The 247,044-nt window shown below is 37.9% G+C and overlaps 4 protein-coding genes across 18 annotated transcripts; 2 read left to right on the top strand and 2 right to left on the bottom strand.

Moving 5' to 3' along the window:
• The first annotated feature begins 9,475 nt into the window (after positions 1-9,475).
• Positions 9,476-41,710, top strand: FGL1 (fibrinogen like 1). Its single transcript, XM_021556078.4, has 8 exons — positions 9,476-9,711; positions 13,988-14,061; positions 19,235-19,415; positions 21,837-21,996; positions 22,723-22,820; positions 23,798-23,886; positions 24,445-24,632; positions 28,477-41,710. The coding sequence occupies exons 2-8, from the start codon at positions 13,996-13,998 to the stop codon at positions 28,634-28,636; spliced, it is 942 nt and encodes a 313-aa protein (XP_021411753.1). The 5' UTR covers positions 9,476-9,711; positions 13,988-13,995; the 3' UTR covers positions 28,637-41,710.
• Positions 41,711-45,120: 3,410 nt separating this feature from the next.
• Positions 45,121-160,903, top strand: MTUS1 (microtubule associated scaffold protein 1). Of its 7 annotated transcripts, XM_085578681.1 has the most exons (17): positions 45,583-45,719; positions 46,130-46,362; positions 78,002-80,162; positions 82,328-82,523; positions 94,131-94,310; positions 98,038-98,169; positions 100,080-100,169; positions 101,415-101,462; positions 133,142-133,359; positions 145,665-145,731; positions 153,457-153,671; positions 154,195-154,300; positions 155,246-155,319; positions 155,425-155,520; positions 158,025-158,141; positions 159,344-159,441; positions 160,235-160,903. In XM_085578681.1, exons 3-17 carry the CDS (start codon positions 78,183-78,185, stop codon positions 160,449-160,451), a joined length of 3,834 nt encoding a protein of 1,277 aa, XP_085434807.1. In that variant the 5' UTR covers positions 45,583-45,719; positions 46,130-46,362; positions 78,002-78,182; the 3' UTR covers positions 160,452-160,903. The 7 variants fall into 7 exon arrangements, with proteins under 7 accessions (XP_021392257.2, XP_077638976.2, XP_021392004.2 ...); XM_021536582.4 differs by lacking the exons at positions 45,583-45,719; positions 46,130-46,362 and adding an exon at positions 45,121-45,429; XM_077782850.2 differs by lacking the exon at positions 46,130-46,362 and having other exon boundaries at positions 45,563-45,661.
• Positions 137,931-185,363, bottom strand: PDGFRL (platelet derived growth factor receptor like). Its single transcript, XM_021537034.4, has 6 exons — positions 185,283-185,363; positions 178,136-178,430; positions 171,302-171,453; positions 169,795-170,088; positions 169,367-169,506; positions 137,931-166,415 (listed from the first exon to the last, which is right to left on the bottom strand). The coding sequence occupies exons 1-6, from the start codon at positions 185,347-185,349 to the stop codon at positions 166,227-166,229; spliced, it is 1,137 nt and encodes a 378-aa protein (XP_021392709.2). The 5' UTR covers positions 185,350-185,363; the 3' UTR covers positions 137,931-166,226.
• A 2,333-nt stretch (positions 185,364-187,696) lies between these two features.
• Positions 187,697-241,460, bottom strand: SLC7A2 (solute carrier family 7 member 2). 9 transcript variants are annotated; one of them, XM_085578686.1, is made up of 14 exons: positions 241,320-241,459; positions 214,211-214,272; positions 209,414-209,481; positions 207,838-208,228; positions 206,460-206,615; positions 203,331-203,496; positions 202,847-202,983; positions 201,940-202,162; positions 199,346-199,485; positions 195,486-195,588; positions 194,118-194,317; positions 193,664-193,830; positions 192,977-193,085; positions 187,697-192,382 (listed from the first exon to the last, which is right to left on the bottom strand). In XM_085578686.1, exons 4-14 carry the CDS (start codon positions 208,211-208,213, stop codon positions 192,204-192,206), a joined length of 1,956 nt encoding a protein of 651 aa, XP_085434812.1. In that variant the 5' UTR covers positions 208,214-208,228; positions 209,414-209,481; positions 214,211-214,272; positions 241,320-241,459; the 3' UTR covers positions 187,697-192,203. The 9 variants fall into 9 exon arrangements, with proteins under 9 accessions (XP_085434812.1, XP_085434813.1, XP_085434814.1 ...); XM_085578687.1 differs by lacking the exon at positions 241,320-241,459 and adding an exon at positions 240,877-240,894; XM_085578688.1 differs by lacking the exon at positions 209,414-209,481.
• Between the last annotated feature and the right edge of the window lie 5,584 nt (positions 241,461-247,044).

Below are 247,044 nucleotides of genomic sequence, written 5' to 3'. Positions count from 1 at the left end.
ATTTGTAGCATGGAGTTTACTTTATACTTTCCTTTGGCGAAAAAATATATAGAGAGGTTTTGGCACTTAAAAAACGATAGTTGTGCATAAAAGCCTGTGTGCTGTGCTTGACATTTAACGGAAGTGAAGAGAATCACAGAATACGCTGAGTAGGGAGCGACTCCCAGCTCCAGCTCCGGCGCTGCCCAGGACGCTGGAGTCCCACCCTGTGCCCCGGAGCATTGTCCAAGCGCTTCTTCAGCGCTGTCGGGCTCGGGGCTGTGACCACTGCTGGGGAGCCTGTTCCAGTGCCCAGCACCCACAACCTCCAACCCAAACCCCCCTGATGCGACTTCAGGCCCTGTCAGTCACCGCAGGGAAGAGATCAGTGCCTGCCCCTTCACCTCACAAGGAAGCTGTTGTCCTTCAGGGGAGTGGTCTGGGATAACACTCAGGATTTCTGTTTCAGGGAAGCTGGTATCATATACATAACTTTCATTTGGAGGCATGGTCCCTTGTCAAAATGGAAAATCCAAGTATTTTCAGCATTTCCATTACACTGAGTTTCTAAAGCAAAAGCATTTATCATTCACATAGTCCTCATAATTGATCCTGTTGGAGAAACATACTACTGGTACAACATGGAAATGTAGTTAGTCCTCATCTCTCCTATATTAGGACTTACACTATTGTATTTTGCTAAAGCAAAAAAAAAAAAAAAAAAAAAAAGGATACATGAATCCTTTTCAATGACCCATTATTTTTCTGTAATCTAGAAAAGGATTGGAAAAGCATAAAAATAAAGATGTTTCAATAAAAGTAATTTTGTTATCTCCAGCACATTCCCCCATACCAAAGTTCTAGACAATACTGAGTGAAAGAGATGAGCATGACTGCCTATTAGAGCAAAATCTTTCTCCCATTTCTACCATGAGCTACTTGTCTGTATAGCGCCAAATGAAATTACTTTGAAAACAATCTACAACAGTTTGATGGAAGCTCTCTATGTGATGAATATATATTAAAATATATATATCAATCTCTACTGCAATGCTGTAGCTAATAAAAAAGTTAGTTTATCAGCATTTTTATTATACTTTTAACTAATGTCCTATTTTTATGAACTCAGGTATCACGTCTGGATAGTCATCATAATATTGGCAGTGTTGCTGTTGATAAGCTGCTTTCTATTGTTGCAGTGACAAATCTCCCACAGCATGGCAGTTGGAGGCGGAACTTAAGAGAAAATACTGTCCTTAGTACATTGACTACAAATTTTTTTTGCTGTGCCTTATTCTTAAAATAATCTCTCTCATTCCTATTGTTTCCTGCCAAAAAATAATACTTCATAAAGGAAAAAAAAACCAAATTGACTGTAGTATGTTTCAGTAACAATGGAGTATTTTAGTGTAGTCCCTTATATGTTATAACTCTGTGTTTTCTTTTGCACAGTATGAGCTTACGGCATCATTACTCTGAATCTTGCTTGACATTTGGAGGATGATTGTTCTCTTCTTGTTTTCTGCCCCTATTCTGGAATTGGCTGCAAACTTGTTCATGTGTTTTCTTTTCTTTTTGTTTGTTTATTTTAGAAATGGCTCCTCAGAGCCATTTTCCATTTGGGATGAAGAATTCTAAAAGATACAACAGGCATGAAGGAATTGTGGATTGCCCTGCAAGATGCATTATTTCCAGTAGGTGGTTCTCCACTACTGTTGAAAAATAACATCTCAGGATTTGGGAACGATTATGAAGCAAAATTCATATGGCTTAAAGAATGTATTTTAAATTAAATAAAATTAAATAAATTTTGGGGGGTGGGGGGAATGGGAAGTTCTTTATCAATACTAAAGAGCCTCTAAACAGACAGCAACTAAACCCCCCTACAAAGGTCTCTGTTATAAGCACTTCCCTCAGCAACATGCCAATGAGTGCATCCTCACAGAAACTGAAAGGATTATCTTTGAGATAGCCCAATTTAATTAGGATTACAAGTCATGTCAGAGATGTAATTATATTTTTCTTACACAACTTTTGGCTGTATCTATCTTGTTAATTTCTCTTTATCATTCCAAAGTGAAAGAAAGCAAACAAAATACGGGCATGTAAGGACTGGAGACAAGAAGAAGTGAAAGATTAATATTTTATTGAGACAGAGGAGCTGTGAGAAGCATCTGGGGAGAGAGATTTTTGAAAGCACTTGAAACAGATATAATAATTAATTGTGCATGTGGTTCAAGCAGTAGGTGTCCATTTTTCCCTGATTTTATGACAAAGAGGTTTTTGCTGCAAAATTTAAAATGACCAGCCTACTATAATATGGTTACGTATGCACTGCCAAGCTACTATACTAAAGGTATTTTTTTCTCTTTGCATAACTTTAGATTGGAAAAATCTTTTAAATCAAAGAGTTTCAAGTTGATTTATAGGAAGATGAAGCGTCCACTTATCTCTATGAGCTCTGATAACAAGCTAACCAAGTGTAAGGGGAGAGGCATAGGCATTTAAGACCACAAAGCCAAACTTTAGGCTGGTCAAGATTCTCCAATTTAATACTAATAAAGAAACTAGGACAAAAAGGAAACCATTTTTGATGATCTACTCAAGCAAAACAGTCATCAGAAAAAATAAAGGAAAGAGGAATAATTGGAAGATAGGTATTAGCTAACTTAGATCCCAGGAGAAATCTCAGATGGAAAATTAACAGAATCCCTGTTGTAAACATTTTCCACATCCTTAAGGGTGCAGAAAGTAATCCTCTTGGTACTGCTATTACCTAACCAATCTAATATTTGTTGTTATATGCACTCCAGGTACTACATTTTAGAAAATTTTAGTGACTGGAGTCAGACCAAGTGATAAAGTGATGGATGGATCCACAAGACATAACCAGTTTTGTTTTATTAAACACACTTACTTCACACAACCAGAATACATTGGGATTACCAATGCTGCCCTGCCTAACACCACATTTTTCTCATTGTCCTCTTTGAAGTCAGACTCCATTGAAACCTATTTTTAAAACTATTATAAAAGAGGTCCATATAGCACAAAATGTGGCAAGGTTATGAGTATTATTTCACTCTTTAGAAATGGAATAAAAATTTTCAAGCAATTTTTCAAGGGTTTAATCTGGATGTCTATGTTGTTTTATTCAACATTATATTTGATATAGAGTATTCTTAATTACATAGTCTAATATTTATCTTATTTTTCTATTTGTAGTCCATTAGCATCTTCAGATTATTCCTTGGCCAACAAAAGGTAATCCAAGAAGAAACAAAATACTTCAGTACTGAAATTACAGATTTGACTTAACCAGGTGTACCTGCAGATTCTTCAGAAAAGTGAGTAGGAACAACCTTTAATTCACAATATCTTCGGTGGTTGTTTTATATGACAATATTGTCTAGCCACTTCCACATTATTTAGATTTCTGGAGTCATTAATTAAATATCTGCTACATTGAACAAATAAGTAAATTCAAAAGTGAGCAGGAAAAAGATAAAATTATGATACATCTTAAGAATACCACATAATTTTTTATCTCTGAATTGATTCAAATAACAAGATTATGAAAGAAATAAGTGACCCCACCACAGACAAATTATCAGAACCAAGAAGTTTCATTTGCAAATTATAAGAAGAAAAAGGTTGTCAATTCTTCCTATTTTTTTGCTTTGCAGCTGGCAATCTGCAATGTATCTTATACCAGCCCCTCCTGTAGATTCATAGCTAAATGCTTTCTCTACACTGTATGGCTTTAGTTATGTTGAAGACTTACCAGCATTAAAATAGCACATAAATGCTACAGTGAATTCTTCAAAGCCACCCAATATTTTTTTTCATACGTGTTTATGTTTCTTTAAATGGGAAGAAATCTGCTGAAGTTGTGAGTCATTTTACAGCCACTAAGCAGTTTGCGAGCAAACATCCAATCCATAAAAAGAAAAAATTCCAAATAATCATGTGGCCTTTTGTTCATAATCAATTGTGCTGACTTCTAATAAAAAAAAGTTTTTATAAAGAATTCCACTGTAGCTACACAGAGTTGATTAATTTCATGATGTTCTGCATTTTATCATATGGTAGTAATGCTTTTGAAATAGATACTTGCTTTTGTGATACCAGTTTTGCAAGTATGGAGGTAACCAAGTATGATGGCCTTCCATGTCCAATAACTATATACACACGTGCCTATATATATGCAAGGATTTAAACTAGAGTAATTTTGAATGGTTTTTAATAACTTTCTTATCTAAATTTTCTGTCAAATTAGTAATTTAATTACTTTGCTGGTTCCTTTCTTTTTCTGGTGGCAGAGATTTGGCACTATGTGTTCCAATTATACTGTTGATTAGGGCTGGTACAGATGGACAACAGCACTAAATTAATCAATACCAAGGAAGAGGGATTAGTTGGTGCACCTTTCCAAAGGCATTGCATATGTTTCAGAAAGTAGAATATAGGAGAAGGATGTCTTTGAAGAGGGCAAAGGGAAAACTGAGGCCAGCAGGAAGCTTCCTGTGTAAAGAAGGCAGGAGAAGGTAGGATATGTAAGCTGTTCTTCTAAATAAGGCAGAAGATTATGGGCCATGTGCTTTTCTTGGCACTCCCACTAATATCTGGAGCAGGTCACTTTGCCAGATACATTTCCTCACAACATAGTTTAATTAGTATTTGTTATTATTTTTAGGGTGATGAATAGTATACAAACACCAGCAATGGAACTTATTGTGATAATCTTTTTTTTTTTTTTTTTTTAGAATTACTCTGGGCCTTCTCTAAGTTCACTGTTTTTCTGTATTCTGCAAAGATGTGTACAGACCTAGATGTTTGTTAGGTCTTCAACTCTGTGATGTGTTCCTATGTATCTATGCTAGTTACACTGCCTTTGCTACTGCCAATTGAAAAAGATGGGAGGGACTGTTTATTTTTTATTTCTAATAAGAATTGGGGATTTCTTCCCATATTTGATGTGTGATAAAATGATATATAAATATGTTGAATTTACTGCTCTTATTATCCATGATAATGATATGTTGCTGATTTCCGTATTATATATGTGAAATGATAGATTATGATATTACTAAATTATGCGCCTATTTGTTAGAACACTGAACAAAATTGAGGTCAATTATTTAAAAACTCGGATTTATTTTTGTAAATTTTATCCATACATCAAAAAATAAGGTGCCTTTATTCTGTTTCTTCGGACTAGGTAAGAAGTTCTTTTCTGCTTATCTCTTGGTCTCATTAGAGAATTGCTTTTATTGATGTAACATTTAAAATTGACCATGTGATTATGTAAGTTTTAGAGATCACATACTTTAGAGAACACATCTATAGGTTGCAGTAATAGGCCCTGATCACTATGTGCAATATGTTTGGTGAATATAAAAATATGGCAAAATCCTCATAAGTTTATAGATAGATTGCTGTATTTTTGCTGCAACTTATTTCTACCACTGCTTTTTATTAGGATTGTGACAAGCATTTTGAAGACAGCATGCTAAAAAATGAAGACATTTAAAAGATTGGGAAGCTTTTCTTTTTTTATTTTAATATACACTTTTGGAAAGTAGGCTGCCTTTAAAAACATTAACATGCAGAGTTTTTTAGTCACAAAGCTGAGTTTGGCTTATCTTTTATTTCAGCTTCATTCTGTTTCAGAAACAAAATATTGGTATGGGAGTACCCACATCATTACTATTTCATAATGTGCTGGTTTGCAGAAAAAAACTCCCAAAGTTAAATTTACTCAAACACCATGATTTTGATAGAGCTGGTCAGGATGGGTTTTGGGGTTGTTTTGTTTGTTTGTTTGTTTGCTTTTACCCCTCAGGAAAAAAAAAAAAAAAGCCTAGCATCTAAGTTATGAAACTAAGCATCGTATTCCATTTCAAATTTTCAATTTATTATCGTAAGAGTTTAAGGTATGTGAAAGGCCATTTCTTTATGGTGGATGTACAGTGTTGGATGCACATTTTCAAATACATAATCTCAGCCAGTCCAAGAATGAAATATATTACATATTCCCTATTTTGCCCTTAGCATTACACAAATGAAAAAAATGCAGAGAAGAGCATAAACAAGTTAATTTATAATAGATAGAATAAAAGTACATTTTGACAAACACAGTTACCATATTGTACAATCTTTGACCCTTCCATATTTCTACAGTGACAGCTGAAGGTGATTTAAAACTTTCCTGGGTAAAAATCATACACATAATCTAAAGAGGTATACTTTTTTCTCATTTTTAACACCTGTGTAACAACTCAGAAGGGAAGACTATATGGTTTCTTGTATTATTAAAGCTCATTGTATGCTTGCAATTCCTTTTGAGTCTGAATGATAAAGAATCATATTATGAATACATTATCTTGCATTTGCTCATTTTACAATCATGGAATCATAAAATGATTTGGCTTGGAAGGGACCTTAAAGATCATCTACTTCCAAACTCTCTCCCATAGGCAGGAACACCTTCCACCAGACCAGGTTGCTCAAAGCCACATCCAACCCAGTCTTGAACACTTCTAGGGATGAAGCATTCACAACTTCTCTGGGCAGTCTGTTGCAGTGTCTGACCACCCTCACAGTAACAAATTTCTTTCTAATATCTAATCTAAACCTGTTCTTTATTCAACTTAAAGCCCTTACTCCTCGTCCTATTAGTACATGTCCTTGAGAAAAGTTCCTCTCCAACCTTCTTGTAAGCTCCCTTTAGGTACTGGAAGGCTGTAATGAAATCCCCCTGGTTCCTCCTTTTCTCCAAGCTGAATGATCCCATCTCTCTCATCCTGTCTTTGTAGAAGAGGTGCTCCAGTCCTCTGATCATCTTTGTGGTCTCCTTTGGGCTTGGTCCAACAGAGTCATGTCTTTCCTTTGCTGGGGGCCTATGAGCTGGATGCAGTACTCCAGATGGGGTCTTACTATGAGAGTGGAGTAGAGGGGCAGAATCACCTCCCTTGACTTTCCAGCTATGTATCTCTTGATGAGGTTATTAATGATCCTTGCAATGTTTTCCTTTTCTTCAGTGCAAACTCTTCAAAGAACAGCATATCTGAATATCTGTGAGAACATCCAGTATTTACTGGTCACATTAACATCTCTGACATTATAGAGCCTTAGATCTCACAAAGTGTATTTCCTAAAAGGAATGATGATTCTTTTATGTATCCTGAGTCAGATGTGTGCCAGAAAGTATCAGCAAGATATTTTTCAAGAGGTCAAAACAACAGAAACTTTACTGTCCAACTTCAGAAAATCAGGGAACTTTGGCAAAAAGTTGAAAACAACATTCAATCAACAGAAAACATTTCACAAAGCAGTAACTTAGCACACTCTCAGCCCATTCAGACAAGCAAATGCCAACCCACCCAATTTTAAGTTACTCAAACTTTGAGAAGAGGGAATTAGGCAAAGAATAAAGCAAAGGGGATAAGAGATACAAATATAGCCAGCAGTGTTTCAGCTATTCAAAGCCCAAGGGAGGTAGGGTCAGACAATATGCGTGCCTTGTGCTCTGGCTTAGGTACAGTTTGGCTTTCCTGGGCCCAGGTGACTTCTGGTCTGGTAGCCAGTCAGGAGCTGCTTTGGGAGCTCCAGGGACGGGGTGTGGAGCATGGCCTCTGGTGTGCCAGGGATTGGCAGCCCCTGTGGGAGCTGGAATACAGGCCCCAGGGATGAGGTGTGTGGAGCAGAGTGTTGCCTTGCCAGGGCAAGACTTGGTCTGCCCCTTTCCTCACACAGGTGCCTGAAATTTTTCAAGCCAACCATCTCCTCCAGTCTCACACAAACATTTGCCAGTTTTCAGTATTGAATCTATTCAACAGGTCTAAAAAGACATTTCTGTCTTCTATGACATCCATTTGTATATTCTTTGAAAGTCTTATATTTAGTATGTGTATTTGTACAAGACCATTCTGATGATGGGTAGCATATAGATTTCTTGAATAACACAAATCTCTGACTTGATACTGTATATAGTTCTTGTTTAACTGAACCATAGTCATGTATTTTAGCCATCTAGTCTTTGTTTAAAACCCTCAAGTTATGGGCAGTCCACTTATAACCCTCAATAAATTGTTTATTTTATTTTCTTAATTTAATTTATTTTTAAAAAATCCAACTGTAAAATGCCATGCTTTTTTCCACTTTCTAAATTCAGAGCCCACACACTGAGTAACTATTGGTTAGGAGTCAGATTATGAACAGGTATATCCCTCCTTGAAACAGTCATTAGTTATAGAAAGATTCTCAGTAAAAAATATTTGTTGCATGATTTTGAATTTTTGAATTATTCTTACTGTAGGTTCCTCATGAGTAACTTACTGTAATTAATAAAGATTTGAAATTGAGGATATGAATTTAATTAGTGGATGTAATGTAAGAGTAAAGCGAAATAGTGCCAGGTAACCAGATTCCAAATAGTGCACCAGAAATTATTCTGAGGAAGTTTGCAACAAGTATTAGTTTACAATAGGAGGTACATGAAGGGCAATACAAGACCCTGGGATTAGCTCAGTGGTCTGAGTGTGGGTGCTGATAAAGCCATGGTTGCATGTTTGATCCCTGTATGGGCCACTCACTTAAGAGCTGGACTGATTGATCCTTGTGGGTCCCTTCCAACTTGGAACATTCTGTGATTCTGAGAAAAGATGGAGAGAGACCATTTACAAGGGCATGTAATGATAGACGAGGGGGAAGGACTAAAGTCTTTATTGTGAGGGTGGTGGAATAGAGAAATTGTATATGCCCCATCCGTGGAAGTCTTTGAGGCCAGGCTGGATGGGACTTTGAGCAACCTGGTCTCATGGAGGGTGTCCCTGCCCATAGCAGAGGGTTTGGAACTCCATAACTTTTAAGGTCCCTTCCAACCCAGAGCATTCTATGATTATACTGTGGAATGTAAAGCTCATTTTATTGCTATTCAGTATTTCCTTAAGACTTCTTTTTTTTCCCAGTACATTCCTTTAAACATACTCATTTATTGAACCATTTGGGAAGAGCCAGCATAGAAGAAGGGCAAACACTAAAAACAGATAGTATTTTAAAACATTCTTTGATATATTCATCTAGCTTTAAAAAGCTTGTCTAGAAAATGAATTTTTCTGACAAAGTCACTGAGACGCTGCACTTCTCAGTGTCTTGAGTAAAAAACACATCAGACATTTTTTTTTTTGGTACTTTTTTCTTGTTCCCTTCAACTTTATCTGTGCTATGTTTGTTATTTTGGGTTAAGGTTTAATTTAACTTTTTTTGGTTTTGTTACACCTCTGACATGTAACTTCTAGTCTGAGTGATTATTGGCTTTTTTCTTAAATCCGTTGAGTCTGTTGCACTCTCTATGTACCTCTGAAGCCTAAAAGATTTCATCTGTGGCTATGGAAAAACTGGAGTATAAAGCTGAGCATGATACAGAGAGCAGTTTCTTGAACCACAACAGTGAAAGAGAATAGATGATCCTTTGTTATTTTTGGTTTATTTTTGTTTAAGAATGTTGTGTTAGGCACAGAATTACCGTCATCTCCTTCTTATGTTGCAATTTAGTCTTGATAACTGCAGCTTCTCAGCAGCATTCCAGCCTGGTGACTCATAGCAGATGTAAGCCTCAACTCTGCAGCATTTAATAGCAAAAACAATCGCAGCTTGGGAAGGGTTCTGGAATCATTTGCATCAACTTAAGAAGATTTAACAACTTTGAGTTCTATCCAGGAGTTAAAGGTAAACATTTAGGGTACCTATGAGGGAAGAAGGAAGAAGTTTGGCTAATTTCTATAGTTATGGTTTAAAAGTAATTTGTTTTTGAAGGCCATATAACTGGTTCAGTATGCATAATGATGTACAAATGTTTTACCAGGATCTAGCTATTTTCCTGCATTTTTAGGTAGTTAATAAAACCACTATTTGAATCTGCAGTTTCTAAATTTTTATTGCTGTATGAACAAGGCTGCTTTTAGAACCTAAAAGTAAATAAAATAATGAATTATTTTCCAGATGAGGAAAACAGGGCAATTTTTGTAACACTGCCAAATTTAAACAAAACATGTGCATGAGTTTAATAATTTTAATTTTAAGAAAGCAAAGAAAAAACTTTTCAGTCATTTCTATCCTTTTGACAAATTCTCTCTTACTATTATTGTATTTATTACCAGTCCAAGTCTTATTGACACTGTGCCAGCAGAAATAGGCGTCTGTATTCCATCTAGTTTGCTGTTTCTTAAATTTAAAAACATAAAAATATTCTAAATTTTAAAAATTTTCATAGCACAACTTCTTTAATGTAATCAAATCTATTTAGTAATTTGTTATTTAAATACTTGGAAAAAACATCATATTCAGGGGAAATTTGAATATAGGATTGACTGTGTGTGTATCCTTTAAAGAAAGCCTAGGCACAGAGAAGAAAAAAGATGTCTTTCTAGAATTTTGATTCCATAGCTTTGGAAAAAAAATCTGCACAACTGTACAATGCATATTCTAGGTGTAATCTTGGAATATGAAATTAATAACCCCAGGGATAAAATTTCAAGGTTTCACAAGAGTTGCACTTAATTTGTTTAAAACAGAAGGTGATTTTTTTTTTCAGCTAACCATTAAGGCCTTGTGTTTCAGTTTGAAAATATACTACTAAGCTTTTCTCACTCTAGCATATGATGTGTGATAATTAATCCACATGTCTAACTGTCTGAGATTAAGATTTTCCTGGAAAGGGATATCCCCTATACAAATTTATGTTGGGGTTTTTTTTTTTTTTTCCTTTTTGTTAAATCAACACCAGTATTGCAAAACAAGTCTTGGAAGTCTCTCAGCAGTTGTTAACTCTTTGGGTTCATGTGTGACTGATTAAAATTTGTAATTTTTTGCAGGTTTTTTGAGTTAAAGATTTTATTCAATTGTGTACTGTCAGCAAATAGCTATATAACAAGGGTAAATATTTAAAGGACTGAATAAATTTGTTAAAGAAACTGACTTTCAAAGGAGGCTTCTTAGAGCAAGATGTTGAGCTTCCCTTGAACAGAATTTTAGGTTTCCCTGTTACTGAATACCATGGATGTGCACCTTCAGGGAACTGTTACTAACACAACCTCTACTGAAACTTTTTTTAGAAATGTAGGTAACTAAGTAAAAGATTACCCACATTAATTCCATGTCTGAACCTGATGATTTAATGTATCAAAGTGCTTTGAACATGTAAGGAGCTTGACCCTATTTACCACCTTTCTTGTCACTATACAGTTGACCACTCAGTGTCACTGCAGCTGTGAGACAGACAAACTACAGGAGTTTATGCCTGCTGGGAAACTGGCTTAAAGGTGTGTGGTCCAGGACCAGCACTGCTGATTCTCCTCTGACCTGTCTGGGTCTACCTGCTGGGCAGTGACAGAAACAGAGAAATGCTTTTAAGTCACCCATTTCCTTTCACAATTCGAGTTTTCAGGTCTCTTCTTAGTCTTTTTTACCTTCTCCCTTTCTTTGGAGGACAGCAGCATAAAGATTTTTGTTACCCCTATCCTACTGGAGGTCCCTCTGTAGTTTTTTTTACCCTGTGTCCTCTCTGTTTCAGACTTCCCTGTTTCTGACTGGTAGATCTGCCAAAGAGAAGCATCAGTTTCTCCCTCTTTATAAGCCTCTTCTCTTTCATTCATAGTGAGCTTATATTGTGAGTTGCTACAGGATCAATACTCCATCTTGAGTTTATTGACCAGCTTGCTTTCTTAAAAATAAAACTCCAGGATTAAAATACCTTCACCAATTTATTTAAATTGTCAAATTGAGAAATTTATGAGATTATTATTATATTTTACTATGTCTTTTGAACATGTTTTAGTTCAGCACTAAAGCTGACATGCTAAGTTGTCTCCCAAGTGCAGTCCTTATGAAGCTTCCCACAAGAGGAACATTCTATAGAAAGAGGCATCCTTAAATAGAAAGGTGACTTCATCTAAAGATAAACTAAACCAAGTGCACACAGTCTACACTCCTCAGCTATTCATTCTTTTTGTGCAGATTGCTGATAGCAGCTTATACATGCTTAAAGGGACTTACCTGCTTTGATTGTACCTCATAGTGTTCTATTTTTTTTTTTAACTAACATAAATTTCTCTGAACAGTATCCAAGATTTACTTGATACTGTTTTTTAAAAATAAGAATACTGTTGTAAAATTGTGCAATCCATTTAAGATTGGGTTTTTTTTCAGATTGATTGTGGTATTCAGGTATTCACAGTCAGTGAAATCATGATAGAACAGTTCAAATACTAAGAATAATGTGAGGGAAGATACAGTGGTTTCATAATTAAAATAACAGGGATGAAGTAGAGTACATGAAATAGGAATCTTCCAGTGAAGAAAATAGTCCCTTCTCTCTTAGAAAACATATTCAACGTATGCAAGGATTCAGGACATCAATTAACAGAGACAGATCATTTGCAGGCTGTCCAGATAGCCAATGTACTCTTTGGCCACTCCTGTCACAGATAGTGTCATTCCAACAGATGGCAACAGCTGCTTTCAAAACAGAAGGGACTGTAATAACTATAACTACTAATGTAACTTTACTAGCTGTAATTTGACAAAGCATCCTAAGTATTTTATAGGTAAGTGTTCAAATCTGAAATTTGTCTGGGCTGTAATTTCTGGTCTTGTATGAAGTTTTCAGATATTGGTGAAAATACAGTTGAATATGTCCAAATTTGCACAAACTTAAAAACATACTTTTCATAATCACCTTGCTTATCTTTGTACTGTAAAAAGCACAGTCTGCCAAAAACTTCCACTCATGTTTTATATTTATTCCTGTAGAAACATGAGTGGAAATTTTCATAAAGTTGGTGTTTCAATAAACACATGCTGGTATTGAATCATTAATCTCTATTGTAAGTTTTACACTTTGTCTAACCATCAAATAATATAAAACACCATTAAAACCACAAATACTTTAAACATGTCACCATCCCTGGAAGCATTCAAAAAATGTAGATGTGGTGCTTAGGGACAGGCTTTAGTAGTGGACCTGTCAGTATTAAGTTAATGGTTCAACTTGATGATCATGGAGATCTTTTCCTTAATAACTCTAAGGTAGGAGAAGCAGAGTAGACACATATTCTGGCTTAATTAAATGTTAGCATATGCTAAATGAAAATATTCATAGCTAAATTTAAAAAATTTCCTCAGTTGATACCTTGCAGAAGTTTAAGTAATTAATTCAGAATAGCTTATATATAATATTTGTAAATATTTTACTGATTGGAGGCCTGAGTTTCTCCTCTGTGAAAAGCACACGTCTGTCTTACAAAACAATTTTGAAGTTCTATCAGCTAACATTTGCAAGGCAGTGAGATACAGTGGTGATTGGCTTTGCCTATAAAATAATTTTCATACCAAAAAGATGGGGTTTAAAATGGTATGGGTCATACAGTACAAAGTATCCATGGCTATCAGTTTAAAGATGCCATTCTTGTCACCATTAGAATAAAAGCTGATAACTATTTTAGATTTCCCCCCCAAATTACTCTATGACAATAAAATTACCTTGATCCTCTCCTGGTGCACAAAATTTGTACAAATTTTTAGATCAAGGACAACTAGCCCAGTTCAGATTTTAATTACTTGTATGGCAGGGATCTTTCTCACAAATTTAAAGGATCAACAAGGAATATTTCCCTGTTTTTCAGCTTGTTTAAAATGTTTTTGCTTTTGTCTTGAAAATAAAATGTGTGCTTTTGAATGTTGGATAGCTGTCCTAAAATACATGGAGAGCTCTAATACAAAGTGGCCTAAAAGTATAAATTCTTATTTTACTGGCTTTTGGAGTTGTATTTTATCAGACTACTTTAGACATTTGTAATGAATCCTGCATACACATAATATTTACAATTTACAAGAAAATAATTAGAGGTTAAATAGAATCTTTTAAATAAGATTTAAGATGTCAAGTGTAAATTTTAGTTTTAATGTTTAAGTTAACTAGTGTTTCCCTTGTTCTTCTACTTCACAGCTTCCAAAATGAAGATTTTGATAATGATTGATTTTGTCCTTGCAGCTAGCTTGATTGATGTCATTGGCAGCTCTGTAAGTTCTAGTAATTTAGTTTTTATATAGAGTTTCTTCTAAATACTGCATACCTTAACCTCCATAGTGCTCAAAGTGGACATCCCCTCCATAATCCTCACAATCTCTACACATGGTGGCAGAACTTTTGATGGAAAATATTAGAATTCATTAAAAAAATGAAAGAATGCGGAAATATTTTCAAATGGTGTGTACTGAGGACAAGTTTCCAATAAGAAAAGAAGAAACAAATGCATAAATTTATAATGGAAGATCCATCACTAGGTAATGTCACCAAAGAAAGAAATCCAGTTAGTTTGTGACTGGATCTGATAAAAAAGGAGACAATAAATCTTTCATAAAACAGGCATCATATGGTGCAAGGAGGCACATTGTATAGAAGGCACACAAGATGATTATAGTACCATTCAGGTGTAATGCTAACTCAGAATAACACCTGTAGTTTTGAGCAGCATACTTACAGACAGGCAAAGCACAGGAACTCCTAAAGCAGGGGCTGCAGCAGTGCTGTTTCTGGGCACTGACACCTGGTATGCAGAATGTTTCTGTCCTTTTCCACCTTGTCCACTTGCCCTACAACTTTTACTCAAACAAGATCCATAACTTCTTATTCTTACTTGTTTCCATGTAACTACGACATAGTTCTCACTCAAACAATGATCAAAGCTCCCAGAACCATCTCCTATACATTCAATTTCTCCAACAAAAACCCTAATAAAATCACACTTACTCCACAGTTTAAAATACTTCCAGCCTCACCAACCCTAATAAAATCACACTTACTCCACAGTTTAAAATACTTCCAGCCTCACCAACCCTGCACATGGCATATCATGTCTGTCCTTACTAATTTTATATCCAGGTCCTAAATAGGAGAGACCTAAAAGTATTGAATTCTTGATTCATAATTGCCTAGGTGGAAGTAGTTGCTGAATTTACAGGTATTGTTTGTGGCTTACATTACCTTATGGAAAATTTTCATTCAGATAAGTAGGTTTATAGAGGCAGAATGGAAAACACCTGACTCTCTAATCACTTCTTCTCAGTGGAGAAAAATATTACTAATTCCTGCAGAGGCCTACTGAGAAAAGAGGCATCACAGTTAAATGCATTTACTTATTTTTTAATTTTTTTTTTCATTTAGAATATTCTGGACTTAGCTGATCTTCTGAGTAAAAAATAGGAATATTCAGAACTTCATCTCAAAGTTTTCACCTTTTAATCTAATTAAAACACTAATCTCAATATAGAGTTATTTTGGAGCTAATTTATATTCTATAAAGTATAGGAAATAGCACCACAGGTAAAAGCCTTGTATTTTTATAGCTTTCATGAAGTATTCTGAGTCTAATTTGTAGCAATAATTTTAATGGAATGTCATTGGCTGCTAAATAATTCACACAATAATGAAAGTGAATGCACATTAATTGCAGCAGCTGGTTAAATGTAGGATTTTGTGCCCAAGAGCAGAGCTGTCAGCAGTTGTTAGATAATTGCTTCTCAATGTGTAGTGCAAACAGTTGCTTCCCTGAAACAGAACAGGTTGTGTTCAGTCTGGTTTCAGTCAGTGGGCACCACTGTCCACTAGAGATAGGCACAGTAAAATCCACATTTTGTTGAGTATTTCAACATTGCAGTGGTTTAACTTTTGTTCATATATAACAAATGGAATAGCAATATGTTATTTACATTGTGCTTCTTTATTACTCCAGCTGTGCACTGGTTTAACTTCAATGTTTTTTAAAGGATTATCCTGTGGAAAAAAAGTGTAGCAGTACATTAAAAGAACAGTCTGGTAAACTGAAGATCTAAAAGCCACATCAATCCAATTGAAGTTACATTTACCTTGTGATTATCTCATGGAAAAAGTAGACATGGAATTCCAAATACGAGAACTGTGGTTTTGCTGTTCAGCAGCAAAAGTCTAATGGGATTTGTCTGGAGTTGACAGAGAGAGACATCAATAAGAAGGCTGAAGTCAGGGAGAGAAGAGAAAGTCACAGATACCAGTACTTTTCATATGTAGGTTGTTTTCAAAACTGTTTCTGCTCAAGCACTTTTTTTTCTTATGCTGTAATTATTCAGTATGGCTAGTCATGTCTTGATTGTAATTTCTAATTTACTGTCACTTCCTAAGCATTAAGAGCTTAAAACCTTTTAAATAAGGAAATTGTTAAGTGTAGTGTAGATATATCACTGTTCACCCCATCATGAGTGTATGGTCTGTAAAGCAGATGAGAATCAGCTCATACTTAGTTTTTCATTTTTATGAATTAATTCATCATTTTTAAGTACACAATATCAAAATATGGTTTTTAAATGCAAGTTTAAGAATAATATTTAGAGACACAGCCTGTTGCAGACTTGTGTTTAATTTGGTTCAAAGGAAAGGACCTTTTATTGTATGAAGTAGTATATGAAGTAGTGTCATACTGAATTTAGATACCAAGTTTTTCGAAGGTAAGATAATATTTTTTCAGAAGTTCTATACTTGTACTATATAATTTAATCACAGCAGGAGAATGGGTTTTAGCAGTGCGAAAGGAGAACTGATAGAAGCAGTGCTTTCACGTGAAAGAAACACATGTAACTGCTTGTAGCTGCCTCTCCTCCAATGCCCTATCCCTGCTCTTTCCAGAATGGAAGGAAGCTCTTTGTGGCTCAGATCTTGCCACATGTCACAGAGGTTACCCACCTCAAGCCTTGTCTATGGAATTGCAAGGGCCTGGCAATGGGGGCCACCATTTCCAGGTCTCTCCTATTGTAGGTTACCATGTTCTCCAAGGTTGTGACGACTGAGTTAAGACTGATACAAGTTAGCCTTCTCAATAAAACTGGTAATTGTGACATGGTGGCTTCTTTATCACTCTTAACTTAGTGCGATTAGAATAAATATTTGGTCTGACTGGGAACATGGGATTTTTTTTTTTTACAGCTTTTCTTTTATAGTTAGCGTTAGCTCATCACAGTGAGCCTGGAAATAATTTTTCAATAATTTTAAAATTTATTCACTCTTTCTCAATCCACCTGTGCATCTCTTTCTCTCTCTCTAAAGCTCTGCAGTCCTCTGTAATTTTCTGTATTTACACAGGTCTAGACCAACAATTTGCAAACACCTGTCAAGGAAGCCTTTTCTGAATCTCCCATTGAATTAATTCCCACTGAATAGAAAATTCAGCTTTTGTGAAGGGTTTGTATGAAGCTGCTGATACAATTGAGACGTCCATCGTGGAAAGGCTGCACAATAAATAGCACATCTTTTCTTTGTAATATGCAACATGTCCCACATTATCCAGTGCATACAGTCAAGTAACATCCCTCTAAGCTACTGTGGCAACTTTGTACGTCCATATATTTTAACTTTTTTTTTTTTTCTCTAGTTTCCTGCTAGAAAAAAAGGGATGATATGCTAGGCATCTCGTGTAGCTGTCGACAACTGAACAAAGATTTTCAAGCGAAGGTTCTTAAATCAGATAGAACTTTGGGCTATTACTGTGTCGCTGGCCGCGCTGTCCCCTGAGAAGGGGTTTGGGAAATGCGCCTCTGGCCCTACAGCGTCCCCTTGTGGGCAAGCGCCGCCATGGCGGCCCGGCAGCTCCGCGGGCCGCGCCGGCTCCGCGCTGCGCGCACGGCGGCCGAGCCGAGCCCTTCCCTCCCGGACACGTCGCTACAAATTGCCCAGATATGCCACATATGTGTGTAGATACTTTTCCCCATTCTTTTCTTTCACCGCGTGTTTTAGGTTGCAGTTAAGTATTAATTAAAGCATGTCTCTGACACATTTCAGTAATACTGTCTTTCTTCAGGATTGTTTTGCACAGTCTTATGATCAAATTTTCCAGTGTAACAAAATATTGCAGACAAATGGAGCAATTTGTTGGAAGTGTTCAAGGACAACGGATGAAGCCTGAGCTTAATGCAAGTATGCATCAAGTATGCATACACCACTGGAGTATGCAGACACCACTGAGGTGTACCTCCCTATGCACAGCAGTATGCTATTGCAGACATTTCTACAGTTTAGTGTGCTAGGGCAATGTTCTGAGGTATACATTCTTCCATATGAATGGCAAATATTGCAGGTCTACATATAGATAATGTTTCCTATGAGTAAGGTAGCACCAATTTAGAACTATAGCAAATTTGATCTTACCTGTCAGATTTCCAGAAAGTCACCCTTTGATTTTGCCCTTACAGTGCTAATTATGCTCTTTTATAAGCTACTAAACTCTGCTTATATAAAAATTCAGTCTTATTGATGCAAAACCTGTGTCATGTTTCCAAAGGCTTTTCTCCTTCACACTGAAGTCAAATTTATTTAATACATATTTTAAGCCATACAGACTGTTTTAATTTAAGTTCTCCAGATCAGGTTCTGTTCACTTCAGCTATTTTTACCATAGTCTTTAATCTAAAAACAATTATTTATTGCTCAGCATGCATTCAGTATGTCAGAATTTGGAACAGCTATTTTTGAGGGTCAAGTGAGTGCTAAGTAACACTGTATCAGAATTACATTTCTCACCACTCTGCATGGCAAAATTAAGTACAAAAGTCACAGAACGACACTGACTTTAACTTTTGTTTTAACTTTTATTTTTCATGTATATTCAGGACTTCTTAGAGACTATTTTAGCATGCCAAAAATGAGCTTAAAACGTAACAATATTTATGTTGGCAGTGTTAAGATTCTTATCATAAGAAGTGTGTAACTTAAAAGCATTCAAAAATGCACCATGAAGTTGAAAACATATCCATGTAGATTGCATTTCTTTAAAACTCTTCAGAATCTTCACAATGTTAGTAGCATACTTCTCTGGATAAAAAAAATCTCCATTCATGGAAGATGATAGAAATAGGGCCTCCTTATGATAGGGCCTGTATTATAGTGTTTTTCCACAAAGTCCTCATGGCATGTTTGCAGTTAGAGCTAGTAGCACTAAAGAGAAGGTAAAGCATTCATAATATGAATATTTTATATATTACATGCAGTAACTTATGAAACAATTTTAAACAAAGTAGCAACAGAGATGGAAATCAACATAGTGTCTGTGGGATATTGTGACCAAAAGTTTAATTTTATTTATGGTTTGATTGGTTGACTTTTTGTGTCACATATTAAATATCACATAAAATTTGTTCATTTTACAATAAGATGTGTTTTCCTCTCTAGGATTTACAGAAATGTTTTCAAGAGCAGATACGACTTCAGGGCCAGGTGAGGCTTCTGGAACATCGTGTGAAACAGCAACAGTTAAAAATTATACAGCTCTTAGAGAAGAAAGAGATTCAGTACAGTGACAGAGAAGATGAAAACAGTGTCATTGATTTGGGAGGAAAAAGACAGTATTCAGGTTAGAAATGAAGCTATTCTTTTCATTTCCATTCATTGCAATGATACCCAGGAGCTTTGGCACAATTGGGTCTATTGAGTTATGGTTTTAAAAGCTTATTGTAGAATGTTTGTTTAAAACACAGTGCTCAGCTTTTACCTGGACCTGTTGTGCAGGGAAAAATTGCTAATGTCAGATGGTAGAAATCAAATCAGGATTTAAGAAATTTACTGATTTATTAGTAGTGCATAATTTTAAAACAATCAGTGGATAATAAATGAAGCATAAACATCAGCAATACAAGAGATAAAAGCCAATAATAGAAATTTACAAAATGTTAATCAGGAGTTACAGACTTCTAAACACCATTCTTTCACTAATGTCAGAAGTTCTAACAATCTCAAAAACGACAGGATTAGTTCACATTCATACATTCAAATGGTTGCCTGGGTTACAAGAAAAGGATTTTGTTCCAATCTGTAAAGTCCCTGAGACATCCATATTTACATACATAAACCTGGCATAATGGCATCTGCATCTCACTTTAATATCATTTTCACTGAGTTGAATTCAGCTAATGACATCACAGCTCTTAAAATCCTGGTTTAAAGTTGTTTTTCTAATTTCACCAGCACTCTGGTGGTGATCCACTCCTTCTACAGTGGAAGGCTTATAATAAATCCAGTGGAAGTATATAATAAAACATCATCCAAACTCTTAATATAATAATACACCATCCAAAACAATAGTTGGATTGAAAATACAATTTAGGAGACTGACTTCTAGATGGTGTTTTTTTCTAGTTGTCCAGTGCTAGAAGTCTTAACTACTATTATTTTTAATAGCCTTGTTTGAATATGCTTGTAGCAGCTTATGCTGCTAGAAGAAATACCAATATATATATAACATTTGATCCCAAGGCATCAAATAATATAAAACACCATTAAAATGAAATTAAAAGCAGTTGTAAATCTGACTTAAAAATTTTAGCTGCATATTTATGTACTCAGCATCCTGGAACACTTTGTTTTTATTATTAGGGCTGACTCATTTGTTACTGGAAAAGATTATTAAAGCCACATTTCTCTGAAAGGTATTTGCATTTCTTAGCATAAGCCTCAATTTATTCTTTTACAATGTTATTCTAAAAAAACAGATCTAACTTGCTCCTGTTTCTGCTTTTTTTTCCCCTCCATTATTATTTCACTTTCATTACAGCTTGGAAAATTATTTTCCCTGTTCATGCTGCATTATTTTCTCAAACTGCTGTAGCATTTTAATATCAAGAGATCTGGATAATTTGAGTTAGATAGTGAGGGGGAAACTCCGCACTATATACACCCGCTAAGAATTAAGATATGCTTGTGTTTTGCTGACCTACTAAGAAATTAATGGACAAGAAAAGCTATTTGCTCTAAGCCAATCACACATTCTCTATAAAGACAACTTAGCTGTTATTTAAATCATGTTTTCTATTAGAGTTTATTCAAATTCTGGCATAGCTATTTGTTTTCAGTATGAAGTGTTTATTTTCTATATCTAATCTTCACTGACATTTTCACTGAAGAAAAATGTAATAGTTCATAAAGTTCCAACCAGGCCTGGAAGTTCAGCCAATTCAGAGAATTCCTTAAAGTTAATCAAGTCTAGCTTAGCCAGGAAAAACAGGAATGCTAAAAATTATATATCTTTTCTGTATGACTGCCTGATGATAGATTACATATAAACAAAGAACTCCTTTCATTTCTTAATTCCTAGAGGAGAGTATATAAGATTATACAATTACATTGCTCTGAATTTTTCAGAGCTCCATGAGCTCTGAATTTTGTTATTGTTGCAAATTATATTCATCAACAGCAATGCAGACCAGATTGTGGATAGTACCAAGCCAAAGTGATATCATTTTACACATACAGTGCACATTTTGGGCACAGTCTTCTGTATATTTTTGCACCTATTTGGTAGAAGGGACAGGAGAATCGGGCCTTGCACTTGTTTCTGTTTTTAACACTGGAGATTCCATACTTTTGTTTCTGGCACTTCTGTGAACTTTCTGGACATAAAAGTACATGTCTGCTCATTAAATTTTAAGGTTGTAACAGGATTCTAATGTGGATGATACCACTGTAAGTTAAAAGTGACACAACTTAAAACAGAATTTTTTGCCAGGCAAGTAGAAACAAAAATTGTAATATTTCATGGTGTGAAGATATTATTTCAAAGATATATCAAAATAATTACAGCCCAGAAAAACTTTAAAGCAACACAAGTACAAAAAATACCCAAAAGTCAAAGAAATGTGTTTGCAGAGACATTTCATTAGTGTGGTTCATGTGTGACTTCTACATAACATGTCTTGATTACTATTACTGACTTGATTTCTGATTTTGCTAGTAAGTACAGGACTAAAAATGTTGTGTCCGATTAATGTTGTGTGAACAGATTGTGCAGAAATCTACAATGAAGGCCATAAGCAAAATGGATTTTATAAAATAAAACCAGTCCAGAGTCCTAGAGAATTCTTTGCGTTCTGTGACATGTCTGAAGGAGGTGGCTGGACTGTGTTTCAGAGACGGTCTGATGGCAGCCAGAACTTTGATAGGTAGGTACTAGATTTGGTAATTAAAACTGGAAACAAAGTGAAGAAACATTAAACCAGATGGAGCTAATTGAAATCTGAACTTTAGAAGGATATGAGTAAGTTGTTATCCCAGATAAAAGGGAGGAATGGTTATTCTGTGGGACAGCCTCCAGATGAGATACCACTTCTGGTTCTAGCTGTCTTCCATGAGACATTCGTTCTAATCTTTTTCTGACAACTTGTGCATGTGACACTAGGACACTTCAATGTCAAGTGTGTTAACAACTGTTGGAGCAAGGACTCCTATTGATGAGAAAAGGACCAGATCGTTTTCTGCAATCAGTAAAATTAAAAAAAAAATGTATATATAAGCAATCTGAGGGCCCTTGGAGTAAAAATGTGTTTCACAAACGTGTCTAGTGGGAGGATAAGAAACTAAGTACCTAAGCTGAAACAAGAGAGGTTCAGCCTGGATATAAGGAGAAACGTTTTCACCATGAAAAGAGTCAGCAGTTTCCCCAAAGAGAATGTGCAGTCTCCGTCCTTGGAAGTTTTCGAGATCTGAACAGACAAGCCCTCAACAACCTGGTCTGATCTCATGGCTGATTCTAGCTTGAGACTGACACTGGACTAGCTTGCTTCTTGAGGTTCCTTCCAGTTTTAGTTATTCTGTGATCTAAAATTGTATTATAAAACATCCAAACAAACTTGCTTTTTTGATAAATTAGTAATTTATACCCATTTCAGACTCTGGGCTGACTATGAAGAAGGCTTTGGAAATTTTGTTTCGAAAAATGGTGAATTTTGGCTTGGAAACAAAAATCTTCATTATTTGACTAATCAAGGTAAGATTGGTATTGTAACAATAGTCTTATTGTTTCTGTTTCTTTGCTCTTTCCAGGTCATTTTTTTTGTTTCTCCTTTTTGTTATCATAAATCCTGAGTTCTGTTGTTAGTCTGCATGAACTTCTCTCAGTTTCAGGAAAAAAACACATTTGAATATATGTTTTCTAACAAAAGGTTCAAAACTGTCCTTAGGCCACTGGCATACTCAGAGCCCCAGTGAAACAGGGAACAGGAGACAGGAGTCTACCTTAAAAGAATTGTCTCTATCCAGTTTCCATCAGCATCACTAACAGTCCAGAGACAGGTGTATACTGTACCAAGACATTTATTCAGGGCTTTTTAGCTGGGTGGGCTATTACATGGAAGTAGTTCTAGTCGACTCCTGTTGATTAGGCCAGTAGTAGAAAGTTATTTCCATCTTTCTAATAGCCACACAATGTAAACTAACATCTGCTCTTTTGTAGAATGCTGCAGAATGCTACAGACCTAGGGACAGTTTTGAACCTTACCCACTGGCTTAGCCAGCTAAATCATATGGAAATCAGTGCCATCAGGATGTGATCCTAGTATAACCTCTTTATTTTCAGAGTATAAAAATCTAATTTTCATAGGTGAACATTTATTGATCAATTTTCACTATGCTTTCATTACCACCTCAAATATTGTACTAAAATGTAAAACCTGTAAGGCCATGGTTTTTTACAATTTTTTTTCTACATTTGAATATTTGTATTAGAATAATTCTAAAATTTTCTAACCTGAATAGAATTCACTCAGGTCAACAAAGGCAAAGAATAGCAATACATGCTTTAGTATGCACAAAGAAAGAAGATAAAACCCCATAAAATATGCCGAGGTGATAGAGATTCATAATAAAAACATTTTCTTTTAATCTTCTGCTGTAATGCCCAGTTCTGAAAAGTAGTAAGATAGGCTAGTTTAACTAAAATAATTAGTTGTTTTTTTTTTTTTTAAGGGAATTATACATTAAGAATTGATCTAACTGATTTTGAAGGAGAACGACGTTTTGCACAATATGCAAGATTCAGAGTTTCAGGAGAAGAGGTAATAAAATATTAAATGACTAAAGTTTTTAATGAAAATGTGGATTCTGTAGACAAACAATAAACATACAGGTTCCCTAATTTCCATAAAGATTTGTGTAGAATCTTAATACCATATTTTCTTTCTTACACATGCTTATAATTTTCAAATACCTAATAAAATGGTTTACTTTGATACATTAATTTCACACTTTCTGTAAGAGATATGAATCACTTGGTTTAGCAGGCATGGATAAAAGCAGTTTTTCTGTTTGTTGATATTACCAACAATAATGGTAGATGTTCTTATTTGCTAATGTATACTGTAAACTAGCCCTAATGTCATTTTTATTAAGTCATTGATACATATAGTTAATGACACATTTTATCCCTGTTAAGCATCTCTATAACCTTCTAGTACTAAATAAATTGTGTGTAAGTGCCAGAACATTTCTTAGCATAATAATAGCAGCAAATGGAACAGGCTAGCTTCTGTTTTGTGGTTTCACCCTCTGACATGCTAAGGGCTAATGACATACAGGAATTAATTTTTTTTTCTTTCTTCAATTTTTTAAATTAGCATTCTTATGAGATGAGTTGTGGTGAATACTCTGGGACAGCTGGTGATTCCCTTACTGGTGGATTTCATCCAGAAGTAAAATGGTGGGCTGATCATCGAGGAATGAAATTCAGTACTAGAGACAGGGATAATGACAACTATGAAGGGAACTGTGCTGAAGAGGAAAAGGCTGGCTGGTGGTTTAACAGGTATTTTGATTTCATATGGGTACTGTCAACTATTTTGCTCCATGTGTATTCATAAAATAATAACATATTCTAGAAGATAGACTGGGATTGTTAATTTATTTGCAATGTGCCGTTCTCCCCTAGCAGAGATCTCAGTGCTGGTAAGACTGAGGCTCACCTTAGAAGGGACAGCACCTACTGTGCCTCTCAGGCTGGTCGGTGACAATGGCATTTGCCACAGGTCATCTTTGTTATCAGGCACTGAGGAGGAGATAATTCTACACCTCTGAGGTAACTAGTTTTTACACAAGTAGGTCATGTAGAGTTTGCAGATACATCCCTGCTGTACTTCACTCTCACATTTCTCTTGTGTTGGACTTGACCAGATGTGGCAGCATTGCAAATATCTGACAAGCTAAACTGGTGCCAGGTTATCAAGACTAATTTTTTTCATCTCACTTCACAGTATCTCACTCATTATTCTTTCCAAATGGAGATGGTAATGTGTCTACCCAGATTCTGTCAGTGTGCATGTCTGAACCAATTGAAAGATTTTTTAAAATAGGGCTCAGTAAGAGAATTTAAAAATTCTACAACATGCAATATACCAAATCAAAAAGAAAGGATAAAAATGGTAGCTTTAGCCTGTACAGTTCAGCTATGTTCTTTTCTGTAATTAATTAAATAAATATAGCCATGAAGAGAAACTCTGCAATATAGATGTGTAATAGAGAGAAATAAAATACAGCTCAGGGAGGAACACTACTCTCTCACTGTGATCTCAGCTCACTTGGCAAGAGGTGCCAGGCTGGATCAACTCCATTGTTTCTGTTGTGTCATCCTTTGTTTCTTTTTTTAACTCCTCATTTGCCAAATTCTGTTTTCATAAGTAGTCTGTGACCACCTTAACTGATATGATGTAGCTTTTAACTCAATGTTTCACAATTAGCTACTTATTTTAATACATTTTAATATATTTGCATGGATAGCCAGTCAGCAGAATGTTTGAGACTTGGAAAAGGCACATGTAAACAATGTGTTTTTGCATTTCTCAGGAAAGCTAAGATATAAAAGAGAAAGGCAACTATGTTGGAGCTTCTTTTCCCATTAAATCAGAGCTTTTGTAAATTTAAAGGAGTATCGGGACCTCAAATCACATAAAACTGATATCATGCCATGGATTTCCTTATGACTGAATTAACAATCACTTTTAGACCACTGAATAATATTTTTTGCCTTTAAAAAATTTTTTTTTTAATATTGGATTGACCTGGACAAAAGAATGACCACTTTGCAAAAGTAGCTGCACAGCAGAACTTGACAGTTATTTATACCTTGTAGTTGATGCTACGTAACTTCTAAAGATAGCTGACTCCTACTAGGCTACTTCTTATTATGGTTGTGTAGCTCAATCTCTTAAAGTGACGGTCTGGCTTGATAATGAAAATTAGTTACTAAAAGTGTCATTTCACTGTTTTGTTATTGAATTTTTAATGTTAAGTCTAACATAAAACTGAACATTGCAAAATACTAGAAAATGTCAGTATCATTAAGTCCTACTCAAAAGGACAGTACTGGCAAGAGAAAGGAAAGCACTCAGAAACACATATTTGTCATGCACAGATTAGCAAATATAGAAGGAATTAGTGCTCTTGGCTGGTTTGCATAAGAGCTCCCAGCTATGAAGGGATTGTTTATAGCCAGCTCTATGCTATCAGGACTAATGAAATACAGAAAAGCCCAGATAATATGAAAACCAAAGGATGTGACACAAGTGAAGCCACATGGAAATAGCTCAAAGCTAGTTTAAAGCCACAAGTCTTGCTCTAGCTCAGCATTTGTTGTCCTGGACCTCTGCAGAAAAATGGCCCCTTTTGTAAGCAAAGTTCTAGCAGAGATTTTTATCTTGAATGCAAGGCCACAGAGCTGGGTTCACTCTGGTACTACCTGCAGGTCATAAGCTTCCCAGTACCCAGGGCACTGCAAAGCTCGTAAGTAGTTCATAAGTAGTGAGATAAAGTTCATAAAGGTTCATAAGTAGTGAAAGTGAACAATTCTGGTTGGACATCAGCTTATTCTCTCCCAGCACTCCCATTTTGTTATACCATGCATGGATGGTAAGAGGGATCTGTTAGGCAACAACTTGGGGCCAGATACCACTAAGTCAAGCTTCCTGCCTTACCAATCATCCCAGAGACTGCATAACTACACTCATGTGGGGTCAGTGGAGTCAATAAATCCGGACAGAATTCAAAGGGTTCTTCAGGGAACCAACTCCCATCTCTCCATAGCTTTCACACAGTTAATACATAATTCAGATAAAATATCCATGGACAATTGAGAGTTGGCTGTACTTTTGAAACTATTGCAGTGTACTTTTTATTAGCCTATTGAAAAGATAGGAGGAACACAGGCTAACTTTAAGGTATTTATTGACTTGTGAATAATGAATGTTTTTTCACAATATCTTATTACATGCCGGTTGTTAACTTAGTATGTACAGTTACTTCAGAGAGCATCTAGTTGGACACTGAATACTCTAATTTTCACTATTCATGCTTCCCAGCACTATTTAAGACTTTTTACTGGCTCATATTGCTGTTGGCAAAATTATGGTATGCCTTCTAATGATTCTTTTAATGAAAACTGTTTTGATTTAAAGTAGGCAGCGTGCCTGCTCATTGCAGAATTTGTATGATAAGAAAGATTATGTCAGCTCTAATAAAAGTTTTTCATTCTCAAAAACAAACTCAATTTTGATGTCCACAATTTATAAGCTTTCAATTAACACTTATCAAAATTTACTTTAAAAATTGTAAGCAATAAATGAGGATATATAGATGAGAATTTTCCTTTGGCGTTTTTCTCATAGTTTTTATCTCAAAAACTTTGCTAATGAAGTATAAGCAAAGCTAAAAAGACTAAGATTTGCAAGTAACAAAACTCATAAGGTTTATTTGGAATATTTTCTGTGTGCGTATTTTCTGAAGTCTGCTTTTGGAATCCATCATGGTGTTCAACAGCTAGATATTAACAGCATTTATAATGAAATACTGAATTGGCAGATAAACCAAGCTGATTCATCACAATGTGCTGCAAAAGGAACAGCCAGTTTCCTCTTCACACAATGATCTAAGCTTGTTTCTTGTAGAAACCAGGCAAGTATCAAGGTTGTGCTGTTTCCTTTTCAAGCCTTTGGGTTTTGCTAGGGTTTGTTTTTTTTGTTTCAACCACTGTAGTTAATAAACTATAATTGCATTTGTGCCTGAGTCTGTTTAAATACAACAAAACCCCCTCAACATTGTGTAGTCAAATAAAATGCCAACTCTTGTGATCCAGTGAATTGGTACACGTGTGTAATTAGCTGTCAGAATTCATCTTTGTAAATAGAAGTCCACAGGTGGGTAGGCAAACTGTTGGTGATATTCAGGTTTTGTCATACAAAATACCATGTGGTATAACTTGAAACCTTAAGGGGGGCTACTCTGGAACAACAGAAAAACACAACAGTATTTCTTTCCCAGAGTGTGGTGTATGCCCTACTCTCTTCCATCCTGAACAATTCTGGAAAAATTTTCCACTGAAAGAAATCAGCAGGAAAAGCTCCAAGAGCTGTAATGTCAGAAAACATGGAAAGAAAAAGCAGCACTTTTGATTAAAAGAAGCAAAAAACATATGCAGTTCTTCCCCAATTAAAGCATTGTTGTTTATGCACACAGAATCCACAAATGCAAATTTATGCAGTTGTCAAACTAGGCTGGCATCAACATGGCAAAATTTTTTGTCTTGCAGAGAAATAAATAACAAATGCGTGGAATTTTTCAGCAGGAGGCCTTATTGCTGTTTCCCTTTACTTTCCCACCAGGTGTCACTCTGCCAACCTGAATGGTTTGTACTACAGAGGTCCCTACACTGCCAAGACAGACAATGGGATTGTTTGGTACACCTGGCATGGGTGGTGGTATTCCCTAAAATCTGTTGTCATGAAGGTCAGACCTGCAGACTTTGAATGTAACATTGTTTAGATATTCTACTAACATGATTCACCCAACTAATCTCTTAGGAAATTCATTCCAAATTAAAATGGGCAGATTTTTACTTCTCAATCTATGCATATATAAATTTGGAATAATTCCTCTGCAACCAGTAGTTTTATGAGATGCAAGTGAAAAGATAAGCTAGCCTATGAACGTTTAGATACAAATATTAATGTTAATGGATCCAGGTATTTTTTTTAAAAGGCAAGTGTTCACCTAGGAATAAGGACATCTTCATTAAGATGGCAAATTTTTGGCTTTCCAGTAACTCCAAATCCTTTCCCACTTAAAACCAACAGTATTGTTACTGTGCTGTCTCAAATATGAAAATTAATTGTACTTACACAATAAAAAAACCCCTACTCAAATAGAAGCATAATGTTTACTCAGTGGATGGAACATACCTGCTTTGGAAAGGTTCAAGACTTTAGAAATGAGTTTCCTGTAAATCCCTCTGATGTAATGGTTGCATGTGTTGTGTACATAGTACACATAAAAGGTTTAAAGAATGAGGCAGGGAACTGAAGAAAGAGAAGGGGTGGTACCAGGGTACAATCAATTGAATCCAGCATAGAGAAGTGGATTGTCTGTTGTTTGCTGAGGCATTTCTAGGGCTGGTCACATTTCAGTAATTTTGAAATGTTTCAAAATGTTTTTAGATGGTAAGTAATTATGCTTTTCTCCTTCATAACAGTAATGCTTTTCTTTTTCTCTTTTGGATTTACAACTCTCTAATTTTGAATTTCCTGTTCAGTCACTTCCTCTCCTCTCCCTATATAGTTGTCTAAGCTCTCTGGGCTTTTTTCCATCTCAAATTGCATATCCATATTTTTCTTGTACAAGAATAATGGTAAGAGAGACTTTGCCTACCCCTGGATTTTGTGCCTGGCACTACAATAGACTCTAATAGCCAGTAATAACAAGAGTTGCTGATTAGTGCTTGCTGCCATGGAGAAGATAGGAATACTCTCTAGAAAGCTATCCAATGAAATGTAGTCCATTTCTGCTGGGCAGATGCAAATGAAGACCTCAAAGAAAATATGGACCTAAGCTTGCTTTCCTAAAATAATTTTGCTTTGGTGGTTGAACTGCCACTCTCTCTCTCCCTGTCCAAATAGTTTTGAATGTGGCAGCCACTTTCAATCATGCTTAAAATAATTGAAACTAAATTTTGGTAAAGGTCAGTTTATAACTACATCGCTATGAATACAGGACAGCTGAATTGTAACTCTCTGCATGGCAATTTTTCCTTCAATTTTCATACTCCTGAAACAAAAGTTTGTAAAGAATCCTTGAGAGAATTGCATGGAATAAGGGAGGGAGGATGTTTGTAACAACTGAGGAGAAGAAAGAGAGTTCTTATGAAACAATCTCACTCAATAAGATAAATCATGCTATACCTAAGCAAAAGAAAAAAAAAAAAAAGAAAAAAAAAAACACCAAAAACCAAACAAACAAAAAAGTGTGGAGAAAAAACAGGGTTCAGACAGCTAAAATCATGTCATAATGTAAAAAATGTGTCAATGAAAATCTGTAGTAGAGGTTTTAAGGTCTCTTTTTTTGGTGGTAATAGCAGATATTCTAGATAATCCAGTCTTCTTCCTGATGTATCAACTGATACTATGCTGGAGATTTCTAGTCTTTAGCACATCCCTGTACCTGTGCATGAGAGGACCAAGGAACAGTTATTCAACTGCATCTTTTGAACTTTAATTAGTTACACCGAATTGCATTCAGTGTCTGAGAGGAAGGCCCATCATGTGTGTGTGTAAGGGTGGTAAGGGGGAGGGAGGGAAGTAAAGAGAGAGAGGGGAGAGAGGGAGAGATAGTAAGAGAAATTCAAGAGTAAACCAGAAAATCTGATAAAGTATTTTTATTAAATTTTATTACATAATTTAAATTGGGTTCCTATGTAACTATGCATATGTCTGTAGGTATGGGTTATTAATAATGTGATGGAAGTTTTGGAGTTATTGAAAAAATGTTGTAAGTACAGTCTTTCCCATAACGATTTTCAAATTATTTTCCACTCTAAGAGGAGAAAGCTTTAATTATTTGGAACAAACAAACAAACAAACAAACAAAAAAAACCCCCTCAAACCAAAAAAGAATACCATTATGTAGAAATTGTAAAAACATCTTTAGTTTTTACCAGGAAAATTGAAAGATTAACTCATGAATTTGGAGAGTATATAGGCAGATCATATTCTACAAAATAAAAGACAAGGAGGATTTATGCATAGGAAAGTTGGATTTTTAGTACATAAAAAAAAAAAAAAGACTTTCAAAATGTACAGGTTCTGCTCATAAAATCTATGATAACTTTTTATATACTGTAGCATAAATCCATCCTCTTTATTTATAAGAACCCAAATGAAATCCTTTGGCTGAGTTAGGGTGCTTTTGACATATTCTAATACAAAACTTGACTCCTTTTCTATAGTGTAAATCTTAAAAGGAAGAATCAAATCTGTCTTTGTACATTTTCTAATGCACTTATATGTTTATTTGAATGCTCTTCAGAACAAGGAAGCATCTAGCATATTGTCAGCAATATGCAAATATTGTATTTAATTTCCACCACTTTTCCATGGCCTTTGTGCAATAAATCTTTCTGGCCACATGAAAAGCATGTGAAAGTGTTGCAATTCAAATGCTCATATAATTGTTCTTAAATAAACATCCATTTATTTTCAAAAGGGAAGTTTTAATAGCTACCAGGCAAGACACAAGGTTGGAAGAGAATTCTTTCCTTTGTCAGGCTTGCCTGTTCATATGAATTTATTTCCTCAACAGGTACAAACATGTTCTAAATAGTCTTTTTTATTACAAGATAGCAGACCACAGGTCAGATTATTTGTTCTGTTGTTAGACAGAACATTGTTCCCAAACAGCTGAAAATGAATACATACTATTTCATAGAAATCATATAACTCAAAAGAAGAAGAATAAGAATTGAGGAAATAATAATAAAAATGTTTTGTCAGTCATGTTAATAAAGAACATAATGATATCTAGAGCAATGTGGAATCAAAAATATATCTTTTTGTAGTATCTGTTCAAGGGAAACACTCTTGCATTTCATTTCTGTGTCTGTGTTCTTGCATTTGCTCAACATATTGGAGAGTAAAAGAATGGAAACCACAATCCCAGATGAATTAAATGAGCAGTAACAGAAACTTTTATGTTACAGCAATTGTTTTTCCTGGAATATGTAGAATGCATTTTGTTCTGTCAGAGCCACTTCTTCTTGCTCTTGAAATAGTATATCCAGAAAGGGGATTTGAACAACAGGTTGTTAGGTCTGTGAACATTCCTATGATGTTCCTTTAGTTCACTCCTCAAGCTAATTATTTTTTCATTTTCCTTCAGCAGTAGGTTCTATTTGGCAACAGAAGTATCCAGGGAATTCTGTATGTAAAATTTTAAAAACTTGTACTTATTTGTGGGCTTTTTTTTTTTTTTTTGACTAAGGGAGGGAGGTTTTGGTTGGGTTTTTTTTGTTTGTTTGTTTGTTTGTTTTGGGGGGGGGAGTTGTTTGGTTGGTTGGTTTTTTTTGTTTGGGTTTTTTATTGTTTATTAAGTAGTCAACTTGGAAAGCAAAAATGGAGCTTTCAAAACCAGGAAGTATTTTGAAATGAGTATAAGTATGCTTGCTGTTTTCTCAGAGCAGGTCAGAATTGGGAATTTGGTAAGGCTTCAAACATTCAGCTAAAATCCATATGGTCAGAGGGAGGTTCAAATTTTTGTTGAAGTGCTTCTTCAAAGAGAGTATAAAACTTTACAGTGATAGTGGCTTTTTTTGATGCTTAATTAAGCTCTTTTTTTTAATACATAGTGTTCATCAAATTTCTTTCTTTTCCAAATATCTGAGGGTCCTCTTAATTTTTGTTTAATGCAAGATGAAATCCAGCTTGTCATTGCTACATCTTCAGTTAACTAAGACAGGTCCTCTTAGTCCCACCCTAATAGTAAATAGATTGAATCAGAAACATAATGCTGATACACAAACACTGAATAAACAACCTTGGGGCCAAATTCATGTTTGTTTGCTTGCAGAAGAAGCAAAATATGGTCTTTGCATAAAACCCACAAGCAAACCATCTTGTAGCTCACTTTTCTGTCCTTCCTCAGCAAGCTATAAACACCTGTGTATAAGTTCCTTTTACCTTTCTCTTGTACACAATTAAGCTGCTTTTTCTTTTTCCTTCCTGTCTTAATGACAGTCAGAATAAAGACCTGTTAGTTGTGCTTTGCATACCTTTGACTGTCTGTCTTAAGGAACCTGGGTAGCTCTGAGGTTCTGCAGAACCTCAGCAAAGGCTCCAAGCAGCTAAAGGACATTCTTAAGGCACCTAAAATGGCAGTTGTGAGAACAGACTGGACTGAATTATTTAATGAATATGTCACCCAACACTACTAGCAGAAGATAAATAGATTCCTCTTACAGGTAAATGGTTCTCACAAATGATTACCTGAATTTCAGTGCATCCAGATTTGTTGTCCTTGCAAAAGGTCACAATTTTCAATCCATGGTCTGTCATACAATTGCAAAATTATATTGCTATGGGAGCCCCTGGTCTAGCACTTTATGCAACATGATAGCTCATATTAAATGAACTTAGAACATTAGTTGAACACAGGCAAGTGGAATATGAGCCAAAATGCTTTTATGTTAGTGATATCCTGCACTAGATGGTGCTCTGTATATGGGTTTTCTTAGGCAATACTACATTTGTAAACTAGTAGAACATTTATTTTGATTAAGTTAATTATTAAATGATAAAAAGTAAGGGAAAAATACTTAGGTGAACTTTGTCCTTAACTAGTTTTTGAAATAATACATGACTACCTGAGGTTACCTAAATGGTAGAAGTTCACAGTATCTAATTCACTTGAGGTACAGCTCATTTAGGTAGTTAGACTGTTGGGGTTTTTTTTTTTTTTTTGTTTTTGGTTTTTTTTTGTCTCGCATTACAACAGTAGTTTGTGTCTTCTGATGAAGCAGAGACAAAACTGTGCAAGTTCCAAACACTACTTGAACCAACTTAGCTGTACTACTGCATTCCTGCTGTGATTCCTCTACTGCTCTTCCCTGCTGGGATATCTTCTATTTTTCACATCTCAACTACTAGGAAATTCAAGGTAACTTCACTGTAGTGAGGCCATCTTTGTATCATAACACAAATAACACAGCATTTGAATGTTTCTTGTGATCAAGAAGCTGAGATTATGTGAACACTTGTGGCACAAGCAGGATTAAGTAAGTGCTTGGGCCAGACTGAATTCACTGCAGGGAGAACAGGAATCCATCTCCTGCCAAAATGCCATACACCATCTGGGAAAAGCTTCCTTACAGAAATCAGTGGGTTATTTATGTGGTACTCAGCAAATATAAAATTCATGCTGCATGTCACTGCTAGGTTTCTCACAAGTCTTACTCTGTAGGGTAGTATTTAAGTTTGAATTGTTAATGCTTGCAAGATGTGCAATCACTTTGCCTTGTGATAAAAGGGTTTTAATGATTGCAATGTATCTCTTTTTAATTTTTTTTCTAATAATTCTGGGTATTTAATTTCAAGTATCTAATTGAAGTTTTTGAAATAAGGCTATTTCAAATTGTTCCAGTCCTCTGTCATTGAATCCTACCTCTGTTACACATCATGCTTAATGAAAGATCTCAGTTCTCATCTATTTCTCTGAGTGACTTTTCCTAACAAGGGGTTAAATACCTCATGAATTGGTTTCACTAACCCTCTGATTCAATATAGGAGAAAAACAGAAAAATCATACCCATCTGGAAGAACACAAGCCTCTCAAGCTAAAATTTCTAAGCAAAAGGCTCTTGGATACTGAAGGAAGGGAAGGGCTTCCTTCTTATGTTTACACAACCTGAATAAAACAAGTCGTTAATAATACAACTTGGAAAAAAGAATCATTAAATATTTGCAATCCATGATAATAACTTTAAATTCTACTTTCTACTTCCCTTTAACATTCCCAACTTCCCAAAGCACTTGAGCTACTAAATCTGACCAAAAAGTTTCATACATAAGAAAATAACTAGACAGCTTTCCTGCTATGTAATTCTCAGTTTTCTTTTCTCTTCCCAAAAGAATTAAGAAAATTAATCTCATGCAAATCAATGGAGTCCAGTAAAGTTACACTGGGGATTAATTACGTATGTCATCTGCTTCTCAAGCAGCTCATTTATATTGTATCTCAAAGAAAACACAGCTTTAACAACAGACCTTTTCTGTTATTCTACTTTCTCATTAACAAGATATCAACCACATTCATTATTTAGTATTCTATAGTGAGTGTAGCCTGCTAGTCTGTATGTGCTCTATAATTCATCATATACTAATGATCAACCACCTTCTCTCATGTTACCAGAACAACAAAAATATCTGTGTATGTCCAGCAAGAGCTGGGAAGAGCTCCAGCCAAGAAGACAAGGGAGAAACAGCTCAAAACATCTCAGATGTACTTGCTGATGCATGTGATAAGAGGCTATATATTCTCTAGAGGTCACATGGTGTCTTTGTCATTTGTACACTAATTAACCCTCAACCCCAAAATTCAAGCGAAATTAAGACATCCTGCAGCTTTTCAAAGAACACCATCAGTAAACACAAGTGATGAGGCTGTCCAACATAAGAAGAATTCCTGACAGAAATAAGAGTGTTATGAAATTCACTGTTGAGATATTCTGGTACATCAGTCAGTGATTGTAGGGAAATAATACAGACTTCCTTAGAAAACAGCACCACCATAATTATTTCAGCAGGTGAAATATAATTTAAATGAGTATTTAGTTTCTTTAGTTTATGTTCTTACTTGATGGGCAACCTCTTCATATAAAACTGCTTTTCAGAAAATACTCAACTCTGTATCCTAGACTTCTCACATGAAAAGCTCTTACCAGAAAATTAAAAAGACTGCCTGTTTCACAAGGACAGGTACCACATTATGGTTCTCTATAATATCAGTGAGGATACCAGTAGTTTTGAAGTACATAGTAGAAGCTGATGTCTGGCAGCTGCCTTGTCTCTGTTACTCACCTCCATTCTTTTAACAGGATCTCCTTTCAGTTGAATAGCTTAGGAACCCAAAACGTAAAATGAGACTTGAGAGAAGTCAGCTGCTAATAAAAGGTTCCACTGTCCTTTCTTGCTGACCCAATAATTTAAATGCAAGCAAGTCTGATGTGGTATCAGAGAAATCCTTAATTGAGGTGTAGTTATACTTACTTATTATAAACAAGTAAGTTTCAGCAGACTGCTTCTTGGAAATGCTGTGATATATATTTTTGGATACAAATGTGTTTCTTACATTATTTTAAGCAAAGCCTGTATTCTTCTCTGAAAGAAAAAAGTACTGCACTAGTGTTTATTTCACTGTTATCCAATCATTGTGTTAACAAAACAAGTGACCAAAATGAAAATCCCTTCTTAGGGACAAGGAGAATCTGGAACCTTCTGACTCATGGATCTCATTTTTTAAATACCAAGAACAAGCCCCAGATATATATTTTTTTCAGCTTAAGAAGTGAAACTTAGAATTTGAAGATGTAAAAGTGAACATTAACATTTTTCCCCATGACTTATTATATTCTCTGAATCATGTAGCAAGTAATTGAATTTTTTCATACTACCTTCATTTATGGGAAATATAACTTAAACATTTTACAGAGCATGCTGAAACCTCTTTAGGAAATTTGCAATTCAATAATTATATTTTATTTTATTACTAGTCTAGGCTGATAGTTGTGTCTGATCCTCATCTAGAAGCAAATATCTTCAGGTTTTTCACTAGAGTAAAACCTTATTAACAGCAACTCCTAAAATATATCCAAGAAAAGAGAGGTTAAGGCTTTTGTGTCTCCTTTGCATACAGGTTTAGGGTAGGAGAACGGTTCCTTTTCAGAAGCATTTTACACAACGATTAATTCAGTCCCTGGGAGGGAGGTACTGTGAAAGTGTTCCAGGGTACATTTAAAATGCCCCCTGTTCTCCCTGAAAGATTATCTTTGCTAGCTTGCATCCAAGCTGTGTATGTAAAAGAAAGAAGTACCAAAAGGCTCTACTATACTTAGCCTTTATTGTCTTTAGTTTCTGGGCTGGCAGGATTATTTAAGGAATATTGCAGTTTTGACTTCCACAGAGAGAGTAGCACTAAGGAGGAAGAAGAAATCAGCTCTAGTTGGCACCACCATCCATTATATTAATATTCACAGAGGATCAGTAACTCCTTATTAAGAGCACTGCCTGTTATACCCACTTTAAACACTGCAAGCTGCTCATTGTAAATGGGAAATAAAACCCAGAAGTTCAAGTTAGTGTGCATAGTATGATATTTCAGTGAATTGTCTATGATACATATGAAATAGGGGAAAAAACCCCAAGCATACAGGGATTCCTTGGGGAATTCTAGCCATTCTAGGCTTAGAAAATGCTATCTGTTACCACAGTTTCCATTTCAGACCATGGAAAATTGTAAAAACTGCAAAGCGTCTATTAATAGAAGGTTCAGCAAGAAATTGTGGTTAAGGAGGGCACCATGTGGGACAGCACAGATGAATATTCTTCCACTACACATTCCAGCTCTGACTCAGAAGCTCATCACAACAGAAAACATGTTTTTTTAATAATTCCTTGTGCAAATTAACTGACATCTGCCTTCAAAACACTCCAACATTGCATCTTGGTGGCTTATCTGTGTGCTAGTCCTAATTTCAGCTATAAGAAAGCAAGGAGCTAGTTACAAAAGAATAAATATGTTTGTTTCTATACAAATTTAACTTCTCTTCCTACTGTCCAGGACTACTGACCTATCAGAAAAAGTAAATAGATTGCCCAGACGCTGTTAATGCTAATAATTTTTTAACTTTGTATGCTTGGCTTTTCCTTTTTTCTTACAATTCATTATACTTCCAATTAACACTTAAGACCGCACAATAGTCAAAATAACACACTAAAATATTAATTCAACATTTTTCTGTTTTACTAATAACTATATTTACATTGTCATTACAGTGTGAAATACCAACCACACATAATTTCACAGATAAATCATACTTAATCCCAGGTGAAGAGTGCTGTAGACACATAATACATGCCTGATCTGTCTCATTCACCTGCAATTTTCCAATAAAATAATGCTGTTCTTATTTCAGATATACCTGACTCAACAGTAATCTTGTCTAGTTTGTAAAGTGGCTTTAGTTTGTAAAGTGGCTTGAACCCTAGACAGGGCTAAATTTTTCTTTGTAAGGTCTGTCCAACCATTAATACTATGCCAAGAACAACAGATTTAGGATTCTTTCTCTAGCAAAGCTTCCTTGATCAGTTACAAGTATTGAGGGAAAGAAAATTAATACATCAGGCCTATTTTAAGGAAAATAGGGACTGGCTAAGAAATGAGTCCATGTTAAGATCTCTAAGTAATCTAGGCTGCTATAGAAAATATGGGCTAAAACACATAAGGTGCAAATAAGAAACTTTCCTTCTCCCCCAGCCCCCCCACCCCCATGCCATGGGATTATTTTTACTCTAAATTCCATCTGTATTTCCTTACTTTCTTCCTTGTGGCGTGGTTTACCAGAAGAGAAAAAAAAATACTACATTAATTTTCATCTTCTAGCTCCCAGTGGATTAATAACATTTCTTTAAAATGGCAGGCAGAAAAGACTTGTGTTTTCTTGTTTTTCGCTGATGTCTTACTGTCCATTCAGTAACCTTTCATGCATATAGAACACAATTCAATTTCAATCACCAAATCAAAAACACATGCTATCCTTGCATTAGTGTTTGAATTCATCTTTCTGTATTAGAAGGGATGGGAAAGAGAAGAGGAGAGGGTTTAATTCCCATTATCTGATTTAGAGCAATTGCTGTTAACTCCTATCATATACTGCTGCAGCACAGCTTCCCCATAGCACTTTTTTCTATCCCATCTCAATAAGGCTCAGGACGGGCCAGTTCTTGTTGCCACAGAGAACTGGTTTCAAGCTTTTCCTCTCTATTTTGTTGGTGGAAGCTTCTGTTTAGCACACCTTTATAACAATTACTCCCATTTTTCTGTTGTTTCTGTCCTGTTACATTTATTACATTTACCATAGTTAGTTCTAATTAGGACTACTCCAGCCAGTGTGAACAATGGCATAACTTGCAATATTAAGGTATTGTGTGTCTAATGAAATATACATTCACATACATAGAGATGTGATACCCATAGAAGCCATTACTGACAGAACAGGATCTAAGCTAAAGTAGTGTGATACACAACATTACATTGCCTTGTGAGCTTAGGAGCACCATCAAGTTAGCACCTATTAACAACTTACTGTGCATCAGCTGGTCTGCAGAAATTGTCAGCATGTGTTTCTTTGCATTTGCTGTTGGAAAACCCTGTGCAAGTTTGCTCAGCTTCCTCTCCTGTCAGAAGTCATATCACCATGTATTTGCTGCTATTCATCCCCATTTCCACATACACCACGGTGCAAATGATACTTGCTTACTTAATCTCACATCCAAGCTTCACGCTGGGAAGATGCTGCAATAGCAGTATTATTTATGTGTCCTGAAATCATAGAAAAGTGACAAAAGCAAGTAATATTCAACACTATTTAAGCAGCTGACCCGCTACAGATAAGAATGAAATTGCTTTGACTTCAGCAAAATTTTATTTTTTAAGAAATTAGGTTTATAGTGAGCTAGTGATGAAAGCACTGAAAAATAGGAAAAGAAACTGCCCACATGATCTTTTTCTTCTATTAATTTCCCTTAGATAACTCTTAGTGCTAATCCTTCTTCTGCAGCCCCCAGTTAACCACTGCTACATAGCTGAAGGCTTGGAGCTGTTGCACAGACACAGCTCCTAAAGGCTCAGAATCAACTTGTTTTCCAGCAAGACACTTTCAGATAGGTCTCTGCAAATAGTCACTTGAAATTACATCTTCACCTTCATTTCTCTACCACAGATGGTTCCTTTAACAGAAAGATCTTCAGGAAGACTTTTATTAAAAAAGGTTTCCTTTAAATAAACAAACAAACAAACCCCAAAAATCAACACAAACCTGAAAAAAAAGGTAAGAAGTGTTGTGCTGTCTCTAACAGCTAGATTATCTCCCTTCTCCAGCTTTCTGACTCATCTGCCAGCATCTTGCTTGAAGAAACCTCTCCTGTCACCTCTTATTTGTTATCACATGCCACAGAAATTTATTGTCAACCATTGTCTATCATATCAAGTCACCCCATCAGGTAGCATCTCTTGGCACTTTTTTTACAGGTCTCTTCCTCTCTCTCCTTTGACCAAATCACTCATCACATTAGTGTTCTTTTTGTTATTTAAGTATCATCTCTGGTTCAGCATGACTGAAAACCAGGATTCTAAATGTTCTTTCTGGTCAGTCATTTCTCGATGTGTAAAAAGAACATCACTACTCTCTTAGGAAGTGGGCAGGTTTGACTGGAAATATTGACATTGTGGCAATATATGACTCTCTCAAACATCTTCCCATGACCTGTGATTAAATCTTTCCTAGCAGCCCTCTTCCCTGCCAGTACACTTCTGCAAGGTTTACCCATCTTCCTTGCTATAATATCCCTTCCCCGTGGACTTGACAAAGGCAATTAAATTCTCGACTGAAGCTACTGTGTCACAGATAACTCTGCTGGTTCATCATGTTCACTGTACAACGTTCTCCCACCTTTCCTCTCAGAATAACAAACAGCCATATTTGGGATTTGTTTTTTTAATAAATCTGCTTCTGTAAAAGTGTGTTTGCTTAGGAAACAGTGTATGTGGAAAATGCCAAGGTCTAACAATTGGCACAGAACAATACAGTTGTCATTCTGCACATGGCTATACTCATTTCAAACTCATTGAAATGACACTAAAGAAGGGGGGAGAAATTAGCCCATTTTTTATCTAACTACAAAAAAAGTAATTAAAATCCTCTAGAAGAATATCACACATATTTTCAATCACTAATATCAGAAATAAAAAAAACTATATTGATTTCTTGACATATTAATAGGAATAAAGCAGTAAAGAGGTATTTTAACTGCACAGAAGATGAAAATTATATTATTTGCCATAAGAAAATGCTTCCTAAAATTATTGAATATATTTGTTTTTGTGAATTTTGCTAGAAACATGAGCTGATTCTTAAATATCCCGGAAGGAATAAATAATGAATAACACACACAATGTAGAGGTTTATCCCACATATAATGGCCTGTGAAGGAAAGAGTTTATTACATTAGGGAATCAAGTAAACTACAATTAGTCTAATTGTTAAATCATTCAGAATATTTTCTAGTTCTTCACCAGAGGTGCCTGTAAGTAGGTCTGAACCTTGCTTTACTGGAAAGCATATGGAAGAAAAATGACACATGACTAATTTAGCCGAGAGATCTGTGATCTGTTCACTAGTACTTTTTGTGAGGATATATACAGTCTGTCTGATTGTTTTCTAAACTGTGGAGGAAAAATACCAAGGATTCTTAGAATTATGTTACTTTTAGCTATTACAGGGAAAATTGTCAGCAAAATTATAAGATCAAACCCAAACTACTATACAAATACATTTTCAACATTTTCAACAGCACCACTAAATTATTTTCTCTGGCATACCTCACCAATATGTTATCAAAGCAGTAAGTATACAGTGTAATTCAAATAAGTCATATGAATGTGAAGTTTGTGGTAAAAACAAAATTAAAGAATATTCATTAGTAATTGATCCTCAGAAGATAATGAAGACTCTCAACTGTGGTGATATACTTTTCTTAAACCAGAATTAGCAGTGGACAGCAGAAAGTTTTGTTTTGTATTAATGCAGTACTTTAAATGTAGTCTGCATAAGCAAAGGGGAACAGTACTCCTCACTTGCCAAAGAATTTTAATGCAGTTATTAACAGTCATTACTGGCCTTCTCTCCACCTCAATAAAACAAAAAAAAACCCCCAAAAAATCCAATAAGAAACCCCACAAAAATCCCCAAAAAACCCAAACAAAAACAAAAAACAAACCCAAAGCAAACCAAAAAAACCACCACAATATAGCGCTTCAACCTTCAGCCTGCAGGAATTTCATCTGACAGAAGTCAGCCTCCTGATGCCAGAGAATCAGCCATGAACACACTGCTATGTAACATAAACAAATCCACAACATGGTGTTTTCCCAAATACAGACAGAATAAGACTTATCACAGACTATAAATCCACCACAGCCAAGCTGTTTTGAGTGTTAAGAGCTGCAGCCCCCAAGTTCTGGTACCAGTTTGCTACCCAGGAGCCAGAGCTCTGGGCCATGTGCCCCCCATTCCCCACCACACCAGAAGCAGCACTACCTTGGACCAGAATCTCCAATAAGTAGTGGGAGAAGCACTCGAGTTGTCAATTACTGACATTCCAACTACAGCCTTCTTGGCATCTAAAGCATTTAATTCTTGTATTAGGCTTCAGTGGGGTCTGCACTTAGATTTTGGCATTTTTCAGAAACATGACAGGAGGAAGAAAAGGTTCTCTCAGCTAAACAGGCAGATGTAAGACCTGCAGGGTCATGAGGACAACAGTGAAGTCCTATGTGTCAATTCCCAGGAAATTCCCTTCATGACCAGGCCAGAGGCTAGATGGAAGGAATGTCTTTCATTGTGCCTGCTGATAGTCTGTTATTCTGAACAAACTAATCCACATTCATTGGTCCAGGGAAGCAAGGCATCACTTTGCAATGCAACAATTAAGGTCCCTAGCTGGGAGTAGGGAAATTTAAATTTCAATCCCTATTACAACACTGCTTTTCTAGGCAATTACCATATAATATTAAAGTACACAAGCAACCATTAAGAGTCAGGAACAAAATCTGAGTTCCTAATAACCTATTCAAAACCATCCATTACCCTGGATATCAGCAGGACACAGACTGGGCCATCCTGTGCTGCTGCATTTTTACTGTTATTGATACTCAAGTTACCTGGTACTGTTGCAAATTATTAATACCTGCTGCAATCATATCTATTATTAAAGACAGACATACATTTATCTTGGAGTATGAATGCATCTGAAAGTATCTTTCAGAGCCATTTGTGGAGCCTGCTCCTGACTACTTCCACTGACACAAAACAGGGAAAGAATATAAAAAAGATCTGTTATCTCATTTATTCCCTTTCCCATCTATTGTGATATTCACCTCTTGCTTTGGTGTCTCAAATTCTTTCCCATGTTTATTCTACTTTGGGGTCCAGGCTACTTTCACCCTCATCATCCTTTGTCTTTCATTTATCTTCCTTATTTAAATGATTTCATCTTTCTTCCCTCTTTTTTTCCTCATTTCCTTCCCTTCAATTTCAACATTCAGTGACATAATCTACAGTATTCCTCCTATATTTATAAAACTTAAAAATGCATGGACCAGAAGAGGTAAGGAGGAAAAAAAAAAAAAAAAGCAGAGAAGCAAAAGTCATTATCTCTTAAAAAAAAATCTAAGTATCTGGTTTTCAATTTGATTTTTCTCCTTGATTACTGCTGTATGAAAAGCCTAGACAAACAACAAAACCAGGAAAAAGTAAAGAGCCATCAGAGTGGAATGGTTACAGCAAACGCTATATGAACTGTGATCTTTGTCAGGATAAAGATCAACACCACAAGCTTTCAGCTGTAGCGATCAGTCGATCAGTCGATACTTCCCAGACCATCGCCACGGTGACAAAAACAGAGGCATTTTTAAGTTGTAATTGAGATTAGCCTTGATACATACAGTTGGAGCCATGCCTGTGAACTCTGCTAAAAGGCTGGCTATGTAAACTATCTGTCACTCAGTTTCACATGAGCAGTGACCTAATGACACCACAAAAATCTCACGATGTCCCTTGCTCCACACGTTCAGCCACAGCAGCAGATTCATGCCAGGGTGCTTCAGCTGTGCTACTGAAGTGTTTTCTTCCCAAGGTCTGGAGCACCACACAGACTATCCTGGGGCGCTCAAGTTTTGTACAATGCTCAGCATTGTAACCCGAAAGCACTCTTGCTCTGATCCAGCTTACTAGATTTTCAGTCAGGTGCTAACTGAAAACCCATACATAATAGTACTGACTCCAGCACGCTTTGGATGAAGCCCATAAAGACACACAAGATTGCTTCTCATGGATGGGAATAAAATATTTTGTTTGTTACTACTAAGCCAACCACAATAAATAGTTCTCTTTCATGTGGTGATGAAACAAAGCAATCCTTTTCTAATTATTAGGTTGAATGAAGCAGTGTCTTCTTGGCATGTTTAATTCTGAATCATATTCATCACATATATAAATAGCCAGCAACTGTATATAGTAGAGAGGGCAGAGAGGAAGGTCAGGGAACTAGCTTGATGTCAAGAAAGCATTTCCTGTGGAGTCACCAAATCTGTCCTGGATACAGACTCTTATGTTGGCATACAGGGAGCCTGAGGGCAGCTGTGCCCTCATGCACCAGACATGTCAGGTAAGCGTCTCCAACCTTGCTGGCATCTCGAAGCTTCTCTTCCCCAGAAATCACATGAGCATAATTTACTTACTAGGGCTTTGCAATGATGAGTAAAAGATTTTTCCTCTCTGCCTCATGTTATGGGTAGTGCCACCACTGTGAAGACACAACTTTAGCGCCAAATCCTCAGCAGCTACTCCACTGGGTCAGGGAGACTTACCACAATATGAACTTTCTCCACTGAAATCCAAGTGGACAGATCCTGGAGGGAACTGCTGGCTCTACTACTACTGAAATCCAAGATGTCAAGCTCTAAGTGGCAGCAAATAATACTGTGGACAGAATGCTAGAGTTACGACAGAGTCTAGCGTTGTGTCCAGTCACTAAACTCACACACTTTCTATCTAGTTTGTGTTTATAAACCACTCCGCATAAACACAAACTTAGCTCAAGACTCATTGCACAGCTTAGGCCATCAAGAAAATTATGCCTGAACCTCCTGAGACTTCTTATAACCTAGACGTTGCCTTAGTTTTGCTACATACTGTTTTGCTAAGGTAGCTCTTAGCGGACTTCACAGAATCCTCGAGGTTGGAAAAGACTTTTAATATCATCAAGTCGAACTGTCAACCCAGCGCTGCCATTGCAACCAGTAAACCCATCACCGGGCACGAGATCCAGACGCCTCTTAAGCATCTCCACGAGCGACGACTCCACCACGACTCCCTCCCTGGGCATCGCAAGAGGCTGGAGGAACTTCGCAGGAACAAACTTCTTTTCCACGCTGGCTCATTCGGGCCGGCAGGCGTTGGGCAGGCGAGCGAGCGGCGCGGCCGCGGCAGCGCCCGGGGCGGCAGGGAGGCAGCCGGGCACGGCGGGGCAGGGCCCTGCCGGGGGAATGCGGCCCGGCCGGCCCAGGCGCTGCCCCGGGCGGGTGATTTAGCCCGGCTCTCCATCCAGCGCCGGGGCACCCCGCGGCTCCTCACCCCGCGCGCCGGCCGGGAGGGCACGCGCGGTTTAGGAACCGAAACGAGAGCAGGCAGTTTTGTCGCTGTCGATTGTGAGTTTGAAACAGCGCACTTTGCCCGGCTGGAGCAAGGTCACTGCCATCCGCCGAGACCCGCGCCCCCGGTCCCGCCGGCAGCCTTCAGGATGAGCGGCCGCCCCGCCGGCTGGATCCTCCTCCATCCCGTGCGGTATTTTTAGCGCTGGCCCAGTTCCCCCGCTCGGCTACCTGCGCCTCTCTCCCCGCCCGGCCCGGCCCCCCACGCCGACAAACGCATCGCCCAGGGCCGGCCGGGCCAGCGCCAGGTGAGGGGGCCGGCTGCGGGGCAGGTGCGCCGGACGGCGCGGGGCGGGCGCGGGGCGCTGCAGGGCCGGCCCGGGGCGGGACGGCCGCGCGCGCCGAGCCCGCGGCGCTGGCCGGCAGCGGCGGGCTGGGGTGGGCGCGGCGCCGCCGGGGCCGCCGCGGGGGCGGAGGGGGGGCGGTGCCGGCGGCGAGAGCGGCCGCGCCGCAGTTCTCTGCAGCGGCGCCGATCTACAAGTGAGGGGTAGTGTTTGCGTACTGCTGTGAGTGCTGACTTGCTGTCTTTTACAGAAGTGTGAGTGCTCCCCTTTCTTCCCCTCCTTTTCTTTCTCTCCTCGCTCTCTCAGCGAGGGCTTCGTAGGGTGGCCGGATAACGGGGCACGGGAGCGGAGCGCGGCTGGGGCTGCCCGGGCGCCGAGGTGACTCCGCCGCTCCGTCCTGCCCCGCTTACTTTCCTCCCGTTCTCTGTGGCGATGCCGCCCGCGCGTTTCCGCGGGCCGGGGAGGTGAGGCGGAGCCGCGGCCTCGGGGCGCAGCGCAGGTGCGGCTGCAGCGGGGCCCGCCCCGGGGCTTTCCCTGCGCTGGGGGGTCGCAGCTTCGGCGGGCCCGAGTCGTGTGTTTGGAGTTTTCGATATTGAGAGATACGGAAATTGTATATGGCTGTCGCAGCTTTTTTTTTTTTTTCCCCTTTTTTTTTTCTATCTAGGTGAACACTGACACCGTGTTTGATATATGTGAAATGTGCTACAGCTTGCTCTTGTGCACCCGGAGTGCTTTGGTCCTGCACTACAAGCATGAACACTCCTGAGCTTTTTAAAGGAGTATTTTTAATGCTCACTCCTCTGCTTGCTGCTATTTATACCATGCAAGGTTGGCAAGGAGAGGAGAGCCAGAGTTTGAAAAGGACATTGAGCTTTAACTTGATACCATTGTTCCAAGGTGAGAGAGTGCAGTTATTTAAAATAAAGCAAAGAAATGCCCAGAAAACAACCTCATGAAAACATCCTACCTCTCTGTTTTTGTGCTGCATGATCCAAGGAAAGAACTGAGTATCCCCTTCTGCTTAGGTTATGTAGGTGATGGTCTGCTATGGGGTCTAAGCCTGTACTTAGGTTTTATGGTTTGTTTGCTTTATGTTTGTGATATGATGGACAGTCTAGCTGGTTAAACCCCACACGGAGGGATTATCTGGAAGATGAAGTCTCACACTGGCAGATGCATGACTTTCATTTAGGTGAAAGAAATCACTACTGGTCATTACTGGTCAATGCCTACGCATTGTAAGGCCTTAGAGTAGCTATAATGTAAAATATTGTTAACACTAAGTCTGACAAATTGGATGATACCTGCGCTGTTGAATATATATTAATGGGTAATAAATTTCTTTCTTCTTTTGCTGATTTAATTTGGTACACAGTAGCAACTCTCAAAAGTCAGGAGAGCTACAAGCTTCTTGTATAGTGAAGCTTTAATTTTGGGAAAAGTTTTAACCTTCATTGCTTATATCACTAAAATTTTCAGAGTGGATGGTAATAATTAATATGATGGTTCTCCCTCTCTGGATTGCTAAATAAGATTGGTATTAAAAATTGTTGATTCCTCGTGACATGCATCGTGCTCTGGTGGAACTGCAGAGCAGCATTGTAGCGGCTGGCTCGCGTGACTGCACACCAGCCACTGGGGTTAATTTAGTTCTCCTAGTGCTAATTATCGTGGGTGAGCAATAGATTGCATTTGAGCACCGTTTTTATGGAGTAATTGTACGTGTGGTAACAAGGCTGTGCTAAAAATTCATTTAGTCACTTCTAAAGTATTGTAAAGCTTTGACTTCTAACTGAGATCACTCTCTTCAGAGCTGTGGCTGAAACAGTGATCATAATCTGGTAAATCTGATGCTAAAACTTTACCTAATATGATTTTCCATCCAGAGTAAGCATGATTCTGTATGTAATGATTCCATAAGTTGAAAATATTTGAACAAATGTTAAATTTCTAGTAGCTAACCCCTTAATTGCGTTTCATGATATTTTTGAGCACTTGTGATTCAGTAAATCCATCTTTACTGCTGGATGCATAATTGTTCCTTATTCTCGCACATTTTACTTACAGCTGAAATCACTGTCTGGGAATTGACTAGCTGCAGAAGTGCAGTGTCAAGGCCTTGTAAAAGTCAAGATTTGACAGAGTAATGACACTCTAAATGCATTTGGAACTTCTGTTTCTAATTCTTGCATTTTGTGGTTTCAAACATTGTCTGCAACCACATATGTTAGAAGTGGGTTTCTTTTTTAAGCAGAGCCAAGAGTCTTGTACAAAAATGTCAACTCTAAGGAGGCTTTTTTTTCTTTTTTTTTTTAATCTTTAGGGTTTACTTTTGAGCTGAGATGTAACATGTCAGGTATCTAAATGGTGTCAACAATCTAGCAAAATAATTGCTAAGATTTGTAATAGGAATTGTGGAACGCAGATTAGCTAGCTGATAGTGTGGGACTTATTTTTCAATCTACAGAAATAAAAACACACTTGTGTTTTTATACATATATATGTGCTATGTACATGTATAAATGTATAAGTTTTGTATAAAAATGTGGCATATTACATAGTCATATGAGATGTGAAAATGTACCACTGCTGTATTTTGATTGCTTGATGATGAGAGATCAGATTATGTGGACAGAAGTGCCATGTGTGGGATTTATGATTCAGCAGAACCTGCTGAGGTGATTGTCTGCCCTAAGTCCCTGTTTCTGTTCTAGTCATTTTGTTCTATTCATGCAGTTTTGTGAAGTATACTGATTTACTGTTTAATTGGGAAAATCAATCATTTTTAGTTGCCTTTATCCCTTTAATTTAGAGGATTACCTGATGAGTTTGTGAAATGCTCATTCTATGGAGTAGTTTGGAGTTAAGGCTGGGAAAGTTAATGCTCTTTATTCTGCTTTACTTGATTGCAAGAATTAGTGCTTCTTCAGTGTTTGTGCTGTGGAACTGACTGTTGTACTGTGCTTGCTCTATGCAAACATTAAAGTGAGAATGATAACAGCCTACTTCTTTTTAAGGGAATGCTTGCACTGTGGAGATTTTTGTTTTTCTTGATTTACATACGAAGATGTTTTTAGACTTGGTAGTTGCTCTGATGGAGGCATGGGAAGAATTGTTTTCTGCTTTCCTATTTTCTCTGTTGTTGCAGAGATGATTCCACAGAGTATGCTATGCATACATATGCTTTATTATCTAACAAAAAAGTCAATGCTTGTTGATAATTTTGCATCCTCCAACTAAAAAAATAATATTAATTGTGAGAAGTTTTCTACATGGGCTTTTTCAGTGCCAAAAAGTTATGGTAGGAAGTTTCCTTTTCCCCCATCCCTAGCACCTATATTAACTTCAGTTTTATTTCATTCCTTGTCCTTCCTTTGAATGAATTGCATTAATCCTTTTAAGTTAACTCAAACTGCTTTAGTTACTACTCTGTTTAGTTTTTGCATCAGGAAAAACTGAAGCTGCTCTTAGTGAATGACTTTGATGTGATCTGTGAATTGCCTCCTTGTACCGACTCCTCAGTCTCTGTTGTTATTCCTCTGTGCTTGGTTCCCTTAATGACTGCCATTTTGTTTGGCTTTGCCATAGACTTTATTTGAGCCCTTCCAACTTGGCTAAGTTACCAATGTGCTCTCAGCAATCTTTAAACACAAACGTTTCACAATTATTTTTCTTTTGCTATCTTAGATAACTATTTTAAAAAAACAAAAACGAGCTCATTTTTGCATTTAATATAAATATGGATTTAAAGATTGCAATATGATAACTGTGGAGAGAAATGAAACTAGTGCTATCAAGGCACTGGGAGTTGGGATATTGTAACCTACACTAGTTGTAGTGCAGACCCCTGTGAGTGTGCATACAGAGGTTGTCTGTGTGCACAGAGTGACAGTGCTCATCAGCTGTGCATCCATCCCTGAGGTGGAGTAAAACAGCTGTAATGTGTGTGGGTGTAGCACTTCAATCTACTAATATCTTTTACTCTGTACCTTCTATACTGTGTCTAACAGGAAGTAGTAGGACAAGCTTTCTTCCTGAGTCAGTTTCCCTTCTGTGTTTGGTTCATTGATGTCAGTGAAGAAATGGACAAGCCTTCTTCAAGCAAAACCATAGTATTGAAGGAGGAATTGTCATTACTATAAAAAATATGGTTGTAGATACATTATATGGGTTTTTTTTCCTGATTTCCTGTCAATGCATGAGGTTAATATAATGTGTTCTGGGGCTTGTTAGTTTGATAACATTAGCTGACACCAGTGAGGTCTGGATGGAGTGATCTATGAAATGGTGCTCCTTTTTGCTTTCTGAGATCAGCTGTAAACCTATGCAACTAGCCAAAAAAGAAATTATTAACATCACGGGACTCCTGAAAGAGCATGATTGTACTCTTGGATGAGTGTGATTAGTTGGTGCTGCGTTAGAGACTGTGTTTTGCCTCTGTTCATCCCCTGTTGGAGTTGTAGCTGAGGTTGCTGCCTTTTCATGCCTCTAGTGTTGAATTGCAGCAGACTGAATAATCTGGACTGAATAATTTTAAAAATAGGAGGATTTTGCTGTACCATAATTTCAAGTGGGTTTGGGAACTAAAGGTCTGTATGCCATTGGGCAGTCTGAGAGCATTGTAAAGACTATGGGCTGATGAATAAACTGCTGTTAAGCAAGGAAGACTATTACTTGTTCATTAGCTATGGTTTGTGTGCCCATTCTCACAATTAATGTGGATCTGCCTTTCTTATTTTACTTGTTGCATTCCCTGTATGCTTCTACTGAGTCAGATATGATTACTCTTACCTAAGGATGCTAAAGGTAAGATTGTTGGACTGTTTCAAGACCATGGTGTGAGACCATTTTTAAATTGGAGGTATAAATGGAAGATGCTGCTGTGCTGGCTTATGCACAGTGCACATCCTCTTAATGCATAGTCTACAAGAATCATCAGTTCTTGGGCAGAGTCTTCTGAGTTGCTTGCTCTTAATATATGATTGAAATGTTTTAGTGGCAGTGAAATATTTTTTTTTGCTATGGTTATTAGAGGTATTTGAAATACCAGTGATGTGACTTTAAAATGGAAGTCAGGAGGTACTTTCATAATATTTTCCTCAGGTTTGTATTTGTTCTAATTTACAGTATTACAGTTTGCCTGGGAAGTACCTTTTTCCAACCTCAAAACTGAAGTAGGACTACAGCCTGTGCTAGATCAGGTCAGACATGGCAGGGTACAGCTGACTCTTGCATATCTGTAGCTGGAGGTTCTGTAACCTGTTTTGGATAATCTAGCAAATAACTTCATTCAAAGAAATAAATAACTTGAACTGGGATGGCTGGTGAGCCATTTACAGGATTATAGGCAGGTGTTGTTATTGAAGTTAGTTGGCAATTGTACCTGGTTTTGGTACTGAACTCTTTCAGATGAAACACTGAGACCTTCAAGGAAATTGCTCTAAAGTGAGCTGTTAGTGTCCCTTGCCTCCGAAATGATTCTGATCAGGTGATTAATTCTGTCCCTGAACAAGTCCATAGGTTTGTTGCAGCTCTGAGTTGAAGATTACAGTTCTGCAGTTTTCCGAATGCTACCTCTTGCTGTAAGAAATTCTCATATGCTCCCCTGTGAACCTGTCATTTCACCCAGTTGTATGAAGTTCTGATGTGTCAGATGTCCTTAGCATTACTTTTAGTTTGAGGGAGGAAAATCTCCCAAGTTACTGGGTGAAATTAGCATGAAATTTGACTATTTTTAGTGGTATCTATTTAGTATATATATATGTACTAAGTATATATATTTAGTGGAAATTTGACTATATATTAGTGGTAAATGGTGAATAATTGGAAGACTGTTTAGTGGGTAGAAGTAATAGCTTGATAAAAATTATTCTCTAGAAAAGTGGCATATATACAGTATGTAAAACTGGAAGTCTGTCTTTGCAAGCTTTATTTTGGATTTTTGGTAATCTGTGCTCTGCAGTGGTCAGTACAACTTCTACTCTATGGAGCAAAAGCAACAATACACAGCTGTTGTTACTTTTAAACTGGGTGTTCAGTTTTAGAGACTGATAAAGGTTTTTTTGATTGGAAATTGTCAAAATTGAATCTATTCTTCACTCCGACTTGCTTTGATTATGTTCTTCTCCTGCTTATTTTATTACTTTTGTTGTCTTGAATTCTGTGTTATTTAACGTCACTTCTCTGTAGTGGCAGTATTTCATACAGGTACTTTTCCTATGTCCATCTTGGACTTTAAGTTGCTCAACTAAAAAGACAGCTCATGGCAAAGACATTCACCATGGACATTTGGAAATAACCTGGATAGGTGTTCATTTTGGGAGATACTGGTTGGTACAGAAAACAAATATGCAGTATGCATCCCAATATTAGGATTATTTATATCAATATTAATTAATTATTTAACTTAAAAAGCAGCATAAAACTTTAATAGTGTCAGGATGCTGTCCTCTTAAATCTTTGTGATGTTCTTTTGGGGAAAAAAACCTGAAGAATAACTTGAAATTTAGTTTGAAAGACTTTTAACATTCCTCTCCGCTGCAGGCAGTGCTTTTTTGGACTGCCATGTCATCTGCAATGATGTAACTTGGAGATTAAACTCTTCTGGTATTCTGTTGATGGAGATTTTACCTGTTACAAAGCAGGAACTTCCCTAACATCTTCATTACTAGGCTTTTTTAAAATGTTTTTTAAATCTTCTGTGGATTTACATTTGTTTTGTTCATACTTAAATTGTGCTATTTGAGGTTAGCAAACTTAAATGTCACAGTTTTCAAAAAATACCGTCCCATCATTAAATCCCCAGAAACTGGATAACTAAATGTAATAAAAAGTGAACTGTTGCATCTTGATATACTGCCCACATTTGTCTGAAAGCTGATATTTGTTGGTGAAGGAGCTGACAACTTAAACACATTAAAGCTTAAATAAACTTGAAACCAGCTAGAGTAAAAGGATGCGTTGTTTGAAGAACTAATTCTTGCAGCAAGGTGTATGCAGTATTAGGGGTTGTCACTTTGTGGAATGTAAAAACTGACTTCTATTAGTGATCGTCTAAATTCCTGGGAGTATACATTATGCTCAACATTTTGTACTGAAGGAGTAGCTTGTTTAGCTCTTCTCTGAAATTAGCACTAAAACTGTCTTTTCATACTGTTTTCCAGCACATCTTCAGACATCTAAGCTGACTCATTAGAAAATTTTCTGTGGAGATTGGACAGCTTGAGAAAGTCGCTTGAGAAAGCCTCCTCTGTTTTCTTTGATGTTGTGTACAGGTTCTCCATGTAAGGCTCAGTGCAGTTTACTACAGGCGATCCTGTCCTGCGTTTTTGTTGTTTTGGTTTGAGTTTTTTGCTGTAAAAGTGTTGGTTGAAACTAGACGGTGCTTTTTTCATCATTGCATGTGGACTTCGTGATTCCTTCTAAGAGGATTGACATCTTTTAGTTTTGCAAATGTGCCGGTGTTCAAACTGTTATTGAATTATTGTATGGCTCTTTCTGACTCCCCACTTCTTTCTGGTTATTCCTTTGAGAAGGAAAAAAAAAAAAAAAAAAAGAAGAAAAGGAATGCTTGTGTTGAAATGTTCCTTTCCACCTTTTGGACATTAATCTTTCAGTTCTGCTGTGTACGTGATTATTTCTGACTCTTGGCTGAAGCTCTTAATGGTCATGTGGCTTCTTGGTTGATGCTGCATAAGCATGTGAAGCACTGATGCTGCCTCCACTATGTCCATGTTGAGTTGCAGGACAGCTCACCTTGGTGCTGCTGGTTGATGGCTTTGTGATGCAGACCATTTCTGGATGTACTGGTCTAGCAGTTCTTGGCAGTGTAAGCAGGCTCTGTCTGTTGCAGTGCACTCTTATCTGATGTGTGCACTGGTTATTGCTTTTCTCCCATCAGTCGTCGAGGATCTTAAAAGCCATTACTCTATGGCTGCTATCTAATCTTGGAAAGCCTATTGATTGCTGTTCCACTGTTGCAAACTTACCTAATTGCATGGCTTGTCTGCCAGTTTCACCTCTGCAAGATGCCTTCCATGTTGACTTGACTATTTGATTACATTGTAGTTATCTAGAAGGTATCTACAAAAATGTGCAGAAATTTGGTGTTTGTGTTACTGCTATCTGAACAAAACTCCGTGTTTCAGGTGTGTTCTCTACTTTTAAGTGGGCAGCCTGTATAGTGCTGTATCATCTCAGTAATACTTCAGGTGTAAGTTTGCAGGAGCTGAAGTCTACTGCAGATTTCCACCAAAGAGAATGTTATTTTGTATGCTTTATTTGCTCCTCATTTAGTGTTGCGCCAAACTTACAGAACTTTATTATTACTCCTTTATGTTTCAAGAAGTGTGGAAGGAACATGAACTGATTTGTTGTCTGTGAAATTTCATCCTTTTCAGGTCTCTGTTAGCAGCAGCTGCCATCAACAGCCTGAAGGTGCTGAAATAAAATCTGTTGGTATGATGTAGTTCATATGTATTATAACATGTGACTTGATTTATTTAATTTGTTGTCAGAATTGTCTGAGAATTATTTTTATATCACATAGTAGATTACTTACTTACTGTGTTCTTTTTTGATGCTTTCTTTGATTTTGTAAGAGTAATTTTATTTGTTGCTGAGTTTCAGGTGATGAAATTTTTGTATCTGCAGGTGGATTGCTGAAGTTGTTTGCAAGCTTTCCCTAAATGAAAGGAATTCCTTGGATATTTTGCTCTGTTTGCATCCTTACTTGTGTCTCAGTATAGAAGCATCTTAAAACTATGGATGTTCCTTGTAGTGCATCTGTGTTTCCTCTGCTTTGTTTCATTGTCATAAATAATTCATAGGACCTGTTGAGGAATTGTTATAGTTGAATATTATGAAACTGAACTGTCTGGGTGTTGTCTTCCGACACATTATTACATCAAGCCAGAGCCTTGATGCTAGGAGATAATAAAGGCTGGTTCTGTAATCAGCATAGGTTGGTGGCCTTGGGCAGTTGGATGCCTTTAGGTGTTTGCACTGTCAGTATCTGCCTGGAAGGACAGCAGAGGCTTGCCAAGCAGCTGGGAAGGTCACCTACTTTAGTGTGCTTGAATCTGTAGTAACAGAATTAATGTTTTTGCTCAATATTCTCGTGTAATGAATAGCTTCTGATTTGGAGTTGTGCAGACTACTGCTTCACCTAAGGATTCTTTGTGCATTGTAGATGCTTGATATTCTAATAGCAGGTAATACAAACCTTGTGAGTTGGGCAGTTTTCTCAGGAGATTGGACATACTTTTGGACAACCACTTCATTATGTATACTGCTTGTGGTAAAAGCTTGCTTCTGCTTTATTGCACAAACACACAGATCAAGACATCTGAGCAGTTTCTGTATGTAGTTAGGACACATCTTTACCTTTCTTTCCTTGTCCTGAGCTTGTCTGGGGTTTTGTGCCATACATTTTGTGTAATGAAGTGTCCCACTGCTCAGCAAGTGGGCTCTGAAGTCAAATACCATAAAGCATCTGCATTGTAGGTTTCATAATACTTGTATTTGGTATAACTAGTATTTATTCATGCTTCTCTGCTTTAATCAAGCTATGTCTCAAAGCTGAAGAAATTAGTAAGCCTGGCTCCAAATTTCAGCCAGCTTGAGCTAGTAGTTCATTTAATACCTTAATTGCAAGGTGATAATTGAATAGGAGTTATCTTCAGTTTCCTACGTGCAGAGGCTGTATCATTAGACCTTCTGAAGTCTTGCTAAAAGTTGCCTCTTACTGAAAGATACATTGCAGCTTTTGCTATTACTTCAACAAGAAAAGTATTGAGTATGCTTTTTGTTGTTGTTGTATTGGACTAGTAGCTTCCTGCTTGCCCAGATGACTGTTGGCCAGGTGCTTCAAGCATGATGGGGTGGTGCATGTCATGTTAGTTGGGGTCTCTGAATGTTTTTCAGTGTTCAGCTTTTTCCACCTGTCCCAGCCTAGTGGCAATTAGGACTGTAATTCTTCCCCTTGGTGCCCAGCTATCTTTATTGCAGTAAGCTGAACTGCTGCCCTGACACAGGTCACAGCGCTGTTGTGCTGGTGTTTAAGCCTTACTCTACAACAACATGTAGTCACAAACACACTTTTGTAAAAAATGCACTTTTTCGACAAAATGAGCACTGTGGAGCCTTGAAAGGAACAACTGTAATGTACTCAAAACTGAAAAGAGTGAAGGTAAGAAACTGCAGTGGTTAGAGCAGCTCTCCCAGCAGAACATTTGACACCTCAGTGGTGTAGCTTGGCATGTGGGCATGCCTCCAGCCTTTACTCTCCTAGGGGTTACCCTGTTGGTAAGGTGTCACCTAAATATAGTAAGTCTGTGTGGTGGGGACGTTTTTTTCTCTTGCAGTGGGCTATTTTCAGTGTAAAATAAGCAGGAGAGTTTTGTGTTCTACAAGGTCACTCCTTTACAGGTTTTCAGATGTTTCTAGTTGTTTAGTTTTCTTATTGAAGGCCATGTAGAAACTGTGTGGCAAACCTTAAGATCAATATTTCTGTCTCTCTGTAATGGGTGCAGATCATTGATAAAAGATGTCTGGTTCTGTAGAGGTCATTCCGTAGTATCTATGTAAGTTATATTTAGTTTATGTTTTTATCTGATTGGTGTCAGAATAAAGCTGCTGTTACAAACTGCTTACTTATTTATAAATACGGAGAAGCAAGCTCCCCGTAGAGGGGCAGCCTAGAATTTAGTTCTTAAAAAAAATTTGGGGGAAGAGGTTTCTAGGGAAAAAAAAATCAGTTGCTGTGTGTACTTGATAGCTGGTTGGTGGTATTTTGTTTTGCTAACCAGTGGCTTCATATAGAAGTATGTTTGTGGTTGTCAAATACGAATACAGTTAGATGCTGTAGAGAATTAAGCTTCTCAATCTCCAGGACTAACCATGGTCTGTAGGTAGCAGAAGGTGGCTTACAACACAGTTGCAAAGTGTGGGCTGTTTCCTTCCCTGAACTTCCTGCAATGATTGTCTGATCCCTACCCCCCCCAAAAAAAAACTCCCCCACCCCCAACCATTTGAAAATGCAGTATTCATGTCCATCCCATCTCTGTTTACTTATGACTGAAAACTTGGATCTGTGTACAAATGGGTAGGTCCTTGAATCTCTTAACAGTTAATAGTCTTTCAGTGTATATGTTTTGTTTACTGTTTTTGTTGTAGAGAAGTCTTTGATAGCAAATTCATCTTACTTTGTGCCTCAAGGTAACATTGAATAACTGGATAACCATACAATATAAAACTATTAAGAGTAACTGTAGCAACCCTGTATTTTTTCATTCAGCAAAAGAGTAGCATTTTTAAACACAGAAGATGAGTCTGTAGTGTTGAAAAGGGAAAATGTCAAATAATGTGTGTCTGTTGGCTCTTGTGAAGAAGTCTGTCATTGAAGTGATTATGAGTGCTGTAATATCTTTTCCATGCTCTTCAGCTCTTCCAGAAATTGCTTGCAGAAAGACGCAGAATGACCTTTGCACTCAATGATACTGCCTAGAGAAAAATTTAATCCCTCTGGACTAACGGCTGCCTTTCTACAAACCAGTGACTTTGAGGTTAATGTTTAAATATTTAAATGTATTTGGCATGTTGCCATTTAAGTGGAACAGAATGTGCTTAACCTGAAACTCAAACAGTTCCCTCAGTAGCCAAAAAAATAAATAAATTACTCAATAGTGCAGTGATCTAGTAAATTGAAAGATTATAGTTTAACCCTAATCCTTAACAGGGTTATCCCAAAGGAGGAATATCTGACTGATTTTTTTCTATTCAGTTGAGGGCAATTTTTACAGTTGTTATTAGAACTTTTTACAGAAGTCCTTAGGCTAAGTGGTAGCATTCATCTGTGGATCAAAGTCAAGTATGAACAAGTTCTAATGTAGGGTACCAATCTGCATGAAGTAATTTTAAACTTGTTGAAAACTGGGTAACTTGCTAAATTTGGATGATTTTATTTTTAGTTATTTTTCTTTGGGTTGGAACGTAGGGGTTAAACAAAGGTTTGATGTGTGTAAAGCTTAGTTTGGCAGTATTGATACTTACAACTTCAAGTTAAAGAAGAAAGGCAAGAGCAAGTGCACCTGGCATTCTTCACATCTCTAGGGCTCTCCACCTTAATCCAGAGGACTGGGTTACCAGTGCCTGGGAGAGATGGGAGCTTTGGCCTTGTGGCTGCATCTCTAATCCAGTCAGATTCTGACATCAAGTTTACTAAGAAGTTTGCTAAAAGCATCCCACTCAGGGGAGCGTTTCCTGCCTCTCGTGCCAAAATGATGCAAACCTAGGTTTTCTGCCAAGTATCGCAAGGATTTTCTCATTTTCTTCACATTCTGCACTGGTGACTGCATGCTGTCTGTAGTTGAGAGAACGAAGCAGTGTTCAAGGCATGCTAAGGTAAGCTGGGCAGGGGAGACCATTTTCTTTCCTCATCGTGCTTTCTTTTACAAATCTCATGTTCAAGTTAAACAAATATGTGAATTTTTAAACATGTATAGATGTAAAACCTCACACGTTAGAACTCTTAATGAAAATAATTATAAATCCCATCACTCCAAACCAATGGAAGAAGGATTTGAGGTTGCAACAACTTCCCAGACAAGCTAGTATTTTGCTAAACTCTGATTGTGTGGTATTTGTACTACAGCACAGAAGTGAAATTGTCTGGGCCAGTATTAGATATTTGCTTGAGTTCATATTTGCATCATAGAGAAAGGAATGATACTGCAAATGTCCTGCACAGAATTCATACATCACGTACTATGATGTGATTTATGTGAACCAAAGGGGTGGGGGGGTCCCCTCATAAATGGTTAAGAAATCTGCACAGTACCAATAAGCATCCTCCATGAGTGCTACAACTCTAGAACTGCTATGAACTGCTTACTCTTCTACATCATCTATGTCAGATGTCAGTAGTTGGAGGCAATTTTATCACAGTTTTATGTATTTGCTGATTTCCTTATAAATGAAAAAGAAATTTCTAGTTAAGTGGCTGTTTCATGGGCCATTTCAGGAAGGGAGGACAGGCAGGCTGCTTTTTAAGATAGACCAGCCTCTTTCTGCTGGTGGTTCAGAGGTAAAGAGAAGATGAAGACAAAGAAAAGTTTATTTTGACTGCTTTATAGAAGGTTATAAAAAGGGCAATCTGTGTTTCATTCAAGAAATAACACATTAAATAACTCAGCTAGAAAACTTGCAGTAGGAGCTTTTAATAGGAAATTTTCAAATCTTACTTCTGAAGAAAAAGGCTCTTTTTTACCCCTTACATGTTAAATTAGATGAAAGAAAACTATGTTCAAACTATCAGCTTAACTCTCAGAAGATCACAGTGATCTGTGCCTGGTGCTGCCATGTGTAGTTAGCTTGCTCCTGCAGTACTCTTTAGCATCCTTAGTGTGGGAAAACTTTTCCTTAGAATCTAGTCAAAAGTGGTAGGCAAGAAATTAGAAAAACCTGTTCAGGAAATCATGCAGATTAAAGGTTTGATAAGTTTACAAAATATTAATGGATAGGTCAAAGAGAAGATAAATTTGGATCTGTTCTGAAGGGGAGAGGAGAAGGAGAGCAGATGGTTGGTGATCACTTTTTTTACAGGGAGATATTTGTGCTGTATTTAAATAAAGTGAAAGCATGTTAATCTCCGTGAGAGAGTCTGTTATGGGCAAAATGGGGAGTAATGAAGTAGAAACATCAGTCCAGAGCTCAGTATTGACTAACCTTAAAGAGCAGCTTTGGAGAAGTCCTTGAAGTCATAATCAAGCCATAACAAGTTCAATTAGGGACCAAGGAAAGTCAGGCGATGATGAGGCAGGTTTGGCACAGCAGGGGAGGAAGGGCCTGTGTGTGCAAGCTTCCGCCGGTGTTGCTTTTATTTTGGGGGTGGTGTTAGCATGTGGCTGTTAGATGGTTAACATACCCTACCTTGTCCTTTGCGCCAGCTGAACAGCAGCAGGATTCATCACCCAGTGATTCTGAATGCAGAATGCTTGTGGTGCTGAGAGTGAGGTTCTTCAGCCTGAGTATCCTCCCAGTCAATAGCTATATACTTATTGCATTAGTTTCTTCTGATTTCTGCATCTTTGTGTGTTGTTTTTGTTTTTCTCTCAGAGATCACAGAATCATGGGATAGCCTGGGTTGGAAGGGGCCTTAAAGGTCATCCAGTTCTAAGCCCCCCTGGCATGAGCAGGGATATGTTTGATTAGATAGGTTTCTCAAAGCCTCATCTCAACCTTGCCTTGAACACTTCCAGGGATGAGGCATCCACAACATCTCCGTTCAGCCTGGTCCAGTGTATCATCACCCTCACAGTAAATAATTTTTTCCTAATGTGTAATCTAACGTACTGTCTTTCAGTTTGTAACCATTCCCCCTTGGCCTGTCACTACATGCTCTTATAGATAGTTTCCATATTTCTGGTAAGCTCCCTTCAGGTAATGGAAAGTTGCAGTTAGGTCACCCTGAAGTCTCTTTTCCAGGCTGAATAATCCCAGTTCTCTTAGCTGTGATGATTATAGCCTGGAGACAGCTATTCCTATTATGTAGATGGTCAACTCTCTAGTTTTGTATTGAATTTCTGACATTGTGTTTTTCTAATGGTAAATACAATAAACTGGTAGTCAGTATTTGAGGCTGTTAGATGGGATCTCAATGACAAACTGTGTAGTGCCTAGATTTGGTTATTCCAGGATTATATTCTTCTATTGGTAACTCTATGGAGCTGTAGTATGCTGTGTGTTAAATGGAGTTCAAAGCCTATTGCCATCCACTTAAGTTTTGCAAGGCAGAAAGAAACTTGGATTTGCCAGGTTAGTTTGACACCTTGAAGAATTTAAATGCTAAAAAGCTCATTGGGATAAAGAGGTTGTCATCCAAGAACATGGGATAGCTGAAAGAGTTGTTTCCTCTTCAAAGAGCAATAATTTTCTTCATTTAACCTCTATTGCTAAAAGAATGTCTTAGTAATGTAACAGTTGTCACCTATTTCTCTATAGGCAAAAGAGTTAGTTGGTGCTCTGTGCCTTCTTCCATAATGATGCTTATAAATTCTTACAAGAAATGATGCAGTTATCTTTAATTTAAAGTAATACTTCTGTGTCACCAGCTGGATGCACATTATCCACCGGATACCTAAGATTCATAACTTTGTTTCTGAAGTATTGGAAAAAATATTACAAAAAAGGTGTTTAGTTTTGTGATCTTTTAAGATATTTCAGTTGGCTTCATTCCTTATAGCTTGAAAACCTAGACATTGAACTGAATAAATTGAATGTGGAGAAAGCTCTCACTGAAAAAGAGAAATTACTCTGAAATGTTTAACTCTTCTTGTCTGTGTTTAAAAGTGTCAATGAGCACATAGCACTCAAATGGCTTAATTTAAATTATAAATATGTTACAGTGAAGTTTAATATAACTATGATAATTTCACATTTAAATTGACTTTGTTAAAATGTACTTGTTTGTATTTATTCCAACTGTTTTATGCCCTAAGGAAAGAAATCTTTTCAGAGGGCGAAAGTAACTTTAACAGTGTTTCATATAACTAATGTATTCTAGTTTTCTTTTTTTATCTCTTCCCACTTTTCCTGCAATGCTGAATTAATTTAGAAGCCTAAAGTAAATAGGTTTAGCAAGTTATACACTTCCAGATTAATTCTTTGATGTGGTTAAATTAATTTAGTAAAGTCTTCACTCTTTTGGAAGTACCATTTTCACCTTTACTTGCCTGTAGCAGACAGGAGTTAAGAAACTGCAGTTTATGTCACTTTAAATAGATGAGGGAGAACTGTTAGTTCCATAAGGCAAAATGAATAATTGTTTGACATGTTGCACTATGACTTTTCCAAACAACTGTTATTTTCTCAGGCTGTCTGAAGGTAGGCTAAGATTACATTTATCCAAGCTGCTCTGCAGACTTTTCAGTATAAAATTCCCTCCCAGGGAACTGTATTGTAATTTGTTATGCACAAGAGAAGGACAGTGACAATGCAGGAAACGCTTGTGTGTGTGTGTTTCTCTGTGATCTGGAGCACAGGGTCAGTGTTTTGCCATGGGCCCACCTGTATGCTCTCAGCACCCAGCACCTTGTGGAGCCTTGTGCCGACAGCACTAGTCGTGCTGGGCTGCAGGAACTCCTGGGCACAGCAATTGCTCTGAAGTAACTTTGTAGCCTGACTGTATTTGAGTTGTGGTAGCCCACAGCTTTATGAAAACAGTAGTTTGTGGTTTTAAAGTCTTCTGAGTTCCTCAGTCACAAAAAAAGTGAATTGAGTAAGTCTGTCCTCCTCTTACTTCAGCCCTGGCCAAGGCAAAGGTGTGCTTATTTTGTTAGCTAGAGGTTTTGTTCCTCAGTGTGAACATGATCTGTAGTGTTACAGAAAAGACCTCCGTACAAATAGCATTTGTCAAACTTGTGAAGTCCTTGTCAAACCTGTTGAATGTGTTAGTAGCATGCAGGGAGTTTGATGCAGTGCTGGCAGAGCGTCTAAGGAAAATTCCTCAGCCTGAGTCTTTTATTGCTGCGTGGCTGAGCTGATCTTTGAAAGTTGAAATCTCATGAGAGGACTCTCTCTAATCTGGCTTCTATGGTTTTGTTTTTGTTCTTCCCTTACTCCCACTGATCGCTGTACTCTGCTGTATGCCTCTGCAGGGTGCTTTTGATGATTAATCTAACTCAGCCTCGACTTGTCCTTTTTGAAAGGCTTGTGCTTTGACTAAGTAAGTAGTTTGTGGAGTATATTTCTTTCTACTGTGCCCTAGTGTAAGTTGCTGTTATACACCAAATAACTTCCCAGATTCATTGCTTGAAGTTGTCTGTTCCATAAACATAGAAACATGCTTTTATATGTGACACTTACAATTTATTCAATTTAGAGGTTGAAAAGATTATTAGCATTTTCTCAAGATTTGTGCTTAAAAGTAGGTCAAAGTAAATCCTTTAGTTGTAAAAATTACACAGAAGGTGGTAGTACTTGCGAGTGAGGTTTGGTCGCTTGTATTGAATGATAAACATGTACTGTCATTGATTTTATGTTCCCTGTGTTTTAAATTTTACAGCTAAAACAGAAGTGTTAGTGGCTTCCATAGTTAAGTCTAAAGACATACCAGGCTGAGAGACAAATGCCAAAAAACCTCCTTCACGTAGTTTCCATATGTTGCTGACACACTATTTCCTGGAAGGCTCGTTGATGTGTTGGCAAAACTAGTATAAAATGCCATTTTTTATTAGAAGTTTAGAAAGAACTGTCAAGTTCCAGTTCTTAAAATGGAGGGTTGGAGATGATAAAGGGCCTCTATTTAGTAGGTCTTTCTGCTATTTTCAGTATTTGAAGTGGTCTTTGATCATTGATCTTTGCATGCTAAGATATTGCTTTTCTGTGTCTGATCTTTTCTGATCCTGCTATCTTTAGCTAAGCTAAAATACTGAAACAGTATCTGCCAGTATTTGATTTCTAAATTACAAGGAAATATAAATCAAACCTATAAAGGTGATAAAGGAAATGTAATTTGTTTCTCTAATTTATGGAAGGGGGGAAGACCTAAAACTAGAATGAGGAAAAAAAAGAGGAAATTACTAATGCAAAATGTATTCAAGCCAACACAGTTACTGATTTGAATGTATTCTTGAATTGTAGTAAATACTCTGTTTGTAGGCAGGACTAACTTGACCTGTAGCACAGTGGGCTAACATCTCTAGCCAAAAGATCTGGAAAAGTGCATTAAGTTGAATCTGCTTAAATGTTTAACAGAACTGCTGTGGACTCTGACCTGTACCTTATTCTGTGTAATATATCTGTAAGCATATATATATTTTTCAAACTGAGAAAGGGAAACCATTGTCACAGTTTACTAACGTGCTGATTTTCATTTCTCTCCAAAGTGGATAATTCCCTTAGCAGATGGAGTGAAAGGGAGTGCAGGCTGTGGAGACAGTGGTGGGGTCCACAAACTTGGTTTCCCTTACTATGATCTGAGGGAGTATGGGATCTGAGGTTATTGCACAGTACAAGTTTTTGGACAGAATTGTACAATTCTTGTACGTCTTGTCCCATTCCTGGTCACTCTGCTGTACACGAGGCTGTCAATGACCATTCATGTGTGTGTAAATAGATGTGCCCACATGTCTTACAAGCAGCTTTCACCTTGACTCTGGTTTCCCCATGAGGCTTTAGTTAGCAGATTATTTGTATTTGGTGTAAGTATAGTGGCTGAATTTGTTCTGTGTAAGAAATACACTGTTGCCATCAAAGCACTTGACCAATACCTGAAAGTCTGCAAGTACCTTCTGTCAGAAGCAGCTGACTGGTATTTCTCTGTATATATTCTTTCTGTGTAAGTGTGACAGTACTGGCATGTTTTTTCTTTCTGAATATGGTAGGTTATTAAGCAAAATGTATTCTTGTGACTCTGACTTAGCTCTAACTCTTCCCCTCCCCAAGTCAGTAGTCTGAAAGCCATCTTTGTCATTCTGGTCTGAGTGGAGACTTTTATTCAGACATCTTTTTCCAAAAGGGGCCTTTACTTTTCTTCTTACTTTGACTAGAACCTTTGTTTTTTTCCCAAGCATCTGGAGTATGTGAACTTGTTAGGGTTTATTCTAATTGTGAGGAAGATGTGGCAGCCTACAGTCAGGAGAGTCTGGTCTTGGTGTCCCATCGTCCTGATGATACTCCTTGTAGTTGTTACTCTTGAAGTGAGAGTGCAATTGTGATTGCTGCAGCTGCATGTGCTTGGTTGTTAAATATGCTTAGATGGTTCTCCTTGTGTTGGAGAAGCTGTCCGCTTTCCTGGACCTCAGCTGGCTCTGTGCATCTTGGCAAAGGGGTGGATGTCAGGGCTGCCAGACTTGGGTAGTTCATGTAATACGAGAGACTTTGGCAGCCTCAATTTGAAAGAAGTCTGGTGGTGAGACCACAGGAATGTTGTCTAAGTTGGTACTTGGTTTTCCTTCCATAGTTAATGTTTTGAATGTAGTGACCTTCTAGGTACATGCAAGATGGCTCTGCCCAGGCCATGCGGCGAGTCTGTGCAAATGCCAACTTCTGCTTATGGTTCTGGTGCTGTAATTTCAGTTAGCAGAGCCTGACTGTGCGTTTGTTATTATATAGTTTGGTTCAGAATAGAGTCAATTAACCTGTGTTTGGTTTGGAATCCAAATTATTTGCTGATCTAACTGTTGATTTACGTATATATTTGATGTTGAAAACTTAACAGGGATCTTAGTAAATATATTTTGTGTTGTTTAAAGAGTGAGCATTTTATAGTTAAATCCTAGAATTGTATTTTTTCCTTGTGCACTACAAATGAGTTACTCTTTATATGAAAGAGTAAGGTTGAGATAGGTATCTGATTAATCAAGTTAACCTAACTGCAAGCTCCAGTGTTTTATTGCACTGAATCAGTGGTTGTGATAAGACTTGTGAATGTTTTGTCAAATAGCTTTTAAGATGTATTTTTCCATTGTGTGGTCATATAAAGCATACAGGTACTGACATACAAATAAACTGGAATACCGAGGTTTATTTCATTTTATTTCTGCATGTGGAATTTAATGCTGAGCAAGCTTTTTGAAGTAAGTGCAGTGTAATAGTGGTGTTTCTTGTGTTCTGTCCATTTTTTGCAAACTAACTGAACCATGTGGTAGGATGAAGATGTAAAACTTACCTGCTAAGCTGGAGCACAGAACTGAAGGCACTGATGGCAGCAATGTTCTTCTGTTTGTAAAGATTACTCTGCTTTATCCAAAATAAGCTCTCTGGCTTCTTGGCATGTGAATGCCAGTTTGTTCTCTATGTGTATGGCTCTTGGCTCTTTCAGTGGAGTCTGTGTGAATACCTCAAGTATATTTGATACAGAAAGCATTCTCATAGTTTCCAGTCTTTCTGCTGTAGCATGTGATTGGCTTGGATTTTGTTGTGTGAAATTGCAGTTTCTTTGTAGTACATGGAATTTCAGATTTGAATACCTAAACAATTTTTAGGAATGAACATAGCTTGTACACAGCACTTAAATTTGGTAGTAGCCAACTTTTAATTTGAAATGTGCATGAGAATAATTGAAAGCCTGAATTTCTCAATCTTGTTATGCAAACTTGGAATTCAAGGACACGATGGGGAAAAACACAGTTTTGGTGACTAAGACAGAGGCGGGTGGTAAACTTGTAGGACTTAAAACTTTTAGAAACAGAAAGTTTAAGCGGGCAGTTGCTCTTGCTTCTGTTGTGGATGGGGGAGAGGAAGATTTTGTGAAACAGTTCAGAAGACTTTAGTACAGTTTACTATTAGGAAAACAGTTGCTTTTGCTACCTTTCCCACCTGCCATTCTCTGTATTGCGATGATTTGGGAAGAAAATGGTCAAAGGACTCAGTCTATCAACTTCTGCCATGGAAGGCTTGATTGTCTGACAGAACTTGATTTTTGAGACCAATATGTATGCCACAGTTAGAGGTTGTGTACCTGTCATGGGATCATTTAAGAATACACATCTTTCTCCTTCTTAATTAAAAAAAAAAAAAATTCTTAAAAACCCTTATCAACGGTCAGAAATGAAGTACTCAGTGAACCAGTCAGGCTGTCATGTGCAAGATCAGAAGAGCAGGATTGAGTGCTTAGTACTTGTGCACAGACTGAACCTTGGCCTTGTGCATGATAATTGTTCCTGTTCCTGGGTGATGTCCTTCCTTCTGACTCCTGGCATACCTTGTTTTGATAAGGAACTTCCTTGTAGGTGGGAGAAATTTAGCCCAAGGAACTTTATTGTCACCATCCTGTTCCTAGAACTATTTTGCAGACTACTGTTCCTTGTTACTTCTTTCAGCAAACTTCTGAACAGTTTTAAGTCTAACTATCAAATATTGCTTTGCAATACTGAAGGCTTTTCTGTAGGTGGACTTTTCAGAGGACAGAGGCAAGTGGTTTCCAGGTGCCAATCCTTTCCACCCCTGGTTCTTGTGAGGCAATTTCCTCTGAAGAAAGTTCCTAATGCAGTATTAATGGCCTGTAGTTGACATCTGTGAGCAGTATACTGCCCAAGTGGCTTGTGAAAACACTTCTCTGGTATGTTTAATTTGGCACAGAGAGAGCAGAACCCCAGTGGTGGATTTGAAGGAAAAACATCAAGATAGAAACAGCTTCCTTTCCCAGGAATATCCTGCAATACCTGATGAAGGAGGGAGAAAGTACTCTTAAATAGTCTCTAAAATTAGAGAAACAGAAATGAGAGATCCACTGGATCTTGTGTATTCTCCTGGATGTTCTACTCAGCTCAGCTTTTTTTTTTTTTTTTTTTTTTTTTTTTGCTCAGCTTTTGGCAGTTAGGGTTATGTATTTTCCTACCAGGAGAAGCTTAATGACTTCCCCCCCTAGTTATTTGCTAAGATTACTCAGCACTGGGTGTGTGTTGTAGTTTGGGTTTTTTTATTTTGTTGGGGCTTTTTTTCACCCTGCACCTCCATAGGCACCACTTCTATATTCAACTTGCTCCAGCATTCTGGGATTTCATTTACCAGAGTTGTATCAACAAGCTGTGTATGCAGAGTCCTGTTTGAGCAGGACATGAGGATCCTTGTTTGTGCACTGTGAATTGGTGGATTTCTAGATGAAAATTTAGAAACTGCAACCTTATTGACAAGCTTTGTTGAACTTGATGCTGGTAGAGGAAGTAATTCTGTCATGCAAACTTAAATGATCTGAGATTGCTTTCAAAAGGAAGTTGGTTACCCTTCACAGGACAGTGTTTGGTTGTGCAAGGTTAATTAACTTTTACTAGGTAAAAGCATAAGTTTTTTATTTTTTTCTTCCTCATTCCCTAAAGCCCCCCCTCCATGCAATGTGCAGCTCAAATACTTGCCTATTTGTGAGAATTGTTTTCTTGCTTCTTTAAGCAGAAATGCAGGAGTTTCTTATCTATGTTCCAAACTAATGTCAGTTGTATGAAGTTATTCAAGTATGCTTCTTTGTGTTAGCCCTGTGTAAGAGCTTTCCACCAGTACTGCAGAGTGGTGAAATACTTTCCTTATCAAAGTGTTTGTGACTTGCCTTTGATACGGATGGCAAGTCTGTAGATTTAAGTGACTCTTGGCCCTGAAGCTGCCATTTGGTGCTGGTACTTAGCAGAACTAAATAATGAAGGCCTTATGACCCATGTAAATCCAGGAAGTAATATTCTTTCTCAGTTAATGATGGGTATGTATTATGTCCTTGGATGAACAGCCTGCAAAGCGCAGCTTGTGCACAGTGATGCTTTAAACCCTGCTGTTCTCTACAGTTTTGAGCCAGGGAAGCTTTGAATTTTGAATGTAAGAATATAAAGATATCATTTAAATAGAATCTTTGCCTGTCCCGGTGCAGAATCTATAGAAGTTGCAGTAATTTTTTTCCTTCTAAGACATTTTTAGATAGTAATAGTGAGAAACTCCTTTATATGGGTATTTCCAGTTGTTTACTGCTGCAGACTTGCATGTCTTAAAGGTGTTTTAGCCCAATAAATGGCATTGTGTAGGTTGCTGCTAAGAAGACTGCATATCTGGTTGTAGAACGACTGCTTGAAAATGTACCAGATCAGAGTGATACCTTCTAAATCATCCTGCTGCTGTCACTGCCTGTATGCAATTTCACTCCATCAGGCTTATAAAGCCACTGAAGTGAAAGCCGAAAGGGTTACACAGGAGGTGACCAAGTCCTAAAGACTGCAGAGGATCAATCCATGTATATAAGTGAATTGCCTGACCGAGGGTACTGTATGGCATAAGCTAATGTGTGATCAGTCCTTGCAAAAAAGACAAAGCTGACTGAAAAAAAACAGCCAGAGCAAGAGAGGCAGTTTTTGCCTGTTAATCATGAGACTCAGGTTGTCACTTATTCAAGGGTTATGATCTAATTACTGTAAAATCAGAGAGTTATTTTTTCACTTGTTAGTGAAAAACAAGTGAAACAGTGAAACACTTTTCACTGTTAGTTAGAGACAGTGCCAGTGTGTGCAATGTCCTCTAGCTGTGCATATCTCTTATCTGATGGAAGTCTGTACAGAAGCTGAAACTCACTGGGAAACATCAAGTATGGATGTGGCACTGGGTATGTAACACTTCTGTCACTGCCTGTGGCATTTATTTTAGTCAGTTTTGAGTTGAAATCAAAACTAATGTTCCTATATAGCATATGACAGTAGTTCCAGAGAATCTACAATAATGTGATGATATATATACATTTTACTCTTGTGGGAAGTTGTCAAGTCAGCTATTAGTTGAATGGGGAGAACTATTTGAGGAGTTTACATTTGAAGTTATAACATCTAGCTCTCTTAATAAAGTTTTAGAAGAAGCTTGGCTATACTGTAAAACAATATGTAGTCTGTAACAAGCACCATTTGGATTTTATGCTTGACTTCAAGCAAATTCATTAAAGGAAAAATATTTTAAAATTGTTTTGTACCACTTGAGTTTTAAGGAAGAAATTTATAATTCTCTGCTAGACTACAGCATTCTTGTGGGATCTCAGATGGACTGACAGGATGATTTCTGTACAGAAGCTACAAGTCCTGTTGCTGCCCTGCAGATGCAATCCCTATGTGGGAGTGCTGCTGCTCAGGACTCAACTGGAGCCCTATCCCACGAGCCAAGGAGAAACTGTAGGGCACAGCCAGCAAGCCTGCATGTCTGGATCCTTCCCAGGGGATCCCTTGGGTAACCTTGCCCTGGTTTTGCCTTTCAAGCAACATGTGCCCAGCTTGCCCTTCTCTCCAGTCCTTCACCCTCAAGGTCCTGGTGGAATTTCAGCCCTTGTGGAGCTGCAAGCAGCCTGTCATCAGTTGTGTCAAGCATCAAGCCGTATGGTGAACTCATGCTTTCCAGAGAGCATCGACTGCAGCCTGCTACCCAACAGCATTGCATATATCAAACTGATGCTCTGCAAAACTGCCACAGCATGCTTCTTGCCATTTGTCTCTGGTCCCTCTTGGATTTGGGGACTTTTGTTTCCTGGGTCCAAAGGGAAACAACCAAGAAATGTAGAAGGTATACAACTCTTGTATCAGGGCAGATCTCACTGTGAGAAACAGTTTCCTTTGTATGAAAAACAAGATTTTCTTTTGAATGTAAACCAAATGTGTTTTATTTGGGTTATTTCTGCCTGAGACAGTAACATTTGAAACAATGGCTGTGAATTGCCCCCTTGCTCCAGATCCCAGTTGTGCAACACTGCAGGTGAAATACTGGCAAAACTGTTTGGATTTAAACTACTATCTAGCAATACTTACTGGAAATCCTCAATAACCATTGCGCCTTTAGGACTTCTAATCATTGGGTTGGTGCTCCTTCCTATTTGGCTACCAAAATATTATTTCCTGTAATTGGTATATTGCACTTTTGTTCGATTTTTTTCCCACTATATAAAATCAATATCCTAAGTAGTTTTTAAGTCTAAAAGCACTGTTTTTTTATTGGCAAATGCAGCATTTTCAGAATTAAATTCTGCTGTGATGATGTTGCTGTGCAAAATGCAGTCCTAATTCAGTGGTAGAACTTCTTGGTGTGTCAGTGGAAACTGTTCTTGGCTGGCTGTAGTCTTTATTGAATAAATGACCACTTCTGCACAGCAAACAACTTTTGAGTCTGCAAAAACTGCAAGCTGGTTAATTTTCTGGCTTGGTTAATGTGAGAAGTCCTAAGCATATTGATTAATTCTTCAATTTCTACTGCAAAGCAGTATCATGGCAAAGGTGCTGTTCTTTCAGTCATTAGTTACCAATTTGGTCATCTTTTTCATAGAAATGAATCAAGTTATAGATGTATTGCACAGAATATTCCACTAAAACTAAATAGTACTGCTGTGCATAGAGGGTCTTGCTTCACTGCAGGTTGGGAGTACTTCAGATGCTCTGTAAACTAGTTCATATCGTATGTCTGTGCTAAATATAGCCAAATGCTGAAAGGCTTCTCAGTTGTAGGTGAAGATCTGAAGGACATGCAATGCATGAGAGCAGATGAATCTTTCTATGTCTTTAACTATCCAATTCCATTGATACAATCCATACAGAGAGTACTGCTAATGTCAACTCCACGTTGTATAGTACTCACACTGGGGCTGTGGTCACTGATGCTTCATGAAAAGCTTCAAGTTAGCACATGACCTTAAGAACTCTCAGTGTATGCTGTCTGGCACATTGTGTTAAAGCCATTTCTACTCTGACCTGCCCAGTTGTGGCTCATTCTTAGGACACAACCACCTTTTTTTTTTTTTTTTCTTTAACTCCAAAGGTTACAACTGGCATTTTAGCCACCACTCTTGCAATGTTGTGCTGCTTCTGCAGAATATTTCTGCTGGATATACTTAGTGTTTTGTGAAAGCTTTGTACTTGTCAGCAAAGAAGAGATTAGCAGCAGTCTTCACTTAAATATTATTTATTAAATAATCAGGATGTTTAAAACCCAAATTTTAAAAATCACATGCAAACAAACAAACAAAAAAAAACCAGTCAAAACCAAACCACCCTAAAGCCACCAGCAAAAACACTTTGCCTTGCAAATTCCAAGCTGTTATGGCCATTCCTGCTTCTCCGTGTACCTGCTTCCCTACTAGATTTTACTTAGCGAGGATGAGAATAGAAGAACATGGGGCAAGTTAAGGGGATTGACAGGTCTGTAAAAGAAGAGAAACATAATGCAGGATAGAAAGGTTGGTGGGAGGAATGACTTGTTACTTTGGAACAGCTTCTATTTTGACTGTTTGAAGTTGATTTAAAGGAAAATGGGCAGCAGGGGTGCTGATGGATTGAATTTTGTCAGAGAACAAGAAATTATGATCAAGAATGTATAATGAGAGGCATCAGGAAAATGACTGGATATCTGAAGACTAGCGTGAAGCTTGAGAACACTCTTGAAGAGCACAAACCTTATTGGGTCTATGTGAGCAGATAGACAGACCTAGCAGGAGTTGACAAAGTATCTTTTGTTCTGCATAATACATTACTGCCTTTCTTCCTATACTGATAGTATTTCTATCAGGCAGGATTAATATTTCAATCAGAGGGAAAGTTCCTCTGAATAATCATGGACCACTGTTTCATAGCTTCAAGATACCAAAATGTATGAATGTACCCTTTAAATGGTACCAGTGGACAAAACCAGTTTAGCAGAATTCCAGGAAACAGAGAAGGTGATCAGATTTGTAACCCCTATCTAGTCAAATAACTTGAACACTGATGAGGATTGTTGAACACTGAGCTCTGACATTCACAGGCTTGTGTGTACTTACCTATTCAATCAAGTCTTACAAAAAGAAGTACCTGAACCTTGACCTTGCAAGGAAGTGCCATAATAAATGTACTATTTGTTTTTTCAAGTTCCAGCTCCTTACTTTTATTTTGACCTGGAAGTTTATCCTTCCTTATACAATAACATATGCTTTTGCTAAATAATTTAGTTGTGATTAAATAGAAAAAAAAAAAATCCCCAAAGTCTCTCTTTGAAAGGTAATGTCTAATTTACCATTAAGAAAGAACTTAATGGTATTCTTACAAGTTCCTAAAGAGGAAATGACTGAGTATTGATCTCATGGAAAAGCATGCACAGGCTTTGTTCACAAATGGCAATGGATAAGCAAATTGTAACTAAGTATATAACTGACCATGTGTGGAGTTGAAAACCTTGTGAGTAGCCTGACACTTTTGGCAATGAATGCTTTCTTAATGAAGCTACAAATGAGAGTCTGATTAAGTTATGAGAGTGTGCTGGACTGTTCAAACAAGGGGCTTATTGCTATTCTCATTGGCATATTCAAATATATAGCTTTGTTTTGTTTGATCATACCTTTAATCTTAGACAGTAAAGTACACTTCCTTACTTGCAGTGTGTTAGTAGCTGGTGTTTGTCACTGGTTGGTGTTTGCTTAGCTCTTACTTACGTGAATTTCATCCTGGCAGTTGCTGTAAAATAGAGTGGGGAAAAAGACACATGCATTTGCAGAACACTCTGTCTAGGGCATTGCATGTACCTCTAAGTCCCTAGAATACTGAATGACATTTCTGGACTATGTTAAATACCTTGGTTATCTAAGTAGAAGAAGGGTTTTATTAGTAAAAAACAAAAACAAACAAACAAAAAAAAAATGGATCAGTGTTCTACTACTGAATACAGTTTGCTTAAAACTTACCTAACAAAAAAATTCACAAGTTGACAATTACAATAGGAAGAACTGTGTTATCAAGACACTGTATAATTCTGTTGGAGTACCTCTGTGTGTTATGTGCTTACAAATGGTCTGAAATTGAAGCTAGAGAGAACAGCACAATGTCCTTAAAGACAGGACAACAAGGATGGCCAGAGTTTATAAGTAATTAAATAGATAAGGATTTTTCATCTTAGCAAAGCAATGCCTAGGGGCAAGGAAAAAAAAGAAGGGTTTGAAAGCCATTGAAGCTTTCCATTGAACCAACACTGAGGAGTGCATTGCTGGAGGCTGAGAGTTTGGAGAAAACACTAGCATTGCTGTCTCAAGCAACCATTTACTCACATCTAGGGCAAACTACGTGGGTCAGTGTACTTGTTAGGATTAGCTGTCGTGTTTTGGGGTAGTCTGATGGTAGTGTCATGGTTTGAACATCTTATGGGAAGTCAAAATGTCTTGCACAACTTCAGGATGTCCAATTTATGCAGTGGAACTGCTGTTCTACTTTACTTCTTCCATATCTTAGAACCTCAGTTACCAAGATGTAACTGATTAAAATTAATGCTTCTTGATTACTGTAACTTTTATATTATGCTGCTGCTTCAGCCTAGAAACAGTCTAGCAAATAGCCCAGTAGAAGGCAAAACCTGATGGTTTATACCTTTGGAAGTGATAGTATTCCTTCAGTCAAAAATGCCTGCATGATTGCTTGCAAACATATAGTGCACGCTATTTTTGCTTACTGTATCAAGTGTTTAACATGGTTTCTGACTTCTAAAATACCTTTGACTAAAGTGTACAAATATTGCTTAGCTACCTTGTGGAGTGGGTTTGTTTATGATTTGGAAATTTGTTGGGGTTTTTTGTTCTTTTGTAAACATCTTCAGAGTACACTTGCTGGTGATACTGTGTATTCTGAAGCAAGCAGTGTCATGAGCATATGAGAACTTAATGTAATGCACTGTTAGGAGTAGATTGTGCATGTAATGTTATAAATGTTTGTGCAAAGTTGTTACAGGAGCTTACCTTAATCTTCTAGAATAGTTTGAATTAGCTTGGTAATAGGCTATTTTACATTAAAATGTGACATTACTGAGGCAGCAGAGACAGCTCTGAAATCTGCAATTCTGTGTAAATGCAGCATTACCTGAACTATTTTGTGTTTTCCTAGTGCTTTCTTATGGGGCATATTCAAACAATACTGAACAGCATATTGGGAGGATGGCTGGTTGCTGTGGATGATGCCATCAATGCCAGATGTACATGCTGAAAAAGTCATATGTCTGTGCTGTGTTCCAGGACATGGTCAGGTAAACTGGTTGTAGTGTAATGCATTCATATATGAAATGCTTTCTATGGTTTTTAATTTCAGCGATAGTGGTAATTATGACCGTGTAATACAATTTTCTGTGGGAATGCTGATGCTGCATTTTGCCTGGTATCAAAGCATGTTCAGTTAATTAGAGCACTGTAGACTGCCTCCCTGCATGTCTGGGCACACCCTCTGCTTTCAGATTTATTCCCCACCCCATGTCCCCCTTCATACAGGCTTACAAACAGCTGATGGGTTTTAGTAAATACTCTGTGATGATTAGCTTGAAAGAGTCAAGTTCCAGATGAAGTACTATGAAAAGTAAAAAATTATTAATATCTGCATTGTGACACTAACACAAACAAACTTGAATTCTTGTAGTAATTTGTCAACCTGTGAGTTGAATTATGTATTGTAATTATCTGGCTTTGATTTCTGTTTACCTCACATGAATAAGTGACTGCACACTCCTGGACACCTCTTGTTGGTTAGTAGAAGTGACAAGATCTTGCTCTAAGCTCTGTTCTGTATGTTGTAGTGTATTTAGTGTATTTCTCCTGCATCTGGGGCTGTTGGCAGCCAATCCCTCTTCATTTTAGGACAGTCTACTTGCGAAGCTTCTTTTGTTGTGGGTTTTATTTTGTTATTGGTTTTTTTGTTTGGTTTCATTTTTGTTTTGTTTTTTCTTTTGTTTTGTTTTTGTTTTCCCAGTGGTATTGCTGTTATCCCAAGCTCTTACTTCAGTTGAGGAAGGGGAAAACTTAGAGCTCAGATAGTGCAGACGTTTTCTGCAGTGTGTAGCACTTGAAGTATGCAACTCAAATTTTGTATGCTGAGCTTTAACCAAGGCAAAACCAGCTAAACTGTTTTGCACTGCACTGTAGTGTGTTGTGGAGGCCAGGCATTCATAATGCTTGATGTAAGAAAAAGTCAAAGCAAATTTATTAGTATTTAGTTTAGAAAATTCCTGAAGTCACTAGTTGCCAGGAACAGTGTGTTCTCGGCGAGGGCAACTGTTGTGTCTGTGTGTCTGCTGCTGACCCCCCCATGGTGGAGATGCTGGGCTGAGGTTAATTTTTCATTCAGCCTTCTATGGCAAATCTAAAACTAATTAATTTCTTTGTTACATGGGAAGTTATGGAGTGTCAATTTGTTAAAGAATAATGTTCATCTAGGTAACAGATTTTTAAATACCATAGCTGATCCTTAGGAATACCTCTCTTTTTATGCAGCATGCTTTCAAGACTCTAAATGTGAAGTTGTATTTTAAGCTGGTCTACTTGTTAATGAAAGTATTGATTACTATAGTGAAAATTTGCTTTAAAAATAGTTGAATTAGTAATTTATTTCTACACATGCTCTGGCTATGTGAAAGTCCAGCGCACTAACAGACATATATGTATATGTCCACTTTGGTATGTGCAACTTTAATATGCTTCATTATTTATCTACTCAGTATCAAATCTGCCGCCTTTTTTTTTTTTTTTTTTTAGCTTCTTCAGCATCAGTTCAATCAAACTTTACTTTTGTTTTGTTTTAAATTTTGGCATTGTTAGCTACATATAGTAGCTATACAGTAGCTACTGTAAGGTAATGCACCATTCTTTAAATTCTTGGGATTTTATTCTTGCTAAGTCTTGAAGTTGCCTATTTTCTGCAGAATGAAAGCTCTTGAAAGAGGTAAGACTTCTGGTTTGATCTGAGATACTGCTGAGTCAAAATGGAATCTTAACTCTTGTGTCACTAGGTGAGCAAGCTGTGCTAAGGGCTAGTATCTATCCAGACAAGTAAAAGCAAGTTTCCATGTGTCAAAACAACAGTGAAACCAAAGTTTGCAAATACTTTTCAGCAGTTGATTCTGTGATTGACTTAAACTAATGGAAAATTATTCATAATAGATTCTTGCCCTGCCTTCAGGAAAGACTTTTTTTGAAGAACTCTTCAATCTGCCTTAAGTTTCCTAATTAAAGGTGAAAGTGAGGGTACTACAGTTGTTTATGCTTCTTTAGGGATTGAATAATACTAAGCAAAATATATAAATCAGCCTTGAAGAACTAGGAGATGTTTTAGCTAGACAAGTAATTTCATATTGGGAATGGGAAGGGGACAGAGGAAGGTGTGCTGTCTGATCTCAGTAGATTTTGTTTCCTTATTTCAGGGTCTTTTTACCTTCAGTCTGAGTCAGATGTTCAAATACCATGGAAAGACAATGTTGTGGGCCAGAAGCCACTCTGTGTTTGGTTCATAGTGAACAGAAAAATTCTTGACGTTCTAGAGTAGTCTTACTTTGGATGCTGCTGTCTTGTACTCAGAACTGTTTATGGGCCCTGCAGCTTTATACTTTTCATTAGTATGATAAAGGCTTTATTTTGAATGTGGTCACTTAAGTGTGTTTTCAGCTGAAGAAAGTAAGGTTTAAGGAAAAAAGTGAATTTTGAATAATACAAGAATTAATCTACCTTTCCCTACTTAGTATGCTGGCTTCATTTTATGCTTTCCAAAGTATTTGTGCATGAGTTTGTTTTCTTTCCCCTACTGTGGTTTCCAGAATGGCTTACATGGTTTCTGTGAGGATTTAAACTCATTTGTTAAAGAAAAAAATCAAGAGTTGCTTCTCAGAACAAACTTTTTTTCCCAAAGAAGTCTTTGATTCCTCTACAAAAATATGATTACAGAATTATTCTTCAATGTATCTAATCAACATTGCTATACCAGAAATCTAATATTAGTATTTTTAATATTATCATCATCTTTTCTGACCTTGTTGCAACTGTCTTGTATTGCATCCTGTATTGTCACCATAGTTGAAACAGTGAAATAATTTTGGACTTTAATGTAATTATTATGTGAATGATGAGTTATTCTGCCCACTGTCCATACTTAATCCTGATGTACATGTCCTGCTGCACTAAATTTCAAATACATCGTTATATCAGTATCCTTGTTTGAGGAGACCACACTCTGATGTCTGCATTTTTGTTTGAACACCAGAAGCCTGTTTGCTCATTGTTTTTGATGACAAGTGTCCCCCTTCCTGCTCTTTGATTGGAGAGTATAATTTGTCATTCCAGACAGGTAAAGGTGTTCAAGAGGTGGTAATTTTCTTCAGTTAGGAAGCTGACCTTTGTCCATGAATGCATCTTCAGCCAGATTGCCTTGTCAGATCCAGTGAACTTCTTCCCACCCATTCAAGTTTTAACTGCTCTGAAAGCCTTCTCGCAGATTCCTTACCCACTGCAACCATATGTTATAAATCTGAAGTTCTTCCTGCCTCTGGTCTCATTAGAGGTACTAGGATCCTTTCATATGGAGCACTACAGAGGTCATCCAGCTGCTTTGGACTGTTTGATCTTCTCTCTCATTCACATCCTTGTGGTTTTGGTACTTGGGTGCAGTCTTAGTGCTTGTTAGGAGCTTGTCACTGTATATTGTAAGGGCTCTGTGCTGTTTTTTGTTTGTGACTCTCCACCCCATGTGTGGTCAGTTGTCCTCCATCGTCTGTCCACGTCAATCCCACCCGGTCACCTTTCCATTGGGTTTTGGGTGAGGCTATATGGCTCTGCTCTGCTGGAGAGGACACTGGAACTGTTTTGTCATCTGGCTAATCTCGTGTCATCTTTCTGGAAGATGGAGGCAGTTAACTGGTATGGAATTGCTTTCCAGTGACTCTGAAGGTGTCCCACATGCGTCTACGGTTGGCTGCCTCACCAGCATGGGGGCAGTGTACTGCTTTAGCCCCAGAGCTGATCACAAACCTCCCTTTCCTCTCTCTATTTCAATTCAGATACCTTAAATAACACTTTCAAAATCTTCATCTGCCTCTGCTATGTATTCCTGCCTTGAAGGGCAGGAAAAAGGCCTTCAGTGCAGAGAAACAACGGTCTCTAGGGCTGTTACTGCTCTGCATCAAGGGATGAGGACTGAAGTTTTTCTTCACTGGCATTCTGAGTGTCGCTTCTATGTTGCTGCTCTGATGTATGAAGTCTAGAAACTTAGGAATACTTACTGTCTTAAAATCCTGGTTTGGCTAACTTTTTAAAATTTCTTTTTAATTCCAGAACATTTGAATCTTCTTGGAAACATGAAAACAAAGAACTGCTTTTTAAATATCTTTCAGAACAATTGACACATTCCAGGGAAAAGCAGTTGGGGTTTTTTCTGCGAAGTTCAGAAGAATCTGCATTCTCTGAGATTTTAAAGAATTATAAAATGAAAACAGTTTAAAATTTACCTTTCAAAATGAATATTGGGAAGTCCGATGACAAAGCAAAGAATGGCTTGAAGTCTTCCTTGCTTATAAGGGATGAAAATGGAAATAGCTATGCATGTGACAGAGGTGCACCTTCCTCAGAGAATTGTGCCACCAAGATACATGGTAATTCAACTGCCCAAAATATAGTGGCTGAGCATGAAGGTGATACCATTTTTGAAAATAAAGGTGACTTCAGAAGTCTTTTAAAACAGCAGTGTATTGAAGTACTTGATCTGCAGAAGACACCTGGTAAATACAGCTGCACAGGAGCTCCATTGGGAGATACAGATGCTGCATGCAATTCTTCTGTGACTGAACAGACTTCTACATGTCCTTTGAACTGTGGTTTGGATGTAATGACAAGCTTAGCAAAAGGTGATTTTTCTATGGCAAAAATGCAAAATCAGAGTATCGAACACTCAGTGCCTTACAGTCAGACCGACTCCAAGTCTGTATTAACTCTTTCTGCTTCAGAGCAGAACATGCAGTCCCTGAAAAATGACAGGACATGCTGCCAGCTGAGCACATTAGATGTTACTAATGTTACAGGTGAGAATCTGAGAACTGATTTAAATGATGACATGCATCTGGGAGAAACGTTGATCTCTTCTGAAGTATGTGTCACAGAGAAATTTGATAGAACCAACTCAGAAAGAACACCTAATTTCACCTCTGCAGGTGTTGAACACGATCAGAAAAACACTATCAAGAATGATAATGAATCACAGGAAACAGATGCACAGGCTGTAGAACTACCTGCTGGATGTACAGATCATTATAAGCGAGATGTATTATCACCATGCATTAATAGTAATGAGGATGACCAAGTGAAATCCTTGCAGATTACTCCTTTCCAGGATGAAACTGGGAATTCCAGTGTTGAAGTGTGCATGGATAGGGATGTAAATAGTGTGCACCTTCTCCCAGATCAAATGGATGGAGAACAAGTATCAAACAAAACTAGTGAACCTTTAACCAAAGAACAGCGTATTTCTGGAAATGCTGCTTTTCAGAATATGCACAACATTCCTTCTGTATCTTGCAGTGTTTCAAAATTAAAGAAGACGGTTATGCCTGAGCTGAAATGCGAAGCAACTTTTGTGGTCTTCAGTCCAACAGCTGATGAAAGCAATTCATCTCTATATACTTCAACTCCTAAAGAACGATCAAAAAATAGGACTTTTTCTGTTTCAGCTTTGGAAGAACTTGGAGACAAGTCTTCTAGACTAAGACAAAGTGAAACATTTATAGGAGGGCATAACAGGTCTGGGCTTAAAGCTAATTCAGATCAAACTGCAAGAAAACCAATGGGAAGGCCTCCTATTGCATCAACAACCAAAGCAAAGAAATCAGAGATAGTTAGTTTTCCCAAACCTAATTTTAAAAATGTTAAGCCAAAGGTTGTGTGTAGACCTGTGCCACAGCCAAGAGACAGTGCAGCATTAAAACAGTCTCCCCAGTCCCATCAACGATCATCTGTCTCCTCACCTTCAAGGGTTGGTTCCCCAAGGCAATTGTCCTCCTCTGTAAATGTGCTGAAAAAAACAGTAGATTCAGCTAAAGATTCTAAGGTGGACTTGCCTGTAAATAGGCCCTATAAGCTACATGTTAACAAACACCTTTTCACTAGCCAAATCAGTCATGCCACAACACATCCCAGAAACACTTCCCATAAGGTTTCAAAAACACCTGCATTAAAGTTAAGTCTGAAAGACACTGACGAAGCAAGTGCTACCCCTCCAGTGTGCTGCTTGGCTTCTGCTGTGCTTCCAGCATCTGGAGAGAAATCAAAAGAGATACTAAATGATAAAATGGAAAGTTCGAACTCCTTAATGATGCCTTGTACTCAAAATACTGACCTGACCAAAGGTGAAAAAGAGCAATGCAGCAACATAGGAGTGCTTCTGGAAGCAACATTGGTAAAAGATATGGCAAATGAAACATTTGAAGTGCACTCTGTTCCTTTGGTAAGTTTTTTTGCTTTCATACCTGTATGTTTTTGTACATTTGCAAAAAAGAAAATTCAGTATTGTACAATGTGAAAATTGTGGAATGAGTTTGGTGTCTACAAGTGTAACTGTAGTGTTGATTTCTATGTGAAGTCTCTCCCTAGTAAAGACGGTGAAGAAGTATTGTTTTACAGATGAGTTGCAGTTGGCTTCAATTGCAATTTAGTGTCTCCACCTTCATCTTGTTCCATAACATAATTTTTTTAGTAAAGTCCTTTTTTAAGGCATTATAGTTTGTAAGATGTTTAATAAAAGCAAACAAGTCTTAATTTAGTCAACCTCGTAAAATTGCCTAGCATAACTTGGTGATGTTTTCCAAATACAGCTTTTAATGTACATTTTTTTCAAGATTGTTCTAGTGATGCTATGATTTCAAATAGACATTAGAGATAAATTGGTGGGTTTGGAATTTTTTTTCTTTCAAAATGTGCTTTACAACTAAAGTAGACTTTTTAAAATCAGTTGTGTAAATGTTGTGCATATATTATCAGTAACATTAAGTCACACAACCCAGAGACCAGTAAGTTGGTGAAACATTTTGTTTTTAACACCTTAATTTCACTGTCTTCTTTGTATAATTTGGGAGTTTATTTGTTTGAAGTAGAGCTGGGACTCATTAGAATAGTTGGGAATAGTCAGGAAATATTTCCATGCAGAGGGCATATACCTGGTTTTAGGCAGTCAGCCAGCTGGAAGGTGCAAACTTCCTCGCCAGGAGGTATGCATGCACTGGTTGGTTGGGAAATATTTTGGGATGAGTCAGCTGCCTGTCAGGAGAAATGTGCTGCTTTCAAATACACTGAAAGAAGGTTAAAAGAAAAGGAGGAGGGGAAAGAAGGGAAGAGTGTTTGGGTTGGGTTGACAAGGATTTCAGGAGCTGTGGTAGGGACACAGTTGGAGTCTTGGTGTTTTTTGGAATCTCTCCTGTTGCCAGCTTGTGGGTTCAATATCTTACATTAAATTGGTGAAATGGAGGCAGCAGCTGTTTACTACTGCTAATTAAACTTTCATCTGAATTTTTGACCTTACTAATTTGCCAGAAAATCTCCAGCGAAGCTCAGTATATGGGGGAAGCTACTTTTTTGAAATATTGCACGAGCAAATAATAAGTACTATTATTTGATTAATAATTTAACTGGAAAACCTAAGCATGAAAGCAAGAATGGTCTTTTTTAATTCTACAGTCTTTAAGAGTTTGCATTCTTTATTGGTCCTTGCTTTTGGTATTTTATGGTATTAGAGAGAATGTTTTTAATTCATTCCATTACCAAAAAGGAAAACTTTGTGATTTTAATTGTTCTGCTTGTACCTGGAGAAGCAATAGAGAAATTTCTCTAAAATGCACAGTAGAAAAATCAGTGGTCTTCTTAAGTGGAAAAGTGCAAATTAACATCTAAAAGTGAAGATGAGGATTGTATTCAAAAATTGAAAGTTTGGTACTCTGACCAAACTGCTGAAGTCAGCTTGAGTCACAGAAAAGCATGTGAAGAGCTGAACTGTGAAGTGTCTCTTTATAGGCTTGACAGGGGTGGCCGTGAACTAAAGCCTGTATAAACTGGAGCAAGAATTCTGTGTGAAACATAGATGTTTCACACATATAAACCAGTTATTTTATACCTGTCCTAAATCTACTCCTGTGTTTATGTTTTATCTATGGCACCTCAATGTAAAGGATTTTAAGCTGTTGTGACATAAGACCTAGACCAGGAAATTAATTATAAGGACTGTGACATTTCAGGTAGTATAGGACAACTTAACTTTTCAGGGTCTTAACATGTGTAGTTTGTTGGTTAAGATCTTGAGAGTAAGTGTAGTCATGTAATTGAGTGTTTCAATTTGAGTTTGGGGAGGAAGAAATTGTGATGTTAAATGACCTCTGTAACCTCTTTTCAGTGTGTTGGTCATTACTAGTGATTAGCTTCAAACTAATAGGTTTGCATTGCTGAAGATTCAAGAGATTGTTCTTGAGATTCTGAACTGCAGATGTGGACAATGGGATAAAGACTAAGCATGTTTCCTACTTGGGTGGTCAGTATTTCATTACAGATGCTGCAGAGGGAGATCTTTAGTTTCTCACAGTGGTGGTGTGTGGCTTTTTGGTTTCTGTTTTTTTCTTAAAACAGATGCCTTCTGTGAAAGATGGGACAACACAAGGGAAAAACATACCAAAGAAAGACCAAATTACACCACGAAGTGTATTAACTCCCAAGGTTAAAATGGTGCCATCTGTGTCAACCTTGAAAAGAGGATGTGAAAATAAAACTATCAGCACTATTAAAACACCTTCTCACAAAGAAGCTCTTATGTCATCAAGCTCTGGTAAGAGAATTTTTCACTGGAATATTACCACTTAACCAGTTTCTTGAAGTTTTCTTATCATACTTAATTTACTTTCTGACACAAATTCTAGGGTGGTACAGAGCTATATGTCTGTGTTAAATACAATACTGTCTAAATTGTAAATTGCTAATACAGAGTGTAGTGCTATTAGAAAAATCAATATTAAATATTATTTATATTTGGCTATGTTATATTATTTTGTGAAATTAAAACTAAAATTACTTGAAAGAGGGAAAAAAAATAGAGTGCTCAGGTACAGTGTTCTTTGGATAAGCAAGCTATCCCAATGGGAATAGCATGAGTCCTTATTTCAGGACATAACATATTTTGTTCAACCTAATTTTAGTACAGCTCTGTAGTTTCTAGAAAGGGGAGAACATAATTGAAGGTAAGACTACTGCTTGAGCTGCTAATTAAACTCAGACTGATTAATAGCAAGGGCAGGGATGAATCTCTCATCTAGTCTGTAGGCTGCTGCTCAAATCTCATGACTAGAAACTAGATTCTGTAACTGTATTATAGAGATTCTCTGGTAGGTTATGTGCTGGGTTTTTTTAACCAAGTGTGGCAATCTAACTCCTTGCAAAGGTAGCTTGTCTATGAATGACTATACTACAGTGCACTGTAATTAGGAAAGTACACACCCTGCTATACCCAGTAAAACCTGTTCTTTTTTTTTCTTTTTTAACCCACTCAATCTAAGATTATAAAACAGTAAAAAAAAAGTCCCCTTAATTATATACAGGTGGTAAAGTGTGATAAAATCTGTATATGTATTCCTTTATGGAATGAGTCTCTCAAAGAAAGTGGATATAGGCTATTCTCCCATTTGAGGCTTGCTCATGTGAGGCACTTGCTGAGTGAACCAGGTACCAACCTGTAGGCTGCCAGTTTCTTGGAGAACTCATCACCCCTCTTAATACCAACCCAGAGCTTTCCTGTCCTCTCTGTAATTATGGCCTTAGAAGAAGAGAGATGGATATAGATACAGAGTTTTCCTTTAGGTTATTAATCCAGATAAGATTTATGATACTGTCACTAGAAATAAATGTAAACATAGGTGAGTTATAGAACTAACTTCTTTCCATCAGGAAAAAAAAATTAGATTTACTTTCAGAAGAAACAGAAGTCATTTGCTGTTGAAAATAAAAACATTTACTCCTCAGATTTTTATTTTTTTAATAAACCTGTCACTCCTTAGCCAATTGATGTATGTTGAAATGACAGTAGTCAGTAGAATATTTTCCAAATTTTTGGTACTGGAAAAAGGCTGCTTAAGCTAAAAGCACAAAGCAGCACTTTAACATTTCAAACTTATGATGTGATCTGGTAAGACTGGAACTTTAATGCTGTACATGAGAAGAAATTTATTTTCTCCAGCTTTATTATAGAAGAAATTTATTAACTCCTCCTTTGCCTTTTCCCCAGTCCTCTGTTCTTAGTTCACTGTTTCTAGCACATATTACCCTTCAGCTTGCTTATGCAATGTTTTAGTGCTACAAAGTAGGGTTTCAACTGTATCAGGTTAACTTCCCCATCCCTTACAAAGGGAGTTTTTAAACGTGTGTCCTTGTACTGATGCAAATCAGAGGATAGGATTATGGGGTGGGATATGGGGCAAAGGAGGAATTATTTGGAATTGCTGCTAAACCCCCACAGTATTATGTGACCACACCTTTCAAGTAAAACCATATCTACTGCTGCTTACCCCTTCTGTTTTTAACATTTTTAACATAACCTTTTTGTGATGAAGTGGCAGTTTGTAAACTAAACCCAGTTACCTCTTTAGGCTAAAGCATTCCTGAAAGGAATAATAGTTTTTTACAGTGGCGTCATTTAAACGTTTTGGTATTAAACTTCAGCCCCCAGATAAATCACTCAGTAGCTGTACAGTTGTTTGCTGTCAGGTTTTTGTTAGACTACAGACAGCCTAGCTAAATCCAGAAAGGAAAGGACTTCTGAAGGTTGCCTAGTCCAGCCCCTGCTGCCTGTAACTGGGTCATTACTGAATTTGGACTAGCTTGTTCAGTCGTTTGTCAAGTTGAATTTTAAAAATGTCTGAATCCTAATGAACTTGTTTCTTCCTGAAGTACTAACATATGTGCAGCTATTTCTTACCCAGTTACTGATAGTATTTGGATCATTGGGCAACAAGAGAAGTTTGTGTAGTTGAATGCATTAAATATTGTGAACAAGACAAATAATAGTATAACTCTATGTCAACTCTCACATGTATATGGAGAGGGACAGAAGTGGTGCATCAGTCCAAAATGTACTAGTGTGTGTATTATTCCTAGAATAATCAAGGGCTTGTGACGGTTGTGTTCATACAGTGGCTATTCGAGAAATGAAAGAAAAAAATGCCATGTGTGAAACACCAGTTAAAAGATCCTTGGAACTTGTTAGAAGTTGAGGTTTTGATTTTTTTTTTCCACTTGTAAAACTTAAATACTCAGTGGTAACATACTAAGCCAGTTGAAAGCATTTCTTCTCAGGAAATTTCCTGATTTTCACCTGAACAGACAACAGAAGGAGAGCAGAACTCATATCCCAAACACTGTATTTTTGTGAGGTTATTTGCAGAGCATATTAGGCTAAAAATAACTAGGTTTGTTTATTTCAAAATGGTTGCTGAGCATTATTCACCCATATTGGTGTATCTTAGCTGGAACTTGAAGTTTTTGCTGAAATAGGTTCACTAAGAGACACGCCCACCTTGATCCAGTGTACCAAAGTGATTTGGGAAATGATGAAGCCCCATTTCTGCAACTGTGACCAGATTTCCAGATTTGCTTCAAGTTAAATGCCTCAAAATGATTTCTGTAATTATTTATCTCTTTCTTCATAAGAGGGGATGACACACGCACTCTAAGACAAAAATCTTAATTCTCCACAGGTAACTATTCCATGGCGGTGTGTGTAGGTTTCTATAGTACTGGATGGCAGGCTGTGTCTTTTGCTATGTTTGTTTTCTGTCAATGGCAACTTTTATTAGAATTCAAGACGCAGAATAACATGTTTGATTTACCTGTTTTTACTGGAAGGGATATGTAATTTCAGAGCCCTGGTAGAGAACTTTGAATTAGTTTCAAATTCGAAGCATCTGTTGTTTCTGTTTCCATGAAACACACAGAGCCTTCTGCTCTAGATGTATCATAGCCAGTGTGGAGGAGTAATAGCCTGATAACAGTTGAGGTGTTATGGTTTGTGAAGAGTCATGTCTTTTCCTTGCTCGAAGGGAGGAGTTGAAGGGGATTGCATTGAGCATTACTCCAAGATTTTCTACTATCATGCCTGCCCCAGCAATTGTATATTATCACCTGTGCAGTTGAACAAAAGCACTATGACAGTTTGAGCCACAGGAAATTATTTTAACAGTATCAAATAGGAAGCTAAATTATTTACAGAAAATCTAAAAATGTATATGCCCACCAATGCCTTTTTTACCTTCTTTTTCTGACCACAACCTACCTGAAACTATGTAAAGGAGAGGAGTTTTACCTGCAAGTAAGACTTCTGATACACTATAACTTCATCTCCACTTCTGCCTTAAAATTACACCATTACTTTAAATTATTTCTCATGGTAAGAAACTTTACATTCTTGTTGATGTCTTAGCTCTGTCAAGATGAGAGCCCTATCAAGCTTTCTATGTAATTGAAACTCTTTGGCAATCTGAAAGTATCAGCAATACTATTCCTCTGCTTACTGTTAAAAGATTTGCAGAAATAAATGGAAACCATGTAAATCATATGTGTAACAAAAATGTCTCTTGCTATCTGCTGGAGTATTTTTTGACATTTCACGTACCCTTTTGTCTCTGATTTAAGTCACTGGTATTCCTTCAGCAGTATAGTGACCCTGTGCTTTACTTCTGATTTCCATGAATCTAATCCAGTGGTTACTTCCTTTTTCTCTTGGGGGTATTTTCATCATTTTAACAAGACCAATGAAAGCTTGGATACAGAGAAGCTTTAAAATATAAATTCTGTGTTTCCTTAAAGATATTTTTGAACAAATGAGACCTTTCACTTATGACAAGTTGATCATACTGCAGGAGTTTTCCTGTGTTCTGCAACTACCAGAAACATAGAAAAATTAATACCCCAGATGGTACAGAAAATATGTGTGTGCAGGTTTAGTGATACTTTGAAATACTGATTTTCTTTTTAGTTCATAAAAATACCTGCAGCTGAATTTTGGCTTGATCATACGTTAAATGAGTGATTGAGAGAAGCTTCCATAGTTAAACAGAACAGTGACAGATTAAGACTCAGTTTGTTATTGAGTGTTATTGCTGTTTTTTGCACAAACAAGGACTTCTCAGGTGGAAAATTATTTCAGTCAGTTCTCATACAGCTGGAGACAGATATAAACTTGGTAATTCAGGACTTGTGGTACAGCCTTTCACAATACTAGTGAAGCAGGAGCAAAACAAATTAGTTCCACTAAGCATTCCCACAGTCCTTAAGTCTTTGTTCTGACACTGAACTAGGTAACCCAAATATAGTTACTGAAAATAATTTTTCAGCTTGTATCATTCCTGTTATCTACCATGTGACTCTTTAAAGCTGGATTGACATACTGCCAAGAGGAAACAAAATGTTTAAAAAGACAAACATATCTCCCAGGTTCTCTGCATTGAAACAGTTGGGACTTTACTTGAAATCCTAGAATAGACAGTCACTTGTAAAGTTAATATATTTTCTCATAAACAAGTCTGGAATGCACCAGGGTCTGCAAATAAGGCTTAAAATTTAGTTTCAGTCTGTGTTTTTACACTTTTCTTTTACAGAGCAGCCAGCTTCTTTTATGGATCGTAAAAGCGGGTTCTTTGTACACTAGTTTATCTGTGATTTAAGCTGATTATTTGTCCTTCTTAGTCCAAATTGGTGGGTTTCAGTCTCATTTTCTTTAATACATCTGTATTAATTAAAGTCTGTGTTTAAAGTGAACTTAAAAATTCCATGTTTCCCTTCAGAGGTATAGGAAGGAGGAAACTAATACATGGGTCTCTGCAGAACATAAGATCATTTTTGTCCATAGTATGACACAAAGCTTGTGTCATACTCCTTCTTTGGCCATCCTAATCCAGACATCTCTTCAGCATAGTGATTCTGTATCTCGTGACCAGTTCCCTAAATTTGGGGAGAACTTATTCAGTGTATCCAAAAGGACTTTTGTACAGTTGATGAGTTTGTGAGAGTACAGAAAACAGTGTTAATTGTGAAGGCGTGAGAGCCTTGCTGTTTACTGTTTCTCCAGTCACGTGAGTTGGACTTGCCTGGTAATGTTTCCAGCCTACTTCGCCCTTACTTCTGGGACATCCTCAACAGGAATGGTTTGCTGGAAGCTGCCTGGAGCAATATATTTACTTGTGCTGAGTACTGACCATTAAATTCCTGCCCCATGTGTTGATCATTCAGCTACAAAATGGTCAGTTCACAATTTGAAGCCAGAAAGGAGCCATGAAGTGATGTAATCTGAATGTAGCTTTGTCAATTTGCTTTTAGCCATGACTACATACTATCAGAAAAGCTTACTGTTATTTGATACCTATTTTCTTGTGCTATTTTTCATTAACAAGGAACTCTTCCTGTGGGATAGGTTCAGCTTGTGTTTTTGCAAGCCTTTCATAGGGGTCATCATAAAAATGTATTTTGGAATAATATGCTTCCTATTTAGCTTTGAAAGTCAAGTTGACCATGAGAAACAAGTAAAAGTGAAAGGGGTAATATGGGATCTGTTGCTGTGAATTATTTCAAGGCAAGCTGTTTATTTATCTCTGTATAATTTGGATGTGATTCTCTGAGTTTTGAGGGGATGGGGAAAAGAGGCAGAGGGAGTTGGAAATATTTTTGAGTTTATGGGTAATTCAGATAATATGGCTTTCAAAAGAGGTCATTTCATCCTGTCAGCTTTGCTTAAGGTGCCATCAAGTGAGCATAGTTAGGGAAATAAATTTTTTACATATGTTCCCAGACTTTTTTACAGGCAATTTTGTGACTAGCCCCATTGAAGTTTTAGTATGTTGTACCTGTACCAAGAAGCATGATTGTACTTGCAGAGACTGATTCTAACAGTCAGCATATTGGTGCTGTCAGAAATGTGGATGTGTCTATAAGAATATTCTCCTTTAGGAGAGAGGTGTGCACTACTTCCCTGCAGGGGAATTTCTTGGTGCCTAGTCATTTACTTGCAAGGACATGCTGGTGTGTCTTCAAGTAGTTCTTTACCTGTACTGCTTAGTTCTGAATTCTCTCAGGGTAGGTGTAAAGGAGGAGGGAAGTACGCATAATTGTCTTCCAGAAGAAATGTGTGTTTGTTTTCCTGCAGCAAGCTTCCTCTTTCATTCAAGGAACACATTAAGTCCTGCAACAGAAAACTTGAAAGATTTGTAGATAACGTGAGTTTTAAAGCTGCAGTCTAAGTCAAACAAAATTCAGTGAAGGATGTGTGATATGGAGAGCTGGACAATAATGAAAAGCATGATTGGATGGGGTTGGTGGTTTTCTTTTGCCTTAGCTTACTTTGCAGTACATTGATTTGATTCTTGTGCCCAGTACTCTTAAACAGACTGAGCTTTACCATACCTGTGTTAAAGCTAGGGGTTGGGATTGGATTGTTTAAGTCAGCATGCAGCCTATGAGAGTCTCTGCAAAACCAGAGTGGCCAAGCTTTGCCACTACTGTGCCTGGGAAGCTGGTGTAAAACTATCTGCTATCCAGAGACAGGCTTTGCTTGGGCTCATAGGAGGTTGGCAGCTTGACTGTGCAGACATGGTCTCTCATCGGGCTGCTCTAGTTCAGTCTTCAAAAGGAAACCAAAAATGGACTAAATCCAGCAGACATCATTATGGGAAAAGATGAGGTGAGGGAGCAGGTGTGAGCTCAAACTTGAGGCCAGGGTAGAGAAGGGCTGTTTCTAGGTGCTGGAGAGGTCATAATGCAAGGGGTTGAAAGGAAGATGAGGAAGGGAGAAGTCTCTGATGGTGGAAGGGTTTAACTGGGAGAAAATCTGCCACATTTCAAAACTGGACCCCAGGGAGGACCCAAAGTGAAATTGAACAGTAGGCATACATGAGACACTACTTTTCCTCTCTCTTCCTCTAACTGAAAACACCCCAATCACTCTTCTGATGGCAGGATCATTTGAAGGAAGAAAAATAGTTGTTTTGGTTGTTGGTAACTGATTATGAAATGCTCTGTAGCAGTGATGATCCATTCTCTGGTTTTAGTCCAAGAATGTTTAGCTGAGGCAGGAATAACATGTGAACACTACCTGGATGGCTATCCTAGTTAGATTTTTGACACTAGCTTTCTGCTGGTTCCTTGCTACCTGTCTGATGATTGTAGGGGAATGGGAAGCTTCATGTAAAAGTCTTTGTCAATGGGAATTGAATCTTGACTTAGTATATAAACTGTTCTCTGACCAGTTGTTACCTGCTAAACAATTTCTCTCTTATAAATATTTCAAGACTCAGAAATAACTTGAAATTCCCTGGTTTCGTCCATGTTTATGTTGAACATTTGAGCATTCATAACAACATAATGTAACTGTGTCCTGCCTTTTTGGTAATTTTGGTAGTAATTTGAGACTTGAAAAGAGAGATATAATTAGAAAAACATTATCTTAGAATTACTAAACATACTGTAACCAGTCTTCCTTCCTTGAAGGAACACTGATACATGTATAGCATAATAGATGGTATAGTTAATAATGCTGAGTGGCTAATCAGGCAAACTGGGGAGCTTGCAGCCATCAGAAAACTGTTAGTATGGCTACTGCTTTGCACTGTTTAAAATGGCAACCATAAGCACTTTTACATTTATGTCAAGATCAGTCTTCTGGAAACAATACCAAAGTCCAGTTTGTTTTTCCATTATTTACTTGCACTTTTCAATAGATGCCAAAAAATAGCATGTTTTCTTGGAGGTTTACTCCCTGTGCTTTATCAAGACCTTGTACTGTAGGCTTAGACAGGGCTTTTTCACTAGCTAAGAAGTTTAACATTTTTAAAACAGAACCCTTCGGATTTTTAAACTCGCAGGGAAAAACAGAAATGCATTAAGCAAAAATCCCAAATCCAACATTTTCAAGAGATTAGGCCTTGAAGGGCCAAAGCAATTATTAGTGTTAGCTTTAGGTTTAAGCAAAAGTAGTAACAAGAAACAGTATCCTTCAAAAAACTCCTTTTGCACTTAGTGTGCCCCAAATTTGTGTTTGGAAAAGGCTTCCAACCACCCATTTCCAGGTGCCATGTAGTTCAGTGAATGTCAGTTGCTCAGTGTTCAGCCTTATATGTAAAATGTGTTGATATGTGTTGAAATGGTAGACATGAAATTTCAGAATTTGTGAATACATATTTGGCTTTACAGTCTGCCTCATGTCAACATTCTGTCAGTGTGTGGTTTTTTAGGCTCCAGTGCTGTTTAAAGGAAGCCTTAACTTTTTCTTGACAATAACCACCTATAATGGATTGATATGAAAGGATGATTATTTGAGTAAGGATATGAAAGCTGGCTTCAGAGCTTCTTGAAGAATGAGCTTTGTTCTTTGATTATTTCCATTCTGATACAAGAGAGACTTTAACGTAGTCCAAATAACATGGTTGGTGCATGGAGACTTTTTTCTAAAGAATTGCCAACTCATTCGTTCACTGTAGAGGAATGTAGTATTTCTGGTATCCCACTTCAGTGACTAGATTAAATAACTGATGAAAGTCAGTTACTTTGATGCTACTGCTTGTTTTGTTTATAATAATGGTTGACTAAATATCCTGCTTTTATGCTTATTTCCAATATTTTGTTTGTATTCCATATCTTCCTGATTCTGTCTTCAAAACCTTTGTATTTAATTCTTAGGGAATGGTACTTACGACAAAACCTTTAAAACCATTAGTTGAAGTAATACCTAGAGTAGGTGCTTAATCATCTTGTGTCATGACTTAAATTCTCTCTTGAGCTGGGCTTTTGAAAAATTCGAGTGCTTGAGTAACTACTTTAATAGAAGCATTATAGGAAAGTACCAAGCAGCAGAAAAAGTAAGAGAAAAGGTCATCTGCTTAGAAAAGATTTGACATGCTTTTGAAACTGGACATCCTAGAGATTGTTATGCTCAATGGATGGGTTTGAATTCAGAGCACTGAATTAAAATCTCTGCAGAGAAGTTGGGCTTGCTGAACTCCAGCCTCTGCAGAGAAGTTGGGCTTGCTGCAGATCATGTATAGAGAACATGCTGTATTAGACAGGACTGAGATTTTCACATGCTTACTTTGACCCTCTTGAGTGAAAATCACTGTGAAGAAAACAGGATTTTGTTCCTGTATGTGTTGGACTGGATGAACGAGTCCGGCACAATAGCAATCAAACATGTTACCTTCACCTTTAAGTAATCAAATCGAGCTGATAAAATGCATTTGTTCCTCTAGCTCCCTTTAGTAATGTAGAACTTTAACTCACTAAGTCATACAAACTTAACACACGGTGTTTGTACAGTGACACTTTTTTCTGTTTGTTTTTGGGGGCAGTTGTTTGGGTTTGTACCTTGTTTTATTGAGAGGCTATTTACAAAAGGAATTCTGACTGTTTTGGATTAGTTATTTTCCTGGTATGTTGACCCATGAATGAAAAATTCGGAAAACATTGTGGAAAGTTTTATAAAGCTGTCAGGTTTGTTCTGCGACATGCAAATGGGACAGAAACTTTTTTTGGTCAAACGCATAAATTTATTTCTGTTACATTGTCTGCAGTGCTGTTTCAGAGGTGTTTTTAAAAAGGGTGAATTTGTGGTTTGCGGTGTTCTCAGCACAACAAAGCTTCTATGCTCTTTAGCATGTTCCATATATTCAATTGTCCCTTCCAGTAACTTTCAAAAAATTCTAAAATATGGCTGATAATTTTGTCTCAGAGGTTTAATACCAGGCTACAGTAAAGCTATGTACAGAATCAGAGTTCTGCATAGTAATGACAGTTAGTGAAAGTGCACCTGTGAAGAGACATCTGATACAAAGCTTGCTTAATTGCTCATTGAAGCTTGTGTGTTATATTCTGTGACCAGTAGTATGTTATATATTAATGCAGGTTCAGTATATATTGTGAGGCTTCTCTTTTGTGTCTGAATTGATCTGAACTGAGGGAAGTAGCATGGACATGCCTTCATTTACCAATCCTGTTCCTGGTTTTGTCTACTAGATATAGGACATTTTTGAGACAAGTTGCCTAATCCTGTCACACCACCTACTGTTGAAAGGAAGACATTGGGCATGTTTTTCTTGTCTAAAATTTAATGCAATCCCCTTAATGTCATGATTTCCTGCATTTGGTGCAAATTGGTTTCTTGGTTGTTAGTATTTAGGAGTAGAAATCCTGTAGTAAAACTAGTATTGCTTAAGGTGAAATTACTAGCTAATTTTGTCATATATCAGCAGTTTTCTAGTTTAAGCAAAGTTGAAATGTTGTTTATAGTGACAAGAATAAAGGGAAGGGTATTCCCTTTAAATAGAAATTTGATTGTTCTATGTCAAGTCTGAGACACTGTAGTTGCTTAATACAAACTGTCAGCCTTGAAAATGACAGTGACATAAGAAATCAACATATTTTAGATAGTTTTTCTTATAATAAGTAACAAAATATTTTCTAAAAAATGTAAGTGTGTCTTCTCTGTTTTTGTACAAAAATGAAAATGTCTTATCCATATTCAAAAAGCTGATACTAAGATCTTGATACTGGGGCCGGCAGGATTAAACTCAGAGCTGGCAAGAGAAGTCTGTATGTGTATAACTTCTCTCTGCTATTGAAAATTTAATCTGGTTGCACACTTTTCAGGAAATTAACTAGAAGCTTAATTTGTCTAAACTCAGATTTTCTTGTGGAAAGTGTATTTTCTTTGTTAGTGGTTCAAGAGTGAGCTCCTCCTACACTTACCTCTTGTATAGGTGCTTTTCCTGTTTGATTAACTTAGCTGTTGGGTGTTTGTATTCAAAGCTCAAATGAAAACTGGACTTAATATACAAAAATGTTTCTGCACCAGATGGCCATTAAGAACTTGGTATTGGAAGTGCTGTTAAACAAGTTATGTAGAACTACTCAGTTTTCAGGATATTTATTATATGAGTACAAAGCAATTTGATACTCTCATGCTGTCTTATTCCTTGAAAGGATATTATCTTTTAGCGTGTTCTGTCAGAGGGGAGTGGGGTTGTGGATCTGTTCAAGCAAAAGAATCCTTTCTTAGATTGTGTTTGAAATGGAGGTTATATTTTTGTGGGATTGCCAGTACAGCAAATCATAATGTGAGGTAGGAAAATGCGAATAAAGACTTTTTTTAATAGTGCAGATGTCTGCACTGAAGGCAAATCTGTTGAGCTCTAGACTTGTTTCTAAGACTTTAAGTCCTTGGAACTGTTTTTCTGCATTTACAGCACTTTTTACCATGTCAGTAGTAAGTAGATTAAGCCATTTTATGTCTTTTTACTGTGTAAATATTTTTATTTGTAGACATACATGTAAAAGAAACAATCATTTAACTTTCTTTCCTACTTCTTTTGTTCTTATTTCTTCCTCCTCTTTCCCCCCTGATTGACAGGTGTAGGATCTTTGCCAGGAGAGAGGCGTGCCTCAGTGACAAATTCTTCAGCCTTGACTAGCTTTGGTAAATCCCTTGCCAAATCCAAAGTGCCTGTCAAAAGATCAGTGCTTGAGAGAACACCTAGCCTCTCATCAGTGAGCAGCGCTCAGAGTGAACAAAGTCTTTTCAGCACTAATTGTAAGTATATGTGAGGGTTATGGGTTTTAACTGTTTGATAGCCAGCATCAATTGCTTGCCAGTAAAAATCCTCTTGGTAGGGTGTACCTGTGTTAATTCTGATTTTACTGCTTGTTAATTCTAGGTCTTAATCTTTTTGCCTCTTTTACTTGGAACTTTTTTGAGACATACTATCTGGAAGAGCTTTGAGCCTTGGATTTTGGGTTGATGAGTAGAGATTTTGGTACAACTTCTCTTCTATCCTGAAACACTACATAATCAGCATGTCTTTTTGAAGCAAGAGTTTCCTAATGTTTACATGTAGTGTAATATGTCTGGACAGAATGGTTTACTTGTCATAATATTTGGAACAGTGTGTTACAGGTTTTTTGATGCTAAATGTTTTTTTTAAATCAGTCTATATCTACTTTCAGAGTCTTAGGACAAAATATGTAGATCAAATTACAGGCACATAAGTGAAACTTGTTTTAGAAGATAAATTTTGGTATGGGTAGACTTCTGTAATATCTAAGGTAGCCGTAAACATTGGTGTATGATCTAACCAAATCAATCTTGATTAAAGTTAGTGAGAATAATACCAGGATTTACTTTGTTTTGAAGTTCTACAGCAGTTCTTAGGAGTTCTGAGGGGGAAAAGTATAAAGCAAGTAACATACAGCTGACTGTCAGACATATTAGTATCCCCAGCTATGCATACTTTAACTACATTCAAATATTCTGCTACTATTTTATCACCTGTTATATCTTGAAGACTGGGCAAAGACCTTTTATTTATGCCATATGTCACTTAAATCTGTCTTCAATGGACTGAAAAAGAGAGCTATGATTTAACATACGTCTGTGGTTTATATATGCGCATATGCATACACACATAACTACATTTCCTCATATTCTTCTCCCCCCGCCTCGTACTGCCTTCATTAAACTAGAAGCTAACATAGTCCTCAAATGAATAAGAGTATGTGTAATAAAATATGCATGTGCATCTTGCTGTGTAATGAGATCGGTTCTGATACTGTGACAGCCATGTTGACTTTTGCTGTTCAGGTTTAGAACTGTATCTGGAGTTGCTAAGCAGCTTTGTCTTCTCTTTGCTTTGCTCCCTCATGTAACAAAGGAAGGGGTCATTGCTTCATTACAAAGGAGTGTATTCAGATTAAGTATTCAAACAGATGACTCCTTATTTAGCCTGATTTGCTAGCTGCTGTAATCTGTTTTGTCCACTGCCTTCAAGCTTACAATTTTTTCCACTCCGATTCACGAAGACCAAGCAAGAGCAATATGAGAGGTCGAACATGGCTGCAGTCTCGTAGACTTTAAGCTTGCTTAGATATTTTTTAAATGACTATACCAGGAGGACTACGCAGTTGCACAGAAACTAATTTTTCTCCTGTTATTTTCTTCAATTCTACACTAACACCACCGACTGACTCAGGAAGCCACTATGATATTACCTTACTGACATTGCTGCTAGTGGGTTCCTACAGCTTTTGTATTGTTCCTTTGTTAGCCACGTTTACTGGGAAGAGAAGTAGGTGGTATTCCTTTTATTTCTATTCTAAAGCATGTATTTTGTTTTGTGGAAGTTGGTAAATATATGCAATGTTTTGATCTGCTGATTTTCTGTGATATTATTTTTCTTTAGGGATTATTTTACACTTGATGAGAATTATTTATATCTAATAGTAAGGATTTGTGAGTATAATGACTAAGATTATGTGTAATTCATATGTTAATGAAATTTTTGACTGAATCAACTTGGAAAGAACTAAGGAATTTTCTTTGTATTCTAATGCTAAGTACAGTGCTGTTCTTGTTTTTCATTCTTGCATTTAGTCTACTATGTAATAATTTCAGAAAAAATTGTGAAGCTAAAGTGTTTTTATTAGATTGGTGGGACACACAAAGCTCAGAATGGGAGGCTTATGTTGTGTGTGTCATGAAATGTATGACAAACTACTGTGATCCTGTCAACAATATTAAATTAAAAAGGCACTTGGCTTGTTTGGAGTTTGTCTTCTTTTAGCAGAGAAAAAAAAATTACAGGGGAGCATTTCTGCTGCTTTGTCAGTTCAGCCCTTTGTTATGGGACGTCCTTGGATTGGTAACTCCATGTGGCAGCATTAGGGCTTGGTGTGGTGTTGTTTTTTGTTTGTTTTGTCTAATGAGCTCTTGAACGTTGTGATTCTTTTCTCTAAAATGAATTCTTATTTGAGAAGCTTGAAAATCATGAGGTCAGAAATACTGTTGTTACTAAAAGCATATTTTGTATGCAGTCAGTTTGAGCTTTGAAAGCCAGATTTTTTTTTAAAATAGTAATCTCAGTTTTAGTGTTGAGCTAAAAATGCTGTCCTTTGAACATACATATTAACTCTGAGGTTAAAAAAAAATATTCCAGATTTTAATTGCATTAGAGTAATTACATATATAGTAAATACTGCTTCAAAAGTTAAAAAGCTGATCCTTGCAGTTGACCTGCATCTGCATTTTTGTACAGCCAGTACTTCATTAAAATTCTTCTAATGAGTTGAGTTTTCAGATCTTTACTGGGCTGAAATAATTTCATACCTGTCTGTCTTTATTCAGGATTGCAGTAGCTGCTCTGAATTTGAATCCAAAAGTGATCAAACACTGTAAACCTGGGAGGTTTTTGTGGGGTCATTTTGGGTATTTTTTGATACTTCCACACAGCCTAGTTAGCTGACTCCAGAATTTTTAATAGGGCAGAACAGTTCCCTAACTACTCCTACACCAGAAGGCTGCTCACACACCCAAAGCACTACTTCCATGGTGTGCTGCTGATTTAGAAGAGGAAGTAGCACACTAGTTTGTAAGCAATTGTTAACTCCTTGCAGTGAACTCTGAGCAAACATCCTTAATTTAGTGATTTGCAAAAAAAAGTTAAGGACTGCTTCGTGCCTTGTGCTTTACTAAAACAAAGAGTTTTTAATTCTCTAATGTGATCAGGGTCAGATTCCCACAGAATAACTGTGTTGCTGATGTCTTATGCAAATTGCTCCTTGTGTACAGAAGTTTTTGGCCAATATTTAGCTTTTGTGTATTTAGAGAGGCTCCAACTTCCTTTTTTTAAAAAAAGATGATGGCTTCAGTTGCATATGTTTGTTAAAGGGAAATCCTCTTTCTGTGGTAACTTACATGATTTATGCTAGTCTGTTTAAAGACAATCTCAAGACTGTATGCTCAATCTCTTAATGAACAATATTAGACAATACATGTAGTTCACATTGCCTTTAAAAAAATGCAGTTTCATTAAAACATTAGTCTGAGGCAAACCTGGTAGTATATGACAAAAATTTCCTCCTCCCCCACCCTTTTTTTTCCCAATGACTAGAGAGAAAAGCAGTGTTGTGACAAACAATTCCACAGTGAGTTAATTTTTTCTTGTCTCTGGTAAATGCCATGTGAATTCTTACTCTTTAACATGTTGGTATACACAATTTTTTAGTGTCCAGAAAAAAGTCTACTCAATCAGTACTTAATTTAGAAATATTTTCATAGTTTTTCTGGACAACAGAAAGAATGTATCCCAAAATTTCAGGTTTTTGTTTTTAAGGAAAAATTTCAATTGTGACCATTCAATTGTGACCATAGATTCAAACCTCTTTCAAGGTCATTTAGTTTCTGCAAAAACTGAGTTGTCTTATGGTTTAATTTTCTCTAAACTATATATGCCTAGAGCAAATTCTTTTGTGATTCTGTTTTGCAGCTGTAAGTGCCACAGTCATCAGGAATGGAGAATGGCCTTCAAAACCAGCTTGCCAGAATGGCACTTTGGGGTCTGTCCCTTTGAAAGCACTACCAAGACCTAGATTGCACTCGTTGAGGTCAACTCCAAAAGGTATATGAGTCTGCTTGTAGACAGAGGAGGTAAAATCACATCAGTGGTGCTTCAAGGGTTGTAAGATTTCATAAGAAGGCTAAAATAGTCTTTGTGTTGCCATAATTGATGGAGGTATTTCAGGGAAATGGAGAGGTCTGTGCTGTGGTACAGTTCAGGTTTGCATGGTACAGGACTAAATGCACCTTGCTACATAGCAGGTTTCATTACATGGGATTTGCGTTGCTTTAAAAGGAGTTATTTTCCTTTGGAAAATTCAGGGCACAGGCTTTGTCACTGCTGGTAATCTGCAGAACAGACATACCTGAATTTATCCTGAGTGTATGGTTGTTCTTGTCTTTATGCAGACTTCGTATTATCTTCACCCTTCTCAAGACTGAAAGGACCTTGGAGGATGGGGATGTATTTTTGAATAAGATATTGTTAGAATGTATCTTCTTCTGTAGAACAATGACATTGTCCCATCTTTCAAAGGGAAGAGTCACAGAAACTTAAGTTCTCATGTTGCTTTTTCTTGGTATTATATTTGGGATGAGTTAGAAGCTTTAATGGAGACAAGACGATTAATTGTGTTTTATCATCTTGTGCTGAAAGAAACATTAAATGTACTTCCTGACTTTGTATTAAGCATTGTTCAGGTTCTTATTTTGGTTTGAGCTAGGAACTCTTGCTTGGCCAACAGTGTGTCTTCCACTCAAGCCACAAACACCAGCTGACAAGTCATTCTCTGACCAAAACTAAAGACATAATGGGAGCAGATAAATAAGCTTGCTGTGTCTCTTTCCTAAGTCCTAGCTGTAATCAGCTTGCTTTTGACCATCTTTGTGGTGAACTGGTTATTGTAATTGGATAAACCTAATTAAATGCTGTACTCCTGCATTAGACTTAAATTTTAAGCTGGTATCTGACATAATGGAGAATAAATAAGAGATGCCTGCCAAATGTCTCACTTGTAATGACATGCTTTAAAAGAGTAAACAGTGAAAAGAAACAGCATTTGCCACAAATTACAAGTCGCTTTGAAACAAACACGAATCATATGGCTTTCTGACAAGCTGATGCTTTCTGTCGGGGTCCAGCACATGCAGCACAACTATGCATAGCTCATTGTCTTCAGTGACCTGGCAGTGTGCCTTGAGCACCTGGAGGAGCAGTGTGGCCAAAGGAAGCTGGTATTCCCCTTCAGATCAGTGTTACCAGGCCTATAGTGTTGTGTTTTGGGTTCTTCCCAGACCAAGAGGGTTGTTTTGAAACTGGAAAGATTCAGTGGAGACTTAAGAAGATGGCTGGGGTCCCTGTCCAGTGAGAAGAGGTTCAGGGAGTTGAGGTGGTGCAGACAATAACTTGAAAAAGGACAGCTATAAAGCTCATGGTGCCAAACTCTTCTCAGTAGCACCAGATCATGTAGCAATCAGAAATGCTTGCAAATTGTAGAGTGGGAGATGCATCCTTGCCCAGTGGTGCTGTAGAACCACCCTTCCTGGAGGTTTGTAAGGCCCATCTAGACAAAAGCGTGGTCAGCTGATCTCGTCCTAATGGTGACTCTGCTCTGAATGGGAGTGTTGATATCTGGCCTCTGGAGGTTCACCCAGTGTTTCTTTATCTGCATTGTATTTGCTGCTGGTTTAGGACTTAAGTAACTTGATCTTAGTGCTAAAATGAAATCCTTACTAATGTTTTCTCCTGCTTAGAAGGCTTTTAAAATTATCTTTTTTATTTCTTCCAAAGTGGGTTCTGGAGAAGCAGAGCTAAGTTTAAATACAGCTTAAACATTCTAGAAGGTTTCTCTTTTTGTGTTTGAATAGATTTGTGGATCTTGTACTTAAATGTAAAAGTGTAAGATATATCTTCAATTATTTTAAAACTTTAAATAGTTGTACTTTAAAGTTCATCTAAGCTTTTACTTTTAGGAGCAAAGACCAGGTCTGCTTCACTGAACCAGTGCACACCAAAATCATCTGGGCCTCTACACTTAGCAAGAAAAGCCAGTGAGACTAGAGGTAATTAGCTGTTGGGTAGTCAGTTTTTTCACTTTTCCTTGGATTTCTCTGTCTTGAGAAGGAGCAGCTATGCTTTATGATTTCAGAATAATTGAGATAGTTGACTCATTTTCTTTGCAGTTCACCAGATTGGACACTGGCTCTGCAAGGTTCTGTTCTTTACCTATTTGCTTTAGGGACGTCCATTGTCTGCTTGAAACTTGCATCCCATAAGGACTAAAAATACAGAATAATTAATCTGTCTGTTAAATTATGTTCTGTCACTTGCTTATAAGGTTGTATGCTTGCAAGACACAGTGTAGACTAGATTTTGCCAAGTTTGTGTTTAATTTTAGCAATATTCTTGTGAGAGCATGCTGATGAGCTCTGCCTGTTGAGAATATTTACTCCACTCTGTTTCTGTATCAAATGTTTGTTTTATCATTAACTTTGAATTAAAATTGGTCCTTTCTGTCAGAGTGAATCAAAAGAACAGATGCAAACTTTGGAGAAGCTTTGTAAGACCAAATTTTTACTTTGAGAGCAAAGCTCTATTTGCAAGGCTGAGGCGGGGGAAACAAGTCCAGTGGTGCTACAAAGCAGCTTGTTTCCTGAGGAAGCCTGTGCCATAGGATCCACACTATTCCTAAAGCATGCAGAAAGGTGTTGTCAAAAGACCTTTTATGAACTTCTGCACATGACTTTTGCACTTACACCCAGCAGTCCAAAATATTGGTTTTGTTCAATAACCTTCAAATAATAAAGTTTTTAGTTATTTTCACATAACTTGTAAGTAATACAAGGGTATCGTAAGGGTGGGTTAACTTTCTTAGTGCTGTCATTTATAGCTAACTTGATTGTTAGCACATTTGAGAGTGTTGTTAATTTATTGCTCTCTGTACAAATAAAATAACTGTAGCATAGAGAAAGAAAAAAAATGTTATAATGCCAGTATAGATGATAGTTTTTCATTGTCTGTGGTCCTCTTTGAATGAGTAAAGTGAAACAGTGCTACCTGATTTAAACGATATACAGTAATTGTAATTGGGATGATTGTAATGCCTCCTGCATTTTCGAACAGTTTCTTGCAATGCTAAATCTTGCTGTAGATCATGCCATCAGCCATCAGAATAAAGAAGCTGAAATTGCAAAGTTTGAGGAACTAATGTAGAAAGAATCTTGGATCTTAAACAAAAGGTAGCCCTATTGTTCCTTACTGGCTTGAAGTATAATTTGTTTGTTTGTTTGTTTCTTCCCTTTCTGAAGGTACTCCTGGAAGAAATGTACAGCAAAGTCTGTCATGTTTTGGTTCTGGTGAGTTTTCTGAGTGCATTTTATATTTTCTGTGGTGCAGCTCAAATTAAGTTTATATGTTATATTAATATGTTTGTTCTTTTCTGAGAAGAATAGATGCACAGTGGATAATTCTGTAAACTATCAAACTATCACTGTCTCTAGTTTCAAGGAATATGGAAAAAAACCTATTTATCTGGGTTTTCTCTACTTCCTGTCTTCTTGCTACCCATCTTAGGCTATGTAGTCTGTTCTGTTCTGTTTCCAGTGAAACGTAAGGAGATTTAAACTGTATGCAAAAAAAAAAAAAAAAAAAAAGGAAATTTACTTTTTAGCCAAAGTAAGTAATGAATGAACTCATGTGTTGCAGCATTAAAAAAAGCCAAAACCAAACAAATGGAAGAATCCTGCATAGCCTTCTTTTTCTGGAATGTTCTTTGTAAATAACCTGGCAGTGTGAGTTGTCTGCATATATCACTGTAGACTATGTTTGTGTAAGAAGTTGAAGTTATCGGAGCATGTTGATGTGTGTGCCTGCTCATATGGCAGAGAGAGAAATCGCAGCTTATTAAGTGGCAGATGGCGTTTCAAAATCTGGCAGAGTTTTAAGGACTTCATATTGGGTTTGTTTTTGGTGTTTATGCCAGTCAGGACACCTGGTGCTAATTTCTATCTGCCAAGAGACTGAACAGTCTTCAGATGATGCTTCTACTTGCAGCACTTTCCAGCTCTTTACAAGAGAGTTGACAGTCTAAATTAGTTTCCTGAGAATCTATGTGTATTTGTTGAATTAAAAGCTATTTGTAATTAATTACTCATTGAAAAGCCCTTTTTGAGAGATACTGAAGATCACCAGAAGGCCCTGTGTCTCCTGAGTAAATAGCAGATGTCTTTCTGAAAGAGTTGCTGTAGCCAAGCAGATGTTAAAAATTTGGGTCTGAAATTACTGGGCAAATCAGTTCTGACCTGTTACTGTGGTAGTGTGGCAGTATTTTTTACGTTTCCTGTAGTCATAACATGCATTTCATGCTTTTGTCTTTTCTCCGTTGGGTGTCAAATGTCTACATATTAGTTGTGGCTTTGATATCTTCTGTTAAGAGTCAGGGCTTCTGTTAGACTTTGCCCAAAGTGCCTGTTCTGTTTTTGCTTTTATTGATACTTAGCTGAACTATGTTAGTTTAGGTAAAGCCTGATGCTGAGTTTCAAGAGCAGTATTTTAGTATTTAGCAGTATTTTAGTAAATGCTCTTTACTCATACTTTTACCAATAAAATGGTTGTATTTCAGTGTTTGCTTTAACAAACCTGAACTCTGCTTACTGTACTGAGTCAGCTTCCAAAACTGGAGATGTTAGACATTCAACTTAAGACATTTCTAATTTGTACAGAGAATTAGTGTAATTTCCCATTTATGAATGCAGAGCTGTCTGGTGGAATATTTTGCATTGTTAAGAAGTTTTTTCCATCCTTACAGTTGCAGATAGTTTTTACAGAATAAAAATACTGTGTGACTGCTTGGGTATTCTGCAGTACAATGTCTTACATTTAAAAAAAAAGACAAATGATCTTTTTTTGAAATGAACTGAAATAATGCCAGCCAGTACCATGTAGAATGAGACCCACTATCTTCTTTTTTTTTTTTTTTCCTTTTGGCTTTGATATTATAGTAAAGCTTTGTTCTAATGACTGCAGCTAGTATAAAGCTTTTGTTCTTTTATTTCAGTGCCGTAGTTAAGTCTACAGTTTTTAGCCTTGCCTAGTCAGAAGTTCCAACCTCACTTCTATTTCCTGCCCATGTGCCCAGGACTAATTTGTTACAGCAGAACTCTGATAATTGATTACAATATTAAGGTATTAACTAAGTGTCTAGCTCAGTTGTTCTTACTGCCTTTCACATTTCTTCAAGGATGAAAAAATAGCAGGCTTTCTAGATACACTTCTGTTCCCTTAATGTTGGTGCTGTTTCTCCATTCTCCATTCGTTTACAGCAGTTATGCACAGCCAGAATCTGCTTGACAAAGCAAGATGCAACTTACTGTTAGTGTGCCTGTAAAACTGGACAGACTTGCCTGTTTGCAGCTGTTAATTTCTTGTTTATGTTAAAACATTCACAAGTCTTCTTTTTCTGAATTCTGTATTTTTCATGGGTGATGTTCAGTGCATCAAACAAATTCTTCAAGTTCTGTGGTATATTTCTTCAGCACTGGCTTCAAAGCTAAGGCTTTAAAGTTCTTGAGAATGTTTTATTATACTTCTTAACTTGCTAGCTTCAAGTAAGGATGTTTATGTGCACTTACTGCAATCTCTTAATGTAAATATGAATAAAAGTGTTGCCTCTTACAAGGTGGAATTTTGAACTATATGCAAAACTACCTCTAAAAATCCATAAAGTGCTGTTCCCTTTTTTCTTCAACTTCCTTGTAGACAAAATGGGCTGTGTCTAGTCCCTCTGTAGTATGTTACAGTGCAGTGTGTGTGGATGCAGTGGGTTTTCACATCTCAGGTCTCTGTTACTGACCAAAAGTTAAGTTACAACAGAGTAATCTCTGAACCTACATAAGCCAAGCAAAAGCACATATCCTGTTTGGCAGTTCCAAAAGTAAAGCAATCACTTTGGGAATAAAGCATGTGAATATTTGGCTTATCCTGTTTTTCCATGACCCTGAAAGGGATCTGTGATGTATTATGGATACCAAGTTACAATTATATGTGCGGCATAAGACTATTGTCAGGACAACAGCAAAGACAACTGATGGATACACCTGCAAAGTGTTATAAATGTGATCAGTGTGATTTATGTTGTATCTTTTAGCACTATGATGCAGCATAGCATCGGTTACTAAAGGCTGCAGAAGCCATGAAAACCAAAGGTTTATCCAAAAAATGGTACATGCTCCATCATGGTGTTCTGTTTTCTTATTCTTATAAAGAAAGGATGTTTGTTTTAGTTCAGCCATTTGTGAGAAAATATAACACTGGGAGAAGGAAGAAATTCAGTCAGGGGGCTTATTGCAAAAGTGAGTAATAGTGCTGATCAAGCTCAAATGGAAAAAAAAGGTACAAATATAACAGTCCAAGAAGTTGTCCCTTGGAACAGGTTGTTAAAGGTGGGGTCTAGCTCTTCACTCAATCCTTATACTGGGACAAGATGTTTTTGCTAGCAAAATACTCTGGTTCAGACAAAAGTTGGAGGCATACTTTAAGATTCAGTTTACACCCATTTCTTTCATGCTGTTAGTCATCCCTTTTGAAACTCGAGAGGAAACAGTTCTTATGTTGTACATGTTTTGATAGAATAGGTTACTCTCAAAATACTTGCACTTTCTACATCTGAAAAACAAGGATTAATGTTTATCATGCTCTGATTGTGCTTTGACAACAACAAACAAGACTTAATGTTTTAAAATTATATGTTATACTGTGTCAAAATGTGTATTTTTTAAAAAATACACATTTTGGGAAATGTGTATTTTTAAAATACACATTGGGAAGACTATTCTGAGATGTGATGCTCATTGTTATGAGTGCCAAATACTTAGGTCTTCAGTTATTTGTAGCATTCAGCAATGTGTGGCAAATTACCTCAACTGATGAGGGATATCTGTTCAAGTAACTCTTTAGGGCTCTGTTTCTCCTTTTGTATCTGATTAGAAGATCTTTAGGAGTTTGTTATTGATTGGGGAGTGGTGTGTATTTGCTTGCAAGAGTTTCTGCAAGTGTAGAAGAAACTCTGCAGGCAGTGGTGTTGCTTAGAGACTTGAAAAGGCCTTGATAAGTATGTGAACATACATGCTCTGGCAGCCAAGAGATCCTGGTCTTCCACATTGCAGAAGTGGGACTCCTGACTAGCTCTAACTGGGAATTTCAATATAGATGTATTAGATAGACTGGATTCTCAGTCTGTGGTATTAAGAGCTTCAGCATTTGTAAATAATTTGGGTTAATGAGTTTTTCTCTCTCTGTCCCTGTCTCCAAAAGAAAAGCCAGGAAATCCTGCAGAAGAACTTGGAGCAGTTTTGTATGTTCTAAGACACAGATTAGTACAGGATTAGATTCTGTATTCATTTAATGCAGTTAATGTTTTACACACTGGAAATTCTGGGAGTTGAACAATGTAAATTAATGTTTTTACTTTGTCCCTTGAAAAGCAACAGACATCAGGCTTAAACCTCTTTTGCAGATATTTTACTGTGGCTGGACTATTTTTTTGCCTTTCTAGCTGCAATAAAAAACCTGGCTATAGTCTTTTTTTTAGATGTTTTTTTTTTATTCATGTGAACTATGAGGACTATCTGAATGACTCAGTTGTCTCGTGATCTAACCTTAGAATACCTTCAGGCTAATGCTCTTATAAACAGGCAGCAAAGCTAAGTAGAGTAGCTACTGCATGTGACCTAGCTATGAAAGCTGGCATTTGTTTTGCCATTTCTATATAAATAAATGCATATAATCTAAATTTATGAATTGGAGTTCCTTAATAATTGTATTCCTTGGAGACATATAATGATATTTATTTTGACAAGTTAAGGGAAAATCTATAAACCTGAAATAATACTTGAAAAACAAAAGCTGCTGCCTTCTTGGCCAGATTTTTACATTGTTACTAAATAAAGTATAGTACAACAACTGGATCTAAGGATTTAATTTCTTGGGTGAGAACTAGAATGCTCCAGAAGTCTTCAAAGTGGAATGGCTGGTGCTGATATTCACACTCTAAACTCTAAAATAATCTGTTTTGAGTGGGGCTTTTTTGTTTGATTGTTTTTATTTGAATAAATGGTGTTTTCCTGATATAGTATGTTTGTTAGAATAGGCAGTAGGATGCAAAAAAGCCAGAGGTACATGACAACACAGTCTTTCTTAATGTATTCTAGATTTGGTCTCTTCTGCTAATTCTATCAGTGTATTTACATTCATGTTCCTTGTGTTCTTCTCAGACTTGATCTTCTGAAAGTTAACCATTTGGGAAGGTTGTCTGTTGTTCTGTGCTAACAATCAGCAGTGTTCCCTGTACCTTCAAGAGATATTTTTACAAAAAACCAAGGAATTCCAAAACCTCAAGGCTTGCTATGGAGTAACATATAAGCCATCTAATTCAAGTGGTAGTAGTTCTACTAGTACCACTTGAATTAGATGGTAGTTCAAGTTCAAGTAGTTCTACTACCACTTGAATTAGAGGGGCAGTTTGTCAGACTGATGGACTGAAAATGTTGGGCTTATTTTTAAAATCCCAGCAATGAGGACTTAGTAGAGGTTTTATCAGTTTTACTATCCTGACAGACAATCATTCATTAAGGTCTTTTATAGCCCAACCAAAATGGTTTTCACACTACCAAGGTGTGTTTCTTCTGTTAATGCTTTTAAGTAAGGACCTGTTTTCTGGATTACAGGTTAGAGATTTCAGAATTCTTTGTTATTACTTAGTTCCAAACTTCTGTGAGAACCTTGCTCTCTAGCTCCCTACATCCATACTCCAAACAAGTGGTGATGCAGAAGTATGCAGGCTTTCTACAGCAGGAATGTTTGTAGTTTATTTCTGTGGCATTTATTCTGTTGTGGGGAGGAATGTCTGTGGTTCTCTTCCCTGGTATTTGTTTTGATGTTTCACAATAACAAGCCACACAGGAGAGCAACACAGAGCTTTGGTTTTCTTACACTTGTCTAAATATTGGATAGGCCAGCCACTGTGTGAGTAGAGAGTGCAGCTGAAAGGGGTATCTGCAGATTGCATCAACTCAGTCCAAGTGATAGATAGTGAAAATTCCCATGTAGGGAGCTGGAGTTTGTTGGACCCTGGTAGGGGCTTAAGTGGACATAATACTTGGAAAATCATGGAGCTATCACAGAAATGTGAAACTCGTGGTCTTGTGTCAAAGATGGTTAAACAACTTGTACATCTGCCTTTTTTTCTGCATGTCTGGGGTAAGGGAGAGTGTACAAAGCCCATACACGCAGGCAAAAGACAGTGAGTTATCTTAAATATGCTTTGTGCTCTCCAGATAAACCACTAGCATGTCTTAGGGTATATACTTGCCAAATTGACTTTATTTGCAATATTGCTCTTTATTAGAGGCTCTCTGGGTATTGTTCTGATGCCATGGATGAAATACATGTGCATGGTGAATATAAATCAGTATTGTGTAAATAAATAATTAATAGATCTGTTGGCTGTGGGTCTAAGTCTAGTCTAAGCATTTATTTTTCCTCTGTTGCTTGAAGTTTGAGCTCACAAGAACTTAGCATACACCTACCCTGTTTCTGAATGGCAGCAAAGAGATGGTTTTGAGTTTTTTTCACATCTGGCCAGCCCATGGAAGCTTCAAATTTCAGGGCATTTTACCCTAAGGTTAGTGATATTGCACAGTGTTGTAGAGTAGTAGCTCTGTAGGATTTTGCCTGAGGAAGACTAATCAAAATGCCACTTTGAAAGGGACATCCTGCAAATGCACTTCCCTTAAATCAGAAGTTAAAAATGAAATTATTCCTGCAGTGTTTTGTGGTTATTCTCAACTATAAAAGAGTGAAGATAATGTAAATACCACTGTTGCACATGGGAGACCCAGATCAGCCTTAGTCCTGTATCAGTTTGCATGGGAATCTCACTGCAGCATCACCTTCAGTTTGACAGGCTGCTGAATTTATAATGGTTAAAAGATTCTGTGTACAGAAAGAAGAAACATAAATTATTTAGGATTTTACTTCCTCTCTGAGGAAGGAAGATGATTACTTTTTTCTTCAGGAGAGGATTTGAACTTAAAATTAGTCTTGAAGCTGCAGTTTGCATTCATTGTGGCAGCAGGTACTGTTGCCTACAAGACAATTAGCTTTTCAAAGTAGAGCACTGGCTAGAGGAAGGCGATCACAGGAAAGTGGAGTGGGAGCAGCATTTTCCAGAAATAAAAATGAGGACACAGATGACCCTTTGGCTCTTAGTAGGTTCCTGTTTCTTGTATCTCTCTTTGCATAAGCAATCACCCCTCAGTTCTTCCTGAAGTAAAGCATGCCAGTAAAATCCATCTGCTCTGCACTGCTCTTGCTGTCTTGTGACATAGAGCCAAGTGTCCTTTGCATGGACTTCTTGGATTTAAATATCTAGCTCCCGATTTAGCCCTTTATACAGTGAGACACTTAACTGTGTTCCAGTGGCATTCTTAGAGATTGTTAGATGAGAGAGGGAAAGGGACAGTAGAAATGCAGACACTGTGGATTTGGCCTCGTGAGGCTGAATTGAGAACCTACAGATGCCAGTGCACTTGGCTCCTTTATTGTCACATTGCTAATGTTCCCAGAAGTGGCAGATACACTAAATGTACTGGTGTAAAAATAGGTCATCAATCCGATGGCGTCATCAGGTACTGATGCATTTAGCAACCCACAGTGAATTATGTGGTCATAACATGTAAGAGCCCCTTTCTCCATGTGGATCACAAGTTCTGCCCTGGGAATCAAAGGGAAGAACCAGTAAGATGCTAGCAAATAAAATCTGTCTTGTCCTTTTGTCCTTTGTATATTGCTTCCTATTTTATTCTATTTATGCTCTTTTCTGGTACTGTTTTCTGTCGCCCTTCTCTAATGTCAAGAAAGTGAAAGACCTGTCTGTGATCCTCATTTCATGTTATGCATGAAATGTAGACAGTGCATGCTCCTGGCATGCTCTGTTACGATCCTGTGGATTACGCCCTGGCTTTGTAGTCTGGCAGCACGAGGCCCTGGATGACTGCCGTGGGAGTGCAGGCAGGAGTGGAAGGTGCTGTTTTCCTGAGCCAAGGAAACCACACTAGCACATGCACGGCCACCACAGTGGGGGTATACTGTGGTGTGACACTGAGCTCTGGAAAGATTCCTGGAGGAACCTCTCTGCAGGTTAACTCTTGTCTGGGAGCTGTTGAGACTGGCGTGGGCAGTCCTCCTGCTGGCTGCTGTCAGAGCACTGGGTACTGGATGGCACTAGATGACACATGCATCCATTGCTCTTTATTTGTGCTGTCAGGTCTGCTTCTGAATAACACAGATTTGTTTCAGGTTTCTGGGGTTTAATAGAATTAAAACTCAAGAGGCTAGAAAAGCATTTTTGTCAAATTAGAAGGTTTTTTACAAGTAATATGATGTATCTGTTTCTTCATGGCCTATTTTCACCCAAACAGCAGGAAAGAGGCAGTAAAAGTATTATTTTTGTATCTCTGTAAGGGGAGTTTTGGTCTTTCCTACAAAGATTTTGATGTCCATATAGAGCTTTTGTCTGCTCATATTTTGTATGGTGATTCATTCCTTCTGCAGTTTCCAAACTGGTTCATTACATCATGTTTTTCCTGTATAGATTCTTTGTTCTTGCTCCTGTTCCTAGGAGGTTTCAGCAGGGTGTTCCATCTTCTCTGGTTTTACAGCCAATGAGGAGTTCTTTACCTTTCTCCTAAGCACTGTTGCAAGGATGGGGAGAAGTGGTGGGTTGTTTTTTGGATGTGTTTTGTTGGTTGGTAGTGGTTTTGGTTTTTTTTGTTGTTTTTGTTTTTTTTTTCAGCCTGATTGGATTGTTTCCACCTTTTTGAGAGCATCAGATTGGGAAGGTGAGAGAATATTTACTACATAGGGCAGCTTCTCCCTTGGAGAAATGTGGGAACAGGAGGGAAATAAAAAGGAGTTATTCTGGAGGTATCCTGGCAAAAGGGTGAAACTTGGTGTGGCTGGGTGCTAAATTTTGAACTATATGCATACAGCCAGTCTTCAAATATGAACTATTTGAAGACTGGCTGTATGCCCAGTAAAAATCTCAAAATGCCTTAATTAAGAAAGGATTTGACAATCATGATCTAATATTTGATGAGATGTGCTAATGGAACTGTGCGTGTGTGAATACACAAGTCTACTGAACTGTACTGTAACAAAACTTCTGGTTTACTGCTCAGTGTGGTTTTCAAGCATCATAATAATGCAGCCCAGAAAGGGGCAGTGTCTTTGATAATAGTATTGGACTAGGAAAGAGTCTGGAACTTCAGGCTCTTGGAAAGATAGATGAACATACATTGCTTGTGCCAAAGCTCTTCAGACTAGAAGGAATAGATGAGGTTTTATAGCAGTAATGACATGCATGCCCTGCTGTGTACAGAGGCTGCCCTGGGAACCAAACAAAAAACCTAATTTACTGTCTTTGTACTTATTTTGAATGGTTTTGTGTGGACTGAAAATGTATTATAGTACTTCAGAGTTGGTGTTTCCAGTGTGCTGGGAAATAAATATTTTGGTACCTGCTTTGAAAACATGCCAGGGTATTCTCAGGCAGTCTGCTGTGGAGGTCGCATGGATGGGTCTGTCTCGGTGCTGCCCTGCAGCTCTTCTGCTCTACATACACTGAGCATCTGCCTCACTGTCACTGCACTGGGCTCTGCATGATCTTAGACATACCCGGATACAGCAACAACGTGCTATTTTTAGTTCTAGCTGATGTGGAAAATAAACTCTATGAATTTAAAATGCATCTTGGGCAAGTACGATATGCTATTAAAATATGAAAGTGAGATTTGTGGACGTAAAGAGAGGACAGGCAAGGCACTGCTGAAATGAGACCTGTCACTGTGATATTTGATTGGGTTTATTCCTGCTTCAGACTAAGTTGAGTTACTTGTTTCTGGAAGTGGAAAAAGTCTTCTAAGGTATAGATGTTAGAGAAAATTGGCTGGAGTTCGCTGAAATGGCAGAAGTACATAATCAATGAAAAAGCACTTAATTTTGTTGTCTCTAAAGAGTGACAAAGTCCGTGGAGGCCAGCTCTTCAAACAGCCCCAAAGAAGTATGAGCTGCCACTGTCTTGTCTCCAACACTGGCTGAGAGTACTTGGGTGGTCTCAGCTGCAGTGGCTGCCTGGTAAGGCAGCTGCTGCCCTCAGGAAAAGTAGTGAAATGTTTCTTTTTGCACAGGAAGGTGGCCAGTGCATGTATGTCTACTTATAGGTCACAGGTAAAAAACGTAACATTTTCTAATCTGTAAAACAATTACTCCTTTATTTTCTACATTTATTTTTTATTTAATTTTTGCTAATGGCAGTGGACTTCAACAAAGTATATGCAAAATTTTTCAGCTCATTAAATAGTAGGAGGAAACTTTTTATATGATGGCTAATCAAATATGGGAAGAACATCTGTTTTGTAAGAATTCCTCCAACACTGCTTATTTGCCTCAGTGTTTGGGTGCCTTCAAAACCCAGCTGGCAGAGAACTGTTTTAATGTGAATTAATGCCCGAGTCCTTTTCCTCTGATGATAAATGGAAGCATCTGCAGTGTTGAGCTGCCAAGCTAAGCAGAATTTCCCTTAAGCAGCTCTCAAATACTGAATTGTTCTTAGAGAATAGATGTGTCTTTGGATTTGTTAACACTTGAAATGTGGACATAATGTTTGATTGAAGGAAACAGTTTTAAAAAGTGCACTCTGAAAAGATTTTTGGAGAGCAAAGCTGAACTATGCCTCCAGGAATATTCAAATAATGTTCCTTACACTTTCCAAAGAAAAATTACATGGACTGTGACATTGCCGGGTGATATATTCAGCTGGTGAGACCACCCACTTCCTCCTCCTCCCTCCTCATCCTCCTCCTCCCATTTCTCCTTTTCCAGTTCCCAGCCCACAGAGTCCCATAGCAGATTGAGCATCGGTGCTGTGATGCAATTCAGAGGCTATTGGTTTTCGAAAGCACTAAGTCTGTTTTATTTTGAGGATAAGCTTTGTTTTCAGAACATCTGGTGAGGAGAAGCTGCCAGCAGCATTTACATTGTGGATATCTGCTCTTACTGATTTTTTTGCTTGTCTGTGCATAAGGAGTAACAGCAAAGGAATGGAGACCTGATTATTTCTTCAAGCCTGTTTTCTTTAGCAAGAATTGTTCACTTCTGGAAGTAGTGATTTAAAAACATAGTATGTGACAGTACATGGAGACTATTTTTTGCTTGTTTGTCTTCCAATTGCACCGAAGACATGTTATGGTCCCCGAAATTTTCCTTATCCAACATGCGCATAAGGCTGACAGCGAAGGGATTGCTTCGAAATATTCGTCTGCCTTCTGGCTACAAGAAAAGCACTGTTATATTTCATACAGGTTTGTGTATTTTTAATATGATGATTAGAGTGTGCATTTAGTGAGTATCTTGTTTGCTTCAACAGCATCTTATTTTTAGCAGGTAAGAACTGTACTGGGCATAAGAGTTTTTGAATTTCAGACGTAAGTGAATGACTTTTAAGCAAAGTATTTAATATTCTAAGCCTCTGCATGTGTGCTGATCTGCTTGTTTGCAAGGTAGTTACTCTGTTTGTGAAATGCAAATTGGGATTTGCTCTTTCCTTGCACAAATCCAAAAATAGTATCAGGAAGTCTGTGCTTATTTATCTAATAATTTTAATGGTTATCTGCTGGGAACGCTGTCTTTTCTGTGTCTTGATTGGGTGCAATTGGAAACAGGGAGGGAAGTGGAATGAATACAGGTGTGACTTTCTGTCTGTGGGAAATATTTGAATACTTACCTGTAGGTATCTGTTATCACAGTTGTTGTGCTAAATACATATTACTTGCAAGTAGAATAAAAAAACTTTTGTGCCTCTTGTTTTGAGAAAAACCCAAAAGGTACAACTTTTTAATACACTGAAGACGAGTGTGTGTGTTTAATTCACACACACAGAGAACACAACAAACAAAAAAATTACAAAATTCTCATCTGCATCTGACCTGATTTTTATTTTCAGTGTCAGGCGAAGCAAAGCAAGTTTATGGAAGGTGGGCCTTATGCCAGGACATAAAATGTGTAATTTTGGGGGTGAGGGGTGGAAGTTGTATTTTGCTTTGAGCTGAGCTGTGTGACATCTAGAGATACTGAGAGCATCTTGCATAAGTATTTTTCTCCACTGCACTATTTACAATTTTCTTTCGTTTTACTTAGCGGGGAGCAAGCAGCTATATAAGCTAGTTTTGCAGAAGCTCTTCACTCAAGAATTTCCTCTCTTACTTGAATACCACCCTTTCTGCTTTTATTTTCTTGCAGTTGAGTGCTATCAGTCCGCTTTCCTTACTGTCCTGTCTTTTCACATGGCTGCTTTAACCATTTTCCTTGTCATTTCTTACCTTTGCCAAAGTAAATCCAGCTTCAAAATTTTCTTGGGGCCATAAATGCATTTATGAACAAAATACAGGCCAACTGTACAATATAGGCTTCTGTTTGCAGGTTGCTTGTGTTGGCATTAAACTAGGATTTAAATACCTTGATGTCAAAAACTCTCATGTAAAGGGTGTCTTTGTGCATATAACTATATAAATAATGTGGAATTTCTACATGACATAACACATACTCCAGGACCAAAAATCCTAAAGAAGAAGGTGAGGGAAGATAATGTTCAGTCTTCCAAATGTTCATTAAGTGATACTGAAATTTGTGTAATTGAAAAATAAATTTAATGAAAAAAGTGCATGTATCAAGAGAATTTTACAATTATAAGAATCAGCTTTTGGTTTAATTTATTTTGAGTGGATGTGAAAGCAAAACCTGCCTGAAGGTCTCTGAAAGATACAACACGTGAAATAGATTGCAAGCCCTGTGTTCTGGTTAAGAAGAACTACACTGGGAAGTGCTGAACAGACCTGTGTGTTTTCTCCATGTCTAGTATGTACAGACCAATAGCACAGCACTGAAGCTTCAGAGCTTTTGCCTGCTTTCCCCCTTCTGCTTTGCTGTCCTTGTGTCTTGTAGGAAGTTATTATGTTAGCAGAAGGCTGACCAGTGGTTAGCTAGAGCTGAGTATACCAAAAAAGTAGGGCATATGAAAACCAGGTCATAGTCTGTAGTGGAAAATGCAAGTATGTATAGATAATACTGCGGTTTTTGAAACAGCAGAATGCATTGAAGCTTGTTAGTGATTATTTCAGGTTCATAAACTCAGCAACAGTACATGAGGCAATGACTGTGTATATCACAAGCATAAAAGGTTATTTTCTGTTGCTGTTAAATCCAGGAGGAACCATATTTACTTTTACAGCACCAATATGACTGTCTTTTCTTGTAGTGGTTTAATTTGATTAAAATGACATGTGGCTTCTTTCTAAGGTCACATGAGCAGTAGGCACAATAAGCAGTAGAGAGTGTGTCAATAAATAAGGGAAGAGGTAACTGCCAGAAGGAATTTCAGGGTCCATCTAGGAACATGAATATGTATGAGTGTTACATAAACCCCTCTGAGTACCAGTTTTTATGTAGATTGCACTTTTAAGAAGCATTATCATGGATTTCATTCTTTGCTCCCTTTGATCATAGCATAGATCGACTGGACTGCCTTTATTACTGTAGACCATCCTTGAGATGCTTACAGCTATTGTTGAAATGTAGAATTTTAAAGTAATCTAGAGCACAGGTCAGGTTGGATTCTTCTGTTGTCATATCACCTGTGCTTGACAATTGCAGTGCAGTAACTTGGTGAAGTTAGAATGTAAACACTGTTGGGAGGAAGAGGATGGAACTTGTTCTTGGGTTTTCAGTCTGACTTGAGGGTAGTTGGCAGCAGCATGAGCCAGTTTCTTCACATGGAGCATAGGGAAGGGACACACAGTTGTTTGCGCAGGTGTTGTGTTATTCTAGGTTAGTCATTGCAATTTAGCATTAAATGGATCCTTCGGCTGGATATCTTTGCACTACTTGTATTGTCATTCATGTGCAGGTGTCAAAGTACCTAGAGTAATTCGAATATGTTACAGCATCACCATGCAGTCTGTTCTGGGGGAGCCAAATAAAATCAAGTGTTTTTCCACTAAGAAGGGAATAAATCCAGGTAAAATTTAATGTAATATTTAAAGTGTTTTTTAGATCTTTCAGCCTTGTGTCTAACTTCCATGACTGTGCTGTGCACTGCTTCAATGTCAAGATAAACAGAAGTTTCTTCTCTCTTCTTAAATGGTGGAAGACATCAAAGTATCATTTTTCTCAGCAACTGGAAGTACAAACACCTGCATTGTTTGCTGTATATAATGAGTGTCCTCTTCAGCAAAACAAAATCCTGAAACCTTAAGAAAATAATTCATTTCCCCATCCTGTGACTTATAAAACTTATTTGTAGCAAGTAACGGCAAAAAATCTAAACACTCCAGAACTGCATAAACATAGCAGAGGAGAGTGGGAACCACTGTCTTTCAGTGATGAAATATTAGATTTGCTACCTTTATTGAACCATTTAGGATTTTTACCAGAGTGACTAAAGTGCTCTTACGTTCTTCATGCTTCAGTGGTGTGACAGAGTAAATCATCATCTCTGTGTAGATCATCAGTTCTGTATAAACTGTGAGAGAAAGACATTCTCTTATAAATAATTCAAAATAGTAGTCTTGAGTTTTCTTGTGTTTTCTCTTGTATAAAGATAAAAGTCCAGACAAGAAACTAGCTTTGCAAATAGAGGTAAAAGCTCTTGTGCTTTTTGTTGAGAATTTGTCAATGTTTCTATACTGTTTTGTCTCAAAATGTTTTCATCCAGTCCTTCTTGCTGCTTTTCCTCTTTCTTTCTTCCCTTAAGCGAACTGTACGTGGTGCTCTTGTCTTGCTGGGGACTTCCTTTGCCTACTAAACATGTCTTTTCAGCGATACTAGTTTTAAAAACTCCCTTGCTAATAACGAACAGACACCATAAATGTGTTTACTTGGGCAGCTGATATCCTTTTTCAATGACTTCTTCCCAAAGTTGTTATTTGATCACATTTGGAGCTATAAAATTACTTCTGTGTTTTGCAAAGCGGGGCTCTTAAGAAAGGATTATGAAAGCCTAAGATGTGATGAGTTGCTTAACTGTTCACATCACTTTTTTACCCTCCCCCTGAAGAATAAGTGAAGTACTGGTTAAATGTCTGGCACTACAGTTTAAATACAGCACCATAGAAAGATACCCAGCACACTGAATCCTATTAAGTATTCTAAATCCAGAAGTCTGCTGGAGAAATTTTATACAGGACAAGTATGTTAAATATTTGTGTCACCCACCAAGGAAAAAAATAGTTCAGAAGTAAAGCCAGCTTATCTGTTCAGAGCAAAAGAAGTTGAATAGCTGGAAACCATTCGTCATGGGGGATTTTGAATTTAATCATGTTCCTGTTTAAGTCAATGACATTCTGCTCCTGACTTAATCTATTCAAGACTGGGTACTAAATGACCTGCCTGATGTGCCTGATTTCAGTCTTTATAGGTCATAGCTTCAGTAGGCATGTACATGATAACTAAATGAAGATTCTTATTTTCAGGTGTCATGGCTCTGTGTTTCAGCGTTTGTAAGTACAGTTTGTACTCTCTGCAAGTCTCATCCAATGAAGTGTTTACAATAGCTATAAAATAAAGATAGCAGTAGTAATTTAAAACTTAGCCTCAGTAGCAAAAAGGATCTGCCAAACCCACTCAAAACCCTGCCCCCCCCCAAACAACAAAAGAAACCCTCCAACACAACAAAAAACATGCCAGAGTCAAAACAGAGTAACTTTGATGTGATGTTAACATTTAAATTGTGTATATATTTAATAAAGTATAGAAAAGAATTTAAATGGGGAGCTTTGCCCCAAAAAATCTGAAAAAGAACAACTGGTATGCTACTGAAAAACAGATGCCTGGCAACTTGCATTCTACTCTACTCTCTAGCAAGTGATGTTGGATTTTGTTATTCCTTATTTGCCAGTATGAAATAAATAGAATTGTTGCTTCAAGCTCTATCTCATAGAAGAAAATTGGAGAGTAAATATAATTGTTGGAGTTAATTGGAGAGTAAATATAAAAGACATAACAAATAATCCCTACTAGTACCACTGCATATTCTAAGTGTGCATTTTTTCTCACATGAGCCTAATAGGTGAAAAGTGTCTGGCTGCAAGATCTATTGCTCTGAAGTAGGTTAGGGTTTGAAAATGCCAGACACCTACACTTACACTTAAAAACTTGAATAGCTTTTAAATTACTTCAGAGGATTTCCAGTGTGGTAAAATGAGGCTTATGCTTCTAAAATCTGCCTCTTCCAGTTTTGCAGTTTGTGTAAATAAATCTATTACCATAATAGAAATGGCTTGCAGCATTCAGACAAATGAAGTATTACTACTTATTCAGTCCTTCTAATCTGAACTTTCTAAAACATACAGCTTTTTTTTGAGTAACATACCATGAAATTTCAGTGGTAGAATGTAAAATGCAACATTTTGAGTGGTTTCAGCCAATTGTCCCACTGTCTTGTGTTACCCTTCTTTCTTTGCTGGCACAGAAAACTGATGTGTGAAGGAGTATTTTCCATTTCTAGTTAGTTTCATTTTATGTTAAGTAATGTGTAGATTGGGACCACAGTTACTACTTTCACTGCCATGAATGGCAAGAAATGTTGATTTCTGTTGATAGAGATATGCTATTAATTTAATATCATGTAGTGAAGCAGCGTTGCTAGTACTTTTATTATTTTAAAAAATTGTAATCTCTTGGTATTGCAATGCACAGGAATAACCTGGGTCTAAAGGTAATGGATTTGATGTCTTTAGGGAAGTTGTGGTGTTCCAAACAGCTCTTGACTGTTTCTCCCAATATCATGCCAAAATTTAACTTATTTGGAAAATTATTTGCAAGCAGACCCTATCTCTCTTGGCTTGTCTATTAGAAAAAAATTCCATGAAGGCTCAACTGGTCAAGCAGTCTAGCTGGAATAGTGTTGTTACAGTTAAAGAGTAACAAATTAAAAGTTGTTACTGTTAACAACTAAAAAAGTTAGCACTGTCACCAGCACCTTTCTAACCATGTCCACCAACAAGTCATGGAGTGTTGTTTCTGTTCTGTCTCCTACAGGGACAACAAAATAGTATTTGATCTGCTGAAAAATGAATGTATTGACAGTGTTAGTTACATCTTAAAATAATGTAAAAAACCCTCAAAAAACTAACAAACCAACATCCCATTTAATTCAGCTGTCTATATACTTAAATGTGGAAATAACTCACCTTAAATAAGCCTGAGTTGTATCTGGACATGATGTTGCTTTACAGTTGCTATTTACAAACATTTTATTGGTATCATCTTTACTGATGTGTAGTAATTGTAGCAAGGGCATTAAATAACCTGGAGTCCTGTGTTCATCTCCTGGTTAAATATATATTTACCACTTCATGATAATGTGCTGCTTGTACACTTACAGCAAGTAAAAGATCTTCCTCAGGATTCTTGTGTAAGCAGTTTGTATGTGATTGATGGAAATACTTCTATTAGTTAGGCAGGAAATAGAGCAGCTAGGAACATCTGTGGTGAAATTCTTTTAATGAAAGCTCATTCTTTTCTCAAAAAGAACTAGCAGTCCTTCAGTAGAAAAGTCACAGTATTAAAAATGGAACTCATTTATTGCTTAACTTCTGTAATAATAATTTTAGACTCTCAGATACTGCTTGCATCAGAAGCATCTAAATCATAAAAAATTTTGTTTGTATTTATTACATATATATAATAGACTTTGTGCTAAGCCTTTTCAGCTATTTAAAGTTGTAAAACAGGATTATTGGAAGTGTTTTCTGTGAAAGAATAAGGGAAATTTCTTAGAAAGCCAGTTGCAATTATTCTATTCCAAATAAAACAGAAGACTAGAAAAAATTTGTTTTTCTTAAACATGCCTATTTTGTGTAACAAATATAATAAAGATTGCTTATTTCCACAAATATTACTATACAATCTGCTACCTGCTTAACTCACTTATCAAGTTAAGACATTTTGCCAATTAAGAAGATGAAAGGTCCTGATATGAAATTAGTTGCATCACCCTATTTAACCTGTATTTCTTTATTTCAGGAGGGACCTCAGTTAGGATTTAAGGTAAAGGAAATCAAGATGTGTGTTTAATGTGCAGTGAATATTTTTCTTGCTGCCTTTGTTAGTGGCACAAGTAAAGATGCTCATATTGGAGATTTTTCTTGAGGATTAATCTCACATACATACCACAAGGGCTTTGGTCCTTGTGGTAAGTTATGGGTATGCCGCAGTGAACACCACACTTACCTGAGGTATCAGCTCCTCAAGAAGATTTCTGTTGTCCTCCCTCCCTCCCTCCCAGCCCACCACCCAGTTAAGCAAAAGTCTGTGTGCCATCTTTGCAGTTTGCTGGCTTGGACAGAAGAGGCTCAGGGGAACATTAAGTGCAAGGAATGATCTGTTGAATGTTTTAAACCTTCTCCACAGGAACTGCTTGGTCTCTGCAGCAGGCATGACAAGCAGTCCCTCCTTGAGGGAAGCACTGGTAGCTGTCAGGCAACATTTGCCAAAATGGTCGTCAGTTGTGCAGCTGGGTTAGGAGTGGATGGAAAGAGAAGTCCTTTAACTGCTCAGCAAGCAGCAGAAGGACTTTGTGCCTCTCAAAGGGTGGAGACATATTCTTAGCTGATGAAAGTGCTGGATGTTGCCCCATTCTGTTTTGTTTTCAATTTGGCAAGATGTTTTCAAGTAGGTTCTGATAATGTTGTACTTAGGCTTTTCCTGAAACAATGGTGTGCAATGTCCCAGGCATGTCCCTGGGGAGATATCTTTGCTGTTTAATAGCAGGAAAACTGCCTAACATGACAGGAAAGACACAAATAGGTCCTTGATGTGGTGACGGCCAAGATCTATATAAGCGCATTTTGTAAGTCTTTTGGAAATGGGGAGTTCCAGCAGCACTTAGAGCTGATATGAGGCACTTGTGATGCAATATTTTCTGTCTTAAACTTGCAGTGAAGCATGGAAGATTGAGTTCACATGAATGATTTTAACCAGCAGCAACTGAAGTGCTTCTATTAAGATGCTGTTCTATTCTGTTGACCAGCAAATGGTTTTTCACTGCTAGGGTAGCTTTAAATGCATTTCGAGTTTCGTTTTAGACACATGTTCATCTGTGTTGGTGTTCCTTAACATGCTATGCTGTCTATGCTATGCTATGTCTATGCTATGTTATGCTATCTCCTTAAATACATCTTCCTAAAGTTGTGAGTTAATTTTGATAGCTTAAATTTTCTTTTATTCTTCAGGGACTTAATGTTAATTGTGGTGATACATGTAATCAAAAGGATGAAAAGCACAAGTGCTTAAACTTCAAATTAGAAAAATGACTTTCACTTGTGTGAACCAGCCCAGTGAGGGTGATTATGTGCAAAAAACATTTTTAGTGCTTTAGAAAATCAGTACTGATCTAGACTAACTCAAGAGTCTTAACTGAGCTGTGAAAACAATTTAGAAATAGTTAATTCTTTACTTAGACACAGAAGAGTTTATTGCAACTTCCCTTACGTGATCTTGTCATGCCAAGGTAGTCATCTGCCAAGAGGGTAATGGTATGTCTCTGCCCTGTTGTGTGGAAATGACAGTACAAATTAACATTTTTTGTAAAGTAATTGCTTGGTTATTTTTTAGTCGTGGGAAAACACTAAATCTGGGGCTGATCCTGAACTTGTCAAATGAAATTAATGCAGCTGGGGAGGAGCAGCCTGCTGGGTTACCATTTTGGGCTGTGATTAAAACTAATCAGGGGCATGATTGGAGCAAAGTCATTGAGTGATACCATAGTCAACAATGTTGAAACCACTTCATCAGTGTTTTCTGCGTAGCGCCTAAGAGTGCTAGGACTGATTCTTGAAGGGATTTGGGAATTTGATCAGTTACTGTAAACTTTACTGTTCTTAGTTAATTTCCAACCTATAAGCTTAGTCATGCCTATATCATTGCTGAATTATTATTTTTTTTCATTAATCCTTGGGGAAAAAATCATGTACTTGCTTTGTCTCTGAATTGGTTTATACTCTATTTTATACTCAGAAATTTGGACTTCTCTTACAAAGTGAATCTATATGTACCAAAAAAAAGAATTTGGATGCTAATTATTAGTTTTGTAACTTGATATTGCAAACTCGGGCCATCAATTTTTTGAAGAAAATGTTAGAATTGAACTTCTTAGTGATCTTTTGGTAGATAAAATATTATTATATTGGATAACTTAGCACTGATTATAGTGCTTCCTACATGCTTAGGGGAGTTGTCACCTTGCTTTTTAATGAATATTATCAGTGAATGTGATTTTTAATCTGAATTTGCTTTTAAATGGCTGTAGAGTTTCATGAGCACAGGAAGATGTGATTCAGCTTCAGAAAGACTTTTGGTACAAAGGCAATAATGTAGGCAAGGCTTTGGAGGCTCTATAAATTCCCACTGTCTGCCCTACTTTTTCTTCCCTAATATCCTTTAGGCAGGATTTCAATGCTGTAGTTAAGTCAGTGACATTTGTTAGTCATAGAACATCAACTCAGACTAGTGTGATTAGAAATAGCTTCTGAGTTCAAACAAAAAGCCATTCTATCCTCTCTATCCAAGATAGCTGCAGATACTGCACAAGGAAAAATGTTACATATTAATGTACTAGTCTTGTGATCAAAAATGTATTTTTCAAGTCTCTTCTTTGTACAGCTGTTTTCAAGGGAAGATTATGGTTCCTTGCAAATTACTAAGTCTTACATATGCTCTTCTCTGAAGGACTTTGAGTAGCTGAGAAAAAAAAAATAGTTCTTGAATCTAGCATTATTAGTCTGAGCTAGTATATCTTCTGACCATTAGCTAATATGTTGGTTGGAAAGAAAGAATTACCATGTTGCATTAGAAGCAGGCACAGTTGACAAAGTGAAGTTCAGTGATTCAGTCAAAATTTCAAATTCGTTCTGGGTTGATTGGTTTGTTGGTTTTCTTTGTCTCTACTGCAACAAAGTAGACCTCTGTTGTACATCAGCAGAAAGTAGTTTGCAAATTTAAAATCTTAATTGTATATGCTATAAGAGTCCTGTTTGGAGTTCTTCCTAGTTGTTTCCTAGTTGGTTGTTGAAGCCAAGTTTTGTATGTAGATAGAGATTTAATTTATGATGCAAAAAATTAAGTCTGTGGACTTACCTTACTTGGATTTGGAAGTAACAGTGTCACTCCCAGTCACTTTGTTTATCCCTAGCATAAGCTTGCCAGCTCTTTTGGAAGGAAGCGTGTTAAAAAGTAGTTGAAAAACAATTAAGCTGTTCTCACATCTGACATTCCAGAACATTGGAGACTGCTCTGCGTGGTTGAGAGCAGAAGAGAAAACTCAGCTAGCCTTTTAGTACCTATGTAAAATGTGGCATGAAGAAAAACTCAAGTCAGTGATTTCATCTATGTGAAGTCAAGGTTGGGTTTCATGTGGAAGAAAACACACAATGAAAAAAATGCAGCAAGTCTTAACCTTCTTTATGATAATACTTGAGGTAAAACAATTGAGCAGTCTGGTGAAATGCCTTTTGTGTCTAGGTAGTGGTTGCCTTGCTTCAACAAGGAGTGATGTAAATAGTTTCAGGAGGCTTTTCCCAGCCCTATATTCTTTATGTTGAGCAAGGTGGGGTGGACTGTAGTATTAAAGAAGGATTCAAGTGTTGCAGCTTAAATGTCTTCCTCCTTTCTGGCTGTGTTTCAGCCATTTCCCCTGTGATAATGTGTAGGGCTGGGATCTTTGCAAAGGCTCAAACAGGAAGAAACCTGTATTGGCATTGTTCTGCTCTTGGGTCTTGTGTGAGGGTTTTCTATATGTCTGTAACACACACTCTGAGTGTATCCAAGGAGGATATGGACAAACAAAGGGATTGGGATTTGTACTGGGGAGGCAATTCATTGGATCTGGAAAGGGTTTGCCAATAGTACGACCTAATCATGGTGAGATCCCTGTCCCAAATGACTCTGGGTCCTGATTTTGTGGACAGAGGCTGCAGAACAAAGGGAAAAATGTGGCATATCCTGTACTTGCAATGAAGCAGTAGAGGGCACCAGACAGTAAGGAGCAACATTTGTACAGGACTTAGGGACCCATGCGTGGGTTTGGTTTTTTGGGAAGATCTGTACTTCATCAATGACAAGACACAGCTGCAACTATAAGAAAAAGGGGAACTGCTTCACATGTTTCTTTGCCTAATCAGAGAAATACCTGAACTAGAAACTTACTGAAACATAAACCCCTTATGTAAAATAAGTATAACTTCCAGTATATTGTATACTTTAAAGTTTGGAAATTCAAAGATTTAAGGATGCCTGTAATGTATATGATGAACTGATGTAGCAGTGTTCAGATACCTAAACTGAGGATAATACATTGAGATGTAGTTCAGTCTTTAATTCAATCCTCATTGGCCAAAGCATCAGTGCAATATACCCTCATGCAATTATTTTCCATCTTTTTGTCATATTTTTCATTAGAATCGGAGGACATTGGGTTTTTTTTAAGGTGGATTAAGTAGTTTCATTAATGTAGATATGGTCAATCCCTCTCATATCAAACCACCCATGTTCTAGGCTTTCTAGTACAATAAACTAGTTCTACCAACTTCCTTTTTTCCCCCTCCCCAGAGAGTGGTATGTAGCACTGTGTGGGTAACTAACATGTGTTAGGCTTTGTCCTAGTTCAGAACAAGCTAAAAAAAAAAAAAAAAATCAAGCATCAATATCACCTTTGCTTGTTTGGAAAATAACCAGGACAGCCCTAATGCACTGGTAGTCTATCTGGTGAATGTTAGAGTTGTTTTCTGTGAATTGCATTGCATTCCAAATTTGATTTGTTTGTGGTCGTCTCTGAATGTATGATGAGATTATTAATATTTTTATCTTTGTAGTAGACATGTGACTCATACTCGTGCTTACTATTTACTATCTAGATCATACACAAACATGCAGAATATTCTGAGGTGGAAAGGACCCACAAGGGTCATTGAGTGCAGCTCCCAAGTGAATGGCCATAGAGGGATTGAACCCACAACCCTGTCACTAGAACCATGCTCTAACCAACTGAGCTATGAAGACTTAATTCAATTCTACATATTACAGTTCCTGTAAACTTGACAAAATGCATTGTGAATGCAGAGGCGAAATCACTGTATAGTAGGTGTTCAAAGCCCAACTAGTGTTTCTGTAAAACACACCTGTGGTACATAAAGTAAAAGATGTTATGGGAACCACAGTGAGATTTTAGAAGAACATAAATACTACTGAGATTTCCCTTTCCTTTTCATTACTGCGTGTATAAAAATAATATATCCGGTTCTGGCTGGAAATGGGGAATGAAAAGGGAAGGGATGGATTTAAAATGTTGCACTGAGACTACTAGTCAGTGTTGTAATAAAGTCAGTGGGTGAGGATAGACAGAGACTTCAGGAACACTACTTCAAACTGAATGCCTAAAATAATATGTGATGACTCTGCCCTCCCCCTCCAGGCTGTACAGCATTTAAAAAATACATACTGAAGAACCTTTGTACCCCTAGCGAAAAAAAGGCAGAGAGATTTCTGCCATGTGTTTTACTCCTGCTGAGTCAGTTTAAGCATCTGGGTCAGGTTTCACCTGCCTGCAGTTAATTTTTTTTCAGTTCTTGCATCTTTCTTCAAAGCCTCTGTTGGTGGTTGATTGGTTTCTTCAGAACAACTTGAAAAGGATTTGATGACAGCTGAAATAAGCTGGTGTTCCTGGACATGGTCTAGTACTAGACATTAAAGAAGAGAAACTCAAGAGGTTACAGTAAGAGTAGAGGAAAGAGAGCTGCTGTACTACTTTAGGAAGCATTTAGTTGTTGGTTTGGGCTTCATGTCATGTTGATGCAGGGGGAGATGCAAGATGAGAAGTGCTGTTTCTCTTCATTCATTTGTTTTGAGAGAAGACCACAGATAAAGAAGCTTCTGAGGTACAGCATGTTAAGCATTTCAGCTGAGCATATGATCCAGGTACAACTCTGAAGAATGAAGTATCTTTGCTGTGAACTAGAACTGGCTCCTGACTGGCATGCTTGAAGTTTGAACAGAGCAAGTTGGGACTGTCTGCACCAGCTTATACAGACAGGCCTAAGGCAGAGCTTAGAAACAAAACATCACTTCTTCAGGAGTCTGTGTTTGTACAATCACCAGCCTGGACTGTGAGATGCACAGGAGAAGGGTGTGTGTTCACCACTTGCCGAGATAGATACAGGCAAAAAGTACAGTTGACCAAGCTGTGGAGGGCCTGGGGGGGTTTGAAGACTTCCATCCAAGTCCAGCCTTGCCAGGCCCTCAGCAGACACCATTCATTTGGTTTTGTGACTGCTATCCCTGTGTATTTGTTTGACCTGGGTTATATTGTAGCCCAGAGCAGGAGTTTTGGAAGAATTTAGGGTGGTGATTTACAGCTAGCTGAATTTCCAAGTCCTCTCAAACATGATACATACTACTGCGATTAAACCCAGCAGCTTCCTTATTTGCATGGATATTCTTAAGTTGTTCTCTCCTAATAGGCATAGCTTGTCACAAGGCAAACTTTAAAATTACAGCCATAAGATTAAATGGCTGTTCGGTCTTCCTGTTGCATTGCTGAAATAACTTCTACACATTGTGATGGGGGGAAGACATAATTAGAGCTGTAGGTGTTTTGTGTTTGCCGGTTGGCAATTGTCTAAAAGATTTTTGTGTTTCTATAATGTGAAAGAAATACCTTAAAAACAAAACAAAAATCCCTCAAACATATCTCACACAAAATAGATCAGATTTTATTTAAGTAAAATAAGTCCTTTTTTGTTCCGTCCTAACCCTTAATGTACTTTTGAGAGGAAATCCTCAACACTGGTTGATCCATGTTAGTCTATGAAATCTGGAGTTTTTTCCCTAAACAGGAAAAACTGTTAACACACTTGAGATGCATCAAGGATAGAGACATCTTAGCTGGAGCAGAAGGTGATGTACAGTAGGTGAAATGGGTAATTCTGAGACAATGGATTCTAGGTTCTGAAACTTGGACATTGATAAAATGTTTTCCATCTGTCATTAGCTATCAAGTATTCTTGTTGAGAGACAGGTTGTAAAATTCACAGTAGCAGAAACTTCTCTGGACTTAAAATTTGCTTCATAATATTAACCTATAAATTTAATTTTATATAAGACTGTAAAGAGTGTCTTCCAGAGTGGAGAAAAGTAAAGGAAATCTGTCTGAAATCTATGTCAACAGGGTGATCTTTACAAATTGACAAAGATTTCTTAAGATTAATCAACCCATCTTAGTTTAAGTGAGGAAGATACCAAACACATTGACTGCATTCTGGATAGAATTAATGTATTCATATAGAGCAAGAGTCCAGCTTCCAAGGACAGGTTTTCTTCAGTGTATTACATTATAGCAGAGAACACTTGGCAACTAGGATGGGTGCACACGCTTGTAGAAAGAAGGCTGCAGCTTTTGGATTTGGTGATGTTGGACAGGAATGACAATTACAACACCTAATTTAGTCACTTGAGCTTTGTCAGCCAGGCTTTCAGTGTAGCTTATGTAGAGAAAGGCTTCCCTCAAGCACTCATTGATGTAGTTAGGATTCTGCTCTTAGTCAGTATCTGCAGAAACCTGTTCCACTACAGAGGGACCAAGGGGTCTCTGTTGGAGATTTTTTTTTAACCCCAAACTTTTTTTTTTTGTGTGGGTGTTTTGGTTTTTTGGTTTTGTGTTTTGTTAACTGCACTGCTTCATGGAATCACTCTTTGTGTAACTATATCTCTAAAATCATCAGAAAGTGAAATTATGCAGGATGGCACTTGAGCTATTTATCTTAGTATAAACATAGGATTTGTGTTAGCTGCCTTAAGTTACTAGGAAGATTCTGAAATTGGAGGTTACATCCATGAGTCTGGGAATACCCTCCCTTTCACCTGTTTTCCAGCTGCATTGCAGCAGAACCAGTGGAAGTAATTTCATCTGGATTTTGCTGTCTGACAAGTTCTTTGCAAATGGTTCACCAACTGAGATTTTTAGGAACCGCTAAGGTATGGTGAAGAGTGGAGTGAAAACTTATACTGCTCAGCTGAATTACTGCAGTTGATGGTCAAGGGATACAGAAGTACTGCTATTGCTCTTACCTGGCTCTCTTCTACCTAAATCTTTTGTCAAACATGTTACCTGGATTCAGAACTTCAGATTGGGCTTCTGTAACCCATGTGCTAGTCTTTAGTGGTGACTGTGTGAATAATAATGTTTAGGAGCTCTTGGGATAGCTATTCATCTGAGAATGGGGCAGGGAGATGAAAGGGGAAGAAACTATACCTGTGACCTGTAACTGTGCTGAGAAATCCCATCAGAAAGTCCATGTCTGGCTTTCTGGCAGGTGATAGGGAGACTTGGAAAAAACCTCCAGCATCGACTTTGTGTTTTCCAGGGGCTGTGATAGTAAAAGAGTTGAGGAATACCTGTGAGCCATGAGGTGCTCTATGTGGAGGGTGAATCTTTGATACCTTCCTGGTCCCATTCATGCCTGGACTAGTGTAGAAGGAGCACTAGCAAACCAGCAGTAAACTTTCACTGAAGGCAGGAGTCCCAGGATTGGCCTTTTGGTGATTTTGAAATTGTGGATCTCTGCATGCATGGGCTATTGGCATTCCTAGTGATGCTTCCCAGCCCAAAACAATGCTGATGGGAGTTGTTGCAGTTATTGGCAGAGAGCATGGGTTTCTGTTCTGGGATCATCAACTGCCTCTGAAAGGATCCTGGAGTCATGACAGGACTAAAAGTGTGGTGTATAAGTTCTCCTGTGTGGTCTTAGTCCTGTTCTGCTGGGTTCTACTTGCTCACCTCTTTGAAAGCAGAGACTGACACCTTCTGTAGACCAATATGTACATGGTATTGGTCATTTTTTTCCAAACTGAATCCAGTGACTGTGTAACTAAACTGCTGTATAACACAACAGCTAACAGCCTGGTGCCATTAATCTACCTGTATTCACATGGAGCTTAGACCTATTAAGAGTTTTGTGCTTAAAAATAAGAAGCCTTAGCTTTTCCAGAGAAGAGCTAACACTTGGTAGCTAAACCAGGCTACCGTGGCCTCCTTAACATGGCAAAAATATATCATTAGTCAATATTCCTGTATTGCTGTGATAAGCCTTTATTGTTTGTGGATTAGAGGGTTTCCTCAGGAACTATGTTCTTCCAGAGATTGCCAGAAGGGTATTGCTTGCGGTGTGAATAAAGGGAGCACTCAGTGAGAGTAGGGCATTATCAAATGTGTCCACAGATGTATACCTGAACCTCATATTAGCAGGACAGGTGCATAATCAGCTTGTTGAATATACAATTGAAATAACTACACACTGTTGAAGTGTTTGGCTTTCAGCTCCTGCAGGCAATTCAGGCTTCCTTTGAGCTTTTGTGTCGCAAAGGAAGGGCCACTGTGTTCTTGCAGAGTGTTTGGCTGCGTTGCAACAGAACTGGTTACTGATGCCCAGGCATACTTTGGTTAATGCACAGATCAAATGACTGTTGGGAGTGGCTTTTGGGGTGACGTCCCACGTACAATGATGTCAGCAAAAGATTTTAAAAAATTCAGGTGTGGCATAATCTGCCAATTAAACTGATTAGTGCTCTGGCTGAGTCTTGAGAAGGAGCTCTGACTGCAGCCCTGCTTGTTGAAGTCTTTCATGTAGTGCCTTTGGCTCACCTTGTACGAGACTTTTAGCAAGTGCTTTCACTGCAGGGTGAAATTGTGGTAGGATACCATCCCAAGGGCTGTGTGCTAGCTCACTTGCCATCAGAGGAAATCTGATACTGTCTCACAGATGTCCCTAACTGCGTGGAAGCTGTGACACTGGAAGAGGTCCTGCGACTCCTGTGGGATCAGGATGGAGTGCATCACTGCTCTGTTGGCAGAAGTGAAAGCTAGCCAGGAGGCAATGCAGGCTGGGCAGAAGGCACTAAAGCATGATGTGGAAACATCTCAGAAGGAAATCAGAACAATGTTAGCATTACAGAGGAGCCAGCAACAGGTGAAAGAAGATATCAAAGCAGAGGTGAAGTCCAGTCACTTGGATATAAGAACTGTGCTTGAGGAAATCCAGCGAGTAAGAGAAGAAATGGAAGCTCGATTAAATAGTCAGGCTGATCTGTACTTACTGATCAAAGAAGTGAGCACCAATTTAACATGTGTAGACAAAGCTTTCCAGAAAATGGAGGAGAAGCAGAAATTTTTTACCAGCTTACATCTTCCCATGAGAGAAAATGTTGAGCAAGGATTTTTCTTTGAAAAATGCTTACACCAGACGCACGTGGGTTTTGAAAGACCTGTGGAAGCTAACAGTTTGGATGATGAATGTGAAAAGAAGGTGCTTGGGGGTAAGACAATTGTGACTGTAAGTGTGGCGAGAGGAGTGAGGTTGCTTCTATTTGTGCTTGTCAAGAAATTTGTTTCTTCTATTTTGAATGCTTTTAAGAAATGTAATGGTTTGTAGAAATTGAATGTCTTGCTTAAAAGAATTTCTAGTTAGTGTAGATACTACTACACATACCTTCCTAGTACATGATATGCAAAGGAAGGCTTTGATTTGGTTCTGCAAACTAAAAATGTCAGAAATTTTTCTGGTAATCCAGCAATAATGCACAAGATAGGGAGGCTCAGGAAACCAGTGGCACAGTGCAAGCTCTGAGGTAGACAGGCAGACAAACACTTGTGTCAAGTACTGGGCAGAACCCTAGCACCTAAATGTAACTTTATGGAACACGCCCTGTGTACTGACAGTTGTGTATTTCTTGCTTCTGAACAGCTATTAACTAGAGAAGCTATGCATGAGAAACAATTTGCCTCACGGAGAAGCTTGGAGTGGAGCCTTTTGTCTAATGCTCTCCCCAGTGAACTAGAGTCAGCTGCTGTGCCATCCATATAATGGCTGTGGGAGGAGTGTGAGAATTTGTGGAGCTTTTCCAAGATCCAAATCAAATCTTCTGTGAATGATTCAATGAAGGCTTAGTCTTGCAAAATCACTGTTGGTTTTTTTTTTCCCCTTTTCTTTACTGGTGTGAAGAAGAATACGACTTTAGATGGTGATTCTGTCCAGTTACTGTATTACATGCAGTACTTGAAAATCTGATTTTCCGTCTTCCAAAACCAAGCTTTCCAACTACATTGGGCAAACGTGGTTTTGAGCCTGCTGGAGAGGAGTCCAGAACCTCATTTAAAGGTGGCAATTGTTCTGCCTTACAAGTGTGACTGTATAGAGGTGGAAGGTGAGCAGGTCCAAGTGACAAGGACTTGGGCTGTTAACCAATCCTGTCTTTAAATTAGACTCTGTCATTGATGTGGTGGTATCAGTAATGAGACTCATGATGCTTTTGTCTTAATGAAAGCATGGCTTTTGTTTTGACACCACAGCATGCCTTCTATACAAATCTGGAAACGATCTGTCATTGCCCAAAGGTACGTAGGCCATAAATAAACACCATAGTGTCAGTGGTGTTAATCTGTAGAGGCAGTTCATGCTACAGAGGGCTCATGCTTTTCAGCATTTGAAGTGGCTGTGTATAGCACATGTCTATGATAAAATTGCCAACAGGAATGTCACTGTTTCACTTCATGCATGTTTTTTGTTCAGCTTTTTTTAGTATAATATCGAGGGCTGGCTTGGTTAGATGCTTGATTGACTTCTTGGAAAATACTTGGTGGTCTGGGCAGCAGGATAAAAGCAGTGGTATGAAACTGACAGTGATAAGGGCTGGCTGAACTGTGGAAACAATGGGTATTTGGAGCCTTTTGTCATTTGTAGTTAGCTGTTGTATCACTGTATTTAAATGAAACTTCTTCATTAGGTAACTAACTGTTTGATGTAATTTTTTCCCAGAGTAAAAATTGTCTGCAATTGTTCAGATTTAACACAGCTCTGTCAGTGTCCTAGAGATGGTTGTAACACTAGTTTCAAATATTTAATTCAATTATGATGCTAGCATCTGTATCAGTGAATTTACCCAATACTCTTACATCAAGAATAATGCTCTAGTTCTCTATTTGTCATTAGTGGAGCATTCAGGAAGAGAGAGTAGGAGTATGTAAGGCAGTAGGGAAGGGAAGAATGAGTCTACATGTTTATTTGCTAGTCCCTGCTCTTTTTTCTCCCTCTCTTCTTGATTATTATTTGTTGTGATTTTTGAAGGAGCTTCAGAAGGTAACCAGTAATTCCTACACACAGTATTATCCATAAGATTGCTGGAAATTTGACACAGTTGCTCTCAGACGTGAACTGGCATTTGTGTAAAAGTGTCTACTCAAAAGACTTTTTGAGAAAAGTGAGAAGTGGTCATGTTAGTCAAATAGTGGTAAAAATAACTAGAACTGGCAGCCAAGCTCGATGCTTTTGTCCTAAAGGTTTGTATTTTGATTTGGGTTTTAATAGCTCTAATATTAAACTGCACATTGGTATGTTTCTAACTTTAACAGTCTTTAACAGTCTGCATCTCTGAGCGGAAGTGTAGGGAAATCTCCAAGAACACAAGAGCATTTGAACATTATAAAGCACAATATGCTGACAATTCTCTCACTAGCAGAAAATCTTGCCCAGAGCAGATTTATCTGGAAAATTAATAGGCTCAGGAGGCACTTTATACCAGGCTCAGTAAGGAAGGCATAGAAGGTGTTAGTATTTTGAACAGGAAAACTATTCAAAGACTTTAAAAACAAATGCAGGCTGTGGAAGACTGACGTATTAATACAATAGCTGATATGTCAGTCAGACTAACATTAACTAAGAATCAAAGCTTTTGTTCTTAATACTTTCTCTAGTTGTGAGATTGAACCTTACACTGCTGGGATGATTCTAGAGTCATTTGACAACCTTCAAACCCAGGTGCTTGGGATTCAGAAAAGAATGAGTCTTGTTGCTTAGTTTGTCCCCTATTTTTTTTTTTTTGCAGGTTCCTATCTTTCTTTTATCCAGATCTCACTTCTCAGGTTTTTTCACTCTATCATGAAGAAATCTTGTTAAATTGAAACTGTACAAAGTAATCTGCTTAGATGTCTTCATTAAATTGCCAAGGGATATTTATCTATTGCATCAGCCTTTTATTGCAAAATTGTTTGCTCATTCCCTTTGTGATCAAGGGGGTAAAACTGGCCTTATCTGCACAGCAGTACTGTACTCCCTTTCCAGTCTGAAGGTAGCAGAGAAACCTCAAAATACAGTGTTAACAAGTCAAGTGCTGATTTATGTAATACGGTTTTCTCTCATGTGAGGTGATTGTATACTGTGAAAGCATTGAGGTTGTCACAAAATTAAGAATATTAAATCAATAATGTAATTTCAGGACTGTGAACATATATTGAAATATATTACATTTTAGAGCTTTCTTAAAGTCTTATCCTTGTGACTGAAAATTGCTAGCATTAAGAAATGCTGCAAGACCTCCAGCTGGTAAAGCTCAGGCCTCAGCTGCAGAGAGGGGAGTTTTTACAATTAAAGTTTTAAAAGGAAGAAAAATAACAAAGGAAATGTAGAGAAAATGGTTTTGTATTCAGGGGTACTTTAGAGTGCAGGAAATACAAATTCCATTTTGCAGACAAAAGAGGACACCTCTTATGTTAGAAACAAGTTACTGAATAAATAGGAGGACAGAGATCTTGCATTTTATAAAAGTATTTTTTCAAAGCCCAGTGTGAAGGGTATGCTGATAAGTATGCAACAGAACACAAGAAGGTGAGGATGAAGTACAAGACACTGTATCCAAGGTTATGGTGTTAGGAATCAAATTGATAGTACCTGCTCTTAATGCTATTGAAATAACCCTTTCTCCTAGTTAGTATTTCAGCAAGCGCTTGTAGGAATTTATAAATTTGTTTGCACCCATCCTTTACATTTTAGTGAGATTTCAGCATGAAATGCATATTGATTCATTGTTATTGTTGTTTTCTTAGTTGACAAGGGCAAGCAGCGGAGTATCAAGAGCTCGTGCATACGGACTCAAGCTTCCACAGATGCATGTTCAACTGGCACTAAAACAGCCGAGTTGATACAGTACAAAACAAAATGTGAGACCCAAAGTGGAATCATCCTGCAGCTGAAAAAATTCCTGACGTCCAGTAACCAGAAGTTTGAAGCATTAACAGTTGTCATCCAGCACCTGCAGTCTGAGGTAAAAATTCACAGCTCATCAATTTTGGCTTTAATTGCTTGAACTCTTCTCAGCAAGGGCTTCAGAAAATACTCATATACTGATACTAAATTTGGTGTTTCCATTCCAGTAGTTTCTGTTTTCCTGTATATATTTTTATATATATATATATATATATATATATATATATATACTTTTTAGCATCAGTTGGCTAGATAAAGAATCAAACCCATGACTGGGCATTGTAGCCTCTGCATGCTTCACGTGCTCTTTAAAAGAGTTTTTAAATGTAGTCAGAGAGTCCTTCAGAGCTGAGTAGCTTTCCAAGGATGCACTTCAAGTTCTGCCCTTGTAGGAAAGACTAGTTTCAGCAGATAATCTACATGGCTTTGCTTTGTTATTTGACATTGGATGGAAGAGAACTTAAGGGGTGGGTATGTTTTTGAGCTACTCAGAATAAAGTCTGAGTTGTTACAGTTTTGAATCCTGCACTGTTGATGATGGCTTAAAATTACTAATAAAAATACAGAAGTGCATCTGGAATTATGGAGTGGAATGAATCAGATTTGGATTAATCTTAATTTTTCTAATCTATTTGAAATATTTAATGACTTAAATCAGTTTGGTACTACACTAGAAACTGTTGATCTGCTTTGAAAACTTTTGAGAAAAGAGAAATGTGAGGAAATTATAACAGTTATGAGTTTATATTGCACAGCTGATTCAGGCTTTAATAGCCATTTATCTTACATTTATAACTAATGTTCTAAGATTGGTATCAATTTCATTTCAACTCTTCTGCTATATGGTGGTTTTATAGGCTGGTAAAGAAAAAAACCACTAAATTGTCTTAGTATTCTAGCAGAAATGTAACATTCTCATGGGATAATTTCTGCTTGCTTTCATTTAATCTAAAAATACTGCATTTATCTCTTAGTCTGGTTCAATTCTAAGAGCAGTGGACCTTAGCCAGTTTTCTGGGATTGGTTTGGTTGGGTTTTTTTAAACTCTTGGTTGAAACACCTTTCTCTGCCTAAGGAACTAGTTTGAGATCTTCAAAGCAATTTGATACAGGATTTTTGGATGCCTGTCATCTAACATGATATTGTGAAATTTTAAGTGAAATTCTCACCGCTAAACTTCTGCTCAATCTTCTAATTATGGTAGAATAAACACACTACTTTTTCAGTAACTCTTACAATTAAATGTCTTGGCCTAGTTTCTTCACTCCAGTATTTTTTATTGCAATATTTTAAAACTTGCAAATACTTTATAAATATCATGTTTAGTAAGAAGCAGCCCAAATACTAATTTGCTCCTTCTAGGCTATTTTACAGGTTGCCCTAGCCTAAATGTGAGGATTTCTTAAGAATATTCAGGGGTTTAATTAAGGGAAAAGTGATTTTGAAGGATGGAAAAGAGAACTGCATGGAAGAAGGATGATTTTGCTCCTTATTCCTCTTTGTTAGTCTTTTGCAGATGGAAAGAAAAAAATATTTCTGTGAAATTATATAAAATCAGTGATCTTGAACAGTTAAGTTTGAGCATATGAAATTGAGCTAGATATGACACACTGATGTATTTTCATACCAGTTATTGATTTTGAGGTTGCTCTCTCCTTTCCTGGGGTAAGACAGATACTTGCTGAAGACTTATTGCTTTACTCTTGTGGCAGTACCATAGGGAAGAGAAGGATTCTGCTCTGGTGCTATAAGGAATAAACACTACTTGTTGGCTGTGGGAAACATCCTGAAGCATCTCACTGTTCAAGGGAACACTGTGAAGAGTAGTTTTAGTTTCGTTCAAGTTTTTTCCTTTAGGGTGAGGGGTGGAGTCTGGCATAGCTAACAATCTTGGCTGCCCATATGATTATTTGTCTGAAGTATCACTTGGGGAACCCTTTGATGTAGTTTTCAAACTCTGGATAAACTCAGGGAAAAACTTCAAGTTAGGCTTTAACTCACGAGGTAGGTTTTCATAGCTTAACTACTGCAGAGCCAAATGAAAGTAGCCTCAGCTTCTCTGTCTTTTAAAAAATATTAAAAACCATACTTAGGTGATTACATGCGGAACAAAGCTGAGCAACATTCTTCCCACTGGAGCAAGTGTGAAGTGACTTGATGCAGCCTAAGAAACAGCTTGCTGGGACCAGAGGGAGGGCCTGCTCTGGGCTCCTCTGGTGCTGCTCTGTCCTTACAGAAAGACAATTCAGCCTGCCACTACCAGAAAGCTAAACCAGCCAAGGAGCATTTCTTTGCCAGGTGGTGACGTGGATTGTCCTAACAATTGGTCAGAGCCAGTGTGAGGGTGAGATGGGGTGAAGGACAGGCTGCCTGGCCAAATGAAGTAAAGTACTGGAATGAGCACTTGGGTCACTTCAAGGCTGGGCATCCCAGCTTGAGCCTCTTGGCAAAATCTGCTGCACCTTCTCCTGCTTTACCTCCAAAGCTGAAGTGACTGGGATACAATTTGGCTGTTAGATTTGTTTGGTTTTATTGTCATGTTGTTTTTCTTTTCTTTTTTTCCCCAAGAGTTCCCAATGTACTTCTGCACAAAAGATTAAAGTTGTTTCCTGAGAGTTCATTTGAAGTGGAATTTAGCTGTGAACAAAATCAGGACTTGCTGGCAATGACTTCAGTCAAAACTGCAGCTAGCTAGCCCTGGAGTGAGGTTGAGAGGCTGCTGTCAAAGGGTTAAATGGGATTGAGCAATGCTGCTCTGATGTTTCTAGCTGAGCAGGAATGTCAAAAAACCCTGAGCTCAAACCTGTTTGTTGCAAGAGTTACCTTGGAGCTGTCAATGGTAACAGCTGTTTCTGATAAAACCTTTCCACTTGATCTGTTGGTGTTTCTTTAGGGAGGGTGGAGAGTGTCTATGCTTAGCTACCTACCTTTGCCAAAACCCTTCCAAGTTAAAAAAGTCCTAAAAGTCTGATTTCTGCCTCGCAGGAGCTATTGTTACACTGGGTTAATGCTAGATGGAAAATCTCTTGGCATCCAGAATATTTGATGGCAATGAACGGTGTGGCTGATGAGAACACGGAGTTTTTCCATTGTTGGACAGCTGTGTGTGTGCTGGCAGTGATAGGAACACATGTTAAACTGCATACTAATCACAAAAGCAAGTTGACTCTTTCTGTGCTTTCTCTGATCCCCTGGTAATTCCCGTTACTTCATGACTACTTTCCTGTTTTTTAAGTTCAAACAAGAAACAAAAAGTGGGCAGTACAGAGGAAATGGTGAAATTGGCCATTTACAATAAGCACATGAAGTGCCAAGGAAAGCAGTTTTGCATTAACCTTCAACTGGACTGAGCTCTGTAATTTGCACTACTGGATTTGAGTTGATCTTTTAGCTTCCAGTAGTATTCATTTTGAATGTTTTTCCCTTTAGTGAGAGAGATGTTCACAGATGCTTTAAATATGTGGTTAGCCTATCTGTGGTAAGTCAGGTTGGAGATGCCACTCTTGCAGATCTCCCCTCTCTTGCCTAGCCCTTGTGTATGCTTGGGCTTCTTTGGGAAGCCAGTAAAAAAATTACTATGGCTCTAGTTTTACAGGTCTGTCCATGTCGAAAGTGTTTTGGGTATGTCCCCATGCAGTGGTTCACAGTGGGAAGGAGCAGTGCTGGGGTGGGGTGGGAATGTGTGCCTTGGAGGTCTGCAGCTGTGGCTCCCTTGAGAAGCAAAAAAAACCCACTACATCACCAGCTGATGAGGCTGAGGCTATGGCAGTTCCTGCCTGAGCCTCTGCTTCTTGCTCCTGAGAGGTGTTCAGCCCCTTTCCCTGCCTCAGGACTGCCCCCCAAGGCTGTGAGCCCTGCAGCTGGGCTGTTCTAACCTCCAGCTCATTGCTGTGCTCACTCTTACAATTTTGGGAGTGAAGGGTGACTGTTTTAGCAGTGTGGTATTAGCTTGGTTTTAAATCTAAGGCAGATTTAGCTGTCAAAAGAAAGGTTAATGTGTAGTTAGAATGGCTTTCTAACTGTTCAAAGTGTGAATTGAGATACTTCATCTTCTCATTTTAGTGCATAAACTGCTACATTCTGAGCTACTACCTAAGCTGTTTAAAAAAATCAGATGGTAAAATGTTTAGTTATGAATATCCATTTTTTGTTTTTCTAGTTTAATAGATTAATCCAATTAAGCATCTCAGTAATTTTCTACAGATTCTGGTATAGAAATGGGCTTCAAATATATATCTGTGAAACAGGGTACTATAGAGATGAAAAGAAACTCAGTTTCACTGTTGTGCTTTTCTTGGTATGGTCATGGGAATGCTGCAATTTACTGGTCAGACTTGGGAATGTTGTGGTGCCATCTTTAAGAAGTTTCCTTAGTAGAGGAAAAGACCATTTGAGAGGGTATAGAGCCTTGACAGTAATGTGTGGGTAACACTAATTGTGGATGTGACACAGGAAACAACATGAGAAATGTGCTAGAAATGGTGTGACTGAGCAGGCTTCAGCATTTCTAGGTGGAAATAGAAATTAACCATTAGTATATGACCTGTTGTTACTGGCATTTCCTGACATGTACATGACTGTAAGAGTCAAGATACTAGTTTCCTTGGGAACTTAGCAGTTTAAAATGGGTTGTTTTTTTTTTTTTTTCCATTTCAGAACACATGAACACATCTATCTGAAATGTTTGTCCTGGCCTTCATGGAAGTTCAGCAGAAAATGTTTATATTTATCAAATGAGAAATGCATTATCTAGGTTAAGGGGCAGAAGTACACATTGCATCACTAAACCCCAGGAGTTTTGGAACAGTCCTATCCTTTGACCTATAAGTCCTGTTGTTTAGAGCAGCTGTCTTTGAGTAAAACTTGTAGTTTTGATTTTCTAGAACTTAACATTGAACTTGGCCAGTTGTCATTAGAATTTTTGCAGATATATCTGACTTCCCAAAATATGGACATAACTTTTTATGAGAGAGAATAAGGATATGTAATTGAGATTTTTTTGTGCTTACTGAAAAAAAAGGAAAATCAGAAGTCAAAATGTAATATCCCAATTTTGAGGAATGCAAATGTTTTCTGTTTTGTAACAGAGAGTATTTGAGTATTACCACAGTAGTTTGCCCCTGCAGAGAAAACCTGGGCTCTGGAAGCCTGTGTCTGATGGGTAGCAGTTGGAAAGCAAGGGAGTTTCAGACGATTGTCAATGTCTCTATAAAACATGGTATGAATGAACAAGAATGTTTTGGCAACAGATTGAAAATTTGGGAGCTCTAACATCCAGAAAAGCATTTTAATCCATTAATTACTATGAAACTAGGCTCTGATGGAAATAACTTTTTAGAAGGTGTGTCAGTTAAGCAATTTAAATGGTATACCTGGGTATTCAGAATGGGTTACAGCTGAGGAGAATTGGGAGTCTATCCTATAGTTACTCCTATCAAAAGATTTCGTGGAAAAAGACACCTTTTAATGAAACAAACTTGATGTTTCAGGCAACCAGTGCTGCTTTCCACAAAGAACCTGATTTTTATTACTACCTTGTTATTTTTTGTAATGAATTTTTTTCAAGAAGCGGCAGAATTAATGAGAGGAGCAAAATAGAGGCATCTATTGCAAAATTTAAGGGATCAGTTAGTAGAAGAAAGAAAGAAATGTTTCAGATCTGTTTCTTTTTTGATTTTTACTACTTTTTCATGTGAAATTCTAAACAGTGTTAAAAATGTAATTAATAGTCTAATATTATGCTCAAGCATAGGCTCTTACTACATTTTGAATAACTTTATAATAGTAATAACAGTTTTATAGACGTGAGAAAAATAGTGACGGTATAACTTTTCAAAGTTTTATGGTATCTGGTGGCTACTGTGTCAGATGAGTTGGACTGAGACAGAAAGCTGTAACAAAATACTGAGAAATAAGTAATTGCTTGGATGAGGATTAGTTTTTATGAGATTGGAGTTTCTACAGGGAAAGAAGGCGTCATTCAGTGTAAGAAGTCAGAAACGCTGTAAAGTAGCAAGCAGGATGTTATAGAGAAGTAAAATTAAATAGCCCAATTATTACACCTGGACCTGTCTTTGCAGGGCTATTGCATGAAGGTGGGCATGACTTCTATATTGGAAAACAAAGATCCCTGTGAGCCTAAGATCCTATGTAAAGGTTGCAAATGCATAAAGAGCTCACAAGTAAATGTGTTAAGTACATAGTGACTCATAGGAATCCTGTTTGGCTGGTTCTCTGCTTTAGTGTTTTCTGCTTTAGTGTTTCATACACTAAACATCAGGGAAAAAACATCTGATTCTCTGTAGATGTGCCTAGTAGATAAAGGAATAAAAAATTAGAAATTGCAGTAAATATCTATCAGCTAATCATGTATATGCTGTGTTCTGAGTCTTAATTCTGCCTGAAGTATGTTAAGGTGAAAACTGATGGCATATTTCATATGGTAAGAAGCAGTGTGTAACACAAATGAGGCCATGAGTAAATTAGAAGCATTAATTTAATTGTATATTTATTGATTTGAGATGGTTAATGACATTTTTATTTTATCACAGTAATAGTCTGCTGCTTTCAAAACAAAATATGCATGGCGCAGAGAGTGTAAATCCTGTTTGTTGTACTGCTTCCTTGGCTCATGTCTTTAGCTTGCCTTTGCATTGTGTGATGCAGAAGAACTGACATTGCAAGGGAGTGTTAAGTGAGGTGACTTTATAAGAAATCAATTTCTAAAATTGCTAATACCTAATGAGAAGACTTAGAGGACTGGATTTTGCTAGGAAAGAAGGAACAGGAATAGGTAGAAATTCTGTGGTATAAGGACCAAAATCCTCAAGTCTAATGTCATACTTCAAAGCGGATATGAATGGCTCTTTTGTTGTCCCTTCCTAATTACCTCTAGGCTGTGGCTGATGACACACAAGTGACTAGAGTTTATGCAAAGATGTGACTCAATTTCTACACTACAGCCAATGATGATGATCATTTTTTTATGACTGGAGCAGCACAAGGATGGAGTAGACATAAATTTCTAATGCTTTGTACCCAAGAGGAGTATCTCCTTGGATGAGAAAGCCATCCTGTTGACAACTGAGACTGTACCAGTATTAAGAAATATTTAAATTATAATATTTTTTTCCATACAACCTCAGCACATCTCCAGTAGGGTGTAGCCATACATGTTACAGAAGTGCTTGCAAATTTACTAATTTATTTAGACTAATTTATTAGATTTTTTAAACGCTCAGCATTTCTCTCTAAGTTAAATTTTAGGAGTAAGTGCTTGTGGTTTGGTTTGACAGTAAATGGCTTACAAAAACTAGACTCTTCTTTCCAAGAATAGAATTAATTTGGCCCTGTGTATGGTAGTAAAACACATTTAAGTGCTTCCATTCTTTGCATTGATGAATTTGTTTTATGCACTCTGAACAAATTTTATTTAATCCATTATAATAAAATGTTTTTTGAAAAAAGCATCGCAATGCTTTTATAGTTAACAGTTAATTTTCTACTCCTTTAAGTTTTGAGTCTTTAAATTAGTTGTTTGTGAAGTGTATTGCTGGTGGAAGCTAGAAGGCTGATTACAGCCTTCCCAGTTAGAGGTGTTCCCACCTGCCAGTTACACCAGTGAAGGTTCAGTTGCTGCACTTTGCCTGAGGCTCAGAGCTGCCCCTCCTGTCTGCACACTGCAGGGGCTTCGTTCCAGCATTGTCAGAGCCCTTCCTCACTTCCCTGGGCAGGGACCACCTTGCATCCCAGCTGAGATGAACATTCCAGGATGGCTGCTCCAGGTGAATCATGGGAAAATTCCCACAACCCAGCCTGACTCCCTGGGTTATTTCGTGGCCTCAAAGTGAGTTGTGTCTCTTCCTTTGCAATGTACCAGTGCTTTGCAGTTTTTGGTTGCAGCAATTTATTATGCTGCTTCTGAATCTGTTACTGAGGTAGACCAGGCAACTGTGGCAAGTGGCTTATCACATAGATATCAATGTGATATAAGCTACATGAAATTAAAAAGGCAAACAGTTACTGTATTTTGGTAGGCAAATGTAAACTTCTTTTTATTAGTTCTTGTAAATTTTTCTTTTTTTAGTACAGCTCCAGAAGAGTACATATTTTGTTTCCCAAAGGAATGTGCTTGTTTAAAATGTGAACTGTGATGTTTGGATAATTACTACCAGATTGGGCAATGTTAGCTTATTTGGACACACATACTCAAAACCTGTTTTCTGCCATGATTTGCTTTTTTATATTGAATAACTGTTGAAGGACTTGCAGCTCTTAACATGGAGGGAAAACTTACAAAAGGTGATTAGGACTTTTTGACCAGGCATAGCCTATCTGTAGCTCTCAAAGCCTTGATTTGCAGGCAGAGCATGCTAGGAAACCTGGAATGGTCAGTCTGGCTAGTTGCATGTGCTCTCAAGGAAATACAAAGTTGCCAGTTTGCTGTAAAACCTCATGCTCTTGTATTTGTGGTCTGCAAAGTTGCTGTGGTATACTCGAGGAATGCCCACCTATTCTAGCTTGAGAACTGCTCAGAACCTGATGTCTTGGAGGTTACTTGGGTCTGTCTTATGTGAAGATTTGGTATAGGTATGTAGCCAGGAAGGCTGTTTGTTTGTGTGCTTGGCACAAATATCCCTCTTGCTCATTCTGGAATGTGGGCTTTTGTAGAGCTTCCTGCTTTCAAAGCAGAGCAATGGAAACTGTTCAGACAGTGATATGTCCTCACCCTTATTTGTATCTAAAATGACCCTAGGCTGTTCTGTTTGAATCTTAAGCTGTAGCAAAATCAGCTAGTTGCCAGGAAAAATACTCTTAAGCCTGTAATTGGGCTGCATAACTGCCAACAAAATAAACTTTATAGTTTATTCCATTCCTGACTTGGTAGTTTTTGTCATCTTGAAGCTGTTGTGTTCTTTTACCTTCTACCTTGGGCCTCACCTTCCCAAGTGCCTGCTGTGGGCCTTATGTCTACTTGAACTTGTCAAATTTTCAAAATGTGAAGGTTTCTTAAACTGACTAATCTTTCTCAGAACAAGAATGTCCAAGTCTCCCTTGTTATGCTGAGAACTTTTTTGTAGCATTCAAAGGCAGAGGAGCACCCTTCTAATATTGCCTGTGGCAAACCTTTTATTCCTAAACTCTGTTCTCATTCTTTCCTATAGCTTCCATGTTTATGGCAGGGGGGAGTGGGTGATGTTTTAGTTAAAGTGCAACCTACAATAGATTCTTTGTAAAAAAGAAAATAATAGCTACCAAATAATCTACCTGATCTTCACATAAGTTCATAAAATGTACCAGAAGAAATTGTAAAGGGATATGAAGATTCTTAGTGAGTCTCTGACAACTAAATGAAGATGATCCTTATTGCTGGATTTATCCAGATAACAATGCCAAAATTACTCAATCCTGTATGCTCCAACTTGGTTCAGCTCTTCCAATTTCTAGTACTGATTTTTCAACTAAAATCTTGTTAAGTATAAGCTAGAATGTTGCTGGATATTCCAGCCCAAAGCATATGCATACCATACTGAAGATAGGCTCTTACTGGATTATTCAAGTGCTTTTTGTATTTTACTGCATTTAGATTTCAGATTTCAGAAAATTTAAAGTTTTCTTGGGGAAACCCCTATACCTGCAGCTTCAGTTCTCTCAGAACTTAGATAAAAGTGTACTAAGTCAACTGCTAGTTAGTCTGACTACTTTAGGTGGCTGTTTATCCATATGAGCAACTTGGTCTTTTTATTTTAGGCTGGCAGGTTTTTTCTGAAGGTGTTCATGAGCAGGAGGTGATAATATAAATCCATCTGAATTTCTTGGATTTGTTAAACTATGAATGGGTAAGCCGAACTGAGGCAACAGGTTAAACAACACCAGTGAAAAACAACAGGGCTTAGGAGCAGCAAGAAACATGAAAAAGATTACTCAATTTTGTTTTGGATTTTTAGTCTTAGCCTGTCATTAGTCTTTAGTATATGCTGATCACACACGTCCTTTTAGCATCAGATTTCTTTAACTGAAAGCAAATACAAAATGAGGAGACCATGAAGAAGCCTATTTAGAAACACTAAACAAAAACGTTAGCATGTCCAAGGGGTCTGCATCATGATACAGCCACTAGGGAGAATTTGAGGTCTTTTACTGACAGAGTGGGCTGGAAAAAAGCAGGTTGTGTCCCAGTGTGCAAGGATGCAGCTCAAATAACTCACTGTAGCGTTCCCATTTTCATCATCAGATGCTGTGTTCATAGTGGGAGCATTGGCGTTGAACTGGCGTGAGATAACTCATGTCTCCCTTCTGAGCAGAGCAGGGGGAAGAGCAGGGCAAGTCGTTTCAATAACAGCTCTCTGCTCTCCTGAGAATTTACTATGAAGGTGAGGTGTGGTTTTCAGTCTTAGCCACTGACACTGTAAAAAGCTTCTAAGTGCTTGATATAAAACTGCAACACAGCTGGTTACTAGACCTATCAAAGTGTAAAGTATCCAAAGAATTGTTAAGACTGCTTAAATTGGGTGATTAAAGGGGAATCTTTCTCATAGAAGGTCAAAAATACAAATATTTATAGTAAAGGGTTGGGAGTTTATTCTAACCAGCCTTTACAGCTGCATAATAATTTCCTAAAACTTGCAAATGAGTGTGTAGCATAAAAATTACTAATTTTGATTAGTCTTGTGTCAGATTTTAATACATGGCTGGGTTTTGGGTGCTTATTCTTTCTAGTTTTTCTTAAGAATGGTGTATTTTACTGCTTTATTTGTTCTGCAGACATGCAGTGACTATTCCCTGCCTCCAGGCCAGGGTGCTCTTAAGATGTAAGCCTGTGGTCAGGCTGCAGTGAGTGACCAAGTTTGCTGTAAAGGCGATGGGGAGAACCAGCTGTAGGTGTGGCTCAACCAGTCTGCAAATTCATCTGCTGTGCTCAGTTGTGGACATTCATCTCTGGATTTTTGAACTAGTGGTTGGGTTGTTTTTTTTGGATTTCTTTTTTCCCTAATGTATCCTCGCTAAAGAAAAAGCATGCAGAGTGAGTTTCAACCTGTTTGCGTGCACCGGGGCTATTGAACATAAAAGCCTGGGCATTGACAGCAGCAAAGCTTCTCTGTCTGTGGCTCTCCTATTCGGTTTAGGCCTCCCGTGGCTTATTTTTGAATCAACAAATTAAGCATGAAAGCGGCGTACAGCAAGCTCGAAACAGCTAAAAATAAGCTCGTTTATCTGTAGGGAAGGGCAGTATTCCCTCAGTGATCCTGTCTGAGCAAGTGGAGATCGATCGATCTAATGTCTGGGCTCTCGTTTCATAAAAGAAGGGCTGTGGCTTTAAGTGATCGCTGGCTGCCTGTGCCAATTGCAGAAGCTGCAGTATCTGCCGCTGCCGGGAGCGCCGGGCGCGGACGCAGGATAACCTGCGGAGGCGCGGTGCGGCCCCGGCGCTCGGCCCGGCCGGACCTGCCCGGCTCGGTGGTGCCGCCCCAGCCGCGCGTCGCCGATGAGGGCCGGGGGGCCGAGCGGGGGGCTGCCGGCGCTGGAAGATGGGCTGCTCTAGCAGCAAGCTGTGCCTGTATTCTCAGTGCGCTGCAGCAAGGGTAACGCGTGCTTGTTTCGCCGGGGGCGCGGTGAAGCGCCCTGCCGCCGGGAGCGTGCACCGTGTCAGCTCCGCGCGGTGCGGAGCGGTGACCGCCGGGCCATGCAGCGGCTCTGCCCGTGCCGTGCCTGCGCCGCGGCTCTGGGCACGGCGGCCTGGCCGCCTCCTCCTGGCCGGGGCACAGCTCCTGGGGAAAGCAGGGAGATGGGTGCATCTGCTTTGTTACGGTCTGTTCGCACATTCCTTGTGGTTCTCTCCGTGTAAGAAACACCATCTCTCTTAACATTAGGAACTGCGCGCCGCAGGGTGGGTTGTGTTCAACTTTGAACAGGGCTGTAGCTTTCCTGCTTGGAAGACTAAGCATTTAGCGAAGTTGTTGGTTTTGTGTTTGAGTAAGCTTAAGATAAATATTTAATGCATGCCTCTTTCACATATACACTATACTTCTGTGCCCTTGACATCTACCACTTGATTTGTTCTGGAGGCTTATGTTGCTACACCCACCATAAAATATATAATTAATTGCTGCAAATTAGAATTTTAATTGCAGAGCTGTCCTGGAAAAAGCTGTTCTTTGTTTTAAAGTATAACTTCCTTAACAACAGAAGAACATCTGTGTATATTGTAACAGCTGAACTGTTATCCTAAATGAGTCATATCTTGGCTTCTTGCTCCTGCCTCTTGTTTTTCCTACAGAACACATGGAAGTTAATTATTGGAAGGTGCCCTGCTCAGACCACTAGTAACCAAACGTTTGGGATTTTTTGTTCTTTTCTCTGCAGAGGGAGGAAGCACTGAAGCAGCGGAAAGATTTATCTCAAGAACTACTTAACCTTCGAGGAGAACTAGGTAAGAATTTATTTTTGTATTCATCGTGAGAACAGAAATGCAGCAAAGCAGATCTGCAGAAGACAGATGCCCTGGTACTGTAATGGCAGTCATTTAATTCCCTGACTGAATTCCACTCAGATGCTTTAAGCGCTGTGGAGCCCTGACAGCATGACCCCAGGTTCACTGAATTCCTGGCACTGATCTGACTGTGCCTTGCAGGGCCTCCTTACAAAACACGTGTCTGATGACCAAAGCACTCACTTCTAAAAAATGGGAGGATGGCTGACAGCATATATACTTTTGATCCCTAATTCATTTGTATGCCATCTTCTACACATTTACTGGCAAAAAATTCATAACCCTGTAAAACATACTGTGCAAAATCTGCATTTTTGCCTTAGTGACCTGTTGCTGAATGAGTGTAAAATTAGCAGAAGGAAATGCTTTCAGGCTGATGAGATTAAATCTTTGAATTCATCCTAGTGGGTGGCTATAACATGAAATTGAGCTATTGTGTACAGTGGCTGGTTTTGCCAACTTTGAATCTTGATGTAACTGCATTTAGTGGTAGCTCCATGTAATGTATTTGAACTTAGCAGATGTTCCAGGCAGGTTTCAGTAGGGGCTGGCTTTGAAAGAGCCTGGCCTTCCCCTGCCTTTGCATCCCTCTGTCCTCCTTGTGCCAGCATTGCTGCAGGGGCAGCCATGTCCCCACTGATGCAGTGAGCTGCCTGGGGACCTAAGCCAGCTGAAACTATTGGCTGGTAATGCTGTTTTGCCAAAGCTGCCTGGCCTGACTTCAGTATGTGACTGAAGGAATACTGGGTCTGGAGTCCGCATTCTCTAATGCGGAAGGAGTTGCAGGGTGCAGGGTCGTGTCTCCCATCAGCTGCAACTGATGTTTCTATTACCCTAAAGTGACAACAGGACTAGGGTTTTAATGTGGAAATGGCCTTCTTACATCACTAAAAAGTTGTGTTATGAACTTAATAAACCTGATTTCTTCTTATTTATGTACTTAATGTGATTCTCTGAGCAACCCCATTCGTTTACCGCAAGAAAATGACTTCAGAAGAATTGCTATCAGAGGAGAAAAGTCTCTTTCCTTCTCTAGGCTTGCATCTTTAATATAATTTTTCCTTTATTAACCTAGGTGCTATGTTTAACACATATTAAGAAAGGGAAAATTCTGCTTAGATGGGTAGACCAAAAGCTGGCCAACACTTTTGCCCATTACCACATTTGAGGGTTTTGGTGGGATTTGAGAGGGGTTTTTTTTGAATGCTTACCTCTTTGTAAGGATGCCTCATGCTTAAATGAGCTTTCCATAAACTTACCTTCTTGCTTTGATTAGCAGCCTGCTGAGCTCATAAATTAGACTCCCATTGCGAGCATGTGCCATTCAGTAGGTTGAGAACTAGAAAAAACTTCAAATGCAGCTGTGCCCGATGGATCTGTGACACCCGAGTGCCCAGAGCTCTCAGACAGGGATGGTGGCTGATGTGCTGCTGGATGGCATCGTCAGCTGTTCCCCTCACAGGGCTGACCTTCCTGGGTTATTTCTGCAGGAGCATCCAAGTGGCAGCCTGGGGTTCGCTTCCCTTTGTAAGGTTTCCAGACCATGGTTTCATGAAGCTTTTATTTATTTTCATGCAGCTCCTTTGTCCCAACCATGTCACACGTCTAGCCTGTCTATACTGCTCTCCTCAGCATGTAAAGGGAGTGGCTTTAATTACAGAAATTAAAAACTATCCAGGTCTTCAATTCTATCTAGCTTTAAAAAGAAATTGGTTTGGGGTTTTTCTTTTTTAAGTTAATAATTTGTTGACAAAGTGTGAGAGAGGCATTCTTAAAACAGTAGCTTTAGCTGAAAATAATCTGCTTAAATACATACCTGCTAATCAGCTTTCTATTGACACTGTTAAATGGATACAGGTGAACTTAAGATTTCCATAGACTGTTTTGACGTAAGTACCGTGGATTTTCATTCACGGTATGATCTAAGCATATGTTTGCTGGGAAAGTTAAATGCAGTGTGAGTCTTATTTTGGCCATGTAGATGTTTTGTGGAGTCCCAGCTGCCATGTTTTTAATGACTGTTGGTTTGTAGTTTGGGGCCAGGCAGTCTAAGAGGAACTGGGTGTGCACAGCCCAGTGGAGTCTGTTCCTGCATGTTTGAATCTCCTGAAGCTTATACAGTTTAGACTTATCAGTTTCTTAATTTGAAGTTTAACTGTGCACATCCCAAGCTCCTTGATTTACCTTGCAAGACCAAATTGACTTGCTGTCAGATGGTCTGTTTTGCTGGATTATTGTGTATGATCATTTATACCAAAATACCTTTTTGTTCAGTGGTTTAAATACACATTTCTGTCCCGGAATGTGACTGCACCAGCAGGGTGATGGTTACCAGACAATGCTTTCTGCTCTCAGTAACTGGAAACATGTGCAAGGATTAGCAGTGATAAGTGTTTGGGGATGGGCTTTTCCAAAGGGAGTTCAAATTCAATAACAGTTGGGTTCTGAACTTGGATTTCCTTAAAATCTCCAGCTACAAATACTGGTTTGAACAAAAGCACCATAGTTCTGGGAGCCTGGAGCAGCTAAGGATGTCCTGATTGTGAACTGTTTCTCTTCTTAAGATACAGGCCTGTGTGTAAACTTCTAGTTACTTGTTTAATTATGTAAGTAGAAATTGCAAGGGCTGCATATTTCTTGAGAGGTATGAAACTGTTCCTCTAAATCAATTGCACTGCAGATTGTTTCAGAGCCTCCTTGCAGCCATGCTGGATGTGATCCAGCTGAGTGCTGCTACAAAATAGCAGGTGCAAAGTTGACTCAGCCGGCGCCATCCTTGGCCCTTTGAACATTTCCATTGGTGAGCCTGTGTGTGCCCTGAACTGGCAGCCCAATGCCAAACCCCTCTCTCACCAGCTGCATGGCAATCAAAAACCTGTATTTCCTTCAGAATACCTTCAATGTTTTTTTTTTTTTATTACTAAATTAATCTTCAAAATGCTTTGGAAGTTCAGATAGAAGAGACTGTTGTGTTTTACAGTGAATGTGTGTGATTTGTTTTCAGCTAAGGTGATCCTTAAAAATACTTAATAATAGGTGGATGTTTCACTTACTTGAGACAGGGCCTGACTTGCCACACTTCATAGACTTGTCTGTTTGCCTGCTTGAACAGTCTGTCACTTGTAGTGTTTGCAGCATAGGGGATCTGAATTTACTTCCTAGCAGAGAAGTGAGTGCTTCATGGTATTTATTCAAGCATACCTGCTTAAATGTTGCTTAAAGCAGAATTTTTTGGCTACCTGCCTTGTCTAACTTGCCCAAGAACAAAAGTATGCAATGTGCTTTAATGTCCTGAATAATTAGTTTCATTATGGAAGTAACACCAAGAGAAACTTGGTCATAAACTTGAAAGCATGTTTGGGTAGAAGAATTTTCAATATTGAGAGTCTGCCAATACCATTAATTAATTATTGTATAGATATAAAAATATGTGTTGTATAGAGAAGGAAATGAGCCTGTCTGTAGCAGACTTATTGGTCAAGTGAACATACAGCTTGCAGTGTGCAATTAATGTTAGCGCAGTGTAGTATCATGTAGTTCTAAATATTTGGGCTTTTTTGTGGTAATAATCCCCATTTCACACACACACACACACACCATTAAAATGCTGACAATTTACTGTCCTAGTGAACGCTGGTTTAGTGTTTCAGACAGCCTAATGTCTTTTCATAAATCATAACTAGGCCAGTGAGTGACTTGGACAATTTTATGAAGATAGTAACTACTGTTTGCAAACCATTTAATTCAGGGTTCCAAAAAATCCATTGTATTTTATCTTAGAGCTATGGTTATGGTAGCTTCTAGAGGAATGTAAGTTGAAAAATGTTTAATCTAAGCAGTTAGACCATAAGGGCTGAATTTGGATGATGCTTAGAATGAAGAAAAAAAAAGTGAAAGGAGATGCTGCACCATTGTAAGGTCTTATCTCTTGGCTACTTTTAGTGAAAATACAAAATAGCTTTCTTGGAGATACAAAGGCAACTTTTGTAGTCCTCTGTTCAGCTTCAGCTACTGTTGCTCTGGTTTGGATGTGCTGCTGTTTGCACCATGTGGGGAGTTGCCATGTGCCTGGTTCTCCATGCTGCTCTTGCAGGCATTTGTTTTATGATTTTGGCACTTGAAAAGCTTCATAGTGAAATACCCAAGATGCAAGTTGGTGATGTTAACTGCTACAAATAAAGAGTAATATTACATGTCAAAACCAGCATTTCTGCTCTGCAGATTTGCTGTTACCAAATCTCAGAAACTTTGCATGATTTCTAAAGGTCATGGTCGGGCCCAAAAGAACCAGCCTCTTAATTTATAATTAAAGGTGTTAAGAAGCCTAAAAACACAGATTAATCTTGCTCTGTGCTGTACTGATACAGGGAGAAACAGTTGTATGATTGGGAAGAGAAGCTGGGACAACCAAGTGGAAAGAAAATATTCATATTTGGAGGAAAAAATATATTAGTGGCTCTACTATATGAATAAAGAAGTAAAGATTGCTTCTGGCTGCTAAGTATAGCATTCCATATACACTAACCTTAAAACTGTTCTGTGTTACAGGTAAAATGTAATGCTGGACAGATAAAAGGCTAGTGTATTTTTCGTCTCTATGGCTTGATTTTTCCCTGAAATGCTGTTGGACCATTTATTTCCTTTCGCTTTTTTTTTGTGGGTTTTTTTTTGGGTTTTTTTTGGTTTTTTTTTGGTTTTTTTGTTTGTTTTTTTTCTCAAGGTTTGTGGTCTAAAGATGTGGAATTGAGAAGAAAAGTGCTTCCAGAAGGGAAAGGAAACAGAGTAGTAGTGTACAAAAACTGTGAAGCATGCACTTCAGGTAGCTCTGAAGTGGATGAGAAGTTGAAATAGATTTGTGTGTTTGCTACAGGAAGAACACATGTTCCAGTTAAAGTTTAGCATGAGTTCAGTGAAAATACTCTTCAGTTGAGCAGCAATCAAGTTTGGTTAGTCAGTGGCTAAATGACCAAATTAAGGATTTTGGGACAAGTTATGAAAAAGGCAACTTTCTTTAAAAAAAGCAGAGCTGTCGTAAAATACATGATTCAGTCTGCAGATGGATAGGATTATACAAAATACTTGCTGCACACTTTTCAATTTCAAGTACTTAGACAAGCTTTGGTTTATGGGACATCTCATAATTTCAAATTTACAATTCTTTAGTTGGTGTTTTTCCTGAAGTCAGGAAAAACTATGGTCAGTTCTTGCACCACCATGATACTGGGAGTTTACTGGTTGTGTAGTAATTCTGCTTCTTTGGATGGCAGGGATATGTCAGGCTTGTGATCTGCAAGGAAGCGTTGCAGCCTCCAGCTTTGTGGAGGCCAGAGTTACCTTTACGGTAACAACTTTTAACTGCTAGTGCAAGTTTCAGAAGTTTTTTGTTTGCCTTTGTAACATTAGTCTTCTCATAAATCTGAATTGCAAAGTGCCTGAAGGGAAACTGATGCGTCTGTTTTCTTTGACAAAGGTGTGGTTTGCTATTTGCTTTTTTCTGAAGTGCTTTGCATCATCTGAAGTTCTGCGTGCTGACATTTAAAGATAAGGCAACGATAAGGCAGCACATTCTTCTGGCTAACTGGAGGCAAATTAATAGGTCTGGCCTTGCAAATAAGGAATTTGATGCTTCTTCCTCTGTTGGTTTTAAATGAAGTGGATCATTTGTAGCATTTTGCTGCAGTTACCTCAACTAAGCCATGCAAGTCGCCTGCCTCTCAGCTATGCCCTTACTCTGCTATAGAAGGTCAGCTCCATCTGCATGTGGCTGGCTGTGTAATACCTCCATTTGGCTTGCTTCCTGGTTCTTGGCATTGTAATATAATGTCCTCTAACAATGATGTTACCTCTTCTCCAAAAACGTGGCAATGCAGAGTGTGTGTATGTATATATATATATATCTTCACTAACTTCATGCCCCTGTGATGTGGTAGAAGTGTGCAGGCTAATTTTTTTTCCCTTTCCCTAAGGGAGCAGTTTTAAGAGAAATTTATGAAACAAATAAGGATAGGGGAGGAAAAACTTCTGATGCTGCTGCAGAAAGTAGCAAAAACTGTGAAATCTGCTTGAGTTGCAGAGAATGTTGTGGTAGGTTTCGGTTGAGCCTCCGTTGCATCACTGCCAGTCAGAGAATGAAGAGCTTGGCCTAAATCTGTCTAGATCAGCACATCTTTTGCATAGACCCGACATAGCTAAGCTTGCTGTTAAGCCTAATTCAGGTAGACACACATTGATAGACTGATTTCCATGCAGTACAGCTTGCTCTCTTAACACTTCCTAGTTCCACTGCAGGTTCCAAGTGATGGTGGCAGGGCCAGGACTCTTTACAGTTCACTTAAAAGAGAATGCAAGTATCCATTAAGTTACTCACGTGCTTCTAATAATCTATAGCAAAGAAGAGTAAGACACGTGTAACTTGAGGCATTCTGCTGGGGCAGGCTGCTTTCCCTTCAGCTGACCCATTACTACTTTGGGAATCAGTCCTTGAGGATACTGTAATTTATTTATCTTAAGGCTCAAACACTGTTGTGATGAGAATTTCCTGTACAGCCTTAAAAAAATCCTTGCCTCTTCCCATGCTTTTACATAGAGTTTATATTTACACTGTTTGGGCAGTGTGCCAGTCTGCTGTGAAGTGCATGCATGCATGACTTCTGCCTTTGAAGATCAAGTTAACATTTTAGTTGATTTTCCTCTTAAACAGCCACTCATCTGACTAGTATATTTTAAGCCATAGTACTAGAGTCTGTATAGAACCAGTTTTGCACAAGGTCAGTGATCATACACTTGTGTTAGAGATTTGGGTGCAGCATTTGCTGCAGTGGTATTAACAGTAGGAACATGACCCCTCCTATTCAGGCCTGGCTGGCTGGACTTTGAAATGCTAGATTTTAAACTCAAAAATGGAAGTTGCTAACTTCTGTTTTGCCTTTCAAGCAGCTGCAAATATGGGGAGACAAACCTAGGCAGCCTTCTTAGCAGACCTGTGTTAATGCAGCTGTAAAGAGAATTGCACAGCATTTCTCTTTTCTTACATTTCTCTTTTCTTAATACTCTGCATTTTTTGCCTAAAACCATTCTCTGTCTTCCATATTTAAATATCTCAGGCATAAACACATGAGAGTACCTTTCAGACTGGCAGATCTGTATCAGGTCCGTGTCAGACTAGAATTGCTTCTTTGCTGTATATCTGAGTGTGGGTGTCATTAAACATAGAGTTTTCAGGAAATTAAGATTTTCAAATTAACTAAGTGGTTTACATGTCAAAAAGGGAAGTACTCTGACAAATATTCTACTGAATGGCATCAAATAAGGTAAAGTAGCAAATGCAATTAATATTTTTTCTTGGAGCTTTTCAGTGTTTCTCATGAGACATTCCTCCTTCCATGTCATGTCAATCTGTCACACTTGTGCTTTTTATGTGGGCTCCTGGCTTAACTGCGTTCAATTAATTCTCAGCCTAAGAAACATGGAATTTGATATTTTTGTGAAGATATTTTCATGTGCCCTTGGAGGCACACATTTAATGGATAAATCATATTTGTCTTTGTATATAACCATGTTCCTGTGTAATGTGTTCACTGTTTTTAATACTGTAAATGAAGATGTGACTTTTGTATTGAACTTGATCCAGTTCCTTTCTTTATTTTTTTCTTTTGACAACTTCAGTAACCACTTCTGCAGCTTGTGAGAAATTGGAAAGAGACAGGAATGAACTGCAAGTTGCTTATGAAGGGTATTTGCAGAAGTTAAACCAGAAACATAATGATGACTTAGCTGAGGTGGAGGAGAAGCTTAAACAGTTTTACACTGCAGAATGTGAGAAACTTCGAAGTATCTGCATTGAGGAAGCTGAAAAGTACAAAGCCCAGCTCCAGGAGCAGGTTTGTAACACTCAAAGTAGAAAAGTTCTCTAGCAACTGCTTTCTGCTACAAATGATCCTTCAGAGAATCCTGGGGTTTTCTAATAACAGCTGTTTCATGTGAAATTCCACTTCATTGCAGCAATAAAAAACACTTTCACACTTAGCTGTACAGATGTTAGGTTATGTTTAAATATGGTGGAGATTGGTTGTGTTCTGCCAGCTTAAGTTAGTTCTAGAGCTCTATAGGATATTTGAGCCAGCTTGAGTTTTAAGATTTCTAGAAACACACCCGCCCTCTGACCTTGCTTTGCAGCTCCATGTGTGTGAGAGATGCACACATTTTCCTGTTGGTAGCAGTAAACTGTAAGGCATCATTCTCATTTATTAAGTCTTATACATGGCTTAGCTTCTACTTTTGAATCCTGCTCGACAGTTTTAAATGTACTTGACAGAGTGCATGAAGTATTGTTTAAAACAATGCTTTAAACAAGGGTTAAGTTGATACATGTAAGGGGAAAAAAATCATGTTGTCATATTGCAGGTGGACAATTTAAATACCACACATGAAAGCTTTAAGCTGGAACTTGAAAACAGACACTCAGAAAAAGTAGAGGAGCTGAAAAAGGAGTATGAATCCTCTTTTTCAGGCAAGTATTTTGTATTTAAGTATGTATGCTATAGTACTGCTAGTCACAAACAAAAATACTCAGGCATTTTGATCATTATGTCCACTGTCCTTTGTGGCAAGCTATCTTTAAAAACATTGGCTAAATTCCTTTCTTTGGAACTGACAAGTCTTATTTTACATGCAGCAAAAACCATGAAAATTACTTTTTCTTCCAGTAAAAGACACTTGAACTGCCCTTAAAATCTCAAGTGAATGAATAATTCCTCCCACCCCCTAGTTCTGCAAAGAGTGCCTCAAAACTGAAAATGAGGATAAGTAGGGATGTGTGCTTTCCATAATGACATGGAAATGTTAAGAAATATTATACACTGTGTGTTGTACACTGTGGCACAGGTGTTTTTCAGGGAGGGGGTGGTGATATGCTCAGGTTTAAATTACATTGCATCTCATTAATTTAAGGGATGATGATTTCCAGCCTACTTCCAACTCCACTTGATAGCTAGGTTTTCAGTAATACTTTTTTGTCTTGAAAACTTGTCATGCTTCCATTGCTTACAAAGAGCAAACTCCTCTGCATGGCATCCAAAGTAGGAAAATAAATGTTTTTTTAGAAGTTTGTGGAAGACACAATTTTAATTTTTGCTGTGTTTCCTTCCATAAACTCAACTTTTCTCAGATGTGACCTGTGCTTACATTTGTTGCATGCAGGTGAATGCTTTTAAAACTCACAGGCTGTCTGCTAATGAAATGGATATGGGAGGGTACAGTCAGCAAATCTGAAGTGGGAATAAATACGATACTTAATAAATTCTTTGTGTCAGTTAATGATAAATGTTCTGTATTGCCATCAACTGTATCTATGTATATATTTGTAGGCTGGCTCTTCAGGCTGTTTTTTTTTTTTTCAAAAAGAATTTTCATGTCTTATGTGGTATTAAAAATCTGCAAAAATAATTTGTTTTAGAGCTCAAGAGTACCCATGCATCTGAAAGGAAGTCGCTTGAAGATTCCTTTAAAGAGAAGCAGGAGTTGCTGGAGGTTTGTTAAAGGGCTGGGTTCATTGCAGCAGTTTAAAACTTGAAAAGCAGTTTGGAGATGTGCACTGAATTCTTGACCTAATGATACAATTTATTTACATTTCAGAAAAAAATTGATGAACTAAAAAGTGAAAACAACTCTCTGAGTGAGAAGCTGAAATTAGAAGAACAAAAACAAATAGCCAAAGAAAAAGCCAATCTTGTAAGTCTTGATCTTCCAAAGTAATGTGGATGAACAGATCTTGCCTGGGTTCATTTTATTGCATAATGCAAAAAAATTTGCAATGAAGCCTGATAGGGGTCTCATACCCCTATCAGTAATATTAGTAGTAATATTTAGTAATATTTTTTGTAGTATTAGTAATTAGTAATATTTTTTTGTAAACAGCTCATCTGCCAGAAGTTTCTCGCAAGCACTGTGATGCTTTGTATTAACTTTACCATTATAATTCTATAAAGCTGTTGAGTATCTAAGTCAGGGGGTGTAAATAATAGCCTAAGCTAAATTGAAGACCCATGTGTTTACACGAGTTGTACCATAGCATTTTTCTGGACAGTTGCTAACTGCTGTACCGGTGCTATGATCAGTGTGGGCTTGCATCACTGCTGCAAAGCTTATTTCTAATGCATTTATTCAAACGTTGATTCATACTTTTTGCTGATTTATCCTTCAAAGAAACTTTTATTTTGTCCTGCTTTACCTCCCAAGGCTGCTGTTCCCTGTGATGCTCCTGGGATAGAAATGTGTTCTCAGAGAGGGTTTATTTATGCACCAAGTGTGGTGGGGTTGACACAAACATGTCTATCTTTCTGGTTACCCAGAAGTAAGTGGAATACCAATAGTATGCTTATTCCACAAAGAGAAATTCCATGCTTAAAGACTCACTTAGGATGCCTCTAGTGGAAGTTGCCTTAGTTTTCACTGGAATTTGTTCTGTTTTCTCTTATTGCTTATTGTAGTGGCAGGACAGAGCTGCCACAAGAAGGATCTGCAACCACAATATTTTGCTGTGGCAGTGGGAGTTTGAACTGTAATTCCACAGGCACACTCAGATGTTGCTTAACTTAAAGGAGCACTAGCCAAATGCCTTTACATAGCTGCAAGTGTGCTTTGTGCTTTCCTGGCAGCATAACATGCATGATAAGCTTAAGACTTCTCTTTGGAAAAGCACCAGTTTGACTCAGTGTACTCTTGTGTACAAAACACAAATTCCCAATAACCCTTTGAATAGAGGAATTTGAGAGAATTGATTTCCACCTCTCTTGTATAATTTAGATAGTGTCACTTGATATTGCCAGGTTGCTAAAATCTTATGTAGGCCTTTTCAGTCTTTTCATTTGGCTGTGTGTTCTCCTCTGAGTAGCTAATGTGGGGGCTCAGACTTAACTTTAAAAACACATTTTAAGACCATTGGACTTGAGGAGGGAAAGAAAATAAATTGAGTATTCAACATACTATAACATTTAAACTTTTCAGGATTGCTTTTCTTGTTAGCTCCTAGATTCCATGTTAAAGTCACAAAACAGGAACAGATCATCTGCTGCCTTCGCTGAGGCAGGGCAGCATGCTTCACCCTCGCGCAGACTTCTCAAAAGAAGTTAAACAAAAACCACTACTGTAACAGGCCATAAAAACAAGCAGGAGAATGAACTGTGTAGGTGATGAAGCCCCTATTACTTGTGACATGTCCTGGCCCTGTCCTGGGACCACACCTCCTGTCCGAGGTTTCTGGTGTGGCAGTGAAGCTGTTACTCAGTGTTGGTGCACCTGTGTTCTTACCCAAATGCACTAAAACAAGTTTTGTTTGATTTTGAAGATAAACTTTGTTACACAACGTGCTTAATCATTGATTGAATTCAGCTCATGTTCTATTCTCACTACCTGGAAATGGACTATGATGTGCTTTATTTTCCTTTTTTTTTTGGCTGTGACTGCCTTGAAATGCAGAGAATGTGTTCTACTCTGCAGTGTTTGAATAGCTTCTTACTCTGGAAAACAGGTCCTCAAGGCAACCACATCTTACCCTGCTCTGGCCTCCTCATGCTCTCCCTTCCATCCCCCAGAAAGCAATACAGAGAGGAAAAAATAAAAAAGTCCTAACTTGCTATATTGTATATAAGTTATGGATGTGCACCAGTGGAAGATTTGTATGTATAATTGCATTTTCAGGCTTCAGAAGAACTTTCAATTTCTGATTATGAGCCAGATACCTTCAAACCAGGGAAGTTAAGCTACAGTCAAGTTCAGAACTTAAACTTCTGGTGCTTTCTTGAACTATTCCAGTGCCTGTAAACTCTTCAAATGTTTACTCTAATTATCTCTTGGGATGGGTTATGAGTAATATGAAATAAATTTTGGAACTCCTAGCCTTAAGGCTTTGGGCACTCCTGTGAAACAAGTTTTGTTGTGACAGGATTCATGCCTTCCTTTGATTCATGAGAGTTTTTCATGTCTGTGCATTAAGTGTTTTCTGTACAACTTCTAATGAAGCAACTGCAACTGTCCACCTACCCTGAAGGATAAACAAAAACTAAGGAAAAAGTGATACCAGATCTTGTTATTTATTCTAGTGTTTGACTTGATTTCACTTAAAACCAGCAACTTGTTACTGCAATTATTTCCTTGTTTTTTTCTAAATAGCAGAGAAATATCTAAATTGTTCCTGAAATTCAGGGTACTAAGCAAACTCTCTGGCAATCTTTCAGAAAAACCCACAGATTATGTACCTGGAACAAGAGCTGGAAAGTTTGAAAGCAGTGCTGGAGATCAAGAATGAGAAACTCCATCAGCAGGACATAAAACTAATGAAGATGGAAAAGCTGGTGAGCATTCCTTGGGGTTTGGGAGGCTGGGGCTGTATCTCTGACTTCTGTTCCTGTAATGAACTTGGGCTGGACAGACTTACATGCAAGAATTAATCTTTTTTGTTTAAAAGGAAACAGGAATTCATGATGGGACATGCTCACACTGCAGGTAAATATAGCTAGGATGGGATATATGTCAAGAGGTGAAAAGAATAACCTGATGCTCTAAATGACCTTTTAACATCTTAAGACAACTACTGGTTTACATAAACTATTGCTATGTTAGTACAGATTACCTGGGAGCCTCTTCCCCTGAAGAACAAAATTCTTACCTGCTACATTGCTCAAGTGGTATGGAAGATAGATTGCAGTGTCAGGAAAACATTAACTAGGAAATGATCCTAATTTAACAAGGGATCACATATGAAATGGAGTAAGTCTTGATTAGCTTAGGCCAATCACTTTAGCTGCTAAGCTTTGCTTAGCTGCGTGGCTGTCTTCCTGACCTGTGCGTGATTCCACTTGAAAAGTCAGTTTTGGAAGCAGGACTTGTAATCACTTGGCATGCTTTTATTTGTGACAGGACAGGGTCCTTCTGGGTGGGGCCTTTGAACACTGTTGTAATACTTGCTTCAGCAAGCCTTTAATGAGGAAGTATAGAAAGAGGTTTGGATACAAAGGAACACATTGATGTCAGCTTCAGTATTGTGAAGCAGTGTGTGTTACCCTAGTCTACAATTACTAGCAAATTGCTAGCAAACCTGCATGTTTTCCAACAGACTTTGGCCACAGTGTAGAAGGCCTTGGACCATGCAACCACTTAACCACTTTTATTTTTGACAAAGTCCTCCAGCAATGACGTGGAATCAGAAGAGCAATAGGAAAAGCTGTTTACTCAGGCAAACTCTTTAATTTGTTGTTATTTCTAGACAGTCTTCTGTCTAGAAAGGTGCTACAGTGTCTAAAACTGCTGCCCATCACTGACAGAAATTACTGGAATGTGCTGGTGAACAATAGATCCCTTACCCAGTCCTCGTTGGCATCTAATCAGCACAAGTGGCCAGGCAGCAGTGTTATGCAAGGATAAGGTAAATAGGGTATTTTTGTAGGTACTGTAACAATCTCTGCAAACTCGAGATTGTCAGCATCTGTATAGCTGAGTCAGAATCTTGATGAGTGCATGCATGGATTTTACTTCAAATTGTGACCTTCTTTCCAAGGTGGAGAACAACACAGTCTTAATGGATAAATTAAAGAAGGTTCAACAAGAAAATGAAGAATTAAAAGCTCGGATGGACAAACACATGGAGCTTTCAAGGTGAAAAATATCTCTGGACATTTAGATGTCCTTAATCAAGGGGAATGGGTTCCTGTGACAAGAAAGACAATTCTCTTGAAGTATTGGTGAATGCAATTTTTTAGTCCTCTGTGAAAGAATACTTCCCTTTCTTCCCCACTTGAATCTCTATAAAATGTGCATTCCTTTATACAGTTAACAAGCAGCAATATTTTGAAAGAGGATAAAGGTTTAGTATGTTCTTCAGTAATCCAGTATTTTAGGGAAGAAACAGCAACTCAGAAATACCATCGTACAAAAATTTTCCTTTTGAAGTACTACTGGCTTGTAAGCTAGACTTGGGTCATACTTATAATCACTTCAGTGATTGATTTGTCCCCACTTTAGATTAGTGTGGTTTATTTAGCAATAACAGTAATATTTAACATGAATAAAACCGGTCAGAGCTCCTCCTAACGGTTGCTTAAAGGGATGGCCAGACTCTTCCAGTGTGAAGGAATCTGTAGCTTCTATGCTGAGCTGAGCCTGCAACAAGACCCAAAGGCTCCAGCACAGCCATTTAAAAGCACGTGTTGTTTAAGCAGGACAAGCCTCACTTTCCAGATGCTTTTTCTGGTCCTTAGGGATGTTTCTTACTGGGACTTTCTTCTGCTTTCTGCAAGCTACCCGTTTAAACATAGCTAGGATGAGAACATGCTCAGACCTCCTATTAAAGCAAAGCAAAGGTTTATGCACTTTCAAACCTTCCTTAAAGTTTGAATACTGCAGCCTCCAAGTTGAGTTATGTGTTCTGATGTAAATCTTCAATTTGCAGGCAACTTTCTACAGAGCAAGCTGTTTTACAGGAGTCGCTAGAAAAAGAATCAAAAGTAAACAAACGCCTGTCAATGGAAAATGAAGAACTTTTGTGGAAGTTGCACAATGGTGACCTATGCAGCCCAAGAAAACTGTCTCCCAGTTCTTCATCTGTGCCTCTTCAGTCCCCACGAAATTCTGGTAACTTCTCTAGTCCTGCAGTGTCACCGAGATGACATCCCTTGAGAGAAAGAGGGGCCTGCATTTAATTTCTGATCTGCGGAACCTTTCCTAACTTTATCACAAGAGCAAGAGCTATATTAGCCGCCTATGACATCTAAACATAACTGGAAACCATTTGGTGCAAAAACAGTGATAGGAGACTGTGAATATGGGAGTAAGACATTCACTCCTCCCAAAAAGACTTATGACCTCTATGGACATCGTTGCACAAAGCACTTATAGAGCAAGAAAAGACTTGTTTGTTGCCTTTTCACCTAACCATAAGAAGAAGCTCAGGGGCTTAGAGATAAAGATCACAACCTTTATAATATGTTCCTTATCACCGACACTTTTTTAAGGCTGTGTGTGTGTGTGCGCGTGCCGTGGATGGAATGGATGTAACACACTGTGCGTGTGTCTAATGCTGCCTTCTTTGCTGTGTATGTAATAAAGGATAAAAGCTGAAGACTATACATTGACATGTATTTCCTTGATACTGCTCTCAGTATGCATGCTTAATAGAGTACCCTCACCTGGGAATGAGGAGAAGCTGCCAGTGGTACCATAGGATAGTTTCCTCATCATTCTGCTGGCAAAAATGGCATGAAGAACTTTGTCAACTGACTCATTAGTGTCTTGGCCAACCTGAGTATGCAACTTTGAATTAATTTTAAAATCAAATTGAATTGCAGCCATATTTTGCATGGGTTCTTGGTTTCATGTCCTTGCACAACTCTGCCATTTAAGAGGAGAACTTTTTTTGCAATGGATTTTGGATTTCAAGTCAATAGGGTTGTAGTCAGAACCCCTCAAAGTCAGAAGGTCCTAGCCGAGTTGCAAGTTTAGAAGCCTAGACCTAGCATCTTAACCTGCTAAAAAGGAAGCACTGATTTCCCCAAAATAGTACATCTGTTCCTGAGGATAAACAAGATGAAGATTTGAAAGCCAAAGATAAATGCAATAATTGTAACTCGCTGCATTCTTAATTCAGTTCTCAAGAAGACTAAGTAATTTGTGAATTCCAAGGTAGCTGGTGACACACTTTGCCTTTTTAAGCATTTGTATTAACTTTCCTCAGGGTTGGCTAAATTCACCCGAGGATAAGGTGGTATTTTATCTTGCTAATTCTGTCATTCTTTCCCTTTTAGACTGCAGGATATTGGTGTTTTGACAGTTCATCAGGTGAAAAATCCTGTGCAGGAGATTCTGTAGAGTAGGGGAAAAAGTTGTCCTGGCTGCTGGAACTGGAGGATGAGGGTGTCAGCAATTCTGGAAATACCACATGCTGAGTTTCGGCTTCAACAGGGTAACTGGATAGCCTTGCTCCACCCTTGATCAGACCTGTTTAAGATGACTGCTCTGTACCTACTAAAACAGGTTCAGCTTCAGATTAGTCTTAGAAAATACTACTGATGCTTATAGTAGCTTGGCTTCATGGTAGGGCCAGGATGTTGTTACACTGCTGGTTAGCTAATGCTGGTAGCTGGCTGAGTTTCCCTGTCTTTTTCAGTAGCTTGGGGACAGGAATCAAGGGCATGGGAAAGCATTTAGGGAACTCAACTGGAGAGCCACTTCAAAGTATTTTACCTAAGACTTCCAAAATCTTGGCTAGTAATGAGGAACACAGACATAGAAACACTTAACAGTGCTCATACAGTAAGTAAATTTGTAATATATTTAAACTTGTGATTGACTGTTTCATCATTAAATTTACTTAAACCTCTCATAATGTACGAGTTAAGGGTGCCGTTTCTATGGAACATTATGCTTTCTTTTAACCCTTTTTAGGGCACTGTACATACCACTTATTAGTGGTGTCAGTACTTAAAATGTTTACTAGGAAGTTCAAATTTAACTATGAAAATCTTATGTTGGCTACAACTTGGCTTTAAGTACATCTCAGAACATTCTTACTTCCTATGGTCAAAGATATTTGATTGCATGTATTTGAGCTGAATACTTTACAATAAATATTTTGTACCAACTGAAGGATTTTTCTTCTGCTTGTATTAGTCAAAGGATCTTTAATCTAAGGAGGAACATTTTTCCAGTTACTAAAAACTCTTGGTATCTGATCAGCACAGCAAAACAGCAATGGTGAAGCTTCACAGAACAAATTATTAGTGTTCAGCTACTCCTTAGAAAATTTTCCCCTTGTTACTCCACTTGTAGGTAGAAGGTAGATGGAGCTTGCTTGTGATTCTTCAGAACATTCTGCCTGTGAGAAAAGCGCCAGTTAGAGGTTAGCAGTGTAAAAGGTCCTGTCACAAGCCACTTACTTACCTAGCCACCAGTAAGAACATTATTACTTTAGTTGCAGTGTAATGCCTCAAACCATGCAAGCAGAGTGCACACAAATGGTTAAAGGTAAAATATGGCACAGCCCTTCCTGTAGAGCAAAAGCAGAGAAAGCTTTTCCAGGCTACTGTACAAAAAAGTAAGTAGACCATTAATAATTTGTTGATAATTTACGTCCACAGAACAGGTGACTCTTCATCTTGCAAGTAGACTCTTAATGCTTTTATGAAGAAATGAAGACTGCTTGTATATAGAAATCAGATTTCAGAAATACCTGTTTAGTGTTTGTCCTGTTGGTCTCAATGAATTAAATAATTCTGCTGATCTGTAATTACTGTTTTAATGTTTTTCTCTGAGTATTAGTATTTCAAGCTTTAACCTAAGTACCATATGTTAGTAAAGACCTTGTTCAAACCAGTAACTTTTACATATTTGGGTTTTTTTCTTTAGTATAAGGTTTCCTTCAGGGAAAGCTAGAAACCTTCTCATCATCATAAGCCAAAGGTCAAGCAATTGAACAAGTGATTGTCTTCAGATATTCAACTTTACTGTCAGTTCCAACTCTAATGATAAGTTTCAGAGGATGCTACAGTGACATTTAACAGCTGTACCATATAGCTGGTTGCCATTCAGACTATTCATAGTATGGCTCACCTTCAATGCTTTTCTGTAAAGGTTGTTGTATGAGTTGCACTGTATTTTTTATAAAATTTGAGGTGAATCATTTCCTTGAGCTAACTAAAGACTTGATGTTTCTCATGATGTTTCTCATTACTAACACCAAAGACACTTCCATGTAAGCTGGTATCATGCAATTCATGCATGAAATTCCTTCTAGACAGTAACCAACCACTGATCTTGTCCAACAGCCAGGAAATTATTCAGGGCTGAGCTGCAGCTAAAAAGGTCATCATAAAGTTGGGATAACCACTGAACCCTGAGGAAAAAAATACCTTCTGACCACTGCTGCTGCCTTGCCTTAGAAGAAGAGCAGTGACACAGGTATGGAAATGGAAATAACAGCACTGGCAGCTTTAGGCATGTAACTTTGACAAGTCACTTAAATTTCATTTCCCGGGCTTCATTCTCTTACCCTACCACTGTTCATTTAGGTGGAAATGTGCAATTAACTGCATCAGTGTAGCATCAGCTCTTCCCAAGTGGCTTTTGCTAAAATAAAAACTGTGTAAAATACACAGTAAAAGAATTCTCATAATTTTCAATTACAAGAATTATTTTGATGCTTGGTGGGAGGACAAGGACAGAAAGGATGGACAGGATGTGACACCCACTAAAACTCTCCCTCAGAGGCACTGCTTCTCTATCAGTCTTGAGACCTGCAAGTGATGGTTATGCATAACCATTACACCCCAGGGGAATACTCAAGCAATGAATTTAGACCATCTTTTCCTCTCCTGCCACACTGTCATCAAGGAAGTGATGCCTCCACTGTGCTGTTGAACAAGGGTGGGTAGGTGACATGATCTCCCACTTCCCAGATACTTTGAGAAGGAAATCAATTGTTGAATTACAGGCTCAAATGCACTTTGAAATTCAAAAAGCTGGCACAACTCCTTTAGTTCAAAGAGAAAGACATTGTTCTGAGGAATGAAAATACTTAAAAGGAATTATCACATTGCACAGCCTCATCTAGAAGCTCAAGGATTGTTAAAGCAAATTTGGTACAAATAAAAAAAACACATGATACAAGGACAATTTTCCCTAAAAAAATGGTCCAAAGACCAGACCTTTTTTTAGGTATTACTATGAAATTGTATAATCTACTTAGTGCTTTGGATGACAGTGTAATGTTCTTGATACATTTTAACAAATTAACCTTGCCTCTTACACCTTCAAAGTTAGTTCTACTGCATAGTGTTTTAAATTTTTTTTTAGGTATCTTATTTTCAGAGGCCAGAGATGAAAAAAGTTCCTGGGGGATGTTCTCCATGTAGCCTATTACATGAGACCTGCATGGAACCATTTCAGTCTTTACCATGGGTATTTCTCTTATCAGTTGAATTGGTTTAGGTTCCTCCATGCTGAAGAAAAAGCAATCAGCAAGCTTGTTTAATGTTTCCATTAGCTACACTACTGATCAGATCATTGACTTCATTGGGAAGCTGCCATTTTTACATTAGCACTTAGAGCTGTCACTATTCAAAACAGTGCTGTACACATCTGCTCAAAGGTCTGAATTAGCTGGAGCACAGGGCTAACTCAGGCCTTCAGCAGAAGGAAGTTTAGGAATTCCAGTCAAATGCAGGCTGAAACAGAGGGAAGTGTGTGACCAAGGGACCAGTTCCTGATTTGCTTCCTTGTGTGTTCAGAATAAGCTGGTTTTCACCTGCCTTGTAAATAAAATGGCTTGCATGACTTTTTTTTTTGTCATTTCACTACTAAGGAGTAGATTTGTATTTAAAGTTCTAGCTTACATAAAGTTGGTGCTTGAGACTAAGAAAAGAAACCAAAACATTGCCAAAATGTCCAACAATGTTGTTATCAAGTTCTTACCTTCTCCTCTGACAAGTTCTTTGTACTTGCAACTGAACCCAGGGTGAGAGAAGCAGTGTCTTATTTATTCAGGTATAGTTCCGTGTAAATAAAAAGTTTCCTTTTCTCCTAAGTAAATTAATACAATGAAGTTGAACTTGTTATTAACCTGAGAAGAAATTCTGCTGTAAAACTGAACATTATTCTCATGTTTGCTTTTTTCTTTTTTGTTCTGTAAATGTTAATATATAAATAAATGTTAAGTTTTGCCTTTAGCAACCACAATTTGCTACATAATTTACTAAACATAACACCAGACATCTAAAGAGGAGTGAACTGTTAAGTAAGCTACATATTGTAAGGATGTAAGAATGTAACACCATAAGGAAAATCCAGCATACCCAACTGCTTACAAGTCTCTGGACATATTAAATATATATTAAGGTCCTAGAGGGTATTAATCTTCACCATGAAGAAAATTTTATGTTAGTCTTTACACACGTATGAAAATGAGCACACACACATTTATGTCTTCATGATGTTCAGAATTTTAATTATTCTTGCAAAATAAACAACTGCTATTGGCTAACTTTGTTACAAGGCTTTTTAGTTTGCTTTTTTGTTGTTGTTTTAAACACATACAGTACTCTTAATGTTAAAACTGCACGTTACACACAGCAGGTTGACCTTATACAAGAGTCTGAGGGAAAGTCCATATGCAAAGGAAAGCCCAGAGAGCACCTGTTTCTAAATATGCACACACCCTATGCATGTTCAGACTTACACTTTAATGCTTCATAGTAGTTTCATTAACTCACAACTCACTACTGCTGGACAGAGTGAACTCTGTTGTGGCATGTTGAGCTAGTCAATATAAAATGCATTGACATATAAAAGAAACAGTGAGAGAGAAGCTACATTTAAACATCATTAAAGAATATTAATGGCTATAATGTCAAATAACATACAGGACAGTCCACGACCAGAAGTCTTTTCTATCACTTCAGTTCAACTTTGGTAGCTACTGTTGTTTCTCCTTGTAAGTTCTGAGCTATACAAACATAGTTTCCCACATCTGTGTCTTCAAAATCCTCCACAAGAAGAACACTCTTTGAGATTCTTGTAGTATGGCCAATTCCTCTGTTTATCAATCTCCAGAAATTTTGAATAATCACAGGCCTCTCGGACTGTTAACAAAACATAAACAACCCACCCACATAAAACAGATGATTCCACAAAGTGTATTTAGTGACACCACCCCATCACCTTGAAGCAAGAGGCTGGAGAGTACAAGCCTATATCCAAAAGTCAGCCCTGAGTGAGGGAACTGAAGGTGTCTGGCAGTGGCAGCAACATTGCTGCACTAAATATTGATGTACCAATACGCTATGCCAAATAAAGATAATGCAACAGCTCTTCCACTCCAAGCACAGGTACTGGGCTTGCCAAAGCTCGGCCTGGAGCCTGTGCCTGAGCTCAGTTTTAGTCCACTTACTAAACTTGCATTTGGGTACCTGATCAAACAGGTGAGGTGTCCTGGGGGAGGTATCAAGACAGATGTGTGAGCTCATTTTCAGGCTTGAAGCATTTCTCAAAAAGAAGGCAGCGGTAGCATGAGGTAGCTGACTGAGCTTTCACTCTCTTTCAGCACAGCAAATACCTATGTTGAAAACTAATTCCTCCTCTACTTTTAGAAAACACTACATCAGATAACAAAAAAACAAACAGTAACAATTCTCAAATACTTCCAAGTTAATCTTCACATTCTGCTTTCTAAAAATGTGTATGTAACTTCAAAGCCAAAATTACAACCCCCCATGTTTATATTAAAAAAATTTTTTTTTCGTGGGGTGTTTTTTGTTGTTTTGGTTTTTTTGGGTTTTTTTTTGTTATTAAATAAAAAGCTTTTTTAATTTTAGATTCTAAAAGGGAATTCTCTAATGGAGTGGTTATGAGGTGACACTGCCTGGCACCTCAGGAGGTCACAAAATACTGGATAAGATAAACTGGCCCAGTGATAGACTAAGGCAGTCTATTTTCTTCCAAAATCCAGCAGCTGCTAGTCAGCACACTGGCTTCTGCTATACCAATAGCTGGGACAGAAATTCAAGGGAGAGGTTTCTGTGTGGAAACCATCTACCCTTGCCTCATTATACAGATGGATTAATCATTTACTAATATGAATGCTACAAGGCTTAAGCTAAATGTAGCAATGTTAGACACTTAGGCAGAGCCAGAGCTACAATCTCACTCGCAAAATGACCAGTACAAAGGCAGCTCCCAGTCTTCCTAAAACTTAGAGACGAGTCACAGTGCAGTCAGGGAATGCCTAGGAAGTGGTAGGCATTACCAACTTTAGAAAAAAAAAATCTTGGCAGTTATAAATGTAATAGAAATTCTTAAACCTTTAAAAGTAATTAAGCCACTTACCAAAGCACTACCTCCTGTTCCAAGCCTGAAAATTAAGTGCTACCTACAAGTTATTAAATGTAGCAAGTGGAACTTCCTTGATCCCACTGAAAGTGAAGGTAAAGGCTGTGCAAGGTGGACCCTGTTTGCCTGGTTAGGCTCTTGCTAGTCCACTTTTCCTCAAACTAACCATTGTGCCTGCTTTGAAGCCTGTTGCCCATAATCAGATTAAGGGTGGATCTGTATGCATTCACAGCAGGTGAATGAGCAAATGCAATTCTCAGGGAGTGGCAAGTGGAAAGAAGAAAAAAAAAACAACTTGAGTGGAAAAAAAGCAGAGGGAGAGGTTAGTAACTACAGAGATAAAATGAGGGTCTCCACAATACACCAAACCTAGGGACATGCAGGGATTGATGTGCTGCTTCTGCTCAGGACTTGGGCAGTAGGTGAGAGCCCAGCTGCTGGGTGGTGTGGGCTGGGACAAAACCATCACTGAGCTCCCAGCACTGAAAGCAGCAGCATGAATGGAAACATCAAGTGAATCTTAGAACAATGTCAGTCCTTTTTCTTGCATAACAGGTCTATATGACCAGCAACACTGATGGTCCTATCTCTTCTCCTTCCACCCCACCTTTTTGCCTTGCAGTATGTGAACATTCTTAATAAATGTTAAGTCTCGAACAAGCATGCAGTGCTTCAGCTCTGACATTTACTTGATCCTTTTGTTGGGGCAGAAACCCAAACATAACTCTCCCCTCCCTACCCCCAGGCACAGCTGGAGCTGAGACAGTTTACCCTAGTGGATAAGCACAGGGGCAGGCCACAGGCCAAAGCCTCTCTCACCCCTGCAGGTGGGTGCAGTGAGAGGGTGTAATCCTCAGTTGATACACCATGTGCCCTGCACTGCAGCTCTAGTGTTCATAGCAAACAAGGGAGATAACCTGCATGCTTTAGCTGTTTACATTCCATCAGTGCTAGAGAGGTGTAAACATGCACATGCCAGCATCCATCAGGTGCAGTAAAACCACTGGGAGCAGCTGGGCCAATAACAGGGGGCAGCGTGGAAAAGATGCAAAACTAGGATGGACACTAATGAGATACAGTTTTGGAAAGCCAATCTGGATCTAGAATGATTAAGAAATGAACTCCTCCTGCAACACATGAGGGTGGTTAGAAGGAAAACAGAGAGGACCTTCAGTGTTGCTGATCAGATACATCTTATTTTGTGCAAGAAAAGAGACCACAGATTCACATTGTGTTTCCTGTGGATTCTTTCAGATGAGGCTGGGCAGAAGCAGGTTCTGCTTCAGGATATGAGCAAGGTTAAAAATTCTGTGCTGGGATAATTCATGCACCGAAGCCATGGAGAAAGAAGGGCTATCAAATGCAGAGGCATCAGTGGGCTTTGTGGCTTGCCCTAAAACAGCCTCCTCATGCTGGTTGGCTTTGACACTGTCTGAGGCTTTCTTTGGAAATGCTGACAAAGGCCAAGTATCTCTGGAATGGAAATCTGAAGGAGGAGTGAGCTTTGCTCAATTTGATTTTTACTAACAGGACTCTCCAGCTTCATCCCTGTGTGACTTCTCAGGGAGATTCCCAGGGAAAGACAGGCTGAAGTTGAAAGGGGATATGCTGCCTCCTCCTGCCAGCATGCCTGAACTGGCAAGAGCATTCAGAATGCTGCCTTTGTGAAGAACAAACCGTTCCAGGCAGGGCATGCCCCTCTTACCTCTTGCCCTGGATACTGCCACCTGAACTTCACATCCACATCTGGCTCCCCGAGGACGGTGCAGACGACACGAACTCTGTCACTGAGGCCCACTCTACTGGGTGACACTGCCACTGTGGTTGAGGGTGGGCCCTTGGGAACTGAGACAGTGTTTGAAACAGAAAATTAGCTGCTAAAGTTAAACACACTGATAAAATTGAGAGTCAATTTTTGACCCAGTTTGCTTAATACAACAGGTGTTTTACACCTGCAACTTTCCCCTCCAAATTAGGAAACTTGCTAGAATTTAAACCTGATAAATGTTTTATCACATATATTTTTGATCAAGATTTTAAAACTCTCTTACACTACTTCTTTTACTTTCTAAAAATTATTTTCTTAGTGTCAGCAGAAGAGTCATTTTAAGCATAGAGAAAACTGCACTTTACCTTCCACATATAGTAGGTGATATTTGATGGAAATCTGAGGTGCTCCCTGGGACTCTGCTTTGCAGTAGACAATACCTTTATGATCAAAAGTAGGGTGCTGGAAGACAAAACCCTTCTTTGCATCATAAATAATATCAGTTCCATCTGTTTCAATTTCTCCTGCTGGAAATTCCCTGTGAAGAGTCACTTTTGCTGAAGGAGTAGTAACACGGCATGGGATGACTGCAGGTTTATCTGGGTTCAGGTAGACAATCTCAAAATAACTGGGAGTAGGTACAAAAAGCTCCTCTTTGTCTGTGCAGAAGAGTTGACATAATTACAGAAATAATTACATCTTGGTTTAACAGGAAGAAAAGTACATTGGACAAAAGAAAATAGCTGTGAGCAACATTTAAAACAAAAAACTTTGGCTTAATTTTAATATGCATGCACAAAAGAAAAAAGAACATTGCTTGCATTAAAAAACAATAAATTGAAAGTAAATAATGAAGTATTTTTAGAAAATCTTTGGAATGTCTTTTAGTAAGTTTTAAAATAGTTATCTGGATGCCCTCACCACTGGTAAGACAAGGACTACTAGAAAAAGATACTCTTTGAAGCTGCAGACTTTTTGTATCTATGCTTTTAGTCAAAATATTTGATTTACTGTCCTAAGTAGAAGAATATTTAGTGCCCTCAGAATCATAGTTAAGGAGTATTTCCATAATTGGCATTCTTCTTGGAAATCTAAATCTGAAATTCCTCTTTCTAGCACAAGCATTTACATAATAATTTGACTGAAAAGTTTATTCCAGCCTTTCTAAGGAATGTATCCTAAAAACATTAAGCTCTTCTTTCTCATGATCCAATTTAACTCCAAAAGGTATTGCAAACACTCCCATCTTAACATTTTCTAGTCATGAATACTTAAGCTCTAATGAGGCATCAAAGATTGTTTTACTATTCAGAATGGTTTCCAGAATAAAAAATAAACTACTTGATTTCAGCTCTGTTGTACCAAGCAGCAGTTAACTTTGCACAGGCTCTGGGGGATACCACATGCACTTGAATAGAGTTTTGCCTCTCAACATGCTATAATGACTCCTCAGAGAAACTGTGGCATTTTAAGAGTTTTTTAAGGCAGTGCAAGCAACTGGAATAAAGTGGCAGTGGGGGAGAATCCCTGGGGTCATGTGAATGCCATGACAAAATGAATATTCTGCATAGATTTATTTTCTTTTTGAAGGCACGTTTTTAAGAACTAAAACATTTTCTATTTGTTTTGTAGAAAATCCTTAGAAAGTGTAAGGTGTGTGCTTTTCACTACATTATCCATTACTTTGGATATTCTGCATAATCACACTAAGCAAATAATTTTCTGCCCATCAGCACAGTCTTTCTTAACATCCACTAAAAATAGATGAAAACTGTGGCAGTAAAATCTTGACAGTGAAATCACTGATTTAGCTTTTTTCCTGTCTTACCAGCAAATATATTTCCATTAATAATCCCCCAGTGAGTTAATTACCTGCAAAAAAGATGTATGTTGACCCTGTTTTTGTCTCATCCTTCCTGCATTTGTTACCACTGCACAGCTGAAGCCAGCAGCTGTATTCACCTGTGTCTGCTGCAGTGGAGTTTGCAAGGATCAGCTGACTATATCTGTCAAGTTGCTTTATGCTGTGGACAAATAAAAACAAGAGGCAAAGACAAGCACAGATGTATTTCTTTGTATATTTCTGTCAACTCATTTCCACTTCTGATTTTTTTATTCCTTCTCTGCAACTGACCACTTTTTACTTTCAGACCTCTGTTGCAACTTCCCCTTTTGCTCCAGCAGAGACTGTCTACATGAGTAGTTTTATTGATTTTAACTACATAAAAGAGCTTGCAAGCTTTTGTCTCGTACAGCTAATTTTTGGATTCCTTCAAGTCTTCATTTTGAAATTGGGCTGTGACTGTTCTAGGCCGTATGTTCATCTATGTTTTGTCCTAGTTTGTCCACATACAGCCATTTCCCTCATTCTACAAGTCAACCCACAGGCACCTCAGTCCTTTTTCAATACTGTAACACTGCTTCAATAAAAGCTAACAAGATAATTGACTGACAAGGAGTTAGTAGCAGGTATTCTACTGAGAGTTTGTTTAGTAATTTCTGCCTGCTTTCAGTGTGAATGCTTTACCAATTTTTAACATACCAGTCCAAGTCTCCACTTGCAAAGAGCTGCTGCCTCAGCTTGCATTTGTCCTGCAAATTAAGTAATTTTGCATCACCTACTCCTGTGGTCTAAGTCACCTCATGAGTTTCTTCCACATTCCTTGGCTATTTTAGAGCACGACCCTGAGAACTACTGGAGGTGTACTGGCAGTGCCATCATGTAACTACACAAAATTCAGTCTGTGTGATTATTTAAGACTTGATGTGCTTTTATTTTTTCCTTCTCCTGAATTTCCCAGGCATATCTCTCAGTGGATTGACATTTGTAAATGTGCAAGTATTTATAAATATGTAGACATATACACAGATACTGACAATTATTCTAAGAGGCAAAGGTCCTGTCTTATGAAATACGGCAGCTACAGTCTCATCTTGTTCTTTTTTTATATATTTTAAGGTTTATCTTCCTGGCTTTTTTGGCAGACAGATGGTGGTGTGGTTGGCAGTCTACTGGGTTGACTTTTGATGGACTGTAAAAGCAATGGCCCAAAAGTATCAGTTCTCAAGGAATCCTGTCAGCACAGCCATGTGACTCTGCTGCTGCTCCAGTGCTTAACGATGTTCTTTTCAACCAGCTGCCTCTCATGGTAGTGGATCTAGGTCATGAAGGGTTCCCTCTTTCCTTTGCAAGACACTGAGTTACAAGTCAAGTCAGGAATGATTTTTCCAAGTTTAGCTATTTGATAATGAATTTCTTTTTACTGTTTGAAAAGGGATTTGGACAAATACACAGATTGTATGAAGTCTGAACAGCTCTCATACTCATTCAACAATGGATTTTTTGAATCTTCTTAATTTTTACTAATGTGGCAGTTACTCTGTAAGGCACACACCCGACTGAACAATTTCTTTCCAGGATTAGCATATTTGAAGAAATTTTTATCCTTTTTCAACAGTTTTGCTTAACTGTCCATTGCAGGCAGAATAACTGTTTAAACAAAGGCCAGCACTTCAGCTGCATGTGCTTCCCAGAAGCTGACTCCCCGGGTGCTCTGCTAGCAGTCTGCACAACTGCCAGCAATCAAGCAGCAGTTCATATAACCCAATACCCAGCCTTCAGCCAGACCCACAGCTTCGAGATTAAAAGCACACAAAATACACACCTCAGAAAGAGATAACAGAACTGCCTTCTCCAGTAAGCCCTCAGACATCTTTAGATCCACATCCACACAGACACACATGGATCCACCACAGGGCAATTTTGAGGCCTGCCTCAATAAGCAGGCAAATCACAATTCCTATCAACTAATGCACTTGTCCTACACAACCTTGTCTGACTCCATGTTTTAGAATCCTTAATTATGGTGCAGAAGCCTTTCCATTTTTAATGTATATACTACCTTATATTGTAAACTATCTTCAGTTTTTGGGTAACTTTTGAGAGATTTCTATCTGTGCAAGAGAACATGCTGTGTATCACACATGTGTTCTTCCAAAAGGAAGAAAAGATAAAACCAAAACATGCCCCAGTCTGTATTATTAATATTTAGTTTCACAGTTCACATTTCACAGGCTATATGACTACCTCAGAATAAAATGTTTTGCAAGGATCAAGTACTAAATGTCTACAATGCAGAAAAATCATTATGCCAGAACTATTTTGCCTCCAATCATTAATGCAGACACTGAGCTATAGCTTGAAATCCCAACAGATAGCAAAATAAGGTCAAAGTTAATTAATTATTGTACAGTGTGTTCTCCTTAACTGTGAACAAGCTATTCAGTAATAACCTAGCAAGATAGTCATCCACAAACATGCAATAACAAAGCCTGGCATCTGAGAGTGTAAGTGTTGAAACTTGAGACATGACCATATTAAGCAGACAGAGCCAGCCATATAAAATAACGGATAAATGGTAAATCCTGCAGCTAACCAATATTTCCAGGGTAACTTATAATTTCATTAGTGTTTCATTAGTATTTTAGATGCTGGAAAATCTCACCCAGAAGCCAAAACTTAGTTGTATTGTAGATGCCATAAAGTAAAAATGTTGTATATACAAACATTACCAGACTGGTTAAAGAAACTCAAAACTCAGCCCAAAATCTTATTCCATACATTCATCTTATTAAACTTTATTTAAAGTTCAGAAGATTTTTACCAGAAAACTATGCCACATTTAAAGCTAAAATATATATTTATATAAATATATATATATTAAGACAATGTACATAGAGCATCTACCAAACTCCTCTCAAGCAGCTGCATTCATACTGACAAAAGAGAGCTAAACTCAAATACACATTCACTAGGACAGGAACATAACATCTCACTGTTTTACACAAGAAAAAAAATCCTTAGCTTTCAAACTTCAAAGCACAAGCAGCAAAATCAAATTCAGTTACACACATGAGCACAACTGACATCCCACTAAGCCTGTGGGATGCATTCACTGCATTCAGTGAAAGCAGTCTAATTTCAGTTTGGTTCTGGCCCCCAACACACCCAGTTTCCCCAATATTTGAGAGTGCTCCTGTCCAGACACCCTCCTCTCACATGAATGTACATGTGATGCAGGTCCAGCTGTTTTCCCCAGCTTCTTCCATCAGAGCAGCCCCATTTCATGTCAGTTTACTTATCAGATGAAGTCAAATGCAGCTGGTCTTCAGCAGGGGAGACCCATGACCCAGCCAGGCAGCACAGAGACTGTGTGAAGTCAGAGCAGCTTTCTTCTATAAAGCCTTGGTAAAGGGAAAATACACCTGCCCTTATTTTTATTTTCATCCCTCTCTTATGCTGTAGATCCAGTTTCTGGGTGAGCCTCCAGTCATTAATTTGTTGTTCACAGTCTTACAAAACAGCATTCCAGCCCTTCCATACTTGGGGTGCAAAAGCAACCTCTGACTGTTAACGCCACCAATGTTTTTGGCCAGTTAGCCAGAGAACAAAATTTTCCGACAAAAAGTATTTAAGTGCTGCACAAAGCAAGAGAGCATTGCTGACAACAGGCTAGTTCTGAAGTAAGCTTGTGTGTGTCCATAAGCTGGGAACCATATTTGCAGTGTATAGCACACTACAGTCTCTAAAGCAAAGTAAATTTTTTCAGTGTGTACTGTTGTGTACTCCAGTTAGAGCAGAGGAAAGGCAGAATTTCTGCTCCATCTCAGCAAGAAGCAAAGAGTCCTCCTCCTCCTTTCACTTGGCATCTCTCACTCCCTCAGATATGATAATTTTAACACACGTAACAGCTCCAGACCTATTAAAAACCAAGACTCTAGCACAGCAAGTAAAATATTTTATTTACCAGGGTGTAGTGTACAACTACAAGGACAAATTCAATGAAATCATAGCCACAAATACTACAGAATGGCTTCCTAATTTAAATCTTCCTCTTTAGAAAAGGCATATTGTCCCTCAGGTTACCGCATTCTCCTTACCATATGGGTGAGTTAAAAATACAGTACGCATAGCATGGAGGCAAAACATCTGGCTTTTATGCCTGCTTCTTTTTGCAACCACCCATGAAAATACATGACATTGATGCTAAATTTAACTAGTTGCAAGCCAAAATGCCAGAGTAGTTGAATTTGCAGATTCTATCATTTAAGGGAAAAGTAAGAACTGGATGCCTGAACATCTGTTGCTGTGAACAGAAGAATTGTAGTCATTAATCCCCAGCAACTGCAGGGATCTCATCACCAGTGTCTCTCCTCCTTTTCACTTTTCCTCTGGCATACCAACCCACCCCTTCTTCATTTTCCATTACCCCACCTCTTGGTCCCATCACATGCCCCTGTTGCTGCCATCAATTCTGGTTTGCACCAGTGCCCCAGCTCCAGCAAGACCCACATGGAAATCTAAGGTAAAAAAGACCCAGCCCAGTTATTACCTTGGGTTTTACCCCACACCTCACTAACTGGTCATGAGGGGCTTATCTTACTCTTGGTCTTTAAGAACTCAAAAAAGGTTAGAAGATACTGGACATACATCTACATAGATGATTAAACAATTTCTGCTGTAGGCTATTATTTGATAATAATTTTTCTGAATCTCCTCCCTCTGCCCTACATTCGTCATTTTGTTTTAAAATAATGAAGGTAATGTATTAACAAAAAATTTTTAATTGCCTATTGCAGTTGATGCTTGGTGCATGGTCTTGCATATGCCATGAGGAAGATCTAAGCACCTCTTGAAAGATCATAGCTTTGCTGACTTTTCTGGTGCTAGCTCACTTACAAACGCTGCCAGCTGAGCTAAGTAACATGGAACCTCTATGGTACTTCCAGTTAAACTCCATCAAACCTTTCTGAAACCACAGAGCACAAATTTCTAATTTCACATTCTATAGAGCAGACTTTGTTTCATAGGCACCTATTAGCACTACAGCAAAGACCTTGAGATTAATTACCAAAGCCATGCTAAAAACACGATGAAAATGTGACTGCACAGGATTCTGTGGTCAATGTCTCTGTAAATTATTACTAATCTGTGACTGAAATCTGCTTCCAATCTATGTTTTCAATTTCTCTAGTTAATTTGAGGATCTTCCGCTTGTATTCAAAACTGATGATTTAGTCAAACACAGCCTTACTGCTTTAACAACTAATTTCAAAAGCAGTGACCATTATATTTCAATACAGACCCTTAAGTATATGCCTTACATACATCTGAAAGAAAATAAATACTTAGGCAAGTTACATCTAGCCAGTCAAAATGTTTTATAGCACTTATTTTGTGTGGCGTAACTTTTTGTTGTGTGGTTAAATTACTACTGTTAACTTGACTGAGTACAGAAATGTAAATTGCTGAGGCAACAGGATCCCAAACTACTTCAAACTGTGAAACAGAAAATCACACAATTATGACATACATATCTTTTTTTCGGTTTCCCCAAACTATCTCAATTTCCTTTATTTTGTCCCACATGCATCATCAGAGAACACCTAATTTTGCATGAGAGGAATAGATGTCAAACAACCAGTTAAGAGGTATTCAAACTCCTCTCCAAAAACCCTGAATGCTTGCCCTGCCCTCTTCAATGCCACATTCTGACACTCTACAGGACCAAACCATGCCAGCAACCTATTTGCAAATGCACAAAACATTAAGATAGACTCGAGAACGACCACCACCACCACCACATAAAGACACTCTCCCTGTTGATTTGCTCATTCAGCTCTGGCTTCCTGGGAGGCCAGGTCTGTACTGCAGCTAATAAACGCCACCTGCTGAAAGAAACCTGGATAGAACAGCATTCCTTGCAAAAGAATAAGCAGCAGCAGGTTAAAGAAGCCACAAGATCTTTTGACAGATACTGCTGTGATAAGCCCACAGCAGGAACCAGCTCGCTGCTGTAACTTACTGTGGCAGAAGCTTTGCACTCAGGGTAGCTCTTGAGCACCTTAGCCAGCAAGGGACAAGCAAATAATGGCACAGAGAACTGGCTCGTGAATTACAGCAGGATGTGCTAGAGATCACAGTGGGTAACTGCCATTCATCAAAACTCCCCTTGGGAAAGAGAAGTGGAAAGAAGAAGAATGTATTTGAAAAACCAATTAGCTGGGAGTGATGTTAAGTTAACATCACACATGTAAATAAGTGAATAGATCACTGAGATTCAGATAACCTGAGCTACTTAGAGAGAGCATACACACTTGTAACTTAAGAACAACAGGACAAGAGCAGCTGACACCTTGACTGATACCTCTGTGCTCTTCTCATCTAATAATCCAAGAAAAACTCCTAACAGTTCTTTCTTTGGGTATCACTCACAGTGCTTCAGAGTCTCCATAAAACAGCCGGTGAAAACAAACACTTCTCAGAATGCCTTTGGAAGACATTCTTAAGCTCTCAGAGCAACAGACTTGGTAGTGAACACCTGACATCTACACAGACATTTTGAGAGTTTTACTTTGGACCAAACCCCAACGTGGCTCCCTGTTTGTGGCTGGAGCACAATGGTGAACATCATTCCAGATTCATCTGAAGGAAACACAGCTCACATGCTTTAAGACTATCCAACAGTGCACATCACAAGGCAGTAACTGCTGATGACTAGAAGTTGCTCACCTTCTTTGTGGACACTAAAAACTACTAGATAGAACATTGCGACTGTAAAAATGTAAACAAACAAACACACCAGTGGTTCTGAACACAGAGAAAAAAGTTCTGGATTTTTCTTGTAAAAAAGAAAAATAGCTTACCTGAGTCTGGAATCTTTAAAGGTGTCTAAATAAGAAGGATAGTTCCAAGTAACATTACTCCCCTTACATCGCAGCTCTACACTTTGTCCTGCAGCCAGGCTTAAGGTGGCAGCTAGTTTCTGGAAATGACCTTTATCCATCACCTGTGTCAGTATGGACTGGGACTTCAAAGAGGAATCCACAGATTCTCTCTCCTTCATTTTGGGATTCTTGGGTTTTGCTTTCTTGTTAACAGGCTTAATTTTGTTTTCTCCAGGTTCTTTGGGACGCTTACTCTTCACAGGCTGTCCAATAACTGGTAAAATAAGGCAATGTTACTGATTAGAAGAAATTTATATAGTCTTTTGGGGGAAAAAAATCTTTATTATCCCAGAGAATAACTGAAGTTTTGGTCTTCCTAGAAAAGATGCATAAAACTTAGAATTAATTTCCTTAAGTTTTTGAAGTCTGCCATGGCCCATTTTCCTGGGGGAAAAAAAAAAAAATACTGCTTTCAAGAACACATGGAAAATCTATACTTACATAAGCAGAGAAATATGCAAGTTATGAAACCTCTACAAATGGTAAGGGAAAGAAATACAGCACTTCTATCAGCAGCCACTTTTGTCATTTCCACCTCCTGCCGCTGCCATGCAGCACTCAATGCTACACAAGCTCTCCACGTTCATGTCACGTGCCCATCACTTCTGCATGACCTCTTCACACACCACACTTCCACAAGGGACACATGAAGAACTCACAAGTGTCGAACTTCATGACAATTTATAAAATCCTAATAGTGATGCTGGTTTCTTAATTTACAGTAATTACTGAAATGCAAGTGATACTTCAGTCACTTGAAGGTGACTTACGTGTCACTTCTCCATAACAGCCATTTATATTGACAGTCCAGTTGAAGACAGAAACTTATTTAGAGACAAACAGTAAGAGATTTCATTGCCTCCTAGAGATAACAGGCATGCCCAGTTGCCTTAACAAAGGAAACAGAAAGAAAAAGTAAGGTGTCTCAAATATTTAAAAGTAAAACATTTCAACTTTAACTGACATCAGGAAGCACAGCCCTTTTGTGAGACAAACCTAAAATTACTTTTGCCAGACACCAGAAATGCCACTAACTGCACCTGACAGCTAATTCTTGTTTTCCACATAGAAATGCTGAGGTATTTCATTGTACAAATCAATCAACAAGCCCCCTCTGGAATGAAAAACTCAGCATACTCACATACTCAGCATAATTGAACCTGGTACAAGCTGCCAGTTCAAACAGCAGGACTTCCAGATTCCTGCTACTGACAGCTCCTGTGAGATCCCTCAATCCCCAACTGGACACCTTGCACTTCAGCTTTGACTTCTCCAAGTCCAGGCTGATGTACAACACATTTCTTTTAAACAACACTGTGCCTTTTGAGCACAAATTTAAAAAACAACAATTTGTAGCATTTTTTCATTGCATTACATTAGAAAGGCTACAGTGGGTAAGACCAAAATTATTTGCACTGACACCACCTAGTGTCAGATGCCAATCTGACACTAAATAAAGAAATATCCATGTTTATCCAACACATATAATTTCACAAAACTTAAGAATTTTTGAGTCATTTTCTTTCTAGACTGACAAGTCCTACTCTAATTGTTCCTGTAAAGAATATGCATCTTAGAACAGTTCAGCTACACCACATTTGTTTGATGGCAAGAACACAAAAGCAGACTGTACACCAGGTTCAAGGTATGCTCAGATCTAGTTGTAAATATTAGTAGTGTCTTCTTTCCTGTCTAAACAGCTCATTACTTTTCAAGACAGCAATATTAGGAGCTGACTTTTTAAAAAATAAACAAGTGTACTTCCAAGCCTACTTTCCTAAGTAAGAACTATTGGTTCAAAATTCGCAAGTAGAAACCCATCAAGGCATACATGAAATTAGAACAGTTTGTGCTATTTAGCACCCACCAACATGAAATCTGAAGTCCTATTTTCCGTGCCCAGTCTTTCAAAATTAAGAGATTATTCTGTAACTCTTTACTGACAGTTTTCTTTTCTTTTAACAAATACTTAAACACGCTGAAAAGCATGTGTCTTACAAGATCCCCATTAATTTCAACTGGATAAAAACAATTCTATCCATATGGCAAAGAGACTAATTCCCATATTTCCTGTTAGTTATTGTTCCATGAGAGGTCTCCCCTTTTCTCACAGCACATTGGTTCCCAAGGAATCTTTTACAACAGGCTTAATAAAAGCCTTTGGGAATCCAAGTATATCAACCAGTTCACCCATGGCCACACTCTTACAAAAAGTCCTCAGAGAACCTCAGCAGATCTGAAAAACAGAACTTCTCAAAGGAAAAAAAAACAAAACAAAACAAAAGGTCATGACAAAGCCATACTGACTTTTCAGCAATTCATTAGTTCAGTTTACAGAACACAGACATCTGGCTTGCGCCTCTACCTCCTCCAAATGTTGTAAAATACTGGGATATTCCATTTCCCTGGAAAGGTATGGTTATATGATATGATATAGTGATATGGTAGTGATACCACAATCAATTCAGTTGGAAAAGACCTCTGAGATCATCGAGTCCAACCTCTGACCAAAACCCACAATGTCAATTAGGCCACGGCACTAAGCACTATCCAGTCTTTCCTTAAACACCTTCAGGGACAATGATTCCATCACCTCCACTGGCAGTTCATCCCAGTGCCTAACCACATCTATTGTGAAGAAATTTCTCCCGATGTCCAACCCAAACCTCCCTTGGCCCAGCCTGAGGCTCTGTCCTCTCGGCCTATCACTTGCTGCCTGGGAGAACCTTGCTACCACTTTTTTTCAGGTAGTTGTAGAGAGTGATAAAGTCATCACTAAGCCTCATTTTCTCCAGGCTAAGCAACCCCAGCTCCCTCAGCCACTTCTCATAGGACTTACCCTCTAGACCCTTCACCAGCTTCATTGCCAGCTGTAAAGTTATGACAAGCTACGCACCTGGGTTAAGGCTTCACCAATTTCAAATTCAAATTTCTTTTACACCTCACGTGTATATCATAAAATCTTGGCACTGAAACAGTTTATGTTGCTAATTTTCTCTCTCACTGGTTCTTCTGGCATGTTAATGAGATGTCCTCTAATGATTCTCCCCATAGAGAAAAATTCAATTTCAGAGTCTGCTTTTACAGTGATTTGTAGGATACTGCACCCTAAGTTTATTCTGTGCTTATCGTTTCACCATTTGCTATTAAAACCTCTCTAAGCACCTCCACAGTGAACATGGGTATGCACAGATAAATCTTTAAATTTCACTTTCTATAGATGCCCTTTCTTGTCTCCCATTCCTACCAGCCATAAAAATTCTGCAGCCATGTCTCCCTGCCCCATCCTGGCACATCAGAAGAAGTAAAAGGATTTATGGGTGATTTTATCCTTTTGTAAGCTGTTTCTCAAATTCTTTTTGTCTGCTTTATTCTGGATTTTATATTTAATCCACATGTGAATTAAGGAGCCTCCTTCTCTTATGTAATTCTCCCTTCCAAAATTAAACACATCAGTGGTTTCTTTGCCTTTTAGTATTCCAGCAAGAATATTAGAACTACAGTCTGGCCCTTCCACAACAACATCTGAATCCAATTACTTGAGTACTTCTCCAGAGCGAGTCAAGAATTGCTGCTCTTCTGAGGGGCTCTCTCAACAGCAGCTCTAAGTCATTATTTGTGGCATCTGAACAACTGCATTCTGCACCACATCTCAATGTGGGTGACCCAGCCCATGTGAGAGGAAGTTATTCTTCCTTTTCTATCCAGTCCTTGCTGCCCCTCTGATTTTCCTCAGCAGAGCAGTTATTACACATTGGGTGGTCAGTTAGCAGGTTGGTTCCTCTCCACAGGGCTGGTATTTTGGTCCTGATGACTTTTACCATCAAAACCCACCAGGAAACAGATTTAACACTGAAGTTTTCTTCAACACATACTGCCACTTCACCCTAGGGTAAGATATTCCATCTTAGTGGAATTCCATCACACTACTGTGCCCTAGTACTGGGAGGTTCCACTGTCAGGCGTCATAAGCCTTTTGAATAAGCATTCCCATTTCAAATTGGCCATTCCAGTTCCTTGTTGAACTTTCCAGATTACTCTGTAGCAGCACACAAGCTTTGGTTCAGTCATCCTTTTTTTTTTCCCCATCAAACCCCACTGAAATTTGTTCAAATTACTCTTCGACATTTCCTCTACTTTTTGCCAATCTTGATGCTGACATTATTTCAAAGGCACATGGCCCCTGCAACCTCACCCCTAGGAAATGCTTCATCCCATACTGTGTGCTCTGCCACACCTAAGACTCTGCCTTTAAGAAACTGTTAAAGAAACTGTTTCCCTATGAAAGCTTTTCAATTTTAAATGCCAGAAGCCTGGTTTTGATTTTCTCAAGATTAAGTTTTTTCTCTCCACACAAGTTCCCTCTGTTTCATGTTTCTGCAGTTCAGCAAGTCTGAACATTTTCCTCCTACACCACGCTCCCAGCTGCTCAGTGAGAGCCTTGTCTGCCTGTCCTTGTATTTCCCTGCAGGTGACAGCAGGGGCATTTCAGGAAACACATCAGACGAGCTTTTATCTTCCTACATGGAAAACCTGGTTCTGCCTCTGTTGCACCTCTCAGAGAGGTGAGTTTCCAAGCAAGCTGTGGCCATGCTCCTTCCCAACACTCTCTTGGAAGTCTGCCCAGATATCTACTGACAGCACCACTTCTGCGCCTCACAATCCTGTCTCCTGTCTCAACTGAATTAAGTCTTTCTATGCCAGGTAAGGAAATTAACTGCTACAGTATCACCCAAGGTAAAAAGGACACACAACCAAATCCCTCCAGGAACACTGAAACCATCATCAAGAATCCTCCATTTCCTTACTCAATCTGCAAGACTTTTTCAAGAAAGGGAACAAAGTCAATTAGCCCATTTATGCAAGCACATGAATATGCCACGTTTAGGATATTTCATTGTCTCACTAGAATTATGCACTAAGCCCTCACTGTTTTAAAAACATTGCACTGCCTAATGTTGCACTGCTTTCGTGCAACAGCATTTCTTATTAGATATAAAAATATAATAAAGACTTAGAAAAATATTGAGAAAATGCCTCATTTCTACCACTAATCAGCTCCTAAAGTCGGTTCTAAGAGGCACTGTACTAATTTCAGCTGCAACAGTACATTTGGGGTCCCCAATAACTCATCATGCCAAAGTAGGAGACTATGCATCCATATGCCACAGAAATATATCATGAAGCACTTTTGCTCCTGGTTCACAGTATTTGTCTTACCCTATCCTTTAATGTCTGCCCCTTGTTCTCACAAATGTCAGTCACACAATTTCAAAATGGGTGTTAGTTATATAATACTAAAAAGCATTTGCTTTTTATTTGAAACGTCACCTATATCCACATGCACATTCCACTGGTCTCACAGCTGCACAGGTTATATCTCGAGAAGGCCCCTGATCTTCATGTGTCAGCCTAGAGAACCTGAGAAGCAGTGTGTGAGCCTGGTCTCCCAAAAGTACTCAGAAGTCATGTTCACTGTCCACCAGACATACCCATTCCACAAGGCAGCCCCCATGCTACATCTTGGTACCATCAGAGACCTCTCTCAATTTATACTGGTTAATTCTTCCTTGAGGTGAAATGTGTGAGGTTACCATAAATTTAAAAAATAAATTAAAAATATAAATAAAAAATAAATTAAGTGTGAGATTATCAAAAAGTAGAATTAACCAGCAGGATTACTATATGAGGAAAGATTCTTTGTGATTACAAGCAATGTAACAGAACAAGGTGGGTGCATCTCATAATTTGTGATAGTTCAAATGAAAAGTTAATCATCCAAACACAGGGCCAATCTGGAGGGGCATATTTCATTAGTTCATAAATTAATATAAGATAAATTAGGAAGACTATTTTGAAATTACAAATCCTACATTAGGACTTCTACATTTAGCTTTAGACAAGAAACCCTTATTAAATATGCCTGGTTACTTTTTCCCATTGCTAAGCTTCTGGATGGCAGAGCTGGAACTCATTTCTTACTCTGTGTTTTTATTGTCTACTCAAATAGAAAACACTTTTCTTGATGTGGTACACACACAGACCAAATCTTTCCGAAGAAATCCTTTCCCATGCCACTCTGATCCACAATGCAATTCCTCTGCATGTAGCTGTGAGAAAAACAAGGCTGGAAAAGGCTTCTGGAATTCCTTTCCCATCTCTGTTCAGGTGCTCTGAGCAATGTCCAGTTGAGCTCTGACTTTCCCAGAGGCTGGAGACTCTACAGCCTCCTCTGACAAATTCTATGTTTAACAGCTCTTAAGGTGGAGGATTTTTTGTTCTTAAAGGAATGTTTTCCTTATGAGCTACTAAAGTACTTGTGGTAGCTGCCTTTCACCACGCACCTAAGAGCCTGCCTCCTATTTCTCTACAAACCCTTCCATGGGCTACACAGACCTTGACCCCCAAACCTGTCCACGGTGAAAAACAATGGAATTACTCTTTTGTTGTTTCTTCCAAGTAAGTATTAGTAAGTTCATTCACATTTTCCAAGAGGGAAAGAGCCTCCCTTTTGCTAGTTAAAGTCTATGTAAGTCAGGAATTAGTTACCAATGTCCCTTCCCCACCACGACTTTCTCACAGCCTGAAGCAGCTATGAGAAAAAAAGTTATGAGAACTTTTCTCATAACTTTACTCAAGTTATGAGTAGAGTTCGACGCTCTCAATCAAACAACGATGCAGAAAGACAGAAATTTTTTTGGTTGTTTTTTAAATGCGAGCACCACGTCCACCGCTGTCCCACGCCCAGCCCATTCCCCTCCTCAGGCGCCACACGGCACCGGACGCGCTTTAAGCCTTTACCCAAAGCGAGCGGGCGGTGGGAGCAGCCGGGGCTGCTGCGAGCGCCCCTCCCCAGAGCCCAAACATTATTTTCGCCCGAAGGCTTCGGCCACCGGCTGGCCGCGCACGATGCGAGCAGCCCGCCTTCCCTCCGCCTCTGCCCAGCGGAACGGGAGCGCCGCCGCCCCCTCCCGGGATGGTTCCCGCTCCCGTCCCGGCACGGTCGGGCCGGCGGGTCGGGCTGGGAAAAGGGAAAGCGGGGGGACCCGCCGGGGCAGCGGCTCACCGTGTGGCAGCGCTTCCTGCAGCAGCAGCAGCAGCAGCAGCAGGCTGAGGAGCACCCAGCGCCGCATGGCGGGAGCGGCCCGGGCGCGGCGCAGCGGGGCGGCCCCGGGGCGCCTCGGCGGGGAGGGGCCGGGCCGGGCCGGGCCGCTCCCGCCGCCAGCCGCCCTTCCTCGCCGCAGACCCGGTGTGCGGGGACCCCCGGGACCGCTGTTCTTGAAGCTGCTCGTCGGCGCCGCTGCCCTGAGCTCGCCGTACGAGGCTCTGCCGCGGTCCGGCTGCTGTGGGCTGCCCTGGGGCCCAGCCGGGCGGGCAGAGCGGAGCAGCGGGAGCCGCACGGGCGGTATGGCCGGTGACCCCGGGGCTGCTCGCAGGCGCTGGGCAGCGCTGGCCTAAGACAGCAAAAGCATATTTTTACATCAAAAATATTTTTACATTTTTCACTCGTACCAGCCTGCCACACCGAAAGCTACCTCACTGTGGAAGAGAGAGGCGGTCTCTCTCTGGACACAGGTGAAGCACATTGAGACGGCGCACGTCTCTCTGCTGCTAGCGAAGAGATGAAAGTGGAAAACTTGATGCCTGCCGCATGTGTGCTTCTGCTCACAATGAGCTGTAAAATGCCATTCCTTGAAATTTGAGGGTTTCCTTGTAGGAGAAACCCTTGTACGGTTTCCGTGTATGGCTGGAGGAGTCACAGAGGTAGGTGCAAGGCAAGGTTGGACTCGAACGGGGCAAAATAATTGCTGTCAGAGATCAAAGGCAGACCCCGAAGCAGACACAACCACAGGCCAATGTGAATAAAAATAAAAATTGCATCCCTGACCCAGCCCCAGGGCCACAGCAGATATGAGAGTAGAGTATTTACAGATTATTTAAAGGAAGCCTGGGCTTCATCTGTATCCACACAAAAAGTTAGAAGGTCCATGCATGCATTTATGAGGGTCCCCCACCCTCATAAATACACGCACATGCAGTTTGGAGACTTGCTTGCCTGACCCTGCTCTGAGACTTCACCCTGGTTAATATAAAGAAACCAGTAGGGCCCAGGAGTGGAGCTGGATGATGAAATTTCATGATCTTTTTTTCATTCTGTTATCAGTACCATAAACATGTCATCCATTACCTGTAACAAATTTTAAAAAACAGTATTCTTGTTGCTACAGGATATTTAAAAAGTGTTTCCCCCCTTGAAAAAAATAAGAATACCAAGAATATCTGAAAAGGTTATCAGTCTTTGGTTTAAGGTAAATGAAATCTCAGAGAGAACTCAGAAAAGTTGTATAGTACAAACTGCAAATTTGCAGTGGAAATAATCACAACTCCTGCTTATAATGAAGAGTGTGGTTTTTTTTCCCTGTCATGTGCAAAACTACTGTTTGCGATCCTTACGTGCCTTCCTAGGTGAAATTTCCCTTTTGCTTTCACACACGGTCAGTCAATGATCTAATGGTGTCTGAGCTTCAAGTATTAGTATATTATGGAAAAGATGGTAATAGTACATGGAAATAACACTCAAACTGTATTAATTTTAAGACATATTTAAACTAACATATTCCTTTTTCCTATTTGTACAATGTCTACAGTGAAGAACATTATTAATTTTATACGTCCTATTTCACAATGGGTATGCATGAAAGATATTTTCATTTATAGCCATCAGAAACATCTAATATAAACCTTCATGTGAGGACCCCAGTCGTCCACATGAGTAAGCTGATAGATTAAATGCATCTTTTCAAGTAATATTTTAAATGTGATGACATGCTTGCAGAATGACTTCTCCTCATTTAGATCAGTGGCCCTATTCCACTGCTTCATGGGACCAAGATTTTCAAGACCAGTCTTAGTGTATCTGCATGTACAGTAAGGTGATTATTAATAATTTGAATACTATTATATAATTCCTTACAAAGAATATACCTCAGAAAAAATACTGTCATAGCTACTTTTAAGTCTGTGAACAAAGATGACAAATCAAATGTCTTTCAAAACGATGCCAGATGATAATCTTGCTCTGTCAGTTGGGTTCTGTGTCCAGACTAATGTCATTCATTGCCTAGATACATGCTGAGTTTATTTATCCAACTCTGTGGTTGGGTGAATACCAGGACAAGGCTTGGTGCTTCAGAAAGTTGAGCAAGAAGCTGAGGGCTACTCACCCACTCTGGAAATCAAACCTAACATCGTCTCGTTTGGCAGTGTAACACAAAATGCCCACATCAAAGGCTGTTATTCTCTGTTCCCTCTATAAAGTGCATACAATGTTATCATGTTATTTATTTTAAATGTACTATGATTTGTGTAATGTCATGACATTAGATATCTGGCATACTCATGATTTTAAGTTACTATATTATTTTAGTGTTAACTAAAGCTATTGTAGTGGTTAAAGTTACAGCTGCTGTATGAAGGACATACAAGTGATATTCAACTTTATTTAAAAATATGGAACAAATGCACTATTGTTATCCCACAAAGCATGTTTTACAGTAAATGAAGAACAATGTAATTTCCATTAAAATTTGAAACTAAGGTAACTAAAAATGTCACTGGTAATAATTCTGTTGTAAATTGGGAAAAAAAGCACCATATTCTTAAATACAAGCAATTTTACATTCATAAAAATTCAAGACTTTTCATTCTGATAGAGCACTTCAAAGAAATACAAATTTGCAGTTTAAATTGCATCATAATCATACTATCTACACTTTGAATGCTCAGCAGCATACAATACAGAAATAATGACTAAAATGTACATACAAACAAAAAGAAAGGATAGATATGAATGCTAACGTTTTTTAAAAATTATTCACACATAATTGTTTCTAAAGATATGTAACACATATTTCATGCTTTACTTTCTGGTACCACAAAAGAAAAAAGCTCTCCTAAATATTCAAATCCTCATACTCTGAATCCAACTAAATTTGGTGAAGCTGGAGTTGACCTCGTACAAGGCTCATGAAAACACAGAAAAACAACATAATTTGTCCAACTGACAATAAAAAAATATATATACACATACAGTTCTTTGTAATGCATGTCTGCATGTCTATGCACAGAAATCCTTCAACTCAGCTCATGTAATGAATTTGATTTCTAAGATCAAACGGAAAATAGATCAGAACCGGGTAAAGGTATCATATTTAGCTTTGAAAAGGTCCAACTGTTAAAAATGCAGAGGTCCTCAAAACATACCAGAAAGAAATACTAAAGGTACAGGAAATTAAAAACAAACACAAAGATCCTATGCTATATGAAATATCACCCGCTCTTTTTGTAAAATTTGTATTTGCTTAACACTGAGTAACCTCAGTGCCTTCAGTGAACATACTGCTATTCATACAGACTTCCCAGCATGTTTACGAGGAATTAGGGCCTAAGAGCATTAAAAAGGTGCTTTCATTTTCTTGTGAATTAAATTCCTACTGTAAAAAATGTGTCCCAGTGTCAAAGGCCTCATACCCAATTGCACAGTCCCACACAGATTTCCTGCACTGTCACCTCCTCAGGATGCTTATGGCACATTGATATTGGCACTTATTAAAAATTCTATGAAAACACTGTACCTTATTTTTCTTAAATATATCTTTTTTTCATAAACTTTAGAGGTAAGGTGATTAGACTTGTAAATTTATTGTGTAACAATATACAGAATATATGTTTAACCTTTACCAAGTTTTGCCTCTAAATTCATTGTACCATTTAAAGTTTCTGGATGACACAAGTCAATTCCTGCTTAAGTACATAAGTAACTCTGCATCACTATGATTGCCATTTATTGCTGCTAGTTCTCCAACAGCAGGTAATAAAAATGGCTTTAACACTTGGCAACATAAGCACTATATGACAGATTTCAGGAATCTGACCAGCATTTGTTGTGTAGAAAAAAGCATACTATTATTAACAGAATAGTTTTATCCGTGATAATAGACAATGAAATCTAAGTTACCTCATAAAAATCCCATTGCAGAATGAGGACTGGAATACCACAGGAAGACCACTTCAGTTAATATGAATTATTCAGAAATGTTTTATAACTCCTATACATCAGAACAGAAAGATTTATTTGTGCTCTGTTAAATATTCTTTGGTTTACTTTCTTAAAGCCAACTAGGGAAGGAAGCCAACTAGGGAATGGCATATCCTGAATGTACCAAAAAAAAAAAAAAAGGTTATGAGAACTTTATTGTACAAAGGAAATAAAAATCCAATAAGCTACCTTCAAAAGTAGACATTTTGTATTAATATGTACCGTTATTATTTGCACAGAACATTTTACAATACCAACAAGTGTGTTAGAAAATAACGATTATTTAATTCCAATGGACTCGTGCTTTCAGCTGATCTTTCAGCAACTGCAGAGATACAGCAAATGTAAGAAAATGATCAGGATTTCTTGCATCCATCACTTCTGTGTAAGTTCTAGCATGGCATGTCCTTTGCTTCTGCTGAGTCCTACTAAAGCATCTGGAATTTTCAGACTACATATACAAATGCACATCAAATTCACCATAAATATCTTACTTCTGGCTTGACTGTTTTCACTCAGTCATTGACTCATAATGACTATACACACATATAAATAAGCTTACTGCAGTTGAAGCAACTAAGAGTACCCAATGCCTTTCCTTTAATTTCATTTTATATCTCATTAGTTATTTGGATAGTTCTGGTGCTGCAGCTCCTCCAGTCTGTCTTTGCAACACTTGTACAGGCGCATCCTATTATTTTAAAATAATTAATTTTGATAACAAGTGGGGAGAAATATTCATACAAGTGAAAGGGGAATTTGTCAATATACAAAGTGCTGACATATCCATCACGAAAATAAGCTAGAAAATTTACTTCCTTTAGTTCTCTCCAGAGGCCTTAGCTAGCACTTGCTTTAGTCAGCAGCTAATTGTACTGGCAGTATCCCTTGAAAGGAAAAGTCCAGTGCAATACAGAAATTATTTTAACCAGTACATCAAATTCGCTATGGGCTGATTTCAGACAGATTCAAATACATGGACAGGTGTGCACACATACATTCTCTAGGATGGCCTCAGGCAGGGATGGAGTCTTCCTTGCACAGCACAGAACAGCAGAAGTTTGTGCCTTGGGAGCCTGGCTGGCCTGCTCTGTGGCATCAACAACCATAGCAAAAAGTCTGTGCTTTCCACATGCTGAGATATGGAAGGAATTTTAAGAGCTGTGTTTCACTGTAGGCTTGTAAAGACATCACGCAAAATCTTCACATGGGCGCAGCTGACTTGCTCCCACAGCAATGGCTTTTTTGAAGCTGAGGATTTAAGAATACTGGGAAAGAAGTAATTTTAAAATTAAAAAGAGCAACTTATTGCTTTGGAAAAGGAGAGAGACAGAAGCAGCCTAACTAGTTTTTTTTTCTTTTTTTTTAATAAAATTCTAGCTATTATAAAAAGTAAGGTGCTCTTCACTGTCAACCAACATAGCTCTCATGGCATCTAAAGTTCTTATACCTAACAACGGAGATTAATACCAATGCTTAGTACCAGCAACAGATTGCAACTCTCCATGACAAAGTCTAAGATAGTTCTTACTCTAGGGAAGGATTTTTTGTAAATACATTCTTGTCAAATGACTTCATATTGTGGAATCCTTCATAGGACTTGAACCTACTCCTTGCTTAAAATACCTGTGTGCCTTTCACAGATAACATGATTTATGTTGAAAGAAGAACATTCCCTGGTTTTACCAGCATTAAAATAATTGTTAGGCCATCATTGCCATACCAGTTTAGCTCTTTACATAAATTAGCATTTAGACATCATACCCACATTAATGGATTTGTGGATGTAGGCTTGGCTCACAAAGAAGTGCTATGCTAACATATATTTTAAGACTTAATGAAGCAATGAAATACTGTTTTGATAAGGTTTTTTTTTCAAAACCCAGACCTTTGTTTTTTTAGCCTCCCCTACCATCTGAAAAAACAAGCTGGGATTTTCTGCATTAATTTTTCTTAGGAGAAGCAATGTGTAAGGCTAATCTCAGCAATAGCAATTTTGGAACATGTATAAAGGAGATTATACATTTTCCCCATATGGAGAAAAATTAGTAGTAAGGAGGAAAACTGGATGACTGCTGGAGGTAGGTACCAAATTAATTAGTCAGATGAAATTCTGGCCCTTCTGAAGTCAAAAGCATAAAATTTGCTAAATCACATCTCATTGCCAATGTCAATACTGTAACCAACAGATTATTTCCCAGATGATTTTGCAGAAAACAAAAGAGCTTCTCTTGTGAGAAGCATCCTTCAAAGAAAAGGCATGCACTTAAGTAGAAATCTTGAATGCTATTTAGAGGCACTAAAAACCTTTTAAGTATCTTCACTGCTTGACTTCTCCATGACCACAGATTAATAGTCATGATTAGTAAAGATAAGCAATTACTTTTTTTTTTTACATAAACAAATGCTCCTCTATTTTTTACAAAGTATCTAATCCATAAAATTACCATTCATTTTGCCTTTCCAGGCCTATATGAATGAAATTTATCTCCTATGAGTTACTTCAACAGAGAGAATTTAGATTGTTACCAAAACATATAACAGGGAGAGAGGTATGAAAGGCACTTATGTTCACAATGGATTGTCAAATGCTCAGAACTTCTTGAAGACAGTTCTAAAATTCTTCATAACTGATGATTGCCAGTGATTTTGGATGACGCTTCAAACAATGTCTCCAAATTTTTGCTTGCCGAAGGGTACTTTAAAAAAAAAAAAAGTATTAATCTCCATGCTGTCAGTTCAGAAATTATGAAGATGGATTAGCAGCTTGTCCAAAATATCAGTTAGGCCTTGTAGTAAACACTTTCAAGAGGCACATGTTGGAAGAAAGCTTTTGAAATTTCAGTCTACAAGTAAAATGCCAATTGAAGGTTTAAAAGATTGCAGAGTTTAACATTCACTTGTCCTTTCATGTGGAAGAAATTGATCCCTTTCATTTGTATTTTCAGGGTCATCCACTGGGTTCTTTTCTTGCAACCCACTATTTTCTGAACAAGAATCATCATCTCCATCACCACGATGACCTTCAACACTGTGTCTGATGCCATAAGCAAAGTAAATGAGGAAGCCTTCCAAAAGCAAAAAAAAAAAAAAAAAAGTTCATAGTTCATAAGGTTTTCAGGCAAGTAGTGCATTAAAAAGTAGATTTTTTTTTCTGGTTGAATTTGTTGCTAAAGAATATTCTTCTTCAGATATCTGAATCAGAGTTCATGCTTCAGGTCTTCCCTGAAGCAGTTTCTACAGGAAATTCCAGTACATCATTTTTGCATAAGTAAATGCTCTAATAAGTTATGGAAAGTATTATCTCTAATTCACGTCTAGATGGAATTAATACAATTTTCTAGATCTAAGAGGACAGAATGCTATACTGGGAAGAAACCTGTTACAAGCAGGTTTCTACATAATTTTGGCTATACTTACTAGGAAAAAAATCACGGCTTATTGGAATTCTTCCAATTACCTAAAAACTATATTTGTAATTTTAACTGAATATAAATACTTCTTCTGAAGCATGATCTTCCTTTTTATCAGAAATATTAGCTGATTTTTATTAATTCACAGCGATTTTTTCCAAATATTTGAAGGAAACAAATGTTCTGAGATAGGAATCATGAGTTCTGTATGAACTGTATGAACTGACTGAAATGAACAAAAGTACATACCAAGTAACATCCAGAAGCTAAATCTCATCCAAGTGTCTCCACTTAATTGTACCATCAAGTAAATATTTACCAGTATACTCAATGATGGCAAAAATGGTAATAGTGGAACCTAAAAGGAAATAGTTAATATGTTTCTATTAAACATAATTTTTTTTGCATGTCACACTTCAGGTATGTAACACAAACTAGAGGTAAAGTGTAATCACTAAAAAGAATTTAATTTTTTTTGGTGTTGTAGTGAAATTTTCACTGGGTTTAACCAACAGTTTCTATAGATCTTAAACTTTTAAATACATTATGTTTAATATATATTCTCTATGGTTATAGAAAAACTTTCCAGTTTGTGCGGGACATATACTAATGAATTCCTCTATTTACAGCTGAAAAATACTATATCTATCTCTCTTATTCTGAAATGCTCCCCCACCACCACCTGATTCCTTGACCTGCATCCTATACTTCATTATTTCCATTAAATAACTGATCTTAGAACATAAGTTAAAGTGCAAAATGAAAGTACTTATACTCTGTCTTAGGTCCAAAGTACTGCAGACTACAGAGACAAGTGATTGTACACTCATCAGTTTCTGACTTGTCTTCCAACTTTAAGTTCTCTCTCCCACTCATTAGAATCCATCCAAAGCTGTCATCAGAGAATAATGCAGAGAATAAGTTATTCATATTCACCATAAAAGCTACTTTTTGCTGGTTCTGAGGCTGCCTTTGGATGAGGAGAATGGTAACTATGAAGGAGATCACCAATAAAGCAAGAAGGCCAATACTCCAGGGCTCCAAGTTAGCAATGAAATGAATCCCATATGTAATGAGGACACTCAAGCCACAAATCAAGCAAGCTGTATGAAAAACAAAATAACAGAAATAGGTCACTTAATCTCTGCATTGAAGAGGAAGTGACTTTTAAGAAAAGTGATAGTAAGCTTCAACATGTACTGTTGTTATGAGCATGTTTAATTAAATGAAAATTACTACAGGTTAGATTGATTCATGAAGGATAAAAGCACAGAATGACACATGTATGATTGAAAGAAGGCATGTTATCAGTTGATTTTTAATTCTGTCTTTAGTAAAATTCCAATATAAATGTTAATGCATACATAAGTTTGAACAGCCAAATACTTACCTAAGAGGCTCACTAAGAAGTTAACTATAGTTGCAGTCTGCCCAGTTGGTAAACTGGATGGATTAATCAAGGCCTGAAGACGGAAGTGATTCTCTTCTATCATGCTTATCTGTGACTCACTTACTGCAGATTCCCTTTCAGCTGCAGCCAAAGCTGCTTTTTCTGGAGAGTATTTTGGTTCCTCATAGGTGGGTTGGTATCTATGTATAAAACAGAGTAATAACCATAACTTCTAGATTTAAAGCAATATGAATCTAGGAATGTACAAAATTAGTAAATTATTTTCAGTAGAACATTAGGATTTCCCAAGTTGTAACTGCATTGCAACAGCATTACTAGTCAGTGTCATATATAAAAATACTACGGCAACTCACTTTTTTGATTGGTTTGTTTGGAGACTTTTTTTTTTTTTGGCAGTTCTTTTAAGCTATCTGAATGCAGCAATAGCTCAGATAAATGACCAGTCCCATACAGAAAGAAAGGACAGGGTCTGGTAGTCAGCAGCAAGGAAAGAGTAAGGGATCTTGTTTCTGACTTGCTTGCTTTATTCTAAGAGGCTTCTAACTGGCATTACCTGAAAATTGACATCTGCTTTGTTAGCTTTTAAATGTATTTTTAAAAATACTTATGTTAAGTGAATTCTTTTTAAATAGAATAGGCTTCTCTTTTAAAGTGTAAATTATTGCAACAATGAATTTGAGCTGAATTTAAGGTGTTATACTTTTCAAAGTTAATTACTTAGCCTTAAGTAATAAAGGCTGAGTTTTTAAAATAAGAAGAGCAATACATAACAAAGTGATCTGTAGCTAGCAATATATAATTTCATAGCTTTTTACACATGACCAATACCAGAGTTTTACTGAGAAGTATTTATAATCTCACTCATATTTGCACTCTCTTCTAGGGCCACCACATCTTAATACACTTGTCTGGTCTTACATTTCTAACTAGGATAACACAAATCAACTATTAGAACTTGTTCATCCTGTGAACCACCTGGAACATCAACTCTTTTCACGTACAGTCCCCAAAATGCAATATGCCTGATGTACAGCATAGATTGTATTCATGTACAAGTATCATTCCTGAATTCTGTACTCTTTGGGACTGATGCTTGGACCAATACTTATTCTGGAAAATAAAAGGTGTCTCAATTTCACCAGAAGCTTTAACTCGACTCATTGGTATACTTATGTAACAATATACCATTGTTTTCTTTGAGGAGTCACTGCTTCTTAGAAATCATTTATATGCTTACAGCTACTGCCTATCTAACTAAAAACATGTATTGTAAATATTACTTCTGTTTATTTATTGACCAACTAAAAAAAACCCCACAGTAGAATACAAAGGATGTTTTTGACTCACCTAAGAATGAGAACACAGATTGCCACAAGTGAATAAGCAAGAAGTGTGCCAATAGACATCATGTCCACTAAAGCCTTTAGGTCAAACAGAAATGCCATTACAGCTAAAAAAGAAAATAAATGGAAAAAAATTTCAGGAGACTGACATAGAATTGTAGCATCATTCACACTGGGAAAATAATTTAAGATCATCAAGTCTAACCATAAGTGCCAAGATTAATATTAAAAATGTATGAAGCTAAGATTTAAAAATCTGTCTGCAGTGTAACTTTTTGTTTTACTGACAGCAATAGGAATGAAATCATGACAATCCTTAAAACCACATATTTTAAGCTACTGGTATCATTAGAAATCTATTTCCCTACAGTTGAAAATCTCATTCATATAGATAGGCACTGATGAGTCAGTCATACAGTCATGCTGCATAATCAAACACTTACATCGGACTCATTCGGATAGAAATATTTGCACACATATTGTTGAATTTAGGCCATATTAAAAATACATTTTTACAGAATGAAGTTCAGATCCTGTAACAGAATCTCACCAGACCTGAAGGGATGGATTCCACTGCCAAACTGAGAAAAAATCATTGTGATGTAAAATTTCTGCTGAGCTGGGAAAGAGCTCTGTGTGAAGAGGACTTACAGGAGTTGTCTCAAGTAAAATAGTTTTGTAGGGTTTTTTTAATGGTTATCTGACTAAATATAGTTTTCAGTTCACCTTCAGGAATGATCAGTAACATATCTTAAGAATTCATATTCTTATGATCACTGAACTAAGAGGCAGAAACTCCCATGGCAGTGGAAGTAATTATAGAAATCTTCTGTTTGTAAAAGCTAATGCCATATTCATTTGGAGATTCTGGCATATCTTTTTTTGTCTATACTGTTTGCACAACAAAGCACATTATTTATAAAGAAATTAGGAGAAGCTATCAGTAAATGAAATCCTAATTCAAATTGATTTGAAATACATACACATACTTTAAGAGCCTCTTAAAGGATTTGTATTTTATTAATATTTTTGAGATGCAGATTATTTGAATCATCAGTAATCTCAACATCAAAAGAAAATATTAAATATAGTCTTTATACACCGTGTGTATATGCACACACAAATTATTCTACGTTCAAACTATTTATATTTAATACTTATGGTATGCTTTTGTTAAAATATTTGTAGACAGCTGCACAAGGGCACAAACACATGGACAAATACTCCCCTGGTATTTGATCCTAAAGGAGGAAGCAAAATGTGGTTTTCTGAAAACAAGGCTGCTGGATTACAGAATTTTTATATAATCTGGGGATCTCTTTTTCCAATTAAGAAACACATATCCTGTTTTCTTCAATGAGAGTGGATGTTCCTAAATCCAAAACGCAATCTGCAGTGTAGATTTTTGAATACCTCTCTGCTTTTCATGCTCTAAAGAGTAAAGCCAAGGAAGAACAGAACCTATTAAAACCTCATGTACAGTAGCTATATTAAATTTTTAATCCCAGCTTCAAAAGGCTACTCTGTGGCCTGGATATTCTTTAACTTTAGAAACAAGATGAAAAATGCCTGCAAGTTTCTCCTTAGTAATTCTTCTATACTAAGAGAAAAAAAGGCAGCATATTTCTTTTCCACCTGTCTTAGTTCTACTCTAAGAGACAACAGTAGGTCCCTTTATGGTGAAACTGGACTGACACCAAAACATTTTGCTATGTGGAGAGATCTGCCATGGCGATTACCACCCATGAAAAGATTAGTCATGTAATAACATGTGATGGTTGCCTCAGCTGTAGTCTTGACTTGATAACTTTAATTGAGCATCTCATTTTCTTAGCATTTCTTACAGCTGTAAAACTATTTGTGCTACAAATGCATAGAAAAGTCAGATAATATAAGTTGTTGCATACATCCACAACTATTCTGTCAAAACTATATATGACCACAAATTACCAAATATGGATTTTAAAAAAAATCAGAAAAGAAATTACTCTTTCTCCAGCAGTAGATAAAGCTGTTTTCCAGTGAGCTGTTGACGCACCAAATTCCTAAAGATTGTCTAGAAGCAGTCCAATGTCTGCTTCTACAGAGCTACAGCAGGGCTGTGTAACTATACCAATCACTTTACTAGCTGGGTAATACACTATTCTTTCTTCTCATCATTAGTGTGATTTCACAGAAAGATTTTGATTTCATCCCACAAAACTGCAACTTCCAAATTCTTAAAGCAGAATATGTCATTAGGATAAAATCAAATATAATAAAGTTGAAATAATAAAAGTAACTCTATGCAATCTACTTGTACTCTGAACAAAGAAAGGGGAACTGATAAGGCTTCATGTGGGGCTATCTGGACAATGACTCTGCCTTTCTGCATTAACATCAAGCTTGAGCAGTTTGACCTCAAACTTTACATAGTTTGAGAAGTTCCAGTCTTGTGGCATCTGAGAATGACCCTGACTATAAATAAAAATATTGCATCTCATTCCTAAACCTCTTATTTGAGATTAATTTTAGTCAAAGTTGCTGAAAGTTATAAGGCATGTATTTGATATTTGAATTACTTAAAAAACTTATTTATTTTCCTTTGAGCTAAATACTTCTAAAGCTTCCAGTTTTCTGGGATGATTAAACATCACACTAAAATGATGATGAAATCTGGGCACAGCTGTATGTGCCTCAGCAAGAAATACGAACATGAGTGAAAGAGTTGAATGGTAAGAATTTACCGTCGGATTTGGCAACGGTTCCCAAATTATTGTTTTGGTAATGTATGTGTATACATATATGTGCAGATACATAAGCCCCCAACACGCACATGCCCCTCAACCACAACTTGGTAAGCCTAAACAACAACTATCATTTTCTTTGGAAGACAATTTTAAAAATCCTTGTAGTTGACACAAAAGATGTCCTGCTTTGTACGTAATTAATTTTCTTATATCTCATTAAAAAAAAAGTGACAAAAGTTACTTTCCCCCCAGTACAGATGGCATAAATATATTAGGTCTACATCAGACAAGGAAGCCCTGTCAGTAGCGCATCAGCCTAAGGGACTCAGATTAAGTAACAAGCTTATTCACTGTATCGGGGTAAATATAAAAAAAAAAATTAAAAATTGAATTCTGTGGCATTAACGCCATCACCACCACCATGATTCACTTGATCTGGAGTTCTTTCACCCATTGATTACTCAGTAATTTTATTCCCATTGTACATGCAAGGGAAGTTAACAAGCAGCCCTTTTCAAAAATATAAAGTACCATGCACGTGCATAGAGTGTTTAAATCTCAGTTTTAAGTAACATGGGCTTTGAGAGCTTACCAGAGATGACCCCTGCTGTCAAGGTGGCAGAAACTGGTGCCTGCCTCTTATTCACTTTGGCAAGAAAACTAAAGAGTAAACCATCACGTGCCATGGCAAACAGAATTCGGGGCAAAGGGAACATAGAGCCGAGAAGACTAGAACAGAAAAATGTATAGTTCAAGTACAGGTTATTAAAAGCACAATGCTTTACTGGTAAACCCAACTACACAAAAAGAAAGCTTGGAGGAGTTAATGGGTTTAGGTATAGTTTTGCTTAGGCTCTGTGTTGCTGCTCTTAGGATTTTGTTTGGTCGACTGATGTTCTTGGTTTTGGGTTACTGTTTATTTTGACCCTAGGCTTTGAAAGCACTTGAGATAAACCAACAACTAAAAATCTGAGATAGAGAAAAGTTTTACTGGTAGACTACTTTACCTAGCAAAAAGCAAATTTGATCATTTTAGTCCAAAACAAATCCAAGCTGCATAACAGTGGTTTATTTCCATATATTCAACGTGTTTAGCAGTGCACCTTTCTTTACAAGGATCAACTCTAAGTCTCACCTGCTACTGCACCAGACGATAGAGTAGCAACTAGTGGGGTCTTCGTTTTGGAATTGATTTGAGCTAGACATTTGAAAAGCAACCCATCCTTCGCCATAGCATAGATTACACGTGGTATTGGAAAAATGGATCCAAGAAGACTAAGTAAAAAGCAAACACATGCAACATGGCAAACACAATTCATGCAGAGTTGTATTCATGGACAAGATAAAAAATGTTAATTAATGGCATGTATAGACAAAATGTATGATTGTAAGACAAAACCAGAAAGCCCCATAGCCCAAGGTACTATAAATCAGACACAAATAGGTTTTTTTAACTGAAAAGTTGATTTATTATTATAATTATATTAATTTAGGTAATGAAATTACTTCATTAGATGGAATCTAGATTACCAAGATAACTCTCTTCCCATCACCATAGTTCTTGTGTATTAATGGACCAGGAACATGTTCCAGATCACAGTAACTATGCAATTAAGCTTTAGTATTCCTGTAGAAAGTCTGTCAGTCAGCAGCAGCAAATAAATAAGCAAAAGCAGCATCCCTTACACTCTATATTTCCATGTAAGCCTGATGACTTACAGTTATTTGAAGTAAGCACTATACAAGTGTACTTGGGCAGATTAATTCTTTTGATTAAAGCACCTCTAGGCAAGCTGTGTTAAGACTTTTGTTTTGGAAGAAGTAAAGCTAATTAATTTAGATGTTATTAGAACACATAAAGCTTTTAAACTATTGATAACTTGAAGCTCTTAAACATACTTCTTAAATTAGGTGGTTTCTTTCCCTCAAAGAGAAATACTTTTAATTAAGAAAACAAAAGATGAAATCATAGCCAGTATAACCTCTGCAACACACACACAAGTTTTTAACCAGGTGAAGGGTTTCCTTTCTTACTTTAGAAAAACAACTATATCACTTAAAGAAGGCACAGCTCTTACATGCCATAGGTGATAGGTACATCCAGTAATGCTTGTGGGACACAAGTATTAAGCATAGACAGGAGAGAAGTTTTATTGCAAATGAACTGATTTTGATGTTTTGATTCCACAAAGAAGGTACATTCCAAAAAATTCCAGGAAGTTTTTTTTTTTTGTTTTAGCTTTGTAAGGTTCATTTATCCTACCCTTCTTTATGTACATTCGTGTACATAATGTCAGTATTAACAAACATCTTTACCCAACAAAATAAGTTCATGACATTGCACAGTAACAGGAAACCAAAAGCAATTCATCCCAATGTTTTTTCTTCATTGTACCTCTAAACTGAGGTGCATGAAATACAGTGTCCTTTGTTTTGTTCTAAACTAACATCAGTCAACAGATTAAAAAATTAATCTCTTCACAGGAGTACATATAATTCTTCAGAATACACTGGAAAAAGAGACTGACAGTTCAAATTTCTAAAAATTTCTTACCATCTCAGTTCACTTTGTTTTCCAGTATTAATTTCTTTAATCTAGTTTCTTATATATAACTTCTACTATTTATCAATGTAAAGAAAAAAATCAGTGAAATTCTCCAACCTAAGGGGACCATGAGAAATATGTAGAAAATAACATAAATAATCCCAGGACGAACTGTGTAACTATGACATTCTTCAGTCAGTCCTACATTTCTTTCAGTGTCCTTCTGGAACTACTTCATGTTTCTATCCCCTCCTGCATCTAAATGTTCCTTTCCTTTAAACCATTGCCCATGGTCAACAAACTCATATTCAGGCTAATGCCTACATAACTCCAATGGGGTTATGTTGGAGTGCTGGTAGTATTAGTGTTTCCACAGGCAACTTGTTTTCCTTCGTGGAAAGGCAGCCAGTGTTCTTAACCACTGAAGCTCATGGAAATGACTCCTTACTACATAAATTCAGGCAAAAGATTGGCATCAGCATTTTTCTATCCCTAAATTCAAGTATCAAGCAATTTTCTATTTTATTAAAGTGTTATTATCATATTACAATTGGGGTGTAATATATCTGAACACATATTAATATATATTGTTTCCTCCCTGATCTTTTTAATCAAAATAATATGCTAAGGTTACATTCACAGTTTCACAAAGGGAAATAAAGTATAATATTTTCACAGCTATAATCTACATCTCAAACACACACACAGAAACCACAGGAAGGGATAATGTCAGAAGACAGACTGGCTGCTGGAGGAAAATAGAGACAGACAATGAAGAGTGGAGCTACTGTCTTCAATTTTGCCTGCAAATGCACAGAGCCCATACAGCTTCTGAGTCATAGGGAATACACAGTGAAAAAGGAAAAATGGGGGAGGTTTACTCTGTCAGTTAATAAAGATAACTTGCAGGTCATATGTTTGAAAATATTTATATTTAAAAAAATTGGTGTAATAAGCTTCTACAAAGACGTAGGGTTCAATAACAGTCAGTTAAGGAAAAAAAGAGCTTAAATTAACACAGCTACTGTCAAGTAGACTTGCTTAAGTTTAATACTTGCTTATAACACTTATTGTTAATTCTTTGCATGGACCGAGCCTTCAAAATGAACACACAAACATAGATACAAATGTATTATATTATTCATCAGCTTTTCCCAATAGAATTAGTATTTCAAGGTCTTTACCTTGTAGACAAAGCACAGAGGGATCCCACTGCTACAACATATTTAGCAGGACCCCATCCAACATATTCAAATGCTACTGGCAGAGGACTTTTCTCATCTAGCAGATAGTATGGCATCATAAGTGTCAGTGCAGCTGAAACCAAGCAATAGGCCATGAAGCAGACAAGTAGGGACACCACAATTCCTATGGGTATGGCTTTCTGAGGATTCTTGACCTCTTCTCCTGAAAAAAGAAAAAGAAAATGCCCCACCAAAAATTCATACTAATTTTCCCCTTCAGCTTTAAGAGATAACATCAAATGCTTGATGTCAATCAAATCAAACATCAAAGACAAATCACTTGTTAATCTAAGTCATGAGAATCATATCTGTAATAGAAGTTTTAAAAACCTGAGTAAAATAAACTTAGAAACACAGAACAGAACTCAGTATTTTGTTGTCAGAAAATAGTGGTAAATTAAAGGTCATAAGATACATTTTATATGCAGAGTATTCCAAGCCCATAATTTTGAGTTATTTACCTACACTTTCAATGTACTCATTCCCTATCAGCCATTGGGAATGAGGCCTTATTCAGAGAACAGTGAGCCGGTGATTAACATTATTTGAGCAGGTGATAAACATTATTTGAGCAGAAAAATTGTATACTAAGCCTTTTCCAGACTTAGAAAGCATCAATCATTTCTTTAGAACAGGAATGAAATAAGTAGAACCTCCTCCTTCTTCCCAGAAAGATAGCCATGTTCAGGAATGAACTTAGACTCATTCTACATTGGCTGAAAGAGCTTTGGAAGAAAGCAAAGTAAGAAGAGTAGACAGAGTATTATATTGTTTGTGGTTCTTTGGGGTTTTTTTGCAAAAATATCCCCATGTTAAACATATATACACACACATATAAATACTATACCAGTGGTTGCAATGCAGTCAAATCCAACAAAAGCATAAAAACAGGTTGCAGCACCAGCCAATGTTCCTGTGAAACCATATGGCATAAAGCCACCACTCCCATACATACTTGTCACATTTTCATAGGATGAGCGGTTCCTATAAAGAACAAAAATACAGCAGAAAGAAAAATTTTTCCCCTCATTATTGGCAGGATAAATACATGCATCCTCCTACCCTAGAACTCTGAAAAGTGTTTAAGGCTTCTCATCATGACAGAGATCTGCTTTACAAAACTGCATGAGATGCATTTTTATGTCCAAGCTTGTAAGAAAGAGAAAAATAACAGCAAAAGAAAGAATGTCCGAATCAAGCAACTATCATCTTACTTGCTTTGAAGTTTGTGACAAAACATATTAAAACACTAACAGTGTTTATTATAATGAAGTATGTGTAAGAAAAAACTGCTTGAAATTTGAGAAAGTAAATAGATTTTTTAAAATTACTCTGTTACTGCAGTAAAGTTTCTGAGATATTCTTCACTTATATTCCAGTTGTCAGGTTCACCTTTCACAAAACCAGAAATAATAACGAAGACCAGGACCAAGATGTTAATAGCAGTGAAAATCCTATTCACCCATGCAGACTCCTTTACTCCAAAAGATAAAAGACCTGTAAAAAAAAAATATTTTATAGATGTGAATGGCCCATTATACTATTAAAATGTCATTTAAACAAGGGATACATGTAGAAGAAGGTATGTGTGTGTATATAAATATATGCATGTACCTTGAATAATACTGAAAAAGCCTCACTAGATTAAAAAAAAAAAAATCACAAACTTACTAGACTTTTTAACAGCACAACAATAGGCAAATATATTTGAAACCACAAAAGAGAAAGCTTCTTCTTTAAGTATTTAAAAGTATTTTTAGCAATGGCTACTTTTTACTTCTCTGAGATGCCAATCCATATCTCTGTTTTATGCCATGGAGTAAAATAGCTACAAGAATTCTATGCTTCGTAAAAATAGATTGGTAGAATATATTCCTTACAGAAGAATTATCTGTTAGATTAAAAAAAGAAGCACAATTATTAAATTAACAATGTAACTGATTGACTCTACATTTTTCAGGGCACATCCATCACAGTAAGTCCCATTTCCTAGTTCATTAATAACAGCTTTAAAAGAAATGCACACCTCATGCTTGTAACACTGATGCATAGAGATTCTAGAAAAGTCAGATACCAAACACACACGGCTTTAGATTACAGAGTAGAACATTTAAACAATCTGAAAGTTATTCCATCGGGATTCTACTTTATCATTAGATTTTTAACAATTTTAAGTGTTAGAATGTTAGCAGTTTAATGGAACAGGCAGTGAACAGATCAGGAAAAATTAAATACAACTGGAAAATTTTCACAGGTCCTTTGTGCTCTAACCATTTCCACTAATATCACATACATACTTTCCCTCATTATTTAGAGATTAAGTCTGAAAATTTTAAGCCTCTCAAAATAATGTATAAAAAGTTTCTGACTCTTCTAATGAGATATTTACTATCTTATCAGAACACAGAAATTATCTTATGAGCTGCTCAGGTTTTCTTCACCAATGTAGTTTTTATTGAAATAGATGTATGCTTTCTTCAGCCCAGTTTTTCCCAAAAAGGCGGTGTCTCAATCAGCCTAATGCAGCGTGAATCCTAGTTTGTGCATTTTTAAAGTCCTTTCCTTATCAAAAAACCAAACCAAAACAGAACAAAAAAAACAAACAAAACAAACAAACAAAAGAAAAAAAAAAAACACCACACAAAAATAAACCCAAAAAACCCCAAAAATTAAACAAACAATACCCAAAAATAACACACCAAAAAAGCCCAAACCCCAGATTTCTCTGTACTTGTCTTTGTGCTTAGCACATAACATTTTCTGTAAAACATCACCTGCTACTCCTATGACTCAGCTTTACACAGCTCACAATCCAATTACTGATTCATGTTTGGCATACTGTGTATGAGCCATCCCCACTGCCCCTTCAGCAATAGGGAATTCGACCCAATTCAGTCACTGGGGGTTTGGCTTCTTATCAGACACCTAGAGAGGCAATTTGCAGCAAAATGTGAAAGGAGTGAAGAAGGAATGATGGTAGGGATGAAAAGACAGGACACAAGAAAACACAGTAGCAGTGACAAGCAACAGGGGAAACATTTCCCCTTTTTTCAAGAACCTCTAATTCTCATGTTCTGAAGAAGCAATGGCAATGGAGAAAGCATAAAAGATCTCAGTGTCTAAACTAGGACAGTGTAGTTTGGTTTGTGGAGTTTCAGTGCTCTGCTTTTCAGGGTGTTATTTTTTTGTCTCCTTTTGGAAGAGGTGAAACTGAAAGGTCTGCTTCAGTTATGTTCCACATTAATTCCCAACCCTCCTGAGGACATAAGGGTCTGAACTGGTCCTATAGGCAATTTGGAGCCAAAAATGTGCCAGAATGCTGGACTAAATCTAGTCAAGCCAACTCCCAGATCTTCCTAAGTATAGGAAGCCATTCTTTTATGTACAGAGACCTAATAAATCTTCAGGTGAGGTGCACTGGTCATTCATTCTAGCAGTAGGTAGAACAGAAATGTTTTCCTATGCCAAAAAAAAAATCCACTTAGAACAAGAGAACAGGTTATATCTATCTATCTATCTATCTATCTATCTATCTATCTATCTATCTATCTATCTATCTATAACTTAGTTTCACTTTCCAGAGAGAAAAGGTTCTGCTTTGGTTTAATCCAAAGAGATACTGACCATGACAAGTACATGAGATATGGGTAAGACCTCTACTGAATATTGAAATGCTTCTAGTATTGCCTGAAAACAAACTGCATACTTTAGAATACACTTCCTGCTTCCTTCATTCCCAGTGGCACTAGTAACATTTCCATATGGTAAATAATTATTAAATGCAAATATTGAAATAAGTTGCAGTATTTTTGAGCTTTCTGATCCCTCAAATAACATGTAGCTAGTGTCAGGGTTTGTGATTTAAAAACATGATATATGAGTGAAGACAAAAACAAGACTAGGAAGAGTAGACAGGAAAGGCATACTCAGTTGTCAAATTGGTCTGTTGGTCCATACAAGTACCTTGGGGTGCCCTTTAGGTCAAGCAAACTCTAGGATAAACAACTGAAGACTTAAAAAGAGGAACATTATTACATACCAAATAAGTGAACAATTTAGGTGGAATAACCCCCTTACAAATGCCCACTACATGCACAATATATAATTTAAGGAGACCACATCACCAAATTACAGAGCTTAACCTCCAGGCCACCCTGAAAGCATTTATTGGTGATAGAGCCATGAAAACACAGAGAACTGTGTAATTTTCGGTTACCAAAGGTCTGTATAATGGGTTTAATAGAAAAAACTACTGACAAGAGATTAGTTCATGTCTCAGTCTCAAGAGAAGAGGGTACATGTGAAAGTTTGGTTGTATACATTTAATTCACAGAGCATTGTGCCAGTACAGCATGTGGCTCTAAACTTCCTCAAGGTATTTCAGTGCAATACCCTACAATTTAGCACTTTTAAGTGTAAAATATCACAACCACAATAAATTAAGCCATATATTTTCTTACCTGATAAAAGTAATATAAGGAGTACTGCAAAGAAGTCAGGATACTCTGCTAGCCCGGAGTAATTCATTTTGAAGTAAGCACTGAAGAAATGACCAATCTGTTTTCCAAGAAGTTCATCAAAGGTGCCACTCCAGGCTCTTGCTACACTTGATGTACCTTCATAAAACACATGCATGTTTAGGGTTTTACATTCATACAGTGGGATACAGCTACTTCTACAGAAAAGGAAGCAAAACTATGCCTGTTGCTACTCGTATTTAAAGAAGCAGAGCCTGTGGTGTCTGTTTTGATGAAGAATTTTAATGTTTAAGAATTTTGCTCGTTAAATGGTAACAAGATTTTCTAGAACCAAAATATACAATTTTTTGCCTCAAAAAGATTGCAGAAATTATTTCTGTGTCATTTATGCCTGATCCTGGAAGAAGCTTATTTCTAGCCATTTCTAATTTCTATGACATATGTTAAACAATAAAAAGTAACATAAGAAAGCACTTTAAGAAAGAACATAGAGGAAAGTTTGCCTACCTGTAAATAAAGCAAAAAAAAAATCACTAGCAAGACATATGTTGCTAGAGTCTGTATTTAAAATTAATACTCTCTGTGGCAAAGAGTGCATGGGCAAATAGAATTTGCCCAATCTTATTTGTATAACTCTCCTCTCATGAAATACATTTTAATACAATACTGGAGAACATCAGTTTTGTAATGATCTGAGTAACCATCTTGTAGGTACACATCTAAAGCTAGATGTGTTCATGCACAATATAATGGAAGTCTGGGACATATTCCTCTGGAAGAAATAATTTTTAAATCCAAAAATGTTATCTCTGCTGAATCACTGGAATACCTGTTATGCTATCTCCCACATAAATATTTATTTTATTCAAATCTGGTCAACTTTGTATTTTATGGGATTACCTGATAGGACAGCTCTTAATTAGCACAATGATATAGTAGCAAGTTAGTACTTAAACACCATGACTTTCCTGTAAGATTCTATAGTGGAGTCCTTGTAAATACCCTTACTGTATATATTAAAAAAAAAAAAAAAAAAAGAGCTTATTGATGTTACTTAAATTATTTTTGCTGACCAAAGAAGGAAGATAGATTTTATTTATTCTTGTGCATCATGACAGAATTGTCTGACACAATCTTCCTACAAGGTATGTGGCTCATACATCACACTGTTACAAAAATATCTTGCATAAAACCTGTTTGCAATGGTGATGCTCAGAAGGAAAACCTAATCAAACTACTTTGGTTATTTAATCTCAGCAGGACTAAAAAGAAACAGTAGCTAAGTGTAGAGACAGAAAAGAAAAACAGCCCTAGATCTGTATCTTTTACCTGCTGCCTCAGTGTTTGTTCTTAAGCTTACCTATAATATAGGATAAAACGAGATTCCAGCCAGTGATAAAAGCCCACAGTTCGCCTACTGTAACGTAAGTGTACAAATATGCAGAACCAGTCTTGGGAACACGAGCGCCAAATTCGGCATAGCAGAGACCTGCCATCACAGATGCAATGGCAGCAATTAGGAAAGAAACAATGATGCTAGGTCCAGAATCAGACTTGGCCACTTCTCCAGCAAGGACATAAACACCAGCACCCAGGGTACTTCCGACTCCCAGGGCTATAAGGTCCAGCGTTGATAAGCATCGGCACAACTTGGTGTCCTCAAGACTTTCGCTGCCAATGTTCTTCTTCCGCACCAGACACCGAATAAAGGACAGAGCTGTTCCACACGGCAACATGGTGGATGTAGAGCTCTGAAATAAAGGAAATTCCACTATGAAAAAGGTAGTGCAGACTCTGGTGAAAAACAATGGGAAAAAACATTTGCATAAAGAACTTCAATCACATCTATGTGTTTTGTGACGTTAAATAAGATGGCATGTGCTGTTTCCCCCAGAAATAAATTAGGGATACACTATTCCTAAGTTTATATGTAGCACTTATGTCCCCAGGGAAAGAGATCCATTATCTTCAGGTTTATTACATTGCTGTAAAAAAGAAGAAATTGTTTATAATTATCTGCTAATGGCCGCTTCATAACCACTTCTGAAACAGAAACAGCCTATTATCTCATATATCATAGAGCCTTTTAAGATAAGGATCAACACCAAAATAAATAAAGGGTTTGGGATCTGAAACTAAGACTATAAACAGCAAAAGTTTAAAATAGGTTATTCTGAGACTGCCAGTTCAATATCCTTTTGTCTTCAAATACATAGCTTTTGCCTTTAGAATTTGCTTCAGTAAGAACTGCTTCAAAGCAGATTAAAATGGTTTTTCTACTCTCTCACACACCAGTGAAGTTTTTCAGATCTAATTACTCTTACAATAAATCTTTCATATCTCTGCCTAGCAATCAGCTAACAAAACCTAATGGGCTAACTGCTCACTCATCCCATGCCAGCTGCAGTTCTTCAATATTCTTAGTGTCCATCACACTGTGGGATGTGATCAGCTCCAGCACACAAGCTCAGATTCTGTGACCAGCCTGGTCCTGGAGGCCAGCAGGTGGGCAGTGCTTCTCTGGCACTTCTTCCTTCTATGGGTGCCTGCTAGGAGCAGCAGTGATCCAGCTTCCCAACTAAAACAAACAGTCACTGAGAGTCCAAAGCATTTGCTTGGAAGGGAGGAAATGCGCATCCCACAGAAAATAATATTTTAAAGATGCAACATTTATGCACAAGTTCTGTCTTCAGGTATTTGTTTGGATTGTATTGTTGATGGCTGAGAGTTCGGTAAGACTCAAGCAATAACATCTGCCATCATCCAAAACTGATGGTTTTTTTGCATATCTATGTATTTATATTCTGCTCACGATTTGTTAAGTGGAACCCTCCTGGGAACTGAAAATCTATTTAATTTAGATGAAGATATTCTCCTGGTTTATTTCTCCCTGGTCTGTATCAGTTTCTAGAACAGTAAAGGACATTTCTACTCACACTAGTTCAATCCACTAACAGCGATGACTTCGTGTGAAGATGGATAGCTCAATCAACAGTGCTTGATCCTAAAGAGTCAGAAGCAGAGAGTATCAGAAACTCTGTGATGCCTATACAAGATTGCTTGGGGAAAAAAAATAGAAGAGAGAAGAGAAAGAACATTTTCACTCTATTCCTGTAATAGCTACTCAAGTACACTCAAACATGCCACTTCTGCCTTCAAAGAGCACCCTTAAGAAAAAAGGTCTATATTCCCTTTTAAGTAAAGGGAATTTGACAAAGGATAATGAATGGAATTGAATAGCTGTGGACCTTAATCCCCTTAGAAAGGTGACAGGTGGTGACAGTGGGAGGAGGCAGACAGGCAAGTTTCCAAAGTTCTGCTGCAATTAGGCAGTCCTTTCAGCACACCAGGCTCCCAGAGACAAGAATCTGCCCATGGTACATAGACTCACTCACTATGAGGATTTAATCAGTTACAGAACTCAGGTGATATTCATGTTGGCGAGATCCACAACATCTTCTAAGGGAATTAGTACTGAACTGTTCAAGCAAAATTCCCTACTGTGACTCCTGAGCTATTCAGGAAGAGCAGCCTTTCTTTGGGTCTGAGGCTGAGGCATTCCACTCCCACACAGACAGGTTTATTTTTCTTGGGCTGCACTTCGAAAAATATTCTGAGACCACTTTTTTCCCCCTAATGACAGTTTTGAAGCTGTAGCAACCACTTAGGATGTCATATTAATCTGCAGCCCATGTGACAGGCAACAACACTCTTGTGACTCCATGCTCTTCACCTTAGCAATTTCAATGTTGCAGAAGCATAGCATTTTTTAAGGAATTATTTCTCCCTCCCCCTAGATAATATTTAATTTCATAATTCATTAACAGGAAAAAATACTCTGGCAGATCTTGTTCTCAGACCACTAAGGAATTTCCAAGACTCTTGTTATTCAAATGGCATTTCAGACTGTTTTCCTCCTCTGACATTTAGGACAAGAAGTTCTGAAAATTGTAAATGGCTGATTTACTGCAGTGCCAGAAAGTGATATTATATTATGGTTATCTCTGCTATTATATGCCAATATCTCTGGATGTTGTGGTTTTCTCTGCTGAGAAGGAATCTCTGTGGCAAAATAGGAGGAGTTTTTCTGCTTCTGATTTCTGCTTCTTGGTGAGAGGAAGGATGCTAGTTCTTGCTAGGTACAAGCCAGTAAAAGACACCTCTTCTGACAGAAACCCAGCCTTTTCTCTTTAGCCTTTAGAAAATGGAGCGCAACCAAAACCAAGTTCAGTATACAAACTTTGTGTCTGTAGAGGGAAAAAAACACACATCATGTGCATGGCAAACTTCTCTTTGTAAGTATAGCCATCCTAACATGGACTTGACAAACACATGTCCTTTTACAACAACCACTGGAATCCAGCACACCTTCCACAGTTTCCTACAACTTAGTATGTCTAAACTCATAGCAGGAAATGCCCGAATCCTGCTTCACAACTTCTGTTGCTGTGTGCCAAGTGCAGGACTGTACCTCAGGCATGGCCCCCTTTCAGATTTGGCTGAGACACTCCAAGACTTCATACTTGATAAGACAGTGCCGCAAGAAGAGCTGATGAGCTTACGAAGCTATTTGGCTTCACACAGTACCAAATGACATATCTATGAGGTGACAAGTGTTCTCAGAAATAACTGGCAAGTGTAATGTTTTTCTGAGGCGTCCCTTGTATAGCAGATCCTTTAATGCATGACCCCTGCAAGAAAACAGCCTGAGCAATGCCTCACTGCTGACGTGTGCTGACTCACAAGCAGCTCATCAGAACACTGAGGCAGAGCACATCTCATTCTAAAATACAAACCTACAGGAGCAAAGTAACAGCTGGATGTGCCTTTTGGTGGCAGCATTGTCCTAGCAAAGCTTATACTGACCACCGCCACGCACTCTTATAGAGTCATATTCCTGCAGACTCACAGATCTCTTATTCCTGAGTTTGGACAAATACCAGTTTTCTGCCGATCTTTATGGCAGACAGAAACATGAAGTAAGGTAAATGAGCACATTAAAAATTCTCTCCCCTGCTTTTCGACTAGCAGGTTTCAGTATTTTCCTAACTGCTCCTTTATTCTTCCTCCTTTTCCTGCTGCAGCCTCACCCTGCCTCATCCTAGAAGATGGCTGTGGGCTCTGCTTCATCTTGGCCTCTACTGTTGTGAGCTCTGCCAGTGCTGGCCTGGACCCCTGCTGAATGTGCAGAACAGCTGAGGTGCACTAGTTCTGCTCTGAGCCTTCCTGGGAAGGCACACTTGACAGCTTGGGAAAGGGGGTTTTTGATAATTACAGTGGGTAATCAATCAAGAAGGAAGCGAGTGCTTTTGAGACTTCTCTGGTGCACCTGTTCTACGTTTCTTGGAGCAGAGTTGGATGGATACCTGCCTACCTTTGAACAGCAGTGTTAGGCACGTTTCCTGCAAGGACCACCAGTCAAGGTGGGCCGTATTGTTCATGCAGTTTAAACAGAAAAAATATTGAATCCTTATCTTACACAGAGTTTAAACATAGGCAATGTGTTATAAGAAACCACAAAGGAAAAAGCCCTTGCACTCACCAACAGTATGCAGTTATTTCTAATTAAGGTGTGGAGACAACCTGATTAGTGTCTCACGCAATCTAAACTGTGCTGGGCTCCTCTTTGAAGTCTGCTCTACAGAGAGCACTGCGCCACAAGCAAAGCAAGTTTCACTTTGTCACAAGCAAACTGTGAAGTTTGTTCCGACGTTGGCATGCTCCTTTGGCTGCACACAACATGGCTGCGCGTGTGCTGGGGCACCGCGCTCCTGAAGGCTCGTTGGAACAAGTTTTAATTTAGCTACAGGTTACGCTATAAACACCAAATACACCTCCAGCAGTCCTTTAAAAAAGGCAGGGCTCAGTTCAACTGCCTTAGACTTGAGGAGCAATGACCAGCCCTTATGGACACTTCCTCCTTCCTTGAGCGAATTCCTAGAGAGACCTGCTAAGCTATCCACACTACAGTTTAATTTTACCCCTTCAACCATCTCCAACAAAGATACAGGCAGGAGAGGACAACATAATTTAGACAGGAAAGGAACTTGACAGGTTTATCTAACAGGGTGAGGAAAAAACAAAACAAAACGTTCTTATGTCTGGTGGAATTTCACAGTATTTGTCAGAGTACCTGAATAAACAGGTATTTCTACAATTCCTTTTGTTTTTTATTGCGTTGGTTAATATTTTCTCTACAGCATCTGCTAATAAAAAATCATCTTCATTTCAGACGCTCCTGGCCAATTGTAAACCAGATCACTTACTGCTTGTCCACTACACATATGAATGCCAGTCCAAGAAGATGAGCTCGGCCTTACAATTCATACCAGCTTTTTGATCAGGTGGATAATTAGGAACATTTAATCTGTTGTTAGCCCTCTTCTGTCAGGAAATGTCTGGTGTCAAAAGATTTGTAACTAAAAAACACAATGCAAGGGACAAAGTCTCTATCTGCAAAGATAATATTAATATTTAAACCTCCTTTAACCACTTCATAGTCATATAAAATCTAACATTTCTGCAAAGTATTTTTCATGTAAAAATAATCTAACCTAGCCTCCTATCCCACATAAAATTAAAAATATATGTGGATATTGGAGCAAAAAAAGGTAACTTAGATCTTGTGCCAATAATTTTATTTCCATTAAAATAACATTATAATTTGATTGTCTCATATATGGTTTAAGTTAGTACACATTAAACCCAAACTACACACGGGAAAATTCAAAGTTTTGCTGCAGTTGCCATTCAACTTTTCCCACAAAATTTTCCATTAAAAATTCTTATGAAAAAAACCCATAGAAATCTCATATGGAAAGCAAATGTTATAAAGCAATATGAAACCTCTAGAATTTTTAGAACTGCTGAGATTCATGTTTAATGATTTTTGAAGCCAAAATAAAATAAAAATATTTTACCCAAAAATATTCTGTTGAGCTAGAATTATATAATATACTATTAATTTTAGATGCAGTAGTTAAACATTTTAAACAACACACCAATGAAGGATAAAATACTCAAATAAGTTTGTAACATATTGAAAATGGGAAAATATAAAGATATGCTGGTTAATACAGATTAATTTAGCATATTTTTTAGCCTCATTTTTCCTTAAAAATTAATTATAAGAAATGCATTTAAGAAAATTTTATGCATTTTTTCCTATGTAGCATTATTCAAAATTGTAAGATTACATTTATTAGATATTGTGCAATAATATATGAAAGTAAGATCTTGTGAAACAATGCAAGTAAAAGAATACAGAGATGAAGCAAAATTAGGTATAGTCTATGATTTGCATGTATGTACACACATGCACAGCCAATATATTATTTTTCTGCAAGTGTCCTAAAAATTCATGTGGTGCCCAAGACTTTCACAAAACTCCTAATGGCTTGAAATATTTAAAGTAGCGTATTTCAATAATAAACCATAAAACTGGAAAGCAGGACCTATAACAGAAGTATAATGTATAAAAGAGAAAAGCAAAGCAAGTTTTATAATTCAAAAAGTAGAAACACCTTCTAGTCAGACTGGGAAGGAAAATATAACTGCATCTTCTATATTTTAACACAGAATTTTTACCAAAGACAGAATAATGGTGTCATGTAAACAAACTGCATACCGCAGCTCTTGCTAGTCAAACAGCACATATGTTAAAGGCAGTGTTTCCAAAGACAACCTAGGCTGCTTTCAGGTTATTTCTTTCAGCAGTAAACTTCATTACTAACCTGATTCAGAGCAACTTCTGCTGGGCAAGTTTCTGCTCCTCTTACTCAGTCCCGAACTCCTGCTGTCATAAATGGAAGAGTAATGACTTTAAGTGATTTTATTAAAAGACTTGCTTTAAAAGCCAGCTGCAGATGGTGTGGGAGCCCTCAGTGTTGAGGGGTGGAGGCTTGGTAGCCCAGGTGATTGGAGGGCTGAGCTGGCCTGCTATTTGCCCAACCAAGAGGCAGGGAGGGAAGGAGGGAATCTCACTGACGTTCACATAAATCCTATCCACTTTTCATGTCTTCATGACACAAAACCCAACTAGAATGCCATTTCCTGCATTTAAAATGCCTATGCCAGGGAAAGTAGTCACACATCCTGAAGGAAGTGCATGGGGGAATCCCACTCTGATACCTTTCCATTGCCCTTGTGATAAACTGGTTTTGAAGCATATTGAAGAATATTTTGCAATGTTTTGAAACCTGAGTAAATTGTAGAAGAATATACATAATTTTGAAAGTATTGCTGTGCCTAGATGCAACACAGGAGGCAGCATATTTACAGAGATGGGTTAGAGCCCATTTTGCTGAACTGGGGTAGATGTATCATAGATTATCTTCTCCTTTATATGGCTTGAAATGAAAAATGCTGAAGACTGGACTTAGAACAAGCCAAACATTCCTGTGACACAACCAATAAATAAACCTCAGTTTCTTAAAAATTAGCTTCCAGAATAAACCAAACCCCAATGTATAATTTACAGCTCTATTTTGATTACAATGACACACAACTCCACTCCAAACATGTAGTAGTATTTCCAGCCAGTATTGTTCACAGCATATTGTTTCTTTCTAAACACACGTTTCAGTCACTTTATTTTTGTTCAGCTAACATAACATAAACCGTGCAGAGAAAAGTGCTATGCTTCTCATCATTAAAAGGTCTTTCCTATGAAAATATGTAGAAAAACACATTGTGTGGCAGCCCGTTGCAACTTTCTCTCAGCTTTTACTTTTCCTTTAGTGTAAAGTCTGCCAGTGCTCCAGAAGCAGAGCACTTTTTGCTTCATGAATAGCCCTATTTCCTGCAGCCACATACAAGGGAAGAATACAAGCTTTCCTCAGTTCTCCAAGATTCAAGGAGAAATGCATCCAAGAAAGTGTACTTCACAAGGATGGGCTGTGTTTCAAGACCAGGAGTCCAGCTCACATTATCCAAGCCAATTACCATCTTACAGGCAAAAACACATTAAGAGAAAAGGTTTTTTTTGCTGAAGGTCTGCTGATGACAATGCCAATGCTTCTCCTCATGTTGACCTCATCCTTGTTAAAGATGAACTTTATCTCTTTCACAGTTAATACACAGTCAGAAGATAGAAACAAGAAGTTATGCTACAGGTTAGGTTTATTGTGCAGAAATGCATGACAATCATTTCTAAGGAACATCACTCTGACCTGTGACAATATCTAGCCATTTTTTATCAAACTAGCATTCTCTAACAAGTCCATGAGTGACTCAAGAATTACTCCAGTGAAGAAGACTCTGAAACTCTCTGAGCAATCTCTGACATTGCTCTGGTCATCTGCACAGTAAAGAACTTCTTCTTCATATTTAGCTAGAACTTCCTGTGCATTGTTTTCTGCCCATTGCCTCTTTTCTTGTTGCTTATCTCCTATCTGTGATAACAATTCATCTCTGGTTGCACCAGTACACTTATGGATCATTACCATGACAGGGCTGGGCTGCTTAGGTTTGTCTGATTTTCTAAAACTTAATCATGAGAACAGTAGCACACAGAAACTACACTGCTAAAGGCATTCAGAGCAAGACCCCTCCTGGCTCCCAGTCAAGAGACAGGGAGAAATAAAGTGGCTTACATCTGTCCCACATCAACCCAGCGTACTGTGGGGTAAATCAGTATATCCCCATTATGCAGTGTTTGAATCAAAGGTCCCATGGACAGACACTCAGACATAGTTTCAAGTGTGTTTTCAGTAACACATGCTTGAAACAACAAGAAGATCATATTGCCACCCAGCAAAGGTTATTTTTGTAGATTCAGGTGAGAGGCGTATTTGTGGCTGAGGGTGTGTGACAAAGCAGCATGTGAGAGATAGATGATCAGAAAGGGCTGGGTCTAGTGTGGGATGCCAGATGTGCTGCTCTTCGGACAAGACTGAGCAGACAGAGTGCTGTCTGGTGGCAGCTTCCTCTATAGCATACCCAGCTTCTCTCTTGGAGGAGATTGTTGTTTCTGGTGAATACCACCGTTTCTCTCCAGGAAAGAGCTGTGGTAGATCCACTTTCTGGCTCTCAGTTTCTTTCCAGTTACAAATCCGTCTGTGTTTAGACCAACATCATTAAGTTCTGACTTCAGAGACTTCTCTGCTCCTTAGCAACGATATCACTTGGATTAATCTAAAGAGCCTCATCCAAGAGTTCTCTGATTTACATACCCCAAGGACTTTTGTAGCACATTCTTTGCATTAAAAAGTTGATCAGGAATTCTCTTCTTACCAGGAAGCGGTTGAAGATATTAGAGGGAATGAACTGAAGGACAAAATTATTTTATTTTCCTATGGAAGGCTCCTTTTAAGACTTTCCCTTAGAGTATGAACGTATTTTTATACAGTTACACAGAAATTAATCTCAGGGGACTTTGATTTTACAAAAAAACCCAAACAAATAATTTTGAACCTTGCACAAACTGAAACAAAGTTCTCAGATGCCCAAATGACAAAGTGTTTAAAAGCTTCTCTGTTGTTGATTCTGAGTTGTCTAACAGGCACAGCCTCACAGCTAGGGGGCAAAAATATGAGTTTTACATAACTAGACATGTTAACTGTGCACATGGATATCCATGTGCTTGCCCATATAACTCACCAAAGTTAAACATGAACAAAAGTGATTGCAGGCCTGGGCTTTAGTGAACCATGGCAATCTGTCCACTTTGCAACCAACTGTAACAAACTCACCTTTTGTCATGCACAATGACAAAGAAACACAACATGTATTGTACACTTTGTGCAGCTCTGATGGGTTATGAGAAGATGTACTGGTATTCATAAGACGATTCATCAAGTAGCCAGTAAGAATCTTTTCAAGATAAAGTAATTACATTTTAGTGGTTCTGACTTGTAGTTCTGAGAATAAAAATACAGTGCAATCTTTGTGCTAATCTACACAAGAAAATCATAAACATTCAAGAGAGACAGAATCTTTATCAAACTTAACAGTAGTGTAGGCTGTCTCTATAATTTTATGACAGGATCATTTCTGAAGAGAATAAATTATAATTCAACACATTTTAAAGGACTTCCTATTTATTGAAACAAAAATATATTTATTTTAGGTTGCTTCTCATGGTTTAAGCAGATTACTGAAACTAGTTTCTACAAAATATTGTACAGATTAAAATAAAATTATAATTTACCAAGTCTCTCAAATTTTCTTTAATAATTCTTTTTCCAGTTTGTACTTAGTTTGTACTTACAAATCCTGAACTTCTCTAAAAGAAATTTAATACAATTTTAAAAAATAAATTTATACTACTAGACTAATCCAGGCCGGAAGAATAAACTGAAATCCTGCATGTAGCAGGAAGAAGGCGTACATTAGCACAAATTCCAGTTAGTTTTTTAATCCAGGAATGAGTAATTAAACCTAATATTAAGCTTGTCCCGAACAGCTACTAGCTGCCGTTTGCTGAATTCCAAATATTCCCAGGGGTCTAAAGGAAATTTTTGTAGTGCTGACTCACATGCTGCCTCTAAGTCTAAAATCAGATTTTTTGAGAAGGAAAGGAACTATTTAAAGCCATACTATCTCTAAAAAAAATCCACACAAACTTTTTTGACCTTGAATAGAGGATAAATATAGATAGGAAATTTAGATTTAAAAGTTTGTAATATATACAAAGAAAAAACAAGAAAATCACAGTTAAAACTAAGACTTGAACTGAAAATAAACTATGATGCTATGTCTTGCCAAAACTGAAATGATTCTCTTTTCCATCTCCCTGGACATCTGGCAAAGGTGTGTGAGATGCAGCTCCACATTGGAGCTTGGAAAGGAGCAGGAGAAGGCTCCTTCCCAAGGTTTCCACCAGCCAGCTGAAGCATGAGAACACTTCTCCCTCAGAGGCAGGAAGTTACAAACAGGCTTTCAATAAGAGCAAGAAGAAAGATCTAACAGAAAACAAAATGTTAAGGCATGGTGGATTTTTTGCGGTGTAAGCTATTGGGTAACACCTTATTCTGCTTTTTTTATAAGCCTGTTTGAACTTACAACATATTGGACTGAAGCAAATGTTAAAAAAAAAAAAAGTATTCCATTTCTGACAACAGTCCATGTTTGAGCCAAATGTGTGATTGCACAGCTAAAGGCCACTTAGGTAGGTAATTAGGTACATTTTATAGAAATCATCCCACCCTATGAAGATTCAACTGACATTTAAAAGTAGTATTTAATGTCAAAAAAGAAAAGACACCAAGCTTTTTTACCCAAATAATGAGGTCCTGGCTTATTAATTATAAAAAATTCTATTATAATGTATGGAGATAATAGCTTTTTAGTTGTTTTGCATGTGCTTAATTTATAACTTTTTAAGGTCACCCTGTTCTAGTTATCACTTTCTTCACTACCAGAATTAACCAACTGAAAGTTTATTTCCCAATCATTCTCTAATATAGGACTTCCATTGGCTTACTGTTGTTCACCCCAGCTAATCAATTTCTTTCCTCAGTTTAAAATCCTTACTTGGATTTTTTATTGCTGGAATATATGTGAGGGTGGGGTTTTTTTGTTTTAAAATTTTTTCAACTGGAAAGGCTAAAAATTATCTTTTTCCCTGTATCAGAAAGGGAAATCTTTCCAGTTACTATCTTTAATTAACAATTTTTCCCTATAAAAAACAATTTTGTCCAGAAAATTTCTATTAACTCCATTCCTACTTAACAATCATTTTCCTTTCTGGAAAATGATGCGAAGGTTGCTTTTTCCAATTACTCTTTTTAATCAGTAACAGAGCTTTACCTTTCACCCCATGGTTACCAAGTTTTCAGTAACAACCTCTTGTGTAAGACACAAGCAAAAGCCTCTCAGAAAGCAAATCAGATCAATTCCCTGTATTCTGTTCTGTTAAAAACCTGACAGAACCAAAAAATAAAACTCTGAAAAACTAGTAGAGATATATTTACAAATACAGTCCTGGAATACTTTTTCCAGTGATATTAGGAGAGATGCACAATGACTGCAGGATCAAATTTAAGTCCCAGAAATTTCCCTGATGAAATTTTACTGATTTGCACAAAAGCTGGTGATTCTCTAGAAGGGACTTAGACATTGGTTTTAAAGAAGAAATAGTTAGAATCTTTCACGTGCATAAAATCCTGAGGTGGCTTCTAGAAGTCTATAAAACCTGTATTTTTAAAATGGCTTTGCCTGTGTGCTCCTGGGTGCTTCCACAGGGGAGTTGAAAAGCAGAAAAAATAGCCTAATTTAATGGTGCAAAAGTGGAAATTAAGCAAAGAACTAATAATTCACCTAATTTCTCTCTCCTCCTTTCCCAACCTCAGATGGCTGGTTTGATAGTTTAGGTAGCACCAGCTCCAGGGGTTCCTACTCTGCTGGGGTTGTCCAGTCCCATCCCTCTCAGCCCATCTGACCAGTGCACCATGCACTAATGGGCTCTGGTGGGTCTTTTTGTTTTAAAAAGCAATGTAATTAATGTTCTGTGCTGAGTCACTAAAAATCGTTTAAAGTAACTCAATTTCATATATATAAAAAAGTGCCCTTTCCCCCTATTATCTGTGGGGGCCAAGAAAGGAACAAGAGTGAGTGGAGAAGAAAGAAAAGCTTAATATATATAATAAAAGACTAAAAGAAATCACAGATGGTCCCAGAAATAGCCTAACTTAAAAAATATCATGGAACAGTGGAAGGAAGGGAATTTCTTGTATACATCTTGTTTCTTTATGAGATTTTAAGGCACATGGAAAACATGCCATCTCAAACAGTTTACAAAAACCCAACCAAAAACTAGGTCTAATCAAGGTGTCGCAACTTTCTCATAATGGAACATCTAAAATGAAGCATGTTTTAATTATCTGCCAATTACAAGGGTTTTTTGAAACTAAAGTTTGCTGTCTTTTGCTTATAGAAATCCAAGAATTAGATGCACATTATTTATATTTCATATTTCTTTTATCTTAAGTCAAAGGCAGTAAGAATTAATTTAAGAGATTCTTGCATAAAAGTTTTGAAAAATCTCCTTTGAAACCAAATATTACTATGAAATAATGTCTAAGTATTTAAATTAGGATTCTTCACTGGATCTGTACTGGACTTTAAATATTAAATCAGAGTTTACTTCCATTCTGTGTGAAAATGGAACTGTGACGTGCCCAGCACCACTGCCACATATTGCACACACCAATCATTACAAGTCTGCTAAGTGCACTGCCATGATTTATTTTAGGTTTATACATCAGAACAATACAAAACAACATAAACAGAAAGGGTTAGTTTACACAATATAAATAAGCTGCATCTGCAATGCTTAATCCCAGAAGCATTAAACAGCATTCTGTGGTCTGAAGTTACTGCTGTTAAAACCACCCCCAGATTCCTGGGGGTGTACTTTCTGCACCCTGCAAAATCAAACACCACTTATTTGAAATATGAAATCTCCAAAACAGTAAGTCCCTGCAAAGTCACTAGAGCAACCCTGTTACAGAGCCCTTTGACATTAAATGTGGATACTCTAGACAGACATTCTCAATATATACTGTACATATCAAGATCATATAAATCCAAACATCTAACATGATTTATAACTGAGCTAACTAATGCCAGAGCATTGCCTTTTCATTCTTGTCTTTAAATAGCACCACTACATTTTAATGCATCAGGAACAGAGCTTGAATAACATTACAACCTTTAACTGGGTAATTTTTTGGAAAGACTTTAAAATTTCTCAGTATTTTTTAAGCAAGTCAATAAACAGCTTGACTGCATATAACATCTCACAAGTAGAACATGACCAAGATTTCAAAACACAGCAAAAACTAGTACTGCCCTCAATAGTTGCCCACTGAGATCTTGCTCACAGATTTCCAGGGCAGCTAGCAATAGGTACAGCAAGTGACCCTAACCAGGCTTTCCAGAGAGCCTGAACAGGCTGCAGAGCTCCATGATGTAACATAACAGAGCACTGCAGTCTGCAAACCCCTGTTCAGTATCTTCTGAGGGTACATCAAAAACCCTCTATGAACTTCTATTAAGAAAGAAGTATCTATTGTATTTTAATCATCACAGCTATGCATGACACTTGCATAATTGTGATGAAGGTGTGCTTTCAGATCCATGCAGATTTGACGTAACATATAAAGACCAAAACATTGGCAAGTCTGCCTGAAGAAACCGGACCTCTTAGAATTAATCCACATTCAACAATAACAGGAGAATCATTTCAGCAGAGCATTGAAGAAGCACAAGTGCTAGTTCATAAAGCAATGAGTGCTCTGCAAATAATAAATAACACACAGAATAACACAAACATTTGAGAGAAAATCCAACTCAGGTGTTCATGTGTGTTTCTGTACTCCCAGCCAGCCAGCACAATAGTTCTTTACTTGCAACTTTATCTTCACCATAAATCATCTGGAGGTATTGAAAAAGCAAACGGTTTAGCAGTTCCACAGTTTTTCCAGGAGGCAGTTCTATTTATAAAATCAAAAGTCATTTGAGCATTAAATTGCATTTACTCTACCTATGAAGTTACTTTGTTGACTACCAAATAGCCCAGAGGAACAAACCAAAAGAATGTTGTCTGTAGTAATGTACTTGCAATACTAACTGGCGATGCAGCAGTTAAATATTAGCAAATGTGTTTTCAGGGTAATTTGTGTCACATAGCAAATAGGAAATTGTTGGGACACAGTTTTCCAATTTTATTTTGTTGTGGCAACAGAAGGTCCTATAAATGTATATGTTTTTAAAGCATCTCAATAAACATTCTATACCACCTCCTCCCCTCAGTAACTTTCTTCCCTTGCCACATCTAATGATCTTGAATGGCATGACCAACATCAGACTGAAAAGGTCAGGGGAAATCACACAGATCATTTCCTCACACATTCTCTCCTAAGATGTACTGAACATAAGCAATACACAACATCAAGCCCATTTAGTTACCAACTTGTCTCATATATTATATGTCTTCATATATTCTTTTCTTATCTTTCAGTTATTTAAGTGAAACAAGGTATTTCTCCCCTTATTTATTCCTAAATCAATGACTTTTTCTAAATCAATACAAAAATTAGCCTCATCCTCAGCCACCCTGTGAATAAGTTGTGGGGAAAATCCCATAGAATGCTAAATCCTAATACAGCTGAATATATTTGCTTAAAAAAAACTACTCCAAATGCATAAGTCAGGCCCTCAGAAGTCCAGACACTTGAAGAAGTAGAGCAGCTGTCACCAAGGAGATATCCTGCCACATATGTTGTGTGTACGTGGCTTTGTGTGTATTCATAAGTGCAAACTACATTATTTCCTAGTTCCTACTATGCAAAAAGATACTTTTATTATGGCTGGATCTCAGTTTTGGAGTAAAGGTGTTCTGCTTGCTCACTTTCTTCTCATGAGCTCTGGAAGCAGCAACAGCAAATTGAGTTCTGGCTACCTGTGTGAGCAAAGGACACAACCCATTCCTTACCTGCCCCAAGAGAAATAGGAATCCAGGACAGAACCACTGTCTCAAGGGCCAAACCCAGAGAACAAGCTACTAGCTGAAATGCAATGGTCTAGGAAATTGGATGCAGGAAAGATCAGACATCTCATTTTAAGCTTCTGACAGAATACAACCCTTTGAGGTAAAATACTGAATGGAAAATGTCATAGAAATTACTTCTGATTTCAAAATGCCACTACTTCTCTTACTAGTACTAGATGGAATATTTCACCAGCCTACTAATTTTTATTGAACCTGACCATTGGTTAGTACCACCTGTAAATGACACGTTTTCATAGTGCAAAAAAATTTGGCATGAAGAGTAAGTACATATTCCTCATGGAAACACTATAAAAACATGAAGTTTTAATTGTTCTACATTAGCAACAGATACTCAGAAATTAATTTTATTACACGAAATTATTATAATAAATGTCAAATCCTTCATGCCTAATCTAAAAAAAAAAAATCTTAGCTAGTTTCAATGATAATCAACACATCAGCAAGAATATCTTGGCTAAGACCCTTTCTCACCTATGCACAGTTTTATTTGCCTTCAGAAAATGCCACTTTGGCATGCATTCGTCAAACTACTGCTCTTTATTTCTGTCCCTAGAAACTTAGGCAGCAATGCACATGCATATCTCATGCATCTCAATTTCCAGCAGCTGAACACGCTTAAGAAGAACCAAATGTTCCCTGTGATTAGACTCCCATAACTTGCAGCTACTTTCCTTTATTTCCCTGTTTTTTTGACCTTTTTCCACATTTCACATACATACTAGGTTCAAATTTTCATTATTTTCTGCCTACTTCAATCATGATTCATCAGACAGGAATATACTAAGATACAGTAATTGCTCCACTATGAAAATATTCTTGAAAATGTTTTAAATTGTGTCTAGTTATATAGTAAGAATTTTTTATTTTGGCTCAAAAGAACCCCTAACATAATTCTAATGTTTAGAAGAAAAACAATTTAGAAATACTTCGATGATAACAGAAGGAAAATCACTGCTGTTCTTCAGCATTTTTCCACTGAACTCTAAAAATAATAATTCAGAACACCAAAATACCTCCAGTTTCACAAATATTATGTAGCCTTCTCAAACAAACCATTTAGAGTTCAACATCTGTTACTTAACTACCTAAAACATTATCTATCAATTTTTTGGTAAAGAGGGGGGAAACAAGAAGAAAAATGAAGCAATTACTAGTCCATGCATCATCCATTAGTAACAGCATGATTCTTTCATTTGGTCTGTGATAAACCATTTGGACAAAAATGTCCTTGTTAAATGCTATCAATCCGGTATACTTAAAAGACAAATAACAAGCTCTAATTGAAGTAACAAAATAGGATGGAAGTTTGGAAATCCAAGGCAGGAGTTTTAGGTCTAGATAAATTGATATGAAGGACAAAAATCCCCTTGCAATTTTCTGGATTAAAAGCAGCTATGTACTTCCTAGCAAAGTTTCAGTGGTGCATATTGGATATGTTTTTTTGTGCTAACCAAATATAGTCTTTGAAATCTATGATTATATACATAGCAGAATTTCTGGCTAGAACAAGAGGTAAAAAATCAGCCTTGAAGAAAATCCAGGTGACTCACCTGGAATTGTCATCTTCTTCTGATTTAGGCAGGGATTTATTCCCTGAAGTCAAAGTTCCTCTCTATATCCAAACTCTGCATGCACAAAACTTTTAAAAAGAACACAAAAATCAATGAAATCTGGTGCTTTCCTTCAGCACTGAAGATACTTAAGGAAACTGCCATAGCAGCCTGCCTGTTGTGTTCAAAACATCTGCAATTACTTTACCTCTACATGATGGTAGATGCTCTACCTCGTTGTGTGTAACTCTCCAGTAGCACAAGCAGCCATCCAACCTCACCCTGGTTATCCAGAAAGATGAACTGGAGATAACACTTTACAGTCTCTTGCTGATGTAATGTTGAGAGAAATTTTTGAAAATTGAGAGTACAAGTCTGAAAAAGAAAAATGCTGTTCTTCTAGCCATGCACCATAAATGGGTATTTCTTCTGAAATTTTCAAGACAACTCATTTTACATGTGCACTATTAGCTAGGTAATATCCTGAGCAGGAAAGCTAAAACTTCACAAGGGTACAGGTAGACACATTTCACTTACTCTGAAATTCCCAACAGTTGCAAAGAGAAATGGAATAAAAAAAATCAAAACAAACTCCAAATCATTAGAACTGATCAATTATCCCCAAAAGAGGCCTTAAAGACTGTGGGTTTTTTTTGGATGGAAATTACAAAACCCACCACAAACAGCAGGCAACTGTGTGATGGCCAGGCACACTTCTGAAAGGGTGTTCAGGGCAGGCCAACAGCAAATGGATGAATTGTCCAGAGCAGAAAAAATAGATTTACTCTTGAAAGATATTGGTGGAGTCTGCACTGGACTGCAATTATTCATATGAAACTAGTGACAGCTATTAGGCTAAAACATGAGAAAACAAGAAAAAGTCAGTAGAGCTACTGAGCCCAGAGATCAACCAGATCAAAGACAGCTACTCCTTCAGAAAAAAAAAACAAAACAAACTCTTTTAAAAATTTTATTTATAACTTTGCTCTCTTATGATAGTTATATGAGTGTGTGACATTAGAAATTTTGTCATGACCTAGACATAAATCATCCAGAAGAGTAGCAAATGAATCTGAGAAAGCAGATACTTTACAATTTCATGCCTATCAACATAAAATATACACTGGAATAAATGATGTGATGACATGCCATGACTTCTTCAGAATTAAAAGTAATTCCATGTTTCCTTTGATTCTACTTTTTCCTAATTCTATAATACAAACTCTGAAAAAAAAAAACCCTCTCAGAAAGCTATTCCATATCATTAAAGTTATGTTCTGCTAACAGATTCTCTTCAAATACAACACATAAACGGAGCATGAAAATATCATTCAGCTGGGGAATTTGTTTAAACTGTGAGTCTGGCTCTTCCTAAACTTAGTTTAACTCAATTTATTCACATTTCTTCTCTTCTCCCCTTCCTTCCACAAAAGACAAAAGACCAAACAAAATAATGTTCACAGTTTGACCTGCTTGGATGTAAAAAAAGCACGTTCGTTAGAGCTTGTGTAAAAACAAGGAGATGAATTCTAAATTAATGTAAGCTGTGTTCAGAGGATTTGTTTGTTCAAAATTTATCAAACTGGTAAGTTTGAGTATATGGCACACAAAGAAAGCACATGCTGGATCAAAGGCTATTTGAAAAGTGCAATCAAAACCAGGTGATTAGTTATGGATAAGGAGGAGTTAATTTTTGGCATTGGTATGAATTTTGGAACAATATAAAAGATCAAAAAGGAGATACTGACTATAAAGGTTATGACATCACTACTTCTCCAAAATGAATTTAACATCTCCCTAAGAATATAACTGGGTAATACATGAACTTCTACTCTTAGGCTGGCCATCAGATGTTAGCCACCAATTATTTCTTATGACATTTATCATCTATGCTTAATACAATTTAGCAATGCACAGACACAGCCAAAAAGATATGCAACAGAATGTCCACTCTTAGGGGAAATATTTTTAACTTAGATTAACAGAAAATCTTCTAAAAATACCCAAAAAAAAAAAAAAAACCCAAAAAAAAAAAAAACACCACCAAAGGTTGGGCTGTATCTGATAAGCAATTTTCTGTCAGCTTTACTGATTTTAAAAAGAGTTTTGTATTATTACTAACAGTAAAATGATTTGGTGACCCCATTTATTTGTATAATTCTTGAGGTTGATGTGACTCAAATGCATGGAACTAATTTGTCTGGGTAACAGCTTTACAAAGGTTCTGAAGAGTCTAGACATTTTCACTGTGGGAAAAAAAGATGCACAATCCATTTTATGCAAACTTTACAAGTAATATCCTGCACTCATTCCATCACATTACAAATTGTACTTCTAAAGTCAACAGCAGATAAACTAAAGCATTTGAAAGTAGCTGTGTTTGTGCAACACTGGAAAGTATCAAGGGAAATGGAAATGGCCTTTGCTTCAATTTTGCAAGAAATGATGTAGCAAAGAAAAAGGTCAGTTATCTGCAGTGCTATAGACTCTACACAACTTAATTTTTAAGGCATGTGAAATTTTACCTAATGATGATATGATTTGAGGTGATGTGATATGATATTATATTATATATGATATGCTATTATATGATATATGATTGATATTATATGATTGATATGATATAATGATATTATATGATATGATGATATGATGATATGATATGCTGATATGATATGATATGATATGATATGATTATATGAAAAATAAGCTACTTTTCAAAGAACTACTTAACTATGTTATTTCCTGTCTACACTCATTGAGGATCAGGCAGAAGAAATGTAGGTTCCATGAGAAGTTAGAATACTGTTTCCAGCAGTTTAGCACAGCTTGATTAATTGGAGAAAGAAGAAAAAAGGAGGTGAGGGAAGAGACAAATACTTTTTTTTTAGTTGCACATCACTCTCCCCCACTATACCTATAATTGTAGCTTACAATTAGGTTTTAAAACTTACTTCTAACATACTTTGGCTTTACTCCACTGTGGCCTGCCAAACTATTTTCCAAAACTGGTTTAACTAGAACTTTTTTAAACACTGATGCCAAGATATTTAAACTCCAGAACAGGAAGAAAAGAAAGACTCAGGATTTATTTAATTTAAAAAGTAAAAGAAAATACTTAATGCTCAATCCAAAAATTCTAATTTATGCAAAACCAAAAAGACTGAAATCCCTTCAAAATTAGGGCTTTGTCATAAAAGAACTTGAATTTCCTACAGATTGTAGCTACATGGCACAATTCTCTCTATAAATATACTTTGAGCCCCAGTTAGTGAAACAAAAAACTTTTCAATTGTGCTAAGATAAAAAATACCTCTGCATTTATTCATACTGCAGTAATACTCAGCTAAGAATCAAGGGCTTAGAGCTTAATCTTAAAAAAAAAAAAGATAACATGAGAAAAGTAGAGTTAAGCAGTGAAGTGTGCTTCCGTTGGCAGGTTCATCTGTCTTCCTACAGATGCACAATGAATATGCTTGACTGTCAAAATACCAAGAAGCTCCAGTGTAGCTACTGCTGGTCAAACAAGACCAAACAAGAATAAGAATGGAAACAGTCAGTACAGTTCATCTGCCATATATACATCAAAATTTATTTCATTGGTGCTTTTTAGATTATTCAGATTCAACATTTTCCTTTACACAGCAAATGCAAAACACTCAAGAACGTCTTTACACCTCCCTCTTTTTGGCAAACTTTCATGAAGGTGGATACTCCCTTTCTACATGGAGTCACAAGGGTAAGGGGTACAATTTGTTCCTGGGGAGATTTCAGTTAGACACAGGAGGAAAAATTTTTCACAGGAATATTCAGCCATTGGAATAACTTCCCCAGAGAAATGGTTCCCCGAGCATTGGGTAGTTTTTAAGATTCAGCTTCATGGGGTGCATCTTGTCTAGACTGTGCTTTTGCTAAGAAAGATTGGACCAGATAATCCTTGATGACCCTTCCAAACTGGTATTCTATGATTCCATGTTTCCATCAGTGGAAGATCCACAGTCAGTCTGGAATAAGAAATTCCCTTCTTTGAGTACTAAATTTGGGTACTACATGTGCAAACCAAGAACAATCCAATCAAAAGCCTTGTATTTGTTTTAAATTTCATGTTGTCATATGTAGCTGAATTTGCATAGAATACTGCCAAGGTAGATAGAGATGGATGGTAAAATGTGCTGGAAAATATCTCTTTTTCTGACCATTACTACCAACAAAGAGTGAATGAATGCATCAGTCTCAGAGCTTGGAGATCAAAGTGGGACCAGCTGCTGAACTGTCACCAAAACAAGTTTTAAACTGGAATCAGAAAGAATGGGAGAGTACAATAACAAAAACTCCACTGAGATACCTCAGAGCAACTGTCTGACTGCAGCATCTACAGGCAGAGCCAGGTTACCCTTGGTATGTTTACACTGGCATTTTTTGCTCAGATGCATATTTTCAAAGATATTTTCCCTGTCATCCAGACAATTCACCTGCCTTGGCTCACTCCATAGAACAATCCCAAGGCATCCTTTTGTATGAAAGGGAATTTGGAGATGTATTCCAGAATAGCAACAAAGTACACTCCAAACGGTAATGGAAATTCAGCCTGTTGGACCAGACAAAAACTAACCTGAAATCCTCCGAACTGTCCCACACATTGCAAAACATAAGTGGCATCCAAAGTTTTCCTCTGCAGCTTCATTCCTGCAGAGCTGCACCAGTTGCTGCAGCAGACACTGCCACTGCACGCAGATAGCACTGAACGCTCAGGTGCAACAGTCGCAGGCTAGTCCGCAACCCACCTGAATACAAAGGTGCTTATCAATCACAGTTAAGCTCTCTGCTGCCATTGCTTCATCAGCAGCTATAGCACAGCTGGAACTAAAACCTCAGCATTTTTAAAATTAAAAGCCAGCATTTCCACCAAAATAAGTGGTGTACCCTAACCTGATGCTCGCTCTGGCATTCTTCCCTTGGACTGATGTAAACATTTCTGTGGTGCAAAAAGTGAATTAAACTGGGGGATGGAAAAACACTTGGCAGGTACTAAATCAATTTTTAACCAGATTGATTTCCTGATACAATTTACTACAGAGCAGCACATGTTCCTGTACTAGCACTATTGCAGGGTACACATGGAGAAGGATTAACTACTGTAGGCAAGACTTAAATATTTCAACTCTTCTTGGTGCAACCTTAACTCCAAGTAAGGACAAGATTATTCTCAAGAAAGGCCACAACAGTCTGAATTGCAAGAGTAAAGTCTAGAATGTAACACTGCAGCAGTATTGATGATGAATTACTCAAAACAATGTGTAAAATCTGACTCCATCTCTGGTAGGAACACATGCAAAAGACAACTCCATTTTAAGTAAACTTGGACAATTCAGTTGTTCGGTACACAGCATTACTGGTACATCTTAAGAGAATAGAGATATTTAGAATGTAATGGTTACAAAAGTTACTTTAAGTCTTATTCCATTCCAAGTTCTGTGAAATTAATTGAATACTGACGCCACACCCTGCACCCTGATGTGGCATTCACTGATGGGAAGGCCAAATGAATCTCTGACTATAAATTACTCGATCTGAAATACAAAAAGCATATTAAGGATACTACAGAAATAATACAGGCATTATTAGTTCTGCTTTATTTATAAGAAAACACAGCCTAAGTTATTTTTCTGTATGCCTTATTTTCAGTGTGCATACTCTTATTTCACTCTGAACTGTAGGAAAAAGCAGGTAAGAAAGACAAGGACAGCAATCTACAGAGGCTGCATTCGTATAGGAGGGGTTTATTTACTTTGTTATCTCAGACTTCTGTTTCTACAGTTTCTGGAGAAGACCATTATGAAATCTCATCCCCACCACATGCTGAGATGGTCTTAATATATGAACTTGGAATTCAAGTAGGAAGTATACTGCTCATACATCTAAATCCATACAAAGCAGATTTCTTCCCCTTCCTTTCAGTTATAAATTTCTTATTGGTAACTCTCCACCTGGTTCACAGGGCTTAGTATATGCTTTTTTAGTACACAGTATATGCCTCAGTATAACAAAAAGGCTGTGGCAGGCATACAGGCAGTACCTTCTTCCCACCACCCAAAAGCAAGCTACACTGTACAAGCCTGAAGACACACACAACCACTCCTCATGGTGCAGCCTGCTGTGGGACCATATTCTGAAGCATCAGTTTGAACAGTACTGTTTCACATTTTGCAACTTTGGGAGTGGGATTTTAACTCTGTTGTTTCTCTCTTCTTGGTTTGAAGCATATCCCACTTCTCCATTTCTTAAAGGCCACTACAATACCAAGTTTCACCTCTTCAGGCAAAAAAACATATTTCTTGTGATGTCTCCTACTTCAGAATCTATTGTCAGAACCTTATCTTTCCCTTCTGCCCAGTGATCTACCCAATTTATCAGCAATACTGAACCAAGCCAAATACATTTCAGCAGAACGGTATCAATCACAAAAAATATTAATGTCAAGGACTGCAGTATTTCTGATGAGGCAATCCAATTTTTCCCTTCTTAGGCCTCCAGAGCAGAAATCTACGGTAAAATATTCAGCTTTATGCAAGTTCCCTGTCTAAGTTTCATATAGAGGGAAACAACTTCCACAGCCTATCCAATTCACAGATTTATTTCCCAGATTAGTTTTGGGGAGACTTATTTGTTGTGGTTCCTGAAGCACTGCTTTCTAAGTTTGCTAAGAGAAATGCAAAAGTATTCCACACTCAAGCCAGCAGCCATGCTAGCTGTCCAGGATAACATGACAGAAGCAGCATTGTGAATAAAGTTGCTTTATACCACCATTTCAGGTCTTCCTTCAGCCTTTGGATGTGTTTTCAAGGGGGTGTTTACTATCAAAGACGATACTTGGAAGTGTGTCTCCAACTATTCTGACTTTCCCTTTCAACTCAGATGATGTTTTCCAGAGTTTGTAGTCTCCTCCAGCAAGGTGATGAAATTCAAAGTCACATATGTCAGATGCCCTGCTCTGTGTTTCCAGAGTCCTGTTTCCCTGAACATAGAAGGAATCAAAGTACCAGGAGAGCTTCTTCATTTACAGTTCCAGGTTTCTTTCCAGCCACCACTCAAGGGAACTCTTCTTCTGGCTTTCTGCTATTTGCAAACAGCTGCAATTAAGACAACTCACTGTCTATGCACTATCAGCAATGCCTGTTATCAAATCCTTAGAAAGCATATGGAACACTGAAACCCACACTTCTATTAGCTAGGTTTCAGCCAGGCTAAAATACTGTATTTCAATGTTCTTTATGAAGATTAAAGGAAGACACGTATCAAACTCACCAAATTACAGGAGTAATTTGTACCAGTCATTACATAAGCGTTTGGACAAATATGCCTGTTTTCATGAAAGAGCACAAGAAAAAAATTTTGAATAATTTTTTAAAGTAATTCTGATAGCTTATAATAGTCTAATAATAAATGCAAATGAGAGTTGAGATAGTGTTTGGGATGGGGAGGGAAGAGGAAAGATCGTTTGCCATTTTGGTAATTTCACTGGTTCCTATGAAAATATTCTCTATATTTTCAGACAGAGATCAGAAACACGTCAAATATGCAATACAGGAGCTACAGTTAGATTAAAAGTAAAAACTATCCAAAATTCTTCACTCAGAACATTTCACATACAAGTCATTCACCAAGCCAGTCTAGAAGATTATCACTAAAAATGCACTTGATAAGTGACATCTTCTTGTTTGAAAAGTTATTAGTTTCTTTAATTCCAGTCCAAAGGAACAAAACTATGGAACTGAGTTCTACAAGACTTCCTTTGTTGCAGGAAAAGAATGATTCTAAATGCCAAAACTTACTTCTAAAGTTTGAGTGATACCACTGTCATGGTCAAAGTTTTTCAACTAATGCTTTCTTCAGTGACAAAGATGGTCTAAAAGGAAATGAAAACAAAAATCAGAGGGCGTAAGAGAAATTACATTATGCTTTACAGCTGTGTGGAACATGTTAAATAGTTTCTTCCAATGGTGGTACAACTGAAGCAGTTCACATTACTCACTTTGTTCTCTCCTCTGTGTCTGTTCCTTAGCTGTGGCTGCACAGCCATGTGTGTGGCCATTCCAACTGGAATAGGGAACTGATCCTCAATCAAAAGCATCCCAAGAAAAAAAAAAAATTAATGTTTCTTAATCCAGTTCACTGCACAGAACCACAAGCAGCTGTGCAAGCACAGAGGGAGGGTTACAGGAGCTTGAACAAGAGATAACAACCTGGAGCACAACATAAGAGTTTCTTATGCTGACACTGCTTCAGTAAGAAATGTACAAATTGTACCCATGAGCCCAACCAGGCCCGGAAAACTACTTGTTTCACAGAGAATGGTGGATACATTTTAATTAATTTCAATGAAAGAGTGTAAACATTCACTTTACATAATCAGTAAGCTGACTTTATTGTGTGTGAATAAAAATGCAACATAAACAGTATTTAACTGCAAATTCTGCTCATTTTGCATCTGCTTCATTGAACTAAGTGCAACCCATCTGTTACCATACAGGACAGAAAAGCTGTCAAATAGGAAAAAAAACCCTCTTATTTAATACAACTCCAAAATTATTTGCTTAGACAACTAATGAAGTGGAGTATATAGGCAATTAAACACCATAGAAGACTTTGTAGAGTACTGTAAAATTGAATGAAGGTTTATAGATGTTTGTAACTGGGACAATGAGAAATGCAAAACAGGGTTATTAAGTCTGATGTTGAAACTAATTACTTCAAAATAAAACACATGCATAAAAATAAATTAAAACAGTCTAATAAATTGTTTCTAAGAGCTGGACATTGCATGGGAGACTGCAAAACATTCTGGACCAGACACTCAGAAGCACTGTTCCACTAAGGAATAAATATTGAGACAATTAGAATAGATTTCCTTCACTTAGAGAAAGCACATTACAGGGCTGATTTTTCCCTCTCTTCTCTCTCTACCATGCAAAATCCACACAATTAATCCCTCATTGCTCTAAGACATTCATTCTACCAGAACACCTCATAGCAAATGATAAATTGCTAGCACATTGTATTTTTCAACACCAGGCTCTACTATGATGACGAAAGTTGCATTTTCATGGGACAAATGGGATTTCTCCAAATGACACACAAACATCTACTTTTTAATTCCTGAAAACATATAGTAATTGCCTCAAAAATCTAAAGGTGTTTCAACAATAGCTGGTTGACATAATCCCCAGAAAAAGATTATACAGTTTCAGAGGCTGGGCATTCAAAAGAGAGCAGGAAAAACCAAGAAAATGTGGAGAAATGAACAAAAAGTAAGGCTAGTAGGAAAGTAATGTATTAATATCATATTGTAATTGGCAAACATACAATAAAAATAAGCTGTAAAATCAGAATGTATGATTTGTGGGAGTATGTGTGTTTGGGGAGAGCAGTGGAAGATCACTGATTAGTCTGCCTGATGGTCTTGGCCTAGAGCATCCATGAACTCAAGTTCTGGTGGGACTGTCATGCACTTCAGCAAAATAAAATAGTTATTGTTGCTAATTAGGCAAGCAATTTTTAACTCTGTATTATTTTTAGATAATAAAATATACTTAAGAAAGAAAGAAAGAGAGAACACATCAATTGTGAAGTCAGAACACTTTCCATATAAAACATACTTATGAACATGTCATTCCTGCAGAAGTATGTATTTAAATACTTTTGGTGTCAAAAGTATGCAGTTAAATAATTTTGGTGTCCATTGTGGGATTGTTGTAACCTATTTATTTTATTGTCAGGTCAGCAAGAGTAAAACCAAAGACCATGAAGTAAGATCTTCTTCCTAGTGTTCTGTAAGCAAGCCAGCACTGAATGTTCTACTTATAATACATTTAATTTTCCTGCAATTTTCCAAAGACCTGATATGGTTCATAACATACGTTCTATGCAGCACAAGAATTTATGCAGAATATGACTGAAAACCTAGAGCTCTTGAGTGATCTGGATCTACCACAGGTCTTGAAGAAACCTGCTCAAATTCTGAGGAGCACACACCATGTGAATCATCATTGCTTCTCTATGCAGCATCTCATCTTCAGCTACAAACTACCAGAGGGAACCTCATAGTATTCTTTTTTTCTCACATAACTGGCATAACACCAGTTTGCCACTGCTCCACCTCCAATAGTCTCTCATTATTTTCCTAGATGCTGTGTGGCACAAACCATGTATTTCCCTGAGCAGAAAACCATTAAGTTATTCTGTACAAACTGATGTAAACATGAAGTATAGGAGTCTTTACTGCACTGAAAAAAGAATCCGAGAAACAGCAAAAACAGCACTCTGAGAATATAAGGAACAAAAACTCATGTTTGAGGCTTCCTTGGGAGATATTTTAATATTTTTAATAGTAACTATTCTGGCCAATTTGGGTTCGGGTCACTGAATAAAACAAATAGAAATTATAAGATACTGGTCAAAGATGGCAAGGACAGGTACACAAACTACCTTAAAACAATGAAAACCTCCAAGCAGGTCTATTATATTCAATAGGAAGTCTTCCCATAGATGGTGTTTTAATAAACAATCTGACAGTGAACACTATAATTGCAAATTTCATCGTATTTCTAACCAAGCCCCATGTACTTCTTGGTAATTCAAATATTTGAATTTTTAATATTGAATCTTTTTACTGATCTGGTTTGAGGTAAGTGCAATTTTTCTCTTACTAGTTTGCCAGCATAGCAATTTACCTAGTGCATACTCATGCCTACTTGAAAAATATTTATTTTTTAAAAAAGCCAAATTCATAGATGTAAAAGTCACCTTCTACAAACAGGCCTAAAGGATGCCTCCAGCTTGGGACTTCCCTCTTCACTCAGGATGAGACCTTGTTATGCCTGTAGAACAGCCCCTCTTTATCAAAAAGTGCCCAGGGCCCCTCCTTGAATCTTTGTAAAGAAAGAGGGTAGGCACAGGTTAGCAAACAGTGTATAGAGATAAGGCACCAAGATTTTCTAAAAACATATTACTGAGGTAAAACAACAACCACAGAACACGTAAATTACTATGTTCATATTATTGCACATAACAAACCTGATGTTTCATTATACTTCTTCAGTACTACCCTAAAAGGTTCTCTCTACCTTCAAATCCTTGCAGCAAGAACAGAGCAACTAAATTCTGAAAGTGATTGTACTCAAAGACTTACCACTACTTTAAAGTTAGACTGTCATTACAAGGATCAAAAATCCTGCCTACTCATCTAAACTAATGGCTCCAAAAAGCACACTGAAGCACTGTACCTTTGAAAAGAATCACACATGCATGCTAATACTATATATCCACAAGACTTTCATCTAATTCACAGTGCTGAAAGTACTTCCTGGCAAGTCACATCCTATCGTTTTCTCTCAACTGCATGATAATGCAAAAATATTTGAGGGCAAAATAAAATCAATATCAGACCAAATAATTAATAAACAGTGTATTCAGAGGAATTAATTTAGGCCCTCGCAGGACTAAACAGATATCTGTGCAATATCCAAATGTTTCCATTTCCTTAAATAATATGGAGATGTTTCTCAGTCTAAGGAAACTGAAAAAAGGGCAATAATAATCCTTTCCAAATTCTGTTTCAATTATTATTTATTCCATAACCATGATGTGCATGGTACTGCACAAACAAAATAAAATATGCAGAATCGCTTTCCCATGCTGTCAAGCAGCTTGCAATACAACTCCAGGCAAAGAATAGCTAACCTCAAAATGGGCAAGGAGCAGAGATTAGCCACATGAATTCACAGAGCTATAGAACAGCTTATCCACATCATTCACTGTTACTACAGTAAAGGAAATTAAGATTATATTGCACTGTATCCAACTCCCTCCCCTAAAAAGGTCACCTAAAGCATAATGTTCCTTAAAGCAATAATAAATTTATTCCATACGTTTCTCTAAGAAATATATTCTGGAAAGCAAAAAGCACAGGTGGAGTAAATTTGTATATTAAATACAGACGATGGAAGAAAAATCTGGCAAACTCACTTGGTACAGTTTGTCTTTTCCTTCAGTCCAATCCCAACTGGCAAATGTTCACTAGTTAAGCTAGTTCCCTGCAAAAGTTTATTTGCATTTTGCCAGTTGACACCTTTCTACATTTTGTTACCTTGCTACAACAGATAAATTCACAAAAATTCTAGTATCTAGTTAATTGAATTAATGCAATCATCCCCTTCTTGTAGTACATCTGACAGCATAATTTTCAGAAATGAGGTTATTTAGTAGAACGATGCAAGAAAACTCTGAAAACTGATGTTATCATCACAAAGAGGCAAAACTACCCTGCTATTAGTGATAGAGGGAACTGCAGCATAACACCGAATCACCAACATCGACTCTGCCTGTTTTGATTATTTATCAGAAACAGCAGATGTTGTGTGCACTCCACTGCATTTCCAACGAGCTGTCACAGGGAACAGAGAGCACCAAAACCCACCTCTCTCCAGCAACTGCATGGAGGTCTTTTGGGTCACCTTCATTAACTACTGGGTGTGGTAGGAAAAGGTAACTGCAAAAGTGGAAGGGAAAAGCCAGAGCCAGTGAACAATCCTGATGATAACATGATGGTTTATGTATGATTGCTTCCCCCATTTTTTCCCTGTGTGGCTGGTTTACTATTATTTGTCAGACACATGCTACCATTCAGACACTAATGAGAGACTATACTCTTCCAAAGTAAGTGTTGTGGAATTCATCCTATGGCCTGGATTTTTATGTAAATTAGCTTTAGATAATGTTTCTAGAAGCCATAACCCAAACTAGAGCAGATAGTTGTCATCAGAGCTCTGGCATTACTATTCCATACCATTCAAAAGTTCATTGCTGTCTGGGCAAAATTTTGAGAGGCTCCATTTGTCTTAGAGATTCTATTAACTTTACAACATGTGAATGGAGATACATTTTATTTGTGAGGACCTCTGTTATTAAGTTGAACCATCAAATGTTCTACTCCACTTTGTTGATTAATTCTTCATAACAGATATTGGAGGGCTGCTTACATATATTCACAAGCATCACACATATACTTGGAGTCCATGTAGTCTAGGACAGAATTTTTACCACCACAGTAAAGGAAAGATATACATGACAGTTGTCTATGTATGCTATCCCAGTAGCACCTTTCCACTCTCAATAAACACAGACTCAACACCAGCCATTAAACTATCAATTTTTTAGACTGTCACAACCTGCCCAGGCTCACTTCTACAGGGGTTCAGTTCATAGTCAAGTGAGAATGAGGGATATGTACCTGCTGTAGATCATATATTGTCATTAAGAGACCTTAACAATCATCTTGCAACCAGAATGTTTTATATGAGGTAATTTTTTCTCCAGTTGTGTGTAGAACAAGATGTTCTGAAATCATCCTGTGGTCAGTCACATTTCCCATCAGTGTCATACATCCATTCAGAAATCTCTCATTCCACACACATGCAATCTGATGCAGGAACTCGTGAAGACAAGATTCAGTGCCTTTCTAAATGATCTTTTCCTTGGAGTATGTCCACTTGGATAAATAAGAATTTTGAGATCAGGCAAGATAATACTATGATCTTGGATGATTTTCAGCTATGACTAAGCTTAGGAGTCCCAGAAGCCATTTTTACTACTAACCTTTATAACTCTCACTGGAGTTGCAGTGGCAGATCACTTATACAAATGCTTTTCCCAGCAGAAAGGACACATCTGTCCTTTTCTGAAAGCTCAACTGTTTGCTTCCAAGAGCCCTGACAGCTGACTTACCAATACTAAATTTCTCAGCTACTAAACCGGTGAGATGAAGTTCTCCCCAACTGGAGAATGAATAAAAAGGATGAAGAATTGAGAAGCCTGAGAATCAGAACTGTATCACGATACTGAAGGATCAAGGGCCATGTGCTAAATGGCAAAGGTATCAGGAAGATGGACACTTTCAGACACATGAAAATTTACAGACACAGAAACATGGCTCCAAGTACTTTTTACTATACTGTACGCTTTTTAATAATTTCAGCAACATATAAAATAATTTTTGATATCTTAGTATGGAAAAAGCTAATATGAATCCATGAAGTTCTACTTCAAAGTCACAAATATGCACTAAAATGGCATTGCTAGCTTTCTACATCTTTGGCTACACCTTAACTAAAATGTGCTAAGTATATTAATTTATTAACACAATGCTCTCAGGCACATGGCGTGATTTTTGGGGCTGTCCTGTGCAGGGCCAGGTATTGGACTTCAATGATCCTTGTGAGTTCCTCCCAACTCCGGACCTCCTGTCATTCTATGATTACAAAGAAAATTGAAACTCATTTTGATTTAATCTTTGTGTACAAAGCTTAAACAGATACCTTGCCATTCATCTTATCGAGTACACTTTTACTGAGATCAGGAACCTTGGTCAGACCATTTATGCATGCACACAGTAGCCAACACATTGAGCTTCAGGATCAAAACTTCGTTGTATTAAAACTTCACAAAGTGCCAGGTTTCTTCCACATCTGAATAATCAAAGTTGCATTTTAGTGACATCACTTAGACAGAAGATTACTCCATGCATGAATAATCTTTATCACAACACGTGGCACAAGACTAAAAATGCGTGCCATTCATGCAAAGCATCACTGCACTTTTCATAAGATACCAATATGGCCACTTAGGTCTTTATGGGGCTGTTTTATTTCTGTGTCAATTTGTATCAGAACCCAGTGGACTGGGGTTTAGAAGACTTGTGCGGACAGGGACAGAGTAAAATGAAATCAATTGCAGCCATGGAGATCTGCTTACAGGAGCAGGGCAGGAGGCACCATGTCTACTTCTGTCTGGGCACGTAGTACATCATAGATGTCAATGAAAATAAACTCAGCTTTTGTATAGGCATTATGCCTATTTTTACTGTCAATGTTTTAATGCCATTAGGTAACACAAACCAGAACTCAAAACATTTTTCACAGTGTTCCAAGACCCACTGTGTACTGAGTCTGCTCAGTGTCTACAGCAACTTTTATAGAATGTATTTTGTCTTTCTAGCATAAACAAACTACCATCAGCTTGTTTCAATATATACAACTTCTATGTGCCATGATCCCTTGTCTTACCTCCCCCATCTCTGAAACATCCAAATGTCTCACAATACATTTGTTTTTATTTTAACAGGAAGAATATAAAGAAAAAAGTTTGAAAGCTTGTAAAATAATGCTGGGTATTAATATACTTCAAGCAGAGTGTAGGCTTGAAGAAAGTCCTTTGACACCTTAGGCCAAACTTTAGGAAACTTCTGTTCCTTTCAAGGTAAGCTGCTGGAATGATGTGTTAAGCACTAGCATAAAAATCAGCAGAAACTACATGTGCTGTCAGAACTGAAGTGGTGTGAGATCCGCCCCCCCCCACCCCCCAAAACTCATGTAATTCAGCCAAATTAATGGAGTTCACCCAGACTCTGCATCAGATTGATAATGCTCTACCATCCAAACAGTATCACAAATCTCAACTGATACCAAATATTTTAAAGTGGAAGGATTATGTTCTGCAGCTTCTGATACCTTAATTTTAAAACTTATTTTAATGGACTCATTTTCTCCAGCTGTCAGTAGCATTATATGTAGGGTCATATATACTTCAAACAGATTTCTTGATTTAAACGTGCAAAGTTGGCAGAAAGGAACAATCTTACATTCCCTAAACTTGTTTTACCACAGTTAGGGACCTACACCTACTTCAGGCTCTCCACTGAAGTGAGACTTGCCCAGCTTCCCAAAACGCACTGAAGAGCTGGGGTTGTACTGTGCCTGTCTGCTTTGGGTCAGTAACACCTGCACGGACCACACCTCCAGGCGAAGCCAGTGCCTTGAGCGAGCTTGTCAGGAACCCGAGGAGGGGCGGTACCCATCGTCGCCTCCAGTCCTTTACAGTAGCAGCAAATGCCACCCCAGGACCAGCACACGAGCCGCCCAGGAGCGCTCCGGAGCCTTTCCCCTCGTGCCCGACCCCACTCGTGCCGCATCCAGCCCGCGCTCCGCAGCAGCGCAGCGCCGGAGCGACGGCCTCCAGGGCCGGCGGGGGAACGCCAGAGCCCTTTCGGCGGCGGGCTTTAAAAGGCAGGGCAGAGGCCCCGTGCCTCTGTCCCCGGCAAGCCGCCCGGCGCCAGGAATAACTCCTTGGAGCGAGGCGGGGACCAGCCCCCCTCCGGCCGCACAAGCCTGGCTGGACCTGGGATCTAGGATCCCTCCCCACCAGGTCCGAGCCGCGGTGTTTCCCCAACCCCTCGCCCACCCGCTCCGAGGAAGGGAAGTGGCAGAGGGGCGCCACTTACGCGGCGCGGACCGGCTCCTGCGGCGGCGGCGGGCTGCGCGGAGCTGCGCTGGCAGCGGCGGGGCTCTGCCGGCAGCCAAAGCCGGGGCGCTCCTCCCCTCGGGGAGCCCCCATGCCCGGCCTTCCCACACGTGCGGGCAAACCCCACCCTGCCGACCCCCTGCCCGCCCTCCCTTCTTCTCCTCCCTTCAGTGGCCGGGGCAGTCCGCTCGCGGGGGCGCAGCGCGGATGGGAGAATTCCCTAAAAGGGTCAGACCGCGCTCCCCGCAGCGTGGCCCGGGGACGGGAGGCCGGCCAGCCCCGGCACCGCGGTCCCGGAGCTTGTGCCGATACCCCGCTGCCCCCGCCCTCGCAGACCCCCTGCACCTCCGCGGGAGCGACACTGGAGTCCCACCCGCGACGCCCTCCCACTCCTCATTCCCAGCAACCGCGGGCTTTTCTAACCTTGCTTTGCCCCGAGTGGTTTGATGATCCGCACGTCAATAGCCCTGGCGGGGTGTCATGAATGCTACGCCCTCAGAAACAATTTTCCCTGCAGCTTCACAGGGGTGAGCTTGCGGCTGGGAGAGTGCCTGCCCTGGCTTTGCGCCGGGGCAGGAGGAGAGGCTGCTCCCGGGCCGGCCGCTTCCCAAACGCCCTTTGCCGCTGCTGGATCTGATTTCCGACGCACCTTTCAGAAGCGTGTGGTGGGATTTTGTAAGGAAACTCCGGACAGTGGTGGAAACGAAGGTACAGCCAGCCACCCTGTCTGTCCTAGCAGATAACACTTTCTATGTTTCGGGAGACATCATAGGCAACATTTGTCTGAGAGCAGCAGAAAGTGCTACGGGATGGGTACAAGTACAATGCAGCTTCTTTTCATTCTAGTGTTGTCAAGCACTGCCTTTTCCTAAAAGCTGTGTCATATTTGTTTGAGATACCTGGAACTTGGCAGCTCTGTCTTTGATTGAAGAGTTTGTGCCTCCTTCTTCTTCAGCCTAAATAATTCAAATAATTTCTCTCAGCCAGATATCTTTTAAAAACTCCTTCTAACACTAAGAATAGCTACTGCTAAGATTAACATTGAGAATCGCTAGAATAAATCTTACAGTCATCATCTTTTTCACTCTGCGTATATTCTACTTGCATAGGACTTTTCCTTTTAACACTATAATCTGATTTGCCCAGTTCATTCAGGGCAGTGATTATCCCACTCTGCTCTGTGCTGCTGCAGCCTCACCTAGTATATTGTGTGCAATCTTGGGCACCAGAATATAAGAAGAATATGAAGCTATTAGAGAGTTGTTCAAAGGAGGCCTACAAAGACGGTGAAGGGTTAAGAGGGGAAGGCATATGAGGAGAGGCTGAGGTCACTTGTCTGTTCAGCCTGGCGGAGACTGAGAGGAGATGTCATAGCAATCTTCAACATCCTTATGAGGGATAGCAGAGGGGCAGGTGCTGACCTATTCTTTCTGGTGACCCAACACGACTTGATGGAATGGCCTGAAGCTGTGTCAAGGGAGGTTTAGGTTAGATATTTGGAAAAAAATTTCACCAAGAGGGTGGTTTGGCACTGGAATAGGCTCCCCAGAGAAGTGGCAACAGCACCCAGCTGTTTGAGTTCAAGATGCATTTGGACAATGTCTCAGACACAGGGTGTGACTCTTGCAGCTGTCTTGTGCAGAACTGGACTGTGATGATCCTGGCGGGTCCCTTCTAACTCAGAATACTCTGTGTGATTCTATGAATACATCAAATCCTTGGACACACCTTTACAAATTTTGGCTATGGATCTGCTAATCTCTTTTGTATGATATATATGGGGTGGGTGTGTATACATATATACGTGAATATTTACATTATATGTGTGTGCATATACCCACACACATGCATCCCTACTTTCAGGAACTTCCTTTCAAAAGTAGCTTAAATTCCATCTTTAGTCTGGCTAGGTTTTGCCTTTCTCCTTTGGCAGGGGAAACTCTTTCAGAACTGTAAATCTGAAAGAAGTCCAACATCTGTAACTCTGATTGAGTTCTAATTCTGTGAGTCTCTTCTTCTTGCAGAAGAAGATCATATAGAGGGCCAATCTGACAAGAAGAGCAGAAACATATTTTGGGAGGGGGGGTGACTGGTGACTTAGCACTTCATAAGTAAATTTATGGCTATAAATTAAATTATTCTCTGTTTATTTACAGAAAAATAATCATGGACCATTATGTTAAACAGTCGTGTTGTGTTCCTTTGTGGTTGGATTTGTTTTACATTTAAATTCTCATTAGAATTTCCGTCTTTCATTTTCTGAACATTTCAGGTACAGCATCATCAGTCTACTAAGAAATAGCTACATCAGTAAGGTAAGCAATACAGTGAAGATTTTTTTTCAGTATACACATCAGTTTTTGGGAGAAATCACATGACTAAGGGGCAGCCTATTTAGCCAAAATGTTAGCAATCAGAAAGTTATTTGTCTTTGTCCTTTCCATGTGTGCAGAACAACAGTTCTGGCTAAATATTCCAATCCATATCAGAAAGTTATGTATGTGATACATAAAATCTTCTGAATACTACTACTAATTACTAATTTTTGAGTAATTGGATTTGTAAACACAAATGTTTCACTAAATGCTCTATATATTACATCACATGTGAGAAGTCAGATGTGAAAATAATTAAGCACAACAGAATAAATTAGTCTCACCAAATCTGTGGTACAGAATTATTTTTGTGAAATTTCCAGTTACCCAGCATACTCTTGCTGTACTGTATGTGCTTTTATTACATGAATATGAAATTATTATTCTCCACCACATGCTTTACCTGATAAGTGCAAGGAAATTTTTATCATGTCTACAAAACAAAATGAAAAAACTATTCATCCTCTTTCTTTCTGTCACCTTCATCTTCTACTTGAGCGAAGCAATTGAAACCCAAGACTGTGTTTTCATATTGAAAATTCTAGTATTATCCTCTATTAATGTGTTCCTTTCACCTTCCTGTTTTCACTGTGTTTTTGTATGTAACTGTTTCTGTTTAGAGTATTTATTGTCCTGTGTGTCCTATTAAAAGGAGGAAATGTTGAAGCGATAGTACTAATATACTTAAATGAACATGTAGGAAACTTAATCCCTTGAAGTTTAAACATGTAGTTGTGAGCTGTGCTGGCTGGTGACCTGGGGGGAGCAGGCTAAGCTCCCCTCCTCCATCACCTAGCTCATGGCAAAGGTATTCATAGACAGTGGTCCTTTGAGGAATGCAAATGCTATAAAAATGAAGGCATTCTTCCTTGCAAACAAGTTAATGCTAATATGGCCATGACAGAATTATGTAGCAGAGCAGAAGGTTCATGGTGATGAGAATGGGGATGGGAACTGTTTTGGCTGCCTGGACTACATTTAATGATTAGATAACTAAGAACTTACATTGTTCAGGATAGATGGTCCTTTAAACTTTTAAAACACAAAACACAGAGGGGGAAAAAGTTTGCAAAGGAGAGAAAAGCCAAGTAGTATTTTTAATCCACATTAATAAATAAAAACCACTGTATTTTATTAGACTGAACAGTAACAAAAGGTAATTTAAATAAATAATGAAAAAGTAGTGTATCTCTGTAAGTAATAATTACCCATCTGTAGGGAAAAAGTATGAAGATTTAAAATAATATTTCCATGAACACTGGATGACAATTTTTAACAGTTGGGGATTGATTTTCTTTAGAGGACTTGTCCATGTAGAGTCAAAAATGAATTATTGCTAGGAAATAATTAATTTCCCCACTAGGAAAAAAGTTCTAGTAGGACTTGATCCTCAGCTGCCTAAAGCAGGCTTGCCATTTGAGACTTCAAGGGGGTGTACCAAGGGGAGTGTAAGGGGGAGTGGCAGGAGAGCTGCAATCGTCTCCTGTTTTCTAGTGAACAACACTGAGGTAACTAATAACTACTTCCATCAATCTATGGCAAGTCTCAGGCATTGAGCAACAGAGGCCATGTCAATGAAACTTTTGAAAGTAGAAGGAACTGCCAAGAAACTTGCCCAGACTCATCAGCAAAGAAAACATACTTTTTGTTTCAGTTTTTAGTAGGTTGCTGACATATTAACCACTGCTTAGCAGTCTCTGTTCGCAGGCTCAACACAATCTCTTCTGGGACCAGAATTTGCTTAAGTACTTAGGGTTTGATTAGCCATAATGAATCACATGAGTGGCCTCAGTAAGATAGTATTAGGTGACCTGCTGAAGCTGAACCAGCAGCGTGCGTTTTGGCCCGCTTAGAGAAAGAAATACGTTTTATGGGATTGTGAGGGTTGGCTTCTTCTCATCTCTTCTACTTTTCCACATAACCTGTGCAAGGAATTGACACCTTAATTTGTCTGAGAGAAGTTAAGGAGGTAATCTCTTAAATTGGGGTAGTGATTTTGGGTTTTGTCTTTCATGTCTTTTTCTAAGATATGAAATACCTGCAAGTTTTCAATCTGATCTATGTGAAGATGCTAGTTAAATTCAGAAATTGTATGCACTACTTATGCATTTATGCATGACATGCATTACTCAGTGGAGTAGAGCACAAAATTAGCCTCTGCCAATGCAGGCTTGTCTAGTAAGGGGAGCAGCAGAATGGGAGCTACAATGTGTTGCAGCAGAATTTAAATGCTAAAGCTTAAATATGGTCCTGTAAAAGTGGTGCTGTTGGGTACTGTTACTGTCATCAGTTCTGCAAGCTCAGAATAGCTTCTGAACCATAAACTTTTTTTCTTTCCCAGTATCAACAGAACCCATAGACTCTATGACTTAGTGTCCTCAAACACTCATCTGTCATGAAGAGTCCAAGCTTTCAGTTTAGAGGGAAGAAAGTACCTTGCCTGTGATTTATAAAGTATGAATATCCAGATACGAATGCTGTCTCATTGAGCATCTGTGATTCCTGAAAAAAAGTTCTCAGTTGACAACAAACATCTGCATAAAGGCTTGTATGTTTCTGTGTAAAGGATACTAAGGTTATCTTTTAACAAGTTTTTGATTCTGGATTCTGGTATCTATTTTTATAGAGATTTGTGGCTTTGCTATTATATTTTTCCTGATATGTGAACTTGGTTCTCCAAAAGTCTAGAGTCACTTTAACACTCCGCACCAGTTGTGTACTGGAGACACATGAGAAACATGATCTTCTCTACACGTTTCAGTCAGATAGTTAATTAAAGACCAGTGCCATTGATGTAGAATTCCCTTTGGCATTAAAATTATCTAACAGTCCATTACTTTGATGTTCACCATATATTTTAATTTCAGTTCAGCAGTTTTACACTGTATCCTTGAGCTACTGCTCATCACAACCTCCAGCTCTCCTAAATCAGTTTCTGTGGTTCAGCATATCTCTGCTGCTCAGAAAACGGACCAAAATTTTTAAAAGAGAATAAAGTAATACTTTTAATCAGCTTTCCCAGGAAAATTTCACTGACCTTTGGGTTGCTGTGCAGTCCCTCAAACAGCTATTCTTCCCCTTCTCTGTGGCCAAAGATGTAAGAGAAGAACTTCCCACAGGAAAAGGGTGGGAGAGAGCAGCCAGATGTGAAAGACTTAAACAGCCCTTCTGCCCTTGCAAAAGAAGGAATATAAATATATACTGACACATTTTAAGTTCAGCTCTGCCTAGCACGGTGGGAAGGAAGTTCTCTGAATCATTCAGTTCTAGTTATACCACTGGGGAAACCATAATGTCAGTACACTCTGCTCCATCACTGCATTCATTAATTACTGAAATATTCCCCAAGGAAAATAATGTTTACAACTGGGGCTTGTAATTGACTACAGAGATTCTATGACTATACAGATTCTATGACTAGGTACATTGCATATGTCTTTGCTCATCAGTGTTTCGATGTGTATAGTTTATAACTAAGTATACATTATGCATATATGTACTCTGAAGTTGATCAAAATGACATGTTTGCAGCTTTTTGATGAGATGAAGCTAAATTTTTAAGTGGTAAAGAAGAATGCAAAATTTTGGATATTGCACAGAATTTTTCTTCATGATTTAAAACATTTGCTCTTCAAGTTTTTTCTTCAAAGAAAAATATCACATAGTTGACTTCCAACAACTGCCACTGGCGCCCACAAAATGGTTGTATTGTTCCACTCCTGCAGTTGCTACTAATCAGGAAGAGATTATATCATCCTTGAAAATGTATCCTG

The sequence above is a fragment of the Lonchura striata genome, chromosome 4, assembly GCF_050655825.1.
Source record: "Lonchura striata isolate lonStrDom1 chromosome 4, ASM5065582v1, whole genome shotgun sequence".
NCBI lineage: Eukaryota > Metazoa > Chordata > Aves > Passeriformes > Estrildidae > Lonchura > Lonchura striata.
This window is presented reverse-complemented; position numbering and strand designations above follow the sequence as displayed.

Bases quoted from the DNA above. Each gene is read 5' to 3' on its own strand.
- FGL1 (XM_021556078.4), top strand. From the start codon at position 13,996: ATGAAGATTTTGATAATGATTGATTTTGTCCTTGCAGCTAGCTTGATT. The intron at 21,997-22,722 runs GTAGGTACTAGA...TACCCATTTCAG, and splicing joins GGCAGCCAGAACTTTGATAG to ACTCTGGGCTGACTATGAAG. The intron at 22,821-23,797 runs GTAAGATTGGTA...TTTTTTTTTAAG, and splicing joins TCATTATTTGACTAATCAAG to GGAATTATACATTAAGAATT.
- MTUS1 (XM_021536582.4), top strand. From the start codon at position 78,183: ATGAATATTGGGAAGTCCGATGACAAAGCAAAGAATGGCTTGAAGTCT. The intron at 98,170-100,079 runs GTATATGAGTCT...TTTTACTTTTAG, and splicing joins GTTGAGGTCAACTCCAAAAG to GAGCAAAGACCAGGTCTGCT. The intron at 159,442-160,234 runs GTGAAAAATATC...TTCAATTTGCAG, and splicing joins AAACACATGGAGCTTTCAAG to GCAACTTTCTACAGAGCAAG.
- PDGFRL (XM_021537034.4), bottom strand. From the start codon at position 185,349: ATGCGGCGCTGGGTGCTCCTCAGCCTGCTGCTGCTGCTGCTGCTGCTG. The intron at 169,507-169,794 runs GTAAAGTGCAGT...ACACTGTCTCAG, and splicing joins TCACCTACTATATGTGGAAG to TTCCCAAGGGCCCACCCTCA. The intron at 166,416-169,366 runs GTAAGAGGGGCA...TTTTGTTAACAG, and splicing joins GGCAGTATCCAGGGCAAGAG to TCCGAGAGGCCTGTGATTAT.
- SLC7A2 (XM_085578690.1), bottom strand. From the start codon at position 208,213: ATGTTGCCGTGTGGAACAGCTCTGTCCTTTATTCGGTGTCTGGTGCGG. The intron at 203,497-206,459 runs GTAAGAAAATAT...TTTTTTTTACAG, and splicing joins CCTTATATTACTTTTATCAG to GTCTTTTATCTTTTGGAGTA. The intron at 194,318-195,485 runs GTGAGTCAAAAA...TTTTATACATAG, and splicing joins ATCTGTGTTCTCATTCTTAG to ATACCAACCCACCTATGAGG.